At 40.2% G+C, this 259523-nt stretch overlaps 15 protein-coding genes, 1 long non-coding RNA gene, 1 other non-coding gene and 1 pseudogene across 22 annotated transcripts; 6 read left to right on the top strand and 12 right to left on the bottom strand.

The window, feature by feature from the left end:
• The first annotated feature begins 1421 nt into the window (after positions 1-1421).
• Positions 1422-12519, top strand: islr2 (immunoglobulin superfamily containing leucine-rich repeat 2). The gene is made up of 3 exons (XM_034141622.1): positions 1422-2399; positions 6138-8563; positions 9284-12519. Exon 3 carries the CDS (start codon positions 9293-9295, stop codon positions 11405-11407), a length of 2115 nt encoding a protein of 704 aa, XP_033997513.1. The 5' UTR covers positions 1422-2399; positions 6138-8563; positions 9284-9292; the 3' UTR covers positions 11408-12519.
• On the bottom strand, positions 3872-4703 carry LOC117491570. The gene is made up of 2 exons (XR_004556779.1): positions 4614-4703; positions 3872-4168 (listed from the first exon to the last, which is right to left on the bottom strand). It is a non-coding gene; the product is annotated as an uncharacterized LOC117491570 (long non-coding RNA).
• Positions 12520-12623: 104 nt separating the features above from the next.
• On the bottom strand, positions 12624-34742 carry stra6 (signaling receptor and transporter of retinol STRA6). 2 transcript variants are annotated; one of them, XM_034141144.1, is made up of 18 exons: positions 34574-34742; positions 25972-26382; positions 24641-24707; positions 23813-23895; positions 22639-22772; positions 21913-22079; positions 21016-21141; positions 20239-20306; positions 19351-19430; positions 19191-19252; positions 18867-19029; positions 18165-18240; positions 17612-17745; positions 16769-16886; positions 16372-16473; positions 16100-16263; positions 15366-15503; positions 12624-13981 (listed from the first exon to the last, which is right to left on the bottom strand). In XM_034141144.1, exons 2-18 carry the CDS (start codon positions 26040-26042, stop codon positions 13743-13745), a joined length of 1992 nt encoding a protein of 663 aa, XP_033997035.1. In that variant the 5' UTR covers positions 26043-26382; positions 34574-34742; the 3' UTR covers positions 12624-13742. The 2 variants fall into 2 exon arrangements, with proteins under 2 accessions (XP_033997035.1, XP_033997034.1); XM_034141143.1 differs by lacking the exon at positions 34574-34742 and adding an exon at positions 28975-29107.
• A 17730-nt stretch (positions 34743-52472) lies between these two features.
• On the top strand, positions 52473-70650 carry ccdc33 (coiled-coil domain containing 33). Its single transcript, XM_034141506.1, is given in 11 exon segments — positions 52473-52575; positions 66804-66874; positions 67685-67874; positions 69262-69350; positions 69428-69559; positions 69667-69760; positions 69841-69965; positions 70151-70240; positions 70345-70369; positions 70372-70460; positions 70544-70650. Coding segments are annotated over 11 exon segments (1071 nt in total). The 3' UTR covers positions 70607-70650.
• A 60-nt stretch (positions 70651-70710) lies between these two features.
• On the bottom strand, positions 70711-73703 carry LOC117491684 (cholesterol side-chain cleavage enzyme, mitochondrial). The gene is made up of 9 exons (XM_034141772.1): positions 73456-73703; positions 73070-73225; positions 72730-72929; positions 72415-72618; positions 72116-72276; positions 71864-72030; positions 71594-71672; positions 71300-71491; positions 70711-71208 (listed from the first exon to the last, which is right to left on the bottom strand). The coding sequence occupies exons 1-9, from the start codon at positions 73701-73703 to the stop codon at positions 71086-71088; spliced, it is 1530 nt and encodes a 509-aa protein (XP_033997663.1). The 3' UTR covers positions 70711-71085.
• A 331-nt stretch (positions 73704-74034) lies between these two features.
• On the bottom strand, positions 74035-77460 carry stoml1 (stomatin (EPB72)-like 1). The gene is made up of 7 exons (XM_034142140.1): positions 77151-77460; positions 76356-76462; positions 76128-76277; positions 75056-75259; positions 74770-74974; positions 74482-74682; positions 74035-74338 (listed from the first exon to the last, which is right to left on the bottom strand). The coding sequence occupies exons 1-7, from the start codon at positions 77299-77301 to the stop codon at positions 74142-74144; spliced, it is 1215 nt and encodes a 404-aa protein (XP_033998031.1). The 5' UTR covers positions 77302-77460; the 3' UTR covers positions 74035-74141.
• Positions 77461-78917: 1457 nt separating this feature from the next.
• Positions 78918-81100, bottom strand: nr2e3 (nuclear receptor subfamily 2, group E, member 3). The gene is made up of 8 exons (XM_034141989.1): positions 81028-81100; positions 80682-80832; positions 80459-80562; positions 80110-80409; positions 79689-79882; positions 79356-79596; positions 79170-79275; positions 78918-79050 (listed from the first exon to the last, which is right to left on the bottom strand). The coding sequence occupies exons 1-8, from the start codon at positions 81098-81100 to the stop codon at positions 78918-78920; spliced, it is 1302 nt and encodes a 433-aa protein (XP_033997880.1).
• A 4785-nt stretch (positions 81101-85885) lies between these two features.
• Positions 85886-92433, bottom strand: hexa (hexosaminidase A (alpha polypeptide)). 3 transcript variants are annotated; one of them, XM_034141716.1, is made up of 15 exons: positions 92115-92429; positions 91408-91512; positions 91226-91291; positions 90332-90378; positions 90119-90229; positions 89939-90040; positions 89571-89703; positions 89100-89280; positions 88862-88948; positions 88685-88757; positions 87999-88045; positions 86950-87077; positions 86636-86726; positions 86450-86557; positions 85886-86318 (listed from the first exon to the last, which is right to left on the bottom strand). In XM_034141716.1, exons 1-15 carry the CDS (start codon positions 92386-92388, stop codon positions 86255-86257), a joined length of 1617 nt encoding a protein of 538 aa, XP_033997607.1. In that variant the 5' UTR covers positions 92389-92429; the 3' UTR covers positions 85886-86254. The 3 variants fall into 3 exon arrangements, with proteins under 3 accessions (XP_033997607.1, XP_033997605.1, XP_033997606.1); XM_034141714.1 differs by lacking the exon at positions 87999-88045 and having other exon boundaries at positions 86950-87130; positions 92115-92426; XM_034141715.1 differs by lacking the exons at positions 85886-86318; positions 86450-86557; positions 86636-86726 and having other exon boundaries at positions 86954-87130; positions 87871-88045; positions 92115-92433.
• Positions 92434-93129: 696 nt separating this feature from the next.
• Positions 93130-107092, top strand: arih1 (ariadne ubiquitin-conjugating enzyme E2 binding protein homolog 1 (Drosophila)). 2 transcript variants are annotated; one of them, XM_034141718.1, is made up of 14 exons: positions 93130-93579; positions 97162-97229; positions 97335-97482; positions 100274-100366; positions 100449-100504; positions 101306-101372; positions 102301-102407; positions 102518-102560; positions 102660-102731; positions 103104-103234; positions 103346-103403; positions 103744-104004; positions 105066-105178; positions 105262-107092. In XM_034141718.1, exons 1-14 carry the CDS (start codon positions 93292-93294, stop codon positions 105344-105346), a joined length of 1590 nt encoding a protein of 529 aa, XP_033997609.1. In that variant the 5' UTR covers positions 93130-93291; the 3' UTR covers positions 105347-107092. The 2 variants fall into 2 exon arrangements, with proteins under 2 accessions (XP_033997609.1, XP_033997608.1); XM_034141717.1 differs by having other exon boundaries at positions 103346-103406.
• Positions 107093-108257: 1165 nt separating this feature from the next.
• On the bottom strand, positions 108258-118553 carry cunh15orf39 (chromosome unknown C15orf39 homolog). The gene is made up of 4 exons (XM_034141713.1): positions 118352-118553; positions 112834-116044; positions 111903-111937; positions 108258-110229 (listed from the first exon to the last, which is right to left on the bottom strand). Exons 2-4 carry the CDS (start codon positions 116000-116002, stop codon positions 110224-110226), a joined length of 3210 nt encoding a protein of 1069 aa, XP_033997604.1. The 5' UTR covers positions 116003-116044; positions 118352-118553; the 3' UTR covers positions 108258-110223.
• Positions 118554-131915: 13362 nt separating this feature from the next.
• ppcdc (phosphopantothenoylcysteine decarboxylase) lies at positions 131916-136994 on the bottom strand. Its single transcript, XM_034141999.1, has 5 exons — positions 136771-136994; positions 135309-135404; positions 134737-134865; positions 134463-134631; positions 131916-132738 (listed from the first exon to the last, which is right to left on the bottom strand). Exons 1-5 carry the CDS (start codon positions 136912-136914, stop codon positions 132644-132646), a joined length of 633 nt encoding a protein of 210 aa, XP_033997890.1. The 5' UTR covers positions 136915-136994; the 3' UTR covers positions 131916-132643.
• Positions 136995-137071: 77 nt separating this feature from the next.
• Positions 137072-142761, top strand: hacd3 (3-hydroxyacyl-CoA dehydratase 3). Its single transcript, XM_034141346.1, has 11 exons — positions 137072-137273; positions 137913-137955; positions 138046-138119; positions 138221-138385; positions 140224-140272; positions 140393-140503; positions 140622-140749; positions 140856-140968; positions 141660-141766; positions 141844-141975; positions 142080-142761. Exons 1-11 carry the CDS (start codon positions 137196-137198, stop codon positions 142154-142156), a joined length of 1077 nt encoding a protein of 358 aa, XP_033997237.1. The 5' UTR covers positions 137072-137195; the 3' UTR covers positions 142157-142761.
• On the bottom strand, positions 142547-147802 carry ints14 (integrator complex subunit 14). Its single transcript, XM_034141345.1, has 12 exons — positions 147736-147802; positions 147149-147430; positions 146891-146998; positions 146602-146757; positions 145998-146116; positions 145752-145894; positions 145579-145671; positions 145094-145238; positions 144830-144963; positions 144386-144504; positions 143365-143430; positions 142547-143281 (listed from the first exon to the last, which is right to left on the bottom strand). The coding sequence occupies exons 2-12, from the start codon at positions 147368-147370 to the stop codon at positions 143048-143050; spliced, it is 1539 nt and encodes a 512-aa protein (XP_033997236.1). The 5' UTR covers positions 147371-147430; positions 147736-147802; the 3' UTR covers positions 142547-143047.
• A 1019-nt stretch (positions 147803-148821) lies between these two features.
• Positions 148822-151678, top strand: LOC117491494 (annotated as a pseudogene).
• LOC117491386 (sodium/potassium/calcium exchanger 1-like) lies at positions 150832-160024 on the top strand. The gene is given in 11 exon segments (XM_034141344.1): positions 150832-150959; positions 153049-154192; positions 155043-155102; positions 155729-155837; positions 156804-156884; positions 157285-157367; positions 157555-157818; positions 157910-157999; positions 158850-158912; positions 158914-159017; positions 159133-160024. Coding segments are annotated over 10 exon segments (2115 nt in total). The 5' UTR covers positions 150832-150959; positions 153049-153181; the 3' UTR covers positions 159383-160024.
• Positions 159909-184037, bottom strand: dennd4a (DENN/MADD domain containing 4A). 2 transcript variants are annotated; one of them, XM_034141342.1, is made up of 31 exons: positions 183879-184037; positions 179288-179619; positions 178843-179089; positions 178681-178750; positions 178369-178538; positions 177317-177555; positions 177143-177209; positions 176949-177007; positions 176706-176850; positions 175915-176090; positions 175466-175566; positions 173681-173899; positions 173077-173222; positions 172598-172618; positions 170928-171061; positions 170492-170624; positions 169936-170142; positions 169721-169849; positions 169471-169615; positions 168097-168219; positions 166847-166957; positions 166223-166297; positions 165282-166123; positions 164973-165189; positions 164305-164396; positions 164040-164215; positions 163370-163733; positions 162739-162856; positions 162298-162460; positions 162147-162211; positions 159909-161657 (listed from the first exon to the last, which is right to left on the bottom strand). In XM_034141342.1, exons 2-31 carry the CDS (start codon positions 179596-179598, stop codon positions 161521-161523), a joined length of 5202 nt encoding a protein of 1733 aa, XP_033997233.1. In that variant the 5' UTR covers positions 179599-179619; positions 183879-184037; the 3' UTR covers positions 159909-161520. The 2 variants fall into 2 exon arrangements, with proteins under 2 accessions (XP_033997233.1, XP_033997234.1); XM_034141343.1 differs by lacking the exon at positions 172598-172618.
• Positions 184038-187379: 3342 nt separating this feature from the next.
• On the bottom strand, positions 187380-187451 carry trnaq-cug. Its single transcript has one exon. It is a non-coding gene; the product is annotated as a tRNA-Gln (tRNA).
• A 4430-nt stretch (positions 187452-191881) lies between these two features.
• Positions 191882-243899, bottom strand: megf11 (multiple EGF-like-domains 11). The gene is made up of 24 exons (XM_034141505.1): positions 243793-243899; positions 242213-242314; positions 241690-241790; positions 237359-237451; positions 216529-216775; positions 216231-216351; positions 214905-215041; positions 212867-213079; positions 212241-212415; positions 207799-207919; positions 206389-206552; positions 206185-206287; positions 202711-202857; positions 201251-201385; positions 198639-198767; positions 197868-197996; positions 197130-197258; positions 196867-196995; positions 196527-196763; positions 196029-196198; positions 195860-195923; positions 194218-194262; positions 193343-193549; positions 191882-193091 (listed from the first exon to the last, which is right to left on the bottom strand). Exons 1-24 carry the CDS (start codon positions 243897-243899, stop codon positions 192916-192918), a joined length of 3381 nt encoding a protein of 1126 aa, XP_033997396.1. The 3' UTR covers positions 191882-192915.
• Between the last annotated feature and the right edge of the window lie 15624 nt (positions 243900-259523).

Below are 259523 nucleotides of genomic sequence, written 5' to 3'. Positions count from 1 at the left end.
AGTTAAAATGGACCCCTCCCCATACCGTTTCAACACATAATCAGATAAACTGATGTCTCCAAAAGTTCAGACAAAGCTATGAACTAAGGATTCAACCTTATTGCTTGTAGTAAGTTAAACAAGTGTGACTCAAAGTCTATAGATTCATTAAATATTCTCTTACTCAGGGGATAAATTGGGATTTGATATGTGGGGGGGCTCTGTGTGGAGGTGCGAGAGGGGGGCGGAGGTCGAGGATCTCATTATTTGACCTCAAGGGATATACACTGTGGCCCTAAAGCAACTGCTCCATTATCTGTATCAAATGCACACATTGATGCCACCAAATGTCACAATAAAAACAGAAAGTACTACAAATAAACTGGAATTAATTTACATCTTAAATTATTAATATATATATACACAAAAAAAGGTTTACAAATATACAACCTTCAAATTGCTTTTTTAAATCAACACTTGCTAAAGAACATTTTTGTGGAAATCTCAATTCATGGCTGCGTGAGTATGGCCAAAAGTATGGGAGTAAATCTCACTGTAAACTATTTAATCATCACCAAATTCTGTGTTATTATGACCGATCATAACTCAGCTTTATGCAGACATACATTTAGCATGGTGTACAGGGCCGGTTTTTGGCATAGGGCGCCTAGGGCGCCAGATCTGGGGGGGCGCTGCGCTGGCAGCTCTGGGAGGGAAAAAAACATTTTTGACTTAATTTTCAGCCTTGATGTAACAACATTCATAATTAAGTAAATGTAACACCCCCAGTTACACTTTTCATTTGCCCTGTACGATGGGCGCTGTAAGTGATGAAAGTGGGGGGTGTTGGCTTATCAGGCGTCCGCAGCTCACAGCTAAAGTGGGCGTGGGAGCGATCGAGAGAGATAAATGCAATTTATGTAAACAAATATTTCCAAGGCACTCCTTTATAATTATTGGGATAAACAGGTTTGAAATCATTTCAATATACTATAGGACATTAAACCAAAAATATTGTTTAAAACTTGAGAGATAAAAAAATATGCATAAATAAATGTTAACTAGGTAAAATAAGATATGAATGAACAACAAAAATAAAATAAGTTACATTTATTTGTTATTGGCTATGGTAGGTTATTGGTTATGTTCACATATTTGGTTATTAAAATGTAAACCGATCTTTTTAATATGGGTGTTTAAAGTTGTACCCCCTAGATCTAGTCATTAATAATGTGTGCTTAAAGTGCACCAGATTGAAGCATTTTACTTTACATTTTCAAACATTTCTTCCCGGGGGGGGGGGCATACCCCCGGACCCCCCTAGAGGATGTGACGTCCACACCCCAATTAAAACATGTTCATACAATACTGAATACATTTGAAGCCTTTTTGATGTATATTACCTATGTCAATAAGTTTTTGTTTTTGTAGTGTATTGGTCTTTTGTAGAGATTTTTCATTTATTCTTTATATATTCTATTGTGTATTCCTTGGATACTTTCATCTTTTCTACTGTACGATTGAAGTAAATGTGGGAAGCGTTTAACAACAGCCATTTACTTCAAAGATTTTTCTCAATGTTATTCTTATTTATTTATAAGAGTCTTACTGATCATTTAATTAGTGTTTTGCACTGGCCAATTTAGGCTAAGTGGTTTGTTGTTTAAACTAGTAGAGTTCATACCACAGTACACCACACGATGGCAGTATTTGAGCAGGAAACAAGTCCCCTTGGATACTAATCTTTAGGATTTAAACATTTCAGCAACAATGAGTTATAGTGATTTTTTTTTTTTAAGATAATAAAGCTATAGACATACGATACGTGACCTAATACATTACAAACAAACCGGTGGGTTAGCTTAAAATCAATATATGACTTCATGTTTGCCATTGAGAATATTTGAGAATAACAATTCCATAAAGACGTTTCTATTAGTTTTAATGCCACATCCGGTTGTACCCTTCACTAAAAATTAAATGTAGGCGAGTGTCACATATAACATAATAAAATGCAATCATCTTCATTTGATGTGATGTTAGTCTGTTTGTTGGCTTTTGTTGTTGTTGTTGTTGTTGTAAGCCTGGTACTCTCAACACAACTCAATTTAAATCCTGTCTTTGAGCAACAGAGCGCACATACGGGTTATTCTGCTCTGACAGCCAGGCATGACAGGTCATCTGTGACGTGTCGCTCTCTCAAAAGTAACAAATATGAACCAAAACATAAAATAATGCACAACGTTGTTGTTTCTCTCAAAATGTGGGCCCTTTTGTCTTCATGTTCTCATAGGAAAGAACGAGACCCCGCCTGCAAAAGTCATGTGAACAGATCCGCAACCATTAAACTTGTTTCAGAGGATTGTAAAACTCCAGGAAGTGATCAATAAGACACAGGAATTGAAGTTAACATTTTACAGGTAAGACGATTAAGCAGTTGATGGTGCTGCTACTACTGCAGGTGAAAAGAATCATTTAGATCAAGATGTATTTAAAAAGAAGTGGAAAACATCGCTCCGGAGGATAATTGTAACTCTGTATCGGTCAGGATTGGGGGGAAATAGGAACCAAATGCAGTAAAAGGACAAAAAAAAAGTGAAGTAACAAAAAGCGAGCTTTATTTCCCAAAGCCGATGACAAAAGAAAACAAGGAACAACTTAACATTACCAAAACCAGGGGAGTACGAGGATGGAAAACAACAAACTTCAGGAACAAACATGGAGCGTGACAGGAAGGGAGTATGGGATTAGTTTTGTTTCATAAAGATAAAGCAACACTTCTCAGAATCAAGCAAAACTAAGAGTTTAAGAGAAAAAGATATTCATTGCTATCGGGATGTTAAGAGCATTCCATGGAATATAACAAAAAGTGTATCTCGAGCCGGTTTCTCAAACGTACCTACCCCACCTTTAAGAGAAAAAAAAACTGAGTCAAGCAAAATAAATGTAATTTCAAAAATAAAACTACAAGTTGCAAACAAATAATTTGTGTAATCATGTAAACTATTAGTATTTTTTCTTTGTTTTAACATATCTTTTTGTTTACAGTTCTCTTTGTTTCTTTCTCAATGATCAGACTTTTGCTCTCGCTGCAGCTCTTCACTTTTTCGATTCTGACACAAACGTCTTAGGTGGGCGGGACTTTCAGGGGTGCGTCCCCATTGGCTACTCCGTTTTTGAGTGACAGCCCACTACACCACAGATCATACAGTGCAACTCATGCAGCAAACTGCGGAGTCCACTCGGCCACGTTTGTGTTGGTGTCTCCTCCTGGGGAGTTTTCATGAAAATATCGGACTTATCTTATGGATTGCTGTGCATTATACTTGTGTTGTGTAGTTTATACTTTATTCCAACTTTAAATATTTTAATACCTGAACACACTGCTGCTGTAAAATAATTTCCAAATTTGGGATTGATAAAGTGTCTGTCTGTCTATTTATTTATTTTATAGATAAAAAAAAAACCCATCTATGTATTTTCAACTAAAGGTGATACACAATATAAACTGTATACTGTTATTTTTTCAAAGACATGTTACATTTCAAAAGCATATATTGCTATGTTTAGGACAAACAATTAAAGACTGCTTTCATTTAACAAATTCTACAATATAAAAGTGGCATATTTGCTTTATTAAACAGACCAGACCTAGGTTGCATACCAACAAAATTAGGAACATGCTTACATCTTACTATGTTGGTCTGAAGAGCTGAAGCATTTATTCATACACAATAAAAAGCGGTGTTGTCTCATTTTATATCATGTGAGAAAATGATATACATTTAGCATTACAAATTCAACATACTATTCCTAGCCTGAGGAAGATCTGAATAATCAACATATTTGAATGGAATCTCTAACATTTTCATGTAGAATAAAGACAAAAGAGTGATTATACAAATTACAATTATTGAAATTTTAACCAGAAGATGAAGTCTCAAAGAATGTTTTAAATAAAAGGACATAAAACAAAAAGGTGGATAATAATAAAATATATTAAATGTATATGTAAAGACATTTGGTCAAATGAAATGACACTGAGCAAGTGATAACAGCAACACCCAGCGTGGATGAAGATGGTGCAGGTCTTTCTGCATGCCCCCTCAGTGGATCTGATGCTGTCCCCTCAGAGGAAGTGGGAAAACGGGATAAGACTCTGGACACCATGCTGTCTCAATGATCCACACTGTTAATATGAGAGGAAAATAAATGCTTTAGGAAATGAAAAATATGAAGTTAACAAATAAAACTCAGCTCAGGGGCAGTCCTGTAGGTTTTCCTACAAAGTAAACTCAGCCTCCATTGATTTTCATATCAAATTAGCGTGTTAGTAAAATAAGCTATCATGGCTTATACTTGCATATCTAAACAGAATCATGAAAGCCTGTTGGTAGAGTCAGGCACACAGGAGTCCGTTTGAGTGTGTCTGCCGGTGTCTGAACGCTCACTCACTGCTAGCTATGTATCTAACTGTCCCTGCTGTTAGGCTACTTAGCTTGCATTGTTATGGATCTAAAGGTAGAAAAAGCTAACTTTCATAGCACAGCTTTTCTTTACTTCTCACTTAACACAATAAAGAAAGAAACAGACTGTATAGTACAGCACAAACAACACAAATGATCAATACTTACATATATTTTCACTTGTAGTATTATACTAATTGAAATGCTGGTTATTCTGGGGGTGTTCTATCCACGCTCAGCTACCGCACCGCAGGTGCACTGTACAATCGCTGGGCTGTCACTCAAAAACTGAGTAGCCAATGAATGCACCCCTGAAAGTCCCGCCTACCTGGGACATTTGTGTCAGAATCGAAAACAAAAAATGAGGGAGAGCAAACGAGAAGAGCTGCAGCGAGAGCAAAAGTCTGATCATTGAGAAAGAAGCAAAGAGAACGGCAAACAAAAAGATATGTTAAAACAAAGAAAAAATACTTATAGTTTACATGATTACACAAATTATTTGTTTGCAACTTATAGTTTTATTTTTGAAATTACATTTATTTTGCTTGACTCAGTTTTTTTTCTCTTAAAGGTGGGGTAGGTAAGTTTGAGAAACCGGCTCGAGATACACTTTTTGTTATATTCCATGGAATGCTCTTAACATCCCGATAGCAATGAATATCTTAAGTGCTTTGACAAAAAATCCATAAAAAAGTCATCTGTGGAAGCCGTAGTACTGTAAAAAGCACGACCAATCATTTTAGCCGGCCCGGCTAAAATGACTGGATGGCCTACCTGCCTGTCAGCCTTCCATCTGTGCACAAACTTATCTCGTGCCCTCATTGGTCATGTGCGCGTTCGTGTGTGTTGGAGGAGGGGCTCTGTAAGGAAATGGCAGATTTTTTCCGGTTGTGTATTTTCAAATTCTAGCGCACTCGAGCTGGTTTCTCCAAAATTACCTACCCTACCTTTAAACTCTTAGTTTTGCTTGATTCTGAGAAAGTGTTGCTTTGTCTTTATGAAACAAAACGAATCCCATAGGAGGACGGACAGGTAGCATGGACTTAAGAAAACGGGCAGGTAACATGGACGACGAACAGACATGGAGCACAGGGGAAGACTAAATACACAGAAGGGTAATCACAGGAAAAGACACAGCTGGGCAGGGGAGGCAGAAACACAAGGGCAACAGGTGAACACAATGAGGCACAATCAGACACAGGAGGGAAACTTAAGACAGGAAGGCAAACACAGGAAGTAGGACCAGACAAGACACAAAGAGGAAAACATTTCAAAATAAAAGGTGGAAAATGAAAACAACATAAATCCAAAACCATAACAGAATCACAAGGACAGATGCCCTTGTGATAATGAGTGCAAAATACCTAGCTGCGCAAATTGATAATGTTAATTTTGCAATTTAACTTTAATTTCTAATTTCTGAAAGTCAAATGGTTTTGATTCACTGCAAAAATCTAATGTTTTATCACCATTAATAGTGCCAGTATGTCCGCAACGGATGGTGAAGGCGCGCTGAGAGAACACCTGACCCTGAAATTGCTGCAAACATGATACACAGCATATGTGCATGTATGCTTTAAAAAGTGAACATGGCGTTTTCCCATTGCATGTCCGCTGGTGTAATGGACATAATGGAGCTTATGTGCTTGCCTTCTAAAAATGTGCCTAATGTTTGATAATTGATGCTTGCAGGTGCAGAAAATGGCGGGACGGCTCCTTCAGCTCCTCGCCTTGTGGACTATCGTGGTCGGCGTTGTGCAGTGCTGTCCAGAGCTCTGCAGCTGCCAGGATAAATTTGCCCACCAGTTTGCTGACTGTTCTTACAAAGACCTGCTGGTGGTCCCCCTGGGTCTGCCCTCCAACGTTACCACCGTGAGCCTTTCTGCCAATAAAATCAAAATACTGAAAAGTAAAAGCTTCATCAATATCACGCAGGTCACCTCTCTCTGGCTGGCCTTCAATGAGATAGTTACCATCGAAACGGACACCTTGGCCGCCCTCGTCCAGCTCCGCAACCTGGACATCAGCTACAACAAAATTGTGAACTTTCCGTGGCAGGATCTGCTCAACCTTACAGCCCTGCAGCTTCTCAAAATGAACAACAATGAGATGCTGAACCTTCCTAAGGACGCCTTCTCCACTCTCAAAGACCTGAGGTCGCTGCGCATCAATAACAACAAGTTCACCACCATCGTGCAGGGCACCTTTAATGCTCTCACCTCCATGTCACACCTTCAGATTTTTAACAACCCCTTCACATGCTCCTGCAGCCTGGAGTGGCTGAGGGATTGGATTCTGACAACAAAGATTTCTGTCCCCGAGCCAAATTTAGTTTCATGCGAGGCCCCTGAACACCTGAAGGGCACAATGGTTACATTGATTCCCAAACTGGACTGCAAGGCCCCCACTGTCAAAATCTCCTACGAGCCCAACATTGAGATCACAGAGCTCTACGAGGGTTCAACGGTTATTTTAAATGATCAGGCACTAGGCAGCCCCACACCACAGGTCAGCCGGGAGGTCACTGGGAATTGCAGCTGCTCTGCTGTTGAGCTGCAGATAACATGGATCACCCTCACACTGGCTGTAACAGTGTCTGGGATTTTCAGATAGGCTTTGTGCAATTGACTATTTTAAACTAAGCATTCCTTTCTTTTCTTTTTTATGCTTTTGTGTTGGGCCAAACCTCCTGTTTTTTCAAACTAAGCATTCCCTTAAGGGATTAAGAAAGTATTCTTTAGCTTTTAAAGTTAATCAAATCTTGAGAATCTTCCAGTTATTTTGGTGGGGATTATACCGTGTGTGATTTTGTGTCAACAAAAATATCATAATAATGAATGGCAATAACACACAATGCATTATTAATAAGTACCAATGAAAGGTAACAAGTTAAAATGGACCCCTCCCCATACAGTGTCAACTCATAATCAGATAAACTGATATCTCCAAAAGTTCAGACAAAGCTATGAACTAAGGATTCAACCTTATTGCTTGTAGTAAGTTAAACAAGTGTGACTCAAAGTATAGATTCATGAACATATTCTCTTACTAATCATTGAATTAGTGTTTTGCACTGGGCACTTTAGGCTAAGTGGTTTGTTGTTTAAACTAGCAGTGTGCATACCACAGTACACCACACGATGGCAGTATTTGAGCAGGAAACAAATGCCCTCGGATACTAATCCTTAGGATATAAACATTTGAGCAACAATTATGACTTGTAGTGTTTTTTTTTTAAAGATAATAAAGTAGACATAAGTGACCATATACATTACAAATAGACCAGTGAGTGAGCTTAAAATAAATATAGAGCTTCATGTTTGCGATTGACAACATTTGAGAATAACAATTCCATAAAGACGTTACTATTAGTTTTTATGCCACATCCAGTTGTACCCTTCACTAAAGCTTGACGTTGGCTAGTGTCACATAACATAATGAAATGCAATCAACTTATCTTTATCTGATGTGATGTGAAGATTATGGGTCTTTTCTCTATACGTTTCCTCTGAATTCAGCCTATGGTCCTTTTTGTTTGTTTGGTTGTTTGTTTGTTGGCTTTTGTTGTTGTTGTATTTATATTCGAGCAATGCTGGAAATGTAAGCCTGGCACTCTCAACACAACTAAACTTAAATCCTGTTTTAGCATTTGGAAGCTGCTGTCCTGTCCTTTAATTAAAAACAATAGTCTGCAGCCACACCGAATGAGGTCAAAGATTAGGCTTGGGTCGGGGTAATAAATAAAACATAGGGTCCTGAATTATGAATTTTCTTTGAGGGTGGAGGACCCGGAGCTTCTGTATCTTTAATAGTGAGGAGAGAGATGGGAGAGGCTGCGCGTGCACGGTTTCTTTTTCTTGTTCCGCGGCATCGGGAACGCGCAGTGGATCTCACACTCGCTGGAGAGGAAAAAAGCGACGGACCGAAACAGCTACTCACCGGGAAAATGTTCCCTCCACCGCCCTTCATCATCGCTGTCGACGCCTGCAAAAGTCATGTGAACAGATCCGCAGCATTAAAGGACTCCAGTTTTTTCGACCATTAAACTTGTTTCAGAGGATTGTAAAACTCCAGGAAGTGATTAATAAGACACAGGAATTGAAGTTAACATTTTACAGGTAAGACGATCAAGTAGTTGATGCTATTACTGCAGGTGAAAAGAAGCATTTACATCAAGATAGATTTAAAAAAAGAAGTGGAACACATCGCTCCGTGGGTTAATTGTAACTCTGTATCACAAGGACAGATGCCCTTGTGATAATGAGTGCAAAATACCTAGCTGTGCAAATTGATAATGTCAATTTAGCAATTTAACTTTAATTTCTGAAAGTCAAATGGTTTTGATTCATTGCAAAAATCTAATGTTTTATCACCATTAATAGTGCCAGTATGTCGGGAACCGATTGTGAAGGCGCGCTGAGAGAACAACTGACCCTGAAATTGCTGCAAACATGATAGACAGCATATGTGCATGTATGCTTTTAAAACGTGTCCAACACTGCTATAAATATAAGTGAACATGCTGTTTTTTTGCAATGCATTGGTTAAGGTGCCCTGTAATTTAAAAATAAACTTTGCATGTGATCATTGGTATCAGATTGTGAGATATCAGCAGTTGATTTGTCTATGGTTGTTTTTGTTTTCAGTGTCTTTTATTTTGTAATGCAAATTGGAGTTGCATTAAAGAGCCTTGACGTAACCACACAACTAATTATGTTTAAGTGGATATTAGATGTAAAAGCTTTCCCATTGCATTTCCGCTGGTGTAATGGACATAATGGAGCTTATGTGCTTGCCTTCTAAAAATGTGCCTAATGTTTGATAATTGATGCTTGCAGGTGCAGAAAATGGCGGGACGGCTCCTTCAGCTCCTCGCCTTGTGGACTATCGTGGTCGGCGTTGTGCAGTGCTGTCCAGAGCTCTGCAGCTGCCAGGATAAATTTGCCCACCAGTTTGCTGACTGTGCTTACAAAGACCTGCTGGTGGTCCCCCTGGGTCTGCCCTCCAACGTTACCACCGTGAGCCTTTCTGCCAATAAAATCAACATACTGAAAAGTAAAAGCTTCATCAATATCACGCAGGTCACCTCTCTCTGGCTGGCCCACAATGAGATAGTTACCATAGAAACGGACACCTTGGCCGCCCTCGTCCAGCTCCGCAACCTGGACATCAGCTACAACAAAATTGTGAACTTTCCATGGCAGGATCTGCTCAACCTTACAGCCCTGCAGCTTCTCAAAATGAACAACAATGAGATGCTGAACCTTCCAAAGGACGCCTTCTCCAATCTCAAAGACCTGAGGTCGCTGCGCATCAATAACAACAAGTTCACCACCATCGTGCAGGGCACCTTTAATGCTCTCACCTCCATGTCACACCTTCAGATTTTTAACAACCCCTTCACTTGCTCCTGCAGCCTGGAGTGGCTGAGGGATTGGATTCTGACAACAAAGATTTCTGTCCCCGAGCCAAATTTAGTTTCATGCGAGGCCCCTGAACACCTGAAGGGCACAATGGTTACATTGATTCCCAAACTGGATTGCAAAGCCCCCACCGTCAAAATCTCCTACGAGCCCAACATTGAGATCACAGAGCTCTACGAGGGTTCAATGGTTATCTTAAATTGTGAGGCACTAGGCAGCCCCACACCACAGGTCAGCTGGGAGGTCACTGCAGGAAATCAGAATAATTTGTTCCCCTTGCCCTCTACTGGAGAGGCAAATGATGTGCCAATTAATGATAAAACGACCAACAATCGTTTCCTCATCTTTAGAAACGGCTCTCTCATCATCCCTCGCATGAGCAAAAAAGAAGATGGGAATTACAGCTGCTCTGCGGTGAATGATTTAGGTAAAGCAGAGAGCGGTGTTAAACTGGCTATGACAGGCACCCCGAAAAGTGGCAGCGATTCAACGGTGGACAAGATCCGTCCATCTGTAAAAAAGCCAGAGCCCAAGATGTCCAAAACTAATGACATAAACTGGACCAAGCTTGACGAAAAGACAAAGGGCAGTGCTGGCAGTTCATCAGACAAAAATGCTGTGATGGGGCAGGGCGATGGCTCAAAGAACCCCAACTTTGCAAGCAAGTGTGGCGTGAGAGAAAGTAGTGAATACATCACGAACCACGCCTTCAACCTGAGCTTGGATGACCTGAAGCAGTACACGTTTGATTTTGGTGTTATTGCATTAGAAGTGTCGGAGACAGAGGCCAAAGTGCAGCTGAATCCCCTGCAGCTTCCCAGCAGCAAATCTAACCTTCATCTGAGCCACACTGAAAACCAGGAAACAGTAAATAAAGAAGCCATCGGGCAGTTACAGTCCTCGACCAGTAAAACCACACTGGACATGCTGTACCTCTGTGTAAATACAGGCAATGGACACTCCATGGTTCAGTGGTCCAATATAGAGGAGGGGGTTAATGCCTACCGCTTCCATGGTTTACAGCCTGGCACCAATTACACACTTTGTCTGACTTATGGGGGGCAGGACTGCCAAGTCCAAGTTGTGTTCACAACCAGGAAGAAGATCCCCTCCCTGCTCATCATTGTGGTTGTCAGCATTTTCCTACTGGGCCTGGCCACTGTTCCGTTACTGGGGGCCACCTGCTGCCATTTGTTGTACAAATACCAAGGGAAGACCTACAAGCTGATCATGAAGGCTCAGAATCCGGACCAGATGGAGAAACAAATGACTGGAGATTTTGATCCCAGGGCGTCTTTTGTGGAGTCAGAGAAAACCTTCGACCCCAGCGAGTTAGGAGAGGGGGAGGCCGATGAGGAGGACGGAGACGGAGAGGCTGATGGGAGCGTGGTGACGGAGTCCATCCCCGGATCCTCATCCAAAACCAACCCGGAGGAGTTTGAGGTGGGCTCGGAGTACAGTGACAGGTTACCGCTGGGGGCAGAGGCAGTCAACATCTCGGAGGAGATCAACGGGAACTACAAGCAGCCCAGCCGCTGAGCTCTGCGAGTACACTGTAACATATTTTACTTTAAGTAGCCTTACATCCAAGCAGGTAACTCACCCACCATTTATTCACGTGAACAACGATGGCTTATCATGCATAAAAAGGTGGATCTTGTCATTTATTTTACCTCAGAAAGTAATCCGTCGATCACCTGAGATTGTGATTTGATTCATGTGGCATTTGTAGTCTACTGTACGGTTAAAATAAGCAACACACGTTTACAATACAAGCACAGATTTCTACAGTTTATAAGACCTTGAAACTGACAGGAAAGCAGCACAAATGTTCTCTTTCTGCAGGACAGTGACACACGGGCAATATTGTGCACACGGCGAGGTGCGGAGTTTGCCGGAGTTACGCGTAACTGAAAGGAGAAAAAGATATTGAATCACCGTTTTGGAGATTACAAAAACAAAAAGTGCCATATGTTTTAAAGCCATTTAAAAAAAACTCACACCAGGGACCAATTGCTCTTTCTTAACTGGGTCTGATGTGGATGAGAAATAAATCTCATAGTTACCATCTCCTCAGGTGTCGCCACTCCGGCTCCGCTTTACGCATCCAGTCGCAGATTTGGATGAAGATTTTTCATTAAATGATGCTAGTTCACACATGGGTGTCGGTGCTGATTTGCCCACTGTCATGTGAGTCCAAAAATGGAAATATCACTCTTAACTGTGTTGTGCTTGACGGGAAATCCCAGGTTATTTACCAACAAAATGTTGTTTGACGTAATGTAAGGCTTTAAAAATGTGCGACTTTAACCTCTTAATCCACGGGTGCTTGCTATACTCTCGCTTTTTACAATTAACGTGTCCATGGCATGTCACACGTATTTCCTTGTGTGGTTTTTATTAGTGTAGTGTAGAGGACTTTAGATGTTACTGTCTAACTGTGATGTAAAGCCATGTGAATTTAAATTATTTTTTTTTTTACGGTAAGTTTCTATGAAGCCTCAACGAAAGGGCGCACTGACTGTCTTGTAATTGGATATAGTGAGTTTTTGTGAACTGTTGTAAAACGAAACTAAAAACAAAACCCGTGACCTTTCAAGATTTTTTGATATCATTTTATGTAAGTGGAATTAATAAAACATGAAACTATACCGACTATTTTCTTGATTTGTCTTGGACCTTGCGGATTATTTCAAGAAATAAATATAACATCTATTATTTAATGTAGGCCTTTCTGAAATAATAATTGTTTAAAAAAAAATACAATCTTTACCAGCAGTTAGATGTAAAAACGATTCAAGCCCGGTTAATTGAATTGTTGTGCGTTTTTTCTTTAGTGCTTTTTTAATCATACGATCTTGGTTGAAGGTCTTTGTCACATTTGTTTGATCAAATATAAAACAATAGACAGGCTTTTGAAGAGTGTTGAAGAAAGAGGTAAAGAGAAAAACTGCTGCGTTTGAAATCGGAGATCAACACAAAGCCTCCCTTTGTCTTCACTTTGGCCCTGTACAGTTCATTTCGCAACACAAAGCATCAGCCGTACACCATGCATTTACATCAACCTGCCATAGAAACAAATATTTCAATAAAAAGAGAAACTTTTGTTTAGCATTTATTTTCACAGTAATCAGAAGGACAATTCTGCTGTTCGTATTTTCACTTAAAAGTCGCCGTTTTACATTTAGATGTAGAGAAATAACGATGTAAAGTTGTAGAATATCAGAAACCATAAAAGACAACAATAAGAAAACGCTGTTAGCAGCAAGTGGTTTTGGATTTAAATATCTACAAATAAAACAGAAAAACAAACACTTTAATTAGTCTGGTAGTTCCTATTCCACAGGTTATTTAATTACACCAAATGTGTACAATTGAAAAAAAGGAATGTATTACCCTGTTTTGAAAAGAGCTCATTATGTACATTCATAAATAGTTAAATGTTCTACATATTAATACTCTCTGAAAAAAGGGATGCTTCATTGAAATGCATGTCTGCGTGTTCAGTCTGGGCGACTACAAATCTGAATTATCTGCAGTATATGATAAAACCGGAATTATGTGATTAACCTACAGATTGAAACACAAAGCAAACAAGTGCTCTCCCAAAATAAGCACACAAACGTGTTGAGAATGGCACATAATGAGTGTGTTTGGACGAGATCAGTCAGCCACACAGGTTTTCCTATCAGACGAGAGACATACACATCAGGGGAACATGAAGAGCACAAAGTGGAAACACAATCTCCAGACAGGAAAGGCTTGATGGATTTCTCTAAATGTGGCGCTGAATTGTAATAAGTGCACTTATTTTGGTGTCGAATTTGCCCAAAACCAGAAGACTTGGTACCTATCCTTAGGGTCACATTTGTGTTTAGTTGCTGGCAGCCGCCTCCGTCTCCTTGGCTGCTTCCTCCTTTTTGCTCCCGTCCTTGGCGCTGCGGTTGAGGCTCCCATTCAGAAAGCTCTCAGTGGTCTGACGCTGGAAGTGCTTTCTGGTGCCCACCAGGGAGGGGTTGTTGACCAGCGTGTAGAGGAGCTGCCAGTGCCTGCGGGCCCTCTTTGCAGTGGACACTTTGTGCTGTTTCTTCTCCTGATTGACCAGCTGGATCCCTGAGGACATTTAAACATCATGATAGCACCTATGGTATGTCACGTATAAGCCCTATAAGATTTGTTTTTATCTTTTCTAAAATGGAACAGTACTTGGAGGACACCAAGGACCAACTAGAAACTACAGAGAGAGTAATAATAGAAAGCAATCATATTCTAATCCTCTAAGCATAGTGGGAGCATATTGGGCATGCCATTAACACTGAAAGCTTAAGCCCCTTGGGCCACATGAATACGAAACAGGCAATTATCATAGCTCATCTGTGTAATCAGCTATGCGAGAACTAATGTCTGTAATACAATAGATTATTTCTGATAATGCATTGTTCTTTGGATGCAAACAACTCCACTGCACATGTTTAATTGGACTCAGCTGTGTAGAGCTGAATTCCACAACAACAAATGAAGGCTGATGCATTTTCCTGCTAATTGGTCACTATAATGTATGTCTTCTTGTCACCACACGTGTAGGCGACTATCACTTCCTGTTTGAGCCCATACCATCACTGAAGATCAGCAACCAGCCTTAATGTAGCTATTTATATTTGTGTGTAAATGCCATAAATGATACATTGGGGGATTATCATGTATAATGGGGACCTATAGGACTCTACTGTCTCTTGTAGACAGAGGCCAAGGGCTCAGTGAGTGTGGGCACGCTGTGAAGGACAGCTGATTAGTTTATGACAGATCTGATTGAGACCAGCAGCAGGACTGTAAATTATTCCACACAAGACTCAATTTGCTCCTGACATATTAAATCACAACGGCTAAGCTTTCATTTCTTCTGCGCGTGCAAAACAGTGTGATGATCTGATTATGTGTTACAGTGACCTGCCACTGAATTCTAAACCTCTCTGGAGAAATTAAAACCTTAATATCAATGTAAATCTACCGTTTATCTCCAAAGCAAAGGGCTGGCAATATTCTAAACTTGAGTATTTGTCATGAAGAAGACCAAATCCAACAATGAGGTTATCCTTCAACAAGAATTGCCTGTGTGTTCTTTTATGACAATAAACATCGACACTGTAGTATATTTAAAATGAACTCCCCGTAAAGCTTCCTGCTGCTGTTTATACGCATTAAAGCACCAAATGTTCATACCAATTGTCACATATGTTGCAGGAACGTTTGCTTAAAACTGCAGTGCACAGCTGTTTTGGCAACCAACCCTTTTTATTTTTAAATAAACTATATATTTGTGACCAGTTTTTTTAGGAAAGTTGCTTTTGGTCTATTCATGGGTTTCGTTGATAATAAGAACAACAAAAGGAAAAACTCAATCCTTATTATCTTAAGTTATGAATACACTGAATGCATTGTGATTTGAATCATTAGCACTCAGGAAAAGTCTGTATGATGTAAGTTTGGTGCTACAGACCCTCTTCAGCGTCCCGTGCCCTCTGTGGAGAACTGCTCTCCTGGCCCCCGGCCTGCAGCAGCATCCCGCAGAAGGCCTTCATCACCGGGTGGGACTGGCTCACCTCTATCTTCAGATAATGAGCATAGCAGCGGTAGGCTGTAGACAGACACAGGAGGGAGGGGGGGGGGGGGGGTTACTCTGACTGGGCAAAAGCAATAAACACATGGGACTGCACCCCATGTAGGCTTTGAGGCAATCACACATAATAGGCCATACAATCACACCTTCTTTTTTTTTTAAACCACCTGCTTTTCCTGACAACAGATGTCTTAAATCTGCAGCCATTTCAGAGATCGGTGTGCAATTACAGTCCCGTGCACTGCACACAGATATCATACAAGCTGCAGTGAGCTGCTGGCAGGGGAAAGTGGAAAGGATACGCATTTCTGGCCTGTAAGTGGGATCAGTGAAAGTGCATTTGCTCATAGTAAATTGCTTCTCTTTAAGCCTCCACAGTGAGAAAAAACCACAGTGGCATCTACAAGGGTAAAAGCATAATGCTAATACCAGTGAATATGTTAACATCGTGTGTCTGAGAGTAAAAAGGAAACGTGTAGGAAAATGTAAAATGTATCATTTACAATAACACCGATTTGAATGCAGATGATATTAAATGTGACACTTTGACCTGGTCAGCTAACCAGACAGTGACATCATGATGACCATCTGTACCTTGGCAGTGCCCCTCTCACCTGGGTCAAACGCCTCCACGTTGCGGTTAAGGAGACTGATATCCATGCGCCCCATGTGTACGATGTTGAACAGGGCTGTGATGATGATGCGCCACACTGCCAGCAGCACCCCGATCAGAACATTGACAGGAAACAGCAGGTACGTCAGCAGGAACAAATTGCCCCTGTAACACAGGATAGGTTAAACATACCGGACCAGACTGCAATTAAAAACCATAAAACAACTGAACACGAGAGAATACATAGCAGCAACAACAAGTATAGTGACTCACCGGTTGTGTAAGTCTCGTGTGCCTGCAATTTTTTTGATGAAGCAAAACCTGCCAGTGAGATGTTGAATCAACACAGCCAAGACAATCATCAGCCAAAAGGGCCTAAAGGGAGACAAATCAACAATTAGACATCTCTTAATAAATAACGATGTTATGTCACAGAACAATATATGACTAAAAGCCTTTGCACCATACAGGTATCATGTTATTGTTGTTGATTTAAACAGTTTCAGGTTTCAAATGTTCAAGAACTAAGAAAGCAGCCCCCTCCTACATTAACCAACATGCATCTTTTAGGTTAAGTCAAATAGAACTGAAACTGAAATAATAACAGCGTGTTGTACTGCCTTAGTCATGCAGTCGGTGGACAGAGAGTGAGAAATGTGACGACACTCACCACATGCTCAACAGGATCTGAAAGAGGATCAGATTCTCTCCGTGCAGTATCGGCATGATGATGAGGAAGACGGCGACCAGAAGGCAGAGGAAGAACACCATGGTTTGGATGATCATGCCTGCAGAGAGGAGATCAGAGCTTTATGGCCTCAACGCTTACACCCTGTCCAGCATCCAACAGATCTACACTGCACACCCCTTCACCCCCATATCACTGTGAATGGAGGGGTGGGCAATAATAATAATAATTTCTCTTGGAAACCTCAAGAACAGATATTGAGAAGTATCCATTCATGAACCACAAATAAAACCCTAAAAATATTCAAAGCTTAGTTTATGTTGATGGTACACACACAAAGAAACACACACCGACATAAAATGATTTGTGACCTGATAACTGAGTGATATTAATATGTCATGATGTTTTTCAAATGGACTGGCTGAGGCTACCTGGCCAAAGTGAATAATTTAAAAAATATTTTCTCTGTTTAGTGGTTAATATGTAAAGTAGAGTACAAAAAGAGATCTAAGGTTTAAAAGCAAAACAACATTTAAAAAAAAAAAAATGCTGGAAATATGTTTTGAAATCCTCATCACAATCTCTATAATTATAATCTTCGCTTATAATCTACTAAACTGCGCAAAGTCAATATATCCCCTGTGCCATAATCTGAATTCAACCATTCAGTCTGTGTATTCATTTTATTTTTGCCTTGAACTGTTTACTGATGCTATTTGATATTGCATCTCTTTCGCTTCTGTAACACTAACACTCTCCCCGCAGTGGGGCTAATAAAGGATTACTTATCTTATGTTATCTATACTAATAAATGTGTAACTGTACCGAGGAAAACGTGAGCCGCAGTGAAGCTGGTGTATCCCATCCAACAGACCAGCGCTGGCCGTGAAGCCCTGATGCTTCTCTGGCAGTTGTAAACATTGTAGATATCTCCTCTATACAGCCCCTTCAGGTTCGACCTACAGACGCAAAGACACAATCAAGACAAAGCAACACTATGCAAAACACTCATCAATAAATGCACAAATTGGATAGTAAATTGAGGAGGTAATTTAGCATGGGATGCAGCCGAAATCCAATTCAATACTCGACATGGAAACCCATTTATTTTAATACGGCGTAATTTATGGTAATGGCACAGTATTTCATTTCTTATCTTAATAGCCATTTTCAATTCTAGCGGCAGTTAACACTGAGTGAATGCTAGTCTGTCTCTCTGGATGATTAGTACTCTATTATGTTTTAATAACTCCTCTGTGAACCACAATGTTGTCATGAAGGAACCAGAATGAGAATCATGCTCATGATGCTTGGACATTTTGGGAAGAGAATAGAAAACATAAGAAAAACACAATCATTGTCCTTTTCTCACACCTACCGATGCAGGACCATGGACCGCATGAGCATGGCCAGGTTCACCAAGCTGGAGAGGGTCATCGCCGAGATAAAGCACACTGCAGGACAGAGAGAACACAACGATCAGGCTGTTAACTGTGGGAGGAAGTCATTAATTGACAATTAGCATGGCAAATATATGTGCAACAAGCATTAGAGAACGATTATGTTAATGTTATGAGACACTAATGTGGCGTTAGGTTAACGGTAAGGTTCATTATTTGTGTAGCACATTACAGATACAAACCATTTCAAAGTGCTTTACATAAGCATTAACACACAAGAAAAAAACGTTAGACACTTCATAAAGAGATAAAAGGTAGTTCAAATAGAGTTGTAAATACAGTTGAAGCTGCAAGACGTGCAGAAGTGTAAACATGAGATGTTGTTAAATGACCCTATGGTAAACAGAAGGGTTTTTAGCTTCGATATATAAAGAGTAATGACTAAAGGGTTAGGGCAGACTTCAGCAGATCTGGAAGTTTGTTCCAGATCTGCATTTATATGTTTTGTTCTGACACCGGTAATAATGTGTACCCGTGTCCAAGATGATCTGAGATCTCTGGCTGGTAGAGCAGCATGTCAGACATGTATTGTGGTCCCAAACCATTCAGCATGACTATACAAGCTTGTGTATATTCTGGATATTTCATACAACTAATTGGGTGTGTCTGGTTTCACTCACCTTCTACACACCACATGTAATGTGTAACTATTCTAACCACTTCATGTTTGTCTGGAGACAGCATAATCTTGAAGCCAGCTAAAACGTTGGCGATGTCTTCATCGATTCCTGAGCGGGCGGTCTGGAGAAGAGGCACCACGGCCGAGATCAGAAGAAGACCCACCTACAAAAAAAGCAAAAACAAGTAATTAATTAACAAAAGGAAATTATATTATTATTTGGATCATCACCTGCTGATTAGCTGACAAGCAGGTGAATACAGTGTGTAGCTAAAGGTGTCTACTGACAGACTTTCTTTATTATAATTGTAGATATTGCACCTACCTGATACAGGGTAATAAATGACACCACGCCAGATATAGCCAACTTCAGAGGAAAACGGAAAGCTGTTTGGAAAAGAAAAAAAGTTTTTTCTTTACATTTCACAAGACATAAGACCTTGAACATGACCAGCCGTAACACAAGAGCAAAATGACATGCTTACCTTCCTCTGGTGTATAAATGTATGACTTCACAGCATCAATTATCCTTTGATGGAGCTTTGGCGTTTCAGTGCTGGATGTGCTGAGGTGAAAGGTAGACAGAGAAACACATTTACACTAAACTGCAATGAATTCATGGGATTAGGAAACTAGCGAATAAACGAGACAGTTTATCCACAAATACATAAAATATATATTTTAAAAAGAAGAAGCAAGCATTCTTAACAAATGGAGGAAAAATTGATAATTTATCTGGATTTAATTCATCATAAATCTCAGCATGACACATTGGTAATTTGCATTGACTATGTGAGGAAACAATTCGTTTTACAAACAGGGCAGCAATCTATTTCCTGTGGATAGTCTTCCTTCCACACTATCATTGATAATTCTATTGTAATAAATATAGTTTGCATCTAATGTTCTAAGAAATGTGTTCACTTGGATCACTAAAAATTGATTACAGAAGGATGGGCTACAATAAAGGCAGGGAGTTATTTCATCCTCTTTAAAATGATATTATTTCACACCCTTCAAACTGTTAAAATGGGTTCGAAACAATATAATACATGTTGGTTGTAACAAGGATTTGAGCACATTTCTAGGTGTTTAGTAGGCTTGTCTCTTGCTATTAGAAATCTGCACTAGAAACAATGTCTACCAGAGCCGTGACAAACGTGCCCTTAATCTCTCAAGCTTCCAGATTCATTAAAAAGTAACATCCAGCTAAACAAGTTCTGTTCATCCGAGTCTTTAGTTTGAGAAAAATAGTTCCCACTGCTGCTGTGATTAAAGGCACGATGTATTTGTCATTTGCAAAAATGTTTAGTCGAAGGATAAACATAACATAATAATAATATGCGTCACTGAAAACAGATTAAAACTCTCACCTGATTTTGGTAGGCTTCTTCTTAAGGATTTTCTTCACATAGTCGTTATAGTAACTGCTGCTGAGATCCTAAGAAATGGAAACCATGTTAAAAAACAATTAAAGTAAATAGTAAGAAGGTTAAGTTAGTTGGGCAAAGCATAGTGTATTTGGGTTAGGATTGCTTCAAACTGTTAAACTCCTTTGAACATATAAGGCATTTGGCACTGTACAAACTTAAAAATAACTTTTGAATTTAACATGAGGAAAAAGCATTGCTAACAAACTAAGCCTCTTTAAGATAAGTGTCTGTGTCTGTGCAGATTTATGGTGTCAGGTACGTTGCTGTGGGGTGTAGCAGAGAAGGAGGGGGGAGTCTGTTAAACTCGAGGCAATCGCGTCACCCCCTCGTCCCACCCATACAGAGATTAGCATCAAATAAACACAGCATTGTTTTGCCTTGTGAAACAACAAGGCAACCTTTTCATAATCTGATCAAGAACATAACGTAAACCAATTACGTCAAATCTACCTAAAATGATTACTTGCAAGCTGCGTTGGACTTCACATTTTCCCTCAGTCTAGACTGTATGAGCACGGTAAGCCCCTTGATTAGCAGGCGGCTTTCATAAGTTCCACACGTGCACAGATTCAGAAGAAATGTGCGTCTCAGGGAGGGTTTTTTAATAGTTCAGGCCTACGTGGAAGTTGACTACTTATGAATCAACATAGACACAGGCCAAACAATTAGTGCCATAAGGGCTGTTCAACCAACCTGAAGCAGGCATGGCAAACTTACCTCTGTTGCGTTGTTCTTTTCCGTGCCCTGCAAGCCCTTGAATAGGAAAAGGGGATACTGGAAACTAAGGAATGCCAGGCAAGCTATCTGGGGCAGGCTGGAGAACAGGGAGTAGTGTTTGTGTATCTGCAAAGGAATAAAAGAAGACTTTAAATCACCAAGCAACTTGTTTTGAGAGTTTTGCAGTGACACAGTAAAACTACATGTTGGATTGACTATGACAGGGGAACACATGGCTTTGTTTGTTGTGGTGGGAGTCTGCATATTGGCCAAATGGGATCCCAACAACAACACACACATCTGAAAACTGTATTGATCTATTCATTATGATTTAGGGCCATAGAAAATGCATTTACATCAAATGATGTGATCTACTAGCGTGCACGTTTTCTTCATGTTAAGAAAGGTATATTATATGTTATTATATATATAACGTTAATTAAAATGTATTCTTTTGTCTGTATGTCAAGCTTAGTCATGCAGATCAGCTCAGATGCTGATGATGTGTTCCAGCTCATGGTGGGCTCATCGTTACTGTTAAGCAAAAGACTGGATGTCTCTTTTACTGACACGCACTAAACTGATTAACTGTGACAAAGCTTCTAGATTAAGTCCAACAGACAGGGGAACAAATTGTTTTGAGTCGTAGACATTCATGCACAGAAAACCTAAACAATGTGGATCTTGCACTTAATCTGGGATAGGGTAAGGTTAACCATGAATCCACGAATTCCTGTGTAAAGCCTGATATTCATCTTTTCAAATCACATCTCTTACTTCAAACCAGCTTTAATTAATGAGACAAAGAAAAAACTCATACAGATGACAAAAAAGTGACGATTAATCCAATGACAATGTAGAAAGATCCTCATGAATCTCTCGCTGTCTCATGCTTACCAGAGGAGTTCTCGGACAGTCTATTTTCTGCCAGACCAGAACACCAAAGTGCGTCCAGGACAAGAGGCTACCAAGAACATAGCCAACTTTATTATGCAAAGTGCCACATGCCAGGAGAGGGTAGTATAGTGCGGGGTAGTAGAAGATTCCCAGGATCACCCAGTTCTCTGCAAACAGAACACAAGTGTGTGAAGACACACAGCATCAAAGCAATATAACTGATTTGGTATTTACTAAAACAAGGGACACAAGATTGAAACTTTGACAAATAATTCTGCTTCGCTGTTAAGATTAATAAACCTTTTTCTAGAAATGTGTAGTGACTATAAGATTGAGATAAGAATTAAGATCTAACTCTGCTGAACCTTGTACTGTTTGGGCATTGTGTAAAGTAGAAAGGAACAAACTCTTTCTAGTCAATTCTTATGTAATATCACTTCAGAAAAAAAGCCTCTGGAGCTAAGTTAAAAACAACAGGGTCACATGGAAACAAACTAATCCAATTACATAACAGATATTTTACAAAATAACACATTTTTTGTAGGCATTTGAGGGTCTAATATTATAACAGACCCTTTCTTTTATCTACTTGTGTAAAATAAGTGAAGTGCATCATCTTAACTACTGAGGTAAACATTAAAAAGTGGCTATAGAAGATTTACAGTCTGTGTAAAAAGTGAATAAAGAAAGGCTGATGCTAGAAAAGAACCAAGATGACCTCCTCACGTTTATTCTCCGTGTCTGTTGTGAAGGGGAGGGGGTTTGGCGATATGATCAGGCCCCACAGTTTGCACAGCAGCACTCCAAACACAGCCACTGCAAGGCCCTTGTGCTGCGTATGATCCAGGAAGTTGACCGGACTGTGAAATCAAGCGGCAGGTATTTAGAGCCCACACGTTACCCGCCTCACATTTGGATGAAACGGTTGCTGAGCAGAGATGACACACATTTCAAAACGGCAAACTAACATAGGTAAGTTTGAGAAACCGGCTCGAGATACACTTTTTGTTATATTCCATGGAATGCTCTTAACATCCCGATAGCAATGAATATCTTAAGTGCTTTGACAAAAGATCCATAAAAAAATATCATCTGTGGAAGCCGTGGTACTGTAAAAAGCACGACCAATCATTTTAGCCGGCCCGGCTAAAATAACTGGATGGCCTACCTGCCTGTCAGCCTTCCATCTGTGCACAAACTTATCTCGTGCCCTCATTGGTCATGTGCGCGTTCGTGTGTGTTGGAGGAGGGGCTCTGTAAGGAAGTGGCAGATTTTCTCCGGTTGTGTATTTTCAAATTCTACGCACTCGAGCTGGTTTCTCCGAAATTACCTACCCCACCTTTAAAGATTTTCTACCTTCCAGGTTGTTCTTCACATCTGTTAATGTCAGTAAAGTGAAATTAACTACATGATTTGCTTGAGATAGGAAAATACATCAGAGTTTTCCACCTCAACTAATCCAAGAAAGGTTCACAGAGCATGAATGATCTCATCAGCGCCCACCTCCAAAAAACACAATTCACACATTCACACCTAGAAGTGACCCTTTACGACCACTGTTTTATCTTTTGGCCACTAAGCAGATTAAAGGGCTAATTCCTGGAGGTTATACCAGCCAGTCAAAAGATTTAAGAAGGGCCCCAATGCTTTGAAATGATTTCCTTGCTGATGTGTTAAAGGGTTTTTGGGAAACAAAAGTCATGATTTTACCGAGCTAAAAATCGCCTTTATTAAATGAAAAGCTAATGGTTCTTATTGCAAAATCTATGTTTCTATATTGTTTATCTTCTGATGTAAATGCTATAGCTTCAACAGTATTCATTCTTTATTCTGAATGTTTACTCACATTTAACCATGGTGTTCATTATCATTAAAGAACAAAGAGATATAGAGCCTCACCTGAGTAAACCTGGGAGTCCTTTTTGTCTGTCGCCCACTTTCCGGTGTCTAGCTAAGATTGCTAGGATCAGCATGACCACGAGCTAAGAGGAGAAGATACATCAGTTAGCATGCAGCGGTGGGCTCCCCAGGGGGCAAGCATCACTCTGCTTCTCACTCAAAATGAGTTGATGCCACAAAAGGCCAAACTCCAATGTCTCATTAGTGCTCCCCATGGATGTGGTCTGAATGAATTGTCATCAGTCAGGATCACTGACCAGGGAGAGTTCAATGACCTGTCGTGACCTGTGACACATTCAGGAAACACAAGGATAGGAAGACCCCCGTGCTCTAAATTGGACCATCTTTGAAACAGAAGAAGGAAGTGAAGGAAGGAAGTGCATACCAAGAAACATCATTAGGAAACATGGCTTGATTATGTGTAATGCTAAGCAAAATGGTTATGATAAGGAACATTAATAGAACTCATAGTGGTGAGTGAGGAAAATGTACCATTATGGCCATAGAGCTACACTTATATCACTTAATTATATTATACATTCATATTTGAGATGTATTAATTGATGTCTATGATACAACTCTAAATAACTTGGAGAGCAACTTTATTATACTGCATATATAATAGTCATATATATTAGCCAAGCAAACTTTGAGAACTGACAACATTAGACAGGATTGACTATGACAGCCAAACCTTGCATAGCTTTATTACAGGAAAGAAAACAATCATCTCTCATAAAACATGTTTTATGTCTGTCAAGGTGTAATATAATATTAATCACACTGTGAAGGACTGAGTGTGAGGTTGCAACAGGAAATCAGACTTACAGATATCGCAGTGATGCAAATGTGGTAGAGCCTGTCATCAGCAGTAGGGTCACAAGGAGGGATTATTCTAAAAAAAGGAACAAAACACTCACACATGATGAAAACAATCAAACTTTAGACTTGAGGATTTGAGTCACTGAGCAGACCCACACCTCACTAAAGCTTGCACACGTCACTGTGAGGACTATTTGCGGCTGGAAACTTTGTGGCTGAAATCCTTCAGCAGAGATTTGCATTTAAACGGATTGGTATCAGCGTGAGACAGGAAAACAACAAATGCCAATGTTCACGTTCCTGTACACTAGAGCTGGAATGCCTGGTCATGGGGTAGTAATTACAAATCCCAAATTCAGAGGAAGCTTTTCAGGGCTGGGGGACTTACAGTATTAATACATAAAACTATATACAGTGTATGGTTCCTGATAACACCAGTTGTTTTTCTTCTTTTCACAACAGTATTTTACCTGTCCAACCAATGTGTGAAATTGTAACTCAGAGAGCAGACTGTTTGTAAATGAATTAAGGAAATGTCAAGATTTCTTGAGTCAGAGCAAACTGTTGAGGAATCAGAGCAGGATATTTAGGTATTTAAAAATCAGCTAGCTAAAATAAAGTGTGCTACAGTAGTGGCAACATGAAAGCTTTTCAACCAAAACTCAACACAGTCTTTCAATTTACAGGCAGATATTTATTAGCTCAACATGGAGGCTAATGATAAATTACACGTGTTAGATCGGTCATATTTGTGTCATATTACTCATCTGAGGCCATTATTGAGTACTAATATTCTTTCTATTTAACAGTCTGTGCCATTGTATATATAGTAATGCAATGTAGCTGTAAGAAACACCCTAAAAAGAACTGGAAATACTGCCGTGTTGCATTGTGGGATGGGCCACGTGCAAAGGATGATGCCTGCATCAGCTTTGGGTTTTATGTCCCATTATGCTGTTGTACCACATCTTTACTTTTTGTGGGTGAAAAAAATACAGTAAAACATTTATTAAAAAGTGAGTTGTTTTGGGTTGAAAACACTTATGTTTATACTGTCAAACTTTTTTTGGGGAAAAACTGACATAACGTGCATTCTTGAGGCATCATAATGAGACACGCTGGTACTGTGTATACCAAGTTGCCATCTTATATCTCAATGAGAGCTGTTAAGTTGGTAAGACTTTGAAACTTTTGAGAAAAACCTAAATATGGACACACTGATTTTTACATGATAGTAAGTTGTAGACAAACAACTAAAGCATACAAAACTAAGTGGATATTTTTTTTCTAAAAGCATTAATCATAAGTCTACTGAAAGACTATAAGAAAGTACTCACTCTGCTTCAATTTTGGATGGCACAGGACCCAAGTCTGGGTACTCATAGTCCAGGAATTCATTCTTATCCATTGTGCCGTCTCTTTTTTAAACAGGTCTAAAGTCTTAAAAGGGAGGCTGAAGACCTGTTAACCAGGATATCTCAGGCGGCACACCGCTAAGATCCCCTTGAATGGAGAGATAAAATGTCCCAAGTCCCACGTCAGACTCTGGCGTTGCAGCAGAGGCTTCCTTGCTTCCCTGTGTTTGGTGTCGTCTCACTCTGGCTCTGTTACTCTCCCTCACAGGCGGTTTTCAGGTGCCCTCGTCCCACGGTGGAGCTGAGAGTAATGTGACAGGTCCTTGCTGCAGCGTGCTGCCACAACCCTGCAAAGGCCCTTTTTCAGCTGAGGGTAACCAACACACTGGGATCCTGGGGAGAGAGTGAGAGGGGGGCAGTGTGTGAAAGGAGGGAAAATGTTGAGATCTGGGCAGCCAATCTGGAGGGCCACCTGCGGCTTACTGGGATTACATCTACTTTTGGGGTTGTGTTATTGGACCTGTGGCCGATGGTGGAAGGGGTCAGATGTGCAGTTATAAAACTCCAGCTAAGGTTGTGTGGGAAGCTGGGAGTGATGGGCCTTTTTCATCGGGCCGGTGTTCCTCATTGATAACAGGGAAATCTCATGATGTTCCTCTTAGTCATGGATCACTTTTTGTGAAAGGCCAAATGGAGCCAAACAATGGAAGAAGTTTAAAGGACAGGCAGTGACACTTCAACATAACTCTGTATCTTCAGACTGATAAGGATCAAGGAAGGGTTTATTCAACCCAGTACTTTGTCTACAGCAGGTCAATTAAGATAAAGATTTCCAAGGGCATGTTCACGTGAAAATAGTTTTTTAAAACCAGATACCTGCATCTTTTATGTTCATTTTTCTTTTTTTGTATATGTTTACAAGAAAAACATGACTTATCCGAAATGTGACAACAGGTGATTTCCAGATAGCAACACAAGTAATCCTGTGAACAACTGATACAGATCATACACAGATAATGAGAACCGTAAATCTAAATTTCTATGCGGATATGAGGACATGATATGTGAATGAGCTGGATTTAACAATAGGTGCAGTCACAATGCCCCGAGGGAAGAAATGTCAACCAAGCCTTTTTTCCCCATTCCTGTGGTGTCAGCTTATAAAACACAAACAATATCCCACAATAATCATCGACAACTCTCCATTGTATGGACCTAAAAAGGAGTATGATAACTACAGTATTTAATCATTACATCTGTCTCAATCATAATAAATGTAATTCATTCATTATCATGCAAAGACAAAAAATCCAAATGTCCTAAGATTCCAGTTTATGAGGATTTGCAGATTTTTCAACCTTTTTGGTTTCAACTGTTTAAAATGATTGGAGTTTGTTAACATGTCTTATGTCAGTGTGACCCAGCTGTTCTCATTCTTGGATCTTGGCATGAGCAGAAACCCAGCTCTTGAGTCATGACAAATCTCTGTTATATATTAATCACAGTCCAGCAGCACATTGTTCACCAAAAAAACATTTTTTTCTTGGGTTAATTTCCGTTACATATTTTTGATAAGCAATTATTTTCCTATTGAACCCAAGAAAATGTATGAGATAAAACAGTCATAAAGTCTGGCAAGATTATCACAAAGAGCCTCCAACGTTAGTAAAGCACAAGAATGTGTGCTAATCAGACAGGATGAGGTCAAGGGTCATTGCAACACCTAGCTCAAATAATTTTCTATAAGCAACAAGTTAAATAAGGCATCAGTAAATGCAATCACATTCCTATGTTTTTATATGCACCAATATATACACAGAGGGCTGTACATCTATCATAAGTCTGCAGAGTTTCCTGCATTTAGCTGCAGCCGGGTGAGACTAAATCCGTTTTGCAACACTGCCTCCATGTCAGCATACACTCATTATGCCGGGATTACAGTCACACAACTTTAAAAAAACAACACAACTTTCCTCCTAACACTCCTGAGAAAACAGTTTCTCAAGCATAGTAAGCCACCAAATCAAATGTGTTCCCAAAGAAAAAGCAGCCCTGCAAATAAAGGGGTCACTGAACAAAGAATGCTTTGAACAGTTATAATTACATCAGAGAGCCAAACTTTGATTTAACCAGACAGTTCACTTGTCTCAGGTTTAGGAAGTCGGCTTTAAAGCCTTTTGGTTGGAAATATATTAAGCATGAGCCTTGTGAAAACAAACATAATTGATTTACTAATCCATTTCTAACTATTCAAACAGAAACACCATCAACGGTGACAAGTCAAGCACACACAAAGAAGTTAAAAGTTTAAGAGACCCAGTTAAGACATACCTCAGTGCTTAACAAATATATTAAGACAATATAAAATATAATGCATACTGTAGATATGCAAAATGCTAACTCTCCCTTTAAAGGTTTTATCCCACCCCTCAATGAGTAGGCCTACTGCTAAAACAACGTACATTTTCGGTAGATTCGCTCTTTTCATACTGACTTTAATTCACTGTGAGGAACGCAAACGCTTCTTAGGGAAATCACTTTTTGTCATGTTGAAACAATTGTCTGTTAAATGATTGAATTAAATGCCACTTAATTTTATTCGCAGACATTATTTTACTTCCCACAGCTGAGCATGCTGTCTCTGTGGAGGCAGCTGCAGCTGGGTCCTCTGGATTTTGTTTCACACAGACATCGTGGACACATTTCCTCCCTTTGAAGCTGAGTTTGATCTTCTGACAACAAAGAGACTTTCAGCCTGAGAGCCACGGCAGGTAACTGAGTCACCTGTGCCTCTGTTTCTCGTGGAGGCCTGCAGGAATATAGGACGCTGCGAATTAAATGTGTATTTTACGCGTAGCTATATGATTGACCGACGCGCACTCCTGAAGGGAAACATACAGCATGGGTGTTTTACTGTGAGTTTATTTGAATATGAGCACCACAGGCTAATCAGTTTTCTGCACTTTGTGATGCTAGGCTACTTACCGACCGCCTGCAGGTGTGCTGCAGCGCCATGTGGGCGTGCAAGGTGGAGTAAAGTCAAAGCAGGACTGCAAGCACCAGCAGTTCGTTTTATCCAGCGCCAAAACTAAAATACTGCGCCAAGGCTGCATTTCAGGCCTACGTGACAATTTCTAGCACGAACTACCCCAAACATGCACACTAAAGCATACAAGATGCTCTATAGTTGAACATCTTACCTTGTGCTCTCCTGGCTTGGAGAACTTCAAATGACTTGAGTTTAAATCTCTTTCCACTTTACATCCACCTCAGAGGAGATCAATATTCCCATATAGAAACAACAATCTCAAGTGCAACTTCTCTTTTTTTTTCCGGACACTTCAAATGCAGTATGGTTGGGACTTTGATCCATCTCTATCTTGTTGTTTATGAACCATAAACGTGCTGCTGCAAGCAAACTGAGGAATCAGTGTTGTGAAACATGTAGAGGTGACTAATGGGGTCAAGTTTTATGCAAGACTAAGAAAACTGGATTTTTGTAATATATGATTTTTGAGATTTTAAGCAAAACTTTTATGACAAATATTATAGGCTTGTGAAATTATCTATCAAGTTGTGCTGTGAATGTTATTTGTACTCAATGAACTTTGTGACAACCTGCTGGTTTTTATTTGTTGACATTTCAGGTCAAAGAGGGGATTGTTCCTGCCATAATTGCATCGACAAAGAAAACATTGACTTTATATACTGACACATAATTCTGATTTTACTGGAGTTTTTTTACAACAAGGGATTCGCACCACGGTGGAATATAAGAAGGCTGAGAACGTGATTGTAAAGTTCAACAATGGAAATCATTTCTGGTACGCACTGTGCAACCTTCTGGTGGAGACTTCTTTAAGCCCAATTCTTGATGCACTGAACATCATTGTGCAGACCAGCATGGGTTAGGTTTGCACCATCACAAAAAACTGATTTGTCCTTATCTTTATCATCGATTTTTTGATTTTAAGATTCCTTTATTTACATGTGTTTGTGTTTCTTCTGTTCTGTAAGAAGAGGAATCATCATCTGAATACAGAAGCTGTGCTTGTGAGAGGATCAGATCAAGAGGTCGATGTTCGAGCTGGTGAGAAAACTATTTTGGCCTTACTGCAACTGTCTATTAAACTGTTAACAAATAACATTAAGACACAGCTAAAACACAGCTGTGAGTTTCACAACAAAATTCACAATCTCATTCCCTCAAATCCAGCTCCAGTAATAATGAGCAGTAAAAATGTCGCTCTTAAAATTGGCATCATTATATCAACAATTTGTTCACATTGGTGTCCTGCAATAGCATTTTATACTGCCTCATTAGTGCAACAGTGTCTCTATTCAAATTAGATTCTGTTTATGTTCATCGTAACACAACAATTTGTATTTTAAGATTTACCCTAGGGGTTACAGAGCTGGTGTGTCCAATAGTTTGAATCTAAGACCTGTTTGTTATTCTTCTCTTTTTCTAGCTTCCTGCCAGGGACACTGGAGTAGGAATCTCAAGTGCAAGCTTTTATCCGTTATCAAGAGTTCCTCCACACAGCAACCAAAGATCACCTACTCATGACTTACTCAAGTGAGTACATCCTATTGCTGTTTCCCAGCATTTCGGTATATGGACTCAAAATAACTCTTGAGGAAGCAAAGTACCATGAGGAAAAACACATCATCATAATTATTAACCAGCTGACTCCGGTTTCTCTTTTGAAAACTGATTTAGCAATCCACCAACACAGCTTTCTTTATACAGAGAACAATGAAATAGTCTAATAGACATTATTAGAACTATACTTCAGAGCTTGTAATAGTTTTCAAAACGCAGTCTAGCTTTGATTTAAGATGCAAGTGTATCTGCTTTGAAATCCTGGCATTTCATTGTTGGTCAAGTCAATTCAAATTGAGTAATATCGAGAAATATTGCCTCAGTATTAAATCATGCCTGCTGAAGGCCTCCTGGGTGCAGGGGGATAATTACTGGGGCTCAGTCTGCTGCACTGCCTCTGTCATAATCAATGAGCCTTGTAACACTCAATTAGATCATAATTGGATTTGCGTGTGTTCTAGGTGGAAAAAAATCTACATTTGAGCGGACATGAAAGAACTGCTTATCTCTGTTGACAGCTAATGAAGTTGAATTGCGTCGGCCAGTTGTACATTTCAGTACAATTTCAGTCAGTGTAAGCATATTCCAGCACGCCCCCTCCCGCTCTACACATTTGGCTTGGTTTAAAAACAGCTTGGATTTACATCAGGATGTTTAATTAATAATTTACACTTTGGCACAGGGCCATGGGTAAATATGAGTCCATGTGTACTGTTTACATTGTTGTATCATTGTTGTTTACATTCTAGTTTAGATGGGATAGTATGACATTTAAATTTAACTGTACATTTATACAGGAAAATCACAAATGCGTTGTCATTTTCAAGATGAAGAGAGATCTAAATTCTTCTCACTTTTGGTGTAAGAATCTACAATGAAGCTGCATATAAGAGGCTAAAACCGATTTCAGACATATTTGTAGAACAAATGTTTAAGTTCAGGCCTTTGGGGGCGGGTGTTCAGTTGACTGACATCTGAGGCCCGGTGTTGCTAGGAGACATGCTGTCAACTTCTAATGCTTTACTGACTAATACAAGAAACCCTTTTTTCAACAAGCCCATACTATATTAATTATGTACTGATAAAGATTTATCAAATCTGACTATTTATCCACATTTGGCCGATACCTGTGTCCTGTTTTTGAATCCGATCAGAGAGTTGGAAGTTTATAATGAATAAAGTAAGTGGATGAAGCAACTGTTTTGTGACTCGTTGGTTTGTGGAAGACAGTTTTGAAACCTCGGGATTGGCAATTTTTGCTGTTGCTTTTGGTGTTGTTGGTTTTTGAATGTTGACATCTTGTTATTTTTAATTAAAAATAATATAAAGGGACATTTTCCTGATAGCCATTGTCAGTTGGAACCAACAAAAATCACCCCTCTTAAAGAAGCAATATGAAGGTGGAGCTTCATAGGCAAACAAATAAATTATCTACATTTTGGGGAATTACAATGTTGGCATAAACAGCAATACAGTTGATACTGATTTTGTAGGTCCAGATAGCTCTCTGACTTCTAATGGATTTTAATAATCTGTGGTAGATATTGCATTTTGACATCCAAAGTTGATTGAATTTAAACGAGCACTAGAAAAAAAAGGAAATCAATTTCAGTCCCACAGGTCGTTTCTGTTTTGATATATTGCTGTTATTGTAGTAGGCCGGGGAGTGAAAGATTTATTTCCCAGATTATGAGCACGGAGAATGGGATGTTATATCTAAGGAGCCTGTGACAAGTACAAATCTTCCTGATAGTTATTAAAGTGGTCATGATCACTTTGCCGCAGACACGCCGGTGTGCAGCGCTCAGTCTGTCACGATCCTGCTGCGACCGCCTGACAGGCCGTCTGGATTTATGGCGCTGAGGCAGGGTCGTGTTTGAGTTTCTGTGTAATAATCCTCTTTATATAACCGCTTGGAGAACCTTGGCAAACACACGGCACACACTCAAGAATTTGATTTGATTTTCATGATCTGTTTATCTTAAAAGACAGTTAACATCAAATGTTTTACAGGATAAATACTTACTAGACATCACAGCTGTGTATTGTGTAACTTGCCGGTTTATTATTATTTTAATGTGTATAAATAGTGGTGGACAAATATTAACTAGTACAATATAATGCAAGGAAATTACAAATTAACCAATACTTCTGTGACAGTTTTCCCAATACTGAACCATTTAAGCTTTCCAAGGATGCAATTCATTTTCTGGCTGTTTTAAAATTGTACTGGTGTATTTAAATAACTGTTTATCTGGTTTATGGTACTGTATCATACTCTGTAGTGAGATAAAGAGCATGACACACAGTTTGTAAAGCAAACAGAGCAAGGATTCTCTCTGCTTGAGTATTTATTGCTCTTTTTGATGGTGTGTGTGTGATGTCTGTGTGATGTTGGGGTGTTGTGTGTGTCAGTGTGATAGATGATGTCCTTGCCATGGCCTCTATGTTGTCATTCTGTGTGTGTGTGTGTGTGTGTGTGTGTTGTTTGGGTGGTCTGTGTGAGCATTCATTTAAAGGATTTGGCAATTCATGTCAAGTGCGCGGTGGATTATTGGTTTGTTGTTGAATTTTCAGAAGATGCAGGTTTATCTTGTGATCTCTTAAACTGGAGCGTTGAAAGTTTAATCATTTGGATATCGTTCATGACCTTTTTTACTGAGAATCAGATTTTCTTTGTTTGTTTTTATGTTGTACTTTAAGATTGCTATGCCATCACGTAGGTGTTAAAGGAAGGCCAATAAACTACACTTACACAGGGTAACAAAACAAATGTCTAATTTAGGAAAAGGAAAATGAAAGGCACCGTAATCAGTTTGCGCTGAAATGATGCACACACACAATTGATCCCAGAAGAGTACTTTTGGTCAGTCATCATTCTCAGTCACAGCAATACAAAACTGGAACTCTCTACCCACTCAAATCAAAGACATACATACACATACCACCTTCACAGCTCACTTAAAAACATGGTTCACTGAGAAGTACACCTGCACACACTAGTCTGTGTTGAGTATGGCGTGAGTGTTACATGTTGTGTTACATGTTGTGATCATGGATGTTGCCCTTTGTTTCTGTTATGTGATTGTGATGTGCTCTATGTGACATGTACTGTATGTAGTAACGTGTGCTGTTTATTGTTCTCTTTTATCCTCTCTTATCCTTACACCTGTATCTACTTGTCTTTGATCCTTTTTATTTTATTTTATATTTTTTTATAACTAATGCTGTTGATATATTGTGATTGTAAGGGTGTCTATTACCATCTGGCCGGGGACAACAGCTGGAAATTAGCCATGTCGGCTAAAGCTGCTCCATTTACTGTTTTTGTGACAGTTCATCGATGGGGACTGTCCACGACACTATACATAAATAAACTAAACTAAACTAAACTAAAAACGGGCTATGAATATGCATTTTGCTGTTTAAGCAACATGTCCCGTCTCAGTCTGATGGGGACATTTCACACATCTCAGAGTTTTTAATCATGAAATGCAATTTCATCCAAGCATGCCTAACAAAAACAAAATATGAAATTTGTCCAAATTGTCCTATGAGTTTTCATTGGGGGCAGAGAAATACTGATAGGTTTTATTATCTGGTGACACAAGAATTAGCTTGTGTGTGTGTGTGTGTGTGTGTGTGTGTGTGTGTGTGTGTGTGTGTGTGTGTGTGTGTGTGTGTGTGTGTGTGTGTGTGTGTGTGTGTGTGTGTGTGGTGTGTGTGTGTGTGTGTGTGTGTGTGTGTGTGTGTGTGTGTGTGTGTGTGTGTGTGTGTGTTGTGTGTGTGTGGTGTGTGTGTGTGTGTGTGTGTGTGTGTGTGTGTGTGTGTGTGTGTGTGTGTGTGTGTGTGTGTGTAGTGTTTCTCTTAAGAGATGTAAAGTGTGTGTTTTCTGAAATTCTTATCATATAAATACAATAGAGTTCTGTTTGTGTTAAAAGCCGTTAAAAGTGCAGCATTAAATGTAAAACATCTTACCTTTTTATTTTAGGATTCTGGTTGCTCTCATCACCACTGTGTTCAAAAACAAAAAGTACCATTTAACAATGTATTGGATAAAAAAAGAATGTCTATTTTCCATAGTTAGAATCAAAGCTTAAGTGACCCTTTCATGCGGTTTGTAAATCCAATGTCTGGTTATTTAGCGTTCCTTTAGCATTATTACTGCCACTGGCCTGAGTCTGACCATTTTTCAAAGCGTTGCAAGCTATTTTTCTGATGAATAATGTATTCATAGTCTGGAGCTGCAGACGCGTCTCACTGTGTGTTCAGAGCCGCTTGACTTTCACACGTCTCTGCTGAAACGAGGCTGAATCAAGAGGCTGTCTCAGATATCAACAGATGTGGGGAATATCCTGCTATGATTTAAAGAAACAGAAACTATCTGTGATGTTGAGATATTTCTAAGGCTACACGAGGAGGCTTTATAATGGTGACTACATGAACACTTAAGTAGCTAGACTTACATATTTTCATGTGTGCGTTTAAATCATGAATTTTCCTTTTATAATTATATATGGAGTGTTCTTGTGTTTGCATGGCAAGTAGACTAAAATGAGTTGAAAATGTGGTGATTGACAATATTATCTCACTATATAAAGCAATACAATACACTAGTTTGAAATATTCAGTATCATTTTAAAGCTTGCCATTTTGTTCATCTGTGTCAGAGGAATGTTACATTAAATTTATAGCAATTGTTATGCCATATTTCTTGTTCTTTTTAAATAAATACACTATATAAGAGTTAGAGGAAATCGACCAACAATTATCAGAACATAAATTACAACTTCCTTAGAAAGGCAACACAGTTTTAGGAGATGTTAATATTATATGTGTATGCTCTACATGGGACAGTCTTCATTATTATTCCTACAACAGCAATAGTTATGGAGCCTTCTGAGTCATCACTGAAATGGATCACATTTCTTCCATTGGGCACAAAAGCAATCATATCTGTTTTCCTTTCATAACAGAATTCATTGTAGCAAAGCAAAGATGGTTTCTTATCAACATAGATGTTGTTCTTCTACATGGCCTCCTGTAAGCAGAGGGATTTTGACCCGCAGCAATAAAACGTTCAGGTTTTCAGGAGTGTTACTGAAGCGCATGTTATCTGAAAACAGAGATAATAGCATAGTTTACTTCTGAACAAGTCAGACATTTTATGGCAGAAAATAGAAAATGGAGTGCCTTTGTTACAACTTGATGTAGCAACAGATAGTATCACTACATGCAGAATCTTGACAACCTCTTTAAATAAGTTGACAATAGCTTTATAAAACATAAGGGTGAAAACTATGCATTGATTTGTACAGTGAAAAGTTCAGATTTTCTAAAACCACTCCTATCACTCCTGTCACTGTTAATAGATTACGGTCACTGCTTTGAAGACAGGGAACTGGTCACCGTGATGATTTGTAAAAGTCACTTCAGCCCAAATGGCCAGACGTGCGGGAATCTGGGTGTTCTCTGAAGCTGACGGTAAATCCCGTAGAGACTGCAGTGCCGTCACACTGCGTAGCTCTCCTGCGAAGATCACTCACGCCAGACTCCATTAGCAAAAGGCTGCTCTCCACATGTCACCTTTTGAACAAAGAGACATGTATTCATCCAACACTAAAGGAGGAATGCTAGCAGCCATAAATAAGGTTTCGGTAAACACGGTCTGACACGAGAAAGAAGCCTGAGTAATTAATGTAAAAAGCAATGTTGTATAACGTTTTTAGATTGGAGTATGTGCTGCAGTGCTTGATAGTGTGTGTGTGTGTGTGTGTGTGTGTGTGTGTGTGTTAGATCTGTAATGAAATGACTTTCAGATAATCTGAGCTGATGTGTTTCATAGTAAGGATCAGATGATAAAAGAGAGAGGTGATTCTTAAAGACAGGAGTTGATTGTCAAAGAAACCTATGTGTCACTTCCTGATACTGTGTTTGCACTGTGTGTGCTGTTTCTTTTAATAAAACACAGTGTATGAGCATAATATAATGTAATTTCTGCAGTTCAGCCCAGAGAGCACTATTTAGTTATGCACATTAGTAAATTAAATATTGCATTTATATAATGGTAGTGTTTTCTTGCACTTTTCTCTTCCAAATATCATGTTACTGCATTTGTGATTAGGCTTTCCCTGAAGTATTATCAGTATTGGTTTTGATATCCACCTGCTGTCGCAATGACATCATGGTATTGATTCCCCGGATGACTGCTGTGGAGAACTGAGTCACGTTTCCCGGAGAGGTTTGAGGATAAGCCAGTGAGGAAACCCCCTGTGGGCATGCTTTGGGCAGGGCAGAATACATCATGTCGCTTCTTTTTTATACAAATCTCTGAGATGCTGCTTCAAAGATGGTTTATGACACACTTTTCATAACACCACAGCCCTTACCTGCCTCAATAGGCTGCTCACAGTGTGATTGGATAATAAAACCGCCTCTTCGAGCTCAAGGAGTCACACAGCTCTCTTTCACGTGACCTACAGCAGACCTTAATTAGTACGGCAGCAGATTGTCATTTGCATTTACGTGCCCCAGTGAGGAGAGGGGAGGTGGCGTGCATATGGGGGAAGGATAGTGGCACTTCAGGGCCCGTTTGCTTAACAGACCCCAAAGGTGCAGTCAATTCAGAAGGGTTGTTATTGAAGCTAATTATAATCGTGGATAAATAAATGTATTTCATCGTTCCAAATGTTCTGTGTGGTATACAGGTACAGTGAATGGTTCATTTGTTAAACTACACAGAAACAGATTGTCTTTCTTTATTAAATTACCCCAAATGACAATATTTCTCAGACTGACTTATGTTTTAGCACTTTTTAACATAAAATAGTCTTTGAATTTCTCCCTGTTCACCATCTTCACTGATCCATTGATAAAGAAACTCAAGAGAGCGTCATTATTTCAAAGTGTGCCCTGATCCCGACAAAAGATCCGCCTTATACCTGCTGGGAATTCCTGTCTCTGGAGAACAGGAGCTGTGCAGCCCTGTAAGACGCCTCCTTTTATTCAGCAGGCAGCGACATTTAGATGTTACATGCCTAAGGCGGTTTGCTTTCAAGTAAGAAAAGCCTTTGTTATTGCATTGATATAACATCTATTCTGTGGTATCATGTTGAGATATTGTGCAGTTTTTGCACTCTACCATTAAATGCGTGTTCCTTATGTGAGTTTCCATTGAATGTCGGATCATTTAGACTGAAAACATAATCTGCCCCATCAGGGTTTTATGTATTACACGTACAATCTAAAAAGGAGATACATTAAAGCAACAAGAGGGACTTTTTGACCAGGTTTCTCCATTGTTCAATAAAATGTCCTTAATTATAATCAAACATGCTTTTTAATATAATAAAGACACAGATTTACCTTGCTTAAGGTTTTGTCTCTGCATGAGTAAAATCATCTGGGTTAAATGTGTCTTTTGTAGATCATTATCTCTATCATTTGTCAGGCTTGTTGTCAGATGTACACATGCTACTGGCCAGTTTAATATCTAACATCATCCCTCATACTGTCTTCATGCTGCTAACTAACACTCATGCAAATATTCTCTGCAGTGATTTGCATTTAGCTGCAGAGATCAATGCTCCATTGTCTGACATCGCTCTTGATTCTCCTGTATACCTGTAGCGCACCGATTCCCCCACATGTGATCTCATGTCACATGTATTTCTTTGTTAAACACTATCCACAGAAAATGGAAGATTGTTTTTCTCCTGTACTCCATATTGACCACTCCCCTGTACTTAAGTGTCTTGGTGATTGACAGCTAGGATCTCTGAAAGCCTCTGCTGACATCTTATTGCTCTGGGTCAGAAACTGGCTAACAGGGGTTAGCCTTCAATCCCCTCCATATCTACTCTATTCACTTCCTCCCTGCTTTTTTTCACTGTCCACTATCTTTCTGCCTCCTTATAGAATTTCTTGCACTGCTGTAAATTATTGACTAGTCTGCAGTCCCGTGAGATTGAGCTAGTGTGCTGTTGTTGTCCGTCAGCAGGAGCTCAGAGCTTTTTTTTGGTGGATTCCCAAAACCAAAATGGTGGGATTTGTCATGTCCAGAGTCTAAGGCAAGGGGAAGGATATCATTTCAATCCCTGCTAGCTACATACTGACTGATGGGCAGAACATAGTGTATGAATACATACATTTGTATTGTATGAATTTGGCTGCTTTAGATGACTGCAATCAATAGTGCATAACATAGTGCAAACAACATAGTGAAAACAGTAGTGCAAACAGTGAGAAATGTTGCAAAAATCCTATTAAATTACTTACTGTTTTTGTTACTGTACAACAACATGTTTGTCATGAAAAAAAGTCAGATTCTTGGATTGTACTGATTTGGCTGTTTGTGTCAAAATGTGCACTTTGTCAAGTTCAATCCATTGAAGAACACATTTCTTTAAGGTTATCAGTGAGTCCTGCAGATACAAAACTGAAAATAGTAGTATTCATGTAGAAAACACTGAAACGGATAATACCAGGACGGGTAATATTGTTTCTTTTTCCTATTGTCAACAGCGAAAATATGAAGAATAACAATATATAATTAGTCCCTCTAGTACTTCTTCCCATTGTCTATACCTTTGTGACCCTAAAGCCCATTTGTCCCTACTGAAGACAAAGGAACATCTTCATTGTTTATATTATCAACTGGACTCTGTAGTTTCTAACTTAACTAGGGCCTACTGTTTTTAATGTAATTGTGGCAGCAATAATACATATACGTATATAGACTACAAGTGCCCATGTTCATATTAAAGTTAATTAACAATGATGTGTTTTAATTATTTATGGATTAGGTCTCTGACAGATAATGAAGTTATATAAGCCTTTACTTACATAGAAATGTATTTATAGCTGGATCAATTATTTATTTATTTTCTAAACAATAAGAAAACTATGGAAAATCACCAGGCTTAACCTTTCTCATGTTTCCATATGTGATGGCTCGTTCCTGTTGGTATTTACTGCAAATGTTTAAAACAATTATGATCACATTTGGTGTCTCTTCAGTTTGATATCAAAGCTTTATCTCATTAACTCTCTTGATCATCCATTTAACATTGAATACATGTAACAGTGTTGCTGAGTCATTTTAACTTGAGCATGAGTTGTTTTTTATAGTTTTCCACATACATATTGTAATACTTCTAAAAAGCTGATGTATCTTTGTCGGAGGCCAGCTTGTGATGAGTTGGTTTTGATCCTAATTGTTAAACTCAGTAACCTGAGTCTGCGCCCGGAGACGGCAGCTCGTTCAGGGGAATGTTGTTTCATGCGGTGTGAGGAAGACCTTGCTGCTGAAGATGAATGCTGCTTCATTGTACTTCATTGTCCTGGACTTATTATTCCTGTGACAGTGTGACATCACCCCCCAGCTCTGAACAGGGGTTTTTGAACAGTATTGAGTGGCTCAAGGTTGCCATCAGATGTGACTTTAAATTGGCTTGAATCCCTGCTATGAAAAGCCGCTGCTGCACGTACAGCGGTATGTGTTGTGAAATTACCTGTTGCTTAGGAACCAGAGTGACTTGGTGCTTGAAAGCAGGCTTTGCCAAGGTCTTTGAACACAGGAATTCATCTACAAGTGTTTATTATTTATACTTTCTATTATGTAACTATGTTGCTCGCATTTTGAGGCAGATTAACCATTATATCTTATCTTCTAATTTTGCTGAGGAGATCCTTATGTTTGACTATTTTGAAGAGATTTAGTATTTGTATCATCTCTTGTCGTTCTTATATGAACTGCTTGTGAATGAAATAGCCTAAATGGTGTTACTCGTTCACTCCTAAGCCTATTTTGTTGTTGTTATCCCGTATGCACATTTCACAACCATTTAAAGGTATGTGTAAAAACATATGTTCAGCTTACTGAGGATCTTGGTGATTGAGAGGCCTTGAGAAAAACTGCCCACATGTTTGGCCCTGCGACACATGTTGTCATTGTCGCTGAGCATGGTGATTAAATGCTTCTCACCTGAGGGATTCAATGATATGCTTCACAGGTGTCTGAAATATGCAAACCTGAAGTGTTACAAAATACCGGACTGCCATCCTTTTCACCAGTTTCAAACTATTATTATCATGAATCATGGTAAAAGGATGAAGTCCATGCCAAGGAGGAGCCCATTCAGTTTTGGTTTGGATCAGAATCAATGGGATTAATCATGCATTATTTATCCATTATTGATACAGCTTTGGTGGAGGTGTGCTGTTCATATTAAAATAGCCATTTTGCATTGAAAGGCCTCGAAGTAATGTATTATTCCGTGTAAAATAGACTTTTGTAAATGCCAATATATCCCAAAGAGGTTTGAGAAAATGCTACTCCCAGTGAGCACATTTAACACTGAGGCAAAGGAGGGTGTTCCTTGATAAAACATCTCCATCTGAAATTAAAGAGCCTCCAGAAAGTGCTCGAAGCCTTTACAATTAAGGTAATCGGACACCAAATCACAGCTGTTGCCAGAAATAAAGAAAAAACAACAACAATTCTTTCTTGTATGATTATCCAGAAATAAGACTACAGAGACATGCAGGCATGTTGCTGTACTGAGAATTGTGCGGGGCAGAATTTAAAGTCAATGGTTTTCAAAAGCAGCTAATCAACGTCTTATTATTCTACACAGGCAAAATATAGAAGTCTTTCCTTGATTAGGGAATACTGTTAAAGTGAGTGTAGTGGACACCTTCCCACCCTCTCTCCCTGATTAGCACTCCCACTGTGAGGCAAAGCGCGGGTCGAATGAAGGCGGCAGACGCAGTCCCATCAGCGGGGGCCGCATCAGAGGAACAGCAGCACTTCAAATGGAGGTTTTCAAGGCATACAGTCATACATTTTTCATCTGCAACCGGCTTTGAGGCAGGAGAGGGGGCAGGCTCCAATTGAAGGCTTCTAACAACAAACCAAGGCTTTGAGAAACAAAAGGTAGACGGGGGAAGGGCACTTGAAATGAGAAACAACAAAAATCCTTTGTTTACAATAGACGAACAAGGAGCTGTTGACAAAGTCAATGTGGCTGCTGAAGTCAGCAGAGTAGCAAACATCACAGCGCAATCAAAAGATAATGGCAGAGCAACAATTGTGACAACTGTATGCTTCAAATAATTGCTGCCACAACAAGAAACTTGAATAGATTCGTAACTTGCAATTTGTTTTGCTGTCATTTTTAATTACGGTGTCGAATCTGAATAGGTTTTTCTATGAGGGCGTAAATTGCCGTAAAAAGTATCTTGTGAGCAAATACTCAAAATGTTTTTAAAATCCCATAAACAATATGAGGGGAGCTAAATACTAAAAACTCCAAAAACCACTAAGATATTATGCTTTACAATATTAATGGATAAAGTCCTCTATGAGTTGGCCAAAAAGAACGTTTAATTGCATTAGATTGTACAGGTGTACCTTAAAAAAAATCGTTCCCTGATTTTTACACAGCAGTAAATAGATTTTTATTAAATTACTTTGTCAATAATAAGTTATAATGGTGCTGAGCTTTTATTTTGAAATGCACGTTAGCAGTTCTTGAAGCCTTCAGTATAATAATGTATCTTAGTCTAAGCTTGAACTACGGGCAAATGTGTATTTTTAGCACAGCCCTTTTGGTAGCCGGTGTCTTATTAGTATGCTGTAAATATTGAATGGGCACTTCCAAGACCCTGCTCTTCAAAGACGGCACACCATCTCTTTCAAAATTCAGAAGCGTTAATATATTTCTTATCATTGTACAACTAAACCTTACCAAAATCCTCCTAGGCCTCTGTGTCATTTGATCCAGGCGACTCTTTATCTGCGAGGTGAATCAGAAATATGAACCTGTGCTTGGGTAAATGCATCCTGGCCATAAAACGCTGCCCCGCATCTCATAAGCAGACAGTGGAGCTCTGCAGAGCGTCTGCAAATTTAATGACTGATTTTCCCGGCACTGCTGAGTCCTTTGGGTGCAGAGCCCGTCTGGATGCTAATGTAGCCTGACATCTCCATCCTTGTTTAAACAACCTCTGTTATCCTGAATGGAATACTGCAACGGCAAATTAAAGGCAACTTTGATAAAAAAAAGATGCATCTGAACTCTACTGCTCTACTTTTTCTGTACACTCAGATCCCAGCCTTGTCTGATTTGATTCTGAAAATATTGTGTAGGCGATGTACAAGATGAAAGCCCTTTCAACACAAACAAGGGTTTTACTTATTTACTGTTGAGTCAAGTTTTTATGTATGCAGCATAGTTTAGAGGATTTAACACGTCAAGTACAATTCAGTGACGGATGACGTTTCATACTAATTGTATCATCATGCATTTCACGTTACTTATTGTCTCAACTGAGAGAAGTGTCACAAGCTTGGTGGACATTCTGTGAAACTCAACACATCTTCACATGAACTCCCCTGTAAGGTTCATTTTTCTGACTTCAGACGATGTTTAAATGACAATGAATAAGAATGTAGTCATTGCAAATGTTGCTTGACAGAGGCCTCTTACTGCAGTAGCCAGTTGCTGTGCATTGATCCCAGTTGTCCATGTCTGATTCCTGGTCCTTGCCAGTTTGGGAATCTAGAACAGATGTTGCATTTTGAGAAAGCTTCATCCTCACTTTGGTGGTCAATTGTCATTTCCATGAATTCAATTTTCAATTTTTTTTAATGGATTTCTGCACTTCCGCATGAGAAAAGTGGATTAAGTACCTCATCACTTACATTAGAAACACATAAGGAAGAGATATCACAATGGCCATCTCAAGGAGCAAGCAAAACAGTGAAAAAACGTTAGCCTATATTTGTATCAGAATTGATTATCTCTTCTAATAAAGTTGCAGATACTTCCGGAGGGTTTGGCCTAAGTGAGAAAAAGTCATGTATTTATTCATTTCTAATATAGTTAATGGGTTAAAGTCCATTAATCCCAGCCTGCAAGCCAGCCTGAGTTTGGTGAGCGAAGGTGGAAATATGTAAGTAAGTATGCTGCGGTGAGTCCAGATCCAGCAGTGGCATCCAGATGAAGCTATGCATTTGTTCAAGAGATTAGAGGCAGCGTGGTGTCACAAGGGCAGTCAGGCCTCGAGCTGTACGACTGGAAGCAGGTGGCACGTTTTCTACGTCTTGGCTAAGAGGGATTAGGCCTCTGGAGGGAGAGGGAGCGTATTTGATTAGCCTGTTCAAAGGTTCGGGGGGACGCTGGCCTGTTCATGTGATTAGCTTGAGCTGGACTGATTTCTGAGGAGGTGTGTTTTGTAACGTCTTGCGAAAGAAAACACAGTTATTTCAGTGGAAAGGACCTCTTAGCTTTCTGCCTTCTCTGGAATTTTAAAAAGCTGGTCAGTCAGCGACTTGTGTGCCCACAGTATGAAAATTAAACATATACTGTTCAGTTCATAATGAAGTTACTTTGTTAGTAACAACCAAAAAACGTGGTTCTCATGTATTTTAATGTCCTAGAAACCCCCCCCCCCCCCCCCCCCCCCAAATTGCACAAAACAATATGCCAACATAGATCTCATCTGTGTGGCGTACAGTTTGTAAATGGTTCCCTCAAAAACTGATAAATTGGCTTAATTAGAACATAGGAAATCCCATAAGTGTTATTTGATCAGCATACTGCATATGTTTGCATCTCTGCGTTCACAGGCAGAGTAGAGTAGAGTCTGGTGGGCGGGGGTGTCGGCAGGTGACCCGCTGCACCCCCCAACCCACACACTGCGCCTCCCGGGAGGAGAGGGCTCCGAGGGCTGCCTGCCTTACAGGGAGTGTGAGCAGCCCAGAGAACAGCACCAGCGCACAGGACGGAGTTATCGGGTGATGTTGTGTGGGCTCGACTTCAGATCGCACAAAGAGCTCAGAACACAGAACATGATCTGTCTGGGTCGAGGGTTACTATCTCGCTCTGGCTCATTTCATTAGGATGATTTTTGGCGAATCCCTTCTGATTTTAAAATTGTTAGTGACATGCTAAAAGCCATGAATGCTTTCAGGCGATATGACTCTATCTGCTGCTCTAAAACTAAATGGTTTTTTATTCATATAATTAAATGGGGTAGAAAAGAAACAGGCAGGAATAGTATTTCAGTATTTTTAGATGCATTAAACTCCTCTCAATGCAGAGCTCAGGAGCATAGCATTGTCTTAAGCCCTCGAGTTCTCAATTCTGCACCCTGGAAGGAGTAACCAGCAGAAAATATGACTTACTTTATAACTGATATGAGACGTCATGGTTGATTGAGATCAAGGCTGTGTGCAAGAAATCTTAAAATTGGGAAGCTGTTTGTAAAGCTTTGGCCAGATAATGCACATCATGCTAGTCCACCCTGATGTAAAGATGTAATGCCTTTTAGTGCTTTAGATGTCTTTTTTGTACTGTAATCTTTCAATTTTACACTACTGTGACTCAAAGTGAATTAAAGAGCTCTTTTAAGGTGCAATGATGCACATTTTTCTCCCGATAGTTCGCAGAATATTTAGGAAATGTGGGTTCCCTATCCCTGCGTTCAGTACAGCTAACCTTTCAAGTACTGACTGAAGTCCCAACATCAAGAGAAGGAAACATATCGAAATGCATGTCTCTGAAGTCCCTCTGTCGCTGAGGAAGACATTCATTTGGAGGTGAAAATGTAGGCGTATGCCTTTTGAGAAACTGTTGCACTTGACTGGTCTCTTTCTGGATGTTAATGCATTATATTTTCCACTAGTTTGTGGGGAGTATTGACAGAAAAATGTGCATATCTGTGTAAAAAATTGCATTGCTTTTATGTGCAAACCGGCTCATTTGATGATAATTGTCGAGCATGGGTCTGCGTATACATGGAGCTCGGTGTCTGCCTGTTAAGTGACAGCATAATTACACACAAGGCTAAATAAGGCTCTGAATGAGTGTGCAGAGTGATAGCAGTGGATGTGGAGGGAATACTGATGGTCTAACAATGTTTCTGAAGCCTCTTCCCTTTGTTCAGGTTCCTGCTGTATTTGCCTACGGCCGCCTCCTCCCCTCTGCAGCGAAGCGAGCTCATTGGAGGACGGCAAAGTCACGGGTTGACGTTCATGTCCGCAGAGTGAAGGATTTTAACTGTTGCTAAGGTATTTTAAATGGTTAGTTGACCATTACAGGACATCATTTGCTGTCCATCGTCACCAGCTGATTGCTAGGAGATAGCATGGAATTTGTTGAAAGTGTGAAATCTCAGAATTACTCAGTTTCTCAGCAGGCCAGTCAGTCTGCACTATCACTTGCTGTCTGGGATGTTGATGGCTTCAGGCAATATTTGTTATTGAGATTGACCCACATCATGTTGCATTTCTTTATATTGAACGTCTTTTAAATCTTCTGCCAAGAGATATTTGGCAACGACTCCTGCTGTCTACTGAAAGGCCTCTTTTAGATGGAAACAAAATCTCAGGTTCATCCTCAGTTCAGAGCTCATGGAGGAGGAAAGCTATTTCAGCGCTGCAGACTGGGGGAGGCAGGGAAGAAAAGGATTTCTCAATTTCTTTCCTTCATTTTCTATGCTTGTATGGAATTAAAAACTCAATGAACTGTCTATTGTGTTGGAGGTTATACTGCAGAACATGACTAACAGACATACAGACATTTAAAACAACGCCAAAAAGGAGCTGTAACACTATCTATGCAAAAGATCTGAATGAATAATGAAAAGAAAAATGGTCTATCTGTGTTTCTATTTGCAGTGATGGCTGACATTGGGAGCATCACCTCCTGCTTCTTGCATTAACACCCCTGCAGCCTTTACACAACTCCAAATTGGAGCCAGTCCAGGTGAGCTCACACATCCACACAAAGACACACACTCCAACATCTCTTTCTGGATGACAAACTGGTGCAGAGAATATGTTCAGTACATGTTACTGCACTGTACTGAAGGTGACAATGTATTTGCCAACATTTCACTGCCTCCCTGCACCTCTACCTGTCATTTAATTGGTACAACATATCTATGTTACCTCCTCGCTCCAGTTAAACTAAAAATAAGCTCAGTCAAACGCCAGCAGCAGCTTGTCTCCTGCTACTTCTCTGCTCCTCTACCCTCCTCGTGATACTCTAGTTTAAATGTAGGTTCACCTCAGACCACACACCATCGTTATGTGTGCGTTCAGAGAGGAGAGCGCAGCCGCTGGCCCTGTCTGTGTTTCTGGGGGAGCTCATCATGGCGGCTGCGTGAAGCAGCGTGAGGCTGGGCTGCCTGGGACTGTTGGTATTGAGCAGGGAGCAGCGCCCCGGGCACAATCCATCAAAAAGGAGCTGTTGCACTGTGGGAATAGACATGAATAATCCATGCTTTCTTTACCCTTTCCTGTGTAACTATGCCTATCCCATTACAATCTCTGTTGCCTTTTCTTCAAATATCCAACTGCTGTATTTGTATTAATCATTTATTTCAACTCTTATTATTTTATAACATCCAGTCCTTATCTTCAAATATATAATTGGGAGATTTGATGTACTCCGTGCAACCTTAAAATATTACAGAAAGAAAAGCTGATAAAGATGTCTGATGTTAATATTCCTTTATTTAGTTTTACTGTAAGCTATTTTTATTAAGATTACAAAAATAGATTTTGTGTTATTTGGCATGTCCCAAAACATAATCTCCATCTTTATCAGACTAACAATAATTGCATAAAAAATGAATAACCAAACCCACAATCTTAAAACTAAAATAACTAACATTTCTCAATTGTTCTACCATGTAGGATGGCAAATATGGTTCTGTAGGACATCACATTTAATTATTATTCTAACTGTGCTACTTTTAAAAGGAAAGTAAGTCAAGCTGATTAATTACCCAGGGTAAAGGACCTCAATCATATGTATTATTATTATTACTATTATTATTAATTTCTATGATGTTGGAAGGGCTCGTTTTACTACTACACATGTTATTTTATTTGTCATTATTGTGACTAAAATGCAGGGTTAGTTGCAGCAGGAAGATAAAGGGCTAGTGGACTGAATCTGGTTGAATATGGTGTGTAAAGAACAGATTTGATGGATGATTCGAGCTTTGGGGGCTTTCTAGTTTGCAGTTTTTTTATGGGGGTCGTAAACATTGATTTGTGCAGCGTTGTTAATGGAGGACCCTCTTGAGAGCTCTGAGCCGTAATCACTGTTTGTGAAGTCCTGTGTTTTTTTTCTCCTATCTACAGATGATAGCCTCACTAACCTTCAACACTATTCCTCACTAGGTGAATAAAGCAGTGACTGCTGCTGCTGGAGAGATTTCATACCACAGAACTGGGTTGTAGTTTAATGGACTACTGCCCCACTGTGGCAGTAACATTGCTGTGCCCATTGTACCTGTTTCCTCCCTTTAACCACATATACTGTACAACCTTCCCTGGGTGTGAACTCACTTTTCCCCATCCAACATCAGCTGGTTTATATATTTATTATCATCCTCACATTTCCCCTTCGTTTTGCTGATAAATTAATTAAATCCTCTGGTGGTGATGAATATCCAGTGAGACGTGAGGAGGGGTTTACGGGCTCTGGATTGGAGCAATTATAATATGGACAAATCGTTTGGCTTTAATTAGATCTTGGAATATCTGATAAGACACCCAATCTCATTTTTTTATTTTTTTATTTTAACAGCTCTGTGCCTGCGAGATGAAAAAGATGCTAACTTAATCAAGCAAAGTGAGAATTTGATATGAACTGATTCTCTTCATTGATCTTGTGCCCACCAGGTGGTATTGAATAGCATGATTTTAAATGCGAGCATGTGATACTGCATAACTTAAACTGACCATTAGAGATGTGCTATGTTTGCAGATTGGGCTGTGTGAGGGATTTGTGATGTGCACGCTCTCTACCGTCCTTCCTGCTCAATAAATCTTGCTTTTAGGTTCTCCTGCAGACTATGGTTAACCCCGATGAAGATCGCTCTACACTAGATATTCTGCCCAGTGCGGCCATGATTGTTCCTTAATATCACTCAAACAGGTCAGTCAGAAAAAATATCCCCCCCCAGCTCTTATTCTGCCTCCATGAGCAGTAAAATCAATATGCTCTGGCTGTGCAGCTGGTGGGCGAGGCCGGTGCTTCTAGAGAGGAGCAAATGCACACCAGCGTGCGCACATCCTGCAGAGCACTAATGCACCTCGGGGCTCTGACATCAATTAAGTGAGACAATGGACAACTGTTCTGTGCACTGCAAGCTAAAAGGCTTGAATATGTGAATGCAATGTGGGCGTGATTATGTTTTGGAAGGAACCGCCTTTAATAATAATGCATCTGTTAAAGTGACATTTTTGCACCAAGGCCCTCTTTTATGTCGTGGTAATTTCTAATCATATTTTTAGGAATAGTTTGACCTTTGACCTTTTCTTTACTGAGATAATAAGATTGCTTCGCTCATGTTGTACGCCAAATATGAAGCTAAACCAGCAACCATTTAGCTTAGCTTTAGCATTGAGACCGGAAACAGGGTGGACCAAACTTTTTCTTGGATGTGAGCAGTGACTTACTAGAGGTTTCTTGATAACCTCACGATGATGACAAAACTTTAGGAAGTCACTGCTTTCAGCCAAAAAATCTACGTAACATCACAAAAAGCACAACTTATCGTTTTTACATTTTCGCACATAATAAACATGGTAGATAACAGGTATTAATTAGCGAGCTACAGATTTGCTCGAGGTGGATTTTGTTACATTTGGATTGACCTATGGCTTGCTGTTTCCAAACCTTATGCTAAGACAAGCTAACAGGCTGCTATCTGTAGCTTCATTTTAGGTACAAAAAAATTGTCTTATGCAAAAAAAGGAAATAAGCATTTTTGTGAAAGTCTATTTATTTTAAGGGTCAAACTGTACGCAGAGTTATATTGAAAAGAACAGGAGATGCTTTTGAAGTGGTTTCATTCCCAATACTCTGTACTGGATGTTTACTCTTATTTCGTATTAATACATGTTTATTCTCTCTTTTTCTAATCTCTGATAAAAAAACAGAAAAGGTGAATAAGGTGTGAGTTTAAAGTCTTATATAGAGCCTGGTATCATTTTTCAGACTGTGTTATGTGTTTGAGTCTGGCCTGTCTGGACACAGTTGGAGCTTTTCCATCTCTACGTTTCCTGCACCTACCGGTCTTCTAATAATAGTAGAGCGGTTGCCAAGGTGCAAATGGTACAACTCAATGTTTTATTTATTTTGTTCACTCAAATGTATTTCCTAGCAGAGTGTCAGAACCTTAATCTGCAGCAGGGATGGCCGTCCACGCCCACATCATGTTTTCATTTATGCCTTTTTGTCAGTGGGGGAAGCCATTACAAATTCGTATTACTCGAGGAAATCGAGGAGCAATTCTCTCTTTCCACAGAAGCCATGTTTCAATCAGTCAATTGAATGCAAATGGAATATTCATAAACCAGAAGTAACATCTGAAGATTTTCTTTGTTTTATTTTGAAACAATATTCTGCATAGTAAAATTCTTAATAATAAAGAATTCTTAATACTAATAATGTTTTTTCTGTCATTTGGTTTTAAAGAATGATGCTCTCCACCCCACAAGCAGCAGGATTGGCTGTGACCACAGTATTTTTCCGCCCTCCAGCCTTCCTCCTCCACACCTCGCTGCACAGAGCTGACTTCAGGTATGCTTGTTCTGCTCTTTTTGGCCCTCTTAAATTGGGTTTCCCCCTGAAGTGCTTCCAGAAAGACGACGGGATAATGTATCAAAAAAGCATCCAGATCAAATCAAAAGCTCTGTGTTCCTCTTGATGGCTGAATCTGAGCAAGGAGGGGCAGGGCATGGCTGACGTCCCAGAGTCATGGCGGGGGGCTGGACTCCAGTATGTCTTCCTCTCCTCTCTCAGAGCGCTCTGTTTGTCACTCGCTATCACCGTCTGTCACGCCACAGAGCGCCACGGCCACACACTCTCCTCACATGCATCTTTCCATCTTGGCCATGATGGCAAGCGGTCCCTCAACACCTCAAAAAGGAAACATGTCATCCCTCTCTTCTCACACAGTGCTAAAAAGGCCCCTCGGCCCCCGGGGGAGCTCTATTCTTCCTCTGGCGATCGATACGCTGAACCCTCGCCTTCATTCATCTACCTATATATCCGTCTTCCTGTCTTTACGCCTTGCCATTTGTCTCCAGCCTGTACCACTTGTCTGTATGCTCACTGAGGATCTCTCAATGGCTTTTGTTAGTGATCAATATACTCTGTACCTCTCTCTTTCAAATATAAATTATGAATATTAGTGGTTTTAATATGGATCTTAAAAGCAGGACATCCTGCTCCTGGTATGTCCTCATTACGTACCGTGAGTGCAGTCCTTCCCACTGATGCAAATCTCTCACATTGTAATATATTCCGCCTGTTTGGATTTTGCTTTCCTTAGCATTTCTCTCCAAAATGTCCCTTAGATTGCTTTTTTCCCCTCTGCATTCAACCCCCACGCAAGCAGTATTGATCGCTCAGTGCACTAATTATCCTGCTTGGCCTTGGATGTCTCTGTGAATTGCAGTCAGTCTTTGATCGACATGTCTGGATGTCTTGCATTACCGTTAAAAAGGGACAGAAGCTGTTTTTATTACAGATATTAAGAGTATGTTTAGGTTTTGACTCCTGATCTTTATATAAACAAGTGTGACACCTTCCTAAATGACCAATATGTCTATCTGCAGATCCTATGCTGAACAATAAGCTCTTAACTTGGCTGAGCATCACCTACTGTATGTGGGTGTGTATGTATGAGGACAGTATTCACATATGCATCCATGCATATGTGATATTCTGTATATATGTATGTGTGTGTGCATATGTGCACGCGCCTGTGGGCAAAAGTACAGGTCGGTACATCCTGCTCTGCCGCCATCTGTGCTCAGGCAGGCAACAGGCCACTTCATACTCAGCCTCTCCATACTGCACATTGCTCTGTTTGTTTTTATTCATTGATTTATTAAGTTATTTAAATGTCATCAGTTTTGTGTCAGTATTTAAAAAAAAAAGATGTGCCAGTCTGATGCCGGCATTTAATTACCTGGAGCTCCTGAAATATTTCAAATGTATACTTATAGCTACATTTGTGCCGACTTCAATTTAAAAGCAGGGTTAGGATTAGGTTTAACTGTGTCACTGAAAGGTTTATACAATAACACTTTATCTATCATTCCCCTTTTTGTAAGATTTGTGCATCTCTATTTTTACACATTCAAAATATGTCTTGAATTAACCGAGGATGTTTAATATTGATATAGTAGGAAACGTGTCCACCAACACACGGGGGAATCCGTGACCTTAGATTGAATTATACATGTATTTGCGTAGCATTACGATTCTAGATACATCCTCCCACTGTTTCCATGATTACAATTTCCGTTGCGTCTGTAATTGTCAGGCATTATGATGGTATATTGGTAATCAATAAGGAACTCAGGAGTCGGTGTCACTGGTGACCTTTGTGTGGGCTCAGAGGAGCCTCGGCCAATGACATTTTAAGCTCAAAGGTCCCCATGGATAAGCACTCATCAGGCTGCGTGTAAATGACACTTTTGGCATTCGGTTTCTAAACAGTGCTCAGCCTGGCAGAACATATAGATGCACCGACGCAATCTGCAATGTTTAGCATGAGCCGCGCCTATACATCGTAGCATGTAGCCAGAACATATTAAAACGGGTGAGAGACAGGTTACAGAAAGATGCAGACATTGCAGACATAAATAATTCAGTTGTTCAGTGAAATATGCAGACCGGCTTGATAAGCTCTAATGAGCTGAAACATCTGTCTGCTGGGGGCATGTTGTGACCCTTGTCGCCCTCTCCAGCCCCGTCCATTGGACCCCTCTGTTTGGCACTCCTGTCCTCACCTGCCGGCCCAGGGAGTCAGGCTTAGTCGTGCTCAGTATATGAGGATGCCCACCCCAGCGTCAGAGCCATCTGCCAGCTCCCCTCAGGGCGGCAGCCAGGTGCTGGGCACGCTCTCACAGCTCTGCCACAACAGCACCGCCTGCTGCGGTCAGCCTCCTGTGCCAACTGTTGATCATCATGTCCTCTCATTCCCGCCCAGAGACTCATTATTAACCCAGGGACACGCTGTGCTTAATATAGATTTACACCAGGCATAAGATGGATTTAGAGTACGTTGACATTTTTTGATGAATTTCCTAAAGCTTCATTGGGACTTTGTTGTGTGTTGCTGTGCTCCTCCTCTGTGTTTGCTGCAGGTCTCCCGGGTTGTTTCCCCTCGAGATGCAGTTTGTGTCGAAGCAGCATTTTACACGACACTGCGCTTACATGTTCACTGCTGCGCTGATGTTGGAGTTGTACTCCATAGACACTAGCAACATCGGGACTAAAGTCAAACATGTACAGGTTGAACATGAAGAAACTAAATTCTCGCTAAATCTGTTATGTTTTTTAAATGATCTGAATCCTTTCAGTAGGGTTTCACCAGTGTTTACTGTATGTTTGTGTTGTATGCAAATGACTCCACCAGGAGCTACACAGGAAGCTGATCCAACTAACGGGGCAGAGGGAGCTTAATTGCTTCTGCTTCACTTTGTGATACTTACTTTTGTACAGCTTCAGTTAATGATCTGGGTTTTAGGGAATAAATGTGTCAGTATCGTCATGACGACAGCCATTGATTTTGTTTGTTTATCCTTTATTGTTATGGATATACTGTACAATGATGATTTCCCCTACATATACTTCATTACTACGTTTTCAAATTGTCTTATCAATTAGGATCCAGTCACATATATTCACTAAACACTCAAAATCCTGAACTTGTATCATGTAACATATAACCTTTGTTATATGATACAAGTTCACTCCTTCAAGTAAATACTCCACACACTTCTGACTCCGTCCTATTATACAAAATAATATTATCTTCAATGGATTAGTCACTGAGCTACAATGGATTTAATTCCCTATATTTTCTGGCATTGAAACTTTTGATGTTACATCTTAGAGGCTCATTTTATCCGCTTTCAAGTATTTATGTTAGAAAAAACACTTTTAAGCTTATCACTAACCTCAATTAAAAAGCAAGATTATACCTTAACAAGTTATTTGTTTCATCAAAGATTGAACCCTATCAGGGCACATATTAATGTCTGCTTTTTCAGTCATTTATTCTTTAATTTCTTCGTACCCATGGAGCCCTCCAGATAGCCGTGGGGCCACAGGCCTCATTTCTCAGCTCAGTTACTCAAAAAATATGAGCGCCACTTGCCTGGAGAGGGTACTAAACATACTTTATTGCTCTTTAATAATTGCTTTTCAACATTGTTATCTTAATGCAGCCCCTTTTATGGGATCTGAGAAAATACCATTTACTAGCTCTCGGGAGCAGAGTGGCAGTCTTGGATGTGATGTGTCGTGCCACCTGTGTGCCGGTCTGTCTCCCTCCTGCTGTTTGGCTCTTTTAAGAGGCCTGATTCATTGGCAGGCTGTAACCTTATGATATTAATAGATCTCTTTGCAGTCGGGATGGCTCTCTTGTGTGTTAGGCTTTTAAGTAATATGTTCCCGGACAATGATTCAAGAAGACACTTTCATAAGATTGTGACATTTTTTGTTTTGTATATAACTGCAGATAATTTCATAATTTCAAATTTTCAGACTGAGTTCCTTAATAGTCAGAAAAGGACCAATTATTATTATTTTACTATTAAAATGAAACATTCCTGGTTCTTCAACCCCTACTTGGCCTTGTGTTCAAGGTCACAATGTATAGCTGCACTGAGAGGGACTTCATGCATTATGTATACAATATTGCATTCATTGCTAATTAGCACTTACAGGAAAGGATGCCCCCTGATTTCCCCTGATTTTAGTCTCATTTGCATAAATATAATGGGGCACATGAGAGTGTAAAGCCCAACGTCTGTCCTCCCCTAGGGGAGGAGGAGAGGTGTTACTGGGATCTGGGTGCACAAGTGATAATTGTTAGAGATCTGTTATTCCGACGCCCAGTCCATAAACTAAACGGTGTGAAGTGAACAAAGAGACTGGCTAGCAAACACATGCACCACGAACCTGTAAAAGACAGAATTAAAGATAACGCTCTTAATTCACTTGATTTTGAAAAATGTGTAGATCAATTGGTGTTTTTTTTAAAGTACAATTTGCAATTTGAGTATGACAGATGGACACTTTTCACTGTATTTAACATGAAGAAGGTGCATACATGCTAGTTTTAGACAAGTGTAATTATTATTCAAGATTGATGGCAATGTTGATGTGAGCAGATTGAGATCAAACACCAGTGATTCTTTCTGTATAAATGTGATATGCTTTAATTGAACATTTGTGTTACTCAAAACTGGGAATCATAAAAAGAGGGTTGAATAATGGTGGTGATTTTGGGGTGGGGGTTGCGGTTTGAGGGAAGGGTGATACATTATTCACAGGGGTGGGGGCCTTAAGTGCCAAATTAATTTGTTTTTTCTTTCCAGTTGGACGGTAGAATAAATGGGCGCTGTCAGTCGTGCAGTAAAGTGCCGTGCATTCATTTAGACAAGTGTTATTGCAGCACAGGAGCAATACGGTTTTAGTGAAGCAGGCCAGCCTGGTGGGTGGAAGGTGTGTAATTATCTCCGGTTCCTATGATGGCAATGATTGTTGAAACAGCCAAGTGGTCCCAGAGCACAGCAGGTGTGGCTGTCAGGCTGCAGGTTTGTAGGCCTGTGGATGGGTGTGAGTGCAAACCAGCAATTGGTATAGTAGAGACTGAACAGACCAGTGCCTACATTTTTTTATGTTTATATGTGGGGACAATGGTAAACTCAAGTTACTTTTGCGACTAACTTGAGTTAAATTTTTTGCATGGTGGCTAATAATGTCATGAAAACCAAAAAGTCTCCCAATGGATCAAACACCATCCAAAACACTTTCAGCCTGATATCTTGCCTGTAATCAAGGAACAATCAATAAAGCATGAACAGGTTTTTTTTTCATCTTGCTATATGTCACATCTCTTTATAATTATCTTAGAATATATTTAGAACAGATTGGTGTTGACAGATATGGCGTGCACTGATTAAACGGAGCAAACAGATGTTTCTATATTTTTCTCGTTTTCCACCATTGCTTCTAAGCGACTATGACAACGTGCAAATGCAGAAACACAGACATCTGCTGCATTTCAAAGGACCAGCAGTACGGAAAATGAATACTAATGTTGCCTGACCGTATTTATCCGTCTGACATTAAAAAGAGCTCTACTTATTCTCTGTGATACAGAGGAAACTTTGAAACCGCCGGACTTTCAGTGGTGTGAGTCAGATAGTGGATATGACAGATGTTTGCCAAGAGATATGGCTTCTGTTGATGCTCACACACAACTTGGAATGAGATATTACTTCTGCAGGTTTATTTTCTCATCCTGAATCCCTGTGTCAATTTCTGTTTTTGCTACAGGGACTACTCCGGACAGACAGTAGCAGATAATACATTTTACAGCAAGGATATTAGGAACACACATGCAGTTAACACACTATAGTATACACGACTTGTACCAAATAAGGGGTTTGCCCTCTTCAGTGAGTACTGTAGGTCTCTGCAGTGCAAATACTCACCCGTGCAATACAAATCTTAGCTATGAAATATTTGTTTCATGTAGTCTTGCTTCAGCCACAGTCAGAAGGAGAGGTGCTCCTCCTCACACTGCAGTGAAGACACGGTTTGAGATGATCAACACTTACTCGGCTGACTAATGAGGTGGATTCAGAAGGGGCAAAGGGCTGGGTTGAACGTCTTTGTTAGACAGGCCTGCAGCCCCTCTCTGTGCAGCCTTCTCCCGGGGGAGGCCTCACAGACTGCCTAATTGAATCAAGTACACATGGTGCCTCCCCCTTCACAGCTCAGCCCCTCCCCGTAAGAGAGGAGCAAGGAGGAGAGCTCGGGCTTTGATGCTTTTGTTCTCCTCAGCCTCATGGACTGCGGCAGGGGGCTTCGCTGCAACTGGTTGCCCGCTGCTGGGTGGAGAGGCACATCATCACAGCTGCACTCTGACAGTCGCGGCTGTCAATATACTCCTCTGCTGAGGCAGAAGATTGGTGTGTCAGACGCTGCAACACCGTAAATTACAAGTCCAGCTACGGATGGAAGGAGCTGGCCCAAACAGAAAGATCGAAAGGTTCAATAGCCCATTAAATCAGAATTTAATAGAACAAAGAGAAACATCACCACAATATAATTCATGTGTCAGTGGGCAGGTGGCCCAGACAAGCAGAACAAACAAATGTTAAGAAGACAAGGACTGTGTGACTACGCATAGCTTAGTGCCTTTTATTTCCTCAGCGACCGTCTCTTGTCTTCCTCAAACACGCCCAGACACAGACTATGTGTCCTTGGCTCTCATCGCAGTTCAGCACCCTTATTTCAGAGAGACTGATTGGTGCTGTGCTTCAAGGGAAAGTCTGCTTATTAGATGGCCTCCAGATGCCAGGTTCATAAAGCATCCATTTGTGAGTTAGCGTTCAATTTGCAAAATACAGAACAGAGAGTCTAGCTAGGCTGTCTCTGAGACGTGCGCCGCCTCATCCTGCTGACTGAACTGATTTCTATAAATGCCTTTACATTATGTACGTCTTTTTACGTAAACATGTCTCTTGTGCTCCAGTTTGTAAACTTTGTTCTGACTTACTTTAAAGTATAATACAGTGAATGATAAAAGGATTTTGTATGTTGATATTTATTTTTGTGTCATATTATGGATACTTTAGGAACAGAGTATTTTACCAGCTAAACACGGGAAAATAGTACCACTGTTTTACTGTAATTCTTTGTGTATTATTCTGGCAGGTATGGGTTGTTAGCCTTAATTTGGACCATCCTTTAACAAAACTAGGTCTTCTTTTAATTAAAAGAAGACCATTTGTAAAGCTGAATTCACTTTGAGTAGGGCTCATAAGTATTTTCATGAGACTCCCTTTACAGCCAGTAACTCAATCATAAAGCCGTGCCCGGAAAGCACTATTGCAATGAACTTGGGCCAGATATGTCTAAGAGGCTAAAATGTAATTGTGGGGCAATTAGTCCAGGCAATGTGTATCCGCCCTTAATGATATTAGAAAGGAGTCTGGAGAGTAGCTTCCAGCACACAGCTCTCATTTGATGGGCCACAGGAACGTGATATTTTCAGTCGCAAACAATACAAGCTTTCTGCTATACCGCCATGTTAAATCAGGCACTATAAGTCTACAATTTCAATCGTATCAAGGTTAAATAACATCAGCAAAAAATATCAAATTATTATTTCTTAATCACGCTTTGAGTTTCTCAATAATCGGTATTTAAAATGCAGATGGCTCTGACACCGGTAATGCATTGACTGTGTGATGGTTTCAAACATCCTTAATCCTGAAATGCTCCATGTTACTCTCAATGAGTTACCCATCTTTCCTGCTTAATGCCAACCAGGAGGAGGGGCCCTTTACTCATATTGGCCGTCCCAGGCTGGAGCACCACGCCCATCCTGCTCTCTGTTAGTATCAGTAATATGTGTTGTCTAAACCGTATCTGATCAACATGAAAATTACAGCTCCTATCCTTTTTTAAAACGACATAACACTATATTAGGAAGTAGATTAATGTGTTGGCTTATCATACCAACATACATTCTCCTTACTCAAGTTGCTGAGTTGAGTTGTGTTTTTTAAAAGACATATTGATTGTAAATCTACATGGGCTTTCAAAAGTCTTCTGACTGAGCCTGATCAATATCCACACTGAGTACACATTTCAAATTCATCAGGCACCCTTATATCGTATTGATTTCGTGCAATGGCTGCCCTGAAAAGAATCTGATTACTTTTTTTCCCGTCGGTCAGAACAAACAGAAGCTTGATAGCAGCAGTCAGGTAGATCCGTTACAATAATACTTCCACTGTGCCCTTTTGTGATGTCTGACTGAAAGGTGTAAATAGGAAGATAAAGAAAGAAAGGAAAGATAGGAACAGGGTGTGGGAAAGTATGTTGTATGTATCTTTCTTGAGATTTATCAGCTGAATCCTTCCGTCCCATCTGCTGCTGGCTAAAATGAAATCCACATTGTATGATATCAAATTTATCATGCATTTAATTGTCAGACTGCTCCCCAACCATCATCACCACTGCAATTACTTCAATAATAACAGTGCGAATGTGAGAAGCCTTTATGTATTTTTTATTGGCAGGGCTGTGGTACTCCCTACAGGCCGGACCCCGGGATCAGATGCAGTTTAATATATGCAGTCCTACTCCAGCAGAGCTGCAGTGTACAGTAATTTCCGAGCCTCGTGCCGCCGGGCACTGTTGTGGTTTGAGAGTATTGCAGACAAACGGACGGGAAGAGTGGAACTGGTCCTGAATAGTAATAGCTTTACAGACGCTTTGCACACACTGCAGCTGTGCGCTTTAGATACAGCAGAGTCTTGCAGTGTTTCTCACACACAGAGGTTAGTCAGTCGATCAGCTGACGGGAGATTAAATGGGGCCACAGTGACATCTGGTGGCTTTTTATTGTCAATGTGAGGTGTGTTGTGGATTCTGATCGACTTGTTTGCTTTCGACTACATTGGCCATTACAAAATATGTTTCATAAAACACTTTCAGACATCAATAAGAAACCCAAATTAGATTGAAGCCGGCTATTTAAGCTAATTTAACTGAAGGTCTAAAACCTTTTCTTATGTCAATTATATTCTTCTCAAATGATTACAACCTTGACTGCATGACTCCTCTCTTTCATCAGGAATGCCTTTCTGTTATGCTGTTGCTGTTGCCCATCTCTGTTTTGTTTGAGAAATTCTAAAGATAATGCAATTAACAAAGCCAACAGGCTTTTGGCACTGTCCATGTCTAGATGTAGGCAAAACTATAAGTGATGTGAGCTAGCCTTGACAGACAAAAGCAGGAAGAAAGACTATAGAGCAAACCAGAAAGGTGTGGGAGGGGGGGGGTCATTAAAATGGGCGGCTCAGTCTGAGTGTAAATACAAGAGCTGAGTGATTTAGAGACCTTGAACACTGAGGGTCATCACAAGCCAAGGTTCTGAGGGACGTTATTTGGAAAAGCCCCAAGCTCATGTTTATTTTTACCAACATTTTAATCAGTTTTTCTAATGTGGCACTGAAATACAAGAAAGAGACATTTATGTAAATGTCTACTTTGACTTACCCCACAGGCATATCCTGGGAAGTAAACCCTGCATAAAGCACTCCATGATTCTACATTTAACAGACCGCAGAGTCATTAAACAGCTTCTACCAGGCTTATTTACTGCTAATTCCTCAGTTGTTTACCTCGTTCTCCTGTTGTTCTCTGATAAGGACGGAGTGGGGGTGCACTGCGCTTCTCGGCTCCTGTCTGGAGCGCGGGCTGGGCTGCCTGCTGTGTTTGAAGTGTCATGCAGGGGCCTGTATCTTTACCCGCAGCCGGAGCAAACCGTGTAGAACGGATTTTAGACTCTTCTGCTGTTCCCACCTCAGCTAAATGGGTAACCGCGCAATCGTCTCTGATTTGAATGCAGATGTGCTGCGGTTGTTGCTTCACAATGAAGCTGTTCCTGCAGTGTCAGCTATTGTCTGGCCTGTCTTGTATCAGCTCAGCTCCAGCTAATGGCCTCTCAGCTGTCCGTCTATACAGAGCTGTCCATCAGGAAACCCTGCTGAATAACCCAGGTCTTCTCATTAAGGATCAGAGAATGTGCTGCACAAAAAGGGTTGAAGGGTTAACTTCTCTATCGCACGTTCTTATCCGATTTTAGAAATGTAAATGATGTACCCAGAATGCACAATGTCCCGTCGCCCCCCCCCCCGTGCTCTTCTTGTCTCGGTCGATGTGAGGCTAATGTAAGTCTTTAACCCTCTGATGGACCCCCGGATAATGCCATTATTTCCTCTCTACACATGACAAATGGTCTTTTCCAAGGTTGCAAAGAAGCTATATGACTGATGAGTGCATACCAAACAGCACTCTAAGTAGCCATCTTCTCCACAGTAAGTACACACTGGAATGGGAACAATTTATGTGGTCATCATTTGGATCCATTGACCCTATTTTTTATAGCAGTTGCTCTCCTGACCTGCTCTCCCGTACTGGGATAATCAAGATGCAGGCCTTTGTTCTTCAGTCACAGTGTTCTCATGATCTCCATCTCCTGACGGGTTCCTGGGTGGAAGTTGGTGTTTCTCTCAGAGCTTCGTAATCACATCAGTGGACTTGTGTGACCTCGGGCTCGGGGAGGAGTGTGTGGCTGGGTGTTGACATCATTGCATCACATGTCTGCCCCCTGATGTAAATTCAATCCGACTGACAGTCCTGCCAAAGTAGGAATGATGTATTACACAACATGCACGCCTTCCACTCTCTCATCAATCTTCATGCCCTTTTCACAGCCTCAGACATAACGTGGCGTGCTTTTAATTTCAAGCAAACATGTTTAATTTATTAAGCTTTGTTTGTTTCACCTGACAATCATTATTATAGCCACACAGAATGACTTTCAACTAGATGCCCTTCTTTGCATTACATTATTTTTACAAAACCAACTGAAAACATTGTTGCTGTATTTGTGTTTACTTCTTCTATGCTAAGTTTCTTATCTCCATATCTTTCACTCTTCGGGGTCCCTTTTGGGTACAAGCTACATTAACATTTTGATGTTTCTCTGAACTATTCAACAGCTAGCTGGCTTCGGTAAATGTCAACTGGCGTGTTAGTCATTAAGATTCAGTTGTATAGCATTTTGGAAAGGTCATGTGGAGCCGGCAGGGGAAGCAGTCATTGATACTCACTGTGCTGTGGCCGACTGCGACATGGATACCAGCCTGCTGTTGGTAAGGCTTCAGGGATGGTGGAGACTGCTTCATTGTCCCAATAGGCTTAGTCACACTACTTATACATGTTTGATTAGGATCAGGGATTCACAGAAACACACCAGATTTACAGTAAAGTAAACATTAAATATTCAATGGTCTCCATAAGTTATAGACTTGGTTTGTATGTACAGTATTGGTATGTATGTATTTACTAATCTGTTTCAAATTGAAGGCTGGCTTGGTGTCTCAATGCAAAAATGAATTACTCTAATCTCTTCTTGTAATAGCTTGTATGATTCTAACTAAGTGGAATTACTTAACTACTGTATTTAAGGACACATTTTAAGTACTTGTACCTTAATCAAAATCTGGTGGTTCCCAAGCTCCTGTTAGCTTATGGTTATAAATCAAATAGATATTACCAGGCAGTTAGTGTCAAAAATATCCAAAGTCAAAACTGTTCGGTCATACTCGTAGAATGATGATTCAATGGTGGGCTGTTTGCTCAAATCGGATTATTATTTGTGTTGCTTTATTTCATTTGCATCACTGTTACTGAGCTGTTTGCACTCGTTCACACACCAGTCATTACGCTCAGGGCTGACCCTGCTTTTAGGTGCATGTCCTGTTTGTTGACGGAGCATCGACGGAGCATCACCGTAATTGACAGATGTTGATTTACTGATAATCCTTGGCTTTGGTCTCACTGTGGACCTCATAAGGAGTGGGATTGGCTTGCAGTCTCACACGTCCTTGAATCAAAGCTGCATGTTGCCCTTGACATACACCTATCTCTCTCTCTATCCCTCCCCTTGGTCTGTGTCCCTCTCCCTCTATTGCCAAATTTAAAAACCTTTATACCCACATACCGCCTCACTGCAGATGTGATTTTGTTTTGCTGACAGGGGCCCAGTTATGATTACATACAGAGCAAGATTTCAATTTCAAGATTTCAATTTCTCCCGGTAGTGCAGTAATTACATTTGTTGGTGACACATTTTAGTCACAGCTGAGAAAGGATTTTTTATTAAATGCAAGTGAAACTGTTTCACTCTTGTTTCTCTTTTCTAATCCCATTATTTCTTGATTAAAGTCTCTGCTGCAGCAAAGTAATAAAAGAGAAGCTGCCACACTGCTGTGCTGAATTCCTGTGGTGACGGGAGAGCAGCTGGCGTGGAAACCACTACATCCTCTTTTCTCAGTTTATTTTCTCCTTTCTGATTCAGTTATCCAACACCTATTACCTGCGTGTTTTAGCACACTACAAGTATTTCCGCTCGGCTTGTCATTTGTGAATGGCACCATGGGATAGTGCTTTTAGAGAGAGGAAAGATGGGGAGGATGCTGAGGTCAAATGTGTGAAAAGAGGAGAAAGAGTGAAGTCTGGGTCAGATGAAGGTTTGAAAGAAATAAAAAGGTAGTGGACAGGAAAAGGTGGAAATTATGGATGTAGAGAAAGCTCCCGGGAGCTGCCTTGCTCTGGCAGGCTAATTGAAGCTCTGAGCTGTCACTCCAATGAAGAGGCCATTTGCTGCATTTTTGTAGGCTGTGTGCTGAATTCTGATGATGTTACAGAAAGCCTAGTACCCCCCTACCCCCCCCCTCTCCTGCATGGGGACACACAGCACACATCCCACTCCCCTCCACAGCTCTCCACAGATTATATGTAACAGGGTCAGAGGCATTCTGAACATGACAAGCTACCGCAAAGCAAAACATGTGCATATGAATCATTTTGTAAATTTGTCGGGCGGTCTCATACATGATAATGTGATATTAGACTCTGCGGGAAGTGTTTTCACTTGTACAGGTTTTCCCTAGTTGGATTAGAAGAGATTATGTCTTCTAACAGAGCACATAGCTGCAAGCATCCAGTGAATTATTTATCGTGAATTAAAGCAGCCAGTTATAAAAATATTTATCTAAAAACTGCCAGACTGCAAGACTAGGCTTTTTACATGTGTAGCTGTAACAGAAATTCACGTACATGGTTACATAAAACGGTGTTGAATTATCTGCCAATGTTGGGTTTAGCTACCTGCATATTGATACCATACGGTTTTTATGTGTTCACATTTGAACCAACTTTTTCAGGTGGTTGTTTTTGCCATTTTAGGCAGCTGTGTTGAGCTAATTTGTGTCAAACACTATCCATTGCCTGTCCACTGTTTATCTCTCATACATTTAGCAGAACATGCATGTGTGGACAAATGAACATACAGTATATAACATTGTTTTCACAGATTGCAGATAAACTAAATTGAGATAGTAAGAGCAGTGCCAGGCACAGTCTTTTACATAATAGATTACTCTTCCTTCCTGCCCCCTTTTTAAATCATTTGGTTTTAATCAGATCTTGTGCCATCAATGATGGTCTATTCCTGCCTAATGAGCTACCCAAGCAGGAGAGTTATCGATCCGTGCTATCGACGGTTCCACATACATTTGCTTATAAGCAAGTGCACAGAAAAAAGAGAACTGAGTATATTCTTTCCATTTTTATGAAAATACAAACATTTGGAGATACATGTTGCTATTTGAAAATGTATCCAAAAATCACCTGAGCTTTTTCATAGTTTTATATTTGAATTCAAATCAAGTATTTCTTCATCATGGAATTACAGATTTGACATCAGACTCTCACTGAGTTGAGTGAAGCTGGTATTAATGCTCAGAAGGAGCCACAGGTGCTGCACAGCACTTCACTAAATCATTAGTCAGTCCCCATCAATCTGTTTATCCATAGACAAGATTCATGTGGGGGCTGGCATTTACTGATCAGGAACCTCCCTTTGATTTAATTGATTTGTTTGCTGTGCCTCCAGGTATGAAGATAAAGGTTGATTTTCTTTACAAAACGCTCAAATCTAAAGTGAAACGTGGCAGAAGTACTCAGATTTACAGCAGACAACCGTGCAGAGATACTTTATTACAAGTAAAAGTCATTTAGAATTACACTAGTAATAAAAACATATACTTAACGTACCAAAAGTAAAGTATTTATTATTATGCAGATTGGCCCACTTCAGGATAATTAATAATAAATACTAGTATGTAAAAATGGTACGGTAATTGTATCAAGGTAATTTAAAAAAGACCACTGCAAACAAGGTATTTAGGAATTGAAGCTGTAAATACATTATTTACCATTGTTTTGCTTTGGGTTGAATTTGAAACATGATACTACATTATTTTGTACATAACAGGAATTAAACTCATTGGCCTGAAAGTTGCTAAGGCTGCATGGTGTTGTGGTTACAGGTTGATTGTTCTGATTTAATGACAGAGCTCCAACTCTCACATCCACCATCAGTTACGTGTTCGCTCCTCTGATGAGGACTCTGATATTTTCTGTTCGATGAAGGCCTCAAAAAAGACTAAATCACTTAGCAACCCTGTAGAAGTAAAGGTAGGCTCCTTTAATGTGGAGGTATGTGTGTTACCTGTAGGAAGATAATAGATAATGACTATTTTTCATGTAGTTCCTTTGAATGCGTGCTACCTGGCAACCACAGTATTTGACAATGTACACTGTATATGCATGGCTCGTGTTGAAGGACTTAAGGGCTGTTGACTAAGTGCTCTCTTGTTATAGAGTGGGTGCTGTATGCATAGTGATGTAACAGCCTTTATATTCAAGAGATGAAGAGGTAGAACAGGCCACACACATGCACCGTGAATACTGAGGGGGCATAGCTACAATGTTTTTGGGATAAAATCGTTCATTTTCTGTAAAAATACAACTTCGCTTGCCAAACCGACAGCCAACATTTACTAAATGAATGTTGCGCCTGCTTGCTTGTGGTTTATTTTGTGTATTTAACCCCTGTATGTTACTGAAATCAGATGTACTTTATGCTAGAGTCCAACGGACTAAACTACAGTAATACTATTGGTTATCATCTAGTTTAGAACCAATTTGTGGGAAAATGAAATAAGGAATTTGTTAACCATTTTCTGTGCCACGGACTGGACCTATATTTAATGTAGGTGGTTTTATTTAAGCTTGGGGCTCAATTAGACCACACCAAGGTCAAACTCCTTAAGAACATTCTCTAATAACATAAATCCTGATTTTGGGAGGGACATCTCTTTGTAAACTTCAACACATATCACAAATAAAGAGCATATGAAAATCCACTTTATCCATGTTATACTGTACAGCTGGGGTTTCTGAGAAACGGAACAGTTATTTAATTTTTCAGAAGACTTCTGAAGATATTGGTTCAAAATTAAGTTTATAAGCAGTTCTGATAAAATGTGGAAAAGTCGAGTATTAATCTGGTAAAACAATGTTACAGAACATAAGGTTGATGTTTCTTATGAGCTATTTCTGAGACTACTTCTAGCCCAGTGTCGAAATTCATGTTATAAATGTGACCAATATTTCCTCTACATCTTATTTTCTGAAGGATGGATACAACCTCCCATCCCATGATGCCCTTGCACAGATCCTACCAAAAGGTTGCTACCTTGCAAATCCAAGGCTTCAGAGGGCAGCCCAACGAGAACCGGAGAGACCAGAGGCCAAGCAACCCAACATAAACCTCACCTATCATATACATCATCCACATCAACGGTGAGGAAAACAGCTACATGCAAGAGGCATGGATTTACTGTCATGATCATTGTATGAATGACATTTTAGTAGGATTAAAACAAATTATTTTACGTGTTATTTCCCTAATCCATTATTTGTATTAAACGTGTTCATGCCTCAGACCCCCACTGCATACGGGTGAGGATGATCACTGCATGGCAGAGATCACCAACCTCCAAACTAAGGTGATTAGACAAAATCAATACCTAAACTCTTGAATCAGTGAAGCAATCCCCTCTGTCACGTTTAGTTAGTGAACAGGGACATGGAAAAGCGGATGGGATGGGACAGTATAGTGAAGCAGTATCACAGATCAGTGACAACATGGCAGATAAAAAAGGATTAACATTTCCTAGACTAATTGCACTCAAGGAGATTCAAGAAAAATGGGGGGAAGCTATTGGCCCGTTGTGTTATTAATGTTTATCATGACTACTCCTGTGTCTGAAATGTTTTCTTCATAATTGTATTTAATTAAATATCTCATTATCACAATACACTCCAGCTGCCTTCTGTCTGTGATACAAGTGTCCCAAAGTGACAGCATGTATGACAGCAAGGCAACTTTAATGTCCCCAAATCACAGCGAGATGAGGGAACCTCCGGTATTCACAGGCAGAGGAGGACTCCCCTTTATGTTTTGACACATGATTGGACTCTCCAGACTCATCATGGGGAGGCGTCCTTCCCATCATGCCTGTGGGCCCCCAGTGGAGACACCATCTCCTCTACACTCATGATTGTCACCTTGTCCTTGCCCTTTCAATTAGATGCTCAATTTCACTCTTGTGTCCCACGGGAGTCCCAACCACACCATCTGAGATTGGAATGATCGTCGCCCCCTCCTCATACATGCAGCTGGACCCTGCTCTCAGTTTCCATTCAAATCTGTCTTTTCAATGTGAGTGAATGAGCATGTGTCAGAGCAGAGAACAATGAGCGTGTAGAAGCTGCTAGACAACACGCACACACCTTACACAGAGACATGTCTTGATAACAGGGCTCTGCAGAATCATAAAGCCAAGGAATTGCATAGTTTTCAAAGGGAAGGAAGGGCAAAACATGGAGACAAATCAAACAAAAAGGCTCAAGATTTTATTTATTCAGTCTTGTTTTTGTGTCTGCTTTCCTGAAATACCCTCATGAATTTGGCATGAGTTTTTCCTCCTCAGTTCAGTAAATGGGCTTTCACACAAGATGCTACGTGAATGCACGACTAGGATTTATCCAAAAACCCTGCTTAAAGCTCCCATGACAAACAAGCTTCACAGGATAGGGTGTCCCTTTGGATTTGAGGAGCCCAAGTCATTCATTGTACCGAAACCTTAGTCAATCGATTACAAGAACATCACACTCTATGGCAAAATGTTCTCTCTTTTGGCTTCCAGTTATGTCCCCACGTCTACTATCCCAAACCAGCAGAAAACAATTATTCTTTGAGAAGCTTAGACTTTGTGATAAACTGTACACATAACATATACTTGCTGCTGGGATGTTTTCATATTCTCCTGGTGTAGAAAAAGGTTTTGTTGTCTACATACTGGAGGACACCTTTAAAGACATGGGGTTGAAGAGACATCTAGTGGTGGTGGTGATATACAAACATCACCATCAAATGTATGGAATATTCTTGTGCCATTTTTTGTTCCTGGAAATGTTATGTGTATTGTATTAAATGGCGTGAAACTAACCTATGACATCTTAACATCAGGAAGTGGAAAACTATCGCTCAGCCATGGGTAAGATGGCAGAAGACATCATAGCGCTGAGGACACAGATGGTGAGGTTGGAGGCAGAAAACAGCCAGCTCCGCTCTGCTCTGTCTCTGCAGCAGGACCGCGGCAAAGACCTGTTGGACGACATCCACATCATGAACAGGGCTGAGATTGCTAATTATATAGGTAACCTGAGATGGCAAAAGTAAACGCATCCTTTACTCAAGTAGAAGTACAGATACTCGTGTTTAAAAATACTCTGGTAAAAGTAGAATTACTGACTAAACGTATTTACTCAAGTAAAAGTAAAGAAGTAATGGCTTCGAAATGTACTTAAGTAAAAAGTACCCCTAACTACCAGCTGTTTTAAAGAGTAACTGAACTCCCTTTATATTAATAGAACAATAATGTCATTGTTAGCTAATGAATGTTTCGAAGCTGAACAACGGCAAAATGACAAAGTTTTCATTGGTGCCTCTTCTTTAGAGAAGACCAGGAAATGATCATGTTCAAATCAATAGGCACGCAATGACTCTATAATAATCACGCCACCAAACACACATTAAAACTAAAGTAACGAGCCTGTTTTGAAAATGTAAGAAGTATAAAGCACAGGTATTTGTGATAAAAATGTAAGAAGTAAAAGTAAAAAGTCGTCAGAAAGATAAGTAGTGGAGTAAAGTACTGATACCAGAAAAATGTACTTAAGTACAGTAACAAAGTATTTGTACTCCACTACTACCCACCTCTGTAGGTAACCACAGCAGGGAAGTAAAGCTTTAATAACCCAACCATATACATTCATATGTTTCCTGCGTTAAATTGAGCCTGAACCAAAACCAAACCAAAAAATGCAAAAGCAATAGTTGTCATTTGTTTCCTTATAGTTGAGATCAAAAGTAGAAAAATAATTTGATTCATTAATGTCATAAAGTTTATAATCCAATCAGCAGTTGTTGAACCTTCAGTTCATATTGGATGGATTTAGGGCATTTCACTGGCAGATGAAGGAGGGATGTTGGAAGGTGGCTCGCTGTGTGCTAACTAATCCTTGTGAGTGTCTATTCCCAAGCAGACTGTGCCTTTTTGCGATAAGGCAGCTCATTTTGGCCATGGACCCAGATAAGCTTTGTGGGTAGTTCATCCCTTATCTCCTGAAGGACAGTTTGCGACCCTCAATGAAAGGATGTTCATGAAGGTCTCTCTGCTGGCAGCAAAGCAAAGGAAACTGATTTAACTCCCACCCGACAGAAAATCCATTACATTTCAAAAGTTTTATTGATGTTTTTTTTGTATTCGTGCTGTTCAAATGTCTATGCATCAGAACTGACATGCTAATCATTCTCAATTTGAAAAGTCACTGAAATGTTTCATTCGTTACATACAGAGCAAATGTTAAGTCTCAACTTCTATAAAATAAGCTGTGCCTTTTCTTATTTCAACTAATTATGTAGCAAAATAAAGGAACATGTATATGCCTATGAAAATCTGTTCAAATAAATGGCTTGCATGTAGAATGATCATGCTCCTATTACGCTCCTCTGTATGATGTGTCTTCCCCTCTTTTTTTTAGCCTCTCTTAAATTTAAGCTGGCCAATGAGACCAGTAAAGCCGCCTCTCAAAGGGACCGAATCCAAAAGTTGCAGAACGATCTGATCAAGGTTAAATAACATTAAAGTCAGTGTATACAGTACAAAGTGTTATTATAGTTCTCTAGCTTTATTTGTGTGTTGAGCAGGAAAACGACAGTGAGAAGGAGCTACTAAAGCTTCAGAGAGTTCACCAGCAGCAGCAGGAGGATTTGCAGCGCTGCCACAGCCGCTTGGCAAAGATGGCAAACTTGGAGGCAACAGTGAAACATCAGGAAAAGGTGAACAGTCTGTTTCATCTGTATCAAAACAGGGAATGCTTATTTCGAACAGCTTGAAATGTATGTTAGCATAATATTCTGTAAACGTGTTCCATCCAATTTTCCAGGTCATTGAGAAGATGGAGAAAGCATTAGATAGCAAACTCATAGAGAAGAGTAAACAGACTGGTGACAGAAGGCCTTTGGTAAATAGGCAAAAAGGTAGGTGGTTTCAATGCGGTGAGATAACAAAACACAAAACTAAATGTGCAGAAGCAATGACATGTTTTCATCCTATGTAGTTGGCACTGATAACAGAAAGGAAGAGATAGAGTCAGCCGTGGCAGCAGAAGACAGTCGTCTCAGAGGAGAGCTGGACAGGATTCACCAGCAGCCGGCCCCAGTTATTAAACAGCAGTCAGCCCAGGTACACCTACACTTTATAGACAGGACTCACATAGTGTGATGTGAAAATGATGTTTTACTGTCATCAGATTAAGTGTTTGGGGATTGGCAGCTCAGATTTCTTTTGAGAATATATTTGAAATTTTATTGTCCTACTGATATATTGTATTAAAGTTTCTGAAATCTAAATGTGTCATGTACCTTCAGAGAAAAGAAGCCCTTCCAGTCGAGGAGCGAATTAGTTTACTAAGTAAGCTGGAGAGGGCAGAGGCAAGAGTTCAAACACTGGAGGCTCAGGTGAAACAAATATCAAATATGTACACAGTATTTTATTTGTATTCAGTCACTTTTAAGTTTTGCATTAATGTTTAATGATTTGCCTTCGTTTGCATGTATTACAGTTGGAGGAGAACTCTAATTTATGGGGAGAGAAAAACAAGAAATGTTGACCAAACTGAGCGAGCACAGGCATGGCTTCGTCCGGACGTCCACCACAATCCTTAATAACCTTCCTTCGGTCAGTTGAGTGCTACTTTCTGTAATTTTACATGTGCTTTATGAATTATTTTATGTGACATGGGCAATTTTTGCTTCTTACAGAGATCTGTACCAGAATCATTGAGTGAGCAAAGCAGACAGAGGAAGCAGAAGAAGTCCTGTTGACCCAGACTAAAAGTAAACACTCACAGTTTTCTTTGATTCAATATTCCAAATAAATTCATACATTTAAACTAAAAAAAGAAAAAAAATACATTTTACAAAACATATTTTGAATCAAATATTTTATTAATCTTTTGGAGATATTTTTTAAATACCTTTGCCATGTGCACACAGAATAAAGCATCAGGAAATTGTTTGAAATATTTTACACACAAACACTACACATTACCATCACTTGTACAATTACTCATTGAGTAATATACAGTACATAATATATAGTTATGTTTCATTAGTTATTGAATTACAGAGGTAAATTGTTCTTGAAGGTTATTAGATTTTTCTTTCCTAATGTTTCCTTGCTTTCCATCAACATGTTAGGTTATCAGTAGTTATTTAGTATTTAAATGCTTTGGGAAGCCTTTTACAATTGTGTGATAAAGGTCTGGCTTATCATGCACAAAACATTTCTCTCTAAGTTGTTGTTACTGACTAATATGTAAGGGCTTCAAAGTCAACATTATCGGTTTCTCTGGTAAGAGGATGAGCTCAAAGGTACTCTGCACTTCCACATGGCGTTCTTTCTCCACTCTGAAGTTCTCAAGCATCTGCAAAGACAGGAGATAATACACACAGTTACAGTGCTGTGTAAATGAGACACAACATATAGAAATACATCTTATTCTCTGTTTATCTCACATGGATGAGGAAGATTTGCATCTCGGTCTCAGCTATTCTGCGTCCTAAACACTGACGGGGGCCAAAGCCGAAGCCCAGGCTCCTGAAGTAGTGCGTCTCTGTCCTCAGCCAGCGGGAGGGCTGATACTGCTCCGGACGGGGAAACACTTTGGGGTCTCTTCCCATTGCATACAGTCCTAGCTGGACCAGAGTCTAAACACAACCAAAAGAAAACACAGAAAGATAAGCAGTTGCCATAACGTAAGCAAACACAAAAACATTATTAGATCATATATAATTGTAACTGCCTCTTACCCCAGCTGGGATGTGGTAGTTTTGAATGATGATATCTTCTGTTATATATCTTTGCAAGCTCACTGCAACCGGGTGTAACCTAAGGGATCAAGGTAAAAAGTCTATATTAGGAACTTTGTGGACGACACAATTGCCATCTAGTTAGTAAGGAAAGTATTACTACATAACTGAAAGAGGCAAACTTTGCCCCTAAAAAATTGACATCTACAGTACCATCCCTAGCCTATCATTAACAATGTTGTATGTGTGGCAATGCAATCTTTGTTTCACCTCAGTGATTCCTTCAAAGCTCCTTTGACCAATGGAATGCGCTTCAGCATCTCCAGCATGTCTCCCTGGCTTTCAGCCCGCGCTGCAGCCACCTCCGCCCTCAGCTCCTCCTGGAGGTTGGGGTGCCTCGCTAGTTCATACAACGTCCACAGCAGTGTTATAGAAGTCTGAAACACACAAACAGAATCAAGCAGTAAGCTAAAAATAAGTCACATTCTGGGAAGTAAAGGATATTTCTAATGTTTTACTTACCGTATCTACTCCTCCAGCCATTAGCTCAGTGATGCTGGCCTTGATGTCTTCAATGGAGAGCTTGTCCAGCATGAGCAGGCTGGCCAGGACTCCTGGGTATTTCTTCGGAGTGCCAGCTTCCAGACGTAACTGCCTGTTGATGTTGTGGATGCAGCGGTCCGCTGATATATGACAAATAATACAAATTAAATTATAAACTGCAATGTGCACAGTGCAATCAAAAACTAGAAGAAGTTTCTTTTAAAAAACAGAACTTAGAGTCTATTTGTGACAGTCAAACAATATTTAAAATGTCTTACCTTGGTTGAAGATCCCATCCCAAGCCTCCACATGGTCCCGCCATACCTTCGCTCCAACCATCCTCAGCAGAGCAGGAGGTATGTACAGCATGGGTGAGGTAGTCTTGAACATGACGGTGATGCAGTTGATGAAATGTTGAGCTTCAGGGTCGATGTAGTCCAGCATCAAACCCAGACGCTCCCCATACAGCACTGAACTCACAGCTGTGTAAAACAGAGAAAACAAAGAATATGTGAGAATAAAATGGGACTGGCCAACACGGAGAGTAAAATACATTATAGTTTTATATCAAAAGAGAGAAAAAGTAGTCTTACACTCCAGTGCGTATTTAAAGAGCTCTTGAGAGAGGTCAGTGGTCCATTTGTTTTGGCCGGTTCGCATGATCTTTTTGTGAATTCTGGCCACAAAATCCTGGCCCACTTCCTCCAGTAAAGGAACAAAGTTTCCCAGCACTTTTGGGGAAATCACCTCCTTGTTCAGAATCACACGGTTTGATCTCCAGTCTTCTCCATTCCTGTGGAAAGATTGGATACTAACTTAGACAAGAAACTAATAGGCGCAATGTTATGGCAATTGGTTAAACACTTGGTTCCATGAAAGTGTCAATATATTGGTGAAACAGAATTCATACAGGTGGGTAAAGAGAGCACTTACTTTAGTAAAACCCCATATTTGCGATTCCTGTAGTCTCTGTATGATGTCCAGGCTTCAACGTTCAGTCTTTTAGGGTAATTGCCCTCCGCTTTGAACAGGATAGCCGCATCTTCAGGATTGATGATATTAACGCTTTCGTAATAACCTACTTTTTCCCTGACATACAGAAAGTAAAAGGAAAAGAGGCACAAACATGACATGACAGCCTCGTTTTCAGAAAACATGGACTACTGTTTTTCAAGAACATAAATGTTTATATTTAGACCAGAAAATGCATTTAAAACGTGTCATCATTATTTGTGCCTGCTTATGTTGTTGTTTTCTAATTATTCGATACCGTAGTGTCATGTATAGCTATTATCTACTATTTTTGCAATCTTCCATACCTGTAAATGGGTCCATAAGTGTTGAAGTTCTGCAACATGATACGGTGAAGGTTTTTAAAGCCATCCAGTTTCAAAAAGTTGTACAAGTTGGCCACTCCATTCTTCCACAGTCCAGGAATCTCACTGAAAGGCCTGACCATGTTGCTGTCTGAGTACGCCTGTCTGACTGCCGGCACACTGCTGCTGCAGCGCACACCGGCTGTCAGCACCATTACCGGACTGCGCCACACACTCCACCCAACCATCATGTCAACATCAATTCTCACTCTGCTTTACCTTCAGCAGCTACTCTGGATCTCCCAGGGACATCTGTTGCAAAACAAGGAGGCTGGTCTAAATAGTTGTTCCTCCTTGCTGGGCAGATCAGGGCTCCCCAGTTAATCTCTACAGTAGATAGGTACAGTAACAGAATACCCCACAATGCAGTATGTGTGGGTATGTTGAGCTCTACTACTTACTGAATATTTTACCTTGTATCATGGCCCATGCAATCTTCTTTGTATAAACACAAACTTACACTAGACCTTAACACCTTCAGAGTTTTTGTTTTAAACATCATTGTGAAGAAAGACAAGTCCATAAAAGTAAATCAGTTTATTATGTAATCAATGTATACATAAAAAGCAGGCACTGTACAGGTTAAATTAAAGACTTAATAAATACGTTTACAAATGCCAATCTTATCCCTATTTCTTAAGTAACTTTATGAGTTCTTCCAGCTTCATGGCAGTATCAATATCTCCTTGGATTTTCAGTCTGCCACTGGTGTAAGCAGAAAACGGTCGCAGCACTCCCTGGAACATGGCCAGAAGGTCGCTGTCACTCATGCTCAGTGTAACATCTGGCTCTCTGCACAGAGACCCTGCTCCAGCTGCACCGCTGCCTACAGAACACACACAGAGCGAGGGAGATATTTAATATTAATGTAACAGTATTTTTGTTTGCTTCTCACATCAGCATTATTAGACAAATGGAACACTAATCTCAATGGGATTTCTCTATTAAGTGCAATATAGAAACCACTACCTTGGCTCAAATCCACAAAGTAATTGTGATGATGTCCATCCTCCGAGCTCACATCAAACTGGAAGCAGGCCCCAACCTGGTGGACCAAAGCCTCAGAGAGCAGGAGCTTGACGGCGTCCAGCAGCTCTTCAACAGAACGTGGTGCGGCCATGACAGTCTGAGCTGCACTGCTGAGCTCATCTGTAAAAGTTATGCAGTCCTCTGAATAGGAAAAGCAACAGATGTATTACTCAACATCAGATTCAGTATATGTTATATAAAAACGGTTATTTACATGTAGATCCATACCTTGTTGAGGCTGTTGAATGCCACCCAAAAAGTGCATGGCCAACTGCTGAATAGGGTCAGTGAGACCTTCCAGTCCAGGCACAGCAGGGGGCATGGTGAGGGGTGCAGAGGGGCTTTGCTCCGGTGCTTTGAGTACAGAGCCCAAAGCAAGCTCAACCCTGTCCACCTCCAGCCCCCAGGGTTGAGTCATCTCATTTATGTCCGTCTGTACAAAACATTTAAGGATGTTAGTTTGACCTGATACAGTGAAGAGTCAGCAGATAGAGTAGGTCCAGTGTATTCTCACCACAAGATATTCTCCCAGTTTAACTCTCTGAGTTTGGATCTCCCTGACAGTCTTCTTGGCCAGGAGGTAGGTCATAGCCTTCTGTGCCGTCATCCTGGTTGAGGCGTTCAGGTCCTGGACTGAGAGTACGGACATGACGGGGTTCCAGATCCTGAACTGGATGTCTGCTCCCACTAACAACTCACCGCCATCCAGAGTGATCACCTACAGTAGCAGAATTACATTTAAGATGAATGCTGCGGTCATTTAACATTAGTTAAAGAATTTGGAGTCTTAATTCTTAAAGCTGATGCAGACTAAGACGTATTTAAAGTGTAATGCTGAATAAACTGTATGTTGACAAATGCTGCCTGCTCTCAAGGAGAGTCTTGGCACTGATGAGAAACGTGTGGCATGAGCTTGACACTTTAGCTTTATTGAAATGTAAAAGCTTTAGTAAAATGCAGTGAAGATTAAAAAATGTACACACATAAATTATAAAAACTACTTGTAAAGTAATTGTGTTAATTGATTGAACTTTAAAAAACTAAATGTTAGCATAAGACATCTATTTGCATTTAATTCTTACGTTTAAGCTGGAAAAAACAAAACATTTGGAATAATCATTTTGAAATGAATTGCAGGCAGCATGAGGTTACATCGTTAAGTGTCAGCTGATGTGCTGGCAAACTAATCATTTATAGATCTCTGAGTATCCATTTACATTCTCCAGTTTCAAACGGATCAACAGTGCACCAAGAGTGCCACCTGCAGGGCAAACTAAATCAAGAGACATTTTGCTTCCTGTAATCATTACGGCTGTTTCAACTGGCGAATAACAGATTAACTGTTAATGCACTCTAAACAGAGTGATTGGGCACAAACTCCACACTCTTACTACGGTTCAAAATATATTCAATGGGTAATGGGAAGCTTTTATGACTGATTTCTGTTTTAAGGCAATGCTGATAAATGTTACTCATACTTTAATTTGTAATAGTTTAGCTAGTAAAGACTTGATGTAGTTTTCTGCATTGCTTTCAGTGCTACAGCATGTAAATGTACTAGTTATGAACTCAGTATAGTGGTTTACCTGGCTGGGAGGGATGTTGAAAGCACGGGTGCGCAGGTCTACTCTCTGCCACTGGTCAATGAGAGGCAGCACGAGGACAATACCAGGACCCTTTGGAGGACCAACTCGACCCAGACGAAATGCTACTATCCTCTGGTAGTTAGGCACCGTCTACAGACAAAAAAAGAGTTGGTTGTTTATTAAGAGTGGACATTATAGGGAGTACCTAATGTGATAATTTCGCCTTACCTTCAGTACAAACCACCCTGTTATAGGAAATGTTATGAAGGTGAAGATGTAGACAAATAAGATGACAATCAGGTTGCAGATCCAGGACAGCCATCCTTGGGAGGCATCTTAAAGAAAGAACATTTATTTTTTAGTACACCAGTCAGCATGTGAAACATTTTGTAGTATCTTAAAGGGTACATTTCTGAAACTAAATTATTTAAATTAGGAATGTAGACTAAACCATTTGAACAGAAAACCTGTATTACAAACTGACTGAGTGTGAGGTTTGGAAGATGGTGTCTCATTGGGCAGGAAGGGCCTTGTTAATAATGGTTTTGAATTGCATTATGGGAAGGGCTCATATCCCAGTGTCCTTGGAGATTCACTCATAGAGACTATATTTCAGGATGTTATGTTTTCTAATTGTAACCAAGCTGTTTCCTGCAAGCTATCCAACCTTAGCTTAATGCATATTTAATTTATTTTTGTTGCGTTTTGGCATCGTTTTTTTGTATTGTATTTTATGTTAAGTGCGTATGGATTGTGATCACCTCGGTGCAAGGCACATTTCCCTTGGGGACAACACAGTTACAGGTACAGGGAGACACTGAACTACGCAGTAATAACACTTTAACAACATATTGTTGATCATTAAGAGTAAATCGCTCTTATTGAAACAAGGAAATATATCAATATGCTGTTATTATTGCACTATAATAGTTGGGGTTGGTTTGTTGGACTTTAACCCACTGTCAACCCTTATGGTCACTTATTATTTTCTATATTTTTCTATAGTTAATGTAAGCTGCCTACCAGTGAAGTCGTTTTCAGAGACATTGGGGATGTTGTCGAAGGAGAAGCCTTTGTGGGGTCCTCGCTGTGTGAAGCTGACAGGGTCCACGAACAGGCCCGGAGTCTTGGGACAGTCCCCCTGAGGGAGCAGCGTGTACGACTTGCTGAACATTATGCGGTAAAACAATGGTATTTCCTATTTAAATCAACTTCATATTAATTATCAAACTCCGCTTCAACTGTCAACCGAACCTCCTGGTTGGTTATTTAAATGGACGCTTTACATTCCTTTCTAACGGAAAGGTCTTCCGTGTTTTGGTACGGCTCTTCTTCTCGGTGTTTACTGACGGCTCCTGTTCATCAGTGCATCTGCTCATTACCGCCCCCTAACGTAACTTACTGTAGCCCAGATGGTGCTTAAAACTAGAACATAGCACAAGGTTATACATCTTTGTCTTTCAAGATCTCACATTAAACATATATTTGCAGTTAGATACTGGATTACTTTAACAGTCAAATGTAGGTTATTGTATTTTCGGTCCAATGGGTGCTCTGTCCAGATTCTCTTTATTGTACAGTCCAGTTCAGTATTTGATTTGTGTGGCCAATATGGATGGTAACCTTTTTTATAAATTGTGACCAAAGATATATAGTGAGTGAAATATATGAAACAGAAAAAAACCTTGTGAGGGCTTTCTTTTAAATAACCTCAGACAAATCGTTGCTATGTATGCACTGCAATGTCTTGTTACATAAGCAGAACATTTCCAATGTATCTGTAATAAGCTAAAGCTAGACACGGTCAGACTTGAATATCATAATTTGTTTTTATACACACCAGACATTTATGTATAGTTCTGTTCTTTTATGGCATATTTTTGGAATATAGGTCTTTTGGAAAACTTGTTCAAAAATAAACAAACAAATACACAATTTAGATTCATTTAGGACAACTATTCAAAAATACATATTATGTTCATTTTCATTTACTTTAATAAAAAACGTGCTTCCTTTCAACTCGGTTCCTACACATAACAATGTGATGTTTCGCATACACATTATTTACAATATTTACAAAGTAATAATCACTGAATTTAACCTGGTATACTTATTTAGAATACAATAAACTTTGATGGGTGCATACTTGTTGACTTATGGTGGGGAAAAAGTTTCCTTCTGTGGTATTTTTAACATTTATTTGGTAAAAAGGGATGTGTTGTTGAATTTGAAAGTCATAACCAGAATATAAAAAACAATCGGTATCACTTTACAATAAGACTACCCTTATAAAGGATTAATAAAGGGTTTATAATTAGGTTATGAATTAGGTTGTAAACACTTTATTAATCATTAAGAACCATTTATAAACCAGTTCTAACATAGTTTTCAAACATCAACACAGGCTCACTATTTGGCAAGATGACTAAGCCTTATATTGGCTACTTAGCGAGAATCAACTCAATGAACAACAGATACCAAGGATGCTGCCTGATTAAGAAGAATAAGTAAGCTAGGTAGCCAATATAAGGCTTAGCAGTACAGATAAATGTGGGGTCACTATTTGGCAAGCAACCGGTCACAGTTGCCCTGTTTATCTCATGTCTTGTAAAAGCTTATTAATTATTTATAAAGTGTTCACAACCTAATTAATAGATGAATTACAAACTATTCGTAAACCCTTTATAAGGGTAGTCTTATTGTAAAGTGGTACCAAACAATCAAACAGAAAACATGTTTCTTGAGCGTGAACTGGATTTGGCTTCCAGTGTGCTTGTTTTCATTAGGGTCTTAGTTTTTGAACATGTCACACAGCAGTTTCTCCATGGGTGTGTTGCCGATGATCCTGTGAAAGAACAGCTGCTCTATTTTCTCCGAGCTCACAGAGTGGAGCGATGGCAGCAGAAGTATTAGTCTCCCAAACCTTTATAGACAAGAACAAACGAGAGTTAACATCACGTTTCTGTTTGGGCTTTTATATGACAAACTGGATATACTCCAGGTGTTGTTATGTTTGTAGATCATAGAGAGAGATAGGCTCACCTGGTACTTTGGCTGGGGTATAGTGAATGGATGTGCTGACCTAGTAACACCTGTGACTGGTCCTGCAGATTCTCCACCTGCTCCGGGTCTTTGAGGCTGTTTGTCTCTGCAGGTAAAACAGCATACAATTGGTTACAATGTCCATTCAATAACAAATTAATATTTCTGAGGGGAAGATCTCATCACCTGGCTTGAAGAGTACAATGGCTTTCAGGCAAGCAAACTCAGTGGGGTCAACAGCCAGGGCCTTAAAGCGATTAAAGACCTCTTCAATGACACGCAGGTCAACTCTGGGCAGGCTGGTCTTGGCCTGATGTGTGGGAGAAAGATCTGGCAGAGACAGAAGAGGACAGCTGTCCATGGGCAGGGACCACTGGATGGCACACAAGAGGAACATCTCACTCCAAGCTTCCTCAAGCAGAATCACCTAAGGATGTCACAGAAATGCATGTTATCAGTCCACATTATGTATGTTTAAATGGTTTGGTTAATATACAAAAATGTGTCAGTCAGTCTCACCTGGTCTCGAAATGGCAAGTGAGCAAAAACTGCCAAATTCTTTGCCCACTTGACAGACATAAAGAGGAGTCGTGCTGATGTCTCATATATACTCTCTGAGCAGCTGCTGCTGGAGGCGTACGGGGACATACGACAGTCAGAGGGAGTCCGATCTCTTTTTGAATCATTGGTTGTGACATCAATATTCTCCTCCGCTGTGCATTAGAAAAAGAGAGTCGCACAAACAATAAGGCTACTGGGAGTACATTATTGTAAAGTTTGAAATGTATTATTATGATTAGGTTACTCTTGTTCTCATCTTTAAAGGCAAACCTCCCCTTATCATAGACATAAGAAGCCAAACCAAATAAAAACATGTATTTCAAAACATTAGTAAAGTCCTTGTGTCCACCTTAAGTTAACTTCTTTCATAAGATCTCACCATTCTGGGGCTCCAGTTTTGCACAGGTCTCTGCAGTCAGCAGGCTGGCCATAAAGCGCTGGTAGTTGTTGGGGTTGCTGCAGGGCTGCATGGCGGCAGAGGAGGGGACAGAGGAAGTGACCAGGGGTCTGCAGATGACTGATGCGTAGCTAGCAGAGGAAGTGAGCTCCTGTGTGGTGGCCAGATGCTCTCTTTTAGGGTCACTTAGAGAGTCTAGACTCACATGGGCTGTGCTCCGAGGCTGTCGCTCATTCTGCACAGCTGGAGAAAAGACAATTAAATATATCTTATGAAAACAGTCTAAGCCACAGAAATATTGTATGCACATGTAATACACTAGTAAACTCACCATCTTTGTTCATGCCAGCTTGGAGACATTTCTTCAATCGACAAGCTTGACATTGGTTTCGATGAGCCTTGTCTACAGGGCACCTGCCTGTTCCAGCCTGACACCTGTGATATCGACAACAAGTAGTGTGTTAAAATACAAATAATGACTTATTACACCAGTTGTATTTCCCTATCATACATGTTACAATTATGTCTATACCTTATTAGATAAAAGTGCTAACCTGTAGATGATTCTTCGTCTTACACTGCGCTTGAAGAAGCCGCTGCAGCCATTGCACGTGTAGATGCCATAATGTTTTCCACTGCTGGAGTCAGAGCACACGTTACACAGCAGACTGTGGCCATGTGCTTTACCTGGGACTGGATTCATTTCTGTAGAGGACAGATAGGAGAAACTAGGATCAATCGATGACTAAAATGAACAGATATTTTTTTTTAGTCTCATTATGGTATATGGTATAAACAATACAAACAACTATTGTAAAGATAATTATTCGTACGACATAATTTGCTGTATAAAATATTTGCAATATTTTTTTTTTTAAATGTTGTTGCATCGTGGCTCACCTTGCAGTCCATCTGTGAAGTCATTAGATGTGTCCGAAGAAAACTGGTTCATTTTTCTCAGGTGGTCCTCCATTTTCAGTTTCTGATATCTGAACTTCCTAGAAGTATTTCCTCTTCTGGATAAAGTATTTTTGTGAAATGCCCAGCTGGATCAAAGCATTTTTGTCATGTGAAGTCTTGACGCATGGTAATGTCTATAAAGCACATTTGTAATTGTTTCTATTAAATGCTCTAGTTAAAGCTTAATTTCTTCAGTGGTCATCAGAGAGTTACTCCAGAAATGATCGATGATATTGATCCAGGGATGTTGTCCTTCTCTGGTCGTTTCTCATGTAATGGGGGGTCAATAGAGTTACTTCTTCTTCTTCTTTCTTTCTCTCTGCCAGAACGAGTGTGAGACGTCTGGGGGCTTTCTGAAGGAAGACAAGGAGATTAGCACTAGGCGCTGTGTAAGCAAATGCTGATTTGTCATCCTCTTAATCTTTACTGTCTTTATGGGTAAATCAATCAGTCACACCTCCTACATGCATAACTGGATTACACAAAGGTGACCACTGAAAACAAAATAAACAAAATATATTTGAACTCCTCACCAACTTTGTTACCAAATGGCTTCATAAATGTGGCTGCTGCATAGTAAAGATCATCAGTTTCTCTGTAGATTAACATCGATTAAAATTGTTGTTTCAATTATTCCTTTTTCCTATTGAACCTTTCACAAATAGCTGATTCTGAGACCTATACATATACCGACATACATTTATGTTATAAGAAAAGCTAAAGAAGGTTTACAGGCGAAGACGCTTCACATGTTTTAGCAATTGTCAATATGCTTAAGCTGGCTACAATCGTCATGAACTTCTGCCCACGAGGCTGACTTGAGGTTTTAGAAGTTTACTTCTAGTCAACAAGTGAAATAGTCTACTAACTACTAATCAAAGGAAACAAAACATTACAATATGGGTAATTTGTCCTAGTTCTAGTAAACATTATGTGTCTCAGTTTACTGTTACCGGGTAGACTAACACCAGACTGTGCCATATTGGCCCTGTCAGGGACACTAATGGCTTCAGGAGAATACAGCCACCCGAAAGCAGCAAAGTAGCTTAACCTTCCATGAAATGTGGTCTTCTTAGAGGGGGAGCGCGAATGGGGGTGATGAGAAAAACAATTAGTACAGAGATTCAAAGAGCAGCAACAAGTTGACCCTTAATTCCATTCCTCTGCCATATGGTGAGTGCTCTCTGGAGCCTCTTGCTGCCTAATTGGTAACCCAAATGTTTGTGCAAGTTTATAGCTCTTGCAGGTACTGATTTCCTCACTTATACACAGTGGGAGGTATCAAATATATGTCAAAAAACATCAAAAACGTTGCTTGTTTGTTCCTGTACTGGTCTATCAAGCTACAGTGATGACTGTGTCACTGTTGCATGCAGCTCATGGCATGTAGCTCAGCTCATTAATCAGATCAAACTGGGCAAAGACACTAAATATAAGAATGTGACTGCCTGCTGTGTCCACAGACTGATTTCTGTTATCCTTGCTAAGTCACTCTTGATTTTAGGAAAACAAAGTGGTATTGAAAACAGAGCTCTTTCTGTTTGACTTAACTGGTGTATAAAGGATTACAAACTAGGTGCAGTCTACGGGGGCTATGCTCACAGACCCTTTTGAATCTGTTGTCTGAATCAGTTTTGTAATCCTGAAACCGAAACAAAACAGGTTAGATTGTCTCAAAGGCTCCAAAAGTTGCAATGGTTTTATTATAGTACGCAATAAACTGTCTTTTGTACCTCTTGTGCTTTCACAGTTAAAGATTTAGCAGGTGTAATGTTTTATTCAGTTTTTTATTATTCTACTCGTTATGTTCGTACACTTTGTTTTAAGTTGTGCACGGCTGAGCTTTATGTAAAGCACTTCAAATAGCCTACCATATATTATAATGTAAAACACTGAGTTGAAAGGTGCCATACAAACTTACCTTGCTTTGCCTTTTGCACAACAAACAACTATTTGACTAGCATGCCCACCCAAGGCAAATTAACATACCACAGTTTACACAAATATTCACAACCTGATGCCAACAGCTCTGGTAGCTTGTCCTGTAGTATATTGTGTGATGGAATTCTTGGAGCAAAGAGCAGGAACACATGGAGCACAAAGGAGAGCTTCGAACTGATGTCAGACACAGAAGATTTATTGTATAGACATATGACACCGTAGTGATAAAGCCTCTGCCCAGCCTACTCTGAGTTTCTCTTGCTCTCTCCTCAATATTGAACTATTCCTAAGAGAATAATCAACATTCGATGACAAATCAAAGCAAGCTCTGTTCCTAGCAGGGAATAATTGGAGCTATCCACCTGATAAGATGGACTCCAGGTTGTCCTTACTGCTCTCTGACACTATGTGTCAGCTTGGTCCTGTTATTATCTGAAGAAGAGATTGTTTTATGAACGTTTTTGGCAAGCCGAATCAACTATCAAGAGTCAGACCAATACACAGCTGTGGGGAAAGACTGCTAAAGCTACAAGGCTGTTTGCCTGCATGAAACAGGGGAGTGAGAGGAGAGGCGAGATGACGAGAACTAAAACAAAAGGGCCATATTGAATATTCTATATCACCTTGTATCCAGACTGGAGGGGACATTTGTTAGAACAGTTGTAAAAAAGACTTCAAACATGGCATCAGAACACCTCTTGTGATTGGACAATGTTAGGGAAGTTTATGCACACTAGACTAGACAGACAGAAACGACTAAAGTATCTAAATCTGAACGTTTTGATCACTGTTAATAGTCCTCTACAGCAATGATTCTTAAGATTTCTATCATAGTCAAACATATAATAGTCCTTTATTTTCTTGTTTATGATTCTCTAGTGGTCGGCACAGGTAAGATGCTGTCGCCGTCAGCTCAGTGCTGCTTTGAGGTTTTGCCTGGCAGGGATAACTGTCACGTCTCTTCACTCCTCAGCCCTGTGATTGTTGCAAAGATGCAGACAATCTTTAGTAACACACTGCTATGAGCCAGCTGGACGATTATGTATTTAGTGGGAACATTTATGATGACAGAGCCCTGTAGGTGATTGAACACACGTCACTGGTAATCCCTCGCTCAGATGCTTGTCATGATTAGCCCTTAATTTATTCAAGAGCGATTTATCTTTAGATATATTATATTCCATATACGAGTTAGCTTTTTCACTGTGGTCCGTTGCAGCGCATTAAACATGTAAAGGCACATATGTGCATATTTGTTATCCTTCAGAGGATGACCTTGAATGCTAGTTCACAAACCTCTGTCACTCTAAGCAGCTTTTTTATATAAGCTCCTTGTTTGTAGTGTTGTCAAAGAGTGAGATTAACTTATAGAGTTGTTGCTGTCCTCTTCGTGGACATGGAACAGGTGCCCGAGTTGCAAAGGCATAAAATATGTCTTAATCTGATTATGAGTTTTGAACCCTAAATCAATCTAGGACTTTGATAGAACTATCATTTATTTTGACAGTCGATCAAAACTCCAACAAAACTCGACAACTATCTCAAGACTTAAAAAACTAACACAAAGGAAAAGTTCATTTCTAGTGAATGAAGGCAGTTCAATGTCCCAGCAGGATAATCTTATGCCTGCTGTAACAGCATAAGCTTCTGTGACACTGCACTCAGGATGACTGCCTGAGTCCAAGTACACACGGTTAAGCTTTGTAGGTTCACTTCAGCAATTCCTGTTGTCACCCCCAAGTCAGATGGAGCGGAAGGATTGAGGTGTCAGCACTGGGGCTACCAGGGATTGCCCCGCCTTGCCATCTGCTGCCACTACTGTAATCCATACAATGAGAAAATCAGTTGTCTCAGTCCGTACCAAAGTCATGTCGGCTCAACTCAATAAGAAAATCAACATCAGTGAGAGAAGATCCATATTTTCGCTGACAAAGGAACTGAGAGCCTTATTGGGTTATGTCCTTTTAATAGATGTGCATACTCTTTTGCATAGATAAAGCAGAACATTTTTATAATAAATGACCATAAATTTGAATGTCAAATTAATACTGATGTGACTACATTGGAGCGGCTGTGACTCAGGACCATAGACTGTATATATAAAGCTCAGGACGTAGAGCGGTCGTCCACGAATCGGAAGGTCTTGGTTCGATCCAGTCACATATCTTATTCTATAACTTATCTCATGGCCTGGCCAAGGTTTTTACAGTGTGTGTGAATTGTAATGCCACTAGAAACAACACATACTAAACATTTCTAAACACATAACTGATCAATAGTGTCAGCAGAAGGACAGAATAACAGGATCCTCTTAGAGTTTTCATGTAGTCAGTCAGAAACTAAAATGTATGGCCATTTTGACAGTGAGTGTTCACAACCGCTTGTTTAAGCTTCCCTGGTCCAAGTCACTGAAAACTGGCCTAACGTTGAGGGTGCCATGACAAAACACCCTTTACTCTATAGAGGGAGACAGATGCCCTTTGCCTGTTTTATAAAAGTATGTTCACAGCGAATGTTTCCCTTATATCTGATCAAAGTAGAATTAAGGAAAAATGTATTAGCATGTATCCAAGAAAAGTTGGCGGACTGAGGTGTTTTGGGCAATCTAGGAGCTAAAGGATTTTAATGACGATATCCTTTTTTGTAACAACCTTTCTGAACATTGAGTTGAGTTTGTTTGTGAAGTGTACATGTTCTTGCCATGTCTGCTTTGTTTCCACCAATAACACATCAAAGTACCTGTATCTGCATCTAAACTGCCAATTTGTGTGAAAGATGTATTCAATGTGTTTGTTTTGTGCTTTTTTAGCAGTAGTATTACAGTAACAGCTGTTTGGAAGAATAATAACTGACCAAGTCTTCAGAGCAACATTATTTTATTTAGTTTCAGTGAAATAGTACATACTGCAGCATACTGGCTGTGTTAATATTTACATTTAAAATCAATATTCTATACTTTGCATTCATCAAGTTCAATTCAACATTACAGTGTGGCACTTTGGGTTCTTCCAAATAAGGTTATTGTTAACAGTTCATTATTGTGATGAATACATTTTTAAAGGTAAAAAATAAAGAGTGGATAACTGAAAATCACAAAATACAGATAATAAGAAAATCCCTGAGAAAGCATTAATGCATTCAAAATGTATAAAGATGTAACACCACTTTAAAAGAAGGCAACTTTTAACAGAATTAGTTAGTTATTAGTTCAATCCATCCAGAATCTTCAAATACCTTGGTACTCGTGTTTGCAATGTCCGACAAACAGAGGCTCTGCCCGGATGCCACGCCTTGAGAAGAAAGGGAAGCAGAAACATTAATGTGTAAAAAAGCAAAGATTATTACAAAGAGCACAGTGTCTTGTTAAACTGTGCCAGCATAAATCTCTTTACCGGACCTGGGGAAAAAAAAGTTAGAGTACCTCACGAGCAAGCAGCGAAAGTCCTGCAAGCGAGGAAACGCCTTGTCTACACTTGAGGTCTGCTGTTCATCACTCCACAGTCTCTCTGCTCCAGCGCTTGCCCTCGGCCTGTGACAAGTGATTTATTTTAGAGGGATTTCATGCATGTCATGCAATTGTTGCTGCACTGTCTTTTTAATCACGTACCAAAGACGTGGATGGAGATTGGTGGCGTCAACATACTCCCCCCACATGGCGACCTCACCCCCTATCACCAGCTTCTTCTGTTCATCAGTGCCTGTGAGGGGAAGACAGTGAAAAGCTTTGATTTAAAAGTCTGATGGGTTTTATTTAGAGATAATAATACATTTTCTATTAATCATAAACTTCACTTCAAAGTTATAACACCACTTCAAGTCTACACACTTAGCAGGTCAATGTTTAAAGGTTCTCTACATGCTCCCACTACCAGCCCATAACTGACCCAGGTTATATAATAAATAACTTGGACATGAACACACCAGAAAAGTTCAGTGGCTGCACGGTGTAGGAGTTGCGCCAGTCCTGGCCATAGGCAATGTGGTTGATGTACCACGGGGCAGCTAGCACGACCCTCCTGCCGGCCTTGGTAATCCTGCTTAGCTCTGCCCTATAGAGCGGCACAGTGCCTTTCCAGATGTGCAGCACTGTGTCCTTAGGAATCTGATCAGGGTGACAAACCACATGCAGTCTTGCCCTTCTGTGCTATATTGCAAATGACCTGTCTTTTTTATAGTTCAGTATATTTTATTTTTAAAAACTGATGAGCTTTTATCATCATGGAAAAGCTTCTACCAAGACATGGTTCACACAATGCGGCAACTGAATTCCAAATGGATTATTTAAAATTGTTTTATGTTGCAAAAGCAGAGTCTTCCCCCAAACTAGGCTGTTAACACACTAAAATCCTCGCCAGAATATTATTTTCTAATATCCTCTTCCAAAAATATTACCATTTTAGAGCATGCTGTGCACAGTCCATGATCATATTTTAACCAAGGAGAGTTAACAGGTTTGAAATGTATCAAAATATGCTTGCATTTCCCATGACGTGCTTTTGTCTGTCCTAATTCCATACTACACAACAATTCTGAGTTGGGTGCCCTTTGAAATGTGTTCACACCATAAGAATTGAGAAAAAAGTAAAATGATTTATATATACACTATGCTTCATTCTGTATACCATTATTAAACTCTAAGGGATTGAGAACCAGATTATGTCTCTGTGACATAAATGAATGGACAACAGTCTTCACTGCCACCTAGTGGTATGGCTACAAAAAGAAAATCTGTGTGTACTTCAGAGGAAACCACGTTTTACCTGGTAATTATTATTATCACAACAAAAATCACAGCAGAAAGTCAAACTTCAACTGGCCACAGCACACAGGCTATGTTCTGACCCTTGAAGGCGAGGGGCCACACAGTATAGTAGCGGGCCCAGTCGTGTGTGGGCCCTGGCTGGTCCAGATACCACGGGGAGGCCAGAATCACCCTGAGCCCTGCTTTAGCCACTCTGCGCACTTCACACAGGTAGCAGCCATCTTTCCACACCTCCACCACTGACAGAGAGCTGCGCTGCAACACAATGCTATACTCCATCAGACTCATTTGAAGGTGATCTAACCCTGACCAAAACCCACAAGCGTTGCTTTTATTTTCCACACAATAATCTGTTAAAATATACCTGGTTCAAACCATTCACTCTGCTGATTTGTATTTTACATAAAAATGTATTGGATTAGAGTAGGATGCTAATAAGGTTTTATTCTACTGTATTTTAGCCCCAATGGGGTAATTTAGTTTGAATGTACAAATTGGTAGCATGTGTGAACCGGACAGCAGCTGTCCACAAACATTTACAAAAAACGTGTTAAATATCTTAAAAGGGAAAACGTTGAGTGATCCACCTACTACAGGAATAACATCAAGAATAAAGATGTTTGAAATTATTATGACCAATATATGTTTCATGTTTGCTTTAAATAATTATCTCATTCATTGAATGCAGATACTTGGACACACATTTTAATTAAATAAATAAATAATATTAAAAATGAAAAATAACAGAATTTCAAATACTGATTGTGTAAATTACTGCAATGTTTTGATGAAAAATAAAAAAGATATGAGCTTATATGAAAACACTAACAAAACATAATAATTACATGTTTCATATTATATTTATAGAGGGATTATTTGTGGGGGTGTACTTACTCGTTCATGGTAGTCAAACACATCCTGCCACACAATAGATGTCTTGTTGAGAGCTGAAGTGATATTCACAATGCTGGGGGAAGAGACATTAATGACATTTAAAACAATGACTTTTTGGTTGGTGCAATTCTCCAGGCTTTTTCTAAATTGTACAGTATGATGCATTTTAAAACATACCTCTCCATGTAGAATGCTTCCAGTTTGGGGAAGTTTCCTCCAAATCCCATCTTCTGCATGAATGCTCGGACATCAGGGTTGGATTTCCTATGGGACGTGAGTTTTTAAGCTTAAACATAAACTAGATAATAGGATGAAAACAAATGAATAGATGTACATTCAGTAAAGAATGTGAACAAAATAACAGGTGATAAAACAGTGGGCATGCATTTAAATGATCTATCATATTTCAACCTACCAGCAACCAAAGCCCACCTCATCCCCTCCTAGGTGAATATAGGAATCAGGAAACACTGATGACACTTCCTTAAATAGTTTAGTCATGAACTGATAGGTGGAGGGTAGCACCGGGTTGACAGGGCCAAAGGTTCCTGAAGGGGTGCTACCTCTGTAGCAGGGAGTCAAGAGATCAGGCTGCCCTGGGGGATAAACATTTATCAATAAGATTACCTTCAGCATTTTGTTTAAATAAATGTATTGCATTATCTGTTGAGTGCAGGAATTTTTTTCTACTGATAGCCACAGAGAAGGACGTGTAACACAAGATTCAGTAGCCTACATGTCTTTGTGCTATTTATAGACTTTCCTTTTAGGGTTTGGCAGACATGATTCCTTCAGGACCAAAACCAGGCATAAAGCCAAGTCCTCTATACGTTAAACATCAAGTATCTGGAATCAGTTGGATAAAGAAATTGTTTATAAATGTTACCTTTTCCCCAGGATTGGGTGTGGCCGGGTGAATCAAACTCAGGAATGACCCTTATTCCCCAAAGCCTGGCATGTGAGATCACCCTTCTCACATCTGACTGTGTGTAGATGTGAGTCATCGGATGGAAAGCCCCCTGAATTAGAGCCAGAAGCCTTTGTTCAGCGTGGGTGCACATTTTTTACAGTTTCCTACCGCATATATTCACAAGCAGGCTACTAAGTTAAAAGCTAGGGTTTTATAAAATAAAGGTTAGAATCGTCTACAATGCAGATACATTGCAGTTCAAATAAATGTGCAAAGTCATGGTTCAACAGGTTGAGCTGGTCTCATCTCATTTCTATACAGCTGGCTTCATCCACATGACATACCTTACTGGAAAGATCAGGAAAGGTGCTGCTCTGGTAAGGGAAGGAGGGGTCATCAACAATGTGCCAATGAAACACATTGAACTTACTGTAGGCCATTGCATCCTAACAAGAAAGATACATGTTAATACCATTGAATGGAAACACAAGGCTGAAGTTCAGATCATTTCAAGTTATTATTACCAGAGTTTTCAAAATGGCCGTCACTGGTAAATAGTGACGTGAAGTGTCCAATAAAATCCCCCTGAATTTAAACCGGGGGAAGTCGTCAATCTCAGTCTTGTTCACAAAATACTAAAAGAAAAAAAAAGGTAAACAAAAAATAGATTTAATTGTCAAGCACTATGACAAAGTGAGACTGTGTTTTAAGATAAATATTAACTCTAGAGCACTTACTGAGCCATATTCATCTTGATACACCAGCTGACTGAAGGATTCCAGACCTGTGTTTAATCAGAGGATATAAAGCATATAATCAACAGTCAGTAATTCTGCAATTTAGTTGGATTTGACAGTTGTAGAGAGGCTCTAGTTGGCTACTTTTAAAACTAGAAAAACCTAAAAAATGTCATGCTTGCTTTTTGGAAAGAGTGATCCATAACACCACAGTTACAGGTAATAATCCACCGGTTTAAATGTGGGTTAAGCTATAACAAATGGAATCGATCCAGTAATGCTGCATCAATTTATGAGACATAGTAAAACATTGAATTGGCCATCATATACTTCAATTTAATCTTCTAAACCTTTATACACACTTTACATTTTGAATAGGAGTATGACCAAAAGACAATGTTTTTTTTTTTTTTACTAATTTATGGCTACAAAAACTTGAGCTACATCTTAAATTAATCTTTAGGTCCTCAGGTTTTGGATGATTTATACCGTTTCTCTGTGTCATATACTGTCAACCTGCTATCTCCCCACCTAAGATTCCCTGTCCCATCCTAAAAGAGACAACATTGTGTCTATGAAGGTCCCTAATGGTTATTTTTTTATTTTACCTTTATTTAACCAGGATAGGTCTCATTGAGATTACAAATATATTTTTCAAGAGAGTCCTGGCCCAAGATAGGTAACACAGTAGCACAGTTACAGACCATTTTAAGACAAACAATCACAACACAGTCATACAACAAGTTAGCCAAAGCATGTACAGCCACTGCTTCAAGGTCATAGTCGCTTTGATAAATCACGAGATATCCCGTGCAACTTGCTGAACAAGCTTTGTTGGTTTCATTTCTTGTTTCCAAATGTTGTTTCTTACATACATGAATTTGCTATAATCACCTCTTACTGCACCCCACACAGTTTCTGCATTCAGAGATGCTTTTCCAGCAGATACACTCAGATTGTCTGTAACATAAATAACAGCAAGTTAGGTAAAGCCTCTAATTCCAACAGTTGGGACAGTTGTTACCAACGTGTACTTTACCTGTGGTGCTCAGGCTCAGATACATGTCAATACTTACATCTCTCAGAAGAGTCCTCATTGGGGTAACTCTCACAATCATCATGGTCAACACTGACCTCAACAGTAAATGGTTTATTCTGATTGAATCGCAGAGGACCATTTCCTGTTGGTCATAAAAGTAAAATTATTACAGATACTGGTAAGTTGGTTAAAGTTGTGTAAACGTTTTATGTTTGTATCACACTGAAGTTATTCTACAATATAACCTGTGGTATTTTTTACAACACAAACATGAAGCTCTGCTGCACTGGTTCATTGTCATGGTGGGTTTTTGAGTAGGTAGGCAGACTGACTGCTGTGCTGCTGTCTCTACAAAGCCTATTGAACTACTTTAAAAGCCAACATGACAAACAAAATATTCAAAAAACACCCAGTGAGCACTTTTCTCTAATAAACAGGGCATCCATAACAACATCTTAAATGTCTGAATCCCCAGATAATCTTTGATTAATGCTAGCACTATCATTTAAAAAGACAGGATTTAACCTACTGTATTTTGCTCATTCTGTTTGTATATAATACATAGTATAAGATTAGTCAAATTTGTGCAATCACAATACATTGTAATATTTAAGTATCACACAAACACGTAAATTAAACTACCTATGTCAATATTTACCATTTGTGTTAGTATTTTTAAACCAAGAAGGTGTTAAACTTCACTTTCGTTTAGCCATAGTCTCATTTTAACCTCACATCACTTACCAGAAGTGTAGTCTTGAAATATTAGAGAAAAATATCTCTTGAATGCAGCATCCAGAACAGAACATCCTGGTTTGGCGGCTGATTGTCTTCCGTATCCAAAGTAGAAAGCCTGCGAGTTCAGAGGGTATCGCTCGGGTGAGGTGGTGACAGTCTGCGGTAGTGGCCATACTCCCTCCACTGTGTGAAAGCCAAGAGCAATTATTATTAGTAGAAGCAAATACAAATGTGTACGAGTGCATCGTCCAGAACTAAGCATACACATGATGGCTTCCATACTACTCCACTGAGAGGCAACTACTGCACTGTCAAGCTGAACAGGTCAGGTGCCCAAAGCAAGCAGTCACGTGACCGGGGTTTAAGGTGTGGGTGCTTTTTTTCAGTGAGGCTGGTTGTTTTTCTTTCTTTCTTTCTTTCTTTATGTATTTCTTAATCTGAATGTAAAACAATAGGATACAGTTTGTAAGTTATGTAGACTATAACCATATATCGAATCATATGGTTTTATATTGTTTTTTTATCTTTCATTTTTTTAATAACACACACACACACAGCATCAATTATACTTCTTCTGCGAGTATAGTTGGAGTCCTGTACGATTAAATTAGATAAACTGTAACTTTGGTAGACAATAAATGGTTTGACATGATTACAAAAACAAGCTGCAAATAAGGCTGCTATTTACTGGCTATTAAAATACGCCATTTTGACAAAGTAGGCCTATAAACACAATTGAGGCCCTAGCAAAGTTCTCCTAGTCGTTATAATATTTGATAGTTTTATACTATTTTTCAATCGTGGGCCTTGCCTGCATTTTATGTTTTGTTTATAGCCTACTTGTTGACAACTGTAGCTTCCCGTGTTTGAACAGGGCGTACATTAATTATTTTTGTATGTATTTTAAAAACGTTTCCAAACATATACATGTGAAATAAAAGCGTGTCATATTAATAAAAGTATATTTTTGACATTCTCCTGTACGTCCCATCTGACGTAAGGCCGTCGTCAGTTAGTGACGCTGGGTCTCTTTGTTGGCTTAGCAGCGGCGACGTTTTGTTGTTATTTTCGCTGCAGCTGAAAAACAGGCTCGGATAATTTGGGGTTTCGTATTGTTCCGCAATCGACATTTCACACACTGTAGACTTAGGTGTGCTGTCACAACTTGATAACCACCCCAGGAATGGACTCGGACGAGGGTTATAACTATGATTACGACGACGAAGAGGAGGAATGTAGCGAGGATAGCGCCGAAGAGGAGCCCGAGGACGACAACCTGGAGCTCGGAGAGGTGGAGTTGGTCGATCCCGTGGTGGCCGGTGGGGAGCGAGATGAGCTCGGCGAGACCGGTGGAGGTGGCCACGGTCCCGGCGATGAGGAGGAGGAGGACTACCGCTTCGAGGTTTTGACTGCCGAGCAGATCCTCCAGCATATGGTGGAGTGTATCAGGGAGGTCAACGAGGTCATACAGGTAGGTTTTCTGGTATGCTGCCGTCAGGAAAGACCGGGGTCCAGGCTTGGGTGAATCATAAACAGGCCATGGACGTTAGCTTAGCTGTTAGCATTGTAAGGAGTAGTTTACTTGCTGGAAGTTGGTAGCTCCACAACAGGAATACGATTAACACAGTTCTACAATTAGACATTTCTCAACATAGCTCTCTTCTGTGTGTAGTGTTTGAAATTAACATATGAAAACATTTAAATATATTCATTTAAGTAGCCATTTCTGTACAAATGTTATGCCAGGAAGTAGTCTAATCCCATTGAGAAGTTGGCAGCACCGTTTGCTAATGTAGCTTCAAGATAGCTAGCTCGCTAACTAGCCAACTGTAACCGTTAACCCAGCACCTCACTTGAAAGGCATAACGTCTTTAGTGATGGAATTAGGTAACTGCCATCTCACACGAGATGCTGGCTGGATAGCATTAAACATGCTATTACAATTTCTCGTTACACATTTTGTGTAAATAACAGAATCGCTTCCGTTATTTTAATAATGCTCGAAAGGCTTGGTCATTGAGTTTGGTTAGCAAGTTCCAAGCTAGGTTATGTACGTTAACAAGCTATCTAACCGTGACTTCCAACAACGTTTTGTAAGATTCTACGAACAACTGTTATGGTTTTGTAACAGCTAACGTTTAGTTTACCACAGCTAACGTTATATTAATTGTAAGGGGGAACCCAGCGAAGCCCTTTGGCTTAGCGTTATCTTGGGCCTCCATTTCCTTTCCCTCAGCTACACTTGAGCACAGAATATAATGTAAAGGGTTCCTAATACACCAGTCACTATAATTATAGTTGCATAAGTGTTGCATTTCATACAAGGAAGTGCTTCATGGTGGCATTATTTCAATATAAACTAGCCCAAAACCGAATATTGGTAAAACAGCAATACAGTAGATACTGTACAGCCGCATGGCAATTATTTCTAAAGTAAGAAAAGCTGACATGGTGACTCTACATATAATTAGTATTCACATTTACATGCTTTTTTGTATTGATTTGCAGCACCACATAACTTATTAAATGTAAATAACCACATATTTTTTCTGATTCCAAGTTTGCAATGTAGAGTATGTGACAGTAGATTTGTTAATTTCACTTGGATTTACTTTCTTTTAAATGTCTCTAGTGACGTTGCCTTCACATGTCAAGAGTGGCTGGATTTGCCTGGCCTCTGAATGCGCTTCAGGTGTAAAGTTACAAGTGGCTGATGGATTTATTTCATCTGTAGAGACTTTGTTGACAGTAAAATATCCCATTGCAAACTTCAGAAAGAATTAAAAGGCAAAACAACCTTGAAGATTGTTCATGGATAAACTCAACTGTATTTCTAATATTTCCCAAGCCAATTTATATCAGTAATGGTAAAACAAATATCATGAACACCTCTGTAATACATGTCAACAGCAACACAAACTAAAGCCTAAGAGTGTCAAATTAAATCAACAACTATTTCGTTATACAAATAGGATTTATTGCAGTGCTGTTGTAATGGACTGCATATAAGTTCTAGCTACTTATTTGTAATAAACTGGCAACTGAATATATTGTCATAAATGTTTTTAATGTCAGATGTTCTGATTGGTTTTCTTGAAGTGTATTTATCTTCAATTGTAGATTTTTTAAATTCATGAACCGTTATGCTTTATAGGAGTTCACCCTATCGACTGTTTTTGTCTCTTTGACATTTGGGCGATATCATGTGTGCACATGCGGCTTGATGAATCTGAAAGCACTACACTGACTAAGTAATATATCGTAACTTTTTATCTTATAACATTGAAATAAAAAACTTGACCGTTTGGAGAAACATTCCTTCTTTGCTTATGCAAATAATATCTCAACATAATAAACACTCTTGAATCAGGATACAGTTATTATCACATAACACAGAATTGAACACTGTATTGTATTAATATTGTCACATTAATCAGTCCCGTTATTCCCATCCTTAACTACAGCAGGATGGAATTAAATGAGCATCGTGTGTATTGGTACATTAAGACAATTCCCCTATCTAATCTTGCAATTAGTAGTTTGCTTTAAGGGTTGGACCATGGCACAGTGACATAAAGTAGTCTGCTGTTGCATCATTCTGATTTTAAAATGGTATGAACAATGCTTATCCTCATGCAATTTAACCATTACATTTCTTTTTTTTAATTGGGTTTTTAACACCTACTTTGTTTAAGTTGACACATATAATACCCAGGTATTCCAGGAAAACTCCTAAGTGCCTATTTCCACAGTGACACTTAGTGTTGTTACCTCATTAGCCAGACAAAGTGATTTTTGTCACAATATACTGTTTATAGAGCAAAATGTGTAAACACGTTTCTAAGTGAGACGTTTGATTAACCAACAGACACCACCATGGCCGTTTTTTTGATTAATTTGTTAGCAGTGTGTAATGTGATTAGATTTTGTGATTCATATTTCACTATACTGCTCCCACAAGCATGCTGCGTTCAACTTGTGCAGATGCAACCCATGACCAATCTGCATTTTGGTTGCCACTTTCCATTGACTTTGCATGTCAACTCTCAATTTAGCACTTTGTTTGCAGTGTAGACCCATGACCAAACTGCAGGGCGGCATCAAATTGTGAATTAGCGCTGTTTTTGTAGAGAGCAGGTTAAAAGACATAATGCAGCGAATATATTTGAATTTTACTAAATTGTAAACAAGTTTCTGCTTCATACTGTGTAACAATACTGTTTGTGATATATATATATATATATATATATATATATTTGCCACATCATCATCAATATTGCAATACTTTGAACATTGTAGAATCTACCAATGCAATATTAAATGTTGATTTGCACAGGACAACCTAAGATTGTAGTAGAAGTTGGATTGTTGTGGACCTTTTTCATTCAAAGGTTTCTATTTGATGATGTTGAATGGTGAAATACACTGAAAAATACTTATTGATTATAGACAATTGCTACCAACGTGTCACAGTATATGCTGCATAAACCTGGCTTTTTTTTTTCCACTCAACCAAGATTTGAAAAAACCTTGCAGCCAAAACTTGACGCACACCGTGCCTTTACAAATGACTAAGAGACATAACTGTTTTTGGTTGCCAATGACAGGAGTAAAAAAACTCTTTCATTTACACAGCCCTACAAGGAGTCTTGCTATGGGGAACAGCTGATTACCCCGCCTACACTGCAGGGGGAAACAAAAATCTGAACAGTACACAGTAACAAAAGTGAGATGCGTTGAATATGGGTGTACCATCAGTGGGAATACAGCTTAACATACATGGGTGGATAGTAAATATTATTGGAAGTGAGAACTATTTAATCAACAACTATTTTAATTTACAGTTTAAATAACTGCTAACTACTGCTAGGATTAACCTACTATTGAAACCTAGGCTATAAAGCTGTGTGTTTTGCCACGAAGAAAGTTAAACTTCGCATACATTTGTGGAGGTGTCTTTTCATGTCAAATGTACCCTTGTTGTTGTGAAATTTGGCAGAAGTTAAACGCAAACTCTAGCTTTATTTCTAACCAACCCTTCTTGTTCTTCTAGAATCCTGCAACAATAACACGAATCCTTCTCAGTCACTTCAACTGGGATAAAGAAAAGCTCATGGAGAGGTAAGAATCTCTCTAGTACATCCTTCCCCCCCCCTTAAAGTGCCTGGGAGAGTTTCTTTCTTAATGCAATTTAACACCGATACATTTTTGTCTCGATTATTACAGGTATTTTGATGGTAATCTGGACAAGCTTTTCTCCGAGTGTCATGTCATTAACCCCAGTAAGAAGCCTAGGATCCGTCCTGCAATCAACACTAGATCATCGGCACAGGACATGCCATGTCAGATCTGCTATCTGAACTTCCCCAACTCTGTAAGTCCTATTATGAAACCAGCATTGTGTTTCAGTAGCTCAATGTCTGTTCTGGATCATGTTGTGGTTTATGATAGTGATAATGTTGAAAGTGACTCTACAATGCTGTGTCTTGGCTTCATACCACAATGGAGATTTAAGAGAGATTTTGAAGTTGGTAAATGCAAAACTGAGGCACCGTTATAAATAGGGATGTCCCGATCACCTTTTTTTGCTCCCGATCCGATTCCAATCATTTGATTTTGACAATCTGCCGATACCGATTTTTCCCGATCCGATCTTTATGCAATGCATTAAGAGAAAAAAAAGGAAAAAAGCATTCAAGTTGTCCCTTAAGGTTATTTTCTTATTTAAATGACAGTACCCAACTACCCATTCTATCCAACATGGATATAGCTTCTTTTTTTCACAGCAGCATTGGATCAGTTCAGTTGTGCAGCATTGGATCAAAACAAAATACAGCAGGCACGTCTGTTAACAGGGCTTGCAGGTGGCCACGAAGCTTGTTGTGAAGGGCAGGCAGAGCTTTCTCTGTAAAGTAGTGACGAGAAGGCAACTCATAACGTGGCTCCAAGTGCTCCATGAGACGGCGAAACCCCACGTTCTCCACCACCGATAACGGCTGGTCATCCAACACGATGAATTCAGCTATCTTGGCTGTTATTTTTTTGGCCTTTTCCCTGTTCTGGGGCAGTTTTTCTTTCCTTTTTAAAAGTCTCTGAAAGTGTCGGTTGTTTCAGTGCCGTTACCTGAGTGGCCGCTGTGTACTCGTCGTGTTGTTGTTGGTGTTCGTATTAGATTGGTCGTGTTGAACGTAGCTCTGTTCTTTCCACCACGCGGTACCTCCGCCTTGCAAACATTGCATCTGGCTGTTACACTGCCTTCGCTTTCAATTTTATAATACTTCCAAACTCCTGACATTTTCTCTGTCCCGACTCCCGAGTCACCAGCTGAACGTAGCCTCTTGTTAGCTTACTGCTACTATTAGACACTGCGCCCACTCTGTTGCCAGATTTGAGAGAAATAAGCAACCAGGTCTATGAAAACAAGCCCAAAAGAAGCAACACATACATGCTGTTGTGTAATTTTAAACCAAAACTAAGGCCTCAGGATGACTTTAAGACATGAACATGGTCATTTTTGTTTTGTAACATTAAATAAAATAATAAAAATATTTTATAAAAAAAAAAAAAAGTTTCCCGATCCCCGATCTTTTTCTCCCGATTCCGATCTTTTAAAAATCACGTGATCGGCTCCGATCCCCGATCACGTGATCGTATCGGGACATCTCTAGTTATAAATAAGACAACTGTTTTTTTAGATTCATTAAACTGCGAGTTAATTTATTGACACTAAACTACATTCACAGTTTTTTAAAGTTGTAAAAGTGATAAAGGATCAAATCTAAAGATTGTTTGAGTTACCCACCAGTCCTGATGTCAAAGTTGGAAATGAATACATTGTTTGAGGGTCATTCCGCCTGCAAGCCCCTTTCAATGAATACCTGCGTGGCAATTTGGTGTTGCTAGAACAATCCTTCAAGGCCCTGACCAAACATCATATGGTTGGTCAAGTTCATGCCGTCCGTGAGTGTCTGTCGCCATCGTTTTTGCTGTGTGTCCCACCCAGCCCGCACGTTTTGGTCCCGCATCAGCATGAGTCGGTTGATTAAAGAAATCACTTCGATCAGCTTTTCAGTTAAAGTGAATCAGCGCACAAGAAGAGAAAGGGATGTGCTGAAAACGAGCAAACAACTTCCTAGGATAATTTCTCTACACAGATAGATTTAAACGACATGGCCGTTTGGAATGAAACTAAATGGTGACAGAGAGTGGCGTTTTAATGGATGTATCATAACAAAGGCTGCAGTCTTTGGTTTTCCCTTTTTAAATTACGAATAAGTCTTCGCTGTGTGTTCAAGAATGACTTTCGGCCCAAGTTAGCTCCTATGCCACTGCTTCTGTGATGTTTGTTCAGTGTGTCAGGGCCTTCCGACAGCTTGGCCGTTATGTATTGAAGGGAAGTTTTCTTTAAAAACATTGCTTCCTTTGAATTATGCAGAAACCATTTAAAACACAATTAAGTTCCTTACACACATTGTTTTAAACAGTTAGGTTCCACTTACTGCACTTTTTTATTCTCAACCCTTTTAAACACCAAAAGGCATCTACCCAGCAACTTTCAGGAAGCATCAAAGTTCCTCTAATCCAAACATCTGAATGCAATCATGTTGTTTAATTAAGACCTCTGAAATCTGAGTGCTCTAATGGTCAAATGTGTTCAAACTCAGTACTTGTATTTTTTGTAAAATGTTTGTTTATTTGAGCATAATAAGATTTTCACTTTCACCTTATGACATCTTTGATCAACACACTTCGCACACTGTCTTTCTTTATGACAAATCACCTCAATATGGATTTCATAATGTTAATCTTTTGGGGTTGGGTTAAATGAATCCAATAAGAATAACTTCAAAGTCAAGGTGAAAACTCCAAAAAGAATACATATACATTATCACAGTGAGGTGGTTTTGTGTTTCAGCTCTGATATTTAGTGTGTGTCCTAACATCTGAAAGAAAGCTAAATAATCTAGATATTCTAACATGGATTGTTTATATTTTGGAATTTGAAGCACAACAAATGATCCACTTGTTATATAAATCACTTTATTATTAAAGATGTGGTTTTCTCTGAATCACCCTGAAGGCTTTGGCTTGGTTACCAGAAGTGCATTTGCTTCTAATCATGTGATGTCTTTTTGTGTTATTCATGAGGTGCTTCTCTCTTACAGTATTTTACGGGCTTGGAGTGTGGACACAAGTTCTGCATGCAGTGCTGGGGAGACTACCTGACTACCAAAATCATAGAAGAAGGAATGGGACAGGTACCTACTACCTTTATTCTACTGTATGGCACTGACCACTGTTAGTCTTAGCTGTCTGACTAATGATTTGTTGTTTTCCCAGACCATTTCCTGTCCTGCTCATAGTTGTGACATTTTGGTTGATGACAACACAGTCATGTGAGTATCGTTCTGTGCCTTTATTTGTTTTGATGTCTCGTCGCATGTTGGTCAGCAGTGATCCGCACATGTATATTGTGAGTGACAGGAAACAAAAATGATTTCAGTTTTTTATTTTTGGGAACAGAGACAAACACAGTTCAATAACAAACTACCTGAGAAAGAGCATTGTTATATCTGAGAATGAAATATCTCATGAAATTAAATTAAATGAGATATGATTTCTCTATTCAAGCCATAGGTTTAGTAGAAACTATTAATTAAAGTACTTTACCTGACATTTGGCATACTAAAAGTAAAGTGAAGGGCTTTCTAGTTGCATCTTTACTTAGCTACCTTACGATGTTGATGTTGTGCCTGCCGTGCAGTAAAGTACCTTCATATTGAAAGTGAGCGCACTAATCCCTTCTGCCAGCTCTTAAGATGACTAATTGTCTTAACCTACATTCTGATCTGACCAGCTAGCAGGACACCTAGCAGACTAGTATAGAATACTTATGGTTCACGTTTAGTTTCATGAAATGCATTTTGTACCAATTAGTTGAACGCCTGCACTTAAACTCATATTTTTCTTATTTGGAAATATGTTGTTAAATAGTTATTAATTGTGGACAAATGAATATTTAAACACCAATTTACATTTGATTTGATTGAGCAATTCCTTAGATGTGGAATTGTTTGAAATCTTTTTTGTTTCCTGTATTGTTTCTTGGAAGTTATGCACATGAAGGAAAAAGCCTTTGAACAAAGTTATCAATTTGATGTAATGAAGGCTAATGAATGATTTGACCTCTCCTATAGGCGCCTCATAACAGATTCAAAAGTGAAGTTGAAGTACCAGCATTTAATAACGAATAGTTTTGTAGAGGTAAGCTTTGAGATTTTTTTTGTCTTTAACAGTATGATGTAGGGATGCTCCGATCGGCAATTTTGGGGCCGATCGCCGGAATCAGTATCAGCCGATACCGTTCACCGATCCGATCGAGTGGGTGGGGGCTATGGGCATCTTCCATTTAAAGTGATGTTTAAAACTCAGTTAATGGGGCTCATTCACTGGCGCTTCCACAAACAACAACCAACATAATTATTACATTCAAATGAAGTACATTATTCAAGTTTACATTAACTTTGGATAATAACACGGAAGAAATGAGCGGAAGCGCTCTCTTTTCCTCTCTCTCCCCCTCTCTCTCTTCCTCTCTCCCTCTCTCTCTCTCTCTCCTGACAGCCTGTCAGTATCTCATGCAGCTCACTGATCCAGTAATGAGTGACCCCACAGTGAAGAATAAACATATTTATAGCTAGTTTAGCTTGTTCCAGAGGTAGATAAAATAGCGAAGTGTGTTAGGTCTAACTCTTAATGTGTGTTCTGCTCCGCTCACCGGTCCGTCACAGCGGGTGGAGCTGCAGGATTTCTGCTTCACACACGTTGCATACCGCTATTTTATTGTCATTTTCGGACACCTTAAAATACTGCCAGACTGGTGAAGCCATTTTGGCGAGCTTGTTTTGCCGCGCAGAGAAAAGTGTCATGTATTTTACGTCATGTGATCGGCTCTCCCGATCGGCCTTTATAGAGAGCACCGATCGATCGGCAAAGAGTGAATATCGGCCGATATCGATCGGCGGCCGATTGATCGGAGCATCCCTAGTATGATGTATTGGAATATGAAGCCTTGATTTATGATGTTTAGGTTTATACTATATGCACTATTTTGAAATGCAGGGACCTTATTTGTACTTAAGCGTCCATGAAACTACAGATTGATGTTCTACCTCTCATTACTCCTTCAAAGTGCAATCGACTGTTAAAGTGGTGCCCTGCACCAGACTGCCATCATGTTGTCAAAGTCCAGTACCCAGATGCCAAGCCAGTGAGGTGCAAGTGTGGCCGTCAGTTCTGGTAAGATGGCTTGTTTAGAAATGAGTGTATTAGACAGTTGTTAACAGCTAGCGACACTTGCTTATTAAGCTTTGTCTAAATGTATATTGTGTTGCCTCCTCTTGGTGCAGCTTCAACTGTGGAGAGAATTGGCATGATCCTGTCAAGTGTAAGGTAAGCTAATCGGGAAAGGCTATACAACTTACAGACATTTTAACCTATTAAGATTAGCATTCATTGTGTTAATATCTCTTATTTATATTCTTTTTTTAGTGGTTGAGAAAATGGATAAAGAAATGTGACGATGACAGTGAAACTTCAAACTGGATTGCAGCAAATACTAAGGTATGGAATCAAAGATGTATGACTGGCTTGTGTTGGCATGTAACTAGTTGCATGATCTTGAAGACATTTTAATTGTGGAAATACTGATCTGATCATACTGAACAATCTGTTTTTTAACATGGGGTAAAATGAAGGACTGGACAGTCCCTTTAGTTAGGTGTACATACATTTAATCACTTTTAAATGGTCAACTTTTGATAGCCGGGCCCTAGACATCAGGCTTCTATACAAAAAATGTCACACAACTCTAGACTTCTAAAATATCTGCCAAAAAACAAACTGCTTCTCAAACTTTAACATCTAAATTGTTGTGTATTGTTGCTTTTTTCTGTTGATTTGTTTGCAAAACTCATTATTTGTCTCTCATGACAGGAGTGTCCAAAATGCCATGTGACCATTGAGAAAGATGGTGGCTGCAATCACATGGTTTGTCGGAACCAGAACTGCAAAGCTGAGTTCTGCTGGGTCTGCCTGGGTCCATGGGAGCCCCATGGCTCTGCCTGGTAAGAGCTCATAGCATATACAGTTAAAGATGGTCAATATGAAATATCACTGTTATTGTTTGTCTAATAGTAGTGACATGTATAGATGGTTCTAACCTGGTGATGTTACAGGTACAACTGCAATCGCTACAATGAAGATGATGCTAAGGCAGCCAGAGATGCTCAAGAGGTGGTAAAAAAACTTGACTCATTAATACCTTTTAGGGACGCGTGCATGCCATTTTATTTTGGCGTTTTTCTGAGTGAAATTCAACAAGGTACAGTGTATCACGTAAACGTTTGTACATCATAAAGAAGTCCATCCAAAAACTGGAGTGGAAACAATGACGGGTAAGATGCTACGTGTGTGTAATTACAAATGTCCATTACAACTCTTATAACATGTTAGATACTGAAGAATGGCCTGCAGAATACAATTGAGACAGTTTGTTAACGGTAACCAGTCAGTTTGAAGATTTATAAGTCATCTTGATTTAAAAGAGTCAAGGCCAATTCCATCCTGTGTGCAGCGCTCCAGAGCAGCTTTGCAGAGGTACCTGTTCTACTGCAACCGCTACATGAACCACATGCAGAGCCTGCGCTTTGAGCACAAGCTCTATGCTCAGGTCAAGCAGAAGATGGAGGAGATGCAGCAGCACAACATGTCCTGGATTGAGGTGCAGTTCCTGAAGAAGGCCGTGGATGTGCTGTGCCAGTGTCGCTCTACACTCATGTTCACCTACGTCTTTGCCTTCTACCTCAAGAAGAACAACCAGTCCATCATTTTTGAGGTAAACAAACAGAAATCCCTCTCGATGCTGGCATCATTTCCATTCATCACTCCTCTCTGGCAGCAGATCCAGTCCACTGACCAAAAGAGTCACCTGACTGTTGAAAGGGCAGAGGGAAGGAAAACGAGCCAAACGTCCTGTCAGTCTGAGCTAGGCCTTTTGGCAGAAGGCTTTAAAGCAGGGGTATTCAACATTGTGGGTGTTTCTCAATCGCGAGTACGCTTGCTTGGTAGCACATGTCTGCCGAGCATCTTGCTTCAGAAGCGAGTCAAGAATACTTCCTGACATTCGGAAAACAAAGAGAGGAACACGCTAGCAAGTGTGCAGGTGTGCGTCATATGAGAGGCCCCGCCTTACATCTTCCGCCACAGATTTGGGGAAATTGGTCCGTGCGCAAAGCATTGTGGGGATTTTAAGACCGCGAAGTCTACTCGTGTGCACACTCGATATTTCTCCAAACGGAGTACGCCGGGCTCGGTAGATTTCCAAGTATACTGGAGATTGGAACAGTACTTCGGCGGCACTCGATGACGTAGTATGCTTGAAATAGTGGCTCTGAAGCAGCTTTACTCGCGATTGAGAAACACCCGGGGTCCATGACCACTAGGGGGTCCTCAGAGTTACTGCAGGGGGGCCCCTAAATTATGCCTTCATTGTTTTGAAAGTAAAATTAAAGAAACTAAGACAAAAAAACACACATTAGAGTACCATGTACCTAACATATTATTAGTAAAGATAAATGGCTTATTCATAAAAAGAAACAACCTATTTTTAATTTAGACAACATCAATGATAGCGTTACTGTTACTAACTGAATTTTGTGTGCTACCTATCCGTAACGCTGAACTAGTGGCTACATATTGTTCATTTGTAATGATATTTAATAGCTTTTAATACATTTGATTAACTTTTACGCTTATGTTGTTGGCCTGCTCTTTGGGCTTTCAGCTTATGGCCTCAAAAATCCTGACAAACTCTGCTTTAAAGTGTAGGCAACATTATCATGAATAACTGTTATTTCGGTCAGAATAATAGTGTTTATCAATGTCTTGGTTCATTAGAACAACCAGGCAGACCTGGAAAATGCCACTGAGGTGCTGTCTGGCTACCTAGAGCGGGATATCTCCCAGGATTCCTTGCAGGATATCAAGCAGAAAGTACAAGATAAGTACAGGTCAGTAAATCCTCATCTCCTGCCGTCCACTGTTACGTTTATGCATGTTCTCAGATGCTAACAAGTGTGTTGTTCCTCTGCAGATACTGTGAGAGCCGGCGAAGAGTGCTGCTACAGCACGTGCATGAAGGCTATGAGAAGGACCTGTGGGAGTACATAGAGGATTGAGGACACGTCCCAATGCAACAGACTCTTGAGTATCTTGACAAACTAGAGCGCTGATGCAATTTAACAGGGCAGCACGGGCCTTCTGCCGCCTCTCCTTTGGCAAACCAACCACTTTTGCATCATTTTTCCTGGATTTGTTTAACAAAATCTTCAAAAATAAATTATATTTAAATAAAAGGTAGAGTAATAAAAAGAAAGTGTACTACAGTATTGTTAGCAACCGAGTGGAGTCTTGAGAAAGCAAAGAATCCATCTTAAACAAATACATCCGTTGGGCTTGTATTGTAACACCTCCCCTGAACTATCTTATTTTCCTTTGTTTTATTTGCTTGTGACTCTTTTTGTGTTTTTGATTTTGACTTTTTGTTTTCCCATTAGTGTGAAAATGTTTTCAACACAGCTTTAATTGTCCTGGCCATGTGTGCAGTATGTGTTGAGATCCTTGTCTGAGTGGCTGAATGTTGATAGGTTGATTGCAAAGACATTTCAGGGGGGAAAAAAGAAAAAAACATCTAAAGAACAAATTAGTAAGTCTGTATTTTCCAATTTGTAAATAGTCCATATGCATGGAAGAGCAAGAGTGGCACGTGTTTGCATAATTTTGAAATTTTGAAATATTTATTCTTCACCAATATCGAGAAAGGTGTACTTTTTCCAAGTACGTTGAGTCTGTGAACTCCCTCCTCTGAGTGGGAGTCGGATGTCTTATCATCGTCATCCTCAGTCTCTTCAGAGCAGTACACAGGTTCCACCTTATTAGTAATTCCAAATGGGGATTGGTAGAAAGAATTTCTATTAGTCGCCAAGTAATCCGCTAAAGGACTCCGTTAAAGCGCACTGCTAAGTTAGAAACCCAGAGCAGAAAAGATTTTACAGTTCAGAGGTGAGGTAGAATGCAACGCCCCTGTGTCCTCCTATTCTAACCGTTTGCCGTACCCCCTTAGTTGTTTTTAGAGGTGATAACATTTAAGAATATTACTAATTATTTGCAAGAGCCAAACTGAGTGACATTCACTCTTTTCTTTTTTCTCTCTCTTTCCCGACGTGGCTTGAGGTAGCCCTCTTGAAGCTCAGTTGCACCTTGGGGATTGAATGAGGGTAATAGAATGTACCGACTGCACAGCTTTGAGCTGCTAATTGGGCTGGATCACTGTCAAACAGGGTCAGGCGTTTGCATCACTCTTGCAGGGACTACTTGGGCGGCATGAGGCAGATAGTGGCCGGGCCTCCTTTAAGAGATCTCTTGCCCTGCGGTGAGAACGAACAAAGCTTTAAACCGAGCTACACAGGTGGACTTCTGTGATCCTTAGGCAGATGAAGAATATAGGGGAGACTTCTAAAGGTTGTAGGACAGTTGTTTTTTTTTAACGCCGTTATGCTTTTGCATTAAAGACTGTACTTTTCGCACATGGGTTGAGGATTCAACATTGAAATGTCAGTGCCCTTCCAGGTTTTGCATTGTTCTATGTAGTGGTTGTTCTGGTGTCAAGCTCTCTGCTTGTAAATGCTCGTTCATGTCTCTGCAATATGGCAGTCCTAACATGACTGACTGGAGGGGACATGGAAAAACAGGCACTGATGCAAGTCAGAAGATGTCAGCTTTCATTCAAACACATCCTTTAACCCAGTCTCAGATCTTTGGGGAATTCTCACCCAAAATGCTTCTAATGTGTTCAAACTTATTATTTCATCCTAGCAAATTATAAACTGTATTGTTTATTTGAATAAATGTCATGAGAAATCTCATTTTTGGGAGTACTGTGTGAGTCATTAGAGTAGGTTTGGTCGCAATCATTAATTACCCAAACATCCATGATTCATGTCTACGCTATGTATTTTTGCGATGTAGTGAACGACCGGCCTTGGCAGAGCTGTGTCTTCCAGAATTGCGTAGACTTCATTTGGTAACTCTCCTTGAATCATTTTGACTTTCTGCAAAAAAATGGTACTTCTTTGCACCACTTTTATTTGCAGATTGTATGATAAAGATCAGGTGGTTGTTTGTATGTCACCAGTTGAATGGGTAGTTTTAAAAGATGGGCTTAGCTGTCCTGCAGTAACACAGCCGCTCAGCTGTGATCATAAACACTCCCCAGGGCTCACTGTTCATTGTGTGTGCTAGTAGAACATTTTTGACTTACCGTTTTAAGTAACACAAGCAGCTACTTACATTGAATTGAGACATCCAAAAACTTTTTAATACTTTTTTCTACATATCTTTTCTTTATGCTATCAAAGTTGTTTTATTTCCTATTAGTGTAAAAATGTGGGAAAAATTAGTGTTCTGTTTTGGAGAAAATATTAAAGTGCAAAATGTTGCAAATATCGCTCTGGCACGGGTCATTGTTTGATAATGGACAAGGTTTGTTTCATTCAAAAGACTTTTCGTCATAATAAAAAAATGATTTATTTCAACCTGTTTCTTTCTGAATACTACCATTGTGTATGGTTGTTAGATAAATAAGCGTAACCCATCTGTCAACCTAAAAAAGCTATTTAAAAAAGAGTTTAGCATTCTGCCACAGGATGGAGACAAAGATACTGTTATTCCAACATGAAGGTTTACATTTTAGGTTATTTTCCAAAGGTAATGTTTACAAAACGATCTGCTCATTGTTATACTAGTCTGTTTTACCATTTAAAGTATCACACCTATGTGACAATGACTAAGTTTCATTAGCTGTGAGGTGACAGGTTACTCTAACAGTTAAGTCACACAAAGTCGTACATTTATTGTGTCCTACATGATGAGAAGGTATAGCTGGTAATCCCCAGTTACAGATGGAGTGATATGTTAAATTATATCTTTGATATTCAAGACATCATGCAACACAGGTGAGTAAAATAAAGAAAATAAAATGTCAAGTCGTCTCATAGTAGAAAAGTACACTTTCAACAGCAGGAGACATTGAATCATTACAAACATTTATTAAAAACCGTGAGAAAAACACAAAAAAATTCGTCTTCAGTAGTCCAACAAAACTTCAAAAATATGATTTGAGGGGAAAGTCTCTTCATGTTCACAGTGATTAAAACAGCAGTGTGGGTGTCATCAAAGACCTCTTAGGCAGCTTTAGTAGAGTCCCACACTAATGCCTGTCCAGCTTAAATTACACACAATACAACACAAAGTACTACAGTCAGCAGGGTGAATAACAGCCTTTGTTATAATAATGTAAAAAACTGGCATTTTAATGTAAACCTACATAAGTGTGGCTGGCACTGAAGAAGTGAAGACCTTTAAAGATGTCTTGATGTCAAGTTTGTTTTTAGGTTTTCTTTTTTTCACTGGCAAAATCCAAATAGAAAAACAATGTACAAGTCACTAACTTCAATCAATATAAACATTATTGGAACACAACAATAAATACCAAACGTCATAGTTGCTTACAATTAAAGTTGAAAAACATTGACACTTGATTGACACGTTTTTTGCAGTTATCTTAAAAAAAGGCAAGATTGTATCATTTCTTTCACACAACCAAATTCAATATGTGCTTAAAGTAGATAACAGATGTGTCAAAAGATAAGCGTTTAAAACAACATCTACAGGATGTTGCACATTGGCTAAAGTCGCTCAAAATGCATCCTGTAGCTCTCAAATGACAAGAATGTTAAGCTGACCACATTACCAAATACAAAAAGAAACCAGTCCAACTTCAGTCATGGGGAGGCCAGAGCGTTAATGAACGCTGCCTTTGTCGGCAAGTGAAAAAGCAGCGAAGAGGGAACAATTAAGAAGTGTTATTATTACACTGACTTGACAAAAGGCAAAATGTGCATTAAGACATTTGTGTGGGAAAACTAGTCTTCGACTTTGAGCCAGCCTTTTTTATAGTCTATCAGTAGCTCCAGGTAGTACTTCCACTCCGGCTCGCTGTCATACGTGACCTCAAATATAGTCTTTATAGGGTCTGTGTGGGCCTCGTGGACACGTATCACCTCCCCTCTGTACCACACCTCAGATTTGTCGTCTTCCTCGTACAGATGGCGGATCCTCTTCCCCACCAGGTCGGGGTAGTCGAATCTCATGGCCCTCCGAGCCCTCTGGACGGCTGAGCGCAGGACCCAGCGCCTCCTGTGCTCAGCGGTGTGGCACGCAGTCAAGTAGGGACAGTATTTGATCTTTAAGAGGGATCTGTGTTTTCTATGAGAAGAAGTGCTTAGAGGTCTCAATGTGTGACAGAAGCTTCCCGTCCTCTGCCACCTGTGGGTCACTTTGGACGTCTTCCTGTAAATGTCCCTCTCTCGGCTCACTTCCCCATCACCTGTCTGCAAGAGGGAAGGATCCGCACTTGTCCCTGAGTCTGACACTGCTTGGTAGCAAGCCCTTTTTCTGTTCAGACCTTTGCCGAACATCCTCCTCAGTTTGAGAATCACGCCTGAACATTTCTTGGATCTCACCGGAGACTTGTCTCTGACAGGAGGCAGACTGCAGTAGTCCTCTGTTTCATTGTCACTTGGAGATGGAGAACATTTGTCCAAGGTCAAAGGACACATCCATGAATTCTCAGGAGGGGTGCTTAGTGAAGAATCCTCATCTGCAACCATACAGTCACTCCCTCTGTTTTCAGTCCCTTCCAACTGAAACCCACTCCAGTTTTTCTCACTAAATGCATCCAGCAAGCCTCCACTTAAGGCCTTCTCTGTCTCATCTGTATCTTCATCTGTATCTTCATCTGAGGAACTGCTGTCCAGAAACAATCGCCTCGAACTCCTCTTTACCCTGCCTTTTCTATTATTATTGTTCCAATCTGACATTGATTCGTGGTCCTTGGTATGTATATGTGGGGGTGACTCTGAGGCTGAGACAGTGATTTCTGAACAAACGAGAGTCTCCTCACAATCTTTTTCTCTGTCAGCAGAATCATCCAAAGCTAAGCCTGCAACACAGGGAATATAGACATTAGAACAAGTCAAAATGAATACAAAGATGTGAAAGAAATATATACAAATGAGGTAGTGATCAAATGGGATGGTAGGTGTTAATATAATTAATGAATTGATCGGGGAATCATTAGATACATGTAGATGACACAATTCACTTTGTTTCCCAGCAGATGATTTCTCAAAAGCAAGCTAGCGACCACAAAGTCCAACACAGGTTGAATTAAATCATTGCTCCCATAGCGGTTTCAGCACACCAGAACAATGAGAAACTATTCTATTAATATCAGCAGACCTGCTGATTGGATAGCATGATCCTCCACCATGAAACACTCTTTCAGCAGAGACAGAAAAAGGCTGGGGAAAGAGTCAGCTGCTACCAGGGGTGCTATCAGTCAGGGATAAACCAGCAGTGAGGCAATAGTAAGACAAGGAAATGCTCATATACCAAAGTCAAGTGCTCCTGAACCATGTGAACTGTTAGTCATCTTGAACGGAAACTTCATTAAGCCCAGTTTAAGAAACAAATGTAATTATTGATGTTTGGTGATATTTTTTGAAGGACATGTTTGGTGATATGTGTTGCCAACAAATTCCATGAAAAGACTAAAATCAATAATGAACTGGTCTTTGCCGCCAAAGCCTGAAGTTAATTATTGCTCTCTGCTATTGACCTCTTTTGATACCTGAAAATTGTTTAAAAGACCATTGCAATAGGTACCATGATCATTCGTTATAAGATAAGAGAGAGATAAGATAAGATAAGATGGTACTTTATTGATCCCAATTTGGGAATTTTTTAGTGTTGCAGCAGCATAAAAGACAAGGCATTTTACAATAAATGAAATAAATTAAGAAAATAAATAAGAAAATAAAGAAAATTGAAAATATACATGTTGGATTTGAGAAGACATTATATATATATATACATAAATATATGACATTATGATAAAGATGGGTGCACTGTATGTTACTTAGAACAACAACATGCACCCTACTGGAGCGAAAATCACTACCCAGTGCTCTAAATATGCAAAATGGTACAAAAAAAAACAAAAAAACACTAGGAAACATGGACATGTAAGCATTTCTTTTAAACATTATGTTGCAACACATGTTCTTGGGGCTGAGAGCCACAGGCAGGAAAGTCAGAAAGTATCTAGAGATATTCAAACCCTTTTGGTTGGTGTTGGTCTTTTAATGTGATTTGTTGACAGTAAAATATAGAATATTGAGAGCTTTATCATTACAATCCCACCAAAACCTCTTCCCACTGGGACTTAACAAGCACAGATGCATGTTTGAATTGACCAGGGAAGTGGTCAGTTAAAACATGATCAGCATCTTCTCTCTGCTCAAAGTGTGCGAAAGTGAATTCCCCCTGTGTGTGTGTGTTGCAGACTTTCACTTCCTTCCTCCGCTAATGTGATCCAACAGCTTGCGTCACAACCATTTAGGTCCAACAATACTATTTTACAAAATCATAAAAATGAGTTTCATTTTTCCAGAAATAGCCCAGCTCAGCACCCACCACTACAGGTTAAACGCAATCATGCAACTTTCTGTGATTAGTGATTAGTGATTGACAGTTAGCAGAAGGTGTCCTGCTTTCTATCTAGAAAAAGCAAAGAGGAGTGAGATTGAGGGACAACATAAACAATAAATATACCTGGACTCTCTTTTGGACGTCAGCTGAAGTTGATTCTGTAAAAAATAAATGGATTTTATATTGAATATTTTATGTTTTTTGTGATTTGTTCCCTATAAAAATGGCCACGTATGCAGAAATTATATGATTGCTAAAAGACTGTTTGAGGGAAGACCATGATACAATTAACAGTCATGATATGATGCCTCATAAAACAAATCCAGAGGAATCAGTAAGTCACACTATCTACCCGATGGGAATTTCTGTACAGCTGGTCTGGCAGTCTTGTACATATCAAATGGTCGAGCCAGAGGTATAATCTTACTAGGTAGTTGTACATGAAAACCAAATGTTATTGTACTTCTATCTCAAACATTTCCATATGAATTATATCAGTCTATCTTATGATCCATCATAAATAACAGTAATAAGAAATGACACCGAAACCTTACTTTATCAAGCTCTTCTCTACTTTCTATTCATGGGGGGGTGAAAGGTTACATTTTTTACGGCTGCAGGACCAATAAACTGTACTTGACTGTCAAATATTATTCAAATCTTAGCACTGAAGAAGTTACTGGAAAAATCCCCTGTGTGAGGTTTAAAACGCTATTGTGTTTAAGCATGCCGAAACAATACATGTCTATTGTAGATTCATTTCTTGTCTCCTTTTTGGACATTTGAACTGCATTTTTGGTGAAAAAGTAGTTGTGTCCAGCATTTCCCATGAGGGTCAATAACACAACTGTTGCTAACTCTCTAATTTTTCTGAAATGATGATACCAAAATGAGACATATTATCCCCCCAGAGCAACATTTATTGGGGAAAGAAAATGGGAAAAGGACTGAATGGACACCCGTAAGGGACATTACATCACTTCAATACCCGTTTTGTACCTTTTATTTAAAATATATACAAATAACTCCTTCATAGTAGCGATCATGCACTCACCCAGATGTTTGCAGACACAAGCGTGATACAGAAGGTTGACGGCATCAGAGTAGACGTCCGGCAGGTGTTTGAGGGACATGAGTCTCCTCAGCCTGGAGGAGCAGGCTCGTTTGTGAAGCTGGATGAGGATCTTTTCCTCTGAGAGCGTAGTGGGCCGTAGCTCCACTCGGTGCTCCTGCAGCACCTGGTCGATGAAGCTGCCCTGCACTGTGGGAAACAGCAGCTCCTTCACCACCAGCATGGGGAGGAACACGGCCCCCGTCCGCATGACGTGTGGAAAAGGACAGCTTTTCTGAAAGGTGTACTCTCTCAGCCTCTGCAGGACATCATGGAGCGCTGACTTTATCTCCTCGTTGAGCCACCCCACCCTGGCTTTTACCCCCAACAAACAGGACACTTTCTGGACTTTGGTTGTAGGAGATGCTGGTATAGTCAGTTCGAACTGAGACAGCCAGGCCCGGAGCTCCTGCTCTGAGGAGGCCAACACACAGTTAGATATTAGCTTGCAGATGGACAAGTGCAACTCTAAGAAGTGCTTTCGGACTGGCGCCTGGGGCTCTAGTTTTGGTGGAAATTCAGTTATCGGCGATGCAGGAGGCTTCTCTGGGGGTGGTGCGGGGCGAGAAGGCTTCATATCACTGAGAATTATATTGAAGGTGGAAAGTTTCAGACACTCTGGAGGAATGTTTTTGAAATGTATTTTCATCTCAGGTGGGTGAGGTGAAGTAATGGGTCGAGGTATCATGCATGTGTCAACCCGAGGATATGAGTGTATCTCTGCAGCCACCTCAGATTTGGAATGATCTGGAGTCTCATGTGAAGCCTCATGTTCATCTGCTAATGAAGGTTTACTTTCAAGTTCATCAGGTTCACATTTCTTTATCACCAACATTGACTCACTGTTGTAGGAACCAGTGTCTTCAGGCTCCCTCTTTATTTGTATTTTGCTGCAGTCCATCTGACTAATGTACTCTGTGTCTGTTGGATCTACTTTTTCTACTTTAATAGTTTTAGGTTCAAAAATGTTTACAACAGGCTTCTCTGTTGGAGAACGTGCACAGATTTTCTTGGGAACCAGACAGAGAACAGACTGAGGTTCATCTTGATCAGGCCTTTTCACTTTGATGTCTGGCTTGGTTTGAACGTCACGGTGCTCGGACGAATGGACGGCTCTCTGAGGTACTCTGCCTGAAAATAAAAATCCAGAGGCCTTCAGGTATGCTTGGTAAGGTGCCAGACTAAAGACGTTGTTAATAACTGGCATAGGAGGGGAGCTCGTTTTTATTCTTTCTTCTGCATTCTCCATTTCTACCCTCTGTCGTTTTGTAACAAATCCCACTTCACATAAATCTTTATCTTCTTCTTTTATTTTGATGGGCGAAAATGGGTGAGAAATACTTCTCTTCAGGCACCTTTTGAGAATAGCAGAGCCTGGACTGGACACAGGGCCATTGTGTTGGTTTCGTGGTGCACGGGGGGAATAAATTATCTTACGGACACTTCCCTGATTTGCTACAGCTGCTTGGATTTGATTTGCAATGTGATGAGGTGACCGGGGCAGCGATGTTTGTGGGGAAACAGGAAGACTTTTGGGATGTTCTGGGCACCTAACATGGGCTTCATTGGAAGAATAGTCTAGGATTCTTTCCATGTTCAAGCCAGTTGGTGAAAAGACGGGTCGGTCCATGTGCATGCTGGTGAGTGGGGAATGAAACCTGTTCATGTGTATGTTGGACGGTGAGACACTCGGTGGGCTTACACGCCTGGCAGGACTGCTTATGTTTACACGTCGGAATGGCGAGTTGGGATGTGATTGGTCAAACTGCGGGCTAGGTTTGTCCTTATGTTGGTCTGTTGCAGAGGCCATGTGGTGCGCCATGTTTTGGCCTGATTGGGAAACAATGTGATTAGAGTGCAAGCTCGGCATTGCATGTTGCCTTTTTGGGGGGGATCTGATTTGGCTTGCATTCAAATGACATCTTGGAACTGCATAACATGGAGAATCAAAACTCCGCATTAGGACATGATTTTGCAACATTTCACTGCAAGACAAAGGAATTTCACCATGAAACGACTGAGGAAATATGTAATGCTCCCGGGGGTTTGAGATGGTGTGCTTGAGAATAACAGGCACATCTTCCCTCTGCTTACACTGTGACCTGTTTTCTACCTCCACATTTGCTTGGGAGTAGTAAAACATTGGGTGCTGTGTTAGCTGACCATATTTGGACATGGGAGAATGTTCCTGATAAACCTCTGATGTCATATGCTCATATGTGGGATGGGAGGAGTATAGGCTAGGGTAGCCTCTGGGGGAGGTTTGTAAACGCTGGCTCTGCTCACTTAGAGAACCATACAGTGGGCGAGTCGGGGTGCAGGGGTAACTGCTATAGTTTGGGTCGATCATAGCAGGAAAAGTCCCTGCTCTACCTGGGCTGTACGTCCCCCTCTTTAGTGGTTCCGCTCTGGGCTCAAACTGTAAACCTCTCTGTTGCAGCAGTGTGTCTGGTCCTGTCCTCTGGACGGGTGGTCTTTCAGTGCAGTGAGCATCATTTTGCATCCAATCATGCTCATATACAGTGCTGGGTATCCTCTGAGAGCCATGTTCCACACTGTATTGATGTCCTATCACACAACCCAGTTCATCACAGCAGGGGTTATGCATATAATGTGGCTTAGGAATTGCTACGTAAACAGAGTTTTCAGATGGGGGAGATGAATTCTCCGCTCCAGCTTTTTGTTTTCTAACAGCTACTGGCGCAGCAGCTGCGGGACTCCTGATCCCAGGACCTTTAGTGTATAACGCAAAGCCCGGTTTTACTGGGGCGTGATTCAAAGAGGATGAAGGAGAATGGCCTTCCTCTAAAGATTTGCTTTCTTGCCTGTAAATGATGTGGTTTTGTCCTTCCATGCCAGAAAGGTGACTCACAGGACTTCTGCCATCCAGCAGAGAGGGCTTTGAGGTGCTCCAAGGAGGAGTAAATCCTGCTCCGTCCTTTCCTCTGTGGTCATAAGTGAAGTAAGCGCCGTTGTACTGCAGCACTGGCTTACTCAGGAAACCAGACATATTTGGAGGTTTCGACAGTCCCGTGGATGCTATGGTCCCGTCGAATAACGGCATCTTGTGTCGAAACAATGGGTCAATGTGCATCGCCTGGCTGCTCATCATGTAGTTACTTTAATGTGATGGTGCAATGATATGGCTCCAAACCTGTGAATATAATTTTAAAAAATTAGACAGTGGATTTAATATTTAATATCTGTGCAAAATTGGTTCAAAGGATCCATATTTGAAATTTGCTTGAATAAACTCACACCTCAGACATCAGATAGGACTGCAGAAATCCAAAAACACTTTGCACACATAAGGAGTCATCATTAGATAACAGCTAGCTTTAGGCCTTTTATCAACATGGAAGAATCTTGTGGCTTAAGTCACACACTTCCTTATCAGGCGCTGCACATAAGGGGAAGCAAACACAAGAAGTAGAAATGTGCAAGTATGAATCGTTACTAACTGCAAGAAAAATAAGTGAATCCGTTTTCCTACAAGTAGCCAACATGATAGTTGCCACATTACAATAAACAAACCAGCTAACATGATGGAATTCTTATCAATACCGGTTATGATGTTGATACAATATCCTTGTGTTGTTGAAGGCAGTGTTCACTTCAAGGCCATGTCTTCAAATATGAAAATTACAACAGCTCTGAATTACTGTGATACTGTATTTGAGTCATACTCTGTATATCACCTTTGTAGCCGAGTGGTTTTGGCGCATGCCACATTACCACAACGTCCCGGGTTTCGCTCTGGTTTTTCTATACTGTCAAATAACAGAAAACTGCCAAAAAGAATCCTAACGATACAATATATATGGCTAATTTCAGATGTGTCATCAGCGCCACATCAGAGAGCTTCAGTCTTGCTGTTCACAAACCACAATGTATCTCCTGATCTCATCTTGTTATCCTGAGACCCCACACTACAGCGGACTGTATGTTTCAATTCTGCATTTATTCACCACAAACCGTGAGTCATACCACAGTTCCTATTTCACACACTTCTTCCAGGGCTGCATAGATACGTTATTTTTATTTTCAGTTAAGCTGCTGGTTATGTTGTTTGCTGCTTTATGTCAGAAAATAGTTGTACAGCAAAGCCTACCATTTGATCTTCTGTTTTCTTATGTCTGACAGTTAGTCAAGATATTCAATGTATATTTAGCAGGCGGCATATCCTCACAACTGAGCCAGCAACCAATTCATATTTTATATTTACATAAACATAACGTGGAATATCTATCTTCAATTGAAAAACAAGTGTCGGTTTTGGTTGGAGAGAGAGGAAAGGTGACTTCCTCGTGCCACACTGGCATCAACATGAATCGAAAGTTTAAGGTGTTTATACTTATTACTAACATTTGTTATTTGTATATTCACAAGTAGGCAATAATTTCCAGATGACTCCCTTAAACTAGTTCATATTGCAAAACATCCCTGCTGCCTTTTGACACGATGCCAAATTCACGATCTGCCAATATATGTTGAAACAGCTGGATCAGATCCAGCATACACATACAACCAGCAAACTGTAGAATATAGAAAAAATAATAATGACATACATGTAGGCGTAATGACCACTATCAATAAGATCTAATTATTTGAGATGTTATCTGGTCATCCTGTTGACACCTTTCAGAAAGTACAGATCTATGCCATATCTGCATAGTGTGGTGAAATGTGGTTTAAGTCATGTGCATGGAGGAAGCTGCGCAGGGTTGTTTTTAACCGACTGAAAACAGCACTCTGAACTGTGTGCGTGTGAGATCTCCCAGATCTGTGGGTAGGGGTGATGGAGAGTGCGATTTCCGAAAGCAAACCGTCCAAACTGACAAACTAGCCTCCAACACGTGGGATAAGAGTGAGTCGGGAACAACATACACTTTATTAGTCTGTCAAAAAAGTTAGTAATAAATAATGTATTCTATGATTCATTCTCGAGTATGTCAGGTCCAGAAAAGTATTAAGATGTCAGCAGTTCACGTGACATCTCAAAGTTTATTTCCTGAAAAGTAACGAATAAAATGACTCATGTATTGTACACGCATAAAAACGGAACTTAAACATGTCTTCACAGCTTCTTTCTGTAGATAATGTGGCACATATGTATCAGGGGTAATACTGTAGAACACAACGCTCGTTGTCCTGCCAGCACGCCTGCTAAAATGAACAGGACGCAAATGATATGAAAATAACATAAGACAGAGTGCGAGTGATTTCCATACAGGCAGCGAAAGCGTCATAAACCACGGTAAAACTAAAACCACAGTGTGGGCACAAAAAAAACAGTTTCACACACTTGCAATGCGATGTGTGCATGCAATATTTTCACAGTCATGCTTTCTTAGAAGAAACATTATTGTTGTTATTGTTTGTAAAACCAATATTTGTTTGATTTATAGTCACTCGTAAATTTGGACATGTTAAGATTGAGCAGTAAAGTTGTTTTTCTTACCTCGCTGCTGTGTTGACAATCAATGATTTCCACGAAGACTCCATGAAACACAACTTGTGAGGAAGGGGGGGGGGGGGGGAGTTTCTGTTTGAGAGTGGACCGGGTCAGCCCGGATGCGCTAAAATCCCACGCAATGAGAGGAACGGTTTGCCAAAAATGGGTGAGCGGCGCGCCCGAAGTCCATGCGGCTTTTGGAGAAGTTAACAAACTGAAGACAAGACAAAAGGGAGGAGGATGGTCTCTGATCAAAAGGCGGAGTCACACCCTCCGTCTATCCACGGCTTGTGTTCTACACATGTGATGTTTTCCCGCTTGTCATTTTCCATGTATTGGGGTGATTCTCTGAATCGGGTACCTTTTGGGTTTTAACATTTAAAAAAAATGAAACCAAACATTTTGCATTTTTTATCATAACCAGGGACTGGCCATCTGTAGAATCTGTAGAATCACAGAACGTCCCTTGACGACCATTGTGATGCAAAACAACCTGTTCCATTAATTCATTGCTTTAAAATACATGTTGTAGTAAGTAGCTTGGGGGACTCAAAGGACACCCGACCGATTCAGAGAATCACCCATTGGCTTTATCTATTGTCCGGCTGCCAGCTGGCTGCAGATGAAACAAGTGGAGTTTGTTGGTTTATTAGAAAAATTACACAAGTTGCTTTCGTGTGATTTGGACACATTTCAGATTTAAAAAAAGTTGACAAACAAGGTTTATGCACTGAAAAAACGGATTTTGACCCCTTTTAGATGTTACATCTTTTAATCTAGCCTTTTTTAATAGATTTGAATGTGTAATTGCATCCTTCTTATCTTTTTTAATTGTCACTGTTTAAAACAAGTTCATTTCATTCATTTAAATTAAAAGTAATTTGAAAAAAAGATGTACAATTTAATTTCCACATATACTGTCCTGTCTGCGCATGTGCATGCAAGCAGCCCGCCACTTTTCCCTCAGGCAGCGCAAGCGCATACTTTTCCATTCGCATTCGCAAGTCTGTCTGCGTAGCTCCTAGCTATCGTGAGGTGAACGTTATCCACGGCTCTCCGTTTTAAGTAAGTAGCTAATTTATAGCCTTGGGTGTATTATATTATACTTAAACAGGTAGCTTAATAGCTAATATTAACGCTATCGACTGTGTGTTTTGATAGATAAACATTAGCAAATGTTAACATAGGCCTACAGCAGCTAGCTAACTGTTAGTCTACTGTTAACCTAGTTTAGTTGTGTAGTAATGTTTAAGTGTAACATGCATCATTAACATTATAAGATAACTTGATACTGCTCTCAAGTTAAATACGTGATAAATTCAATCTTTGTCTTGTTAGACTTTCTTATTAGTTTGTGGCTTATACAAGTTGAATGTTAACTGCCTGTTACTACCCACAATGCAGTTCGGCGAATCGTGACGTCACCCCATTCAAAGTGAATGGGCAGAAGCGTTGAAGCGTCAACGCACACCGCCGTGTGTAGGGGCCGTAACTTCAACGCTTCTGCCCATTCACTTTGAATGGGGTGACGTCACGATTCGCCGTACTGCATTGTGGGAGCAAAGCGTAGCTTTTCTCGCGGTGCTCGCTGCAAAAGTAGAGCAATGTTCTACTTTTGAAGCTGAGGCGGAGGCGTCAGCCAATCAAATCCCGCGTATGCAAATCTGCCAGTACAAGCGCTAGCCAATCAAACCGTGTGTATGCTAGAGCCAGACCGCAGTTCATTTCCTCATATGCCAAAAAATGGAGGAGAAAATAATCGTAGCGGTAGGGAATCACCCGGTGCTTTCAGTCCCTGTTCACCTACCGGGATACAAACCGGAGGAGCCAGGCATGGAGGGAGGTGGCAGAGACAGTGGGTGAAACTGGTAGGTTTTCGCCTGTTTGGGGAGTTTATATCCAGTGTACTTTGTTTGAATGGACAGCTAGCAGGCATAGACAGTATTTAGCCAGCATGGAATGTTGCGTAAAATAGCACCATAGACATTAATGTCATAAATGTTCATCATATAAAGTGTGACATGTAAAACCTTTTATGCAATTGACAGCAGAGATTCATGTGATTGGTTGTTGGTCGCGTTGCTCGCGTAAACTCCCCAAGCTCAAGACACGCCCACCGCCAAGCGGCAACGCACGCCGCCGTGTGTGGGCTGCGTAAGTATGTTTTGTTTTTTTTACTTATTCTTATCAGTTATTAGGACAAAACTAAACATGTGAAATCACGTTGGTATATTCGCATCGCTCTAATCGCTCATATCGCATCGCTCTAAACGCTCGAGTTTCACCGCGGCTGCCAGCTGTGTTTACTCGCATCATTCAAACAAGACGCGCTGGCTCGGGAGCTACAACTACAACAAAATGAACATATTTGACCGTGATTAAATTGTAATACACGTTTATAAATGATGCCGAAGTAACAACATACTGATACCGGTTAGTAAAAACCATGAATTAATGCTTGACAAGTCTGCAGACAGACGGCAGGCGAAACACCTTTTAGAATGCTTGCTTTCTGAATGAAGATCGGGTCGACCAGGCTAAGCTAACATTGTATATGCTCATTCCACACTCATAACAACGGCCTACAGACATAAATAAAGCAGCGACTGTATTCGCCATGACACAGACAGTCTGTGGTTTGTACTTGTTTAACTTTTGTCCAGTTTCTGAACAGATATGAGGAGCTGTGAGCTCTGTGTGCTAACTGCTAACAGCTAACGGCTGATGTTTTCTGGTTGAACGTCAGTGACGGCAGGCTGAGATCCTCACCGCTGATTGGCTTCCGCGAGAGCACGTCATGTGAATTTGACGCTCGAGTTGAAAAAATTGAACTCTCGCGTTTGACGCGGCACCGTTCAATCGCCTTAATCGCGTGATTCGCGCCGCGTCCACCGCTTCATGCTCGCCGTCGGAGCGAATTTGCGTCTGTCCGCGTCTCTGCATTGACTTTACATGTAATTGCGCCGCCCCCAAACATCGCATCGCGTCCGGTGTGAACGCAGCATAATCGCTCCTATCGCATCGCTCTAAACGCTCGAGTTTCACCGCGGCTGCCAGCTGTGTTTACTCGCATCATTCAAACAAGACGCGCTGGCTCGGGAGCTACAACTACAACAACATGAACATATTTTACCGTGATTAAATTGTAATACACGTTTATAAATGATGCCGAAGTAACAACATACTGATACCGGTTAATAAAAAAAACATGAATTAATGCTTGACAAGTCTGCAGACAAGACGGCAGGCGAAAAACCTTTTAAAATGCTTGTTTTCTGAATGAAGATCGGGTCGACCAGGGCGGTAACACAAGCAATTTGTCTAAACATTTAGCAAAAGTGCACCACATCCAGACATCCAGTAATATTAAGGCTCTATTAAAAAAAACGTAACATTGTTTGTCACAAAGGAGTTTGTAGGGTTTTGAGTCATTGGCCTAACACAAGTTAGTAATCATTGGCAATCAATTACCTTTTTTCGTTTATTATTATTTTTAATTTCTGCTCATCTTTATTTTTATTGCAGGTTTTTCTATCTGATGTTGGTGTGATGTGGAACAGAACCTTACTCTTTGGGGACCTCGTATTGTTTTGGTAAGTCCATTTAACAAACAAATTCCTTACTCCTCAACTTTTGAGCAAACTATTAGGATTTTTGTTTAGTTTACTCTGCTTAGAGATTCCCTGGCCCAAATTATTTGTTAAATTAAACACAGTTACTTTACAGTGCATGGCTTTGTGTAATCAAAGCTGATGCAGATCACCATGACCCAGAGGTGACTGTAAAACGCCATCACTAATGTTTGATTCCCCCCCCCCCTTTTCTCTCTTTGTAGGTTACATTCTCCTCAGCGCTCCACATATCTGATGTTTTCATTGACGACATCTTTAGTGTCCTCAGAGGAGCGGAAGCTTCAGGAGCTGTTTGAGTCACATGCTTCATGTTATGTCGTGATTTATTCACCAAGTCTGGCCGTTTCTCAATTTCGAGTAAAGCTGCTCCAGAGCCACTATTTCAAGCATACTACGTAATCGAAGGACTGTTTAAATGCCCAGCACACATGTGCTACCAAGCAAGTCTCCTCGACATTGAGAAACGGCCGCTGTTTCCACTGCACTTTGTTGCTGTAATGGCCTCCACCTCTGCCTAGTCTGTGGGTGTTTCTCAATCGCGAGTAAAGCTGCTGCAGAGCCACTATTTCAAGCATACTACGTCATCGAGTGCTGCCGAAGTACTGTTCCAATCTCCAGCATACTTGGAAATCTACCGAGCCCGGCGTACTCCGTTTGGAGAAATATCGAGGCTGCACATGAGTAGACTCCGCGGTCTTAAAATCCCCACAATGCTTTGCGCACGGACCATTTTCCAAAATCTGTGGCGGAAAATGTAAGGCGGGGCCTCTCATATGACGCACACCTGCACACTTGCTAGCATGTTCCACTCTTTGTTTTCCAAATGTCCGGAAGTATTCTTGACTCGCTTCTGAAGCAAGATGCTCGGCAGACATTGTGCTACCAAGCAAGCGTACTCGCGATTGAGAAACACCCAGGGTGTCAATCAGTGTGGAACACGCTAGCAAGTGTGCAGGTGTGCGTCATATGAGAGGCCCCGCCTTACATTTTCCGCCACAGATTTGGGGAAATTGGTCCGTGCGCAAAGCATTGTGGGGATTTTAAGACCGCAAAGTCTACTCATGTGCAGACTCGATATTTCTCCAAACGGAGTACGCCGGGCTCGGTAGATTTCCAAGTATGCTGGAGATTGGAACAGTACTTCGGCGGCACTCGATGACGTAGTATGCTTGAAATAGTGGCTCTGAAGCAGCTTTACTCGCGATTGAGAAACACCCCCTGTCTCTCCCCTCTCTGTGTGTGTGTCTAATCACAGGAGTGGAGACAGGGGTGTGGAAGCCAGGCTGCCAGGTGTCCACAATCCAATCACCTCTGCTATAAAGGCCCCTACACACCAATCTGACACCAAAGAACACGTCCCGACGGACCCGACTGTTGTGTCCAGGCTTGGATTTTCGTCATTTTAGGGGCAAGGCCATTTGGCCTTTGGTGTCACACATTGTTTCAGGGCGGAAAGGCCATTGAGGGAAAAATTAGGATTTGGAGCTTACAAATAAATAACTTAACTTTCTGATAAGAAAAACACACGAATGACATGGAAAACAAATCACTTTTTTAATATCAATAATGTCAAACAACATATCATCCTATAGGCAGGGGTGCACATAACTGGTACGCATGCGCGGCAAAAATCTGAATTGCGTAACGTCACTTGTGTCACTACGCGCCTTTGCGTACCTCAAAACATCAAAACAAAACACATATTTCGTCTACACGTGTTTCTTGTCAACACTCAATGGAGTAAACTACGAGACATGTAAAAAAAAAACAAAGACATTAAGCAGCTACGTTGCCGTTTCGCTCCCTGCAAAAAATCTTCGAACTTTCTGTGACTGACTGAACTGGGTGCTGGCCGAGCCGCGCAGGACATAACCGACGGACCTTTGAAGCTTTACAGGAGGCAGAGGCATAGATCACCGGACAACAGAGTTGGTCGCCGTGTGCATAGACAGGGATAACGTCGGTATGAACAACAGAATTGTGCCAAAACTCCGCCAACTGGCTGCAGTGGGAGACTCCCCTGTGCACATTCTGTGCCACGCGCACACACTGGAGAACTGCGCAAAATCAGCTGATCACAACGTTCACGCTCTGTGGTCAAGCTGCTGCAGTTTTATTTACACCAAAGTGGAGTGAAACACACAGTTGCAAACTTACTCAGGGTTAATGGAAGAGTTTGAAATCAGACAGAGGTGGAAGAAGTACTCAGATATTGTACTTGAGTAAAAGTAGAAGAGTACCAGAGTGTTACTCTGTTACAATAAAAGTCCTGCATTCAAAATGTTACTCAAGTAAAATTAGAAAAGTATTATCATCAAAATATAGTTAAAGTACCAAAAGTAAAAGTAGTCATTGTGCAGATTGGTCCATTTCAGAATAATATATATGATATGTTTTGTAATGATTGATCATTAAAGTGTTATCAAAGCTGGTAAAGGTGCAGCTAGTTTTACAAATTAGATCAAAGTCAAGTAAAGTACAAATATCTCAAGATTGTACTTAAGTACAGTACTTGAATAAGTGTACTTAGTAACTTCCCTCATCTGAAATCAGATATGACTTCAAGTCATGTGATAATTGTTTAGTATGTGATCCTTCAACTTGGCCTCAGGAAATGCAAGGACTTCACAGTTTTGGCAACAAGTTTTGGAGAAAGCAAATCGGATGCTTAAAAAGAGACAGGGAGGTGCATCTTCATCATCTTCATCATCTATCATGCAAGAAGTGTAAATAGAGGACAGTGAAGGAGACACTGGGGAGGACGCTTCGTGTGGGGTGAGTACCAAATGCTGTCTCCTGGTACTCATCTGAGTAACTCACTCAAAAGGTTATGTGCACCCCTGCCTATAGGCCTATGCCTCCTTAGTATTACCGTATATAAAATGAAATACTTTACATTGAATAATTAGTGTTTGGTATGTTTTCCATCTACTACTTCTCCCATTCACAAATCCGAAATCAAATCTGAAAATCAAAAATTCTATTAATATGTAACAAATATATTCCATTTCAGAGCAGAAAAAACAGCCTTCAAGGGTCAAACTCTGCACATACATCATTCAGCAGTGCACAGTGAAGCTCCAACATTCAACTGTATGAACAAGCAATACTTTGAAATGCAAAAGTGTGTGTGTGTGTACAAGAGTCTCTTTAATCAACTCCTCACAGCTCCTCATATCTGTTCAGACAAACATGTACAAACCACAGACTGTCTGTGTCATGGCGAATACAGTCGCTGCTTTAATTCTGTCTTTAGGACGTTGTTGTGAGTCCGGACGGAGCAGCTACAACGTTAGTTTAGCCTGATCGATCCGATCTCCATTCAGAAAACGCGCATTTGAAAAGGTTTTTCGCCTGCCGTCTTGTCTGCACACTTGTCAAATTATTAACGCATGGTTTTTACTAACCGTTATCAGTATTTAGTTACTTCGGCATCATTTTGAAACGTGTATTACAATTAAATCATGGTAAAATAGGTTAATGTTTTCGTAGTTTGTTTCCACCACAGTATTTACATGGATATAAGCCCGACAGGAGTAAACACAGCTGACAGCCGCCGTGAAAATCCCACCCTGTAGCAGAGGTGATTGGATTGTGGACACCTGGCAGCCTGGCTCCCACACCCCTGTCTCCACTCCTGTAATCACACTCTCACACTCTCACACTCTCACACTCTCACATGTACACAGGAGGGGGGAGAGACAGACTAGGTAGAGGTGGAGGCCATGTCAGTCAGTTGCATTTTGTTTTTATCGAATCAGAAGACTCATGCTTCATGTTTCGTGCAACCACTTACCTTAATATTTAAGGTAAGTAAATTCAACATAATCTTTTTTTTTTTTTTTTTTCAATTAACCTTTATTTAACCAGATAAAAACATTGAGATAAAATCTCATTTTCAATGCTGACCTGGCCAAGAAGGCAGCAACGTTACACATAACACATAACACAAACATATAAAATACAGAGAACATAACTAAGAAAACAAAAGACGAAAAAGCAGTCACTACATTGTGCACATTAGGACAGTAAGAAAGGTACACTACTTGTTACTGCAAGAGCAGCTGGTGGTGAGGACTTCAGACAACTTCAATTTAAAACATGCTATAGAGACAAGTGCCATCAGTTTTAGGCGTGATTGAAGGTCATTCCAAGACCAAGGACCATAATGAGAAAGACTCCTTTTTCCAGCCTCAGTCCGCACAGTAGGAACCTGGAACCGTATCCAGGCACTGGATCTGAGGTTGTAACGGGCCGTCTCCACGGCAGCGTTAAAAAAATCTTGGAGGTGGGCGTATCTGAAGCTTGGGGATTTTTTTGCGATCAACCAATCACATGAATCTCCCGCCCGCGACATACGAAGCCAAAAAGCCCGAAGTAAACTGGATATAAACTCCCCAAAACAGGCGAAAACATACCACTGTCTCTGCCACCTCCCTCCATGCCTGGCTCCTCCGGTTTATATCCCGGTAGGTCTGGTCATAAAGCACCGGGTGATTGATTCGCTACCGCTAATTTCTCCTCCATTTTTTGGAATATGAGGAAATGATCTGCGGTATGTCTCTCCCAGCATACACGCCGTTTGATTGGCTAGAGCTTGAACTGTCAGATTTGCGTACACGGGATTTGATTGGCTGACGCTTCCTCCTCAGCTTCAAAAGTTGAACATTGTTCAACTTTGGATCTTGAAAATCCTGAGAATCTCCGCTCGCCTGCCCACAATGCATTTCGGCGAAAGCGAAAAAAAGTGACGTCACCCCATTCAAAGTGAATGGGCAGAAGCGTTTCAAGATTTTTTAACGCTGCCGTGGAGACGGCCCGTAAGAGTCACAAACTGGGGCAAATCTGGCACATATGTACAGTGGAAGCTTACCTAAAATGGCTTTATACATTAATAAAAACCAGTGCTGCATCCTACGCATAGTAAGTGAGGACCATCCAGTTAGGCTATACAGTGTGCAATGATGAGTCCTATAGGGTGCATTTGATATATAACGCATTGCAGCATGGTAAAGTGGGTCAAGTTTGGCCAAAACAGTGGGACAGGCAAATCTATAAATGGTATCACCGTAGTCCAGCTGGGACAGGAATAAGCCAGAGACCAACCTTTTACGGGATGAAGTTGAAAAACAACATTTAAGTCTGAAAAGGAAGCCAAGAGTGAATTTCAATTTCTTTGTTAAAACTTCAATATGGTGTTTAAAGTTCAGATTACTGTCCAACCAAAAGCCCAGATATTTGTAGGTATCAACAAACTCAACAATAACAATAACAATTTGTTCAGTGTGTGTATTGTGCGCCCAATGCCAAATAATCATACATTAACCCACATTTCTTATAACCTTTATACCTCTTATCAATAAATTGTCAATTGCCATCAATTTCACAATAATATCTCCTTTGCTAAATCAGCAGGCCATGGCCGTCACAGGATAGTCATATAATTACAAAACATGCTTCTAGATACACATTTAAAAGAAAAGTGCGGTAGGCTTTATAATAATAAATGCGTCACATGTCCAAAGTGCACCAATTTGGTTCACAGAAATAAAGTGTAAGCGTGCAAACTGTTCTGAGATTGTACATGTTATCTTGGGTAAGAAATCCAAAGTGTTGACGTGTTTTCAGAACATTTTAAAGACATTGTACTTTGTGGGGATAAAATTGTCCATTTTACAATGTGGTGGGGTCATGTCCCCAGCATAAATGACGCCAACATGTGCTATTTATTTCTCCAGACAGATTTCTCTCTCCTTTTTATTTTCTCCCAAATCTGAATTTGGTCCATTTAGCCGTCAGAGAAATCCAGGTGGTCAACATTAATAAGTTATTATGATTTCACTCCATACATATATGTACATAAGACATTACATGAAGAAAGTCTTTCTGCAAGCATGCTACTTATCACATATTTTGTAGGTGTTTCACTTTGCTTAACATGTTTGGGTGCCCTGACAGACTGATTGTTACCACTTTACATAAAGAGAATGCATTACAGAGGTGTTAAAGGTTCACTCTGAATAGTTTTTGGCACAGATAAAGGAACAGTTTTTAGAGTTTGGAGTATCCTACACCTATCCAATTCCAGGTTTTGCCTTGAAACACCACGGTTAGGCCTTCTGTCACACAGCTGTATTTCCATTGAGGTTTTTTTTGTTAATGCAAATAAGCGTGATATATATTATATATAGGTAGCCTGTGTAGACAGAACACTGGCACAGAATCACATTGGTTGACCTCATTCTAATGTAGTTAATGGTTGACTTTGGTTGACCAAAGTTAAAATCAGGTCAGCCATTACCTCAGACCGTCTCTGTTTCACATCTTGTTATTCAACACATGCACATTTATCCTTGAGCATTATGCTTTTACACTAATAGTGATGTTGGATTTAACTACATATCACTACAATAAGACAGACAATCCAACATTAATGTCAATTTAAATTCTTCCACTAGCTTGAATATCCAATGAATGAGTTCATTTCGTGTTGCACTTGCATCATACCAGTCCCTCCTCACCTGTGGACTGGAGGCTAATTTGTGTGTCCCATGTGACGCCTCAGTTTAGTCTAGACAAGTTGGTGGCTTCCATCAGTCCCTGTGGCCCCGCAGGTATAGACGCGCTCGGCAGGGGGTTTGACTGAGGAGAGGAGGCAGAACCTTTCCCCACGGAGAGCTTTCACATCTCCCTCATTTCCAGTTACCATGGAATTTCAGCTTAAGGCTAAACAACACAGAACATTAAGGGGCTAACAATGTGCCATATGGAAACAGCAACACGTAGCTTAAACACACAATGCAAAAATGATGCAAAAAACATGCGATGGGTTGAATCGCATAGTGAAGAGGTGGATTATCTTTCTTTTAAAATCGACTTCCTCTTATTTACTGGCAGTACTTTCTTGCTGAAGGTTATTTCCCTCTGTGAAACTTCCTTGTGCTGTATATCTGATATACATACAATCATTTATAACACCGTTTTTAAGGTTAACAAATTATCTCAAAGAAGTGTTAGTCTTCCCCAAGAAGCTATCAATGTCATTATCATTTATTTATTTTTAAAGGCAGCTGTAACCATAGACTGTATATATAAGGCTATAACACAATAAAATGTATTGTCAGGACTTTTATTCGTTTTTACCTTTTTAACATTTTTAATGGACAAGGCACAACTTTTTTTATGTTTTGTTGTAACAATATGTATCTAAATTCACAATTTATACACAGACAAGTACAATATGTCATGACAAATGTAAATCAGTAATTTTACTTGTGTGTTTACCACTTTTAAACATCTGAGAGTCAATAAGAAGAGTTGTGGTGACACAGGGAGTAGAGCAGGTGATCTCTCAGGAAGTATTTCTGATGAAACGCTCCCACAGGACAGGAACTATTGAGCCCAGAGAGACTGCTCGAGCTGCGACAGACACACAGGAGACACACACCTGAGCGTGTACACAAAGTGTCACAGAGAACAAGTTATCATATAGGGGCATTGCATGTTTGTCGTTCCATGTATGTACAGTGTAGAGTAGACCCTACTGTACACGCCATGAAAAGTATGCATTACGCAATGTGTACAAATGATAGTGGAAGTCTTTTTTTAGCTGAACCTCAAACAGTCTATCTTATCACATTCAAGTTACTACAGACATCTTTCATCTTCTCCAGGTTTTTTGATTATAACAAATGTAAGATGTTTTGTTTTTTTATTTAATAAGCTCAAGGTCATGGCAAAAATTCCTACTTGCAGTGAACTCCAGATAAACAAATCTGTTGCTGCATACTCAACTGTCACATCTCTTCTCTCATGCAAACATTGTCTGACCCTTCTGTGTCCTTTCTGAACCCACTAACCTACTGTATGCAGAACCAGTTTCAGGCGCCATGCTTCTTTGTATATTCTTTTATTCTCCGATAGGATATTAAAGGATTACTATCTGATGTTGCTTATTCTCGGGTTTTTGATTTTAGTTCTAATTTGTATCTAAGATTAGTAGTTCTAGCACATGGGGTTGTGTTGACTTCAAATGCTTCTTGTTCTCAGGTAACTTGATCTCAACTACCCAAGGTAACAACAATGGCTTTCAAAATGTTTATCTATTCCTTTGATAGTTGATATTGGAATGAGTATAATTCTAATAAGTCATTGTTGAGCAACTTAGGTCATTATTTAACCAAATTGAAGTGCTGAATGACAAACTAGTATTGCTCATAAATCACTGGTGAAAATGAAGTTGGTATGTTGCTGAATGAGTCTCATACACTTAGTGCTTTGTCATTTTCTCAGCCTTCAGTATTTGTATTAGAATGTGTGCGATTCACAGTTTTATCATGCATTTTTTTTAAATCTCAAAACAACAAGGTTTGATAGGCTGAGAATGCAATAATATTATTGAAAGTCTGTTCAGCAAGTTCTTGTTTATATTTTGATAAACAGGTGTTGAAGTGGCAGACGAGAAGACAATTGTGTTACGTTTTTGAAGATATGTCCGTAGTTATGATAACATGGTGTTATTTTAGAAGGTGCATCTGCAGGCTGTACCCTCCACAGGGCTGTCAAAGTCTCAGCAACACTCCCCTTGCCGGTATGGCTGATGTAATTCTCCTTTGGAATCATTAACAGAAACACACAACAGCCAATAGCAGCAGGACAGGTTACGGTTCAGGGGAGGATGTTTTTCATCTAGAGAGCCATTCACATGCCGCCATGTGCTGAAACCTCGACAGCTCAGCAGTTTAAAAGCCCCGGGCTATTTGCAAACCAAATTTCCCCTGCCTGCCTTTGGATTTGATGAGAACAAACATGATCTATGATAAAATAGAACTACCATTACCTCGAAAGCATATGCAAATAAAGCATTACCAGCTAAAATGTTGATATTAAAGGAAAGGTTAACCTTCTTAATTTAAAAAAAAGTCCCATGTTCACAGTTCGATGACAAAGAGATACAAATTATAATACCCTGGTGATGCATGTGACCAGGAAGACTTCCATGTTCCTCAATAGTGCTGTAAAACGATAGAAGTTGGATGTAAAAATGAACTTTATACCAACGCTGCTGATTTATTTTGTAATTAATCTGAATCTGTTTTACAATTGCAACAATTATATACTCCAGACGAGACATACCTCTAAGATTTCCATCTACAAGGATGAGTTCCTTTCAGTTTATTACAAGTAAGATAGTTGTTCAAAACATCTGCTTCCACTCAGTAACATAAACAAAGCCTTGTCTGGTCTGGCTTCTCTTGACACAATTCAGACTGCTGTGTTAGGAGATGGAGGGCTTTCAAGAGATAAGCAGGTCTAACGCTATGTTAACCATGGGGTTTCTTCACTTTTGACCTTTGGCGCTTAGAGTCATGGTGAAAAGTCATGGTGAAAAAGCCGTACAACCCATATAAATACCCTTCTTTATATCATCATAAACACCTATACACCAAATATTAAACTGGAATGGTGTCAGCATAAATAAAATAAAAGTATGTTTACTAAAAAAAGACACGACTAGTACCCAATGGTCATGACTCTAGAACATCCATTCCTCAGTTGACACGTTGATGTTATGTATGCAGTAAAGCCAGTCTGCCTTACGGGAACGTTTCCGCTGCTTATCTCACATAATTAACCCCTCAGGAGCCATGACATCTTCTAAATACTCAAATAAGGAGAGCGTTGTGCGCACTTAAATGGATGACCTTATAAGGGCGTGCATTTGGTGACTTTTTATTGCCTAATGACCGTTTTCTCAAGTACACATATGTTGCATCTATACAGTAAACATCTGATATCTCCACTGACAAAATGTTTGAAATTCCACAATTTGCTGATGAAACCAAATATCACAAAAAAATAACAAGAAACCCTTTTACCTTAACAGAGGCATTTTGCTATTAAGAAAAATCAAGTAAATAAAATGTTCACAAACGTGGTTGAATTTCAGTTTTTAATCCAAATGTCATTCACCTTTGACACCGACAGTATTTTTCCATTTGTGTTGTCGAAGACACAACAGTGTGTCGATGACAAGCCCATAGATCACCATTACTTTTTTAAAGACGGAATATTATTTGATCTTATTTGTACAAAATGATGTGCCTATAACAAGTGTTATACCATGAACTATATTTTTCCATTTATTTACATGAGCTTGATTAAATGTCACTAATGAAATATTGCTTTGTGAACCACAGAAATGTACTATCATACATTGGGATTATTGCGTCACAGCAGAAATGGCTAAGGGTTTAATATCTTTGTCTGTATCATTTAATAATGTATAGACGTTTTATGTAAAAAACCCTGCACTAAATCGTTTTTATAGCCATTGATAAAATGACACTCCCAAACAAGTCTTTCTTGCTACTCTGGCTCATCATGCTGCAAAGGTTGCACTTGCTGAGTAAAGGAAGATAATAACAAATAGTTGTACTTATATGTGTTTAAGTGTTTGTGTGTTAATGGGTTTAAGAACATTTGCATGTTCAGGCCATGCAACAAAACTCAGGTAGTTGTCAGTGAAGGTAAGTACAAACCCACACATTCCCAACTAGAAGAGGTCAAATAGATAAAAGCAGTTTATCATGTCTGTTGAAGACAAGCAAACAGGATTATTTGATATTTGTCTTGTATAGTGCAACCCTAATTTTACAATAAGATGTTACGTGGATGTTTTCTGAGATGACTCATCTGGTATCGGAAGATATTGTTTGACAACACTGACAATAGTGGATACCTCTGCCATGGCCCCTTTACCTGCAACAGAGTAACAGAAACAGAGTTACACAAACACATTCCGCACAGAAGAGGGAACACATGGTGTTGTGCAGAGACATATTATGCTGGTATTACAAACTTACCCTGCTTCTGCAACTAATTCTAAGCAAAGGATTTTCAGATATCTATTAGTCTATGGATGTGATGGTACACTGTAGAAAGAGTTATATTTGATACTGATTGCTGATAAAAAAAACCGTTATAACAAAGTTCATAATCTTCATTTGTAATTTGGTTATCGGTTGATAGTTATTTTTATGTTTTGTGTGCGTTTTGTTCGTTTTTCCAACAGCTTCCGCACTTGGTGTGTATGAGTGCAAAAAGGTCACTGAAGAAAAGATTAACCTTTAGTTGATGGAGTAGCTTACCAAGATTCCTTGATGATTACAACCAATTAAGTGAGACTAAGTCATTAGAGCATCAGCCATTGTCATTGTTTATCACAAAACCACAGATAGTTGACAACGCATAGGAGGTACATAAGACATTAAAAACTATTTGCAGCCAGCTGATAAGCTTGAAGAACCACTTGCACTAAGGTGTACTTTCCCCAAGCGATATTCTTGACAATTAGTCTTCTGCTGCACCTTTCCTTTATACTAACACATGTTGACAAATAAGTAGGTAGGGCATTTATAAATTGTCTTCTTACATTTCTCTTTAAAACCTACCAGATTAACACTAAACAGAAAGCCGCGTCACTGTCCTCTCAGGTTGAACATTTTTGTCTGAAATAAGATGTGTGCTTAGCTGCAGCTGGACTCACACAACAGAGATGTCTCAATGTACCGGGCAACTACATTTGGTGAGAAGTTGAACCACTGGTGGAAGCAGATCTTGTTATATCAGTCTTATGCCTGGTCAATATAACTAGGTATATTATTGAATTATAGTTTCCAGAGCCAAGAGGCCCATCGTCTCTGCTAATTATTCATTTTAAGTGAGCTGACGCCAAGGTCAGATGAAGTACAAAGAGGCGCTACTCAGATTATAATACAGTTAGTTTGTTAGTTAGGTGGTTCATATCCTGACAAGATATGAATTACTCCTAAATAGGTCATGAGATAATGACCTTTCGACATCTGGAACATATCCGTGCATTAGTTAATGTAAGGAAAATTGTGTGTGCGTCCATTTGGAAAACGTATATATATGCTGTGTGATTCTTGTACTCGTCGGAGCATTACTATCACTGCTTGAAAGCAAAGGTAATGTTTCCTCATTATTATTGATTGTTGTACAACGAAATAATAATTGATCAACTATATCTGTGTTTGTGTTTTATTGATTCCTCTGTTTCATTCTTTCCTGTTGTGAGTGCTGAATTGCCAAAACATTTTTCTGGAATTTCTTAGAACCTTTCTACAACCTAACCTAAATTACCCCTTTCTCGTGCAAAAATATGTATTTACCTTTGGGTGTGATGATAATAATTACTGCCCTTGAGGACAACTTATTTGTCATTTCGGGTAATAATTATTTATCATCATTATTGTTTATTTTTTTACCTGCATTTCAACTAAGTAATTGTAAAACTAAATTGATAAGAACACAATGCCTTGTAGAGTATAATATATATATTGTTCTACTGTTTGTCTCTCCAATGTATTTATATGGATTTGGTCAATCCAACAAGGTACTGCATTTGTGATGTCATGTACACATTTAATATATTTAGCGTTTGTATTATACTGAAAACCCACCTTCATCTCCACATACTAGCTTCTTAGCAATGCAGGGGATTTCCACATATCCAAACTCTGTGAGCCTGGATACCTGCTGGGCTGTGATGGGATGCTGCCACATGGCTGTATTCATGGCAGGGCAGAAGAGGAGAGGGCGACTGGTGTCCCAGGCTCTCACCACACATGTCTGCCAATGACAAAGACCAATCAACTTTTTCAAGTAAATCATCTAAATACTTATTATTTGAAAGAACATTTTGTAAGGAGTCAGATAATGTTTTCATGTTCTCACCAGGAGATTGTCACAAATTCCATTCGCAATTTTTCCAAGAGTGTTGGCATCAAGGGGGGCAATGACAAAAAGGTCTGCCCAGCGCCTTAGCTCAATGTGCAACACAGGGTCAGACCTCTGAGTCCACAGCTAGAACAGAGACATGCCGTCAGGAACACAACAAAAGAAACACTTCCTCACTTTCTAGATAGCTTGACACTTTAGGACAGAGTTTCTCAATCTTCCTGGCTCTTGACCATGTTTTTATGTCTCAACATTCTCCTGACCTCAGCCATTTTATAGCTGTTACGCAATGTCTGGATAATTTACGCCACACTTTAATTCACTCGTTGTGATCTTTTATATTTTAATTTCAAGAACATGAAGGGAGCTTGACATTGACTGTTTTCCAATTGTTCAAATATGTGTCACACGGATTCAACTTCTGAAATTAATACATCAGTTATTCAAATCTAAATTGAAGGAATCTTACACAATCTTGTCAGCTTATCAGTAGCACCAAGCTTGAGAAACTGCTGTAGGCTGCCAGTTCATAATGGCTTAACTACGACATTTGACAGGTTAGTTTTTACCTCCCACTCATCCTTGTCATCGTAGATTTTTACTGAGACCTCTGCAGGATTGTAGAAGTGCTTGGCATGTTCGGTAGTGACTACTCTTACGTCCACCTTAAGCATAAAACAAGACAGTGACAGTCACAGGGTTTTTAAAAGCACACTTTTCTATTGCTTTAGGCTATTGACAAGATGGAAAAAATAATTAGAGACACATACAAAGGGCAAGTAACTGATCTTTGTCTGAGAGAACATTTATGGGTCTTGCACTTTAGTATACATGAACACCTTTCTCAGAATTGTGTCGTCAGAGTTGCACAATAACACATTGGCATGTGGTTTTGACTTCTCAGAGCCATTTCATTTAATTATACAATATTATCAAATCAAAATACATTCATTGCTTAGTGTAATTCCTAGGGTTTGAGTTTCTGTCTCTCAAGCTGAATGCTCATTACAAATATTAAGGATGCCTTTTTCAGCATTGTTGCAAAACACGTTAAAGAGTAATACAGGCATCTCCTTTACTTCTTCTTTTAGTTTCCCATTGACACCCAGGTTGAGGTTTTCATGAATGCAGCTTCTGCTAATGCTGCCGAGTATGCTGCAGCCACTGCTTTGTTCATTTATTCCAACTGTACTTTGAGAAGATTTAAAGGAAAACGGCTGGATGTGAAAGTAAAATACCAATACTGTCGCTGAATAAGAGGGATGTTCAACAGTATAACCGTGTTGTTTTATACAGCTGGCTAACAGCTGCAACATCTCCATCTTGTGGTTAGGGTGAGGTTATGCCACCATGTAGAGAAACAATGTGTTAGGATGCATGGGAGTATGGTTGTTGGATATGTTACATAGGTAGACTGTAGACAGTGATATAGCATTACGTATCAAATCCTTAACTCTTAAGCATTGACCCAATCATAGTCTAAATTATAGCCACTATTCTGAATGATTGTGTGTATCCCTATGGTGTATCCCTTGCTTGGAGCCTGGGACATTCCTGTGTATGGTAATTGCCAACTCCCTTAAGCTATCAGGATCAGTTGCTTAAATAAGGATTACAAGCTCCTTATCATGCCATGTTGAAAGCAGAGCCATAAACACGACAACCTCTCGATAACATCTAAATAAACTACACTTGGGGTTATAGATAAGGAAATAAACTGTGACGTCCGTTTTATATTCAGATGGCGTTTTGTTTTGGCGCTTAAACATGTTTCGGCTTGAGATATAATGTCAGGTTTATTAAAAGAGACTTGGTTAGGTAAAATGAGAGTTGGGCAGAACTGATAGTGGCTACATCTTGGACATTTCCTCTGTGTCCTGATTTATTTGTCATAGTCTGTACTCCTTTATCAAGTTTGAATAGACCTTCAGTTTTAACACATCAGCTCACTCTAAAGCAGTTTCATTGTTTCACTTTTCATCCAGTCCTTTAAAGAAGGCTCTGCACAGAAATGAATATGAAGCAGCTCACCCCAGAGAGCTGAAGAAGCTGGGATACCAACACAGGCAGTTTCAGGGCTGCAACACTTCCCGTCACACCGACAAGAACACGAAATGTCCCACAAGATTTCAACAAACCAGCCTTTAGACCAGAATCATGCTCCTCTGTCTGCATATTAGCATGTTACCAAGAAAAAGGTGGGCAAAGTGCTGTATTTCTCATGTAAACCACTTCTGGGTTGCTACTTCCGTAAATATTCACCCAGTTCTGCCAGCCAATCAGAGGAGAGCAGAACCGACGTATCGTGTACGAGCACGTCGTAACGTTGACAGATGGCGAACCCGCGCATTCACAGAATATTCTGGGTATTTGCTGACGGCTAGCATGAAGCGAGGACAGTTTAATCATTGTTTAGCCTGACACTTTAAAAAAAAATCTACACAAAAAGCGGAACAATGCCGCTCACACCCCTCGTTTACTGGGCTCAACGCCACGAAGACATTTACCTGCGAGTGGAGCTGACAGACGCTCAGGTGAGCTAACAATAGAGTATCATGCAGGACGTAGATTTACCAAGGAACATGCCTTCTGTCAGGGCTTGTCATTTATTGTATGTCTCTATACATATTAAATTAGGCAAATGAAGTGTGCTGGTTCCTGTACTTGCCCTCGCTGGGTAGCTGCACACTTTGCATGTTTACGAGATATGATATTAACAAAGCCCTCTGTTAAGGCATGTTGTCATGGATTTAATAAAATGTGTGTGTATACTATAGTCAGTTGCATAAATTAATTTATCCTTTTCAAATGTGGCATCATTGTGGTCATAGTTTTTTGTCCTGATAGCACTGCAGGTTACTTTACTGTGGGTGTTACACAGAAAACGGAAACAAGATCTGACACAGGGTGTTAATTCTGTTAAACAGCTCATTTCCTCCAGAGTGTCTTAAAACAAGGAACAACACATTGGTGTTGCTGGTAGTTAAATGTCACTATAGCACTCTATAATCCACTGTTGATGGATTAGTGTTAAAGAAGCATTGACTTCAAATTCAACAGGGTTATTGTCTGAAACCAGTTGTGTTGAGGTTGTAATATCATTATTTAATTAAAATCTAAATATTTAAGAGGAAGTATAAACTAATCATCTGCCTCTCTGCTTCTTGTTGCAGGATATTGATGTGCGTGTCCATGAAAACATCCTTCAGTTTAAAGGTAACATACATTTCATGTTTATTTGACAATGCAAATGTTTTAGGAAATGAATGATTTGTGACATTTCTTTTCTTTTTTGTGTGTGTGTAGCCCAGGGCCATGGTGCGAAAGGACAAAATGAATACGAGTTTAGCTTGGAGTTTCTTTCACCAGTAAAGCCAGAGGTATGTCTCTATTTAAACACCACTCCTAGTTATCTGCTGCTCCTTTCTTCTTATTCCTTCTAGTTTTGCTGACTGTGCTCTATAAATGAATCTGTCTGCAGGTGATCCACAGGTCCACGCAGCGCCAGGTGAGCATCACGGTGAAGAAAGGGCAGCACGGCTGGTGGGAGAGACTGACGCTGAAGGAGCGCAAACCGGTGTTCCTGGCTCCGGACTTTGACCGCTGGCTGGACGAGTCGGATGCTGAGATGGAGATCCGGGAAAAAGTAAGATTTAAAGGTCACCTATTATGCAAAATCCACTTGTTCATGTCTTTTATACATAAACTTGTGTCCCCTCTGTGTAAAGAGATTCTGAAAGTTTCAGGAAAAAAAGATTTGCTCACTTTTTGTCCTGATATATAAAGACCTGTCTGAAAATGAGCTGATCAGATTTGGGCCACTTAATGATGTCATAAAGATGTTTTGGCTTGTGTAACCATTAGCCAATCACCAACCAAGGTAACACCCCCCCCCCCCCCCCCCCACATTATCACCTGAATCTCCTCCTATGCCCCTTTCACACCAACGCAACTCCGGTTCAAGCTCCGTGCTAGAGCTTTTCTGGTTCAGAACCGGTTCTTCGGTTTAGCGCCGGCTCTTTTCACACCGCTCAGAGCCCGACTGGTGCTGCCGCTGCTGCGTCATGACGTCACAGTTTACGTCGCTGAGTTTCTCCCCAACGCCGGAGCTCACTTCACAACAACAACGGGCCGGGGACTGCGTTGCTTTTAATCATACGAAGCCAGATTAAATTAAATAACGACTTCTCCAACCTTATACTTTTCTCCAGAGTGCCGTGGTTCATTGTTTATTAATGTGTTTCAGCGGCATTTACCGACCGCTGCAGTGCTGGCCGGCTGCTCTTCAACGGGAGTGTATTCTCCCGTTAGCTCCGGGTTAGCTCACACGGCTCTAAAGTATTCACTGTCTGACTGTCACACAAGCAGCTGATACATATCCCCAGTTCCCCTTAAGTGAATGTGTGTCAGTCTGAATTGACGCTGTTTGGTGTCAGTCTGAATTGACGCTGTTTGGCATCACAACGCTGTTATGAAAGTTTCTCTGGTATAACATGGGTGATGTTAGCATAGCAACCGAAGCTAAACTGACTACTTGCTAAGCAGTTTTCTACAGGCACATTTTACCGACGTATTTTTCATTATGATTCTACTTGTGATAGTCGGACATGACAACCTGTGCAGCCCATGTATTGATTCCATCCGATAGCTGCTATAATAACAAACGTCTGCCTGCTCTCCACAATGATCAATAACAGCGAACGGATGGTCAAAGTAAGGTACAAATAAACAGAATCACACGAAGCCTGGTTAGTGTTGCCTGACTTTATAAAGTGTGTTTTTTTTAACAAGTGTGTGGTTGCGTTCTAGTCACTTTGCTCAGCACTACTGCTTGTTACAACTTTTATTTGCCGTACTCGCCTTAAGTGTTAGCTCAGGTTAATCTCGCCCCCCTCCGACGTAAGCGTGACGTATGCGGTTCTTGCTTCTAGACGGACAACTTTTTGGTGCTCGAAACGAACCGGATTCCGGAGCTATGACGCTGCTCCGCTGCGGTGTGAACAGGAAAACCCGGTGCTTTTCAAGCACCAGCACCGAACCGGCCCTGAAACACCGTTGGTGTGAAAGGGGTACTAGAGCACCATTGGGTTCTTTTTAACCAAATATCTCTCAGAGGGGCGTGGGGAGTGGCTCCTTATTTTCATCTGAAGTAAAAGACACAGAATCAGCACTTTTGAAACAGGGCTGAAAGAGAGGGGTTCATGGGATGCTACAATGTATGATCTGTTTGGTGTTTGGAGCCAAACACTTCAGAGACATGTTTGTATATATCTGAGACCTGTAATATATTGATGAAAAACAGTATAATCGGGGACCTTTAAGTTATTGCATCAGCGGGATATTGTAATACTGTATATTTAACAGATGGTTAAATAACATACTCAATAATTCAAATGACTACATTATTAAGATAGTAATATTGATACAGAAAGCAAAGATTGAAAACGTATTAACCTACATTTTATTTAATTTTTCTTAAAAAAGGAGGAGAAAAAGAACAGGCTGAAGGCTTCCAGGCATAAAGAAGAAGAAGGTGAGTGCACATCTCCCATGATTCTTTGAGGTTTTTCGCTGTAGTCTTTTTCATATAACATTAATCAAGCAAGTTGATGTTGGTTGCTTCAATGTTTTTTTGTTCTTTCAAATGTTCCAGGGTCTATCAGCCTGAAAACAGCCTTTCTGTTTGTCTATAACCTGGTGCAGTTTCTTGGTTTTTCATGGATCTTTGTCAACATGACCGTGCGGCTCTTCATCTTTGGCCAAGGTGAGAAAAACTAAAACTGCTGTGGCTTTACATTTGCTATTGTTTTTCTTCTGTGATCGATTTGTTCACAAATACCATGGAAAGAATGATTATTTATAATAATACTCTCTCTTTCCAGATTCTCTCTACGACACATTTCACACCATATCGGACGTGATGTTCTTCTGCCAGATCTTGGCTGCAGTCGAAGTCCTCAACGCTGCTTTTGGTGTCGTCCACTCGGGTGTTATTCCAACTCTTATACAGGTATGCAAGGCTTGTTTGATGTGAAGTGAAACCTGCTTTGTGTTACAAAGAGCTGATTCATTTTGAATGCAAGTACTTATTTTTATGGGTTTTGTTCTCTTATTAGGTGGTTGGAAGGAATTTTGTCCTCTTCATTATTTTTGGTAGTTTGGAAGAAATGCACAACCGGCCCGTTGTGTTCTTCGTCTTCTATCTGTGGAGTGCCATTGAGATTGTGCGGTAAGTAAGCATCTGCATCGTCATGGTTGGTGAACAGTCACTTCATTGGACGAGGTAAAGGCTGACGTTTCTTTTCAAGTCCTAGACCAATCTTTTGTATGAAGCCAGTATATATAAATCCTTTTGCTGAATTGTGGATTTTGTTTTCAATAAGATATATAAGTTTAAACAATGTTGTAAATGTATGTCATACAAAGGACAAACATTTGATGGTACCGGTTTCTAAAATATGAGAATTGGTTGCTTTTCTTGTCCTTAAATTATAGTTAAATATATATTTTTGTGTTTTGACTGTTAGTAGGAGAAAACAAGACATTTAATGGCCTCATATTGTGCTCATAATGACTTCACACTGTTTTCCAATGCTTTATAGATCAGACAGAATGACTCGTGACAGATTATTTGATAGTGAAAATAATAAATAGCTGCAGTCCTACAACACATGGAAACGCTGTTTTGTGGCATTAAATGTTGACTCAACAAGTGCAGTAAAAATGCAGTGAAGATCCCCTTGTTGCAGCAAAGTCACAGACTCAACCTGACTAAGGTTTGAGGTTAAGGTTTTCTCAGCAGAAGTTGGTGTTACAATAATCAACAGAACAGCAAGCAGATCATTTAGCCTACATTGTTATAAAGATGCCTCAGTTGAGTCTTGTTTCCTCCATCAAATAACATTAATCTCCAATTTTAGGTATCCATTTTACATGCTGGGCTGCTTCAACACAGAGTGGAAAACTCTGACATGGCTGCGGTACACAATCTGGATACCACTGTATCCATTAGGTGTTTTAGCAGAAGGTGAGCTTGTTTACGTCTCTTGGTATCAATACAAAATAATCACATACAAGTACTAAAGTGTCTCTAAATCCCTATAGCTGTTGCTGTAATACAATCCATTCCCATCTTTGATGAGACCAAACTCTTCAGCATTCCTCTGCCGAAAGCCCTCGGTACTTCCATCAGCTTCTCTTTCGTCCTGTACATCTATCTGGTCCTCATGTTTCTTGGTAAGTTTGCACATACATCATTATCTATATACACATTTGAGCATATATTATCTTCTAATGTCAGCTTTTTTGTACTAATATCAATCTTTGGGTTTCTATTTTAGGACTGCTTATCAACTTTCGTCATCTCTACAAGCAGAGGAAGAGGCGTTTCCGTACCAAAAAGAGGAAAGCTAATTGAGATTCAGAACAAACAACACCTCTACTGCCTGCCTGGTTCTGGTTAAACGGTTTCAAACCATGTTTCAGGTCAAACTGTTTGTTATGAAGACGATTTCCTTATCCATAGTTTTTCTTACTAAAACAATTGAATTAGTGTTCACCCTGAACAACCCACAGATGATGCAACATTTCATCATTGCACTGACGTCTCATTTCCTGATTAATTCCTCTGGTATTTAAAAAAAATGTTTTGTAGATTAGTTAAAAGATGTAATAATAAGCCATAAAAAGTATACACATGTGATTCCATTTATTTTCCTTTTGATATTGTTGGTGTTTCTTAATGCAGTCTACCACTCCTGATGTCGTTTATAATAAGTATGTGTGTATGAATGAAGAAAGTACAAAGTTCTCAACAAATACTGTATTCGTTATCAGTCCAGATTTCTGAAACATCCCACAAACCTCAGGGACCATTACACTGGTGACTGCTCAAATACAGAGGGGCTTTTGTCCCTTTAGCTCAATAACCTGCTTTGTAGAATTTGTATTTTGACAATTATATGAATTTTGAAAGCCAAGTTTGATATGTTTACTTGACAATGAATAAAAAGGAAATTTAAATCTAGTCAATTTGTGAAAAAGGTCCTACAAAGGAACATGTAAAAAAATATGTACACGCTAACATTTTACAAAACCTTCACAAGGTACATTTAACCATTTTCAGGCAGTATCAAAGAAGGAGTGCACGTTATCACACTGACTCATCCTGGGTCCACACAGTTTCTGAAGCGGCCCCTTTGAGTCCTTTAAACAACATTCAGCACAACAACAGACGCTGTGTCATCGTTGGTCCACAAAGGCTGATGTTGCTAGATTTCAGTCAATTCTTCACTCTTTCAGACGAGGCTCAGCTGGAGAAGTCCGTGTGCATGGGAGCAATATTGTGATCAAAAGCAGCGTACTGGGAGTCCCCGGTGCTGGCCAGTTTGAGCTGCTGTGCGGCGTGGGACAGCTGGAAGGCAGCGTCAGGGTGGGCCGAGTCGGGCAGCAGGGTGCACTCTCTCTCCAGCAGGTCGGCCACGCCCTTCAGGAGCTCCCAGAAACCGAACGCCAACGCAGCCTTACGCAGACGGTTCAGCTCCTGACACATTGGAAAAGCGTCATTAATTTGATGGAAAATATAGATCAAGTTCTAAGTTAAGAGACATTTTCAGCTAGATTTACCTTGTAGAAGGTTTGAGTTTTATCAGGCAGCTTCCTTGCATTCCTCAGGATCTTCTGCACATCAGTCTGTAATAGGAAAACAACAATAAATAGTCAATGATGACCAGAAATGACCCTTTAAACATTCGACTCATTTTTACAGAAACACTCATTCAACAACTCCTTTAAACCAAACATATGGTAAAGGCTCTAGTGGTATATCTTACAAACAAGCTTCTACTGTTTTCAGCCTCCCAAATATGGAGATTCATAGCTATTCCCCGTTTTATTTCATATTAAAGTCAATATATTTTAAATTAAAATATCTTCTGGGTTTGGGATTAGATGACATCACCTTAGAATCTGGGGCTGACATTCTATAGACCAAACGATTAATGGAGAAAATAATTGGCATATTCATTGATAGACAATAATTGTTAGTTGCAGGCCTTCCTATGAGCCCTATAGACTCCATAGGAGCCTGTGAAGTCTACTTCAATGCGCAGAATTCATAAAAATATGATGATACTTTTAATTTATAAAAGGTCCTAGCTATAATGTATTAAAGGTGGGGTAGGTAATTTTGGAGAAACCAGCTCGAGATCGCTAGAATTTGAAAATACACGACCGGAGAAAATCTGCCACTTCCTTATAGAGCCCCGCCTCCAACACACACGAACGCGCACATGACCAATGAGGGCACGAGATAAGTTTGTGCACAGATGGAAGGCTGACAGGCAGGTAGGCCATCCAGTTATTTTAGCCGGGCCGGCTAAAATGATTGGTTGTACTTTTTACAGTACTACGGCTTCCACAGATGACATTTTATGGATCTTTTGTCAAAGCACTTAAGATATTCATTGCTATCGGGATGCTAAGAGCATTCCATGGAATATAACAAAAAGTGTATCTCGAGCCGGTTTCTCAAACTTACCTACCCCACCTTTAATGGAAAACAGTCTCTCTGAAATATGGCATGTGGACATTAATCATAAAAGACTTTAACAAACAACAGTGCTTGTTTCCAGTGATTTTCCAGTACCTGTAGCCCACTGGCCTTGATCCACACCGTGACATTCTGCGCATAGCTTCGTTTGACTGAAGGCTGCAGAGGGAAAGGACTTTTACTGTCATCCTCTCCATAGGGATTTTCTGCTGCCTCTGAAATACAACGAGGGTCAGAAAACATCAGAGTGAAGCCACACATTGAATGCCAGCCAAATATAGACTGTTTAATTATGAACTGCTTGATTATGAACACAGAGGCCTTTGGTCTCTAGGAGAAAAACAAGGATTTACCTGTTCAAGGTTAGTGTGTCATAGGTTATGTTGTAATGCAGAGTTAAACAATATCCTTAAAATGACCTTATATATTAAATTATGCCTTCAGGAAAAATAAACCATATAGTATTCGAACAATATGCTTAAGAGACCCTTTGTTTTGTTGTGAAAAATGCAGTTTGTCAGGTCTGGGGTAATGAGTTACCTGATATTGGTCCCAAATGTGTGATCTTGCCCAGCCAAGGCAGAGGCTCCGACCCAGGCTCAAACAGAGACATCATCAGGTTCGACTTCTTCTTGCTGTCTGCTTGGGAGTAAAGCATGCCGTACCACTCCGGCCTGAAGAAAAACAAACATGGTTTAGGCCATTTCTTCATGAAAAACTCCTTTCATTCTGCAGGTGCCTTAATATTTAAATGCACTAATTTCTGACCACAACAGAATTGAAATATGTTTAAATATATCTCACCCCAGCTGGACGAGGGCCACCATGCCCTCCACTTTAAGGCTGCCATGTAAGAGTACACAGAAGTTTGGATTTTTGCCTGCCATTTGACTGGCAGAGGGTTCCTCCTCAAGCTCATCGGTGGCTCCTGTGCCAACTTCATCCACCTCTGAAATCAAAAATGTATAACGTTTATTGTAAATACTGAAACCTGACATGTGGCATTCTGAGAGCTCATTGATTGTGTTTTAAGCCGGGCTTCACCCGACAAAGGTTTAAAGAACAACGCTGATTTTTTTTCTGCTGCTGCTGGTTGCAAAAAGACAACAACGTTTAGATGTAGGGAAATAAACAACGGGGGGGAAACTGGTTTCAAACCTTCCACTCCTCAGAGATAATCAGAGAATATTTTTGCTAAAATTAGTTACACCAAAATCAATGAGCTATACAGCTGACATGAAATATAAGTTTATTTTTTCTAAAACAAAAGGACAAAAAAACCCACTAACCTTTGTTTACATTAATAGGCAGTACCAAGTGTCTGGATATAACAGGAGGACTGGATATATCAGCAATTTCAATGAAGCCCACTAATTCCAAATCTGAAACAGAAAACAGAACAAAGATGAGTTATAGCAAAACATGGATTAACGTGAACTGACGTTTGAGACAATCTAGGTACCTGGATTGATGGAGCGCGGCATGGGGTCCACCTCTTCATCCATCACTATAGGCTCCGGCCGAGGGAACACCTGAACGTCTGAGGACAGGTTCCCACAATGCAGGACCGCATGGAAGGGAGAGTACGCGTGATCAATCAGCCTCCTGAAGACAAACAAAAAAAGAAACATGTTCAAAGGCACCTAAGTAAACAGATAACACAAGAAGTTAAACAAATTCTGGACTATTTCCCCATTTGATATCTTACCCAAACATGGCCTGTACACTCTTCATGCAAAGAGGTCCCTCCATAGTGAAGATCTGTCCATCACCGCCGCTGAGATGAAGTAGCTCCTCCAAGTTGTTCATGGCATCAGTCGATTGGAGCTGCAAGTACACAAGAAAGGAGGTGGCATTGAACAGCTGGGACATTTATTGCAAGCACTAACTAGCTTTTATTTTACATGGTTTCAAGGTACACTGGAGAAAAGTGTTGCTACTTGACAGAAATTACACAAAAAATGAATGTGCTAAAATAAAAATATTTAAAGTTTGAATTCAGACGTAGTGGAGGAAAATTCACACCTTTTTCCCACAGTCAAATATTGGATCAATATTTAAAACCACTGCTTTAAGTACATCACCATGCAAAACATGTTGGTAACTCTTTCCAACAACAAACCAACCAACCATTCTCTCATCATAGGATTTATTCAACAACATCTAAGATATAAAAACCAAGTAGATGGCTACAACATGTTGTTTATAACCAGCCGCTGACGTAAAATACAGATTTAATACATGATTTTACACTGACTGTGTCCAGATCAGGATACAAGCTAATAGAAAGTAAATGTTGACTCGCTCAGTACCTCCTCTGCATTGGCTATAGACATGATGAACATTTTTGTTGGGAAGGGGAAAGGAAGGGGGAACTTCTTGTCATCTGCACGATGCTTCAGTGATTGGAGGGATTGACGAAGGGAACCCTTTCCAATACCAAGAGATCCATCAGTGACTAGCACCACCTGCAGGACAAAGTAAGGGGGTACATCAACATAATCGTCTGTAAGAATAAATGGCTGAAATCACTTTTGAAAAAAAATACCAGCTTTATAAATCAAAGGGATGTCTGATGATCTTGTATAAAGACAACATTACCTGACAGGGACAGGCACTGCCCCACTCCTGCTGTACCACGCTACTAACTCCATTAAGAGCTGATTCAACACAAGTCTTGTCATAGTCCTCCAGGTTGCCCAAAGCCTCCTGCACACACAAAAAAATCTATTAGAAAATCCTTAAATCTACTCCAAAGTCAGACTGGTTTTCACTGATGTAAACGCAGGTGGTTAATCAGGAGAGCAACATATGCTTCGATTACCAGGCGTCATTTGATGCACATTGTTATCATTTTACCTGTAATGCATTGTAATCTCTAGTGAAAGGCACCAAGAGCTCCCAGAGGGAAGAAAAGGCCATCAGTGATGTGAACTCCAGGCGGTAGTTTGAGGCCATGTGTTCAAATAACATATTTAGTCCGTGGACAGCCAGGTTCTTCCTCTGGAACTCGTCGCTGCCGTCCAGTGACACCGGCCGAGTCATGGACAGAGACACGTCCATGAGGATCACGGTAGGCATGGTTTACTGCTTATAAAGACCACCAGGATTAGAATTAAAGTACCCTCCAACGTGCTCCCACTGAAGGAAAAGAAACAAACAAAGATGCAGGAGTTAGCTATATTAAAAATATGTGGCATCTGTCTCTGAAATGCATTTGAACAAACAACGACCAGTAACTACGTTGAAAGCTGAACAGAAGACATGTCACAGCAGATTACTGTTAGCTAATGTTGGCTAGTTGTTCAGCTAATTTACGCTAGCATTTTGAAACATAATGAAATAACTATGTTGCTTGATATTTAACGAGCGTGAGATGATGATTATCTATAAGTTACACTATATAGTGAATGATTTATACAAGAACAATATTAATATATACGTGCCATTCAACGTTTCGCTCGCCATCCAGTGTTGTTTGTGTTGTAAGGTGCAACGCTACTTCCGTCCGGGTGACCGCAGTCTCTAGAATAAATAGTTCCTATGTGATTTTAGATAGTTCTATACTGAAGATAACAGACAACATGACATTAACAGGGAAATACAATAATTATTTATTTTATGACAAAAGCAAATAAATAATACATTCAAGGTTTGAGTATAGATTTAACATCCAGGGGCGGGGTCTGGAAAATGAGAAATTGTTTTGGTCCAAAAAAAACTGTGCTTGTTGTAAAAGTGAGGATTGTGAAAGCTCGTCCAAGAGGAATATGGTACCATGCCAGAAATGCACATTTAATTTTTGGCATCTAATGATTTGGTAAGAGTCCTAGGATTTAAAACGTTGGTGAATCCTATGATTAAACTAGTGAGTGAGAATCGTCCGATTTAAGGTAAGGCAGCCTGTCACTGTGTGTTGTACGGTCATTTAATATTAAAAAGAAACAATCATGCAACCGTCTGTCAGGCTCCAATGACCAGGTTTATAAATTACGACAGTGAACATAATCCTCTTAGACTCGGGGTATACATAATCCATAACTATCATCGTCCTGCAATTGTGGTTCCAATTTCTTTGTGAAAGTAATGGTGTTAAAATGCTTTATTGTTTGTGACAGGTGGAGAATGACTTTTGTACAGAACACGAATAGCCTATGTTCATACCTTTATTATGGCAGGCAACAATATATTATCTAAATATAATCGAATAATTGCAAAAAAACTTGTTGTGCTCCACCTGCTGATTGATTGTCATTTTATCTATTATTACAATAGGCTGGATTACAGAATGGGACAAGAAGGACACTACTGAAGTTTTGGATTCTGAACCTCCCTGGTCTGCTAGTGAGAAAGCTGGACTTGACTGTTGCCTATTCAGGCCTCTTGGTTTATGTCTCCAAAACCACATCAACATGTGTTTTGCAAAAACAAAAGAACTGCAGCTGAGATGGACCCCGTTTCTCCTCTCTTGGGTTTTTCTTTGTACACTCTACCAGCTGACTATCAGTGCCAGACTGAACGAGCCTTTGTCAATGCCTCAGATTGGAGAGGATGTTGGAGAAAGTTCAACAAAGAGGGTCGAGGAGGCCACAGTACAGACTCAGTGGTTGAATGAATCCCTCACAGCAACACATGAATTAAAGCCCACAGATGAAACAGAGAAGCATGTGGCTCATCATTTGAATACCACACAATCTCCTGGTGAATCTCCACACTTCAAGGGAGACTACCCTGAAGATCTGTTTTCTATTGAAGACCGTAGACGAGGCTGGGTGATCCTCCATATTTTTGGGATGGTGTGTACATGTTCATTTAACTTGCAATAGTGTGCGATGCGTTCTTTGTTCCTGCACTTGGAGTGATCACAGACAGGTTGGCCATCTCTGACGATGTAGCAGGAGCCACCTTCATGGCTGCTGGAAGATCCGCTCCTATGTTTTTTGGCTTCCTCATAGGAATCTTCATCGCCCACAGCAATGTGGGTATCGGCACAATCGTTGGTCTAGCTGTGTTCAACATTTTGTTTGTGATTGGAGTGTGTGCTCTGGCTTCACGGGAAGTACTTCTTCTCACCTGGTGGCCACTTTTCAGAGATGGATCCTTCTACATATTTGGCCTTATCTTACTCATCATCTTCTTCCTGGATAATGTCATTATGTGGTGGGAGAGCATGATGCTGCTGGCCAGTTACTCTGTCTATGTGATATGCATATGCAAGTTCAATGTTCAAATAGAGCGGACCTTCAAGACCCTACTCTTCAAAAACAAGAAGATTGTGAGAACTTCTGTGGAGGAACCTGAAAAGGTAAGCAATCATTGAGACATGTTCTTGCTTCAAATATATTTGATATATGTTGTGTCCCAATACTCTCAATATGATACATCTAGTATTTTCTTTTTTAAGTGTGGGAAAAACCCTGTAGAGAGGTTTCTTTTGTAACAGTTTTCAGGTATTTGATCAACATGGACTTTATACATCTAAGAATGTTTCAAAAATTGTTCACAATACTGGTTTATAATTTCTATGGAACAAAATGTAATGTTTTCTCCATTTGAGTTTAAAATAAGCAGAGAACAGTTTGTTATAATGTGAAATATTTTTAGAAAGCATCATTCCTAAATTGAAAAACGAGAAAATACACATTTCCATTCTTCTCATTTCTTATGCCTTATTAACTATTGTCCAGCATGATCACATCCAATGCCTGTTTCTAGGAGGATGTGGCAGCAGGATATGATGGGTCAGTGGGCTCTGAAGATGTTGGACGGAAGGAAGACAGCATTCACTTTAGAGAAAATCAAAATGACAAAGAAGAAGAACGGGAGAAAGCAGATAAACCTCTGTCTTTAGAGTGGCCTGACACACGACGTAAACAAATCACCTACCTCTTCCTGCTGCCCATCATCTTCCCTCTGTGGCTCACAGTTCCAGATGTTCGCAACCAGGTAAATACCCAGACACATCTCTGAGACCAGCTGTTGGTTTCCTAAATGCCACAAGTGTTTTTGTCTTTCAGAAATCCAGAAAATGATTTGTGTTCACCTTCCTGGCCTCTATTCTGTGGATTGGTATCTTCTCCTACTTCATGGTCTGGTGGTCTCATCAGGTCAGTACAGTTTAAAGTCTAAGATAAGATCACATAAGAAAAGCCTTCCTTTTGATGATAGAAATCCGAGTTTCAACACAGAAATAAGTACAGATGAATAGAAAAGTACAAAAAACAAAAAACAGATGTATGAACAACTATAGTGTTACACACGATTGAACTTTACAAGATAAATAAAGACAACAGCTATGAGGTAAAATGGCAGTTAAAGGGACAAGTTGTGGTTTCAACAAAGAGGTTAATTGAGAGCAGAAAAACAGATGTTGACATTAACATATAGTCTGATCAAATTCTCCTTGAAACAGTGATTGTGTATTGAAACCAAGTTTAAGAGTGTTTTCGAGCCCCTGAGATCAGTTCTGTATATTGTATTCATGTGCTGGTTTACACTTTTAGGTGGGTGAGACCATCGGCATCTCAAAGGAGATTATGGGCCTGACGATCCTGGCTGCAGGGGTTACCCTCCCTGACGTCATCACCAGTGTGATTGTGGCGGGTAAAGGCCTGGGGGACATGGCTGTGTCCAGCTCTGTGGGCAGCAACATCTTCAACATCACAGTGGGGTGAGCTGAAATAACCTGATGTTTCACAATTTCAAAATGAACTCTGATTAAAGGTAGGGTAGGTAAGTTTGAGAAACCGGCTCGAGATCGCTAGAATTTGAAAATACACAACCAGAGAAAATCTGCCACTTCCTTATAGAGCCCCTCCTCCAACACACACGAACGCGCACATGACCAATGAGGGCACGAGATAAGTTTGTGCACAGATGGAAGGCTGACAGGCAGGTAGGCCATCCAGTTATTTTAGCCGGGCCGGCTAAAATGATTGGTCGTGCTTTTACAGATATTCATTGCTATCGGGATGTTAAGAGCATTCCATGGAATATAACAAAAAGTGTATCTCGAGCCGGTTTCTCAAACTTACCTACCCTACCTTTAACATGCAGACGACAGGTTTATTTGTCTTTTTTTGGCTCCTGTACTCATCCTTCCACGGTTTTGCTCCAGCGGCCGTCAGCAGCAACGGGCTCTTCTGTTCTGTCGTGCTGCTCTTCATCATGCTCTTCTTTTTCATGATCTCTATTGCTTCCTGTAAGTGGAAGTTGAATAAGATGCTGGGCTTCACCATGTTCCTGCTCTACTTTACCTTTTTGGGGCTCAGCCTGATGCTGGAGTATCACATCATTGTCTGTCCTGTTTAGTGGGTGAGAGAGGGCTTAAACATTGTTGAATTATGTTTGTACAAAAGCTCATGTTATAAATGTGTATGCTTTACAAAATGTTATGAATGACTCCTTCATTTGTAGGATTTATAATCTGATGGCAAGTGTAACAGTTTAATCTGCAACTTTTATGCTAGTATACAAACACATACACTTCTGCATCTCTTGTATGCACCAACATTGCAACATGTCCGATTAGCCAATAATGCTAGATGTGACTCAGCTTTTCCTGTGACCCGAGGCTGCAGATAAGTTCTGACGCATAAAATGAAGTAAAGATATTTCCAGGTCATTATGCAGAACTTTGATCTCTGTTCTCTTTTAAAACCTGTTGCTACACTGCCTCTTCCCAAGAACTGTGATGTAAACTTGAATGAAGTGTGGTCAGTTCTGTAGGGAGTTTAAATGAGTCATATTTGTACACTATAACCACATCCATGTCCTCGTGGTTGAAATGATGTCGATGATTTTATTGATATTGAAAACATATTTTTGGGAATTTAAAATAACTTATTGCTCCAAAGGTTAAAAAAAACACCTACTATAATACATATAAACTAGATATATATAATTTGTATGACTATTTTTACATTTATATTTTATATCAAAGAAGCATGAAAAAAACAAATAACCGTATATACTGAAATATAAATAGAGAATTTAGATAATATATCACTAAAATAAAATATGCCCATGTCGTCTGCCTGCTTTTTCCAACTTCATTACTCTTACATTTGTATTTTATTTTATTTTATTAGTAGTTTTTCTTTGTTTAATACAAGCACGGAAAGAATCCTTATAGTCTGTTATATCAATCATTACTTCCAATGGCCAGATAATACAATTTGTATGTTTGCCTTAAATTACATATTACAGAGGTAGGCTCTTGATAAAGTAAGAGTGAGACAATGGACATAATCCTCTTAGAAGACTTCAGGTATTATGCTGAGCCATTGTAAAGACTCGTCCCGTGTCCTACATAACACTGCAGCCATTTGCATCAGTTTGGACTTGTTTGCACCACAATAACCATCAGGGGGAATCTGGCTTTAGAGATTGTTTCACCCTCGACTCTGGAAGACATTGGTTCTGTGGTAAGTCTGCCTCTTTAAATTAAATTCATTGGGTTTTTCTCTGTGTGATTTGTGTAGAAATGAGATTAACCCCTTTCTACGGGACATTTATTTGAATGGTTATTTTATTTTCTTGTTTTCACCTCTCTCATTTTGTTCATTCTGTTTTGAAAAGAAAAAAAAACATGCAGATAAAGCTGCTTCTAAATGAGCTTATCACTAATACTATGATAGACATTGATTTAATAGTCCGGTGGTTGTTAGAATAGTTCTCATGTTTTCAAATGAAACCTAATTCTTTGCAACCTGCTTTCTAATCATTTTGTCTCTGATGCCTCTTTCGAAACACAACAGGCTGCCAAGGGATTGAGGATGCCATGAATCACGCCACCGGAGTTTTAGATTCTGTCGCCCCACGGTCTGCTGGGGAGAGAGCTGGAGTTGTTGTGTCTCCATAGCCAGTATCACCACCTGCTTTGGAGGGAAAATGTTTTGTGCAAGGAGGAAGCGACTACATCTCTGCCGGGTCCTGTTTCTCCTCTCCGGGGTTTTTCTTTGTACACTCTACCAGCTGACTATCAGTGCCAGACTGTACAAGCCTTTGCCAATGCCTCAGATTGGAGAGGATTTTGCAGAAGGTTCAACAGAAGGGGTCAATGAGGCCACACTAGAGACTCAGGGGTCGGAGGAACCTCTCACTGCAACACATGAATTTGAGCCAACAGATCAAACAACGCCAGAGATACATGTGGCACATTCGGATATAAATTCAAATTTTGAAGCATTCACCCCCACTGAACCTTCACTATCACCAACTACAAAACGGACTATGGTGCATTGCATCTTTGTGGCACCTGAGCCTCCACAGGAGACACCCTCACCAACTCCAGCTCTTCCTGGTGAAGCTCCATACTTGAAGGGAGACTACCCTGAAGATCTATTTTCTGTTGAAGACCGTAGACGAGGCTGGGTGATTCTCCACGTTTTTGGGATGTTGTACATGTTCATTTCACTTGCAATAGTGTGTGATGAGTTCTTTGTTCCTGCGCTGGGGGTGATCACAGAGACTTTAGCCATCTCTGACGATGTAGCAGGAGCCACCTTCATGGCTGCTGGAGGTTCTGCCCCCGAACTTTTCACCTCCTTGATAGGAGTCTTCATCGCCCACAGCAATGTGGGTATCGGCACAATTGTTGGTTCAGCTGTGTTCAACATTTTGTTTGTGATCGGGATGTGTGCTTTGTTTTCACGGGAGATACTTCATCTCACCTGGTGGCCACTTTTCAGAGATGGATCCTTCTACATATTTGGCCTTATCTTACTCATCATCTTCTTCCTGGATAATGTCATAATGTGGTGGGAGAGCTTGATGCTGCTGGCCTGTTACTCTGTCTATGTGATTTTCATGAAGTTTAATGTGCAAATTGAACAAACCTTCAAGTCTCTACTCTTCAAAAACAAGAACATTGTGAGAATTGCTGTAGGGGAACCTGAAAAGGTAAGCACTCAGAAAATGACTCTTATCTTAAATGTGGTTTTTCATGTCCTTAATTGACACAACAATAATTCTTGAAGGCATTTAAATCAGAGTGTTTTTAACTGAAAGTTTGCTGGTATTGGACCAAAGTATTGCTTCTAAGGACATCAACATACTTTTTTTAATTACCACGGTATGCAATTGAGAACAAATCTATGGAGCTTCAAATAACAATATGTCCAACTATTGAAGACAAAAATATCTCATCATGAGTTTCACGTTTGCAAATCTTGTGATACCTTTAGTCCATAAAACATAAGAACATTTTTAAATTTGAAACGTGTCCTTTCCCTCATACATCATTCTGTTTCAGTGTAGTTTATTACTGTAACAGAAAGTCACATTACTCATCACTCGTGACATGTCTACTGCAACCTGTGGGGTTGTATGCAAATCTTGTCAAAGAGTGAAATGATTCTAGCAAAGGCTTTAGTGGATCCAAAGCTGATCAATGACATAAACTAATCCTTTGAGGATCTGGAGCTCTACAGTATGAGCACACACGGTTCTACTGATGGAGCTGTATGTCCAGCAAATGTAATTATCTAATATATTTTAAATGCTTTATTACATCATACATAATCACCCTAGAGGGTTTTTATTTGTATTTGATGTAATTGAACGAGGTATCATTTCATAAAATCATAATCCTGTTCATGAAACAGAGTTGTATCTTTTTATTCTGACATGTAACACAAACAAGACCCCCTAAGTTGTTGTTGACATATATATTTAGGCTCTACCAAAATGAAAAAAACGTTGGTTAATCTCTCCTATGAATGATCTCTGTTAAAAACATTGTTCCATGCAGATAAACGGTGACGCTGAACATAATGCCCTTCCTGCTCAAGAGGACAAGAATCTGTTAAAGGTAAAAAAAACTAATAATAAACTCCAAAAAGAAAGACACAAATAACCATATCCTCATAGACACTAACAATGTTCAATTATCTACATGTTATCCTACATCTTATTGACGTTTCTGCAGTTGCATTTATCGTAGCTTGGAGTAAACAAGCCTTATTTCAATTGCTTCATTATGTTATTAAGAAAAAAACAAAAGCATTTCATCAAATCAAATCAAATCAAATCAGGTTTTATTTATAAAGCACATTTAAAAGCGATTTTTGGTCGAGCCAAAGTGCTGTACATGTAATAAAACCACATTACTACAAATCACAATAAACGACAATAAATTACAACAGATATATCTAAAAAAACAAAATAAAAATAAAACACACGGAAAAGTCAGGAGTCGTGCTCCGCTCTAACTAGAAAGCCAGAGAGAAGAAGTGTGTTTTTAGTTTTGATTTAAAAACCCCTAGGGTCTGGGCCGACCTCACATGGAGGGGCAGAGTGTTCCAGAGCCTAGGGCCAGCTGCTGCGAAGGCTCGGTGCCCTCGGGTTTCATCCACTACAACACGATTCTCTATCATTGATGTTTCGTTGTTTGCAATTATGAGAAGCTACCGTGTCATCGGCCCTCTCTTTTCCCAGTTGAAGCCATCCCTTCAGCGAGGGGGGAGCTCAGCTTCTTTACACAACAGCACCATGAGAAACACCGTCTTTCAACTCATGATCCACACATTGGACCCTATAGGAGAGGGTGAGTACCATATCCCCACACTGATGCCCCTCATCTTTGCTCATTGTCTGCCTTTTCGAAGGGCTCCTGTAAAGAGTGGTTGGCAACTACCTCCTCCTTGTTATTGGAAATGGATTAGCGTGTCCCAAATGAAGACAGCACTTAATTAAGATTTATACTAAGCAGATAAATACCTTGGTCTATGGCGGCATCTGGTGTGGTCCCACAGTGAAAAAAACCTCAAGAAACACAGCTGTCTCTACGAACAGATTATTGTTATTCACCTTTAGTAATTTACTCATTTATCTGTATGTAAGGTGTTGCTGGCTGGTCAAATAATGGGAGGAAAGACTCACCCTTAACAGCTTTTCAAATGGTTTTCCCTGAGAAGTTAGTCGTGTCTCGTACAACAATGTGCATATATGTCCCAAATGTGTTGGCTCTGACTCCTGGTTTGATACCTCTTAGGCCTCCAGGCAGCAAACACTCCAACACAATGATAAGCTTTTGAAGAGCCACAAACTCTGGATCACAGCCAGAAGCCAATGTATCAGCCTGACTCCAAAATTAGACATGCTTTAAATGTTATATCAAATCAAGTTTATATAAAAATGTATGTTCTGATACCGTGTACTGCATGGTAATCAATATCGACCTCTGTTATACATTTTTCTTGCTTGAGGGGGGAGTATATCGCCTGAGAGACCGGTAAAGGGACAACAAATTCTTGCAATTAATAAAAACAATACATACTTGTTCATTTTAAACAAATTGTAAGAGCTTACTTCATGTACCGTATGATGGCTGTTTATTGTAGGACTTGTCCTCTCATGACGTTGCTCTGTGCTGCAGAACATATTTTTTGCAGGTTATTATGTTTTACTGCCAGTTTTTCAATGCTTAACTTATGAAGGGCTTAGGGCATTGTCCTGTGAAATTGAATTTGTTCCTCGTATAATCTTCAGTTTATTTCTGATTTTTTTGCAGGGAAATTTAAGGATAAGGCTGAGACACTGAATAATGTGGCTAGACGGGCGACAGAGAACAAAACTCAAGACAAACGTGAAGGTAATGTGGAATGAAGTAATGGTCAGACACTTTGTGACTTGCTCATGAACAGAGTCTCAAAGCTGGGCTGCAGAAAGTAAAATGAAAAGTGCATACTTGTTAAGGTAAAACAAAATAGAATATCAAGTTGCATACAGGTACAATATACCCTTACAAAAACACACAAAGGGTGGTAAAGACTAAGCAAATGGCCTAAAGGAGTGTGTGATAACATCCAAATACATATTCATAGACAGTTCATTTAATTCAGTTGCCACAAGGATAACATCATTTATCATGTAACAGCAAATTCACTGCATTTCTCCATATGACTGGCCCTAAAGGCTTGGAATCGGAAGTATTTCAGAAAGCTAAAGAGACATCAGGGAAATGCACAACATTTTTGGGATTCCTTTCACAGATGGTGGAGATAAACCTGAGGCGACCAAAGAGCGAGAGGCGGCCCCAGCACCGGATAAGCAGGATCACCCAGAGGACAAGAAGGTACTCTCTACCCGATGCCTGGTGGTACTTAAAAAGCCCAGAAGTCAGTCTTTGATACCTGTCTATGTAAGAGTCAAAATGTACGTAGCAACAACTATAAGCAAAGGTCTCCTTACCTTAGGCTTCTTTTGGTTGTTCTTTTCATTCTGTTCTGCTTCGACTGTTCATCATGATTTCTTCATGTCAGGAGGATGTGCCGGCAGGAGAGGATGGGTCAGGAGGCTCTGACAGTGATGAAGATGACAGTGAAGAAGATAGCAAAGAGTCCAGTGAAGAAGAAGAAGAAGAAGAAGAAGAAGATGAGGAGGAGGGCGATGAAGAAGAAGAGGAGAAAGAAGATGAGCCTTTGTCTTTAGAGTGGCCTGAAACACGACGTAAACAAGCCACCTACCTCTTCCTGCTGCCCATCATTTTCCCTCTGTGGCTCACAGTTCCAGATGTTCGCAACCAGGTGAAGAGATAAGCATTTCTGAGACAAGCTGTTGTATCTTTAATATCTCCACACTGTGTTTTGCTATAACATCTCTTACTTTGTTGAACAGAAATCCAGACATTTCTTTGTCGCCACTTTTCTGGGCTCTATCATGTGGATTGCCGTTTTCTCCTACTTCATGGTTTGGTGGGCCCATCAGGTCAGCTACTGGAGTTTAGGTTAGAGATTGAATAGGAAATGTGAAAATGGACACATCTTATTATGTAATAATACAAACAAAATCTAATACATTTGAATTTCATTACATAATAACACCCACGTGTTGTACTTATCTGCTGCGTTTATAATGAACAACTTGAAAGCAATATGTAATACATTTCTCCAGTTTCTATCTTTTTAATGAAAATATAATAATAATACTTGCATTAAAGGTGGGGTAGGTAATTTTGGAGAAACCAGCTCGAGTGTGCTAGAATTTGAAAATACACAGCCGGAAAAAATCTGCCACTTCCTTACAGAGCCCCTCCTCCAACACACACGAACGTGCACATGACCAATGAGGGCACGAGATAAGTTTGTGCACAGATGGAAGGCTGACAGGCAGGTAGGCCATCCAGTTATTTTAGCCGGGCCGGCTAAAATGATTGGTCGTGCTTTTTACAGTATTACGGCTTCCACAGATGACATTTTTTTAATGGATTTTTTGTCAAAGCACTTAAGATATTCATTGCTATCGGGATGTTAAGAGCATTCCATGGAATATAACAAAAAGTGTCTCTCGAGCCGGTTTCTCAAACTTACCTACCCCACCTTTAAGTAATAACCAACCAAAATGTCATCATCTGTACACACATTATAGTAGTTAATGAAAAATAATCTATTGAACTAATTTAATCTTTTAAAAGGTATTTTGAATCAGGATATTTTGTGATTAACTGCATCAACATTGTTTTTATAATGGCATACAACATTTTATGAATGTAGACGTCCATTTTGCTTTTCTATTACATAATGCATTATGAACATGTAACTCTAGTTTGCCCCTGTAGGTGGGTGAGACCATCGGCATCTCAGAGGAGATTATGGGCCTGACGATCCTGGCTGCAGGGACCCTCCATCCCTGACCTCATCACCAGTGTGATCGTGGCGCGTAAAGGCCTGGGGGACATGGCTGTGTCCAGCTCGGTGGGCAGCAACATCTTCGACATCACAGTTGGGTGAGATGCAATATCCTCTTGTGTCACGATCATAAAAAAAAGTTCTCATGAACACTCAGTCGATTAATTCCATGGTCTCTACTGTGTTTCTCGCTCTGTCACTTTGTTTCATAAGTCTTCCAGTGCCATGGCTCCTGTACTCATCGTTCCACGGTTTTGCTCCAATGGCTGTCAGCAGCAACGGGCTCTTCTGTGCCATCGTGCTGCTCTTCATCATGCTCCTCTTTGTCATCATCTCAATTGCATCCTGTAATTGGAAGTTGAATAAGATGCTGGGTTTCGCCATGTTCCTGCTCTACTTTGTCTTCCTGGTGCTTAGTGTGATGCTGGAGGATCGCATCATTGTCTGCCCTGTTTCCATCTGAGCATGTGAGCAGAAGCTGACGAGCATTCTCTCTATTGTGATCTAAAGGGAATAACTTACATACACGGATCTCATGAACATGGATCTAAATAGTTATAGACACTGTGCAGAAAGCTACTGTAGTTGCATTGATGCCAGTAAAATGTGTCTGGTATGACGGCAACTAAACACATACTACAACCTTTCCTAGAACTTGTTGCATACTCACTTTTTGTAACAATTGCATCTTTTATTATTAAGTAATATAGTGTAGGAAGTGGAAGAGAATGAAGACCAACATGGATTGTTTCACTGTTTAAAAATCAGCATCTACAGGATGTAATTAGAAATCTAGAATATATGCACAAGTTGATGGTTTCTAAATGTGCATTTTTTATTGTCTGTGTGCATAAACTTGCACCAACATGTGTTCAATAACATTCATTATAGAGAAAATGAGCTTGCTTGAACTCACTGTTATGTCATGCATTTTATAAAACAAAGGTCAGGCATAGCAACACACACTTTGGAAATGATCAAACTGAACATCTGTAGAATAAATGTGTTTTATTTATAAATGAAAGCAAACTATAGATCCAGCCAGGGAAGAAATTTGATTTCTTTTTTATATAAAAATCATACAAATTATTGTCTGTGTTACAAATGATAAATAATACGTCATTAACATTGTTGACAAATAGTGTAAACAACATGTACACATCAAATGTTTTGGTCATCAGTGTTTGTTTGTTTTTTGTCACAGATTGTAAGGTGATTAAAATGGAAATGTACAGTCCATGTTGTGATATTGGTGTTTATTCCAAGCACACAGCCATGTTTAATCCAGCATCGTATCATCATAAATTGTTGTGGTGTGTCCAGTAATAAGCTGTGGTATCTAGGCAGGCTTTTGTCAGTTAAAAGGGAAAGACAGTTGTAACACGGTGAACCATCACACACATTTTTCCGAAATGATTTTGAAGTAGGGCAGGTCAGAGCTGTCGTCCTGACATTAACATCTTTAAATCTTCTCAGTGCAAAGAAACGTGCACCATCATCTGTTCAAAGAGATTTAAAATGTCCTTTTTTGTTCCGTATGTCACATTAAACAGTGCACTTTTGTCCAAATATGTAAAAATGACATCTACACTATACAGTGAAGAACAAAAGGAAATGTACCAAATACAAGAATCAGATACATTTTTAACGATCCATTACTGTGTCAATAAATTATTTTCTTTATCAAAAACATTGTGTTGATTAAACCAACAGAAAGCCATATGTTCTGTTTTTATTCATCTATTATAAGTATGATTGTACTCATTTTAAGGAAATATATCCTTGGTGGTCCCATTATCTCATACATCATTACATTAAAAAAAGTATTGCTTAAAAAATGTTAATTAATCATAAAAGTATTATTCCCTTTTTGGGTTATTTTGGTACATTTTACAAAAAAGGATAAATGAACAAACATTGTGCATTTACAAATATTACATACTCCCTTCTTGATTCAGAAATAATAATGTTTTATATTTGTTGTTACCATCTAGTTTAGTGTATTCAGGAATATGAGCATGGCCCTGCTATGTGTACAGGGTGCAGATTAGGAGGAATGTCTTTGCCTTCATTAACTGCATATAAGGGAAATGTTGAACAGTGCAGTGAGTCCTGCAGCTGTCAAATAAAAAGTCACTTAAGCGTAGGCTGCTGGGTCACAGCGTTACGTAATGGGAATGAATGGCAAGAGCTCATCTTGTCAAAGTGCTTTGTAAAACACAAATGACTCAAAGCAAGTGCTTATTATACACACACACACTCAACAACAGTCTTAACAAGGTCACCAGGACCACTTATGAATTTCAATGTGACATACACTTACTTTTACATACTTACTCACATCTTTAACAGAAACAAAGTCATAAAATAGATTGTATAATAACTGTACAAACATTTCACCATAGCAAACACAAGGCCGGCCCTCTATGTCTCTCAGTTCTAACAGTATAAACTCGTGGCAGTTGCTTTACATTAAGTGTCATTTTCCTATTGTGCTAAGTCAGGTGAGCTGACCCTGAGTCTGAGGAGCAGTCCAAAAATAAAACAGTAGTGACCAAAGGTTGAAGGAAAATAATAATGGGACATAAGAGGAGAAGTAGTTTACAGACTGGGCTCCCCAAAAGTCTTCCTGCACTCCATGACTCCTGCTCCCGGGGGCCGGTCACAGTTGTGTGTCAGTTTTACCTGGTTGGGGGTGAGGCGATCATATGCCAACTTGTACTCCCGGTCAAAAGCATCTGCAAAGATGTAATAGTTTATTAAAAATGTGGACGTCATATGTGATTTAACTATATTTGAAAACCACGAAAATAACAAAGAGTAGTTTATAGCAGTGACAATGATTTTGTGAGGCTGTACGTCACAAAACCAGTTGCGCAGAGGCAAGTTCAATGCTAACGTTAGCATGCTAACATGCTTACACGGTCAATGCTAACATGCTGACGTATAGCGTGTTTGCAGGATAACATTTGCTGATAAAAGCACTAAACACAAATTAATCCGGTAAATGAGATATTTCACAAGATAATAACAACTTTGACCTGCTGGTGGCAAGTAGAATAGTCAGGGGTCATTACATTCAGTAGGATTATCTGGGCTAAATGGTTAGCTGTTCCATATTTCACAGCAATCCATATAACAGTTTAAGAGATATTTCAAGTAGTTGACAGAGCGCCAGACAGTCAGCTGACATGGCTAAAAACAGGACATCATGCTTTTGAACTTACTGATATTAATGTTGTTCTTTCCCAAAGCCACCAGAGCGAGGAACAGTAAGTCTCGGTACAGGCTCCTTTTTGTATAAAGAAAAAAAAAACATTACACTTTGCATACACATCATCTTTAATACACAGCAAGCTTAATCCTTTATTTCCTCACCTCTGTCTTTTGAAGCCCAGCTCTGGCCCCAGCAGCTGAATGATCTGGCTCATTGGCTGATAGACATCACTTTTCTTGATGCTCCTCACAAAACCCTGCAGGAGCTCCACAGTAAAGAGCTGCCCTTCTTCACACAGACCAGAGCGAACCAGGGAGTTTGCACCTGCACAGATCAAGAGAAAAAAGCCACTCTCACAATCAAAGGCTCATTCATCTCCATCACTCAGGATTCTGAGAGTAAAGCACTGATAAGGTCGGAGTGACTTATAGGAGTCCTGAACTGAATAATGCATGTTTTCCTGGTTACTTCATATGCATTATTTAATTTACATGTACATATCTGACCTTGATCAAACTTGCCAGCAGAATATAATCTAGTGCCGATTTAACCTTTTGAAATATAATTAAATAAATGACATAAAAACAAATGTTGTAACTTACAATGTGAGTTCCACAGGACATAGCAGGGTTGGACTTTGTCTTTGTGCAACTTCAGGTTGTCCCACATTATCCTCACAAGCACCTGCTTACTGTCCTCGTATGAAACGCTCTGAGGAGTCTGCAGGGGTGAAACATATTAAGCGATTAACACATACTCTGTATGCAACAACCCTAACAGGAAGAACACAAAAAAATGTTTAGTCATGGATAAGTAGTTTTTTAGTTTTAGTTTTCATTTGTTTAAAAAATAGAGAGAACATTGCTCGTGTCCATGTTCTGCTCTTATGCATAGCTTGGTTCTGTCTACTACCACTAGGAGCCACTAAAGAACTTTCTTCTTTCTTTGAAAAGAGGTTTGAAGTAGTCGTTTGACATTTGGGAAATACACTCATTTACTTTCGTGGAGAGAATTACAGAAGAAGATCGATTCCAATCTCTTGTCGGACTTCATACAGATATAAGAGTGTTATCGATATCCACATCTAACTCGACAACAAAGTGAGAACAGCAAACTTCCCGAGCGCATTTTACCACAAATGTCAAACCATTGCTGAGTTATTAAAATGTTGACTTGTGGGTCAATCCACACAATTGATATGTGGGTGTGCTTGACAGACGCCTGCATGTCTACCTGGTCTCCGTGGCTACAGTGCTGGGAGGCGAGGATGAGAGCGGGCAGGTTACTGGGCAGCTCCAGCCTCCTGAAGTACCACACCAGGTTCCAGAAGACGATGGGGTGATGGTCCACAACACTCGGGGAGGAGATGGCCTGGTCGCCCTCGTTCACCAGCAGGCTCTCCAGCTCTTTCCACAGGACCAGAGGACTCAGGTAGGGCACCGTCACCGGGGGCGACCCTGCCCTCTCGCTGCTCCCCTGTTCTTGCCCGGGACCTTTAGAGGACTGAGCTGCATCGTCTGAAGAAGACTTTTTGGTCTCGGGATTGAGAGTCGCTGAAGTGACTTCCTCTGTAACAGGGTTACTCTCCTTAGAAGACCTGAGATGAGACGCAGAGAATATGAATAAATGATTAAAGTCTGAGTGTGTGTGCATGTGTCAGCACTTTTCAAGTCAGCTCGCCAATACAAATAAAACAATCTAGCATATGAGATCAAATACATTCAACCTTATATTAGCAGTACATTCAGTGAATTGATTGAAGTACTATGGGAATATAAGCTGTCTGTGGCTCTTTCCTGCTGTAACGATGCAAATTTCCCCTCTGTGGGACTAATAAAGGTATTCTGATTCTGATTCTGATTCTGATATAGCGTGTACTGGTCTGTGTAAAGTGAGCATTTACCTGCTGTGTGGTCTCAGGTCTTTGATTTCTACATTGAGGAAAGGCAGGAAAGCTGTGCCACAGAAAGGACAGGTGCTGTTCAGGTTGGAGTCGTTTGCTGTCCATCCGGCCATTATCTCCTCGTCGTAGACCAGACAGTCACACGTCTTACAGAGTGAACAGCTGGACATCAGCACCTGGATTAAGAAGCAGAAGAGACAATGTAACATTCAATCATGAGACTCTGAGATAGTGTCCAGATGAGTGACTGAAGAGAGTAATTTACCTCTATGGTGTAGTTGGGAGTGGGTTGGAAGCATCTGGTGTCGGGGGAGGAATCTGGAGTGTGAGGAGTTTTAAAAGGAAGTGCCAAACCACCTGGATACAATGAAGGATTTTACAATTAGACACACAAGACAGAGCCAAGATTCAAATTAGGATTAAAGCTGCATGTCTGGATTAAATACAGCAAAAGTGGAGAAATTAAACTAAGCGGCAAATCAAATCAGACTTTTGTTTTGCAGGTTAGCAATCTTTATTTGAAATGGGTGTGTATGGGTTTGTTTAGGTAAGTATGCATGCACATGTACATGTTCATGTGTTTATCTGTAGGTCCTGTGGCTGGGTGCAGAGCAGCCTACACACTGAATCAGCTCTCACCACTGCTGGCCTAGTTTGAACAGAGCAGCCGACGCTCTCCATTACTGAGAACAACTCTAAATTTAGATCGTAAGAGAGTGTTTTGCTGGGATCCAATGCAACGTTAAAGAAATGTAACAAGCATGGCTGTAAGCTATGACTTCTCACATTGTTGATGCCTTTGTAAAGGCTGCCAACTGCTCTTAATATAGATGGATTGTGTTGTTCGTCTGAGGCAAACATTTTAAGATTCATCGTTAAACCAAAAATATAGCAGTATTATTCCAACAATATGTTAAAGGAGGTGCAACAAACCTGAGAAGGAGTTGTGTCTGAACACTCTGTCAGGGGTGCTGGGGCTGCCCAGGTTGGCATGACCTACAACCGGGCTCCTCCTGAGGCGGGACACGCTGCCGTGCTGGGGGGAGGTGAAGCCGTCTGGGTCCAGACAGGAGTCATGATCAAGCAGTGAGGAGCAGTCCGCCTCTCCTGACGCCAGTGAGCAGACACTTATCCGGTCACTGTTTGCATCCTGTATGGGAGAAGAGAAATATCAATAGGGGTAGCTTCATCAGCAGATAAATTGGTAAACGTAAGTATGGAGAAAAGTTCTCCACTACCAACCTGTGTCAATGAAGTCTGTGAGGACAGACGGGAGTAGAAGCGACTGGCCTTCTCAGCCACGCCCTTCCCTGCTGATAACACGCTGCTCTTGAAGATGTCAAGAGTTGGGGTGAACAGAGAGTCCATGGAGAACGATGAGGAGGAGGAGGGAGTAGGTGAGGACGGGGACACCAAGGATGAAGGCCTCTCCCTGACTTTGGTACAAACACCCAGGGGAAGAGAGGGCGACGTCCTCAGCCTCTCTTTGGACCTGACAGGCAGCGGGAGGTGCGTGTTGGAGCGCAGCAAGGTGGAGGGTCTAGGCGAGGTGTGAGGCGACGAGGCGGAGCGAAACAAAGGGCTCGAGGGGTTCTGCAGGTCCATGCTGGGGGTGCGGCTGCTCAGGGGACTGTTGCCATTATTCATGTACATCTCAATCTCCTCGGCGAGGTCGCGTCGGGCCGTGGGCGTGTCTCCATTCTCCTGATTGCACTCTGCGGCATCGGAGGACATCAGTGACAGGGGATCAAAGCCCTTCTGGATTCCTGTTCTGCTCGCTGTCCCAGCACTGCAGCTGACACTCCTCTCCATGGACCCTCCTGGCCTCTCCGCTGCACCGCTGCAGCTGACACTTCTCTCCACACCAGGTTTCTGATTATCAGTCTCTGCCTCTTCTTCTTCTACACCGTGCAGTCTGTCAGCAGCTAGGTGATGCTGCTTTGTTGACCCTAGTTGAGGGACGGTTAGCCTTAGACTTCCTTGTCCATCTGACAAATCAAGAGATTTTGGCCTCTCTTTCTTTGGCAGACCTCCACAAAGACTGCTGTTACTAGATGGACTGGAAACCCGCATGAAGCCATTGACTGTAATGAAAACACGTGTCAAGACATTCAGCTCCCATACCGTAAGACTACAATCTATGGCTTTTGAATACCATCCTAAGATAGTCTTATAAAACCTACCTGCTCTGATATCTGTTGGCTTGCAGTTTCTTGTAGAAGGAGAGATGCTGCTGCCTGCAGCCTCAATCTCAGGTGCTGAATAGTGAAATTAAAATGAAATCAAATTATTAAGGCGATAGAAAAATTAAAACATATCTGTGTGCATTTGGCAAAACCATCCACACCTCTAAAATGAGTAGATGGCAGCTGCTTAGTTCCTTAGAGGACAGTGGTCAATCTTAAAATATCTTGCATTCCATCCCAAAAAATTAAGTAACTCTGCTGAAACGCCCACAGCAATCTTTGATGACCATTGATCACAAAAGCGTGAACAGGGAATACATCAAACATGGCAAGTTGTAATTAGGCACAGCATTCAACCCAATACCTGTCATGCAAAGAATCACCTGCTTACGTAACACATTCATCCATCAACAGTCTTTCTCGGGAACATCTAGATATAACAGCAAATGGACGAGTGGAGAATACACTACACCCACACTGCCATATGATCCCCCAGCTTTTAGAGAGTGTAGCTTTTAGAGGGAGAGCATTCCTTTTGCTGCCAGTAAGCTGTGATTCACTACCAGCAGACATGGAGGCTAAGTGTCAAAGATTAGGGATAGAATCTGATCCATAACTCACTGGACTGCCTCGGTCCTTTGTCTTCCACCGATGGTGTGTTGTCACTATCTCTGGTGCACATCCTCTCTTCCTCTTTGGATAGTGAATCGTAGCCTTGGTCTGACTGTCCACCTGGAAAAGATAAGAGGTTTTACTCTCCTGTTGTATTTCAAAGTCAAAGTCAAAGTCAAAGTCAGCTTTATTGTCAACAATTCTACATGTGTTATACATCCAGAAATATCGAAATATCGTTTCCCGCAGTCCCACAGTGTGACATGTATACATTAAACAAAACAAAAAGGGCCTAGATAAACGTGGTATACATAAAACAAAACAAAAAGGGCCTAGATAACCGGGGTATACAGTTTAAAATGTTAATAATATGTTCTCTTTTCTAAGTTTCCTCTTTTAGAAAGAACTGAGTGAATCAGAAACAAGCTATTCTTGGATTGCTTCATATGTGACAAATTATCTGAGAGTTTGTCTTCAACAGAGTGCAGTCATAGTCCCTACAGCTCACATCACACAGCACACCCAGAATAGAAAAGCAGGAGCAGCAAGAGAGGAATGGACTCTTTGAAAAACGTCATCATGTTCACAAGGTCGAATACATAAAGGTGTACAAAGCTTGTTATCCTCACAGAGTTTCTGATTTATACAGTTGTTTTCTGCTAAGAAATACAAAACTAGTTGTAAGCCAGATTCACATCCATGGTATTGTTATTGCAAGCGTTTTATCATACTGATAGACAGCTATAAACCCTGTTGCATTTACTGGCCTTTAACTATTAGTCAGAATGTGAGGCAAAGGACAAAATAATAATCTAAGTATTGCCAAAGGAACCAATCCATTCAATGTCAAAGTCTGATTTACATGTTTTGCATAAAGACAGGACAAACTTGCATCATGCTAGCTTGTTCCCAATGTTTATTTATTCATTTGATCACAAATGGTTTTCCATTCCTCCACATAAAATATGATAATAAGAAATGTTGTGCATATTATTGTTCCTCAGCACCTGTAAAAATGTTATGGATGTGCTTATGTCTCCACAATCACGTATGACATTTGATTAGCCTTTAACATTTTTAATTTAGCACAGTGACATTTAGGTAGACAATTTTATGAATTCTGATAACTTCTAAGGTGGTGAATTCAATCAAATTACATTTTTCCAGAGTGAAGCTGAGACACGAGTAGCAGAGGTCACACAATTAACAGATGAGAGTGATAAAGTTCAAACCGAGGGAAGCTAACTCTGGTTTCCTACCTGTACTAAATCCATCATCACTGGAGTCCATTTTAGTGAAGTCCGTGTCAATGGATGTGCGCTCAGCAGAGTCATTAGCACTGTCCAAACTGCCATGACTGACTGTGTCAAGATCACTGCCGTCTGCAAGGAGATAACAGAAAAGGATGATTAAAACACATGACGTACCAACAGGATTATGAGACCTGAGCCCAGCTGGTAAAGAGCTGTGTGTAAACAATCACTGAATGGTGCTGCAATCGTTATCACCAAATGCAAAGATACACAGATGCTTTGAATTCCACATAGCTGTAATTGGGATTGAACTACAAAGGATGCCATAGACCAAAAATAGAATCAAGGTTTCATTTATCTCTTATCTTTAACTCAAAGGAGAGCCAAATGGAGGTTGAACAAATCACATTAAATTGCACATTTTCCGTTCACTAATTGTAAAATCACTAAAGAATTATTTTTGAAATAACTAAAAGATCATGCTACTCTAAACGTAGTATACAATCCTCTATGTAAAAGGGAATTCATTCCAAATGAACTCTCAAGAACAAAAACAACAAGGTTGCAGTATGTGCTTAAAAGCCTTAAAGCATGATGTTTTCATCAGAGCCCCTTAAACAACATTCATTATGGTAATGAGAGTAGGACTGGGAATTATATGGACCTGTGTGCTGTGTCTGCTGGGGAGGAAAACCTCTTCACTCTGTTTAATGAGTGTCATTAAAGAAAACAGGGGCTGGGAATGGTATGTGCTGGAGGTGGAAAAAACCTTCTTATTAGACCAGAAAAGAAGAAACGACTGCTCCCACTGGATCATACTCATTTTTATTTATAATAATTAAAAACATCTTGTGAGAAAGATTCTATACTTTCAGTACTAATTGGAAAGTAATTATTACTGAACTTGCAATCTTAAACAAAGTTAAAACCTGATAAGTCTCAGGTAGACCAATGACTACTGGTGTGTTTTAGTGTTTTAAGGCAGTCAGTGTGGGAGTTTATGATATATTATGTCTGTTATCATATTGGGCAAAAGGCCAGAAACAGGTTATGGTTGATAACATACCATACAGTATGTGATTGATTAATTTGTTTACAAAAGAGTGTTCTTATTATTTCTAATCTTACTTATATACGACTGGCACATTTTAAATGAATAAATCAAAGTTCATATCTAACTGTGTTTTTAATAACTTAAGTGATGATTGCATGGAGCATAATTCAACAGATGTTTGTTAAAGAATTGTTTAAAAATGGAACATTTAATTATATGAATAAAAAAAGAAACCCCATATCAGATATCAGTACTGTGTGTGTATATATATATATTTATATATATATATTTAATGCATCCCAGTGTCATGTCATCATTCTTCCTACCTGAAAGCTGAGGATCTCTGTGCGGCGTCTGTTGTTTTTTCACCGCTCGCTTGAACTGGAGCACACCTAGGACCACGTTCTTCAGCTTTCCCCACAGAAAGTATCCTCCTCTGGTGGTGGAGGGCCACGTGCTCTCCAACACCGCCTAGAAAAATTACATTTTTTTTAATTTAAACGAATCTGTCTGACTTAAGAGTCAGGTCAGTTGGTGTATTTCATCCTTATGTGGATGTACAGTACATACACCCACCTTGTTGTAGTACCCATAGGTGATGGCGTTGGGTTGAACTCCAGCTTTCTTCATCTCAAACAACACCTTGACAGCGAGGACTGGCTGGCTGTGCTGCCCACACAGCTGCAGCAGCACACGGTAACACACCTTGGACAGAAGACACCAGGATATTAAACTTAATATACAATGCTTAATGTGTATATAGTTGTGTGATGTCTTAAACAGTTTCTCACCTCATCTGGAGCCTGCAAATTCTTGTCCTGCATTTTCCTCAGCACATCGTAAGCTGTACGCAGAGCCCGCACCTTTGAGTGACAGGTGTCAACAAAGCCTGGGAGGCAGATGAACCAGAGGCCATAGCAGTGGCGCAGCAGACACTTGGACCACATCTGAGGCATTGAGGAATAGGTTTTGGCCATCCTTTGAGCTGATTTGATCTCCTGAGAAAGAAAAAAACATCACATGTCGGGATCATTTATCATCCTCTAGCAACCCCATTGGCATTTTGCATTAACGATTCTCGTCACCATGATTGTGGAGAAGGAATGCAGCAGTAAAATGAGCTAAAATCTTAAAATAACAAACTTAAAAAGAAAGAAATACTCTCAAATAAGTATCAGATTGAACAATAAAAAGGTATGTTGTGTTTTAAAATATCAAAAGCTGATAAAAGACAGGGAAAACAGGGAACATTTTAGTCTTTAGAAATTGTGTTTATAGATCAATAAAACCTTCTTCACCTCTAAGACTGAAGCTCATTTTAAAATTCTCACTACTCTAACGGCTGACCTGCTTAGAGCGCCTGAAGATGGCCGTGGGGCTGGCTGGGCTGCTGTGACGCGAGGTCATGCCGGCTGAAGGAGGATTTGGTCCATCCAGCGGCTCCAGTAGCTCAGCGTTCAGCACAGGGAATCCAGAGTAGCTGCAGAAAGACATACAATCACTCATTGGCACATAAACTGAAATAGAGAACAATCCAACATGAACAGTGGCAAACCGAGTGACAAGCGCAATAGTTTGTCTGACACCCTGTGAGCTTGAACACTGACATATCTATCCTAAAGCGAGGCTCAACATAATCACAAATCCCTTAAGCAGTAACAAATTCAGAGACATTTTACGGTATGTCTCTGCTTCGGGAGCTGCATTGTGTGCACCCAGGGTCGATGAGAAGTGCGTGTCAGACAAAAGAAACAGCCCATCTTAAGAGATTGATCTGTGGTACCTATAGCACAGAGGATGCTCCTCTCCCTGTGGTAGTGGGGGCAGCTCCGGAGGGTTGACGTACACCGTGTGCTCGCTGCGGTGGGATTCATCTAGCTCCATCAGTCTGGTTTCCTCTGGTCGCTCACTGTCCATCTGGATTTCGAGAGAAAAACATATTTGTCATTTTCCCCTCTGTTTTGTCTTCTCAGCTTTCCATGAAACACAATGCAGCCTGGGGGCTTTTGGGCATCTGATACTGTCTGGGCCCTCTGATCAGATCAATTATGAGGGTCACTGAGGACAAACAGATGTCAGTAATGAGTCCATCTACATCAGAAATATGGCTCGTGCCCCATTTCCATTTATCTAAATGGCAGTGCCAAGTCTGGGGGTTGATAATATGTTTCCCAAAAGACTGAATGAATCCAGGCTGCAGTGACCTGGACAAAATGAATGCCATGTTTCTCTAGGGACATGAAACAATTAAATTGTACCACTTTGACAGCAGTGCTTCATATTAAACTGCCACATTTTCTTCAGCTCAGAAATGACAGATCTACTATATGGAGAAAAATGTAGAAACCTTTGCCTTCCTGTCTGACTTAGCAAAAAGACAACAGTAGCACTCCTTTGTGTTGCATTACAAGGTATAGCCACATTCTCTTTTAGGAGAAAATCATGACAGAAAGCTTTATGGGAGATCATAAAAAGCCTGCTATGCTGATGTGCACGCACTTGGCTTATCGGAATCTATTACCAGCTTATCTTGGACACGAGCGTCACAAAAACGTTAATATTTTGTCAGCTGCTGAATACCCAGTGCTACTGCGTTACAGGATTTATTCCACTCAGTCAAGTGGATGATTCTGTCAGCTAACTCTCTTTGACCCTCGCTTCGATTCTGCTGTGCCCTTCCTCTTACACCCAAGAGGTCTTTCTCAATCACACACTCTTTGTCAACCTCAGCAGCATTGACGCTGAATGAATCAATGCTTCCACTTCTCAATAACAACCGCAATGACCACTTTAACAGGAGCTCCTACTCTGTGTGCAGGATGTAAACGTGACTTCCTGATTGCACAAGTTTGCAAGAACAGAGTTGTTTTTTGGAGGATAGTGCAATGTTTTGTCTTTTTGTATGTGTTACAACACATGTGTGGGCAGGTTGTGTTCAAAGCTGTCAAATCCTCAAATGAATAACCCTCTCACTAACAATTAGCAGGACAACATCCTCTGGGATTTGTACAAAAAAAAACATTTTGACAGCTAAGGATAATCGCCTCCGTCTTTCTCTGTCATTCTTCTGTGCTATAATTTAGAGAGACTCTAAGTGCATAGTCATCTCAGTGAAAGGCGAGCACAAATTATTCATTCCACTGTGTCAGCCTAACCTCAGAGTCTCGAACAGTTCGGCATGACCTCTCTGTGCTTCATTATGGCACCTGGTTCAATAATGCAGATTGCTGACACACACTGACAGCTAATGCACATCCTCACATCCAAGATGTCTCCTGCACTTTTAGCTCCACTCCCTTCCCCTCACTTTGGTTTATTCAGTACAGAGAGACAAAATACTCTGGGCTGAGTCACGCGCCAAGAACAAAGGAAAACACTTACAGCTAAAAAGGGAAAACTGTTTTAAAAAATAATGAATTTCACAAACATAAAAGCTTCAACACAAGCTCTTACCTTGCCTCCAGTGGTGTATAGCTACCAGGCAATAGGCCATGATGACAAACAGAGCAGCAGAAAAGACAAAAGGCAGAGAATCAGAGAAGAAGAAGAGGAGGGCAGTAGTAGAAATTGCAGAAAATAAAACACAAAATAACTTGAAGTAGCTGAGGATACTATAGATTAGGAAAGCTCAACATTGATGTTCAGACCAGGCTCAAGGGAGATGCTTATTACAATTTAAATGTATTTGTTTATTTCGATTAGTTCCTGTTATTTACTTATTAAGGCCTTCAAATTAAACCAAGACCTTAATTAAGACATCCTAATTGAGAGGACAGCAAGTGATTAATCTTGCCTCTAAATGCCTCAGCTGTGTCTCCTATGGGACCAGGTGGAGGCCTGACGATATATATATATATTGAGGAATGTGTTCCTACTTGTTTTGATGAATTGTCTCTGACACAAAAAATCCATAGTAAAGATTTGCTCCCCACCTTATCAACACACTCATCAAAGAAGGCCAGGCTGGCGTCTTTATCACTGACGAAAGAGCACTCCTCTATGAAACGGCTGAACATTTGAGTCTTTGTCATGAGGGAGTAAAACCTTTGGTGGGAGCGGTCTCTGCTCTTGAGAAAACCTGTGGCACAAAAGACATTATGTATTGACAAACATGACATGTGGGCATTGATATAAGATTACAAATGATCGTACATTTAGTCATCAAGCCGGTTTGGAACGTTAGCGGGGTCAACATGCAGGCTTAACCAACATTTACAGGAAATGAATACTGTGATGTGAAACAATTTGTTCTTGGCTGCTCCGCTTGCATAAGAGCACACAGATGTGAGGGGACATTGTGCTGTTAATCATGGCCGTTTCTCCGGTTTGTCATCCAAGCCTAATTTCCACTGAGGCTTCGGCTAAATCACTAGAGTCATTTCAGCTGTGATTTAGGCCAAACTTAGATGAAGGAGCACTCAGACCTTAACCCCCTGTCCTGCTTCAGCCCTGAATCATGTATAAGCATGACAAAAATAGCTTGTCAGCGTGTTTTTGTGATTGAATAAGGTAATTGCAGTTAAAACTGAAGTGTACCTTGTATGTCGAAGAGGGAACTGGCATCGGTGGTCTTTTCAGAGGGGGCTTGTGTGATGGGCAGCAGGCAGGAGCGGTAGCCTCGCAGGATGGCTGCCATGAAACGCAGGAAGGCCTCCTGGATCTCCAGTTCCAGAGTGTGGAGGCTCTTCCCCCCGTTGAGCTCACTGTCAGTCACTGTCTGCTCCATATGCACATCCTCACGGTTCAGCTGACCACCTGAGGGCACACGACAACACATTATGTAGAACGCATGAGCACATGAACAACAACAAATATGCTCATTTAAAACCATCGAAATGAAGCACAAAATATTATGCAGTTATTGTTTTTTTAAACGAGCACACAGCTCTGATTATACATAACTTTGCCAAAATGACAGTTATTTATTTTACCTTCTAAAATGCATTTGGCATAGTGAGAAAAATAATGCTGACATACTTTCTGACAGCTTGACTGCAAAAACAACCAGCATAAACTAAGCCAAGGTAATTTGTTACAATGCTAACTTGATGATGTTTAGCATGTTTATGGTTTACCATGTTCAGCGTTGTATTTGAATGTGTAAGCAGGACAATATTAATAATAAAGTACAGCTGAGCAGGGGTAAAGTCATTAGTTTAATTTACCTAAAGACCAAGAACTGGACAAACGAATAAATAAATATAATATAAGGAGTGCTGTGCCCATTTGGCCGATTGCTTCTTTCTCTAGAAACCGCTCGAGACACTTTCACACTCGACACTGTACTTCCTTGGGTCGTCTCAAATGCACCCACTGAAGTGTGAAGTTGATCGGATAAACGGTTGTCAAGGAATTAAATGGACAGCCTTAAAGACAAAGACTTCTTGTAACATGATAACTCGAGAGAAAAATCTGAATTCATTCTAAAAGCTGTACTCTATTTTGTGCCAATCATTCTCAAAAAGATATGTATTTCCCGTGATAAATGGAGATTTGGTGGTGCTAAAGGAAGCTATAATCATCATAAAAAGCACCCTACTGCAGCCAGAGACAATGCAATTCACTTTGCAGGTATTTGCAAAAACAAATACAATTTTAGATGATGGAACTGGAAGATAAGTTAGAGATCACGAAAGATTACAGTCTGTATTGAATGACTGTACCAAATGTCATGGCAATCTATTACAAAGTCAGTAGTATTCATCCTCTGGGGACCAAGAGTCTGTAAACAATATTCACTCTGAACCAAAATGGTGGAACAACAATGCCAGAGAGCAACACAGCTTTTAGCAAGCAATTCATTTTTTTTTTAATACGTATCGTGATGTATGACAATTTTCATAATTCTTTTAGTTCAGCTAAACCACGGTGTGAAAGCAGGAAACATCAGAGATAAATGTTAATCGGCTGCAATCAAAGAGCTTCTTCCTAGGCTGGTAATTCATTTTAACAATGTTTAACCATCACAAAGGAGAAAATACATTGTAGGGAAGAGGCTGATATTTCTGTTTTTATAGACCCTAATACATTTAGCCACTTGATATGCTGAAATTTGAGTATAGGGGTGAAAGCATTTCTGGGAATTGCAGTAAATGACTAATCTAAGTACATCTCGATCAGGCAGGTGGAGCAGGAGCGGATGAAGACTAAATTACACTTCATATCTCCTGGGATGCACTAAACATTGTGGTTTCATATAGCAGTGTAAGCATTCAATGAGTTTCCTGTAAAATGGTCTGTAAAGGCTGGATCAACAGACTCAAGATAAATTATTCATCAATCCAAATATAAAAGGTCACATCAGCATCAGACTGGACTCACCCTCAGTGAGCTGCTGATAGATCTTATTCAGGGTATTCAGAAGATGTTTACAGGCTCTCCTGGGCAAGATTTTCCACGTTAAAGCCTTCTTGTCGTCTTTTCTGAAAGCACAGCATATGGTTTTCATTAAAGGGGAGGACAGTCAAGAAACATTGTAAAAAGATATAAGGAGGGAGACGGATTAACTGACATCAGCAATGACAACAGCTTTTTAAATTGATGTGGGAGACCAGCATTAACCCAAATGTGCTTTTGTGTATAAAGAACATTTCACATTCCAGCTCATATCACATAAGACGCTCTCACTGACAGTTACAGATAACCTTGGGAAGACCTTTCAACATCAGACCTATAAAAACCTAAACCATGGGTAGATTATTTTTGGCTGGGTGTTTTAAAGTTAAAGGTAGACATATATCACAGAGAGGTTGAAATTAGAGGGGACTTACTGGGAGATTGTGTTTGTGTCCAGATCCACGCAGCTGATGTCAGATGGGGGCACATAAAGGTCAAAGTATCGAGAGTCCACACCCACAATGAAAGGGCAAGGACAACTTAGCACACCGGCCAGAGCCAGCGGGCACAGAGGGATGTACGGGCACGGCCAGTGGAAGGGGAAGATCATCTGAAAAGGATTATCAAAAATTACAATATGATCGATTCATACACGAGACACAAGAGATTTAGTGAGATCCTCATCAATCTTTCTGATTTCTTTAAATAATACATTGAAAGTCTCTGCGATGGCTCCCTGTGAGCTACAGAATCAATACAAAAACACTTTCATTGGTTTTAAAGCTCTCAATGGTCTTGGGCATAGCTTTTTATCGGATTTGCTTTTAACCTATGAGCCCTCTAGAAGCCTCAGGTGTTCTGATACTGGCCTTTTCATCAGACCCAAAGTGAAAACAAAGACAAACTCAAGACCCAGCTTTTTAATTTGGCTTTCAACTGAATTGTATTTTATTCATATAGTATTCTTATTTTATTCCTTTTTATTATTTTTATTACATTTTTGGAGTTTTCTATTATTATTTTGTTCCTGATTTTTTCAGTCCTACGTTTGTATTAAGTGCTTTTAAAATCAAAAAGCTACGTGTTACTCTGGTTATACCTACTGTAGGAAGTGGGAGATAGTAATTTTGTATAAATTGTGGTTGGTTTGTGAAGCACTTTGAGTTAGCTTTGTGTATGAAAAGTGCAATATTAATAAAGTTTGATTGGATTTGAAATGACTTACAGACACGAGGGCCTCTGTAACACTTGTGAGCACAGCTGGGCGCAGGGAGTGAACCAGGATCTTGTGCTCGGTGACGGCCAGCACCAGCAGAGTGGCTGCATTCTTCGGGCCCAGATTCAGCAGTAATGTGGACAGACTCCCACCACTAAAAACACAAATCAAACAAATGGTTTTAAATTAAGAATTAATCAGATATAGTATGTATTGATGTAATAATGTGGTATGTTAGTGATGTTTCTTTACCTGAGAGGCAGTGGAGAGGACACAGGTTGGCTCAGCATCAGACTGTCATGTGGAGACAGCTGTGGAAGACACACAGGAGGGTGTTAGAGCGGGAAGGGATTAAGCTCACAACTACAGCGTGATTAAATACATTTTAGTCAAACAAAATGATGCAAGCATTCAGATTTGAGGACAATTTCACATTTTGAGCTCACCTGCACTAGGATGCGTGGTCTCTGAATCGAGGGGAATGGCACATTTTGCATGAAGTGAGAGATGTGCCTGCAAGTAAAATAAAAATTACTCAACTAAGCAATAAGGGCAAGACAAAGACATTTGAAGCAGAGGGACTGACAGACATCAACAAAGAGAATGAAAACAAATCTTACTTTTCAATAGGCAGGGCATGTGGGCCAGAGATGGAGTATCTGTAGAGGAAAGTGAGAAAGCTCCTGAAGGACTGGAAGAAAGGCCAGTGGGAGAGCAGACAGATGCTCTTGTTGCTGTAAACACTCCGGCTCCCATCAGACCCCAGATCAGAGCTTGGCATGCCGAGCTGCGAGCGCTGACGCTCAGACAGATCCTCCTCTGAGAAAGGCTCATAGAACTGGATGGCCGCTCCGTACACCTGCAAGCAAAAAGATCACAATGTAATCTGATCATCTGAATAACAAGTATCCAGAACAAGCACAAGAACACAGATAAAAAAGACTTGCCAACATCCTGATGCAAACTTCACAAAGTAACAAGCTGCAGCAGTCACAGGTCCATTGAAATAACTTATTAAGGTAAGCTGTTGTGGCTGCTTCACAAGAGAGTTTTCATCATAATAAATCAGCTAAATCTTCTTATCCGTCCTTTGATAAATAAACCAAACATTTCAGGCGTAAAGTAACAGGGGACTCGTCTGCAAACTAGAGGTTGCAGGGAACAACAGTGAGCACTGAGGCAGTCAGCGTTTAAAACTTATGTGACAGCCCAAGTGGTGCATGAGCTATCCATTATTCAAAAGATGAGCTGCAAAAAATATTTTATGCGGCATTGCTTTCAAAGACTTGAGCCTTTTAGTATTCCAAACACAGCCCTTAGAACATTTTTGATTCCAGTCAAGGCCTGAAGTTCATTACAATTGTCTGGTTTTCTACGAAAAAGTACTGCAGTTCATCAACACACTAATCCATGAGGGATTATAACGTACAGGGAGGAAGTTGGAGAGGCTGGCTGAAATGATGCAATTAAGGGAGAATTTAGGTTTTGAAAAGCAGAAATCTAATTAATGAATGATGATGTAAATACAAGTCGCAGGTCTCTGAACAGAGTGGTGGATCCTTGTCAAAATCAGTATGAATGTTTTTGTGTGTTTTGCAAAGGCAAAAAAAAAAATGTCATTATGAAAAGGAACATGATTATTGGTAACACAAATGTAAGGAGGTTGTTTTACCTTTTCTCCAGAGGCACCCGTCAGTACAAATGTGGAAAAAACAGGCAGGGAGTGTTTGGTGTGTGCTGGCCAACACTCGACCGTTGCCCCCATGGGCAGGCAGAACATAGGCACGGACTCGGGCAGTGGGAAGGACTCATAGTCCTCTTCAGGGTACCTACACAGCAGACCTGGACACCAATACACAAAATACTGTATGAAACAGTTGTCATAACTCCATTGTATTTTCATTTACAGGCAGAATACATTAATGAAATGCCCTCGTTGAGAATTCTTAAGCACTCATAATACAAATTCTGCACACATCTTTACCTGCTTTGTATGCGATTGTGTTCGCTTTAGCCAGAGACTTCTTGTAACAAAGGTAGACTGAGGATCCCCACTGGAATAGGAGAGAAGACAGATCAATCAAAACCTGCATTATTCATAAAGACACACTGGAGATGTTATTGTGTTTTCAGTGTGTTAACCAACCATGCTGCTGTTGAGGTTCTTGTCCACCTTGCAGAAGGTGTGGGGGGGCGTCTCCCCCTTGCCGGGGATGATGATGCAGACATCAGTGACGGCCAGTGAGGTGTGAGGCTGGCTCTTGGCTGCACGGCGGTAGGTGATGTAGATGCGCTGTGACGAGGAGCTGCTGATGTTGGCGGGGCGACCTGAGGGTGTGGTCTGGACGATGTGACATCCAGGTTTCAGTTTCTCTTTCCACTCATACAGAATCCTGAAACCGAAAGACGTGTTGGGTACGTTTGAAACAAGAAATCTTAAAGAAATATCAGTGGAGTGCTCTGATAATGTATTCATGGAAGAGATATCAAACTAGAGGATGTGTTTAAAGCAGATTAAAGTGACCCAAGGCAAAGAAGCGATTAGTGGTGCTTGCTGAGTAAAGGGTCAGTGACTGAGGATTACTACTTACCCAAGATCTGTCAGTGGGGGCTTATCTCTGCCTCGTTTGAAGCACAGGAATATCTGAGGGCCCCTGAGGCTGGCTGCATTGAGCTCTGCAGAGAGGCCTGAGGGGGTGCTTTCAACACAGGTGAAACCCGGGGGCACCTCTTCACCCAGGGAGCGGATCACCACAGCTACGTCGGTGATGGGGGCGTTTGGTTTCACAGACTTGGGACCGGCATCATCAAAGTGGAGCTCGTCCTCCAGAGGCTTGGATGAGTCGGTGAAACCGGCAACCACAAAGTAGTCGGCTACACGAGGCCCCTTATCCTCCATCATTTACCATTCCTACACTGTGGGCTGAAAAGAGAAGGGCAGTGAGGAGGGGGCTTCCGTTATGCATTTGAATGATACTGCTAGCTGTGGTCTTTCTTAAAAACAAAAGAGAAAATATGCGTTTGCCATCAGGAAAGTACCTCTCTGAGCATACTGTATTAATTGTCTCCCTGTATCAACACACAGACCGAGAGTCCATGCAGCATGTAAAATAGACATACGCTTTAACAAGTGCATACTATATTACAGAAACATCAGTATATAATGAGAGCATCTGGAAGCATTCAGTGGGCATTCCTGTCTGCAAAAACACCATATTTCAAAAAGAAATATGGGAGGGCTTAAGACCACTGACCTCGCTATATGCCATGACCGATTATGTAAAATAAAACACATGCCTTTGTAGAAAGAAAAAAAAAGTGTGCAGAAGGGAAAAGTACCAGAACAATAACAGAACATTGGTAAATGAAGAGGGGGTGCATCGAAGTGCAACGAAAGGTTGTTCTGAGCTCTCAGCAAGGTAATAATCAGACAACATAAAATTCTGCGCTCAACAATATCGGGAAAAAGAAAGGAGTAGAAGTAAGTGCCTGTGAGTCAGCTTGTTATTCTAGCTTCATCACAAAGCCTGGAAGCGCTCTCTGCTCTGTGCTGGCTTATTGTGCTTTTGCTGAAGAGCCTGCTTTATCTCCCTCAGCAGGGCCTCCACACTCACCAGCACACTGATAAACAGCTGCCTGTTATTGCCCCACTGGGATGTGAAGGAGTTAGCATAAAGTTATTCCCCTCCTGTGCGCTGGATGTGTCACCACAAGGACTCCTGGCACACGAGAAGCTGTGGCCATATCTCAACCACTTAGGACTTTGGCTTTAAAGCTAATGGATGTGTGTGCTGTTCCCTGACTGGACGAGTGATGGAGCAGGAAGCTAAGCACTGCTTACAGGCTTACGGCGTAAAACTCAATGCTAACATGAAAACATGGGAAAAAAGGAAGATAATCTATAGTAGCATGCACATATCTGAGCCTACCAGGAACCATAACACTATTCAGAAACCAGTTACCAACTACATTTGGAGAAATATGTTCCTGTTTCATAAGCCTGCTCATTTGCTCAGTACATCAGAGTTGTCTTTCATAATCATGAATTATCATCATAAGGTTGCCCATTAAGTTGCAGTGTTGTGGCCTACATGTGTTTATGAGTGTTCTCCCTGATTAACTGGCTGACAGCTGTTCAGATGAGAGGTATTTTGTGCTCTGCAGTGTTGAGCCCTGGGGATATAACTGATGACTCAGCAAGCAAAACTGCAGAAAATGCTATATTTATATAAATATATAGTTGCACTTATAGATAAAACAACTAGTTTTATTCATATTCACTCTTTATTTTTATTTGTATACTTATAATTCAGTTTTTATGAGCTGTACCATCAGTTTCTGAAAAACTGAAAGTTCTGTTAATGTTTACACTTACAGTAGGATGTGATGTTGTGTTTACCATTGATGCTCATTTAAAAAAGGTATTCTTTTATAACCTTTTCATGTTGCTCCATGAGTTAAACTTTTTTCTAGCACTTACAAACAAGTGGCACTAAAGCAATTTTACTGAGAAGAGTAATATTAAAAGACACCTTTTTTTAAATGTTCCATTTTGGTGTGGCTATAAAAGAAGACAAATGCTGTCAATTCCTATTATATCGAATTACTATTGAAGCGTTTTGACAGCAGATGATGTGAAGAAAATATACCACGTCACGGACTTCATATATGTGGATCAGCATTCCAAATAGATGAATTTACGTAGTTGGCAAGTATCATTTTGAGGATTTGTATTATTCAGGTAGAGTCGCTTAAAGATTCACAAACGTTCTATCGTCACTGTAAAAGCTTTCACTCAAGATGAAAATGCTGTTAAACACAACGGTTTTGATAAAGTATGAAAATCAACTGGCATATTTTCACTGCCAACAACCAAAGAAAACATTTCTCTTTTCCGTAGCTCCCTCCTTCTTTCAAGTGACACATTACTTATGCCAGTCTGTATAATACCTCCTCTCAGTAGGTATCACATGTATGCTGCTAAATATAAACGCGATGGCATGCTGGATGTGTCGTTTAATACTTGGAAGGTTCAGGATTAAATATAGATGTAATCTCTAGCTCCAACTACGACTACAGTACATCCTCTGCATCTATTCCTCCCCCTCAGGACTCGCATGCCCAAAATGATATATAATCCTTGCCATAGCAACAACATCAAAACTGAACTAAAATTGTGAAAATGCTTCCCCTCTAGTGCTGAAACGAGCTGGGAACATGCAAGTTGTCTAACAGACCGGGTCGCTACCACAGATAGATTCTGTTCAACAGATACACCTAAAATTGAACAACTATAATAATAGTTTCTGTCTGTATTTATATCGAGTTAACTGTTGTCCATTAGTATCTGAGCTTCATATTGCTCTGCAGGCTGCACTACAATAGAAAGTTAGCCTATAACTGTCATTGTGTTGTTTGTACACAGTATTATATCTCTTCGACTGTTCAGTCCATCAGGCTAGATTAAAACACATGTGTCTTCTTTAATCCTTTGAGACCTGCTTCAGTGAAAAAAAGCCTATTAATAAACCTGACTCAAACACTCAATATTTCATTTTTCTACATAATTTTCAACTCTCTTCCTGCTCAATTATTGTCGAAAATCCTATGTTAGGCCATGACTGGAAGTGAGTCACTGAAGGCCTCCCCACAAACTGCAATCTTTTCATTCACAACTGTTTTTTTTTGTTTTGAAAGCAGCACAAATAAGGACACGGCGGATTTCCTCTTCTTGGCAGCTACCAGGCCAACTTCTCCATTGCACTAATGTTTTTATGAGTCACCTCCATCAGGATGTTTTGCGATTATGACAGATTGATGATATTTTGTACCACTTGAGCCATAATGTTCCCAACATTTAATTTCACCCTGAAGGAGCCAAGCACTTTGATTTCCTGAAAACATTACATTTCTGTATGTGCTCCAAGGGCTTCATTTAAAAATATTGCTACCTCTTGGTTGCACCATTGATGGATAGAAATAAAACCGTAGTATCTAGGGAAACATTAGGGACTCGAATAAAATCTCAAATATTACGTTTATTTTGGTTCGCAAAACCAGTTTGTAAAGAACTGTCAGTTTTGACAAAACTGTTATTTGACAATAAATGTGTGATACAATATTTCAAAATGCTTTCTTGAATGAAATGAAATTCTATAAGCAATGGGAGAAGTTTCAATTTTGTCATCCACACCTTTGAATATTTCATACATGAAGGTTTATTTTTTCTACATTTTGCCCCAAATAGCCATGCAGGATTTTGAAATGTATCTTTTAGATTTAGATTTAGCCTCTCTTTACACTGCATGCAATGTTGTGATGTGATGTGAAATCAAGGCCTTTGGCTTCTGCACTGAGCATCACAGTGTTGTTGTAATGATGACCCCAGAGACAGAGGCAGGCTGCTGGACACTCAGGCTCTGCGGGGATTAAAGGGTTGTGCTAACAGCAGGAGGGCATGGAGGATGGGCAATTTGATCTGGAGAGGGAACCACCACCACATTTCACTCAGCATCTGTTCCCTCTTAGCCATAAAGAAAACCCCTCATCAGCCATTTGCATTCCTTATGTTTGACAGGGGAGACCCTGGCTGCTCAAAGAGGAAACCACACACGCCCAGGATAAATAGAGCAGAACGATGGAGGAGAAAATATCCCAATGTGGTGCTAGAAAACATGCAAAAGAACCCTGCATTAAAAGCTTGCAACGTTGCATTTTATGCAATGCTTATATCTGGTCTACCACAAATCCAGCAAATGTGCCTTTAAAAAAACACAACTGACTGTAGCGGCCACAATACTACTGAGGGGGTTTCTCCTCTGTCCACATCACAAGAAGCCATCTTATGGAGCATCTACACAGAATGCAATAATAAGAGCCTCCATTACTTCTTTGTGATTAATTGACGCACAGTACATATAATAAATAACATTAAGCCTGCAATGCTCATTATAAAGCATTACAATATTATTGCTAGACGACACAATAATATAATATGTTAACTGTGTCGGTCAGTAGTCAATCTTCCAACACGAAAATAATCAATCAAAGACCTCGTTTGAACCGCTAACAGACACAATCACAAACAAGATGACAGTATATAAGAAATAATCGAGAAAAAGACCTTCATAAGCGTGCGGGCGTCGTTTGTTTTTATTCTTAGTAAAAGAAGAATCTACTCACATCGCGGAGATGATCAGTCGAATATGAGCCTGCGTAGAAACAAACCCCAGGTGTCTGTTGTAGGAAATATTAATCCTCAGTGGTTGTTTTGACTATTTGTATCACTGTCTTAATGTTTTATCGTAACAAAAAATAAAATGTACAGAGGACTGGATGAATGCGAACAGCCTGTGTAGTCCCGAGCTGCGCTTTATCCAGACCTGCGCGGGTCACGTGACTGATTACAACCTCCACTGACGTCACTGATGACAAAGCTGACAGCTGTGACAAAGGTAAAACAAACGTCTGAGATGTGAGGAAATGTTTTATGTGAAATAGTTTATAATGAGAAGCACGAATGCGTACAAGAGGAATAGGAAAACACATGTATAGAGTGTTCTCTTTAAAGCCTCATTATTATTATCATTATGGTTACCAAAGACTACCATTTTTATTATTAGGACTGTGATTATTTCTGTTGTTTATTTAACATTATTGTTATTATTATTGATATGATTATAGTTATTGTATTAATATATAACTCATCCCCAAGACATTGCTGCCCAAACACAAGGAATAGCATGTTATTTAAAAAAATAAAAAAGCAAAGGAAGAATATTATCTTCATTTGATTAACGGTCGATTAAATGTAATTGTTTTGTATGTCATTTATTTTATTTTTCAGCTGATGTAACCTTAAAGATATTTAATTTAATTCCACCCAAAAAATAAAACATCAGATCCCTACATCTGAGAAACTGGAATTCGCACATTTTGGGGTTGTTTGCATAAAAGCTTACTGAGTTATCTACCTGGCTTTTTATCTGTTTTCTGGCATTTCACAGTGAAATTACCTTAACATTACTGAATTGTATATGAACAGGTTAATCTCTATCTATCTATTAAACATGTGAGAAGTGCAGAGAATACAAAAAACACATAAACAATTGTATTTGTTAACTTTGAAGAAATGCTTTAACTTTTTCTGACAGTAACTGCAGTCAGCAGACACAATGTCTCATTTTTGGATGGGCTGAACTGATGCAGAGGAGTGAGAGTGCCTGATGTGGCTAACATGGCCTATTGAATTGCCCTCTGCTGCCCTTCTGTGGTGATCCCCAAGACATACAGTTCTGTTGAAATGTACGCTTGTCCATATTTGTGTACCGGAAGATTGCAGGTCTTGCTGTGTAATATTTGATGTTGTAATTATCTTTATGATAATGAAACCAACAGGGTTTTGACATTGTAGGTTTGTTGTCATGAGAGTCACATAAGTTTGAAAGTAAAAGATTGCTTGGATGAAAAAATAGGATATAAGAGAGGCAGAGTTAAATACATCAAATGTTACCATCACACTGTGCACTGTTTGCCTCTTTTCAGTTGAGAAGATTTTGTTGAAGAAGAAAAAGGAAAAATATGAATCTAATGTGTTTTTGAATGAAAAACCTGAATACTTCAAGCTGATTGCCTAGCTCTTCAGCAGCAACAGGCAGTGTCAGTGGTTTTCATGTATCTGTCTGAGATGTAATCATACAAAGATTGAAATCTGACAACAGTCAAGGTTATCTGTGCAGAAAGGGGAACAAAATCATCATCTGCCTCCCAGGCTTTCTCATCACACAGGGATGTTGCCTTGCATTCAGATATATGTGTTCACAGGAAGAGAGGCAAGGTGCTGAATCTCTGAAATGAAGTGAGTTCAAACTAATTATACCTGCAGTTTATACTAGATTGTATTATGTACTAATACAATTACTTCCATGTAGACCAAACAGAGCCACTTCATCTTTTATTGATGGCATCATCGGTGGATTAAACCATCCATTTCCATTGCTGTTTTAAAATAATATTCACATTACAATAATCCTTCCAAAGGGACTTCCAATAGGGGTTAGGGGGACAACATCCTCTTTCTGTGCTGAAATACATTTAAAAGTTAATCTGGAGGAAATGTGAGGCTTTAGTAGTCTGAGTTAGAAAAAACAGGAGGGTGTCTTCTTGGTTAAAGTATTTTCCCTCATTAGTGTTATCACTTGAAGGGATGGAAACCAAAAAAGGGAATTTAATATTAAAAACAATACATCTTACTTCAACTGTAAAAGCCTCATATAAACTTCAGATAGATTTTGAAAGTGTGGATTGTGTCCCCTATCACTAAGAAGCAATTAAGTGAGGGAACTTGATGGAATGTCTAATATGGGAATGTCTATTACATATCGAGTTTTAATTTGGGCAACTGACTATTGTTCTAGGCATAACAAGTGGTCATAATTACATTTCATATTATTGTCAGTCAAGGTCCCCGACTTTATAGTAACTGCAAAGTACAATGGTTACTGTATAAAACATGAGCCTGAAGTCATTTCATCGGGCAGAAACATGAATATATGTCACATCACTTGACTTGTTTTGCAGGAGCAATACATCAAAACACAGTCAGCTCCTGTGGGCGTTCCACTCCATCAAATAACAAGGAGAATTTTAAAAAAAATGGCCCCGGTGAAGAAGGCTTGTCAATACACTTCTGCTGTCAAAGGTGGGAAGCTGAGCATACATGGGAACAGCCTAGTGAGACTAAAAATAGCAAAGAGAAGGAGTATTTTTAAGCTTAACAGAGTCATCTGAACAGAGAATCTTTACTGGTACAGCACCTTCTGTTTTATCTCAGGATACTCAGAAAGGGGGCTACATGGAGAAATAAAGAACTAGTTGTGCAAGGGGTTATTATGAGATTTAAAAGAAGACCAATACTGTGACAGCTTTACTGTCTGTCGTACGGAAATACAATCAGTCATCTTTAAGGTGTAAGCCAGCATGTCAATTTTTATGATTAATAAAGACATTATGATTTATAGACAGTCAATATCCCTGATGAAAATTACAAAAGAAATTACCGTATTGCAGCCTGATGTAACTAGCAGAAAATACAAAAACCTCGACACAATGCAGATAATATGTCATGCAAGCCACACCAGTATGACAAGCCTCCTGCATTTTTGTTGTTGTTATTCTATACCCAAAGGTCGTGTAAGAAACCGTTATGCCAGACTGGTTCACCATTTCATGAATAATTAATCTTGTAGACTCATCCATAAAAGCTTGACTCCTGCATTCAAGTTTAACCGTGGCCTTGTAAAAAAAAGATGTTGGTTAAGTTCCTCTCAGTGTCCTATAGGCCTCTTTCATTACATTTGCAAAACAGTCATATAATCAAGGATTTACTTAAATGTTTCCATTTAATATTGTGTTGTCTATGCATTGCAAACCTACTTGAATAATCTTTCAATTAGACGTTGCTATTTGTACAAACTCTGCCATGTGCTTTATTTCCTTGAAAAGTTGCCTTTGTAATAGATTAACAAGATATTTGAGCTATTGGTAGACAGATTTCAGAAATAATCATTTGATTAAAAAGTTTTAAAAGCCCTTATCTTAGATTTCAGTCCATCAACATAACGATTACATATTTTGTTTATTCTTATGATGCTGTCTCCTAACATGTGAACATTATGAAAACACAGGTCCTACCGAGATTTGAACTCGGATCGCTGGATTCAGAGTCCAGAGTGCTAACCATTACACCATAGAACCGCTGTGCACGTAGCCTTGTGTTGTTACATAATCTAGTTACATTACTTTAATGGTTTGGTCTTTATAAGTGTCTGGATATAATTAGCTGTGATTTTATTTTAGAGGCGAACATCGATGAGCACACATACAAAAATAAAACTCACTGTTAGTTGCATTTCTTCACCCATTCGCACACGTGCAGTCATCGTGGCTGCTCCCTGGTGGCCAACAGGAAGAATAGCAGCGTTTAACTTAACATATTTCCCTTTTCCGTTTGTGCGAGTTTAGTCATTTCCAATAACTCTTTGCATGAGTTTTATTTTCCACGAGTAAGTACCAATGATTAATGATATCCGTTTTAATTAGGCTCTAAATAACTGATTTAAATATGAATATTTTACAAGCATTTTTGTGCATTAAGTCTATTGCTCGAATTTCCTTGCGTTAATTGAATTGCCTTGTGTTGAAAGGTGCTCTATAAATAAACTTGCTATGCCTTGCTCATTCTTCAAAAATGATGACTAGGCTACACATGTGAATCACAATAAAACACCACTTTAGATAAAAAAAGAAAAGAAGAAATGTCATTAAAATGTCTGTCTTAGCTTTAAACCAATCTGGAAACGACCAAAGTGTCCTCACATGGTCTTACTGACCTCTATAAGGATTTAGAATATATTTTGTCCATAAAATGTTCTAGGCTTAGTTTTAAAGAGCGTATTTGTGTGGAGTTATGTGTGTCAAGGTACATTTTGATCTGTATTGGGGAGCAGTAGACACGAAAGAAGTGAAAATGATCAGCCTGTCTGGGATGAATACTGATTATGCATTAAGAGTGGCTAAAGATCCAGCTCTGGTGTGATGGATCCTCACAGTTCCTGTAGTCGGACGTGACTGCAATAAAGATCTGCAGCTGAGCTCTGCTATGGACTCATCCACAGCAGAGTGCAGTCAAATGGTACACGTTTAAAAGCTTTAATAAACGGAGCAAAGATTCCTGATGGAAGTAATTAATCTGCAAAATATAAACTTTAACAGAGGTATATGTGCTGTAGAATGTATTATATTCCCTTAAATGTATACCACCCTGGCTTTAAACATCCTGCTTCAGGCTGAAGTGAAAGTGACAGGTTATCCAGCAGCAGTGTGGTCAGCATACAGGTGCAGCCTCTTGAGAAAAAACCAAAGGGGCAACTCTGTCAGAGCATTTGGAGGTATGGCCTCTTCCCACAGGCAGCCTCTGTGAGAAACAGCTTTGGCTAAAAGATATAGCTGACAGGCTGACTGCAGCAGAACGGATTATGCCCAAGGCCTGCATTAGTGAGGCAAAGTCCTGCAGTTCTTCTTGCCCCTGCAATATTTTACAACATTTTAATAATCAGCCTGGAGACAGTGGTACTGCGAATTGATAGATTGTCCTCGTTGTTTTATTCAATGTGTCGCGTCTATGCCCACCAATACTGAGTCTCCTCGGTCGTGGTCTGAAAAGAAACGTGGCCTCTTGTTGCTAAAGTTGGTTGTTGTGCTGCAGCTTAATTATATGCTATTTTTGGTAGACATTTATTTATCAAATTTTCTGTACATGTTACTTGTTGCTTTATGCATTTGACTGTGAAAGCGGTGATCTTATTTCATGAAAAGTATAATACAAATACAATTGCCTTGCCTTGTTGCACCAGTCAACATGACAGTTGAATATTGTTAGCTTTTGTACATATGTGAATATTGATTTAATTAAGTTAAACAATCATTGTATAACTTAATTATTCCATGCATCACACTGAAATCAGAATAGGAATAGAAGAAACTTGTCTTTTCCACTGTTAGGATTACATTTATAAAAGTATTAATGTGTAAGAAAAGGGAACAAATTCTGCTCGTGTCGATGAGAATCTATTAGGAAATACAACTTCATAATAACAATGAGTCAACGCTCCATAAATCCCTTTTTTTCTCCTTTCTTTCACAGAGAGCACATCAGCAGCTCCCCAGCAGCAGTACCTGCTTTCGAACATGAGTAGTTGTTTAAGCACCTTTTTAACAGGAAGTCATGCCGAGATCAATTTGATTTTCACACAGCTTGAGCTTTTCACCTCCAGTATGTGCCCCTTAAACTGACATATAATAATTTAAATTATAGCTCTGTTCTGATGCCGTTCTCTAGGCTCCCTCTCAACTGTGAGAAACCCCATTCGTTGTTGGAAGGGTGTTCAACAAGCTGACAAATAATATAAAAACCTCTCTTGAAGTGCTCACCCGCTGACCCCACCTCTTCAGGCCTCTCTCTCCTTTCAGCTCTCTCTGAAGTACTCAGTTTTATTTGGTCCATTAGCTTCTTGACTCACTGGCTGCATTTCCTTTCAGTGGGCATCACTCAGGGCTTGTTGGCTGTCAGCTGGGCATGTCCATCATCCGACGAGCTCTGGACAATTGCTTACTACAACTAAAGAACTCCTATACTTTAGTAAGCAGTTCACTTTAACTCCTAACAGGTCCCATACAATGTCATATTTCAAAACAGCTTTCTTTATAGTTATCCACAGTGTTGCTGTTTACCACAACACATTGTTTGTACTGCTTCAGATGCTTGTTTAATAATGATAATGTATGCAGTGTTGGTGTTGTGGATGATGAACTACCTGAGTCAGAAGTTCCTGTTAGACAGGAAGTTGAAGATTAACTTTATACCTAACAAACACACATGTTGTCCTTGCAGACCTCCAGTGACTCTACTCCTCAGCTAGCTGCAGTGGAAAAGGTTCCTTATTGAATAAAGTGACCCTGAAGTATTTTGAAAGCAGCAATTATGAAAGCTGGTTGAATTTTCTCTAAATGCTAAGAAAAGGTGATTCAATGCTTCCTTTCTTCATTCCTTTAGCAAAGGCAAAATGGAACATCCTTATCAAAAATGAAGATGAGTTCAATCGTGCAAAAGAAAGTGCTGAATGTGAATACCAGGTTTATTAGAAATGCAACATTAGTGACTGATTTTCTGAAGCAGTATTTAGATCGGTTAACTTAATAAAGCAAAACCACAGTGTAAAAATACTGCTTTACAAGTTTAAGTCCTGCATTGAAAACTCAAATACTTGAATACATTTACCAGCCAGAAATGATCAAAGTATACAAAGTAAAGCTTCTCATTGTGTTGGAAAAATGACCCTCCTTTATATGTATTATATATTTTTGATTAATAGAATAACAGGTAAGCAGTTTTTTTTTTTAGGAGGTAGCGAGTCAAGGTGGAGATTATTGTAACTTCTTTATGTAAGGATGGGTAGTTATAAAACTATACATCGTGTTTTTATTTATTATCTTATTGTATATACAAAAACTGTTAGAGAGAAACAAAATGCCATCATAAAAAAATCTCTATGTCAGATATTTCAAACAATAACATGTTGTTAAATTCACAAGTTGTACATCATGGTGAGGCCTTTGATTTATGAATGAAATAGTTGTCACTCCTCTGAAAAAGCTTATTAAACATGAGAGCACATCGACGAAATGTCTCTTCGTTCATCCTTGAGATGTTTAACAAGAAAAATGGGTATCCATGATTTTCCTCACCTGTAGACTTTTGACAACAGTTTGGTACCCAGTAGCGGACTTAAAGGTAGGGTAGGTAAGTTTGAGAAAGCGGCTCGAGATACACTTTTTATTATATTCCATGGAATGCTCTTAACATCCCGATAGCAATGAATATCTCAAGTGCTTTGACAAAAAATCCATACAAAAATGTCATCTGTGGAAGCCGTAGTACTTATCTCGTGTCCTCATTGGTCATGTGCGCGTTCGTGTGTGTTGGAGGAGGGGCTCTATAAGGAAGTGGCAGATTTTCTCCGGTTGTGTATTTTCAAATTCTAGCGATCTCGAGCCGGTTTCTCAAACTTACCTACCCTACCTTTAAATAAAATGTCTAATTTGTTAGAGTTCAATTCTTCATTCATCAGTCCTGTCACCATTCATACCCCTGACATTTTAATATTCACAGCAACAGAGACATCCTGTCTAACACTGACACGAGAACCTGACCAAACCAGGTGTCTGATGGCAGAATAGGCTTTTAATTTGAAACTTAAGTACCAAAACAACAAGCAGCATTGATATGACAGCAATTGGAAAAAAGTTCCCCAAAGGAAAAACAGTCACGTAAAATATGATCCACTGTCACCACACTGGTCAAAGATGTCATAATGTCCAGCACTAATGAAACGCCTGGGCATCGATTGTCAACATGTTATTGCTTCTACAGAAATGGAATTCACATAGTGAATGAATAAATTCAGTTCAATAATATATACGTTAATTTGCCTGATACAAACATAAATGATTTCAGAAATGGACTTTTTACATACAGTACAGAGTGGTTCCCTTTGTAAATACTGCACAGGATATCGTGGGTCTTGAATTGGTCAGCTGCAACTTTATATTTAATTTACAATCTGACAGAGAGAGAAAGAACATTTTTAATAACTTCAAAAACACACGAAATGACACTGATCATCTCACAAGAAGATACATTGTGTGTTATCTACATCAGTGGGTATCCATTATCTGATCATGCTCATCTTTTTTTTAACTCTAGTGTCACATTAATAAAAAGTCACCATCACTAATATAAATAAATAAATAAGCCCATTAGCTTTATAAATACAAAACATAAAAGGTAAAAGCAATCCCTTCTTAACACCCAATATTTAAAAAATGTAAACTAAGACATTTGCAAGAAGAAAATGCTTTCACATAAAAAACAACACAATATCTGATCACTTCATCAGTGAGGGGGGGAACTCATAGTTACTGTTTTTATTTTCATTTATTTATTTAATTTCCTGCTGGATTTCTGTGTTTAACATTTATCACAGAGTCCTCTTCTTTTTGACTCAACCATTCTCCCCTCAGAGCAGACCATAATCCCTCCATGTCAGCTGCATGTGATCTGCAGCTTCTGCACACAGTGGCACTTCATAAACTCTGATGTGTATGTAGTAAATCTCACCCGTTTCAAAATAGTCAAGGTTAGTATATATACCTTCCTTTCCTGTGGAGAAAATCACTGCTGTTTAGGGCGCATTATAAACACTTGGTTGCCCTTGAATAGTAACCCTATATCATGGGGTAGAAATGAGCGTGAGGATGTCTGTCTCCCTGTAAATAATCTGTCCACCCAGTCCATGTACGCTGCTGTACGGAACCATCATGTTCCACTTCAGGAGGTCCATAAAGAGGCCGGGCTGCAGTTTGAGTGATCAGTTCTATAGGAAAATAAAATGGTTGAATGGTCGCTGGTGTGTGGGACATTCTTTCCTCCACTTCCTCCAACAAATGTGAGTGAAGGAGCCAGAAGTAGGGTCCAGAAGAGCTGTGGCTGTCCCTCCATCTCAACATATCAACATCTCAGTATCTAATTGAACACACTCGGAGACAGAGGGAGGGCCGATTGCCGCTCCCTGTGAGCCGGGGCGGGGGGGGGTCTTGCCCTCTAGAGCAGGGAGCTGGGGCTTTCTTGGGGTGGCGGGGGTGTGTGTGTGGGGCTGTGACGCATGGGAAGTATGTCATAGTGGCTGGGGATGTGGCTGCTGCGGGGGAGGTCATAGGGGCTCTGGGAGAAGCCGGTGGCCATGCCGTTGGGTCCCTGCAGGACGCTCACTGTTGGCTCTGTAGTAGTTTAGGAAAGAAGGAAGGAACACAAGTAGGAGAGGAACATGAGAAACACAGAGGAAGAGTGTCAGGCACAGGCTGAGGAACAAAAGGAGAAAAGAGAAGCGCATGCAATAGAGGCAGCTCACATTTCCCCTTATAAAAGGCTTCCAAAGTCTGCACAGGCCCTCAGCAGGGAGCATGACCAGCAAGGCTACAAGCTGCAGGACCCTGCTGAGCTCCACGCAGCAGAGCAATAACGCACTCACCAACATCATAGACATTCCTGCCCGCACTGCCCAGGAGGGTGGCAGTGCCTCCAAAGGGCACTTCCCGGTGGGAGGGGGACTTCATCTCCACATAGCTGCTCTCTGTGTGCTTGCAAGCCAGGCCTGGTGGGTCTCTAATGGTGGCGTATGGATTCTCACTATTCAGGGAGCAGGAGCTGTTGCTGCACATGGAGCTCTTGATGTAATCTGCAGTAGCCGTGAGACAAGGACATATTCGCCATCAATAAAGATTAAGGGATTGCCACGGACTTATTGCAGGGGTATTAAAGCTCAACTCTGATATGACCACTAACATTTAAATAGACATTAGTACGGTCTGGAGAATGGCAAGGAACATTGTGAAGAGTTGTACTTTTTTTTGTCTCCGCCAGGTGACTAATGGTGGTAGATAGTAATCAGAGTACAAAGGGGAAAAGAGTGGAAAGCTCATCTCATCCATAACAGTCTCATCAGTCTGATAAGAGGCCTCATTAGAGACCGCAGCAGAGCTCCTTCAGACCACTCTCCACACCCCTGGGTCCATCACATTCAGCGGCCACTGCACAGTGTGGGAGACCAAATGACGTATCGGGCACTGAGCCATAGACAGCAATTACTGTTGGAACAAAACCCCAGCCCACCATGATCTTGTCCAAAGTGCAGAGAGTTTTCAAATAAATCATGGAGAATATAAGGATATGGGTTCGGGGTGAGAGAGTCTCCGATGGGAAATGAAACCAAATGGGGAAATTGACACATGAGATGTCGAGCATATTGGTGCTGGTGAAGCTAAACAGGATACCACATGCAGCATGTCTGCTAACCTTCCTACACACAGCACAAACACACACTGTTATATATAATACATCATTTACCTTTTTTGGAGCTTCTCTGTGTCTGTGTCTCGCCCTGTTGAACATCTGTAAAGAATGTCAAAATATTGTTCAAAACCATAAATTAATTCCCCAAATGCATGAGCGTTTACAGAAAACATCTAATTAAAAAGTGCTATGTTTGTCATTATTTAGGAACATATTAAGAATATGAGGAGTTACTGTATGTTTCCCTCAAGGCTTACAAGGTTGCATAATTGACTGTGGTCATAATGGGATGTGTGCCAAACAACAACACATCATGAAGAGAGGACAAGCCTGTTTAACGCTACATCAATTAACATACAGCACTGCTTTCTGAGAGGAGCTTGTCGTTATGATCAATCTGCTGTGTGCTCTCACACTAAATTAAAATGTGCAAATCAAGACATCAGACTTTAAGTCAAGCACGACAGAGAATGTCATGGACATTTAGATTTTTGAATGACAGTATTTACAATCTCTTTCAGTTTGTATCACCACAAACCAAGAGACACATATTTAAAGTCGACCTCCCTTAACTTGCAAATATGTTTTTCTTCGTGTTCCTCCAGTAGGATGTTTGTGTTTCACTGTGAAGTACATACTGTACATGCAGAGTTTGACACGAGGCTGTTTTCACATTCAACTGCTGAACATGGAGTTTTTCTGTGCTGTGATTTGTGTCATCACAACTATTTTGGAAGTCATTCAAATTCGAAGTCAGTCAATTCCAATTTGCAATTCTTACAAAAGTAATGTAAAAGAACTTGCAGCCGCCTTTGCACACACATCAATAATGGGCTTTTTGTGAGGTAGCAAACATCTTGTGTCTAGCAGGAAAACTGTAGAAATGAAAAAATACGTATTTTAATAGATGTACATTTTATTTTAATTTAATTAGGTAGGGATTTATGCTCTTTTATGGATTTTAATGTGGAAATTATACTTTCTTTTCCAAAAAGACACACAGTATCATATATCTGTTAATTTATGACTGGAGGTAATTTAGTGTTCATTAATGTACACTTTGTGTTAAAAATGATAATTTCTCTTACAGTATGAAGACATGTTTTACATTATATATGATCAATTATGATATTCTTCGTTGTTATTGTTCGGTCTTTATACACCAGTCCTCACTTTTGGTTGCCTACAGGAAGATTCTCAAACAACTACAGTACATATAATATGAGTTATGCATTATAAAAGACTTATTACATGTTTGTGTATTGTTTATAAATCTAATATGGGTATTTGAAGAATAGATTTAAGCTATTATAGAGTCATTTTCTGTCACACTTAATTATCTATAATTCACAGCCCTGGAGGGCAGTTTCTGACCCAGAGTGAGGCATCACAGAGAGATGTGCCACTGGGGGAAGTGAAAGAGGACTAATGAGCTCGCAGTGACCCTGTACACCTCCTCACCACAGCTCTCCCTGTCAAACCCGCATATCTTATCAAAATCAGAGCAAAGGTTATGTCTAACAAGAAACCCTCGGTTCATCTTCATTCAGAACAGGGTAGCTGTGTCCAGGATGTGCCGATATGACGTCTGTGCTAACGACTCATGTGCCTTTGCCCTTGAAGTGACGGTTCTACAAAGTCTAAAAATTCAGGGTGGGCTGTGTGTGTTGTTTTATCGTAAGAGAGGTAAACTGACCGAGGTCATTGAGGTTGCAGTAGGCTCTCCATTCTGCGCCGTTCCGACTTTTCAAAGTGCCCGGCTGTGAAAGAAAGAGCACAGTGTGTGTTGCATTTATACTTCAGTAAATTAATGGATTATATAGTAAGTTACGTTAAATGTAAATAAATATGGAGAGTGATCTTACTTTGAGGGTCAGAGTGCCGTCCAGGTTGCTGGAGATGGTGGAGACCACGTTGCACTGGGCCACAGTGTGGTAGCTGGGGTTGGAGAAGCACTGCCCGCTGCTGCCAACGCTGCCCTGCGCCGGGTTGACCTCCGCAGCGCTGGTCCTCATTGCTACCGTACTGCCACACTCTGCGGGTCAAACAACAGGCGAGGTTTGATCACTTTATTTCAACATTTCTGTGTACTATTTTCATATAAGTGCATGCACAAAGATCTTATCACAAGTATCTGTCTTTGCCAACAATACATTTATCAATAGTTAAAATGATTGTTTTGACCAATCAACACCTACAAAAACCAAGATATTTAGATATTTCATATTTTTGGTTCTAATATTTTAGTTTGGAGGAAGGATTTTTGTTATTAGCTAATTGTTGTAGATCTACATTTCCACCCTAGTATGCAGCATGTGTCCATAGTGAGAATATATATATTTATAGTTTGTAAAACATCTTACCAGACAGGGAATAGTCTGTGTTGGTGATGTGCATCGCCTGTGTGTAGGACACACTGGGCTGGATCTCATGGCCTTTCTCCCTCTGCCTCTGCCTGTACCACACAAACAGGCTGAGCATGGACATGATGATGAGGAGCAGAAAGATGATGCCCATAACAGCTCCGGCAGATTGGCGCTCTGAACCTCGTGCTGGGCTAATCTTAGTGTACGGGTTCAGCTCCTCCATCATCAGAGCTGCTGCAGAGAAAACACACAGAGTGGGTTGTTTAAACAATGTGTACACATCTGTGTTTGAGTGATAATACAGTGGAGAGCCTCGATCAACTCGATCACCCCTCACCTTGATCACAGCGGATGCCTTTATATCCAGGGCTGCAGTAGCACGTCCCCGTCACGTAGTCACAGGTAGCATTGTTGAGGCACTCACACAGCTGCTGGCAGCCGTATCCAAATGTACCAGCAGGACACTCTGCATGGGAGAGAGGTGCATTACTACATCCATCAAAATTAAAGCACTTAGGGAGTGGGAGCCAAAGTGTTTATGGACACACACAGCACAAAGTAATTTTTGCTCAGCGATAAAATGTGGTGGGCCTACTCAACTCTGCTCACAGCTCGTCCCAATAAAGCCTGTGCGGCAGGCACACTGGCCAGTCATGTGGTCGCAGTCTGCACCGTTCTGGCAGCGACAGACTTCAGAGCAGTCTCTGCCGTAGAACCCTGAAGGACAACCTGGACACAGATGTCAAAATGTTGTGATGGGAGGGGAGGAGAAAACAAAGAGAGGGGAAGACAATGTAAAGAGTCAAGGTCATATCGCATGGGAAAACAGAAATCAATACTATTTAATGTCTCTGCAGCACACTCAATAAAGGACACTGTGAATGAATGGAAATTAAACATTTCCTGCTTCAGCAGAAAATGTGGTTATGCTGTTAGCATAACATGGAGATCAAGAATGAGACGACTGGAAATAGTGAAAGTCTATGTGAGAAAAAAGCAAAACAGTTCAAACAAAAGTCATTTCCATGCAAAAGAGCAGAAGCATGACACCACAGAGAGACCCTTGGGGTGTTAGATAATGGAATTCAAATGAGTTGACTGATGTTGATGATGTGCACTATCCCTCTGTGAATGACTGGAATGTATAATTAGCAAATCAATGGAGTGACCATTAGCCTTATTTGGATGTTGCTCCCTCTGAAGAAAAAAGGGGGAGTAAATAAAAACCTAACATCATCCGGTTGCCCAAAATGATTCTCACATGTCATCTGCTGCAGTTCTGTGGGACTGCCAGTAGATGACAGTGTGTGTCTACGTGACTGGACGGCAGAGACTCACGCTGTGTGCAGTAGAGTCCGGTCCAGCCGGGGCTGCACCTGCACTCCCCATCGTAGGCACTGCACTGGGCTCCGTTGTGACAGTTACACGAGTTGAGACAATCAGGGCCCCAGTGCCCAGAGGGACAGGCTGCAGACGCCAGAGACACAGTCAAGCCCATGGTCACACATGCTCACACACACACATGCATGCATACACGAAACATAACCCATATGTTTGATAAAATGTCTTAATATTTTCTACACATACAAATAATGCATGCACTTAACAAAGATCCTTGCAGAACCTCCCTCCTAGAGCAAACATGTTAAGGTTAGTGTTCAGGTCAAGGTAACTTTATTGTCTCCCATGGGAGAAAAATTTAGACTAGCAGATAAAGAGCAGACGTATGTGTCAGGTTGAATAACCCAAAGTGAAGCATTGGTAATGTGTCATCAATCTGATCATACGTTTTTTGTATATAAGTAGTTAATGCAATAAAAACCACACATAGACTTTTCAAGGCATGACAGCTCAAAGCTCTGCTAATGATCTTTGGGCTCCAGCGCTGTAAATCAAAGAGCATAATGTATTACAACAATCATTTAAGCAAGCTATCAGTTTTACAGCAGCCCGGGCTGAGGGTAGTTCCTCGGATGTGTAGGGTCATGAAAATGATTAATGCATATGAAGGTAGATATAAGGGGGAAATTAGGAGTGGAGACAGACAATGAGAGGGGATTTCAAATCAAATAAGCCGATCAAACACAAGGTGAACGAGAGAAGCTATACCCTGAGAGCAATCCTCTCCTATCCAGCCAGGGAAGCATTGGCAGGAGCCATCGATGGGGTTGCATGTGCCGTTGTTGGTACAAAGGCAGATCTCAGCACAGGCTCTCCCATACCTGCCACTTGGACAAACTGCAAAACACACACACACACACAAAGAAAAATAATCACTTCACAAAACCCTGATCTGCATATTATCACTCGCATGCAGAAAATAATAAAACCCATTAACATTATGACATCAAACTTGGACAAATGATTGTGAGTCCATTTATGCAAGCAAACTCATTCTGTGAAAGGTTGTATACACATATTCCTCTAATGGATGATATTGTTCTATTAGAGTGGACATGAAGTGAAGTGATCTGTTTAAACAAAAGGAAGAGTCAATCACTGCCTCCTGTGGCACCACTGCCCCATTTCCACTCACTAGAGTGAAATGAGTGATGTGCCACATAATTAAAATAGACCATGTACACAGACCACTCCATACATTTTTCATGAAATTAATATTTCAATGGTCTCCGGCACTCTTGAATAAAATATCTCATTCCCAGTGAAACCACCATTGTGTTTCCATGTTGGCCCGTGAGACAAATTGAACCAAGGTGTATCTAAGCATCGGGATCAGGGAGCTGCAGCACCAGCAGATACATCAAAGGTCTCATATAAAGAGAATAGCCCAGCGTTAGAAAAATCAGATAAGGTGGCTGGCTGTGAAGGAAATGGGTCTGACTCATTTTCATGTGGGTTGATTTTAATGATTACATTTCAACTGGTTTTCCCCTCTTCTCGAGAGCTCTTTCAAGCAGGTTGTCATTAGGCCATGAGGTTGGCTCCCCATACTGCTGCTTCTGGGGATTCAAGCTTCAACACACCAGGAGAGCTTCATTAGGCGGGGACTGTGTGTGCTGGACAGCGGACAAGATACGACGATAACAGGGTTCGACAAGAGGAGAATGTGTGTGTTGTTGGCCACCTTCGTCCCTCGCGGCCTACCGCCTACCAGTAATTACAGACCAGACAAATTAGGCCTCTCATTTTTTTTTTTTTCCTCATCCTTCAGCAAAGCTATTAAAGTTTTATTCGAAAGACATTGCTCAAAGCCATGACAGGGAATCCAAAAGTTCCCTTATGCCTTTCTTGTAAAAGAAAATGGTGTATCATTAGAAGTGATATCTACAGTACGCTTATATGTAGGTGTCTTTTCTCAATTCAGCTCTTTATAGGCAGTGAAGAATCCCTGACATGACAAATACCTTCGACCACATAAATCATCACTCACAAGTCAATAGTGGACAAACTGTTGACATTAAGCTATTGAAGGGTGGCTGATGGACAGACAAAAAGCCTCCATGATGCACTGAAATCCGATTTATATGTAACAAAAGTAAATAAAAAGTTAATATGTAGTTGACATTTTACATGCAACAACTGTATATGTTTGGTAAGTAACATATTTTAAGAAAATGTCACCACACTATATTCCAAATATTCTAGCACTGAATTTAATTGTTGAAGTAAGATATGCTAACACTTCTCACTATTTGTAAAAGTGCACCATGTTAATCACACAAATCTGAGGCTAAATAAGAAACTGTACAAAGGTTAGGATGTGTTCTGTCAACTACATCTTGTATGTAATTCAAACATCAAGGCAATACAAAAATTAATTAATTTCCTGTTTGCCTTGAATTCAATTTGACAAGAAGACATTTGTTCTGCACAAAACATGTTGTTTCTTTCATGAAAACTAATTTGCATGCAGCTCTCTTCGCAGATTAGGCAGAGGGATGGCAACATTTACTTGACAATTATTTGTCTAAAATAGAGGGTATTCAGGATCCTGTTGAAGGTGTTTTCATTTCTTTTTGGTTTGGAGTGAACTGATAATAGCCATTATTTAAAGTTTCAAGGCTCAGGTCCCAGTGGGAGAGGCAGCAGGTCATCCATTTGATCTTATTAGAGCCACTGATCATAGTGAGGGCTGAAGGGAAAGGTACAGGCGCCCCCACAAAACGCTGGGATAGAAGACTTTTTAGATTTTTAAATGAACCTTAAGATATCGTGGGATATAGCAACTTTAAACTCCATATAATTTGTACTGGGTAATACGTACGTTATATGACATGTTTTGTATTTGATATACTTATACTGTATATTTTCCACATGTATATATTTTTTTTTTAACTTTTTAAATGCTATTTTATTTCTATTTCAGAAATATTTTGGACTGTTTATTTTCTTGTGTCTGAATTTCTCTTATTGCCTTGTTTTTTATGCTGCTGCAATGCAAACATTTCCCAAATTGGGATCAATAAAGTACCTATCTATCTATCTATCTACCTATCTATCTGTCTATCTGTCTATCTGTCTATCTGTCTATCTATCTATCTATCTATCTACCTATCTACCTACCTATCCATCTATCTATCTATCTACCTACCTATCCATCTATCTATCTACCTACCTATCCATCTATCTATCTATCTATCTATCTATCTATCTATCTATCTATCTATCTATCTATCTATTCTCATATTTCCTGTAAACACAAAACAGCAGGTATTTTCAGACATGGATTGTACCTAAGGTTTTTCAGCGAGGCTACTCACCTTGGTTGCAGAGTGAACTGGAGTAGCCAGACAGGCACTCACAGTGTCCGGTGACATGGTGGCAGGGCCCGGTGCTGTGCACACACTGCGGACACGACTGGCTGCAGCGGTGCCCGTAAAACCCCGGAGAGCAGACTGCAGGAGAGAGAGCGTTGAAGGAGAGAAGAGAGGGTCAGTCGACAACGTTTGGTGCAACAAGAGGTATATAATACTGTAACAGGCAATAACAAGAGTGATTATATAGAAAAATCAAGAATGAGTAGAGAGGGTGAATGGAGGGAGGAAGCAGAAAAGTCAGTCTTTATCGTAATCACTCTCATTTCATCTGCTGCCAGAGATGGAGTAGTAAAAATAGCTAAGAGAATCATGAAAGTCCCTTTTATGTTAAGTCTTGATGATCTATAAACCTTAGGAAACACATCACTGTGTGTTAATGCAGATTTTACTGAAATAATGTGGACCGTTAAGATATATTTAAAAGGTGGTAGAAAGGTGATTATACTAACGTTTTATACAAAGAGTGTTAACTGTGCAAGCATGATAAAAGAATGCAGTTATATTAAAAATACATTTTAATTTCAGTATGAGACCCCTAAAAAATGAAATGTTATGTATCTATTTTCATAGCTGGTGATTTGGTTATATTCCTACTCCAATAATCACCACTCTCAGGAGACAATCAGGTATTTTCAAAGCAAGAAACCGTTCAGGAATTGTCAAAGACAACCTTGGTAGTTGCTTGACAACAATGCAATGTTAAATGTACCCCAAGGGTTTTGATTTGATTTAAAGCACCAGGTGGGATACACCTTTATCGTCTGGAGGAGGATTTAATCCTCCAATTAAAGTTTCTACAGGAGAAAACAGCGTGACTGCGGTTATGAGGTTTTCCCCTGATGAGAACATTATCTGTGTAAACATTGAATTTGGAGGAGTAATAACTTCCTCACAAACACACACACATACACACACAAAAACAGAGAGAGCCCGTTTGATTCTCTGTCTTACATCCCGCTCAAATTGATGTTTACACGTTTGTGACTGTGAATTTCACTGCCAATCAGTGAGCTCATCACTTGAGAGCAGCCCCAGACCGACCCTGTTCAAAAACCAGGGATAGCACTCCCAGTGAGAACACCCTCTGATGAGCCTTGGGTGATGACTGCGAGTCTCCCACTGCGACTTGGCTGTTGAGGACAGGGCAGGGGGGTGAGGAGTGTGTGTGTGTGTTGCTGTCGGGGTAAAGACACTGTGATTAAGTGATAGCAGTGATGAAGGGTTTACACTCAAGCAGTTATGGCCGACAACTGAGTGTTCTCCTCAGCAGGCTCACCCTTCAACAATTCTGCAAAGATCAAAGCAAGGTCAATTCTGTGATGGGGTTTGTTACGGCGGAGCTCAAAGGCTTGTGCTGTTTGGATAAAGAAAAGGGTGCTTTAATGAAAGAGAAGGAGGCTCACTTCTTTTGCAGGACGTCCCCCTGTATCCAGGTGCACACACACATGTCCCGTCCTCTGGAGAGCAGGATCCTCCGTTCTGACAGGAACAGCTGACTGAACAGTTGGGTCCCCAGAAGCCTTGTGGGCACACATTATCACAGTGGATTCCTGCAGGAACATTACACGAAAATATTCAGCGAATGCGCACTGAAAAGCAAAGACTTGTTGCATGAAATACTCTAAATAGCCTGCCATCTGTAAGAACACATCATCAAAAGGACAGCATTCACAATGCCTGATCGCAGTGGATCTTTGGAGGGTTATTCACCCAGCAAGGATCCTCAATTGATTTCAGTCCTGAATAAGAAGCAGCTTGGAGAGTGTTTTTTTTTTTTTAGTTCAGCCCATCCTCTCTGACTCCGTTTCCCTTTCAAATGCATTTTATTTTTGATCTGACTGGAGCTCCCTGCCAGTTCACTGTGTTGATTAACAAGGTTGGGTCTCCGGAGAAGCCAAGCTTGTCTCCCATTCTCTTTCAGCAGAGCCGGGGTAGTGTACAGAGACGAGCGAGTATCTCAGGCTACAAGAGCGCAGTCTGCAAGTGTCACTGTGTGTGTTTGGTGTTTGCTGCATCTCCAACCAACAAATGCAAAACACTGCATCCATACAGTACTCTAGCTTTGCACATGAAGGCATTAGCATATCCGTCACCGCAGCATGCTTTCTGTCAGTCAAACCCATGCCTTCAAAAAACTTTAGGGGCAAAATCACATGTACTGCACATGGAGGCAGACTAAAAAAAGAAAATATATATTGCTCCAACACATATATATGCTCCAACACATATATATGCACACACACACACACACACACACACACACACACACACACACACACACACACACACACACACACACACACACACACACACACACACACACACACACACACCACACACACACACACACACACACACACACACACACACACACACACACACACACACACACACACACACACACACACACACACACACACACACACACACACACACACACACACACACACACACACACACACACACACACACACACACACACACACACACACACACACCTTTCAAGCAGCCCTTAGTTCGAAGCCTCATTTGAAATTTTCTTTGAGTGAGAATATCTGAGAATGGTGTGGCCATTAAAGCAGCATTAGAGCAGTACCTTTGAATTAAACCTGAGCTAAACTCTGGGGACTAATGTTATACAGTAACCAGGGCGCCTTAGGGCTGCAACAGAGGAGTAAAGGAAAGGAAATGTTAGTGCTGATGAGGGGGGGGCACGGTAGCAGTGATTCAGTCGGAGGCCCTGCCATGACATCAATAGGAGGGCAAGGCTTGTGCAAGTGTGTTTGAGGTTCTGCTAGGTCAGGCAGAAAAAACCCTCACTGCCTTCACTGTCAGAAAAGGAATGCGGACAGAGCATCACACTTTTCAGTCTAATGGTGACAAACAGAGGGGCTTTGGATGCCTACTGAGGGAGAAGAAGAAAGAGCGAGAGAAGCCAGAACTGAAGCATCTTCAAAGGAGGCTTTTCACTGAGAAGTGCCAGAGGTCCCACAATCCAATTTGTACAGAGTGAGCAGAGAAACGCAAACCTCTCTCTGCCGCTTTAAGACTCTCTCTCCCGCTTTAAGACTCTCTCTCTCTCTCAGTGCATGTAAACACACACTCACATTACCTGCTCTATGACATGGGATCTCTTCATAAAATAAAAGTCCTATTAAACATGGACTGGGTTGAAGACCCTGCATTGAGTGTCCAGTCGCAGCACTCCTGATCTTTGTAGGCTGATGTCAGACTTACGACAGTTCAGCAACAACTGTGTGGGTTATAGACGACTTACTCGCTCACATATCTAGAGTCAAGCTTCTTGACACTTTATGCAAAAAACCCTATAATAAAAAGAGCAACTTGACAGCATAGTAGGATGCAATACCAGCTCTGGAGCTAGAATGCTCAGTGATATGACAGTGTTTACAAGAGAAAAACAACTCCACAGTTTCTGTAAATAGCCATTTTATTTCATCTCTGACTCCTGAGATGAAACCCACATCTTCCTCTCTCTAGGTGCTGTTTCCTTCAGAGAGCCAATTGTCAAGCCTCTACGGTTGAAGAGCGCATGCATGTGTGTTTGTCCGGCCCAATAGGCTAGATGCTGCCCCCAGCCACGCACCCCGGTGACTCAATTAAGGCTGACAGATGGTCCGACCTGGGCAGGATTCAGAGCATGAGAGGAACGTTTTGCCGGCACCGCTCTTGCAGATAATAAAACCCACATTGTTTCCCAGAATAAATGCCCTAAGCTCAAGAGGCTGAATGGAGGGGGCTGTGGAGAGCTCGCAGGCGTGACCTTTTCCTGCTGAATCTATTCCCTCCCTGATTGCACCTCTCCACCCAGGCTCAGAGACCCGGTCCTCGGATAGCCCCTGTATTTGACATTCAGATGCGACGCTTCATTTTTGAGCATAATGATCCTCACCCTTGCTGTGACATTCACACTTTCCTACCTTCACCTCCTTCGCTGTAAACAAATGTTTTGAAATGACAAGAAACAATGAGCCGACATGTAAAAGTAAGGATTTGTGTCTAGAGGGGGAAAGAGTTCAAACAGGACGCCGATGCATATTATTCTGTTGTCATTCGTATTATTTATACCCTTGCTCTTTGCACACTAGCTCTTGCACTTTATTCATTTGCACCTTATTTGCAACCAGACTATCAGTTAATAACCCCGCTTACCAAATAGTAGGCTTTCTGCTTTTTTAATGTTTATCCATTTAAGTGTCATTTGTATCCGTGTTCCTGTCTGTGTAATTTGCTACTGGCTGCAATAACGTTTTCATTTCCAGCTGAGGTCTACTTTCAATACATCTGTGACAACTCAGAAAGAACGAACACTCAAATTAATAAATATGGCAGTTGGCTCAGTCAGATTGCACAACAACCAGGAACTTTGAATAATTAACAGAGCCACAAATAAAAAATAAAAGTATCAGAGGCCGTGATTAAAACTTATGAGAGGACTCTGGGCCAACGATTTGATTCTGTCTCCAAATATTTATCCGGCGAGTCACTTCAGATGTATAACCAATAATGGATGCAATAAGCATGAATGCATACCAGCACGGAGAGTGTTATCCAAGAGAATTAATTTAGAGCTCCATTCTCAACATTTTTCATTTACACACCCGTCGGCTCAGTGGCAAAACAAATTAAGCATTTAATTAACAAAACACTGCTTCGACATTCTGTAAACATAGTGTAAAACTCAATCCATTGCCCTGGCATATTCTCCTGTTTTGGATCATAAGCACGTCTGGCTTTATTTCTGATGTCTTTGATTTGATGATAGGGACAAATACAAAGAGTTTAGATCTTAGAGGTTATTTCCATCCTTATTCCCAGCCTGCTCTGATAAGTTGTTTTTTTAAAGCATTACTGACCTGTCCAGCCGGGATAGCAGCGACAGTATCCACTCACTGGATCACAGCCGTCAGCATGGCTGCAGTCACAGCGCTCACGACACTCCAACCCATAGGTGCCATCCTGACAATGAAAACAACTCATTGTCATACCTTTAAAAGTTCACATATGGGCAAAATAAGACATGCCTTGAATGGTGCAGCAAAGATAAAAGAGAGACTTACATGGCAGGACTCGCCGCAGTGCTCTCCTCTCCACCCAGGTGAACATGTGCAGATGCCGTCTATAGGGTCGCATGCAGCTCCATTGGCACATAAGCATGTCAGATTACAGCCCAGACCCCACGTACCGCTGGAACAGAGGAGCGAGCAGTCCACACCCTGCCAGCCTGGGGTTAGAGAGAGCAAAGACACATTGAACAGTTTTATAATTGGCTGTATTCAATTCATAAATGTAGTCACTTCGAATTACACAAAACAAAAGTTTGAAGTGTACAGTACAGTGGTTCCCGGCCTGGGGTTTCAGCATTTAAGATAAATGAAAGGGACTTATTTAAGGGATATGATCAATTGCTATGAGTGGTAAAAACTATTCCGTTCTGATAAAATGCATTTGTTGCAATGCATGACATTTGGGCCGGTAAATGTTGGTCAGATGGTTGGTTCACCACTTCGGTCACTGAAATATCTCAACAACCACTGGATTGGCTAATACAATGTGTGTACAGACATTCATCTTCATAACATAGGGAGGCTGTGGCTCAGTGGATAGTGTGCTGGACTTCGAATCAGGGGATAGCAAGTTTGAGTCCCACTGCAGTCAGCATGTTGTTGTGTCCCTGGGCAAGACACTTCACCCCAAACTGTGGGGATTGTCCACAGTACTGAATGTATGCAAGTCGCTTTGGATAAAAGCGTCTAACAAATGACATGTAATGTAATGTAATAACAGAATTACTGACTTTGAAGTTTTTCTGCAGTGCCTACAACAGGTCAAAATTAAGACCTGTGCTGGGTTCTATAGGTCGGAAATCAACTGTGGACCTCGGAGCATTTTAGACGCCAAATTTAAACAAAAACTTGGCTGCCCGTGAAAAAAGTATGTTTCTTTGGCAAGTGTAAACACGATTGAACTTTCAGCAGTGAGGCCTTCACCTTTTTTTTTTAAAGTTTTTTACATTTTCCCAAATGATTTGTGCAGAGAAGATAACTTTAAAGATTGTTTACTATAACGAACTACCTAACTATTTTTGATACTATACAGAGTAATAGCAGGTCTTATTTTATTAAATAAAGGAAACAAATGTAGGTTATATTTAAGTTAAAGGTATAGCCATTACAATGGAATTTGTAAGTGGAAGTGGGAACTCCAATGTATTTTTTCAAGCAGGGTATTATTAAAGGGCAGGGTAATTTGCCGGTGCATAAGTCATTATGTATACAAAAACAACATCCTTTATGATTTGAGTCATACATTCTCAAGCACAGAGCGCAAAAAGATCAGTACTAACTCTGTAAGTGTGCAAGTGTTCATCCGTGAAGATGTGAAGGTGTAAAAGGTGTAGTCAGTGTAGCATATCTAATAAAGCTCAGGAGGTGCTCTTAACCCTTTACAATGAGTCCATTATACTGTACCTTCCCTGCAGATACAGGAGCCATCGAATGGAGAGCACGGTGCGTGGTTGTGGCAGGAGCAGGTGGACATGCAGCTCGGCCCATATAGACCCGGAGGACACATTGTAGCACAGTCCTCACCCTGAGGTAGAAATAATGCAAAGTCATGAGGCAAAGAATCCGCACGGCATTAAATGCTGACTCTGGCAGACCAGAAATAGGAGTAATAAAGTATGAATAGAGGCAGACAGAAAAACAGGAAAGGTTTCCGGCACTTATTCATAGCTTACTAAACTGTTTATTTAGACCAGTCATACTGTACCACCAGTAGACAAAATGAGGAGCAAAGCAACTGTAAATCTGAATTGATTTATGATGGTGAGTGAAGTTCAAGAGGAAGGCCCCCCTGAAGCTGTCGCCTCACAGCTTCCAATTATGCTCGATGTATTCAGACTGCACCTACTCCAGCCACGCTCTGCTTTTAGGAAACCATAATACGTCCCATCTCTCCACTTCTCACTCCATATATATTCCCCTTATGGTTTGTCTCATGGGGGGGGGGGGTCTCCATTTCCATCAGCAGGGAGTCTGACAGGACTCTAAAGCAAGAAAATCCAGACTCCTACTAAACCCACCCTTTTGTCCACCTGCCATTAGTTCATACAAGTGTTTCTTAAATAGTTAAAACAACCATGTTGTTCTGGCTTTGAATCACACTACTTCTACATGCTACACTTATTTATTAAATAATACTGCTACTGTACTTATTGTTCTCCACCTCGATGAGTACTTACTTACTACGACTACTACTGGGTGTAATTTGTGTAATTTATATCGCTAATATTTTATGCATGAATCTTAATTAGTATTTACTTTTGCTGTCACATTGTACATTTCCTCTCTGATAAAAGTATTCTAAATTCTAATTTCTGATTCCAATGCCTTTTGGAAGATGCAACAAAAAATGTGAATACTGCTTTTAGGATTCTGTTAACCCGAGGGAGTGGGACCATCAAGAAGAATTAAAATCAAGGGTGAAGTTATGCAGTTCTCAAGACCAGAGAACCATTCTTCACACCACTGTCAGCATGTGGTTATCATGTCCTTCTCCGCAAATTATAGACTACAGGTTGGTGGAGGCACAAGCACAAAATCGTTTGGGATCAGAGAAGAATACTGTAAACACACCAGTGCTGAAGCAGCTGGCCACACCATGAATATCAAAACAAGCATGGTTGTCTACATCCGGCCAACAGTACATAAAAGAAAGTCGACACCAAAGTGAGGAAGAGCAAAAACCAAACAAATAAAGCCCAAGGTGGTGAACAGGAAGAACAGGGGAACAGCAGGATCCTGGAGACTGCAGCCAACTCTCAATCTTCAATCAATAACCACACTGATGGAAGATCGGCAGCCATGTTGGCGCAGCCTTTAAGCCCCTTACCGTTGCATAAGGGTGAACTATTCTGGTAAAGGACATGCAGTGCTCTTCCCCTGTCCTCTGCAGCTCGCCGTCATTAGAATTTCTCTGCTTTAAAAGCCGAGCACAGCCCACCTTCACTCGTCTCGTCCCTCCCTAAGCTGGAGATCACAGACAGTCTATGGATTCCCACAGCCTGCCTTTCACAGCCTGCCTTGAGTGACAGGTGACACAATGATTTAGAGTTCCAATTAGTGGCCCAGAGGAGGCCTGAGTGGCTCTTGCTTTGCTCACCAGAGCACTGGGGGACTGCTGGCTGCTCACTGCTCTCATTATCATTTTGAACTCAGTTTTAAACAGGAGTCAGGAGAAGATGTGCCAGTGGACGCCAGGGGCAGAACACACATCTTAAAACATCTCTTCTCCCCGAACAGCACATAAAAGCGCCTGTCTGTGAATAGAAAATGTATCAATCGGTTGCAATAACCTTTGTTCTGTTGAAAATGACAGCTTCAAGACTGCTAACAATAGCAGTTCAGTTACAGTTGTTAAGTGTGGAGACGAGTTCGACCAGTCAGTGGGGGCCGGAGGGGGGGGGGGGGGGGGGGGGGGGGTTCAACCTGTCTTCAGAGCGCAGGCAATTTACTGGTGACTGGACTCATGGATAAAACGTCATGCCGCCACAAATGACCACATGGATTTTGCTGCATCCTCGGCTGCGTCCGATTCCACTTGGGTTCACCCACATGGCGCAGAGAGCAGTGGTTGGTCTGCTCTCAGCAGCCCTCTCATTAGTCGACTGATTCATATTCCTTCTGAGCGGCGAAGGATAGAAGTCTGTATGTGGAGAATCATTATTAATACACGGGCTGTCAGTCCATCGCATGAGAGCAGCAGGACCTTACGTAACTACACATCCAGTGGAGGCTGCAACCAGACCTAGGCCGCTGAGAGGCAGCCAGGTCGTCCTTGGCCAAGGCACTAAATTCATACCTATTAGTATCTTAATGTAATTGAAGAGCACTTTTTCCAGAAAGCCTCTCACTGACACAACATTGATCAGCCTGGTACCCATTGAGACTAGATGCAAATGGCACCACTAATTACCAATCAGTCTCACTCCTTAGCAGTCCATCTAACTGCTGGATGAGTGACTGCAGTTTAAAATTCATGCAGCAAGACAGAAAATGAACCTCTGAACCTTTTGATGAGGCTGGAAAGCCCTGAGAGATAGGAAAATGATTTGTTTTCGCCACCTACAAAGGCAGACAGGAATCCATTCCTAATGCGTTCATATTTCAGAAACAGCAGTATCAACCAAATCTGTAGAAAACTGCAGACATATTTGGGAGAAAAATGGTTGCTTCGAGTATCTGCTATAGATTGCAAGGGACAATGCCTGAATAGGTAACATGTAATCACTTTGTCCAAGTCAAAAAGAGCATGTCCAATTACTAGAGCTAAATCAAGCGTGCAGGAGCTCGGTCTGCTCCAACACTTTGCTTGGTTTGTCCCCCGATGGGACTCCAGAACAAAGATGCAGCAAGTCCTATCGGCGGTCCCCTGAGGAAGTGACTCTCCCAGCAATCACAACCCCAACTCCATCATCAATCATGTTTAAAAAGCTCCACTGCGTGATAATGATCAGGTGTCACACAGTTAAACATGCAGGTAAGACAAATATTCTTAGCTCTAACTTTCTAATAAAGCAGCAGCAGCTCATCACAGTATCCCTCCCTCACTCCTACACACACACACACAAACACACCAATCCACCATATGATGTGTGTCTGTTCCCATCTGACTGCCTCCTTTCCTATCCAGCTCCTGCCCTCTAGGTCTGTTTAATGGATCTGGCAGCCCTTCCCAGCAGCCGCCAAAGAGAACAGGTGGAGCAAATTAAGACACAGTCTGCGGCCCCGCTCGGCAGCTCAATTCACCACAGTGGCCCGCTGTAAGACACAGGCAATTTCCACTGAAATGTAATGTTGGCAGAAATGTACCTTCTCTGTCTTTGTTGCTCTGTAACTCCAGATTGCCGGACGAGAAATACAATAGGAAAACTGATTGAAGTTGCCCAACTAATTGGACAGTTGTAAAAAGGGATACAATGGCTGCACAAAAACTGCTAAAATGGAAAGGTATATAGGTCAAAGTTTCAATTTTCTCCCAATTGGTGCAGGAATATAGTTGTTAGGTATATCTCGACTTGTCTCTCTGATGCCACAAGTTTAGGCGTATAAACTTTTTTTGTAAAATACACACGACTGATCATTAATGTCTGCTAAAAGGCTGGACCAGAGAATGATTCATTTAGAATTTCTCATGAACAGCACATCCATAATAAGGCAATAATAAAATATCTCACCTTGCTTGTGCCTGCCTGCGTACAAAAAGCCTCTAAAGTAATACCGGGACCACTTCCAGAGCATTACGACCACAATGACGCAAACATTTTAATACGGCCACAAATAACATGAAATATAAATCATAGCAACAACCTTATCAATAAAGAGCTATATTATAGACACAACACAGACCTGCTTTTACCTTTATTATTAAATGAAACTAAGGATGTAAGTATAAGGTAACAACAAGCAAAGTTACAATGCCAATTAACCTATGGCAGTTTTATGAACAATTAGCATAACCAACAATATAATTACAACTTGTAATATAAGGAAGTCATAATAATAAGTCACATTTAGTTAATAACATTTAGTTAATAATTTTGTGTATTGATTTTTCCTCTATTCCTTCTTGTCAATGTGTTTTAATACATTTTAAGTTATATCTTTTTCTTTTCTTTCTCCTTTGCCCAACTCTTTTTCCCTTCAGTAAACATTTGCTACATTTTTGTAAATAATTATGCTAAGCTTCTTCAGATGTTGTCAGTCTCCAAAAGGTCATTTATATGTCATGAGACAAATTAAAGGTTGAATTATATAACAATAAAACATCTAAAATAACAATAAAACCTTCCTGGGACAGAGGCCAATGACCTTGGTATAATTAAATAGCAATGAGGAAATATGCCACTCACCATGAACCCAGGGGCACAGATACAGGTGCCTATGACAGGATGGCAGTCGGCACCGTTGGTGCAGCTACAAGGCGACATGCATCCCTCTCCGAAGTATCCCGGAGAGCAGGTCTCATTACAGTAAAGCCCTGTCCATCCCGCAGAGCAGGTGCATTCACCAGAGAGCGGGTGGCAGCTACAACATAATGAGAAAGAAAGATGGGACAACCACAGGAAGTGTGAGGCAAAGTTTCAGCTCGTAGAGTATCAACACTTCCATCCTCAGCAGGGTCAAATTATGAAGTATGCCCCAGCAGCATTTCATCCATCTTTGAGTCTACGTGCTTGTTCCATATAGATGAGGTGTCCGCTTTCTCCCTCTTTCTGTAATGACTTCTACGGTCGGCGCCCAACTCCAGCCGGAATCAGAGCATTAACATTGCATTAACTATGAATGCTGCTGAGAAATTATGAATGAAGCAAAGGACGCGATTAAAAGCTAACTGGATGACATGGCTAAGAGGTGTCCAGACTTCAAAATGAGAGCTAAGAAGACGCAAAATTGAGTTGGAGAAGTCTTAATTCATAAAGGTCTTCATTTCAGTGCTTGGTCAGAGTGTGATGCCTTGCAGTGATGTCTCTCTTACCTCACAGTGTTGGTGGTATTACAGGGGCAGTACTTGTCACAGATGAGGCCGTAGAGGCCCGGAGGACAGAATCTCTCTTGGCAATTAGGGCCTTTAAAGCCAGTTTCACACAGACAGGCTCCATTGATATGGTGACATTTGGCTCCGTTCTGACACTCGCACCTCTGGTTACACTGCGGACCAAAGGTGCCCACAGGACAGTCATCCTGGCACCTGTAAGGAACACATTAAAATCACTGCTCTAAAAGTAGATTATAAACAATTACAGTGAATTGTGGTTAGTAGAATCAAGGTTAAAAGAAAAAGGTTGATTAATGAAATAGTTGATTGACAGCATCAAATGAATCAAAAGCAATCGGATACAAAAGGATTTGGTTATATGCTTTACTTGATGGTTCTATTTTAAAAATGATATAGCATATACTTTTTGCCACTGTTGGTCAGACAAAACAAGTCATGTTTAGTCTGACATCCCCTTGGACTACATTTTTTTCACATGCACTGCAATTAATCAATAAGCTAACTAAAGGATTAGTCAACAGGGGAAGAAGCAACAGTTGCTAGCCAAGGTACATATTTTATATATAATTCAAGAGACAAGGTGAAAGACATGATGAATCAAATGTAATATTAGTTGTGGTGTTATTGCCGCTTTTGTTATACCAACACTGCTCTTACTGCTGCACAATCTACAACTTGCATCTTATCACAACTTAAATGTTAAAATGGACTAAACATATGATATCCCATTTAGGATACATTTGTTATTGTTCTAACATCTACAAAATGTTTTGAAGGGAAAGAATGAATGATAACTGTAACTGAACACTTTCTTAAAAATGTATTTCAAAATAGTGGCTATTTGATTAAGGAATTACATGTATCCGCTACTACTGTAATTTATAAAACATTATAGTATTTATATTTCCAAATTTTAATTATGAATATTTGATCTAAAAGCATTTTTGGAAACACAAAACTGACACAGCTTAATTTGAGCGAGTACATAACAGGGAAGCCCGAGAAGGAGCTCCTTGCCGTCAGCAGCCAGGAATGTTCAACATTAGTCGGACAAGACTTAAACGTCATGAACAGAGTCAATGAGTTTCTCCACATGAAGAACTGAAGTTTTGTCTTCACTTAAATATACTGACTTAACTATACAATCCTGGTGGAGTTGCAATCTCAAGAGTCTAACAAAGCTATTACAAATAGCTCAATTGCATTACAAAATGGGCGAGTTATGTTCATGTTTAAATTACCCCGAGCTTTAGTTTTATCCGGGGACAATGGTATTATTAAACTAGACAAGAGAGGGTGGGGGGCTAACACAATCTCAGATTATTCCTGGCAGGTTAATTCACCTGCCACTGACAAAATGAATGAGGGCAATTTAGCAAAATAATAAAGGAAAGTAAAGGTCCTGTCGAGGAAGTGTTTCCATCCAAGAGACAATTGCTTTAGCTGAACTAATAAACCTGCGCTGCTCTGGGCTAGTCTGGCAGGCAGGGGGAACTAAAAAGATCTGTGGATTTCAATGAGACCTTAATATAAGCCCATTACTTATAATTAATGAGCAGAATCAAAACAGCATGTAGCTCATGGTGAGATCAATGGTCAGGCTGGGAGTGGAAGAGGATGAAGGCTTAAGACATGAAACCTTGCAGGCAAGCATGGAGTATAAGATTAATTAAACATAAACATCCCCATTAAAAGCTTACAATCCTCCTTCAAATGGACTAATAGGCATTAATACATGCCTCTTTCTCATGACTGTGATATTCTTCTTGCAATTTCTTTGTCTTTCTAAAGAACGGCCAGGTTTGTGCCTCATTGGTACGTCAACAAAGAGAATAGGTCAATGAGTGACTGTTTAACTGTCGGCATGAAACCATCCTTTGCATTAAGTACTTATATCAATAAATCATGCCATTGTCTGACCTATTTTCAAAGTAGGAGTACAAAAGTTTGTACTTCACAAAAGGCTTTTATGTGCAATATTTCAGCAGTCTGTCTGGCAGAGGTATGAGCTGCGTACCTGCGTCCGCTGAAGCCCGCTGCGCACTGGCACTGCCCCGTGACGTGGTCGCACAGCCCTCCATTACGACAGGAACAGTCTTTGCTGCAGTTCATGCCGTACTTGCCTAGAGGACACGGCTGGGCACAAACTGAACCCTTTGAAAAACAGACGGCAAAGAACCATATGAAATACATCCCTCACTACTTTGTCTGGACTGAAAGCCCTCAACTATTACTGATTTTTGGACAGTTTAGACATATTGTTAATGTTCCTGCCATATCCTTATATCCTGCTATTTATAAAATATAGTAAAACATTAAAGACATAACATAAATTGACAACACCGTCTAAACTGATGGACGGACATTTACACCGGCATTGGAGATTTTTTATTTTAATTTACTAATTAACAAACAATAGTCTCTTTAGGCAAATTACTGATTTAATCAGTGGGGTTGGATAAGAGGACGATAAAAAGCATGAACAAATATTAATCAGACTTTTTATGATACAGTTTATATTATGGTGTCTGCCCCTTTAAATCTGTGCTTGCTTTAGGTAATGTGGGCTGTTTGCACATCGATGAGCAGGAAGGCTCTACAGCAAAATTGGATTTAAAAGAAAAAAAGTTGGAATAAATGTGATGAAGTACCTCAATTGGTAAGGTACTTAATTCTCTACATTAGCCGAAAACCCACTTTCATATCTGGTTATTTCATATGCAATCAGTTTTCTCAATTGAATTTCCAGAAAATATATGACATCACGATACATAAAGACAACCATTTATAGCACAAAAGAAGAATTTATCTTCCTCTGCTTATTCGAAGGAAAGCTACAAATCTAGGTATTGCTTTTTTAATGCATTCAATTCTTTTTAAAAGGTTTTGATTTTTCTTGATTGCATTTATTCAATAGTTTACAGTGGAAACGACATGCTGGGAGAGTGCAAGCAAGATGTCATGCAACAAAGGATCCCAGCTGTAATCCAACCGGGATTGTTGCCTTAAAACACTTGGCCAGTGGGACGTCCCTAAAGTAACACTCTATATTGTTGACTGTGGGTGGCCATGTTCACTTGACATGACTCTTTGATCTGTGGTATGAGAAAGCAAGCACAACCTCCCCACCAGGCACTCCAATTATTTTTTCTCTTGCAGGGAGTAGAGAATCCCACGTTCTCATTTATAATTGAACACAACCTATTGATCCTGAGGTCCATGTTCTCAACATGTCAGTCTCTGCAGTAAAGAGTTATAAACGTTTTTTTTCCAGGAACACCAACAACATTTAGTTTCTTTTCTTTTTACATATTGCCCTCCCACCTTAACTGGTGTGACCTACCGTCCAGCCGGTGGGGCAGGAACAGTCTCCAGTGATGTGGTGGCACATTCCTCCGTTCTGACAGGGGCAGCGCTGCTCACACTGAGGCCCGTGACTACCGGAGGGGCAGCGCTCTCCACAGCTGTCACCACATGTCAAAAGTCAAACAACTCAGACACAAAACTTGGGTTCTTTGTATCTCTGCAGTTCTTTGTATCAACAAAGCACGCTCAGACAAACAACAAACGCAGCATTAACATTTATTTTGTAGACACCAAAGAGAGAGTTGCAAAGGAATAAATATGTTGCTGGTACTCACAAAGCCCCCGAGTAGCCCGGTGCACAGATGCACTCTCCTGTCTCGTGGTTGCAGGTGGCACCGTTGAGACACTGGCAGGGAAGTTGGCAGGCCTTGCCGTAGTAGCCGTGCTCACAGAACTCCTCACATCGCCATCCCTGGTACCCATCAGTGCAGACACAGGCACCTGTGATGGGGTTACACTTAGCTCCATTCTGGCACTGGCACCGACTACTGCAATGAGGTCCCCAGTAGTCACTCTCACAGCCTGCAGACACACAGAGAAGTGGCATCAGACAGAGCTGAGCGACAAAACAAAAGAGGATTATTTCCCCGCAATTATTCTCGGGAAAATGTTGAAGTCCTGTAATGCAAGCAATTAATAATTACTCATAAATGAAGTACATGTAGTAATAGTCATACATTAATAGTGAATGTTTTGGAAAAGTACACACTACACAACACATTATTTATCCCTGTGAAAACTTTCAGACAGTTTTCAATACGCTTGTGACTGTTGACATTCATATTCAGCTCATGCTTATTTTTTTCATATGGTATGACATTTGTATTATTTGTTCAGTCAAGATATGCCACTAATGAATTGATTATAACTATACTGTATTTGAATTTAAAGCATGTTGTAACTTTTCCTCTGTGCTCAAATGCTAGAGCAAAAAACTATTATAAACACATCGATGAGCCCCACTGCTGCACTGGGAAATATGTTTCTTCATTACCAAGAACATGGGCTCTGTAGTTTATTTTGAGTCAATCCCACATTCACCATTGTGCTGCTGTAGTTAAATACACACTAGTGCATCAACAAATACACTGAATTCTCCTGTTTGAGTATTTGCTAGAAGTTGCAGTGTCCAGCTATTTAAGCCATCCAAAATCATCGAGATTAAAAACGAATAACAAAACAATGGCTTTAGGCTGAGAGCCACAGGAAATGTGAAGTAAAAAAAGTGGATAGTATGAATTGTTGGTTTTTAAAAAGTATTGAATAAATATTGAATATTACAAGCTGTATCCATTAAATCCATTTACTGTCTGTATTCCTGCTCAGGGTCATATAAATCAGGAGTGTATCCATGCACGCACTAAGCGAAAAGCAGAGGAACATGTTGCTATCCATCACAGATCTGACATCATACCACAATCACACTTTCACAGAAATGTACACACAAACACAGGAAGAACATGCTTCGCTCCACACAGAGAGAAGCTGAGCCAGAAATCTAAATGAGACTTCAGTGAGGTTCTGTTTCAAATCTTAAAACACTCCTCCGGTATATGTGCAAAGCTTCTTTGAAACAAATATCTACAGCCAGCAACAAACACTGCAGTAAAAAAAGTACATCACCTGCCAATATTCTCCCAAAACATTCATCAAATTGTAACCCGACAGATTAAGAGAAGTTATGAAAGAGTGCTTCTGACTGGAAAAACATCACGCAGGATAAACAGTTCAGTGGCTTTGCAAACTGGTAAGCATTGGATCTGTCTATAAAAACAATATAAAAGATAATAAAACAAAGGATTTTTACATACTCGATTTTCTGTCCTGTTTTACGTCTTTGAACCAAAGTTAGACTGAGATAGATCTCTCAAATGCTTTCCTACATTCGCAGGTCACTTTAGCTAATTAACATAAAACCGGTTAAGCCAAAGTAGTTTGTTGAAAAAAAAGAAGTCTAGAACTTGATAATTGTTGGGCTTATTTCTGTCTTGATTAATTGATCATGATTTGCACTACAAACACTTGAAATATTGTCAAGTATATCTGTCTAATATCTAGTCATGTCTTTACACCTGATATAAGACAACTTCAGAAGTAACACTGCAGTGAGATATCAGGTCTTGTTTTTGGACAATGCATCATCTTGATAAGTCAACAAATCTTATTTTGAGTTGTATCTCAGATGAAACACATTTTTTTTTACAAATGTATTAGAACAACTGTCAGCAACTGACATCAGAAAACAGAACACGTTTGAGCATTTGCGGCTTATATTGTAACTAAACATTTCCTGATTCTGGTAAAATATAGTTCAAAATGAGTTCTCCCAGCTAATTACAAGATCTCATTTATCTAAATATCCCATCTTATTTCAAGAAATCTTACAAAGCAAAATGTCACTTGTTCTATTGGCAGATTTTTGTGCTTATTTCAAGTGAAAACAGCTTGTTTTCATTATTGTTTAACATGTTTTTGGAGCAGCATTTTTTCCAGTGTGGTGTATAAAATGTGAAAAAAAGATTGAAACGTTTCAAACACAAAGCAATTCAGGTTAACACCGTTTTTTTTTAAATTAAAGGTAGGGTAGGTAAGTTTGAGAAACCGGCTCGAGATACACTTTTTGTTATATTCCATGGAATGCTCTTAACATCCCGATAGCAATGAATATCTTAAGTGCTTTGACAAAAAATCCATTAAAAAATGTCATCTGTGGAAGCCGTAGTACTGTAAAAAGTACGACCAATCATTTTAGCCGGCCCGGCTAAAATAACTGGATGGCCTACCTGCCTGTCAGCCTTCCATCTGTGCACAAACTTATCTCGTGCCCTCATTGGTCATGTGCGCGTTCGTGTGCGTTGGAGGAGGGGCTCTATAAGGAAGTGGCAGATTTTCTCCGGTTGTGTATTTTCAAATTCTAGCGATCTCGAGCCGGTTTCTCAAACTTACCTACCCTACCTTTAACAAAATAGTTGCATTTATCAATTAATCTACTTATCATTACAATTACAATCAAACATATGGTAAAACAAGTCATAACAAAATGTTAAAAGGCTGAAAATTGTGTGGAGTTGGGTTAACTTCCAGTGAAACAAGCAGCCTTACCGACATTAGACATCAATCATTAGATTCAATTTGCATATTAATGCTGCTTCGTGTGCTTTATCTTATTCTTGGTGTGTGAAGTGACTAAAAATCTGCATAACCATCAAGTAGAAATGATCAAACAAGTGCAAAATTAAAATGTAGTTCTGTCACTCACAAATTGTTGAAGATGTGACCCTGATATAAATGACTATGTGTAAGGTTTACTGATAAAGAAAGACATGAAAAAAAACCTGCATTTAATCTGCAAAAAGGGAAGCAAATGTGCAAGCTGTTCACACCTCCCTGGGATTAACGAGGAACGCTTTGTTACCGATGTTTTAACACCTTTCTGAGCTGCAACATTAGCTGTCAAAACGGGAAGTGGGAAAAAAATCTTAACCCTTGTAGCTTTGGTGACAAACACATTTTTTTTTCCAAACTTCATTTTCTCTAAACAGACTAATATTGAACTTGGAGTCTAAGTGCAGAAAGCTTTAATTTGGTGGGAGAGACAATACTAATCCTCTGTGATGCAGACCCCATAGGTGCCATTCCTCATTAACAATTAAAAAGAAAATTGGTCTTCCCAGGCTGTATTATGATATTGGCAGGAACATTGGTTAAGCTATACAACCTAGCTACTTTACATGGGTTAATGTAAATAGCTCAGTCAAACTACTAAGTGGCACCCCCACATTCAAGCAGCTTTTATGTGAAGAGCAATGGGCCCTGAGCGAGGGTAGTAGGCAGTCTTCACTCGCACCAGGGTAATTGTTCTTTAGAGTATCTAGTGTTGATTTAAATGATTGGTATGTCCTTATTTCTAGCAGCAGCAGTATTGCCTGGTATAAAAGCTCAGCTTGAGATCAGATCCGGGCCGGCAAATCATCCAGGACGCCGAATATTTCACTATTGATTCTTGCATCATAGCAGGCTCAGTTGAAAATGTAGAGACATAACGTTCCCTCCTTGTATGCTCGCTTTGCCAGAGCTGTGATCAGCCAGAGCGGGAGCTTAATGAACCCTGTTTCATAGTCGGCACTGAAGCTTGTTTTTCCAGGTGCACAGCAGGAAGATGATCAGGCCTACCCTGATACAGACAGGTCTGCCCCGATGGGGGTCCTGAAACGCTGGGCTAGTGCTGTATTGCTTCTGTGGTCAGGCAGACTAGAGGCCACATTACAGGGATCACATTGATTTGATCTAATGTGCTTCTGGCCTCCAGTCCGGCATGAATGAGTTCCCTGAAGGTTGAGCTGCTGCCACGCAAACGACCCTGGCACATTAAATCTGAGGGGTGTGCGGGCGGCCGAGGTAATGGATGAGCAGTTTAGCTGCAACTTGGTTTAGCACTCTATAAGCACTCATCAGAGCTCCCTCAGCTCAACAGTGCTCGCTCAGCGCTGCACAAAAACAGGCAGTGCCTAAATAACTGGAGGCATCATCACCTCTGGTTTCAGCTTCAAATCTTGACCACATTAAGAGTGTTTTTATATGCCTACATGTATAACTCAAAATATGATGTCATTAACAAAAAATACCCAGAGCGGCAGAGGAAAACAGAAATAAACCAAAATCTATCTAACGCTTAATTTGCAGGCTTTTTCTGGCGCTTAGGAGCTCAACAAATGTTACCATTTTAAGTTTTAAACCTCCTTTAGCTTCCAGTTAGAGGCCTCAGCACATTGAGAGCAAAGCCCATTATCCCGCTGTCTCTCTCCTACACAGAGGTTCTCAAACTTTACCCAGTAGTCTCTCTCTTCCCAGCTCTCACAGCATTTAACTGTGATTAAGGAGTCAGAGTTCACGATGAGCCACGGGCAAAAACAGAGAGAAACAGCAGAGGAAACTAGCATGTGGCAAGGAGGTTTCAGCTTCTAGAGAGTACAGATCAATTGTGTGGGGCGATGAAGACCCCCCTGTGGGTTGTGGTGTGTGTAGGCGGTGAATCCCATCACTCAAGGCTGAAACAAGAGAAGCTGCGACCTCGCTCATTATCTGTCCCGGCCCGGGTCAGCCAGCCCAACCAGAGGACACATACACTCAGCCCAGACTCTCAGAGCTCATAATATACATAACAGCTGGAAAGTGGATAACCTCACACACAGGGAGAGGTTGCATCCCAAGGTGCTGGGTATAATCCCCTTGGCTGGAACAAAACAGATCAGGTTGAGGGGTACCGGCAGATAGTAAACTTCTGACGGTGATGTCCAAAGAATGGGCTGAGAGAGCCATCATGGTGGTGCGGAGCTTTGAAGTGTGCTCAAGAGTCTGCATGATCTGGGGCTGGCTGCAACACGATTAAAACCAAACAACTTTCTGCAGCTGACTTGATTCTGAAGTTCTCCTGAACTTGGCCTCTTCAGCTAAATGTTGGCCACCGTTCTCTCCGAGGGGGAGTCTGTGCCACCGAAAGCCTCTCAAAGATAAATATGAAATGAGGGCCTGAGTCAAGCTCTTTAAAACGCAGAATATCTTTCCCCATTCAAAATACACCAAGTTCATTTATTCAGCTGGACGCAGTGCAAAGCAGACTTCCATTCCAGTCACGGCTGGATGGGTGTAAACGCTGGCCGCTCAAGGAGGTGTGTGCAGACATTTGTTTGCTGCTTTGCCAACTTTAACTAGGAAAACCACATTACTGCTTTTGGAAAATTTGGCACACAGCCCAACTTTACTCCCCACTGCCTGAGTTCCTCACTGTCACATAACTATTATTAACCCACACTTCTGACACTCAGGGAATAACTCAACCCATACAAAACATTAGAAGGCAAAATGCTCCTGAGAGCCTTCCCCTCCTTGCTTACTCTTTAGCAGAGCTTGTAGCAAAGCAAAGCCGCATGACTCATTGTCTTGACGAGTCTCCAGCATTTCCTCTTTACAAGAGTGCACCTCCGAGTTTCATATTGTCTGATTCACGCTTTGTACCACAAGCTTTGTTCATTTTTTTCCCTTGACAGATCTGAATTTTCAAATTACACATGACCAGAATTAATACAGGCCAGTCAGTATATCAAAATGGCATGAAGAGACAGGCTTTCTTTACAGATTTTTACAAATGTTAATTCTAAAAAGGAACAATGAAACAATTGTGCTTACAATTTAGCTGACACAAGAATGTGTAATATTCAGTTCTTCAGTCAATATGAGCCATTTGTAATGGGAGTTATTCAATAAAAGCCCGACTCAACATCCAGCTATTCATCACAGCTCCCAGACTCAATGACGCAGACTAATAGAGTGAAAAGACGACAGGCCTGGTACAGTACCAGCGTCTTGAGGGAATGTGATGATTGCTGTGTAAAAGGGAGTGATAAATGTCTCTCAGCTTTGTTAAACTTGCCGCTGTAAAAGCTGCCAATACGCTACAAGGCAGGTCCCACTGTCCGCTCCATGTTCTGCTGACACCTATTACACTGTTATTTATTAATCCTCAGAAAAACCCAGACACGACAAGTAAACAGTTTAGATACATCCCTGTAAGCTTGACAAATGAATTTCTAAATATACAGAAAAAAACTGCCAATAGTCATGGGGACACTTCTGCTGAATTGGAATAACAGCGCGCTGCAGCTCCTGTTGTTGGGCGTGTCGTTTGTCCTGCCCTAATTCATCTCATCCGAGCCCTGGGTGTTCACAGTCCCCCAGGGGGAAAGAGCAGCACCGGGCCAAACCCACAACACAGAGACTCTTTTAACAGAGTTTGCTGCTCTGACTGTTCACCACAATGCACCATATACTCCATCCTGGTACCACCTCGCAGTTCAATAAGAAATAACAAGATCGGACTGTTGCCTATTTGGAACCACAAGCTAATGAGGGAATAACTTCATTATTTGAAGACGGTACATTACTGATTAAAAAGTCCATCCTGGTTGTTTATCCCGAGGAGAATCTGATCATTTGTCTAAGTCCAATTCAGGATGTGAACCCGGATCAATAAGAGCCGTGCAGGTGGCAGGCTCTCCTCTGCAGCTCTAACAGGGTTAACAGGGCAGGGGGTTCACCAGCACAGACAAGGCCAGGTAACCCCACGCTTTATTCAAAACAAGTACTTAAGAGAGATGCCGCCTTCTACTTCTAATAAAACAGGGCTTGTTGAGCAGTAATGCGCGCAGGCTGTGAGCGATGCCTTTGCCATCAGCGCAGTAAACCAGTCACTTGTTCAACAGAACCTGACACGGCTCATGAAAGCTTCTGGATCAGCAAATTGTTACACAGCCCACTGCTCCTTCCAATTAATAATTTACCCTTCACCCTGTCCTGCAGAAAACAAACCCTTTGCTCTCTTGCCACAGGACAACAACACAAAAGCAATCAGAGCAGAGGTGGACGTTTATCTACAGTACATAGCGAAACGCAGTGACTGGAGTATAAATAAAGCCACGATTGTACTGCAGCACAGACATAACAAAAAAAGAAACATCGACTCAGTCACGTGCAATGGGGAAGCCGCCCGAAAAACAATGTCAAACCGATAAAGCCAACTGTTACAACGCTTAATTTGCACACATTGATTTCCTATTTTCAATTATTAATTGTAATTAGGATGAAGTAGAATGTGCCACGGGGCAGCAGCAGTCGATGGGGACGGGTGCGGTCCCAGGGTGGAGATGCACGTTCATGTAATGCCAATAGGGGACCCCCATCATGAGAAAGTCAAACAACCATCAGGGCAATATTTTATCAATGATTGCGGTGGTGTGTTTACACAATTCAGACTCAATTTTCTTAAATACTGCATTGACAAACCATTTTTAGAAACTTTGAGATTTAAATGTAATGCTACTCTATACTCTATATTTCAGAGGCAAACATTGTACTTTAATATGTATATCAATGTTTTTTAGATAGCAATTAAGATTACATTGTACCTTAAAAGACATATCAATAAGCAATGGATATGGATAGATAAAACTAACAAACAGTAGTTCAAATGTGTTCTTGGTCCACTTAAACAGACAATGCATCAATAACTATGACCCAAAAATGATTTGGGTAAAGATTTCTGTGTTTTTATTAATGTAAAAGTGTAATGCAGGAATTTGTGGGATAACTACTTTTTCAATTTTGGGATCAACTTTTTTTACTAAAGTACATCCCTTCATCCTGAAAAAGCCAGAGTTGATGTTTTAAAAACAAAACAAAACTTTAAAAAGTGTTCTTTTTTTAAATGTTAAATTGTAAGCAGATTATAAGACATTTCTTGAAGTCACAGAAAATGTACTTAAACATAAAGTCAAGATGACACGACTTTTGAAACACTGCAATCCTTCATTTCCCAGCCTCTGGTGGTTTATAGTAGAAACATCACAGTGTGATCTTTCACCTTTCATCATTTAGAGCGCGAGGCTGCAGAGTGAGGGGCCATTGTTGTGCCTCAGGTATTGTAATTAGAGAATTATGACTGTCCTAATTTGCATACGTGGGTTAATAAGTGAAACGTTTAAGAAAGCTTTGGATGTTAAATATGTGCACATGCTAATAATTAGTGCACCTCTGTGCATAGCATGACTTCTGTGGTTATCCAGTAGCAGAGATGCAGAATATTCATCACAGCCCATTAAGAGAATTTGGTTTATTGTGAATATTAATGTATAATGAGTTTCATGAAGCCTAAGTTGGTTTTTCCTCAGACATAACAGACCATCGTAGGTGAATGTAGGACCCGCTATTGTAGGGTACGAGCTTGAAAGAGATTTTTTAAACCAGTCTGTTTTAACATCCACATGACATCAATTATCTATACATGCCAGGTTTCTGTACTGAAAATAGCAGGATATAAAAGCACACATTTCACCATCCAGTGCAGCTTGTAATACTACGGACATCTGCAGCCTGCAGCTGTCCGGCCCAGCCTGGTCTCACACAGTCACAATTTATTCAACAGCTCCAGGCTACACATATCATAAATCTGCTATAGAGAATAACGCTCTGCCTTGTTTGTATTTCTTAAAACCAGTATTTACCAAAATTAGGATTGTGACCCAAAATAGGTTGAGGATCCGTTTTAGGTCACCAATTGGCAGAGTAAAATGCAAAACAACGCTTTGATCATCTGTGAATATTCTTTTTCTGATTAAAATGGGAAAATATTGCCTTTTTGCTACACTAGTCTGTGTGCAGAGCGGTTTTCTGTTTGTGAGAGTATTGATTTTTGTAATGATAATATCCTCTCTGTCAACTATGCATTTAAAGAGGACAAAGCATGTTGAAATAAGCCAGGAAATAAATATCAGAGTGTTGCTAAATGTTTGGTTTTAAGACTGAGGGACAAAGGGATGGGGTAAAAATTGGAAAGGGTTGAGGAATAAAAAGTTGAGTATAACAATTTTGTTCATTTAGATTTGTTACAAAATTGTATGCACATACTGTTTTATAGATAGACTTAACATTTTTCTGCTGCAGTTAAAATAAAAATGCACAAAACACACTAAACAGGTAAATGTAGATAGTTTGTAAAGCCCAGAGCGTAAAATAGCATATTCATTTACATTTTTTTAGTGATTCTCTCTTTACCATTTGATAGAATCATAATTTGTTGCATTAAAGTAGCTGATATGTGAACAGCTATTAAAACTTCCTTAACACAGAAAAAAAAACATTTGGTTGTTGTTGCCAATCAGATATGCATGACCATCTGTTCTGAAAATGTACTTGAGCATTGGTTAGCTACATGTCTTTCAAGTGCCAAAAACATGAATTTAGTGGTCAGCTTTCAAATAAATAATCACTCCTACAGAATTATTCAATTCACAGCTAACTACCAGAATGCCGATTGTTTTGCAAACATATATTTTTACAATTTGTCTCGTGTGGTGTTAATTGCTGTAATGCAGTGCTTTCAAAACTCACATTGCAACTGCAGATAGAACGAGTCGATTTAGATATATTTTGGCACATTCTGGCAAAAATACAAGTCTTCGTAGTATACTTTAAAAACTGTCAATAGCGGTTGTGCTGCAGGAGAGGATTGATGATAATCCAAGTTTAACAGCACAGCCGCTGTTCTCTGTGAAGGAGTCGACTGTAAACTTTGCAATGCTACCTCTCAAAGAACACAAGGATGGGAAAGAGCAAAGACACAAGAGAAAAACATAGATTTATTCTGCAAAATAACAATAATAATAATAATAATGTAAACTGTTTATTAAATAACACGTAAATTATTCATGTACCTTCATCACTCCTTAGTTTATATGCACTCATGTCATATTTTCTTTTCACTGATCTACAAGCATACCAGTCATTAAAAAGAACAATTTGAAATGAATTATTTCTTTTTTATGTTCCTGTCAATTTAATTATCTGAATGACCTCAAGCTGTACCAATGCAATAAGAAATAAAGAAATACAATTGGAGTCAAAGGGCAATAAAACATATTGACAAAGAGGAGTGTGAATGTGTACGAAGGGAAAGTTAGCATGTGTACTGTTTGCATGCATTTGCCCATTCCCTTCTGTGGAGTGTAAGCAAACAGAGCCTGTTAGCTGTTTACTCAAACAAACAGTTTAGTGTGTCTACCATGCCACAGTGTATGGATCCCTTACTGTAAACAAAAACATGATTTAGTTTAAAGGCAGACAATCAGTGTGCCTATAAAACCCCCAAATTAATCCCAATAACACAGAAACACAAGGATAATTGCTTTTTAATGATCTCACATTATGCAAATGGTTATTATGAAGTAATAAATCTTTGAGGGGGTTCCTACCTGCCTGACCATCAGTAATGCCTGGTTATATTGTACGAGCAAATGTAACAACATTTTTACTGGCCTCCATCTTCTTATCTATGAATCATATACCTTAATACTGTGCATATTAAATTATTTAAACTGTCAAAAATAAGCCACACATACCAGAAATGTATCATTTACTCCTCTGGGTTGATATTTATATAAAAACGGATGAAATGTGGCATAGCAGTGTGTTTAATGGCCTACTAAATTAGCACTGGATCCTGTGAAATATTCAAATATCTGAAAAGAGAAGTTTGGAAACCACAGCAGTGCATAATGCTCAGTTAGGTATGAAGAGCGGTGGCAGTGGAGAGAGCTGGTACAATATGAAAGGACAGAAACAGGAAAACATCCCTCGCCTTTGATTAACACAGAAAAACTGTCGATTATGTTTTTTTCTTTCCTTTATACCATCATCTCTAGGATAAGATGGACCCTTTCAAAAAAAAAAAAGAATGAGAAGGAAATCCTAGTGTTCATCTCAAATGAACTGCTGGCTCTGAAAGCACTGTTGTTCTTTCAGTCTCTGAAACTCGCTAGGCCCATGAATTATTCTCCCCGATTCTCAAAGTCAAAGTGAAGTGAAAAGAATACAACAGCAACTTAGGGAATATCGTGCATGTGTGTGTGTGTGTGTGTGTGTGTGTGTGTGTGTGTGTGTGTGTGTGTGTGTGTGTGTGTGTGTGTGTGTGTGTGCGTGCGTGCGTGCGTGTGCGTGTGTGTGTGTGCGTGCGTGCGTGCGTGTGCGTGTGCGTGTGACAAAAAGAGTGTGAGAGAGGGTAGGAGGAAGATATTAACATTAAAGAGCCAGCTAAGAAATGAATCGAGCCATCTGGGATGAGCAGGAGGTTCCAGCACCTGTCTGCATGGGGCATAAATCCTGAATCTCACTCCACATGACGTTTACTATGACTGACAGAACAACGTTTAAAGTATTTAAACTCAGCCCAAGATTAGATTTAATCATTGGTCACTTTTGATTAAAGTGAAGTTGTCTAGGTAAAGGGCAGACAGATGATACAAGAACATTTCCATCCAAAATCGTATTTCAGAGTCAAGGACCGGTGATATCGATCCGTGGACCTGAACCCTCTTTTTGTTCAGTGGCTGAGGGCAATTTTGTCATTCATAAAAGAGTAAGCCTTGGCCTCGAAAAGGAAGTGAGTCCCAGAATCATAATACAAGCTAATGTGTAAAGTGTGAGGCTGAGAGAACCGCATCGTGTCAAGTTTCTTTGCAAATCTAATTTCTCAAGGGGGATTCATCACTTTGAGGATGCGGGTGCCTGAACCAGTATGTCAGCATTTTCTGTCTTTTATCCATCTAAATTCAATTGAAGAGTCTTAATGAAGTGCACACTACAGGACATGATGAACTCCTACAGGTCTGCTTTTCTGCTCAGACTTAACATTGTTGGCCGACGACACATGCTCGGCTGCTATTTGCAAAAAGACAACTTCAGTGACCTTGTTTCTTGTTGTGTTGTTTTTCTCTCAGCCTTACAACACATTTTGAACTTTCTGCACAACACAGATTGGATCCTTATGAATGCTTCCTTGTGTCTGGTAATGATTACATTTCCTCTAACATTTCCTTTGATCCTTATCAGCCAGATGCCCTTTTGTCGATGTTTAGATCCCAAGCTACATCTCTTTGTTCCACTTAGTACGCTCTAGCTATGAGATAGAGTCTGCTCGCATTTTGTCCTTTTCCCTTTTTTCCTCTGTGGAATAAGTCACCAATTTAATTGAATTTCTGGGCTTTTAATGTCTGCTTTACTCTAATCAGAAGAAAGGAAAGTAGATTTGTTTATCTCGACCTTGGTAGAATTAGCAGAGGGTATTAGTGGATGTTAATGCTTTCAAAATCAAGATCGAAACCTGAGTTTGTACTAATCAACTAGTCAAAAATGCTTATGGACGTTCCAGACACTAAACATGACAACATGCTGTAAAGTCACATCAAAGATAAACTTTACTGTGATCGTTTTTTACAGACCAAACAATAACTTGTAAATAAAACAATGCCAGTGCAGGCAAATACATTTTATATGAGTTGACCTAGCATCCTAGTTTTGTTGTTGTTGTGTAATGTCAAGATGATAGCGCTGGATGATTCATAAGTCAAAGACAGTGGAGAGATAGGGCTGCCATTAAAGTAAGGTGCAGGCCTTCTGCTATCTCACAAAAACAACATGCAATATAACCTTCTGGGAGAGTGGCCGACTGCAGGCGAGGCAGAACACAGTAGAATGCAAAATACAACCCCAAATACCCTAGGGCCTGCAGGCAAATTTGATTAAAAGTTTGTTTTTCTTCACTCTCAACAAACGGAGGAGCTCGTCGATGCGGCACTGACAGTTAATTGGACTTGGCAGGGCCACGAGTTCATTCGTCAGCATTGTGTGGGGCTTGCCTACGAGGAGCAGGACAATCGATGTCCCTCAGGACGGCCTGTAATCACTGCAACACTCCAATGAAGTCCAGGGTTAAACATCAGGAGATTGCAGGTGCACCAGAGGATCTGAGAAAGACTGCTAATATGCTCCCAATCCCAAAGCAAACCAAGGACACTGGAACACAACTCCCAAAGGGCTCAGATGATACCAAAGAGATGAGTTACACCTCATGCTATTATTCTGACCAAAATCATCATGAACCCCAGGTCCCCAGAGATGATACCGGTGTCAACAACAAATATTTTGCAAATAAAATACTGTATGAGACTTTGCACGATTGTAGTCTAAGTCAGTAGTTGTCGGGACTACTTGAAGTATGCAGCGGATGAGAACCCAAACAGGTTTGCAACCAAGGGGTCGAGAGGCTCTGATTAATAATGTCGGACAAAGGGAAAACGATTTAATTTCCTAAACAGATTAAGAATTTGTCCAATCTTTCTATTTTTAACTGTATGAGAGTGAGTTGTTTTACCTCTTTAGATTAGACCTCTCAATAATCAGAAGAAGGCACTGCTTTGCCTTAAAAGGATCACAGGCTAAGTTCCACTGCTCAATACAGAACAAAATGGCGACATTGAAAGGAATGGTTGGCGCTGCTGGAGTGACTTCATGAAACTGAACCGAGCAGCGTTTTTTAACACCATGACAGTCTAAATCAGTTGTTTTGAATTATAACTACCACACACTGAACTGTGAAAAGGTCATCAAAATCAATGATCAATACAAATCTATTGAATCTTTGCTAACAAACTTCATAAACACGGCATTGGACCACAAAATCAAGTGCTTATAGACTGTGAAATGAGCTTCAAGCAGCTTTGTTCAGCATTAGTATTCAGGAGATATCTTATCGCTCTAAACTGTTATCATAGCATTTCAGCTATTTTAGACACACTGACCTTCTCTTAAGGACAGGAGATAAGGCTTTTAATGTCCTTATTAAATCAAGCCATCTATGCAGACTCCCAGAGCCGTGCAGTGTTTCAGGAGCCCTTCACTCTCTTAGTGACTAATAAGCATCGCAGTGATAATGACCAGCGGGACTGGATGCTGTATCTGCTCCTTCAAAATAACCGTATCATCCTAACCATCACACGACATGCCGTGATATCTACTGGCTTTTTGTGCTCAGGTATATGCATGGAGAGAAAGCACACTCACATTGACACACACATTTTAGGCATTCTCCCAAAGGTAATGGAGCAGTGAGCTCTTGGGGAACAATAAATCCTGCTTAATGGGATGGTACAAAAAATCTTCAGAGCTGAGCAAAGTCAATCTGCATACACAGCCAATGAGGCTTACATGTACTGAAAATGTTGTGTGTGTGTGTGTGTGTGTGTGTGTGTGTGTGTGTGTGTGTGTGTGTGTGTGTGTGTGTGTGTGTCAAACCAGTAGATGAATAACAGTAATGCAAAACATCTTAAAAGGTTTGTGGTTGTCGAGAATATTTTATTAATATTTAACGTGTGTGTGTGTGTGTGTGTGTGTGTGTGTGTGTGTGTCTTTAGTAGTTAAGGCGGCTGTCAGCTAAATTGCGTATGCCACAATTCATTCGATTGACTCACCATCAGTCAGCTGAAGTCTCAGCGTGGTGAATTACACCACACATAAGTCACGTCAGTCACTAAAAGACATGGGAGTAAAGATCTGAGAGGCATGCTGTCCGAGCCACATCCTGAAACAGTCTCTGTGTGAGCCAGGAGCATCCACAGTTTAGTCCCAGGAAGAAAAAGAGAAATCTCCAACGAGGCGTTCTGGGGCAGCATAGACAGGTATTTTCTGTGTTAGAGTTTTACTCGCTACAGGGTGTACTTTGAGGGTTTGTGACTCCGTTTACATGCATAAAAACCTTAATAACACACAAGGGGACGGGTAATAATATATACAGAATATGGTAATAACCGGAAAAGCATGACATGGGACCTTTAAGATGTATGTTTTTTTTTATACAGTTTAAAAAACACACTATCATCATTAAATAGCATTTGGATCAAGTGTTAGTCAGATGAGATGAGCATATTGCATTGACATTAAGTCCTTGTCAGTTCGTTCAGTCGGTCATGTAACAATAACATCTTGCAGATACTGGGTATAAATGTTTAATAGCAGCTAATCTCTACGTACGAAGAATTTATTGTGGTGGTGCAACCCATTTTATTTAGTCATGCATAAGGGGGTGTTCAGACTGTCTGAAACCCTGGTTGAAAAATAATGCAGCCTCCTCCATTTCAATGAGACCAGTTGGGATGGGGGCGACAACACAGGGATGTTTCTGAAAACAAATGAAGCCTGACTCCAATTCGGGTTAGAACATGTTTCTGTGAACAGATGCTTCCAAATGTATACAGTATCGCTATCTCTCACACACACACACACACACACACACACACACACACACACACACACACACACACACACACACACACACACACACACACACACACACACACACACACACACACACACACACACACACACACACACACACACACACACACACACACACACACACACACACACACACACACACACACACACACACACCACACACACACACACACACACACACACACACACACACACACACACACACACACACACACACACACACACACACACACACACACACACACACACACACACACACACACACACACACACACACACACACACAGCTGTTAAATACCAACCAACTATGTGCAATATGTGCTATATGTGCAATATATATGCCGTTAATAACTGTGCGATATATACCTGGCTGCTAAATCCTAAGAACTATTACAAGATGTTTATGTTGTAAATTGTGTAACTTTTAATTGTTATTCTATTTTTTATTCTATTATTACTTTTTTTGTTAACTTTAATACTTCTTTATGCATGCTTCTACGTAACATTAAGATGTCTTTGGCTCTTTTTCTGCTGTAACAACGTAATTTCCCCTTAGTGGGACTAATAAAGGTATTCTGATTCTGATTCTGTGTATTGAGAATAAAATGTACTGTAGTGTGCGTTTAAAAATGGTTGTGTTCTGAGCAAGGGAACCAGAGGTAGGGGAATAGGAAGTGGGGAAGGGGCAACTTGTCCCCTTATGGGTGACAAGGTGGTCTCCACTTCATTATTTCACTGATACCTCTCAAAACCACAAATGAAGTCCCATAAGATGTTTTCATTCATATCTTATGAAATCGAAACTATTAAACGCGTTGATGATTGTGTGAGGTAAGAATTAGGGTTGTGAAATTCTCTAAACAAAAGTATAACAAGGCCAAAATAATTCCAGATTACCATATTATCCCAAAGAAAATTTGAAATACAATAAATGAATAGCATTTTTCATATTTAACTTTATTGTACATTTTGTCTCTATTTTGGAAAATTAATTTCACTCACTTGTGTATGTGGCTTTGGTGGAAGGAAATTCCAGTTTGTGTCCAAGTTTGATTTAATGAATAACTAGATTAAATAGCTCCAGTTCATCAGTATGATAAGGATTAAGAAAATAGGTGATCTCAATTAACTCTGGTGAAGAGGAATACTGTAACTAACACTGTCACATCCTCCGCGGTGTACAAACTGGCTGCAGCACTCTCCAGAAGCCCCATGTAACATTCATAAACGTAGTTCCGTCAACACAGGACAGCTTCATTGACACACACCCAAATACACACACACAGAAGTAACTGTGTCCCGTGAGGCACCATAGATTGGTCGGTGTTGTGTCCCCTTGAGAATTACAGTTGCCCAGGCGCTTTGATCTATCAAAATGAAGGCAGACGGCATCAAATGTTACATGCGGCAAGGAAAACCTTTCAAAAAGATAGTTAGAATATTTATAGTGCTCGCAAAATGTCTATCTTTACATGGTTATATAATGAGGAATTCTACTGAGTTAGACTTCTTTTTATAAAAGAGGTGGTTTGGAGATCTAATCTCACTTTTCAGGTTTTATTTGTTGATATGGGGCCATCATCCGAATGAAAAATGATGTGATGCTTTATACACATTCAAAAGGCACACAGACATTCACACAAATATTGAAATCTCTATCTGTAAGATTAATGAAGACAGAAGTCGTGTGAGAAAGTATAGAGACATTTGGAGTGATGTGTGGAGCTACAGTAAAGCTGTGTCCCGTTCAGTGTTATTCACAGTCTCTTGGTCTTTGACAGCGATGCATGTCAATGTCCTGCTGCTGTGAGATTGGAGAGGAACCATCTGGATCAGATGCACTTTTGAGAATAATGTGTAAATTCAGTCGACGGGTGCCAGAGGGAGTCCTCAGAAGGGTGTTTTTCAAGCCAAGAGGAAGTTCACTTGCACGGTTTTTGATCTTGTTATTCTTTGATATTGCATCTTCTATGGTTGGGGCAATGTAATCTGCAATTAATAAAGCTAAAAGGAAATATCTGCCATCTTTGCTAGACCAGCCCAAATTCTTACTTCAACAATAAGCCCAATATCTAATAAAACCAATCACTGATTTAAACCCATAATAATGAGTAATCTTTCTGTTTTAGTAAGACAATTAACATGAAATAAGTAGCCTGTACCACCCTGTCTGGTGCAATATACCATAAACAAGAATTCATAGGCCACATTCATCAATTAACCATGTGAATAGCACCCGCAGCAATGGCTGCCTTCCCATTTGAATACATTAAGGAGGAATATGTTACCTCATGGGCCACGGCTGACCAGCCACATTAGATTTGACCATTAAGTATGATAGATTTCTTCTTAGAACACAAAGGATGCTTTATGTTTAACAAAGCTAAACTACTCCCTGGACTTTTCAGATACTTGCATTGATTTTTTTAATCTGCACAAGTGGGAGAACATTTCCAAGGGAAAGCGAACTCTAAGAAGGCAGAGACGAGAAACACTTGAAGCTCCATATTTATGCACTGGGAACATATCATTATCTGACTGAAGCACATGAAATCAATGATTGTGCTTCATTGCACCTAATATTTTACAAGTGATGGCAGTCATAGCTAAATATACCATGTACATACTTATCTGAAAGCTGTTATTACTGCAGCATATGTATAGTGACCCTGTGTGACAGACTCATCAAGAGGGATTCAATCACGAGGGTTGAAAAGTACACAGCGAAGCAGGCAAAGGGACTGGGTCATTTCACATCAACTTTAAAATAAGAAGTATACTTTTAAAGCCAAGAAACTCATTAGATTTTGGAAGAAAAATATAGAGTTTGATTCAAAAACTCATTATATGCTGCAAAGATTTGATTCACCATTTCATCTCATATCGTGTCTATTCTTTTTACAGCAATATACTGTATACTACAAACTACAACCAATAATAAAACGACTTGGTGATACCCAGTACTACATTTCAGTAGACTAAAATGACTGAAGACACACTGTTCAGACCCATAACAGTGCTCCAGCCATCTTTATTGCCTTTGCAAAAATGTCTGTTTTCTTTCAAGTTGATAATGTTTTATTTTTCACATGGTGAAAATCCAGTTGAAAACAATATTGTTTTTGATGAAACAAAAAGGTATACACAGTGTCATAGAGAAAACAAACAGTGCATTTCAATATAAACAGAGAATAAGGCAAAGCAACATAAAATGCAAGCACAACAAAAACAGACAGAACAAACATTAACAGGTGCATGTCACCACACTGCTTTAATGTCCTGAGCTTTTTAATGAAAAATAAAATAAAACCGACAATGTGATCAGAGAAATATGTTCAAAATCACGTTCCACAAACACAACACACAGGCATCACAACAACTAACAACCAACAACAATTAATCATTCATCACACGTTTGGGAAAACACAACCTCAACCCTGAATGCTCCAAATCAACGTTTGATAGATGTAGAACGAGACCACATTTTCAAACAAAGCCAGCAGCAAACATGCTGTTTTATCTGTGGTCCACTTCTACCATTGTGTCCTTGACATGAATGTAAGACACCCCAGGACTGCAGGCAGGTCACAGGGCAGGGCTGGTCTCAGTGGGGCTTTTGCCTCGGGCAGGGGGAGAGGATAAAATGTTTTCTAGCTAGCCAGCGGGAGAAAAACAGGTGAAATCTTTCTTCAGCCTTCAACACGACTCGGTGAATCTATCCCACCTTATCGCCTTCTCTCTTCTGGCCACAAACACTTCGACTCTTTATTTTCACCACCTGACCCAAATACAAAACTGCTTTCTGGTGGGTGCTGCTCCAGAAACGAGGTCCAAGCCTTTGATGCGGCTCCAGATCACTGGCTGAAAGGCTGTCACTTCAGCTTTAGGCCGCTCAGCATCCCACGGCAGCTCTTCATCTCCAAGCCTGGGCGACACACTTTTCATCACATTCACACATCCTTCATCACGTGACCGCCTCATTCTGCCCTCACACTCGGGGAATTGGCTTTTATGTTAACACCAATACCTCAACTCAAATATAATAGCAGTAAAACAAACAGCACATAAACCGTGGCATTGATTGTGAATTCTGAATAGATGTAAATGTGTGCTCTGCAGCCCACATAAGGCTAGATATAAAGCTCACCTCACCTACCTGAGCTGAGTGAAAGTTAAATTTACCATGAAAGACAAAAAAAAAACATCCTGAACCATTTACACGTAGGCAAAAAGAGGGCAGATTTAATTTAAAAATTGGCACGCATTCCTCATTTCTACAGATGAAAGCTCGTAAATGAAAAAGCCTGGAATCATGCCTGGTATGGAAATCTAAAAGTTATGAATAATGCCTCTGTCTCAATCATCAAGTCTGTTTTAATAAGGTGGATTAGCCCAGCACCTGCAGGCTGAAAGGCACACAAGGCTGCACTCCTAACCAACCAAGAGTGGGACAAGAGTCCCTGGGGGGCCTGAACCTCACATCCTCCCCGTTGGACTCTCAGCAGTCTCTAGGAGTGAGCAGCGGCAAACAGCTCAGGCTTGTCATTTATGCCCATGAATCCCCCGCCAATGGGCCGGCGCTGCAGCGAGAGCAGCTGATTTACACACAGTTGCTAATCAGGGAATGGCTCTTTTGCTAATGAAAACTCATAGATCTATACAATAACTGTAGTACTGATATGATGTTAGCTCCCATTACTCATTTCTAAATATGCAATAGGCAATAACAGTTAAATGCAACTGTGAGAAGACAGCTGGAGTTAATAATTTGAGGTTAGAAATGTTGACGGCTATCTCAGTCCTGACCTGGGAATAACAGCCTCCTGTATTCACACGCACTATATCTCTGAAGACATAAATATCACAAAGGAGTAAATAGATTGTTTCCTCCTGTCTGGCCTCAGTGATGCTCAGCATTTAGCTGATTGCAGGATGGATATGCCTAACTCCTCCCTCCCATCTCTCCTGGAGACCTGCTCTGGGAGCTGGGAGGAAACCCCTGCAAACCGAAAGGCCAACAATGGTCTGCTCCAGCTTGGCATTGATTCCTCATTCCCCTGAACAAGTCATGGGCACCAGTCTAATCATGATTAAGACCATAACAGAGAGCTGGGTAGACACAGGGGGCTGCAACCATCCATCCATCCATCCATCCATCCATCCATCCATCCGCTATACTCATCAAGCAAATCACTTCCACTTCCAGCAAATGAAAATGAATTTCATTGTGACTTACCTGTTCCATTGGCTGTGTTTGCAAAGAAGAGAGGATATCAAGCTGAGCAGCTTTGAGATAGACGTACATCCAGGCAAAAATAGCTGAACGATTCACAGTACATTTTTAAGAAATAACTGTCTGGGAAAGCCATTCAAGATTAAAATGAGTCTTAGTGAGTAATGGTGCGTTTAGGAATAAAGTGCACTCACCACTAGAGCAGTCCAGTCCCCCCCATCCGGGCTCACACTGGCATGTATCAGGAGACACACAGCGACCGTGGACACACTCCTCGGTACACAGAGCTGAGACACACAGAGACGTTTCCTCATTAGTCTAGTTTATAATTGAGCTAATGCACATTCACACATATAAGCAGAGTGTAAAACATCATTAAACCACCAATAAACAGCATAATGAAAACCACCCAGATAACAGCTGAAAGAAAATGGCCCATAAAATGTATCTCCTAATACCGCCAGGGGAGTACATCTTAGCCATGGCACTCATATCCAACATTCATCCCCACTACTTGACACTGGGCTAAATGATTTCTCGGGAGATGGAGTCCTTGGTTAACATCTTTGTTTATCACATAGCTTTACTTTGCACAATGAGCTGTTATCTGTAGGCTGAGCTATAAACGAACAAGCTGTAAATCCCTTCTAATTTGATCAGCAAGTGCTTTGTCATATAGTGAGGCTTTAATGTAGCAGGTCCAGGTACCTCAGTGTTTACTAAGTGTGCAGTTTTCTTGATCATTCATATTGAGCAACACGGCACCCGATTGATTGGGTCTGCATTAGTATTCCTGGGAGCGTTTTCATAAGAGTCGGGAGATTCGGTTCGGCTGGATAATAAAGTGTCCTACAAAGAGTTTTCTCCTTTGCCACAGTGCCATTTTTTTCTTCTGTGAAGCCAAGAAGGAGAAGAATCACACACAAAAAAAGCGCTTAGCATGAATAAATATGTGGCAGCCAAGGTCATCTGGCCAGCGGGGTTACGACAGGCAGGCTCTTATCTGAAAAATGAGACAGTGTGGCCACTATGACGAGAGAAACTCAGCCTGATGGGAATCAGCAGGCTGCTAAAACAGGGATTTTAGCGGGATGATACACTATCCAAGGGCAGCAGACATACCATCGCTTTAACTGAACATCCACTAATCCAAACACTTCCTTCAAGTCCTACTTATTTTGTTATTTTTTCTTGTTTTATAGTCAGAATTAAAAAGGACAGCAGGATCAAATCTGTTGGGCTTTATACAAAAAAGAATTACAGCCTGGGGTGCTTTGCAGATCTGTGTGCAACACCATAGCGCTCATCCTGCCGGCAGAGAGGTCAGCAGAGAGCTGGATGCAGGCCTAAACAGTGCTACTATAGATTATCACTCAATCAGCCATCGATTAGGATCCACCGCCAGCGGGAGAGATGCTGCAGGAGAGGAGAAAGACGAGTGAATCCCAAACACCCACGAGCCGATGCTAATCGCAGAAATGCTCCCAAGGCAAAAAACGGTAAACCAGAGATTGAAAGATAATTTCTGAGCATCAGTACTCTGGCAGAAAACGGTCTAATTATAGTAAGCCAGCGGAAAGACAAGGGAAAAGAGCTTGAACATTTGTGCTGACGAAGGTGTGAGATCGACTACCTGTAATCAATGAGTCCACAGTATGCAGAGTATTCAAAGAGAAGAGGAGACAAATTCAATGTCACCATGATGACTTGATTTCATTTACTTTCAATCAGCAAATTCTGATCAGCGAGAACAGGGAAATGCAAATGTGTCACATCCTTTATATAAATAAAAAAAAAAAGGAATATGGAAATGAAGTTTTGAATATGGGAGAAGGATAAAGCGCACCGTTCTCCTGAGATCTGAACCGGTGTTCTGAAGGGATGGCATAATAAAGTAGGAGGAGGTAGGTCTTTCATTTTAATTGAAATTCATGAATCACTCTGCTTAACTCATGTCTAAGGAATCTGTTGAAAATGGAGTCTTTCATCTAGATAAAAGGCTAATCTAACTCATTATGCAGAGGTGTTATCAGAACAGGGAACAATGGAGCTAATTGGTGATTGTCATTCAGTGTTAATACATTTTCATATTCTTGCCCAGTTAAACTACAATCTTTTCAAATGTCTATAAATGTAATATCTTTTTAGGGTTTACTCAAAGTGTGTTTCTCTCCAAGTTTTTGAGAGTTTTCTGCAGTAAAAGAAAATACATATAAAGTCTAATTCTATGTGTTTGTCATTTTTGTTGTACACCAGAAAATGAAGTGAACAAAATGTGGAACATTATGAAGAAGCTGATGGATGAATCAATCTCGGAGATATGCCTACAGAACATATCAAACAACTCGCTCCAAAGCTTCCTCCCCATGCCTCAATCTAGCACAGAGATGATTCATTTTAAAACCGTGTCTTTGAAGCATTAAAAGAAAATGCAACAAAGCCAAAAAAAGAAAATGAAATCAAAGGCACAGAATCCCTTTCTGGAGAAAAATCTCATCATCTCCATCATCAAAACCCAAATGTGAAATGTGCTAGCGTATTGCCACCTGAAACTTTGTCAGGACCAAACTAAGCCTGCCGCCAACACCATTTTTAGAATGACTCTGCACCACTGGACAGGCAAGAGTCATGCAGAAGTCATCCAACCCGAATGCTCTGCAAAAAGAACGGACTCATATCCTCAGAGCCTCTCAACCTCTGAGGATATTACGAGCTGTTGTCATTAGAGAGTTCCCCTCATGCACAACTGCAATAATCATGCTTATTAGGAGGGAAATGAGTTCCTCTCATCCTCTACATAGGCTAGTTGCAGATTAAGGTAATGACTTACGACAGATCAAAGGTCACAGAATTAATAAAGACCTCTAGTAGAAAACTTCAAGCACTAATTAGCAAGAAACCGATCAAAGTTTAATTTATCGCGGAGAGCTTGAGAAAATTAGACGACTACTTCAAATAAAAAGATGTTCTAAACAACATACTTAAAAAAAACGTGCGTAAACGAAAATGCATTCATTCAAGGTCTACACAACCCCATATTTGTTTAGCCACCTCTAATTGGAGCTAATGGAAGTGTTGATGCTGTGCCATATGGTAATAAAAACAAGCAGGATTAACACGTCAAACACTCTTTAAGCATTTCGGACTTTTTATGAAATGGAATGAAGAAAGCTACAGTAAACAATACACAAGGGGAAGGGGGTATTTTACATTCAGCAGACAACAAAGTGTCTTGAAATAAATAGACGACTTGAGTTCATTTTGGGTCGATTTACTCTACAATGCCCCCTTTTGTCACTGCATGCAAAACAGCTCGGGGTGTACAAATCTCTTAATCCTGGTAGTGAGAGTGCTAGGATTAAAAGGGGAGGAACAGTTTGCAAAGGCAGCAGAAAGCCAAACTGCCCTCTTGGCCCCTATCAACTCAGTTTCCCTACTTCAACTCAAAGAGGGGCAAAGGGGAGAGTCGCTGTTTTTACACTCAGCCTGACATATAATATATTTTTTTAAAACCTATTGTTCATACGACGGGAAGGCCAGACTGGAGAGAGGCTCCTCTGTTTGTAGATCCCCCTGGTTAACACCCAGAAGAGTCTGTCAATGACCAACTAGCTCGATTGGCAGTCAAATGGTTAATGAATACATTATTGATCAATCTGCGCCTCCCTCCTCAAGACCCCCAGATAATCATCGCAGCTCTTATTCTGTGCTGGCTGGCTTCCCGGTGCCCCGAGGCTGGTAAAGCCTAGACAGGGACAAGCTCAGCTGTGGTCAAAGAGCATACCCACACCAGTCCCTGTATCAGTAACTCCCTCATGTTGTGAAAAATCTAAGAAATATATTATAGTCTGATTCCAATCTTATTTAAAAAAGGGAATAAAACATTAGGTAAGGCGAGAAAATCAAGAATGTAACTCTCAGAAGCTATATGTTCTGTCTTTATTTGGCCAAGACGCAGAATATTCAGTTTGATGTGTGTGAATATAAATAAAATGACAATTAATGAAGCTAAAAAAAACACAGGGAAGGATTGTTAACAGCACATACTGTAGCTTCAGTCCAATTTTCACAGCTTCTGATTATTTTATGTTATTCAATTGCACTGTGGTTTTATGACGGGTGCTTTACCTACTGGGTTTGTAACGAGGACTGTCCTGGCTCGTACATTTTTGTCATTGTTATACAACTTCAATTAAATTACTTTTAGTGGAAGAGTAAAGCAGAGAGCAGTCTGCTGTGCCCTCCTAATAAATCATTCTCAACCACCTAAAACATGGATCACCATCACATGGATGGCGGTATGCTAACAGAGAGGGTGGTGGTGATGAAGAGGATCAGACAGGAGTGGGGGGGGGGGGGGGGGACAGAGGTGGAGGGACGACTGTGTCCTGGTGGGCCGTTTTAGCTTTATTTGCCTACAGTAAAAATCATATTATTTACTTCTGTTCTCTAAATGTACTTCCGTTCTCTAAAGGTCTTGCACACATAAACTGACACCATTGAGAAAAAAACAAAGGATACTCACGAACACACAGGTCTCCGCTCTCAAAGTAACCCGGGCAACACTGCGAGCGGCGCCTATACATGGTCCTCACTCCCCGCCGGTAAGCCGTCTTATAGCTTATCCTGGAAAAACGGACACACAGAGACAGCTGCGTGATGCAAAGAGTGACCCTCGCTGAAGGGCAGAAAAACATATAGAAGTTTAAAGTAAGCCCTGGCATGCATTTCCATTGTCATTGGCACGTTTTTTTAAAGTGCAACAAGAAAAAAAAGATTAAAAGCTATGTTAATTTTGCATAAAGTAGCTGCTACTTAAAAATGCTCTACTTGAGAGGTGTCTGTACTTTCTGTGTGTCTGTGTTTAGTTAGATGCCCATTTTAAACCTTAATGGAATTATTAAAACATGAGATGATTACAGCCAGTGGCATCGAGGATCTGAGCACTGACGCATTAACAAGGACATTCACTATGGCCTTCATTGACAGTAAAGGGCGAGTCACTCATGAAACAAATATGGGGGCGAATTCTGCTCCTCCAAACATACCTGTGCCTCGTGCATTTAAACCAGTTGAGGATGTCTGTGCATCTGGTGTAGTAGATCTGGTCAAACGGGTGAGCGTAGGACTCTTGGACAGTCACAGCGTAGCTAAAAGAAAGGAATGTAAAGACACCAGTGGTAAAGAGTCATTTTGAGATAATATAACCTAATTTAAATGGTATATTAAAATGTCATGTTATGCCACTCTATCTTTCAGTCAACTACATATCCGATGGAAATTGTGCTTTTTATTCTACTACATTTATTTGGCAGTTATATTTCCAAAATAAGTTGTCATATTTAGATTTTACATTTAAAATTAAGACTATAAGCTAGAAAATATAATAAATTGTTAAAAAATGTACCCAGCCTTGTTATGTTTCAGATGTCCATTTTTTTTTTTTTAAGCAGTTCAACCAAAGAGACAATTTGCCTCAATACAAACATTTTTTAAAACAATACTCCACAAAAAGCAAAGATGAGAGGATATTACAAAGACAGAATTTGTTTTGTATTCTTTCCTTCCCCCTTAATCCTCTAGAAACCCTTCAGATTTGTTTCTTTGGAGGGGGGTCCGACCCCTGGGATAAAAACCACTTGAATAAATTATTAAGCTAGCTCAACCAACTGCAACAGCGAATGTCTGGTGTTACATCTATGTTAACAAGCCTGATAATATAATAATTGATCAAAGGAGCTTTTTTTCTTCATAACCCATATCTTTACATTCATACTATAAGTCAATTTAGCTGATAAAGCTTCTATACCTCGAGTTCTGGGGGATTTGTTGTACTGGTTCTTTTTATTTTTCACTCTGATAATTCTTCCGTCAGTTAAAGACAACACTGCAATCATATTAAACATTTCTTGGAACATAGATTTTAATGCTCCTGGGAGAATTTTGGAGGGAAATAAAACATAAACAGTACGCAGGCCCTGTCAGTGGATATAGTTTGAATGAAAGTAATACAATAACTTTGATATGCAAAGAAAGGACTTGAAAGGAGCTTTTAGGTGATTCATGTTCGTGATATATGTAGCCGGTCGCAGTCTGAGGATATTGGAGGACCTCAAAGCCATGAACACAGCCCACTTAGGGAATTCATTTTCGATACCAACAAGGTGGAACCACAATCCCTAAGTACACTCACCTTGGTCAGGCAATAATCCAGATAATATATCTTCACACCTCTCTTTCCTCCCCTTTGCATCGAGCGCAAAAATTATTCCTGCTTATTTCTCATAAGTGACACTGCCCGCCACAACTAATAATTATTCAGGCTCCATCGTTGTTGTGATTGATTGGGATGAGAGTACACTGATCAATTTCCCTGCGTATTTCATTTGAGCTGCAACTCCTCCCATCTCTCAGAGCCTAGCGACATGAGCTGTGTGAGATCGATAATGCTGTATGGACTTTAAGAATAGATCTGAAACTTTAGTTAACAGCGTTTGTAGGAAGGACATTGAAAAAGTTCCAGGATCAACTATTTCAGTCATGGAGGCTGGTGCTGCTTAAATACAGCCGTCCCCTTCAAAATCTAAAATTCTATGTATAATGGTTATCACATACAGATGAAGCTTACCTCTCCCAGTGGCTGCAGACATTAGGGTCATCTGGATTCAGACTCCATACATTATAGGTCGATCCCAGAACCAGCAGCAGAGCCGGCAGGGCAACAGACGACCACATCCTTCACTCTGAGAGGAGACGGGGAAGAAAGATAGATGGTTGTACCATGGCTGTAACTTCAGTTCTCATGGTGGCCTTTTAAATAAGAACCTATTTCATTTCATTTCAAACCTTTATTCAACCAGGTGAATCCCAATGAGATCATCGATCTCTTTTTCAAGGGAGACCTGCAGCAAGTAGGTTATTTGATCTTGGAAGTGTTAAATCTCCAATAATAGAAATTACCTTTTAAAAATGTTGCCTATGTTTAACGCAATAAGTTCGATTATTTGTTTTAATATGCTTTACGTATTTTTCTTTTGTACGACATATCACTCTCATACCAAGGCTATAGTTAATATAAAAATACAGCTAGAGGGCAGTTAGTTAAGCTTAGCATAAAACAATGAAAACAACAGAGGACCCCGCTAGCAGGGCTTTGTCCTTCCAGCAATTCCAGAGCTTATAAAAAGTTAAATTAATTGTAATTTAACTGTAAAAAAAAGAAATGTGTTTTACTGAGGCAAAGGTGGACCCTCATTAGTTGAACTTTTGTGCTCTTCTCCTGCTGGTAATATAAACGTACAAAGATGAGAGAAAAAGAAAGAAAGAGAGACATTTTGCATATGAAAATTGCGTTCATTTGCCTTGCTTTTTGTCTAAATAGACACAGGTACATACTGTAAGTGGATTCTGATAACTCTGAAAAGAGCAGGAACATTTTTCCTGGCTGTAGATTCATAATTAGAAGAGAAAAGAAAGTGGTTTGAATCTTCTCATCATACTCCTCAAGAAAAAGTGTTTTTGCCAAAAAGTCAAACCATTCAATATCTTAATATTCCAGTTAGAACTGAAAGAATAAATGATTAGGCCTATGCTTGTTTAACATGTGCTCCTATGCTTTCACCTTCAATAAGTCCTTCAAAAACCTCATGTGCTCTGCTCAGTGAGCAGCTCAGAGATGAAACCTCCCTGTGACAGTGACAGAGACGCTGATTTGTTTAGACCAGCAGGTTATTTCATTAGACCCACAGGCGGAAGGGTGCATATTATCAACGGACATGACAGTGATGGATTCGCCACACGAGCAGAATTTACCTTAGCACGTTGCTACCGAAGATAAAGGATGTTTGGATGACACATGCGTGACTGACACACAACATATCTCGCACTTAAGGTTAACAGCTGCATGCCAGAGCAGCGGCGTAACTGTATCTTATGTATGGTGATGGATTGTGGCCTCTAGAGAATAGAAAACAAATTGTTGTATTATAAATACAAACACATGAGAATAAATAGGGAAACTGGCTGTATATATATCTTTGTAAAGCTCAATGGAGTGTATACATAATGTGATAGTTTGTTCATACATTAAGCTGTGTGTGCTCTGCATGTGCTACGTTGTGTTAAAAAAGGTTGTGTTCAATATTTCCGAGTGACTGTATCCAATAACACAGGCATTCACATGTTCGGCTAATCTTCTGCATTGATAGCCGCATGTAGTTCACTCACATGTGAAAGAAAATCAATCAGGCCTCCACTTCCTCTAAGTAGCAGTTCATCTGAGCAGGCAGAGGTTAAAGTCATGTTCATTTCCTTAACAGGATGATTAATCAAGAAACCCAGATGTTAAAGGGTACAGCTACTTTCATATTCAGGCCCTTCTCTGAAACAATCCTGTTAAATACTACCGAGACCCTGCTTGATTGACTTGAAAGCTTTTATTGCTCCTGTGATTAGACCACCACCACCCATAGTCATTTCTCTTAATGGCTCTGGACAAGTGGAAATTCTCATAACTTCTCACGTCATTCTGCAAACCTCACAAGTTCTTAGAATCCTGCTGTGGGAGGCAGAACGGTGATAACATTTAGATTTTCCTGAATTTGTGGCAAGGTAGCCAGGTTAAGCAGCCAGAGGCACGTGGCCCTGAGCTCACCTAATCCTACAGCCTGTGGTCCCCGGGTGTTTGTTGTGGTGGCTGAAGGGGCTCGGGAAGCACACAGTGACAGAAGTGCCGCTGTGCCCAGACACACACACTCACTGGCAGAGGTGATGACAGGTCGCAGATCTGTGGGAGAGAAGAAAAATAATGAGCTTATGATGACACACAGAAGACGCACGCTCCCTTGCTTGCTCTCACACACATATATGCACGTACACACACACTCATACATTTGTTATGGGATCAAGGATCTCAACAGGAATATAGTTCACAAAAGCTGCTCTTGAAAGGCTAATTTACTCTGCGGAGCCTCCACATCCGACCACACAGTTTTCATTCCATTTTCCAGCATCCCTCCTACCTGGTATCCACTGATACTCTTAGTTACCCACAGAAATAAAAGCCTACATTAACTGAAGAGGGTCTCGTACAATGAACTCTGTGCACACTTCAAACACTACAAGTGGTTTGTGCACAATGTGACGAGATGACGTTACGTGTGCTCATTAGCGATGATAATGCACGCATGAAGAGAACATTGATGTGTTTATCATCTCTTTCACTACGCTGCTCTTAATGATTCCTCCAGGAGGTCAGAGGGCGGGTATGAGATTCTGTCGCCGTTTATGTGCTGTGAATTCTGAATAGCATGTTAACATATGCATGACATAATAAAGCGGCTGTTTTTGTTGTCGGCTAAATAAATAATTCAAGATTTTTTTCTTTTGCATGTAAGCTGTTGCTAAGGCCGAGCTGGGCGGACATTGACACAGAAGACTGACCAATTATAGAAAGAATAGACTTTTCATGTCTATAATCAGAACTGAATTTAAATTAACCTGTCTACGGAGAGCCCTTATCAACAAGCACTAATACCTAAATAAAATAACATTAGGATAACTGGATCACATTTAGCAGATACAAAAAAACACCTTTACTTATTTTTTCCCCCCAACAGAAACCATTGTAAAGGTGGTTTTGTCATTTATTTAACTAGTGCTCAATGTGGCAATACAAGTTCCACATTATAATGTGATTTTCTAATTAACTCCTAAAGTAGTCATCAAAGCACTTCAGGACCCTTCAGATTTGCTCATGACATGACAAGTTCTATGGTTTTTAGTAAACAGAAATTATTTTGAATGCTGTATTTTTTTTCTCGGCCCACCATGAAAGAAAGACTGCAGCTGCAAATTCTGACCTAATATTTTCTTGTCACTACAGTTAGGTATCACACTGAAATGTCAAGCCAAATCTTACCCTAATCTGCTCCACTGAGTTATTTGTGTGCAGCGCTGCATTTGCCAGAGGAAAAGGCTGGTGACTTTAAATATTTGAATGTCAAGGACAGGAAAATCCTTGATATTGTTTCATACCTGAATAGATCTCTGCCTTGTCCTTTAACATGGTTCAACATTTTAAATGTTTAAAATAAAGACAAAAATGTAAACAACTTCAAATAACGGTTCACTGGGTCGAAGTGACTTTTGTTCATTGTTTATTCTGCATACAGAAACAAGGATGAACAAAGAGCACTGCATGAGAGAGAGAAGTCGGATCAATATGGCGCTTCATCATCACTTGGGGCTCTTCTGTATTCCTCTCCTCTTCCCTGTATCTGCCGACATCCGCAAAAACATTTTGTTTCTGTTTTGGCTTCAAACATGTTCACTTTACACCAAACTAAATGCTCTCCAGAGACCTTACTCCCCCCTAAATGAATTCCTCTCCTGTTTCCCATCACTTTGATTACTGAGAGTGAAACCCTCTCTCTCTGTGAGCTGCTACATCTGATCCGCTGACAAACTGCCGAAATAGCAACATCTCTTAGGCTATTGATGGAGACACAAGTGCAAAGTACAAGAAGCAGGTTAAACTGTAGAGTGTAGGTGTGTCGGAGCTCGGGTATGTGAGGATAAGGACTTCTGAATCTTGACACGGACACTATGGTTAACATCAGACACCTGCCTGCAGAAACATTGATGAGCCAGACCTCTGTCCCCAGCACTGCCTCAGCACAGACATCTGCATGATTAAAGCCGTGTGTCTTCAGCATGTGACTTATTAAAGTGCAATGCAATTAAGCACCCCGTCCCCTGGCTGACCAGCACCTGCACTCTTGCATGAATGATGCTCGGCAGACATGACTGACTGGTACAAGTCAGAAGCTCCCCTCCCATCTACCCCAGCTGCTTCTCAGTCTCATCCTAGTGCTCTATGTGCTCATTTATCACAATGCTCAATTTCTTCTTGCTTGTGTTAATTTACATCTACATAATGGAAACCAGTCAACAGAAACATTGCTTGGTATTGCAATCTTGTCTGGAGCAGCACAGAGAATGCCTGATCAGTTGTGGGTGTGTGTGTGTAACATGTCTTTGCACCATCAGCCTATTATCCCTCCTCTAGATTCAAGCGGAGGGCTCACATACAATTTTTATGAGAATCCTCCCGGCCACTCAATCTGTTTTGTAATCACTACTGAAGGATTCCCGGAGCAACCTAATTCGGAGTGATCTAAAGGTTACAGGTGTAACCGCGCAGCTCAGAGTGCCAATGAGATAAGCCCAGTGCCGGCCATCCCTGTCTGCTGCTGGGGGCTGAGAGTCATTAGGAGTCAGGCCTCATTAGAGAGCTGCGCTGTGGTGCATCAGAGACACTGCCCTCCCCCCCACCCCCGGCTGCAGCCACACACCTGAGCGGCTGATGTGTTGGAGGCCAGGGGGACAATGACATGTCGGGGGCCGTGCTGGTTTCTGACAAGCGGAGCATAAAAACAGCACATACTGAATTTCTGCTTCGACCGCCTGCAAAAACTCAGTTTAAAGCTCCTTGGATTTTACTGCAGTATTTTAGGCCCATGTTTCAACTGGGCGAAGTGGTGGGAAGTAATTAGGTGAGATAAATGTACACAAGTGCTGGACAAGTTAGAGCATGGTGTAATGATAATGTTTTCTTTAATTTGCCTCTATATTGTTTAATGTATTAGTAGTAGGGCTGTCAGTCGATTAAAATATTTAATCGCGATTAATCGCATGATTGTCCATAGTTAATCGCGATTAATCGCACATTTTTTATCTGTTCTAAATGTACCTTAGAGGGATATCTTTCAAGTTTTTAATACTCTTATCAACATATGAGTGGACAAATATGCTTTATATGTTTGTTTATTATCATTTGAACAATGACAAATATTCTCATGAATATTAAACACAACAACCTCTGAACATTACAAATATTCGCCTCAATTCAACCTGGAACCTCTCTCATACAATAATGCTGTGTGTGTGTGTGTGTGTGTGTGTGTGTGTGTGTGTGTGTGTGTGTGTGTGTGTGTGTGTGTGTGTGTGTGTGTGTGTGTGTGTGTAGACACTGTGATGGATCGTTGGAGCTATGTGCAGCTCAAGACATATATGCTCGATTGGGAGCTGCCTGGACGCTGCAATCATGTTGCGCGTACTATCCGTGCTGAGTGTGCTGACTTTTCGTACAATGTCCCACTGTCTGGCTACCTGCATAAAGTCAAGTGCTCGGCGCAGTTGTCGGCGAAATGTCATTGAAACAGCTCCTTATATCCGTTAGCGCAGCTAGCTAGCACCAGATGCTAACAACAACAACACTAAGGTGTGCCTCGCTCGCGCGAGTCGCGCCACACATACACACTCCCTCCCGGTCCTCCCGATGGCCAGTCCGGGCCTGCCAGTGAGCGTGGAAGTGTGGTCTGCCACAAGCGGGCGGCAGGAGCGGGGCTGTCAGCATCAGCTTGTCGATGGTATTTTACACTCGATGCGCTCTGAAACTACGGCGGCCGAGGACAAAAAATACACATGCGTTAATCGCGTTAAAATAATTAGTGGCGTTAATTTTTTTTTGCGTTAACGCGTTATTAACGCGTTAACTTGACAGCCCTAATTAGTAGATATCAAACAGAAACTAAATTGTCATGTTTAATCGTTATTTAAGTAAATTAATCCAGAGTTGGGCACATCTTCTCCAACGCCTCCCAACTAAACTCCTGTTTCCAGGGCAATATAAATCTGACAGTTAATGTTCCAGGTTGCTTTGCAGATTAAGATTGAACCAATTAATCAGATGTATTCGTTATAAATCATTGTTTGAGATTTGACCCAGCAATTCATTGTCAAAAGCTACACCACTACAATAGTAAAGAATTTCTTTATGCGTCTTTAGACAATATAATGTTTAATGAATTGGATTAAGAATAGGACCAGTCTGCAAAATAAGTACTACATTTTACTTTTACTTATAACAGAGTACATTTCAGTATTTTTAGTTTTAATCAAGAAAAGATCTTCCACTTCTTCCACCACAGAACATACTAATTTAACATGATGTTGTCTGTTTTTATCTTTATGGCAACAAGACATTTTCTTAATTTCTCTTGACTTTTCATTTTATTCCTCTCTATATACACATCACTTTAAAGAGGCCAAATGCATCGAGTTCAAACGTATTGAAGTCGTAAAGCCAGAGAGGGTGTTTGTCGCTGCATTTATGGGAATTTCAGTAATGCTGACAGCATGAAGTGCAGCCAAGGCAGCAATGTCTTATACCTGATCTCAGTAAAAATGCACTCCTGGGTACTTTTCTTTTTATTACACTTGAATGATTAGGAATGCCAGCTTGACATGATCCAGCTAAGGATTAACTTCACAATCTCTCAATCTCAGACCGGCCACTGAGGGACTATAACACTGCTCAGCTCTGGTTATGGATATTATTAGTTCAACTCATTTGTGAGGACATAGGACATATAGGACATAGTTCTCAATATTTTATCAAAGACAGGAAGAAAGGTTTCACCCTGCTTTAGCTCTGGGTTTGAACATATGATGAGGGAAAGATCCCATTAGTGCAATATGAAAGTTATTAGCTGTATTATGTTTTCAGTTTCCCACTTTAAAACACTGTGTTTCTGATGATATAAAATACAATGTACAAAAACAGATATTGTATTTAGAGACTTCATCTTGAGTATTGCAGGTGCAATTCTAATTAATCAGGCTGCCATCAATTAAACTACTTTGATCATGGATTTATACGTTGAAGTCATTTTTCCAGCTTTGGACAAAGAGCCAATTTAGAACATTATGATTGCTGTTTTTTACAATCGTCAGACATTTAGATCAAAGGTTCATTGATTTATGGAAAGTAATAGCCAGCAGATTAAATAATCAATCATAAAAAAGAACCATTAGTTTTAGCACTGGTATATGTTTTTCAAAAGGGGACACATACCAACATTTGAATTTAACAAGTTATTATGGTATTGAATAAATGATATGATGGAAATACATTATTTAGTGGAGTTACATTCTCCTGCGTCAAGCCTTCAAATCTTTTTAACTTAGTTGCATTGCAAGTCACTCGCCAACCATTAATGAATTTATAACATCCAACCCTCCGCTGACAGCAGTAGTAAATCGTGGGAATTATGAGCGATTAGGAAAATCCTCAGAGACGCTTTACACTGGTAGTTCTTCAGCTGCTGCAGTAGGCCTTCAACACGCGCTCTTATGAAACCACTATAACGTAACAACACAACTTCCATGATTCCACTTGGATGTGGAGGCACCCGGGAAAATGCTGTGCGTCGTTTAACAGGAGCTTAATTCTGGCCACATGGTTTATTCATGCGGCGACCGCTGATATCACGACTCTCATAAATCACGCAGTGCGGCATGCTGGACGTCCACGGGCTCGGGCAGGGCTCACTAATCTCAACACCATCTTTCATCTGAATAACCTTGCCTTACCGCAGGGCAGGCCAACACCAGACACAGCCCATTGGAGGGGGACTCTCCTCATACTTTAATTTCTTTCAGTCTGGGCACAAAGACTTTCTGCAGCCTGTCAGAGCAGACACACTGGCCTGTGTGCTCGCAGGCAGCAGTCTGCCCGCTCTCCACCACAGGCAATAATAAGAAATTGCTTCATGGACATCAGAGGAACTAATCTAGTCTAACGTTAGCTTTATGAATGTAGAATCAGGCACACAAGGGAGGAGAGCAGTGGGGCCGGGCGAGCCATCTGTTCAGAAGTGGTTCAAAGAAAGAGCAGACATTTGAAACTAATGTGAGTAAACATGATCATCCAATATAGATAATAGGATGGAGTATACTGCAACTTTGCCCTCAATTTTGTCATGCTTTTTCTACTGTCAAACATTATTACATATTTTGTAATTAATTGGATTTAGGTACTAATCCACATAACAGTCACAGAATCCACAACCATAAACACGCCACCGATTACCGCCTTCAGGCCTACATTTTACGTGATAAAACTAATTAGTGAAACAACACCACTCGATGAATCAAAAATAACAATATGCCTGTGTGATATAGCTCTGCCTGCTGCTTAGAACAGTCACTATGTTTCACTCCATGCTTCTAATAACAAACCCCAGGCGTCACAGTGACAGCAGAATGTCTCGCTATGCCCTCTGCGCTGCGTCTGTCCTCTCTCCACGGCCTGGCTCCGGCCTCCTGCTGCCATCAGGAGGAAGCACCAGCCTCCTCCTCCTCGCACCAGTAAGGCTCTCCTTCTCCAAAAAGACAATTAGCCACCCTGTGACTAACTAAAAATAACGTAACAGTTGGACATCTTAGGACAAATTAACATGCTTATTAACCTGTTGAACCTTCTGCTCTGTCCCACCAGGAGAACAAAACTGAGCTACTTTATTACTTTGGAGGTCTGTTCAAGGAAGCACATACAGACAATCTTGCACACTAAGCAGCCAAGACAGTTATTAGTATATTCTATCAAGGTTTCATCCTCTACAGAGAGAGGGCAGAACTCAGCAGAGGTAGGGTGTGGACAGAAAAACAAATGAACAAAATGCGGAGGGAATAAGGCACTGAACAGGCAAGTTGAGGCGCTAGCTGAGCAGCTCACCATGAAATGCTGAAACAACAGCATGGCTGCCAGGGCAATTTTACACTCCAATAGATTCACACCTCAGCCACCAACCCCTTCCAACTCTGAACCTTGTGTCTTCTTGGTGTCTTCATTTATTTTGTGTCAGTGTCCAAGATGTGAGAAGCCAAGCAGTGAGAAACTCGTCCCAAATGTCGCAGGGTAAGCGGTGTGTGAAGCAGACAGGGGGAGCGAGAAGATAAAAGCCACTGCGCCTGGATGAACCTCGCTCTCTGTGCAGACAATGTAGAGACTTTTCTACCAAGAGTACTGCACTTCACATTAGTGGTACACATAGGAAAACACATAACAAGTGTGTAGTTGTTTACTGATCACTGTATGTGCTGCAGGGGAAGAAGCACGGATACAGAAGTACATCAGTACATCAGTGTAGAAAATACTCCAGTCAAATTATTGAACTTAAAATCTTGTTTAAGTGGAAGTACATAAGTATTATCAGCAACATACACACAAAGTGTCAAAGTAGATGGCCTATGAGATTGATATATCATTATATATGACATAATTAGACTTTGAATAAATTGATGAACCAGTATTAAGGACATGATGATGCCATGTGTAAGCAGAACATAGCTATGCTTGTCAAGGAGAAGCACATTTTTACTTCTTTAGTAAATAGTAACTAACTATTAGGGTCCAAAGATTAATCTGGTGGTGATGAGATGACTAATGGTAGAACAAAAATATATATAATAATATATATTTTTGTATTATTTCTCTAATATTTGAATTATTCTGATCCATGGACAATTTGAACTGTTATTGATATTAAATTGTGTAATAAGTTTAAGGGAAAGTGTGCTTGTTGGACCTGCCAATAGCTCACAGACCTCTAAAACAGGACATAGATTTTTATTCAGAAGGGGTCACTAATCAAAACAGTTCGAATCACTATGTAATCTTTAACAATGTGTTATCAATTTATCCTGCAGTTGTTTTACACAAACTATTAATTTGAAAAGTTACTTCAGCTGGCCGAAACATCAACATTACAATATTTTCATGCACTGAAATGCAGTGGAGTTGAAGCATAAGGTAACAGTTAAAGTCAATTACAAGTACCTACAATGTCATGCAGTACTTGACATTATGTACTCAATTACTTTCAACTATACTGATGTACTGTAGTTTTGGTATTGTAACTATCAATCCAGTGCAGGCCAAACTCTATTAAAAATTCAGATATATCCAAGACCCAGTCGGATCTCTCACAAGATTAATCTGTGTGTATTTAGGTGCAAATTATTTTCTAAAAATAACCAATCAGAATAGAATATTAAAGACTAAAAGCTCCCACTTTCCTCGGTATATCAGTGGATTATTCCCTCTGCCAGCCAGTGTAGCACATTAACCTTTTGGATTACCAGTCAATGACTACAAGAGGGATGATTTACTATCATGATTATTAAGTCTGAAAATATGCTTCTGCAGCACGTAAAACCAGGCCATCGTGCAACCAGATGATCGCAATTTAGTCAAATGATAGCTCCATCAACCAGATTTGCATTACAGATGTATGCCTAATTTTTACCACTATGACCTTTTAAATGTCCTTGAATCCCCTTGAGCATAACACGCCTCCACTACTTAGACTGAATGCATTTTTTTAAAAATGATCCAAAGAGAGGATTGCTTGGCTTTATTCAGCCTGCCTGATGAATACACAAAGAAGATACCTAAATTCATCACTACATGACAGAATCAAATGAAGCCAAAATGTAACTGATGGTGAGAATGCACATAAATCCAGAGTCAAAGGCGGGAGTTTGCTTGTATAATCATTAGGATACATAATAAAACCACTGGGCTGAAGAAACAATGCAGTGAAACATGTTGTATAAATCATCGGCTTCATAAGAGGTTCACATTGTTAAAACTCTTTCTGTATCTCTATTTCCCTGTAGGGTGAAATACTGCAATATAATTGTGTCATGGATCACAATAGTGTAATACATCACCATGCAATCCAACAAACAAAATTTAAAAAATGTAATACACTCATATGCTCTCACTGTCTGTGATTGCAGTTTTCTCTGCCATCTCAACCTACACAGCCTTGTGCTCTTTATAGAAATGGTTCTAAAAATCTATACAAATCTAACCAAAAGTTTTGCTACGTCTCCCTGACACCCTTACAAACTTACTTGCTTCTTTTTGAGCCATTATTCTCATAACTCCCCCATGGCCATGGCAGGCAGGACTGGTGCTGGTGCTTGGGGTGCCAAGTACCTGCGCCCCCCCCCCCCCTGACCTTCTGCTCTCTGGACAGGTCCGAGTGTGAAAGAATCACCTGCGAGGGGCCAAAGGAGGGACACTCGGCTGCCTGGTGTATTATTCATGAGTCGCCCCTGTTGAGTGGGCAGTTATTCAGCATCCAAATCCCAGATGTGGTTCAATCTGTGCTCCATTCACTGCCCTGACTGCTGGCCATTGATCAATAGCGAGGTATCCGGGTGCTGAATAAGCGCAGGGGCTTTATGTTATAGAGCTCAAAGCGCCTCACTGATAGCACAACGATCAATCACTAGACATTGGAAATGGGCCAGAGTTTGCTTGCTAGAACTGATCGGACAGGATGAGAGGAGATGCATCTACAACATTTATTAAACACGAGTAGCACAGCATGTGGCTGAGATGTGGCTGTAATACGTTCCATGTCAGGTATACGTGCAATGAGGCAATAAGGCCGAGTGTATGCAAGTAAGCATCTCAGTTTCTAAATCAGATTTTACTTCCACAGAAGTTATCTGCACTGTACTGTAAATATATCAGCAAGAAGAACGCACACATACAGTAACACAAAAATGCTATGATGAGGTCCCTCTCTGAAAGGTGCCAGAGGCAAGGTATCACACTCTAATAGGCATCACAGTATTAATGGACAGTTGAGCACAGAGAATCATTGTCCACTTTAATCATCAATCATCAGTCAAATAAATGCAGCCAAATGTGGCATGACCACAAGTCTTCCCTGTCTGCATTTGTCAGGATGATGATCATCCATCATGTTGCAGAATTACTGTATAATATGAAATGTGAATACTGAATAATAATGAGTATGCATGTGTCAGATAGCCTATACAGGACTTACTGTGATACTTATTGAACCACCTATAGGTTGTGTCCTTAAGAGTTCAAGTGCAGGTCAGCGTTTCATGTTAATATATATGTTGTTAGGAATTTTAATTCATGAAGAAATATTGTTTGATCATCAAAACACAACCTAATAGATATAGAATTAAGACCCATGAAAAGCTCACACTGCAGGATGCAGTTCATGTTTGAGTTTGTTTAACAGGAATGGGTATTGTTGAGTTTAAAAAACAAAAAGGAAGGTAGAAAAAACTGGCTTCACTTATGAAAGTAATCATTTACATTTGAACTGATTTCCACAATTTGTTATACTCTCTTATCTGAGTACATTTTTGATGCTGTCAAATTAACATTCATCTTTAAACGCATGATCTTACAATGAAAAGCCAACATTTAGGATGCTCACTGATTATCTCTGGATTCTTTACCGCCTAAATTAGTGATTTAATCATTTAAAAACGTTACAGTAATTACTGTCATTATAAAAGCAAGTACAACAAACTGCAAAGTCAACTATGCATAAAAAGCATATGCCTGAGATGGAGAAGCGGATTTTTGCTGTCTAAGGCATAATGATGAATAATAGCCTTATCAACAAAGCACAACACATCCCAACACGCTGGGATCTTATCACTGCTCATTTCCTCAGCTCATGTACTTCCTGTATCTCGGTTGGAGAATGTGTCGTGTGGTTCCCTGCTCTCCCACTGACAACCTAGTCATGTCAAAAAGATTCAGGCTTTATGGTAACGTTCCTTTCACAAGACAAGAAAGAAAAAAAGTGGCAGGTGTAAGCAGAATCATCAGCAGTATTTGCAAAAAGTCACCAGATTCCCACAAGGGACATGCTTGTCATTAAAACAAACAAGAAAAGAACTGATGAGTGCATTAATCAGAGCGCAGCCAAGCATCGGTGGGGAGAGCTGTAGTCCGTGGCGTTCCTCCCCAAGAGCGCCTGCACCTGAGGGAGGGGGGGGGGGGATTAACACTGCTCTACACTGAAGCCCCTGTATCTGAAATCTGCCTGAGCTCATCGTTTCTGCTCCTTGCTAAGAGGCTGTGGCTGGAAATCAGGCTCAGGCAATCTATTCCCCTGCAGAGCGCTGGCTGACCGACATCAATGCCGTGCATTGTCGAATTATTAATTAAATGCATGCAAGCGTAATCAGATGCAGACATGGTCAGACCTTTGGGACAGCTAACATAGAATTGAAGCAGAATCTAAATTGCAGATTTCCTCTTATTTTTCAATGCCAGCTTGCTATGCTGTTTTAAAAATGTAGCATCACTTTGCACTTATTTAACTTGGTTGATGCAAATCATGCTTGACCATGACTTTTTTTTACCGTACAGACTTAGACAAACAAAAAAGGTATGACAAAAAGGACTCAAACAAGCTTGTGTTTGCTAACGTCAACCAATAGAGTAAAAGCTCCAGCATTAGAATGTTTGCATAGATATACAAGAGATCAGATGTGGGTGTATGCTGCATTATATTGTTTTTATTCCCCCTACACAGGCGTTCAAAATGTAAATGCCACAACTTTTAAAAGCATACTGTACCAAAAAGTTCAGGTTCTGCCTCCTATATTTCATTAACTTTTGTTAATACAGTTGCTTTGGCTCCAGGGTATTTGCTCAATGCTATTTTGCTGAAATAATAAGATCTATCAGTCAGCGCAAAGCAAAAACAGCTTAATTTGCAGAATAAAGGTCATTCAAGCTGTTACTTTTGAGGGGCTTCGACAGAAAAAACAGTGTTCAAAACAACAAACACTGCCTTGAAATATTACAGAACACTGAGGTATTCACTAGTTCTCAAAATCACAGTCAAGTTTACAACGATGAGCTGACTATGCTTTGCCCTTGTGGACTGGACCCATTATACTTATTTTCCTACAGAACACAGTATACTGCAAATCTAGATATGCTACTAGAGACTATTCACACTGCCAAAACATATCTGGCCTGTGGGGAAAAATTGTTCCTCGGCATATGTGCTGATGAGTGCTTCCAAATCTTTTAATTCACATGTGATTAAGAGATTATTGAGCTTGCATGAGTCCAAACCAGTGTTAATTGCATTCATTGAATATTTAAAGAACAAATTAGTGTGTCCTCTAAATCCTTCAGAAATGTAAATTGTCCTTACACAGTTTTTACGTATACTTTCATTATGTCTTATCTACATTAAGTGTGCAAATCAAATTTCTAGCATGTAAAGCAATTTCTCTGTTAGCCAATAGAATGTGTCCTTGTGACATGAGAGAGCTGTATGCCTTCCACGTCCACACTTTCATTAATCAACACTAATTAAAGGTATTGATTTAGCCAAACGTCAGGATTTCCAGTTGAAAGGGTTTACTAGACTGTAAAGAGCAAACAACAGAAAACTACCCAATGCACAAGCCACTCATGTGCCCTTGAAGGCTCCGTCGCTTTGGAAGAGCTCAGAAAATGAGACAAAGATGTGTCCGCTCACTTCTCATTAAACAACGTCAGAATTCACAGCGTCTCGAAGGCAAATGCCGTCCTTGGCTCGACTGAGAGCTGAAGCACTGAGGCTGAACTGAGTATCAATTTGTTTTCTGGCAGCATGACCTCTCAATGCAGGAGAAAGTTGTATGAAATCACAGCTTGAACCAAACCCCAAACCCTGAGGACCGGCAGATGGTATTCAACAGCAACCTCAGCTCACATGTGATGATGAATAGACACTTTATTAGAGGGTAAAATAAATGGAATGCTCATTGAACATGTCGCACCACTTCAGCAGGTGCATGCTATTCCCGGAGAGACTAAAGCAACTGTTAGTGCAATAAATAAATAAAATGTAATTTTGATCACACAAGCTTTATGTGCATAAGCTGCAAATAGAATTTAAAAAAAGTTGTGTATACTGTATGAGCATAATAATGGGATACAATTACTTCAAAAGTGTATTAACTGCTGTAGAAAGTAAAAACCTGTCCTTATAAAGAATAAATAAATTACTTGATTAGCTGAAAATTACAATTTGAAACAGAAAACCATGTGGCTATTTATACTCAGTTTAATGGTTAAAATATTGTAGAGACACAGTTTTTACATGACAGTAACATTACAATTACATTTGTTTGACTTCCAAAATAAAGGCTCTGCGGGAGTAAACAAATAAAAAAAATAATAAAAAGGTTTAGTCCACATTTTCTGTTAGAATCAGAACTGTCTTTATTTGTTGCTTTAGTGGATTTGAAATAGCTTTGACTTTTAAACTCGTAATCTAAATTTCGAAATACAAAAAGGCCAAATACTTTAAATGATGTGAATTATTTATTCGTGCACAGTGAAAGATGTCGGTGGTTATTATAGGGGAAATAATGTAGAATCAAAAAATTGGGAAGTGATTAAAAACGACATGTGTCACCGTTAAATACTCAAAAAACTTAAAAGACTTATGGAAATAAAGTCATCAAAGGGTAAGGAAGCAAATCGGTGTTGAAAACATGAACTTATACATCTTGTACAAAGTGTCAGTCTCAGGTTCAAAACAAATCCTGCATTGCTGGAGTCAGTGCCAAGGCACATTTATGATAAATGACTTTATGACAAATTGCTATAATGCGGGCAACCCATGCAGAGTGTGGGATACAGTGCATGCAGCT

Source organism: Trematomus bernacchii, unplaced genomic scaffold (assembly GCF_902827165.1).
Source record: "Trematomus bernacchii unplaced genomic scaffold, fTreBer1.1, whole genome shotgun sequence".
NCBI classification, from domain to species: domain Eukaryota; kingdom Metazoa; phylum Chordata; class Actinopteri; order Perciformes; family Nototheniidae; genus Trematomus; species Trematomus bernacchii.
Note: the sequence above shows the minus strand (reverse complement) of the source record. Positions and strands in the feature narration are given on the sequence as shown.

What these genes read in the sequence shown, in the direction of transcription:
- LOC117491684 (XM_034141772.1), bottom strand. Translation starts at nt 73,703, where the DNA reads ATGATGGTTGGGTGGAGTGTGTGGCGCAGTCCGGTAATGGTGCTGACA. An exon ending in TGGCTGGAGGAGTAGATACG is followed by an intron (nt 72,031 to 72,115) that starts GTAAGTAAAACA and finishes TGTGTGTTTCAG; the next exon opens with ACTTCTATAACACTGCTGTG. An exon ending in ACTACCACATCCCAGCTGGG is followed by an intron (nt 71,492 to 71,593) that starts GTAAGAGGCAGT and finishes GGTTGTGTTTAG; the next exon opens with ACTCTGGTCCAGCTAGGACT.
- stra6 (XM_034141144.1), bottom strand. Translation starts at nt 26,042, where the DNA reads ATGGATAAGAATGAATTCCTGGACTATGAGTACCCAGACTTGGGTCCT. An exon ending in CATTTATACACCAGAGGAAG is followed by an intron (nt 19,253 to 19,350) that starts GTAAGCATGTCA and finishes TTTTCCAAACAG; the next exon opens with CTTTCCGTTTTCCTCTGAAG. An exon ending in CGGTCCATGGTCCTGCATCG is followed by an intron (nt 17,746 to 18,164) that starts GTAGGTGTGAGA and finishes TTGCGTCTGTAG; the next exon opens with GTCGAACCTGAAGGGGCTGT.
- ints14 (XM_034141345.1), bottom strand. Translation starts at nt 147,370, where the DNA reads ATGCCTACCGTGATCCTCATGGACGTGTCTCTGTCCATGACTCGGCCG. An exon ending in GCCTATTAATGTAAACAAAG is followed by an intron (nt 145,239 to 145,578) that starts GTTAGTGGGTTT and finishes TTTTGATTTCAG; the next exon opens with AGGTGGATGAAGTTGGCACA. An exon ending in GTGGCCCTCGTCCAGCTGGG is followed by an intron (nt 144,964 to 145,093) that starts GTGAGATATATT and finishes GTTTTTCTTCAG; the next exon opens with GCCGGAGTGGTACGGCATGC.
- dennd4a (XM_034141342.1), bottom strand. Translation starts at nt 179,598, where the DNA reads ATGATGGAGGATAAGGGGCCTCGTGTAGCCGACTACTTTGTGGTTGCC. An exon ending in CATGCCCTGCCTATTGAAAA is followed by an intron (nt 177,210 to 177,316) that starts GTAAGATTTGTT and finishes TTTTACTTGCAG; the next exon opens with GCACATCTCTCACTTCATGC. An exon ending in ATTTGCAGGCTCCAGATGAG is followed by an intron (nt 169,850 to 169,935) that starts GTGAGAAACTGT and finishes CTTCTGTCCAAG; the next exon opens with GTGTGTTACCGTGTGCTGCT.
- hacd3 (XM_034141346.1), top strand. Translation starts at nt 137,196, where the DNA reads ATGCCGCTCACACCCCTCGTTTACTGGGCTCAACGCCACGAAGACATT. An exon ending in GCTCTTCATCTTTGGCCAAG is followed by an intron (nt 140,504 to 140,621) that starts GTGAGAAAAACT and finishes CTCTCTTTCCAG; the next exon opens with ATTCTCTCTACGACACATTT. An exon ending in AGTGCCATTGAGATTGTGCG is followed by an intron (nt 140,969 to 141,659) that starts GTAAGTAAGCAT and finishes CTCCAATTTTAG; the next exon opens with GTATCCATTTTACATGCTGG.
- nr2e3 (XM_034141989.1), bottom strand. Translation starts at nt 81,100, where the DNA reads ATGGAGGACCACCTGAGAAAAATGAACCAGTTTTCTTCGGACACATCT. An exon ending in AGCTGGCATGAACAAAGATG is followed by an intron (nt 80,410 to 80,458) that starts GTGAGTTTACTA and finishes TCTGTGGCTTAG; the next exon opens with ACTGTTTTCATAAGATATAT. An exon ending in TACCCCAGCCAAAGTACCAG is followed by an intron (nt 79,051 to 79,169) that starts GTGAGCCTATCT and finishes TTGTCTATAAAG; the next exon opens with GTTTGGGAGACTAATACTTC.
- islr2 (XM_034141622.1), top strand. Translation starts at nt 9,293, where the DNA reads ATGGCGGGACGGCTCCTTCAGCTCCTCGCCTTGTGGACTATCGTGGTC.
- stoml1 (XM_034142140.1), bottom strand. Translation starts at nt 77,301, where the DNA reads ATGTTCAGCAAGTCGTACACGCTGCTCCCTCAGGGGGACTGTCCCAAG. An exon ending in CATTCAACAGCCTCAACAAG is followed by an intron (nt 74,683 to 74,769) that starts GTATGGATCTAC and finishes TTTCCTATTCAG; the next exon opens with AGGACTGCATAACTTTTACA. An exon ending in CTTTGTGGATTTGAGCCAAG is followed by an intron (nt 74,339 to 74,481) that starts GTAGTGGTTTCT and finishes TGTGTTCTGTAG; the next exon opens with GCAGCGGTGCAGCTGGAGCA.
- megf11 (XM_034141505.1), bottom strand. Translation starts at nt 243,899, where the DNA reads ATGTGGTCGTCTGTTGCCCTGCCGGCTCTGCTGCTGGTTCTGGGATCG. An exon ending in CTCCTGTATCTGCAGGGAAG is followed by an intron (nt 206,553 to 207,798) that starts GTACAGTATAAT and finishes CTCTAACCCCAG; the next exon opens with GCTGGCAGGGTGTGGACTGC. An exon ending in ACGGCACTCTGACCCTCAAA is followed by an intron (nt 195,924 to 196,028) that starts GTAAGATCACTC and finishes TTTCTTTCACAG; the next exon opens with CCGGGCACTTTGAAAAGTCG.
- cunh15orf39 (XM_034141713.1), bottom strand. Translation starts at nt 116,002, where the DNA reads ATGATGAGCAGCCAGGCGATGCACATTGACCCATTGTTTCGACACAAG. An exon ending in TTGTGTCTGCAAACATCTGG is followed by an intron (nt 111,938 to 112,833) that starts GTGAGTGCATGA and finishes TATTTTTTACAG; the next exon opens with AATCAACTTCAGCTGACGTC.
- arih1 (XM_034141717.1), top strand. Translation starts at nt 93,292, where the DNA reads ATGGACTCGGACGAGGGTTATAACTATGATTACGACGACGAAGAGGAG. An exon ending in AAAGAAAAGCTCATGGAGAG is followed by an intron (nt 97,230 to 97,334) that starts GTAAGAATCTCT and finishes CGATTATTACAG; the next exon opens with GTATTTTGATGGTAATCTGG. An exon ending in TAGAAGAAGGAATGGGACAG is followed by an intron (nt 100,367 to 100,448) that starts GTACCTACTACC and finishes TTGTTTTCCCAG; the next exon opens with ACCATTTCCTGTCCTGCTCA.
- ppcdc (XM_034141999.1), bottom strand. Translation starts at nt 136,914, where the DNA reads ATGCAGACAGAGGAGCATGATTCTGGTCTAAAGGCTGGTTTGTTGAAA. An exon ending in AGCTTCTTCAGCTCTCTGGG is followed by an intron (nt 135,405 to 136,770) that starts GTGAGCTGCTTC and finishes TTTATGCTTAAG; the next exon opens with GTGGACGTAAGAGTAGTCAC. An exon ending in ATGACAAGGATGAGTGGGAG is followed by an intron (nt 134,866 to 135,308) that starts GTAAAAACTAAC and finishes TCTCTGTTCTAG; the next exon opens with CTGTGGACTCAGAGGTCTGA.
- hexa (XM_034141714.1), bottom strand. Translation starts at nt 92,388, where the DNA reads ATGGAAGCCATCATGTGTATGCTTAGTTCTGGACGATGCACTCGTACA. An exon ending in ATTTCAAGACTACACTTCTG is followed by an intron (nt 91,513 to 92,114) that starts GTAAGTGATGTG and finishes TATGACCAACAG; the next exon opens with GAAATGGTCCTCTGCGATTC. An exon ending in CACCCAATCCTGGGGAAAAG is followed by an intron (nt 89,281 to 89,570) that starts GTAACATTTATA and finishes TTTATCCCCCAG; the next exon opens with GGCAGCCTGATCTCTTGACT.